The 221,057-nt window shown below is 40.0% G+C and overlaps 14 protein-coding genes and 1 long non-coding RNA gene across 35 annotated transcripts; 7 read left to right on the plus strand and 8 right to left on the minus strand.

Annotated features, from left to right (window-relative positions):
* Window positions 1-430: 430 nt before the first annotated feature.
* On the minus strand, window positions 431-19,646 carry rab3gap1 (RAB3 GTPase activating protein subunit 1). The gene is made up of 24 exons (XM_008438173.3): window positions 19,528-19,646; window positions 19,399-19,454; window positions 18,155-18,233; window positions 17,938-18,064; window positions 17,343-17,421; window positions 15,501-15,620; window positions 14,499-14,664; window positions 13,541-13,640; window positions 13,262-13,343; window positions 11,485-11,553; window positions 9,791-9,864; window positions 9,547-9,639; window positions 8,595-8,767; window positions 8,140-8,241; window positions 7,567-7,739; window positions 6,953-7,007; window positions 5,454-5,780; window positions 5,241-5,378; window positions 4,098-4,325; window positions 3,730-3,826; window positions 3,387-3,490; window positions 2,459-2,577; window positions 2,236-2,338; window positions 431-1,303 (listed from the first exon to the last, which is right to left on the minus strand). Exons 1-24 carry the CDS (start codon window positions 19,543-19,545, stop codon window positions 1,082-1,084), a joined length of 2,904 nt encoding a protein of 967 aa, XP_008436395.2. The 5' UTR covers window positions 19,546-19,646; the 3' UTR covers window positions 431-1,081.
* A 568-nt stretch (window positions 19,647-20,214) lies between these two features.
* Window positions 20,215-29,176, plus strand: tfam (transcription factor A, mitochondrial). The gene is made up of 7 exons (XM_008438175.3): window positions 20,215-20,608; window positions 22,064-22,206; window positions 27,117-27,187; window positions 27,390-27,539; window positions 28,129-28,224; window positions 28,568-28,624; window positions 28,716-29,176. The coding sequence occupies exons 1-7, from the start codon at window positions 20,442-20,444 to the stop codon at window positions 29,010-29,012; spliced, it is 981 nt and encodes a 326-aa protein (XP_008436397.1). The 5' UTR covers window positions 20,215-20,441; the 3' UTR covers window positions 29,013-29,176.
* On the minus strand, window positions 26,920-27,737 carry LOC103482179 (uncharacterized). The gene is made up of 3 exons (XR_536397.2): window positions 27,646-27,737; window positions 27,302-27,510; window positions 26,920-27,220 (listed from the first exon to the last, which is right to left on the minus strand). It is a non-coding gene; the product is annotated as an uncharacterized LOC103482179 (long non-coding RNA).
* Window positions 29,177-31,959: 2,783 nt separating the features above from the next.
* Window positions 31,960-40,357, minus strand: LOC103482181 (DNA-directed RNA polymerase III subunit RPC4-like). 3 transcript variants are annotated; one of them, XM_008438178.3, is made up of 8 exons: window positions 39,532-40,357; window positions 38,013-38,056; window positions 37,782-37,936; window positions 37,552-37,676; window positions 36,737-36,845; window positions 35,452-35,714; window positions 34,737-34,889; window positions 31,960-34,282 (listed from the first exon to the last, which is right to left on the minus strand). In XM_008438178.3, exons 1-8 carry the CDS (start codon window positions 39,712-39,714, stop codon window positions 34,151-34,153), a joined length of 1,164 nt encoding a protein of 387 aa, XP_008436400.1. In that variant the 5' UTR covers window positions 39,715-40,357; the 3' UTR covers window positions 31,960-34,150. The 3 variants fall into 3 exon arrangements, with proteins under 3 accessions (XP_008436400.1, XP_008436398.1, XP_008436399.1); XM_008438176.3 differs by having other exon boundaries at window positions 38,013-38,059; window positions 39,532-40,348; XM_008438177.3 differs by having other exon boundaries at window positions 35,452-35,711; window positions 38,013-38,059; window positions 39,532-40,341.
* Window positions 40,358-44,923: 4,566 nt separating this feature from the next.
* ipmkb (inositol polyphosphate multikinase b) lies at window positions 44,924-59,414 on the plus strand. The gene is made up of 6 exons (XM_008438179.3): window positions 44,924-45,474; window positions 50,147-50,232; window positions 51,182-51,278; window positions 52,803-52,975; window positions 54,289-54,370; window positions 54,523-59,414. The coding sequence occupies exons 1-6, from the start codon at window positions 45,273-45,275 to the stop codon at window positions 55,299-55,301; spliced, it is 1,419 nt and encodes a 472-aa protein (XP_008436401.1). The 5' UTR covers window positions 44,924-45,272; the 3' UTR covers window positions 55,302-59,414.
* Window positions 59,415-60,642: 1,228 nt separating this feature from the next.
* On the minus strand, window positions 60,643-73,167 carry naglu (N-acetylglucosaminidase, alpha). 2 transcript variants are annotated; one of them, XM_008438182.3, is made up of 6 exons: window positions 72,682-73,167; window positions 68,931-69,078; window positions 67,291-67,437; window positions 65,736-65,821; window positions 64,265-64,521; window positions 60,643-64,132 (listed from the first exon to the last, which is right to left on the minus strand). In XM_008438182.3, exons 1-6 carry the CDS (start codon window positions 73,089-73,091, stop codon window positions 62,889-62,891), a joined length of 2,292 nt encoding a protein of 763 aa, XP_008436404.1. In that variant the 5' UTR covers window positions 73,092-73,167; the 3' UTR covers window positions 60,643-62,888. The 2 variants fall into 2 exon arrangements, with proteins under 2 accessions (XP_008436404.1, XP_008436403.1); XM_008438181.3 differs by lacking the exon at window positions 72,682-73,167 and adding an exon at window positions 70,058-70,667.
* Window positions 73,168-73,787: 620 nt separating this feature from the next.
* Window positions 73,788-94,649, minus strand: LOC103482184 (signal transducer and activator of transcription 5B-like). Of its 2 annotated transcripts, none has more exons than XM_008438184.3 (19): window positions 94,236-94,649; window positions 91,041-91,176; window positions 90,723-90,879; window positions 89,685-89,774; window positions 89,314-89,491; window positions 87,364-87,494; window positions 86,585-86,736; window positions 85,944-86,099; window positions 85,106-85,285; window positions 84,360-84,447; window positions 83,574-83,696; window positions 83,309-83,401; window positions 81,487-81,693; window positions 81,000-81,094; window positions 80,687-80,829; window positions 79,220-79,375; window positions 79,065-79,116; window positions 77,929-78,030; window positions 73,788-77,357 (listed from the first exon to the last, which is right to left on the minus strand). In XM_008438184.3, exons 2-19 carry the CDS (start codon window positions 91,166-91,168, stop codon window positions 77,234-77,236), a joined length of 2,355 nt encoding a protein of 784 aa, XP_008436406.1. In that variant the 5' UTR covers window positions 91,169-91,176; window positions 94,236-94,649; the 3' UTR covers window positions 73,788-77,233. The 2 variants fall into 2 exon arrangements, with proteins under 2 accessions (XP_008436406.1, XP_008436405.1); XM_008438183.3 differs by having other exon boundaries at window positions 91,041-91,209; window positions 94,236-94,647.
* A 1,911-nt stretch (window positions 94,650-96,560) lies between these two features.
* Window positions 96,561-123,696, minus strand: cavin1b (caveolae associated protein 1b). Its single transcript, XM_008438185.3, has 2 exons — window positions 122,698-123,696; window positions 96,561-103,421 (listed from the first exon to the last, which is right to left on the minus strand). The coding sequence occupies exons 1-2, from the start codon at window positions 123,226-123,228 to the stop codon at window positions 102,543-102,545; spliced, it is 1,410 nt and encodes a 469-aa protein (XP_008436407.1). The 5' UTR covers window positions 123,229-123,696; the 3' UTR covers window positions 96,561-102,542.
* A 3,323-nt stretch (window positions 123,697-127,019) lies between these two features.
* Window positions 127,020-149,413, plus strand: LOC103482186 (V-type proton ATPase 116 kDa subunit a 1-like). Of its 6 annotated transcripts, none has more exons than XM_081600803.1 (23): window positions 127,021-127,161; window positions 127,361-127,516; window positions 127,946-128,097; window positions 128,226-128,304; window positions 131,105-131,202; window positions 131,334-131,462; window positions 131,613-131,695; window positions 132,453-132,579; window positions 132,738-132,820; window positions 135,319-135,412; window positions 136,758-136,970; window positions 137,323-137,473; window positions 139,004-139,143; window positions 139,220-139,383; window positions 139,793-139,883; window positions 140,582-140,700; window positions 141,684-141,900; window positions 142,410-142,517; window positions 143,847-144,047; window positions 144,781-144,798; window positions 146,136-146,253; window positions 146,363-146,534; window positions 148,029-149,413. In XM_081600803.1, the coding sequence occupies exons 3-23, from the start codon at window positions 127,981-127,983 to the stop codon at window positions 148,120-148,122; spliced, it is 2,616 nt and encodes an 871-aa protein (XP_081456929.1). In that variant the 5' UTR covers window positions 127,021-127,161; window positions 127,361-127,516; window positions 127,946-127,980; the 3' UTR covers window positions 148,123-149,413. The 6 variants fall into 6 exon arrangements, with proteins under 6 accessions (XP_081456930.1, XP_081456932.1, XP_081456929.1 ...); XM_081600802.1 differs by having other exon boundaries at window positions 127,361-127,510; XM_081600801.1 differs by lacking the exon at window positions 127,361-127,516.
* Window positions 149,414-150,628: 1,215 nt separating this feature from the next.
* On the plus strand, window positions 150,629-166,413 carry rfng (RFNG O-fucosylpeptide 3-beta-N-acetylglucosaminyltransferase). 4 transcript variants are annotated; one of them, XM_081600807.1, is made up of 11 exons: window positions 150,629-150,909; window positions 152,373-152,513; window positions 153,781-153,887; window positions 154,780-155,289; window positions 157,704-157,752; window positions 157,839-157,941; window positions 158,572-158,725; window positions 158,895-158,980; window positions 160,188-160,353; window positions 161,731-161,816; window positions 163,110-166,413. In XM_081600807.1, the coding sequence occupies exons 4-11, from the start codon at window positions 154,846-154,848 to the stop codon at window positions 163,183-163,185; spliced, it is 1,164 nt and encodes a 387-aa protein (XP_081456933.1). In that variant the 5' UTR covers window positions 150,629-150,909; window positions 152,373-152,513; window positions 153,781-153,887; window positions 154,780-154,845; the 3' UTR covers window positions 163,186-166,413. The 4 variants fall into 4 exon arrangements, with proteins under 4 accessions (XP_081456933.1, XP_081456934.1, XP_008436412.1 ...); XM_081600808.1 differs by lacking the exon at window positions 153,781-153,887; XM_008438190.3 differs by lacking the exon at window positions 152,373-152,513.
* Window positions 166,414-166,509: 96 nt separating this feature from the next.
* Window positions 166,510-173,417, plus strand: dcxr (dicarbonyl/L-xylulose reductase). 4 transcript variants are annotated; one of them, XM_081600809.1, is made up of 9 exons: window positions 166,510-166,792; window positions 169,639-169,736; window positions 170,024-170,178; window positions 170,284-170,326; window positions 170,448-170,534; window positions 170,670-170,769; window positions 171,420-171,484; window positions 172,057-172,174; window positions 173,210-173,417. In XM_081600809.1, the coding sequence occupies exons 1-9, from the start codon at window positions 166,630-166,632 to the stop codon at window positions 173,311-173,313; spliced, it is 933 nt and encodes a 310-aa protein (XP_081456935.1). In that variant the 5' UTR covers window positions 166,510-166,629; the 3' UTR covers window positions 173,314-173,417. The 4 variants fall into 4 exon arrangements, with proteins under 4 accessions (XP_081456935.1, XP_081456936.1, XP_081456937.1 ...); XM_081600811.1 differs by lacking the exon at window positions 166,510-166,792 and adding an exon at window positions 167,671-168,023; XM_081600810.1 differs by lacking the exon at window positions 170,448-170,534.
* An 834-nt stretch (window positions 173,418-174,251) lies between these two features.
* Window positions 174,252-188,059, minus strand: rac3b (Rac family small GTPase 3b). 3 transcript variants are annotated; one of them, XM_017310907.2, is made up of 6 exons: window positions 187,841-188,059; window positions 182,543-182,614; window positions 181,657-181,774; window positions 180,441-180,503; window positions 179,603-179,765; window positions 174,252-178,179 (listed from the first exon to the last, which is right to left on the minus strand). In XM_017310907.2, exons 1-6 carry the CDS (start codon window positions 187,873-187,875, stop codon window positions 178,118-178,120), a joined length of 513 nt encoding a protein of 170 aa, XP_017166396.1. In that variant the 5' UTR covers window positions 187,876-188,059; the 3' UTR covers window positions 174,252-178,117. The 3 variants fall into 3 exon arrangements, with proteins under 3 accessions (XP_017166396.1, XP_081456939.1, XP_008436415.1); XM_081600813.1 differs by having other exon boundaries at window positions 174,252-178,178; window positions 179,606-179,765; window positions 181,600-181,774; window positions 187,841-188,052; XM_008438193.3 differs by having other exon boundaries at window positions 174,252-178,178; window positions 179,606-179,765; window positions 187,841-188,041.
* A 744-nt stretch (window positions 188,060-188,803) lies between these two features.
* lrrc45 (leucine rich repeat containing 45) lies at window positions 188,804-201,303 on the minus strand. 3 transcript variants are annotated; one of them, XR_014085109.1, is made up of 19 exons: window positions 200,651-201,303; window positions 198,701-198,981; window positions 198,302-198,363; window positions 198,116-198,186; window positions 197,255-197,433; window positions 196,932-197,060; window positions 196,481-196,593; window positions 196,277-196,335; window positions 195,556-195,633; window positions 195,150-195,285; window positions 194,594-194,671; window positions 193,632-193,743; window positions 193,492-193,562; window positions 193,047-193,139; window positions 192,857-192,949; window positions 192,610-192,783; window positions 191,359-191,506; window positions 191,116-191,188; window positions 190,145-190,233 (listed from the first exon to the last, which is right to left on the minus strand). XR_014085109.1 is itself a non-coding variant. In XM_008438195.3 (18 exons), the coding sequence occupies exons 2-18, from the start codon at window positions 198,927-198,929 to the stop codon at window positions 190,034-190,036; spliced, it is 2,025 nt and encodes a 674-aa protein (XP_008436417.1). In that variant the 5' UTR covers window positions 198,930-198,981; window positions 200,678-201,293; the 3' UTR covers window positions 188,804-190,033. The 3 variants fall into 3 exon arrangements, 2 of the variants coding, with proteins under 2 accessions (XP_008436417.1, XP_008436416.1); XM_008438195.3 differs by lacking the exon at window positions 191,116-191,188 and having other exon boundaries at window positions 188,804-190,233; window positions 200,678-201,293; XM_008438194.3 differs by lacking the exon at window positions 191,116-191,188 and having other exon boundaries at window positions 188,804-190,233; window positions 200,651-201,292.
* A 1,196-nt stretch (window positions 201,304-202,499) lies between these two features.
* Window positions 202,500-206,420, plus strand: trub1 (TruB pseudouridine (psi) synthase family member 1). Of its 2 annotated transcripts, none has more exons than XM_081600850.1 (8): window positions 202,500-202,694; window positions 202,766-202,864; window positions 203,106-203,161; window positions 203,265-203,379; window positions 203,458-203,530; window positions 205,165-205,304; window positions 205,394-205,450; window positions 205,534-206,420. In XM_081600850.1, the coding sequence occupies exons 1-8, from the start codon at window positions 202,550-202,552 to the stop codon at window positions 205,713-205,715; spliced, it is 867 nt and encodes a 288-aa protein (XP_081456976.1). In that variant the 5' UTR covers window positions 202,500-202,549; the 3' UTR covers window positions 205,716-206,420. The 2 variants fall into 2 exon arrangements, with proteins under 2 accessions (XP_081456976.1, XP_008436420.1); XM_008438198.3 differs by having other exon boundaries at window positions 202,501-202,694; window positions 203,298-203,379.
* A 5,768-nt stretch (window positions 206,421-212,188) lies between these two features.
* hhex (hematopoietically expressed homeobox) lies at window positions 212,189-218,213 on the plus strand. The gene is made up of 4 exons (XM_008438199.2): window positions 212,189-212,798; window positions 215,286-215,464; window positions 217,365-217,415; window positions 217,504-218,213. Exons 1-4 carry the CDS (start codon window positions 212,426-212,428, stop codon window positions 217,765-217,767), a joined length of 867 nt encoding a protein of 288 aa, XP_008436421.1. The 5' UTR covers window positions 212,189-212,425; the 3' UTR covers window positions 217,768-218,213.
* Window positions 218,214-221,057: the final 2,844 nt, after the last annotated feature.

Raw genomic sequence — 221,057 nt, forward strand, 5'->3', positions numbered from 1 at the left:
TGAATACAGGGAGCTGGTGGAGCAGTTTGTGTCATGATGTGGGAACAATCATCTCATGTTGAATGTGAACAAAATAAAGGAGATGATTGATTTCAAGAGGAACAGGATCAGATCAAACTATTTCCCTCAGGGGAGAAGAAGTGGAGGTTGTTGATGAATATAGATGCCTCAATGTTCATCTGAACAGGTCAATCTGTTGTGTCTTCATGAGACGGTCTTGGGAAAACAGCGTCTTCAGCCAGAGGCTTCTTCAATGGAACTGTGGGAAACAAGTCTTTGCTATAAAGCAGCATGTTGAGGCTATTAAAATCAGAATGCTTAAATATGCATTTGATCACATCCTAATCATTTGAAAATCAATATGAAGAGATATTTGCAAAATGGCATTTGAGCCTCTGATTAGACTATCTGGCATAATGATTCACAACGATTCGTTTTGGACGTTTCATTTAATTTCAGTTTTACAAATGTACAGTACAGATAGAAGTAAAATAATGACATGGTGAAATGGCATAGATCATTACTGCACATTGATAAAACACACACACACAGCGATGGAGAGACGTATTTCTTCCCCGTCAGGTTTGCTCTCTGTATTTTATGTTGGTTTCATTTTAGCGTGGAGAAATGGACCATCATCCCAAAAATCTAAAAATCAAAGTTCCAGTTTGGATTGGATTGGATCAAGTTACTCATTTCCCCCACAGTGACTCTTATGGTATCACTGTAATGTTTTGGCAGATTTCTGCGAGTATGGAATAAGTGCAGAATATGCAATAATGTCAGGATATGATTATGATAAGGAAACCTGTAACCGGATCACTTCTGGATGTCCACAGTGGATCAAACTGCAAGCAAACTAAACCTTTTACTGATAAATCACTTTGACTTTAATCTCTTTAGTTTTAGGTTTAAAAGCTCTTGAACCAAACGCATCTTCACTTCCTAATGGAGCCTCCAACATCCCAGTGGGGGACCACCACTCTACCCAGACCTGACGCCTCTTCTAACAGTTAAGGATGAGTTAAGCAACAAAACGGCAGCATGTGAAGCATGTGAAGGTCGTTCCACCAGGCAGCGGCTAAAAGAATGAAGTGTCTGCAGAGAAGGCCCCCGCCAGCCTGAACTCATCCTTCATCAGCACGCAGAAGAGCCGCTGAGGCAGAGCCTTGGAGTACGGAGCAGGTCGGGGAACACACGTCCTCAGCAGGATCTCCCGGCCCGCAGGAGGAGGGAAGTCTGGGATCTTCCTGCTTTCAGCAGCTGGTTCCAGATTGTCGTCCACTGGAGCCAAAAGAGCCGCCTGAGGAACAGAGGAAACGGTCTGCAACTGGGAACCAGTGGAGGATCAAGGCTGAACTGGTAGAAAACTATCAGTGTAAAAGAGAATTCATGTGTAGTTAGCGCTTAGGTCACAATTAAGTGTTTCATATCAGTTGATCTAGATAATTATTGATTATAGTTTTTTGTTTTAAATATCTGAAATACTGTCAATCTGGTGGATAACATTTTTTATTTCTATTTATTTATTTTTATTGAAGCAGTTATGAGGAATAGTGGAGAAAACTGAAACTGCTGCAAGTTGTTGCTAGGTAACCAAAGAGTGAGTTGATGCATCGCTAGCTGTGAGAGGTTTAGCTGCGAAAGCCTTTCCTCTGCCTACATCTCCCAGAATGCTGTGGGGTTCTGGACCAGAGTTCAGTGAATATTCTATGTATTGAATATTCTATCAGATGTATCATCTGTTAATATTGCGATATATATTGTTACTGATTTATTTTAACATTAGTTTTGTTTTATTCGTTGGTTTTCGTCTGTTTGCTGCAGCTGATTTTATGCTGGTCGATGTCTAAACAGCAGCAAAAGAAATAAAAAGAAAATTACAATAAAAGAAAATGGTCTCAAAATTATTGTTTATCGCCAAATTACTGGGACAATTTAAAATGACTGGGCCTGGTTGTTGCTACATCAATGTGGCCGGCCTACTTGGATGCTGGATTTAGTTTGTATTGCAAACTGTTTGTAATGCAGTAAAGATGCTGCCAGACGTCTGGACCTGCTTCAGACCAGAACCAGATCTGTTCTGGGCAGCCAGCCTCTCTGTGGCTCCACTAACAGAACATGTGGAAAGGAATGAAATATGTTTATGTCATGTTTATGGTTACAAATACAGTTATACAATCAATGGAAGTACTAACATGGTTAGAAAATGTGTGTGTGTTAGCAGCTGCTTACCCGCTGAGCGTTAATAAACAGTCTGTGGATGATTCTGCCGATGCGAGCCTGTCCAGCTCCAAGCACCACCACCTCAGGCTCCTCCAGCAGCGAGGTCACAAACCTTCAAAACACACACGCACACACACACACACCCACACGCTAAATGCCCAGCAGGAGCTTCCTGTCCGGATCCATGACGACGGTTTGGAATGAGCTCAGCTTCAAACTGAGCTGAACTTACTTCTCTAGTTCCTCTGCAGCTTCACCGTTCTCCTCTTCCTCATCGACAGCAAACTTGGCCTTGAGAGAGCGAGCTTCGGCGATGACCGTCTCCATGGTGACCAACTGGTTAATAAAATCCTGTGTAGAGAGAAAAGTGCTGTCATAACAGTAGCATAGAGAAGTCAACAGGACACACATTATTCTCTAGTTCATCAACAAGTTAGAGCAGCTCTGAGGTCTGGTCTTTGACTGGGCCATTGCAACACCTTGTGTCTCAGTTTATCCTACCAGTCTGTGGATGTTTTGCTGCAGTTTGGAATCACTGAGGTTAACATGCAGTTATTAATCCCTGTGGATTTGTTTCTTTAAATAACACACTATCACATTTATTCTAAATCAGATTACGTTTAAGATTATTATCATGTTCTACAGTCATTATCAGAGCTCAACACAAATGTGTTCCAGAATCCAACATAATCCACTAAAGCAATTCTAGCCAATAAACTAAAAGAAAATGTTACATTTCTCAATGTACGGATGAAGAATGGCTTTTATTTTGATAAGCAGGAAGTGTGCTTGTAGCGACGCAGCGAGCTAGGTTCTTATTTTGCTCTTAAACAACCTGAAGTTCAGAGTCAACTCTGCATCTCTCACACAGTCTGTTATAAACCATCAACATTCTGATGAAAATATCCTTTATTAATCTTATTTAATATTTACATTTTCTCAGATGCTGAATCTGGGATTTTTATTATCCGTACACCATAAACGTCAACATTACAATAAATAAAGGCTTGAAATATTTCACTCTATGTGAATATTGTACAGGAGTTTCAAAAAATGTCAAACTTTGTTTTGCAATATTCTACCTGGAGAAAAATGATGATTAAAAATTGCTTTGCTTTTTATTTGCCCTTTTACTGAAGTCCAGAACAGGAAGTACTGACCTCCAGCTTCTTGTAGTCGTAGTTAGCCGAGTGCAGCAGTTTGTTGGCTTGACTCGCAGCTTGCTGAATGCTTTTCTCAACTGATGGAATGTTTTCTACCGACTCTGTTGGAGAAATATACAGAAAGCAAAGTTAGAATAAAGGTTATTAAAGGGCCTAACTTTAATAAAACACTTCAACTTGTGCAGCAAACTGAAGTTGTTGTTGATCTCACTTCCAGAGTATCGGCTCTACTTGTGATTTGTGATTTTTTTTGCGTGTTTATGATGAAACTCTTTTGTGAAAGAGGCTGGTAAATGTAGATGTTGAGAAAACAGACATGAAGCCATCAAACAGGACTCACCTTCCTGCTTCAGTTTCATAATAGCAGCATGAAGCAGGCAGGGCAGCAGGTGATGGGCCAAGTCTCCAGGCTTCAGCATCGACAAATAATGCAACACCTAGATAAAAAAAAGATGACATATTCCTGTGATGAATTTTGTTATTATATCCGAAACTGAAATTTGGATTTTTGTGGTCTTGTTAAAGTCTTAAACCACTTAGAGAGTTATTTGGTGATTGAACTGAGGTGATGTTTCACTGGACTGAAACAGCTTGACGTGGTGTTGGAACCATCATCCCAGTTTTTAGCAGCTTAAATATTTTCCTAATATTTTGTAGTAAGATGTGATCACTTATGAATCATGCATTCCGTTTCCAGCTGATCGGGACCTTTTCTGCCTCCTTGGTGTCATCAAACAGCCTCTTCTGGCGCCGTGCCGGGGTCACCCTGGCCGTGTCCCACGCCTCCACCCACATGTTGCCGGGGATTTTCATTCTTGCACTAAGTTCTCCTCTGATGACAGTGGATCCCTTCTCGTCGACCACTTCTTCTTCTACATAATCCCTTGGAGAGTACCAGCGGACAAAGTCCTCCAAAACGCAGCCTGGGTTGGCTGCCTGGAAAGAAAAGGAGAAGGTCATCAGATTAAGTAAAAAAAAAAAAAAAAGATTGCTTCTGCTAATTCTCAGGTTATTTTTTTAAACCCTGAAAGAACAGTGGGTAAATAGATAAGTACAAATTTAAAACACCGTGTCCTGCTACTGCTGATATGAAGGTTCATATCTGTCCAATCAGAAAGAAGCTGAACAAGCTGAACCTTCCTGAAAGGAGAAACCTTTACTGTCTGAGACAAACATGAAGGCCAGACTGAAAGTCACCAAAGCAAACTTCTGGAATCAAGACAGAAGAGTCTTAGGCTATGTTCACACAACAGGTCTTAAAGGTGCAGTATTTAATGTTTATAATTTAAAAAAAAAGTTTTTTACATACATATTCCCCCAGAAAACCTGATAATCCTGGTGGTAGGGGGCGCTATCACCAGGTTTTAACATTTTAAAAAATATTAAAAGTTACAAAAATGTGGAGGTGCATGTTAAGGCATCATCATTTGGAAATAACAGCTTGTCAGGTGTGCACAATTTCTAACAAATGACCACTTGGCCGTTGGCCTCACACACTATTATTTACAAATTCATGATGCCAGGTTTGAAATAAAAATGTTTGTTTAAGTCATAAACACGGTGGGCTGCTGGTGGACTGCTCTAGCCACCAGCGTTAGTAGGTTTTCTGGGGGAAACCCTAAATACTGGTCGCATTACTGCCAAACAAAAATTAGAAATGTAAATGTAATCATCTGTCCAGAACAGAGGACATGTTTGGCGTAAACCAAACACAGCAGTCCAAAGAAACTGTGTGTGTGTGTGTGTGTGTGTGTGTGTGTGTGTGTGTGTGTGCGTGTGTGTGTGTGCGTGTGTGTGTGTGTGTGTGTGTGTGTGTGTGTGTGTGTGTGTGTGTGTGTGTGCTCTCCTCACCTTAAAGGACTCCATGTCAGAGAGCAGACATGCGCTCTGCATGCGAGCACGGAGGTGAGTCCCCTCAGCCGACGTGCCGAGCTTAGCCAGGACTTCTGACTGCTCCTCCAGCTGGTCCTCTGTCATGGGGGCCGGCTCCTGAAAACCACCGTCACACATTCTAGCTAGCACTCCAGAGGAGAAAGCAGAAGACCGGCAGAGGGAGGGCGTTACCTGGGTAACAGGGACATAGAGCAGCTCTGCAGAGTGCAGCAGGGTCATGTTGTTGTAGGGGTGCAGCCTGCCGTCCGCCTTCAGCTTGCTGCTGTCCTTTCCTGCTTCGCTGTGGGAAGACTCCATCTCCCCCTGGTCGCTCAGACACTCAAAGAACTCGTCCTCGCTGTCGCTCCAGGAGTCCCAGGATTTACCCTGCGGTGTTCCTCTGGTTGTGGACGCAGAAGCTCTTCCACCGGATACTTTGCGCTCTCTCTCTCCGTTTCCCTCCTGTGCCTTGCGAGCTTCATCTCTCGCCCTCTTCCTCTCTATGCAGCAGTTCAACATCTACCCACAGGCAAACAGCAAGTGTGTTCAGATTCACGTCAACCTAGACAGCTACAGGAGATCCTGGCCACAGCTAGAACCATAATGACTAACAAACGCTGGACAGTGAGTTACATCATCATCTACTATCACTAAGTGATTTCCCTTCTGGGTCCCTGGATATTGCTCACTTTTAAATTGTACAATTGTGCTATTTGCATGAACATTGCCAAAGTTATAACATTTGAATATGTTGTGTATTCTGAACGGGAATTTAAATTTTTTTTTAAAAAGTTTTTTAATGTTCCTTTCAGACTAATGCATCAATTCTATCGCTTCTGAATCATCTGCCATTGGTTCCAATAAAATTCATTTTTTAATAAGTTACTTTTGCAATTTAATGTGTTTTAATTTTTTTCATTTCCCTTGTTTTTAAACCCATTGAAATGCTCATATTGTATTATTTTCTAATCGGTGCTGAAAAGTAGGAGTTCAGTTCTGGTCGATCGCTGACCACCAATCTTTAAAAAGCCTGACCTGTCTGATTCAGACATTGATGTTTTGTCCTAAATGTTGATAAATATAGCAACATATCACTGAGTCGGCAACAGTGGAGTGGCTATTGTTAACTACAAACATGCAGACTTGACCTGGTGGGTCTGTTGGTCAGACTGTCACACAGAAGTCAAGATGGGCTTCACATGTACATATGGGATCATCACCAATCTCCCAAAATGAAGGAAATCAGGGCCAATTTATTGGTGCACCCAAAGTTAAAATCCATCAATGTGCATATACAGTGTGGGAAAAACAAACAAATGCCTTTTTGACAGATTTGCTCTAATTTGATTAAATATGAATGAAATGAAAGTCACTGTCAATTTCTGACACACACAGGTTTGAATTCAAACTTTTTTCCCCCAATACTGTAACGTGTTTGAGTTGTGGGTGAAAAAATGATGGGAGAAAACATAATAAAAAATGAGAAAAATGTTGGCCAAGTCTCTGACAATTAAATTAATAATGGATTTTTTTTAATGTAATTGTTTCCAATTACTTTTTCAAAAAAGGGAAATGTCATTTTTTAAATAATTATATTTAATGGAACAAATTTCTTCATATCTTTGCACGGCACTCAAAAGCTGTTTCGAGTGTCTAGGAATAATTGGTGTCAGATTGGTTGTAATAATTACCTGAAACTTTTGATGCAGAAGACAACAGCGGAGATCTGGAGATCCGCCTGTTAACCTGCAAATAAAACAATGGTGAAAGCACAAATTTAGATTTCCATAAGTATAATCTGAGTTACTTCAGCTGCTTGAGAAAAATCATTAACCTCATTGGCATGTTTACAATCATAACTGTCGAAAAATAAAATTAATTTAGGAGCATAATTGACCCAACTGTTCAACTTTCAATGACCAAACATAATAAAAAATAAATCAGTTTCAAGAAGAAACAGTTTATACCCACCCACATTTATTGATGGGTATAAGAGTATGAAGGGGGGAGAATAGAAAAGCACACCACACTTTTCAGATTGTATATTTCTAAAAAAAAAAATAATAATAATAATTTTTTTTACAAACTGTTCACCTCAGGATGTAAAAAAAAATCCAAGAGGTATGAATATTTTTGCTTGGCAGATTGACTTATTTTATAATTGAAATGTTTTCACACACAGTTGAAGAGAGCTAATTGAACATAATGCAAGAAATGTGTGGCTGTCTTGCTGACGTAATGCAAATCAACTAAAATCTCCAGTGACTGGTTTGGAGCTGTGCAGGTGAAGTGTGTGTTCAGCCACCCGTAGACGAGGTAGTTGTTTTCCCAGCGGTAGCGCAGCTCCAGGACAAACTCCTGCCAGAGGTGTGCGACAGCCGCCAGGCCACCGTAGCTGTAGTTGACCATGCAGAGACACAACGCCAGGCGGTAGGTCAGACTGTCACAGGGCGCCGACTTCAGCTGGAGGAACAGGTTCTGAAGAGAGGCAGGAAACAGGAAATGTCCTGCTTATTTAAAGGGACAGCTTCCTCGCAAATGAAACATTTACAGTGGCTTCTAATAAACTAAACTTGACTGGAGTGTTTGATAACTTGTCTCAAGCTGAAAGGACTATTTTTATAAAGTGGCCTGAGAAGACATTTGTTGTGAATTACCGCTATAGAAATAAAGTGAATTGAATGGAACTGATGATTTTGGGGCTGCATCTTCTGCTTAGAACAGCAGAACTGATGACTTAACATCCACATGTTAAATTTGCTCGAGAATCTCAGTTTTCTCCTAACTGTGTTTATGTGGAGCCTCGTTCTTTCTGATCAAACTCCACTGCTAAGGAGAAGGCGATGCTGGTTCAGAACGTGTTGGGGGTCAAACATACATCATCTGGGCTCTTCTCTTGCTCAGACGTCCTGCAGGAGTTTGCTTGTGTAGTTTTCTCTTTGTCTGATGACTTTTCCACCGCAGCATCAGGAAAGAGGTACTGAGAGGAAAAACAACATAATCCAGACAGAAACATGAATGTTAGAGGGAAAATAAACATTTTATCAGGCAGGAAAATGGTGACCTTGAACTACGAAATGCTGTAACATGTATGTGATGAAGGCCAGGCTGTGTATAAAGGATCAACTGTGTGGGTATTCCCCACATTCTAATCTTCCAATGAAATTCATGTCTAAGCTGTGCTGAATAAAACCCTGTGGCAGCCTAAACTTCTGAAGGCTATCTGTCTGATCTGGCCAGGTGTTGTGGACAACGTCCTGTAGATTTGTCTCTGTCCTCACATTGATTCATGTTCCATGTACCACAGAACGAGCTTGTAAGAGCAAAACGCACCAGGAGGATCGAGTTGAGCACGTCGACGTGAAGCGGTGACTCGTCGATGTGCCGGTGGCGGCGGATGCGCCTCCGGGCGCTGTGGACCATGCTGGACACGGACAGTTTGCTTAATGGGACCGGCGCTGCTGGCTCCGTCAGCTTAGACAAGGCGGAGCTGATGTCGCTGTTTTCTGCAGGGAACGATTACAGCTTACACTTATACATGTGTTGAAGGGGCAGGATTATGTATGTTCTTGACACATTGTGCCATTTTGTAGCACAATCAACCACATTCACTTCAGTTGTTAGAAAAATGCTGTACAAAGTCACATTTATTTTAAGTCACATTTGGAACAAACAAATATGGCTTAAAATAAATTTGACTTTGTAATTTAATGCCTTAAAATTGGGTCTCTGTCTCTTTAAAAACTCCTGCTGTTTCTGAACCTCTGCCTTCAGGAAGTCATCATAACACGGCTCCTCTATTAACCCTTTAACAACGTTTTTAGTTGCTCCTATAATGAGCTCAGCTGGTGCACAGTTCCACCAGGTGTTTGCTAACTGCTGCTGGCTAGTCTGAAGGAGCTGAGTGGGGCAGACACAGAGGAAGGGGTGCTTTGTGATGCTTTAGGTTAAGCATCACAACTCGAGTATTTTAAAGCAGCTCAGTTGAAAGCTCTGTAGCTCTGCAGTAAAGATTGGATTAACGCACTATAAATGTGGAGTCTTTAAAGTACAGTTTGTGAACTTTAGTTCATGTATTTGGTTTGTAAAGTCTCTAAAAAGTTGTAGTATTACGAAGTGGTTTTGCATTTACCCTGACCTAGTTACAGATGTTAAAGATTGGGTAAAATTTAAAACACCAACAGGAAGTAATCGTACCTCAGTAGCGGTGAGTCCAGACCTTCTGGATAACGTGAAGCATAGAACTAGCAACTGGTTTTTACAAGAGTAGAAGAAGCAAACTGACCCTGGCCTTCTTCTTCAGCGTTGCCTTTACCCAGGATCTCCTCTGCAGACTCCTTCCGACAGCAGAGTTTAAAGAACTCTGTGATAAAGTCTCCTACAAGGAAATGAAAGTCACACAGAACATTTAGATGACATTTTTGTAGTTCAAACGTATTCTGCTGAAACATACGGGGCCTGTTCCTACAACAAAGTTTAAAAACACCTGAAATAGTAGAGGTGTGAGTGGAAACAAGTGAGCCACCTACCCAGTAAGCACTGAAGGTTGTCAGCAGTCCGAACTCGAACGGACCAATGAGGAGCTTGGAGAGGGTCAAGGTCACTGTTGGATAGCAGGAGATGCGGTTGAACACATCTCACATGCTGGGCTATCAGTTAAATCCCTCCCAACAATCTACTGCTACTCAAACTTTTATGCAGTTTTTAGAACATTCTGGATATTTGAACAGAATGTAATAAACACCAACTTTGGTCCCCAACCCCCGGTCCGTGGACCAATTGGTACCGGGCCACGCAAGAATTAAATATTTCCGTTTTATGTATTATTTGAGTCTGGAGGATCTTTTATTTTGAAAATCCTTTAACCGGATTCTCTCGGTTACTTGCGCGCCAACACTGAGACCACAAGCAGCAAAATGAGTAAGAAACAGATCAGATGTCTTTGGAAAGTTTCCTTGCAATGGGGAAAAGGCCCAGAGAAGAAACAGGAGAATGGATTTATCCCAGACCGATAGGTGAGTCCCACATTACAAGCCGCTCTGCGTAACATGCGGCTAATGAGGCAAAAAAGCTTCAAGCTGCTTCGCCACGTAGAGACCAACAAGCTGTGGATAAAAGCAACACTTCGGGTGTCATTGTCTCCCATCAGCCCCAGATGGGACCGTCTCGTTGCAGAGAAACCAGCTCAGGGCTCCCGTTAGTCATTATCGTGAGTTAAAATTTTCCCGAAAGTAAAATGTTTTTGTGGCGCATCTGTATCTTATTTTGAAGGGATATGTAAACGTTACCATAGCGACCAGAGTCAGAGCGTTTGGGCAGTGGTCGAGAGGAGAGGAGTAGAGCTTGTGAGTCTTAAGTCTGGTTTAGATGGAAAAATTTAAGACTTGTAGGCCGATTCTCCAAACCTCTGTGACCACAGAGCTGATAAAAGTACAACAAGTTCGATCGGTTTGTGATCAGCCACAAGACAGGAGCAACACGAACCGATTCCAGTCACGAACATCCTGATTCCAGAGGATAATTCAGTAAAACCCCCAATATAGCGGGAATTTAGAATGACCAAACACGGATGACGATGTAGAAGCAATAGTGATAGTTTGTGGAGTCATTTTAAGAGATAAAAGACGTAACAAAAAGAAAAGACGGTGGATAAAAGACGACGGTAGCAGCCGCTCTATTTGCTGCACTATGATTTGCAGGTGAATATGTTTTTTCATAATTAACATTTTTAACTGAATAAGCAGAATAAACATGTATAATAATGACCTTTACATATAATAATAAACATTTCCACATATCATATCCGATATCCACCGGACTCACAGTTGTGCGATATGTCAGCTGTTTGGGATTCCCCTCTGTTCTTACGTCACAGCGCTTTTTGATTGGCTACCTGTCACATTCAGCAGGTTGTATTCTCGTTCCCAGTCAGGGAAAAACCCCACAGGCTGCGATAAAAAGGCCAAGGCAACCAAATTGGGTATATTCAGGATTTAGCGGGAACACCAACATGCAAAAACCTTATCTGACGGTTCACGCTCCCCCCACCCCTCCACCCCACCCGGGCCGCAGCAAAATTTCCAAGTCTTGGCCGGTCCACGATAATAAAAAGGTTGGGGACCACTGCTCTAAATTATGATAATGTTTCAAGATAATCAGTTCTCCAAGTGACAGCTGTTGTGCCATACAGGTTTGGGGAACTGTTAGAACTTAAAACACTCACCTGTACACATCGTTATCTACAACGATGCCCTCTGTGAGGTGAGGCCAGGTGGTTGCAAGATGAAGTTCACTTCAAAACAAAACGGGAAGAAAAAAAGTATTTATTTAAACTGACTTTTTTTTTCTTTTTACACATGAACACAGAACAAGCACAACATCATATCAAAAATCCAGATAGAATCTCATGCATGTGCAAAGGGAGACCTAGATGGCATAGAATGGTCATGTACTAAAGAATGACTTACTCACAACCGCTAAGCATAAAGAAACACATAATATGGGCCTGGATACCATATTTGGGTAATTGATTTATTTAAATAATTTTAAAAATGTCACAATTTCAGTGACTTAAAAAAAAAAGAAAATAAATGCTTGAGTTTCTGGGAGATTCTCTTAAATCCACACAAACTGGAGACATCCATTTGGGAACGGAATCTTTTAAAAAGTACTTCTGAAGGTTCTAAGATGTGACTATTTCTTGTTAGTCATTGACACATTTCATTTAATTATTCCTAAACATACATCCAAACTGTTTCTGGAGTGGGAAAAGCAGGGAACAATAAGCATCTGGAATACTCTTCCCAAAGATGAGGCTTCAAAAACAAACAGCACTTCAATAAAAAAAAAACATTTTTAATGCTAAACTATTGAATAAATTGACATAAGAGCTCAAAAACAGTGTCTATTTCTTTTAAATCTGTTATTCATGTTGTTCAACCATCAGACTGGAGGAAAACATTGTTCTATTCATTCATGTTTCCAGAGTTTCAGGAACTCCTGATCATTCATAGATCTTTAGAAATGTGAACGCTGACATTAACATTGGGGATGTCTGTTCTGCTGCTGCATGTTTAGCATTGAGATGATATTTTAGGATTGAAAAGCTTCACTGATAGGCTAACTCCTTTTAGCACAACAATAGTGTTTTGCAGCGTCCAATCAGATCGCTTTTGAAGCAGAAATGAACCCCCAAGAAGCGGCTTTGTCGTCCACTGCTGCTGCCTGTGGTTGTTGCTTGTGTGTCAGATTTATGAGTATACCAGAAACAAACAATACAAAGGTTCCAGATGTTCATATGGAAAATTAAAAATACAATTAAATGCATTAAAACACATTTTTATAACGTTAAAATTCTGTGTAATTAATTTCCTGAAATTAATTTGTCATTATAGACACGGTCCTAGTAAAACTGTAATCAGAACAATACATATGGTACTGTACTAAGAATATTCTGTACATATTAATTAGAGATGTGCCGATCAGGTTTTTTCCTGCCTATACCGATTCCAATCACCCATGAGGGCTGATCACCGATACCGATCACATAATTATATATTTTTTAATCATAAGCACCGGTTACATTATGTGGAAAAAGAAACCATAAATTCACCTTAATTTAGACAAAAACTTGTTTTTAATAACTTTTTCCAAGAAAAAAACAAAACGGGCATTGTGCAAATTTTCCGCCGCAACACGCAAACGTCCTCAATCACTCAGTGCGTTATAGTTCCACATCGCTTAGGATTTGTTGCTGTGCGTTTGCGCAGTGTCAAGGAAAAAGGAGACCAGCTGCACAGGCAGGCTGCGAAATGAGATGCAGGTGATCGGTTTGTGTGATTGGCAACAAGGGACCGTGATCGGCGATCACCAATCATACACTTTTTCACGGAAATCGGCCGATTATGATCGGTGGCCGATCGATCGGCACACCTGTAATATTAATCATTATTTTGTCTTAAATATTATTTAATACTCTCACAAAAAAAAAATGCTATTACCTGATTGGTTCCTCGCAGGCTCCAAAGGGAAGATTTCCAAACTCCACTCCTCCTACTTCACCGCCGAGCAGCGTATCAAAGTCTGACAGGAACAGAACCCAGCCAGCCAAAAACAGAACAAACGACACCTTTACTGGACAATGGCTCATCATCTGGGACACACTCTGTATCATGTGGGAGACAACCTCTGTGTTTTATATGTATTACAGCCAAAGAACAAAGATATAGAGTTATACATTCCAGATATAATGGGACACAGTGAGATCTTGGTGTGAATACCTGGTGGCTGCTGCGGCCATGAAGACTGCTGCCAGTCCTGCAGAATGTAGGTGTAGCGAATAGCGATGTCGACTGGAGGCAGAGGGAGCAGGTTACAGCCCTGAACCAAGACAGGAAGAACAGGAAGAGAAAAACTGAAAACCTGAACTTAACCTGGAATGGCTTTCTGTCTGTACACCAGTCTGGTGAAGATTTACTGTAACACCAGCCTGTCTGTTAGACTGGGGGGAGGGAGATTTCTACTAAAATGCCCAAAACATCTAACCGCTAGCCTTTTGATGTGGAGGAATCAATAGACATTGTAGCTGAGTAACTATCACTATTAAGTTTGACAATTGTGACGACATCATAATTCCACAGAATGATGTTCCTGTAGTTTATGGTCATATGATCTGTGATCATTTCCATCTTGGGTGGAAACCTTTCTAACTTGCACATGACTTTCTTTTCTTTTTTCTGTTTTGAGTTGATGTCTGCCTCGGCTGATTGGAGTTAAATTACACAGAACACTGGAGCTCATCCTCAAAAGAAAAGAAGAGCTTGGAGAAACAACAGAACTCAGCTGAAAATGGAACAAATGTTGCAGTTTCGGTCTCCAATCGAACCGACTCTACCTGACTATCAGGTGTGAAACTCTACCACCTTATCATAAGATACCACAAGTTCTTAAAAACATTTATGTTGGACAATTAGACAGCGCTCTTCCACTGACACACTGCTTTCCAATGAAAGTCCAGTTTGATGGTTTACCGTGCAGAACAAAGGAAAAGCAGGACCTCTAAAGTGGACAGCAGCACTAATAGGCCGTGCTGACAGAAGCTGATTGAAGCCGTTGAACTAAAAAGAAAAGAAAACTTTGCAGTGACAAAACTGTCAGTAATGTGGAATGATGGTGCCAGTGTGTGTATATTGTTTTCAGATAGTTTTTCTGCGATGTGTTTTGCTCCTCAGTACTCACTATTTTAGACTTAAAGACGTCCAGGAGGCCTGACAGGTGGTTGTACTGACTCGGCACCTTACGCAGATGGACGATCTCGAAGTCGGTGCGAACGCCGGGGCCTTGGCACTCGCCAGCATATATCCGCCTCCACTTCTGCTGGATCTGCACAAACATGGGGACCTGACTGGGCACACATGATGAAACAGAATGGTTTCAAGACACACTGCTTTGTACTGCTACAGAACCAGCTCAGTATTCATGTCATACAGATTATGCTTCACTGCCCTGTGCAGAAGTAGCTGATGTTTTTAGTAGCTACTTTTGAATAATCTTCACATGCTGACACATCTCTTTTATTTTGGAACTCTTCCCCAGATTGATGGACAGAAACAATTGCTTCTATCCATTGTTTCACCACAGATCTACAAGCTTTGGAGCAGCAACATGTCTACACCGCTGCTGTTATGGAGGCTTCTGCCAATCATCACTTAATCAAGTATCTTATCAGCAGAATCAGATTATTATACTGATTATACACATCAAACAAAGTAAAGGCAATAAACACCACAAAAAGGGATTTAAACATGAAAGGAGCTTAATTAGTTGTTATTAAAACTTTCCTATTTTAATCTTGTGGAAGCATCAGTGGTATAATGTTTGGTTTTGGCTCCCTCTTTGTTTAGTGCCTCATTAAGAAACAGCTTTTGTACAGTTTAGATCACTTTAGAACTTAGTACAGATCACATTCCTTTCATTATGTCCTGATAAATAAAACCTGGGACTATCAGGATGGACCATCTACCATATCTGCTCTCATTATTACTCCTGTGACTGGCAGTGTAAAGCAGCTCCTCACTGGGGGATAATGAAGCCTAACTCAATCTCTACCTACTATTTGAAAAGCAGAAGAAAAAACATTTTGACATTCAACTTGTATGTATATTGATTTGAAGTTCATTGGAGGTAAGAATGAGAAGACAAATTCCAATATGTCCAGGATGAGCTGACAGAGGGACTCACCAGCCGCTGTTGGACAGAGACATGGAGACGGAGCTGAGCAGCAGGTTGCATTTGGACTCGCTGATGATGGCTTCACAGTTCGCCCCAGGGCTGATGACCACAAACTCCCGCAGGCCGTACCTGCCAACATAACAAGGAACAGAATGCTGTGCTTCCAGTCAGATTTAAATAAATATCTATTTTCAATTAAACGTCTGGAAAAAGTGTAAAACATGGTTTCTAGATGTAAATTGAAGATGTTCTAAGACCTTTTTAGGATAAGAAAAAAATATATTGCAAGGTTTAAAAACATATTTTACTTACTTAAGTTAGATTTAACTTGCACAATAACTAATGCATAACATAAGTGAAAAAGAACCAAACAGCAAGGTTAAATTGAAAATCTTCAGGTCTGTTCTGACACTGAATCAATCAATCAAATTTTATTTGTATAGCACATTTCAGCAGCAAGGCAAGTGCTTTACATAATAAAAAATAAACATGTGACATTGAATAAACAGTAAGAAAGAGAAAGAGATTTTGAAAAAAAAAAGATAAAAAAGATAAAAACATTAAAACCCGCACCCCTTTTCAACCAGGGGGACGACACCCGCACCCCTGTCCTTATCTGGGACTTCAGTCAAAAACGCCATTTGACAAGGACTCCAACCTCTAGGTTTTTAGTTGAGACGTTGTCAACTGGGACTCTAAACCCCGTAGGAGTTTAGTTAAACGTAAACAGTGAGAAAGAGGAATAAAAAGAAATTAATAAATAGATAAAAAGTAAAGATAAAAACATTAACAACATTGAAGACATCAAAACCCACACTCTAACCCTAATTTAGCCATAAGCAACTCTAAACAGGTGGGTTTTAAGTTGAGATTTAAAGGCACCCAATGTTTCAGCTGTTTTACAGTTTTCTGGAAGTTTGTTCCAAATTTGTGGTGCATAGAAACTGAATGCTGCTTCTCCTAGTTTGGTTCTGGTTCTGGGGATGCAGAGCAGACCAGAATCAGAAGATCTGAGGGGTCTAGACGGTTGGTACAGTAATAACAGATCTTCCTACAATATACAGAACCTTTCATAACTGTTACTGATGGTGAAAATTTCCTGGTTTCAAATCAAATCCCATTAAGTATTCAGTGGAAGTGGTTGTAGATAAAATGCAGCAGTTAGGAGCAGAACTCTTCCATGGTAAAGTCCATAAATTCCCTCAAACTGTGATTATTTATCAGAATTATTGCTCCCCTAATCCTGTGTGAAAATCAGCAGATAGTGAGACAACACTAGCTCTTCCACCATCTTAGTGACAGGTTCCACTGTTCCCTTGAGCAACACAAACTGTAATAAGCTTGAATGACATGCAAAGGGCCCACTGCTGCATATGAGTGACTGCAGTCAAACTTGGCACACCTGCTTTATTCCTGCACAAACCTACAAGTTCCCACTGAGATTATACATCAAGAAAGTCTTTGTTGACACAGTAGGGTAGATTCATCTGAACTGCAGACACAGGTAACCAAATCAAACATGGGATCAGGGGGAGGAGGACGCGGTTCCCTATTTTCAGCATTAACAGTGACACTTCTGCAGCTTCACGCATTAAAACTGGTCCAATGGGACGGATGTTCTGTCATTAACCAACCAGCTTCCACCTAGCTAATCATTTTTCAGAACCTAGAAATTTTGAACAGCCTGGTTAACATCGTTTTTTGCTGGATTAAGGAAACATATGCTGTGCTTCCACTGGACGAGTGACTGGTGCTACTGGAATGCGTGAGGAATATTGTCGTATTTCTATATGGGTTAAATGATCATTCATTTTTCTGAATAACATGCAGAATGGAATACTGTAAACGCACCATCTGACCAGGCAGTGGGCTCGAGGAGGGAAGTCGTTGTGCATACACAGAAGATCTTGCATCGCCAAAGGTAAGGTATCTGAACAGAGGAGAGGAAAATATGAGACAACACTCATTAACACACAAAGGAATATAACTACTAATCTTCTGAAATGGTCCCCGAAAGAAATTATTTTCTCATTTGATTAACTTCCAATTACTTTGCTTAAAGTGACCTGAGACAAGTGAAAAAAACAATTCAGCTGAAATTAGATGGTAAAAATTGTTACTGAAGAAAATAAAATATCCATTGCTGGATCCAAATTAGTTTAAATGGTTTTATGATCTTTTTGCTGAATTTGCTGGAATATCAAAATGATTTAATAATGTATATGTTTTTGGTGTTTTTGATGGTTTTGGTTTCGTGTTTCACAAAAACTCTTAGGTTTATGTGTTAGATCAATTTCAACCTGTGGATCTCCATAACTTTGTGTTTATTTTGACAGAGAAAATAGTAGATCAGTTGAAGTTAGAAACATAAACAAGAAACAAGGTCATGAGAAGGTTTATAGTGAAAATGCATTCAGTTTTCAGCCATATTGGAAAATGGCCGTACCCTCTTCACTCTTCCCATTCTCCTTTTTACAATCTTCTTTCAGAAAGTGATGGGTGATGTAGAACTTAAAGTCAGCAAAGTGAATATCAAGAGACTGCTCTCCCCAGCTGCCATTAATGTATGCACCCTGTGAACACATGGCATCAAACAGTTATTCATAATCCATGATTAACTGTCATCATTCACAACCCCATGCGAATGGACTGAAGCTGGTCACCTTTTCTGGAGATGTTTTTTCCACGTAGTTTTCAGTCAGCTTCCACTCATTCAGCACTTCCTCAACTCTGGACACAAACCTTGAAACAAAAAATAGAGTTTTTTGCTTTGAGGCAGGAATGAGTCACACCGTCTAGCTGTGTCATGTGTCCATCCTCAATTCTCCAACACAGAAAGTCCAAAAGCTTACTATGACATTGAATAATTCTAATTTAGTTCATTAAATACAACTATCTTTAAAAGCAATAAATACAACAAATACATAAACAATTTGAAACTGTTAAACAAAATATTCTCCAGCTGGTAGGTTAAGTGGTGGTTCAATTAGAAGCATTGTAAGAAAACCAGGAGGGTCGGTGTAAGGAAGTATAAACAAAATCTCCAAGGAGCAAGACTTTAAATTAACCAAAAAAACAAAAAGTAAAAGAAAAATAGAAACATCATTTCTATCCAAAGAGGAGAAAACAGTTCCAGTGGGTTAAAAAGAAGCAACCATGGACTGGAGCGAAGTAAGATCCAGGGATGAGACCTGAATCTGGATTGGCTGGAACCATCCTAAAGAAACAAGTACTTTCCACAGGCTGCATGTCAAGTAGGGCAGCAGGCAGAAATGCACAGAACTCTCTTTCCATCTGTCTGGACTTACTTTGGTGAGGATGATGTTTTCTCAAGCTGACAATGCATCTTTCCACTGAGCAAATATTGTTAAATCTTCTCTTCAAGACAGGAAGATCAGATCAATTCCAGCAACGAGTCCTAACATCAATCCAATGGAAAATGTAGGGGAAAAAATATAAAAGAAAAAGGCACCTAGCAAGACTATGTTCGGCTAAGCTGACCTGTCAACTGCCAAGAAACAGCAGCTGACAGGGCATTGATATTTGAATAAATGTTCAAATATCAATGTTATTTTGTGACATACACTTTACCTTCACAAACCTAGACTTTTGAAGTCATTGTGGCATTTATTAATGTCTCATTTCAAGTATTTTATTTCTTCCACCCCCTGTGAGGAAACGACAACTCTGCATTTTTTCTAAGGAACAGCTGCTTCAACCAGGACAAGCATTTTATAATTTTATGGTAGATATTTTTAGACACACGTGTTCAAATATTATCGCTTGAATGTGTGTAAGCCTAATGATGACAACACAAAGACAAAAAGGGCCAACCAATAACTAAATATCCACACTGTCGGTCCTCCATTAGGCTTTGAAACAGGAGCTAAGGTTTGCTTTTGCTTACCGCTCCCATTCGGACGCGGTGGTAAAGTCTGTTATCTCAAAAACCTCCGACTCGGGCTGCAAGACAGAAGGGAGACATGTTCAACATATGTTCTGTTTTAATTCCAAAAACCTAAGCAAATAAACTTACATCGTTGTCAGCAGCCATGTTGAAATACAGTTTTGTTATTCCGTTTTTTTCTTCTTGTCGGTCTTTGGCAACTAAACCTTGCGTCAGTGCAATGCTGCCCCCTTGTGGGAGCAGATGAGGGCAACACGAAAAAAATATCGGCATTTAAACATATAGGTGAAAATATTCACATGGAGCCTGAAATAAATGTACTGAAAACGTTGTTTTGAAAGTGAAAGAAAAATCGGTTGTAAAAAAAAAAAGAATAATTAAAATAACAAATTTTTCACTCTGATTTGTGTTTTAATCCTAATAATTGGGATTAAAATATATTTCTATATTCAATATTTATATTTAGTGTCGTTTTAAGATGCCTTCGTTTTAGCCCCACATTGTATAAAGGAGTCATTTAAACATTCTATCTGATTGTACATGAACTAGATTTCTGTCTTGAAAACAGTCTTGTTTTGACGTTAATTTTTTAAATGGACAATTCAAATAAACTGAATTTGAATTTTGAATTCTATTATATTCTATTTAAGAACTAGTGTGATATGCAGCACTCATAGACATGAATATTACATGTAGAACTGAGGTAGCGACTCAGCTCTACATTCATTTCCATATTTGTATGTATAAGGTATTAGATTTATAAGAATTCTAATAAAAACTTCTGTGACAGACAGCACCCTATCCCGGATGTACGCCGCCTGCCACCCAATGCCTGCTGAATACCAGTTGACTGCAAGAATTGTCGCTTAAAAAGTCGCTTCTGCCTCTTCCTTCAGTCCAATTGATGGCGCTCGAGGGACAGGAAAAAGACGACGGCATCAGAAGTATTACCCACAATGCACCGGGTCACAGTGAGAGCGCGCTGATAGTTGATAGGGGAACGGAAGATACACTGTTGCGTATGAAAGTAGACTAATGCATGGATGTACCCATATTGCAGCGTCCTTGAACTGTTCACCCGCTTCTCCGTTTCTATTCGACAACCTGCAAGGTGTTGGAACACCGACATGGCTCCATATAACCTACTGACGGCCACCGTTAGCCTCATGGCTAGGTCATTCAGTGCATTCTACACAAACACGCCTGCAAGGTAGCGAACAGCATGGCTTCCGTTAGACTGATGTTTGTGCTTAGCTATAACAATATAGTGTTTACCTTCAGTTTATAGATTCTAACGTATTTGCAAAAGTTTAAACGTCTGCTGCAGCTTTTAGTTTTTATCATTTTTGATGCACCGTCTTGACAGAATATGTCATGACATATATATAAATAAGTATCATGATACATATTTATAATCCAGTGATAGTTCTGTGTTAAACTACTACTACATCTTAAAGGATTTATTGTTAAGGTTTAGAAAAGGAGGAAGCGGCTTTCAGGGTCAGAAGTTCAGATCCATTCATCATAGACATTCTGCTCTTTTCCAACAGAAAATTAACAAACTGTTTTTCAAAAATATGCAGAGTTGTCAATTTTTCTTGGATTTTTTTTTTTCTAACCTACACAGGTTCAAAACTCTGCGTACTGGCTCAAACACTCGGTTGTAAACTGAATTTAAAAATAAGATACATTTTCTTACATAAAGTGAGATCAAACTTGTCCTGTTTTAGGTCAGTCAAAAGTGATTTTGATTTGCTAAGTGCCAGAATACTGAAATAATTATTTTTTGAAAGTTTTTTTTATACGTATAGGCCTATATATAATCTTTTTTATTTTCTCACCGCTTCTTTATTTATAATCTTTTCTCAATTTTTTCTAAGACTTCTGCACTGCTAAACCATTTGGAAAGTTCAGATGATGATGTCATGGCTTTGTAAGCTTCTGATAGGTTATTTCACAACACCTTGTAGATGTATTATTTTTGCCTGAAAACACCATCCTATCTGAGGCTGCAGCACAATATGCTGCAGACATATGATTATTGCAATATTAGTGTATGCAATATTTATAGTGCAAATGACTGTTTGGATTGCAGACAAATATATTCCAAGTATTATGAACTTTCATATTTCATGCTAATCTAATATTGAACCTGTGAAGAAAATAGGCAAATGTCTCAACTGATGTCATTAATAATATTTAACAGTATTGTCGCTAGATTTTCTAATATTGTGCAGCCCTTGTTCTTACTGAAGTACAGAGGTGGGAGCTGTGGGGAGGGGTTTGTCAGAACCACATGCTGCAGACATCTGTGTTCCAGACCATCATGAAGTGGTGACACAGTGAACCTACTGTGGTTTTCAGTGGTGATATTGGAATCTGCTGTTTTGGGAAAAAGCTCCAAAGGTTCTTCTCAACCTTTGTAAATATGCAGTTCTCCTTCACAGGTCTGGTGTTAAACAAATCTTTTGTTAATTTGGCCAAAGAAGATGAAAGGTCTTTCTGAAAGCCATTGAAGGCCAGATTTATCCCCATTCATGCTTATGGTTATTGGAGGGACGTTTCTGACGGAAACTACTGGTTGTTTCTTGAAATGTTTGTGACAGAATGAGGGGGCAGGAGCCTGATGTGTAAAATGTGAATGAATGTCTGTTGCTGTTTTCAGATGCACCAGTATCGTCTGCAGTGCAAATATCAACCCAGTGAAATATCTGACCTCGCAGACCAGCGGCCCACCAAAGAGACCTCTAAACGGATACATGAGATACGTTCTCCAGCAAAAACCAGTCGTGAGCAGTGAAAACCCAGGTAACCAGCAGCTCTGACCTTTTAAGAGGAAAATGTCAACATTGCAATTGATCGACCCTTATTTTCTTATTTTTGGGCGATCGGTTGATACTAGCGTGTAAAAAACCCAGCCTGATTTTATCTTCTTCCACAAAGCTCTGAAAATCAGCCACTATCTATATTATCCTGCAGGTCATTTCAAGGTGTGGAGCGTGTCACCCAATGGGGGGCGCCAGAGCTCTTGAGTTTGAACTTTGTGAGATGAAGAAAAAAAAGTATTAGTGGACATTTTACCAACCTGACATGATAGATTTTGTTTACATCCAGAAATTTGGCGTCTGTGCGCATTGCTGGAGTGTGTTTGTGGTGTGTTTCAGTTCAGTTAAAAAACAAAAAAAGGCGAGACACATACACACACACACACCAATTCTGACAAATCATCAGTAGAGCAGGAGTTTAAATGAGCTAATCAATCACTGCCGTGTTCAGACAGTCACTTATTAATAATGGCAAAATAAACATCAAGCCTAAAAACACGATACTGCAACGGACTGAATGTCCGTTGTGTGGGAAATGTTTACGTGTTGAATACTCACAAGAGAGGCTTTGTTGTCAGTCAGTTGCTACGGCAACAAGTCTGTGTGCAGCACAGCCGACACATAGAGTGAGAAAAACGAAGAATGCCAGTGGCTTTGAGTTGATGAGGCTTTTATAGATCAATGATTAGCTTGGAAACTGCAATCAGTCCATTCCTAATTTCCAGTGTTTTTTTTTGTTTGTTTTTTTTTTTACTCTTCACGGTCACTGTGGGCTTTAACTGGACACTTCCAGACCCAGCTGAGCTACGTTACAAACTCTGACAACTCGCCCTCTACTGGAAGAAGGAGAGTATCTGCTGAATAAGAAGAAAGCTTAACATTTCATCAGAACAAATCAGAAATCCACTTAGTCAGATCCATAATATTCCATTAAAAAGAGCGTGTACAGTATGTTTACTGTATCCCTGTAACTCGATTGGATAGCAGCAGCCTCTTCTGCTAATCTCCTGTCAAGCTGGGCTTAATAAGTCTTTGCTGAGAGGATTAGATTAGATGTTAATCCAGTTTTATCACAGCTCTGAACTTGTAATGGCAGACCCTGCAGATGTGAACCGATGTGTCTGTGTGATTTTTGAGTGTCCAGCTGTTACAGGACATCAGCATTTATTCAAATAAATACTGTTCCAGCTGTAAGATTACTACATTTTTTATTCTGTTGGGATTAATCTGAAGATGTTTGCTTAGATTAAAACTAAACTGACTTTGAATATAAAGGATTCTCACCAACGCTGTGGACCACGTTAGAGACGTCTAAAAGATTAGTCAGGTCACAATGAAGAACAATCACACTCAGTTCCTCATTCAGAAACTCAACATTTACATAATTATTAAAAATCATGATATTTTGAGAAAATAAAAAATGTGATTATTTCTAACCTGTAATGGATTAAAGTCTGTATCTGGTTCTTCTCAGTTAATTATTATAAAAAAGTACTTCATACATTATTTATTGAATGAATGGCTGTAACTATAAGGATATGAAGCAGACTAACAGTCCCTGCTAAGCAGCTAGCAAACAAACAGAAAGGCTGTCATTAAATGCAGGGTCAGTTCTGTCAGATTACAGTCAATGTAATATTGCAAGACAGAAGCCAAGGTCTTAGGAGCAGAGGTCCTTTTGACTGACAGGGTCACATAATCTATTTTTACCCATCAATTCTTAAAATGATAATAACATATTCAGTTGCATTTAATTTTTATTCGCTTTAATCATTATTGAACAAGCTGAACAGAGACTGCATCGTGTCATCACACATCAAGCAGATGAAGACATGCAACTTTTTCACCTCACTGACAAAAACCACAGAGTGGTGATGAACAGACAGTGAACCATGAAATGAAACGATTGCACTCTAATCACATGAACGATTCCGTCTGAACGAACTGTCTCACAACTTCCTCAAATTCTCAACCGAATATCTCAGGATTTGGATGTTGATCTGCTGCTGAACTGAAGACTGAAATTACAAGCACTACTTTGGGAAAAGTTTTGAAATCAGGTCATATTTCTCTCAATCAGAAGTCTGAACGAGATGCAGATTTAGTCCAGGTCAGAGATGATGCTTATGTGGGGAATTTTGGATTTTCAACTGTGTAACGTTGAATCTGTTTGCACCAATCAATCAATCAATCAAATTTTATTTGTATAGCACATTTCAGCAGCAAGGCATCTCAAAGTGCTTCACACAATCAAAACAAAAACAGAAACAAACAGTGAGAAAGAGAGAAAATTAAAAAATAAATAAAAATTAAAAAAAAAACAAACTCCCTTACCAGAGGACGCCGCCGTCCCACACAGAATTTAACTAACTTATAGTTAGAGGAGTCTGCCCTCCCGCGGACTTTAACTGGTTCCATTCCATTTCCATTATTTTTCACTTTCTTCCCCATACATAAAAAAAAAAAAAAAAAAAAATTAAAAAATTAAAAACATTAAAGACATAAAAACATGGAAGACATCAAAACCCGCACTCTAACCCTAATTTAGCCATAAGCAACTCTAAACAGGTGGGTTTTAAGTTGAGATTTAAAGGCACCCAGTGTTTCAGCTGTTTTACAGTTTTCTGGAAGTTTGTTCCAAATCTGTGGTGCGTAGAAACTGAATGCTGCTTCTCCTCGTCTGGTTCTGGTTCTGGGGATGCAGAGCAGACCAGAACCAGAAGATCTGAGGGGTCTAGATGGTTGGTACAGTAATAACAGATCTTTAAGGTATTGTGGTGCTAAACCGTTAAGAGATTTATAAACTAACATCAGTATTTTAAAGTCTATTCTCTGGGCTACAGGGAGCCAGTGTAGGGACTTTAAAACTGGTGTTATGTGCTCTATCTTCCTGGTTTTAGTGAGAACCCGAGCAGCAGCGTTCTGGATCAGCTGCAGCTGTTTGATTGATTTATTAGTCAGACCTGTGAAGACGCTGTTGCAGTAATCAATGCGGCTAAAGATAAATGCATGGATGAGTTTCTCTAGATCGTGCTGAGACATAAGTCCTCTAATCCTAGAGATGTTCTTCAGGTGATAGAAGGCCGACTTTGTGACTGTCTTAATGTGGCTCTGAAGGTTCAGGTCAGAGTCCATCACTACTCCCAGGTTTCGGGCCTGATCGCTGGTTTTTAGTTGTAATAACTGAAGCTGTGCATTGATTCTAGTTCGTTCCTCTTTAGGTCCAAAGATAATAACTTCAGTTTTGTTTCTGTTTAGCTGGAGAAAGTTTTGGCACATCCACACATTGATCTGTTCTAAGCATCTATTCAGTGATTGGATGGGTTCAGAGTCACCTGGTGACATCGTGATGTAGAGCTGTGTATCATCCGCATAATTGTGGTAGCTAATCCTATGTCCTGTTATAATCTTTGCCAGTGGGAGCATATAAATATTGAAAAGAAGGGGTCCTAGGATTGAACCTTGGGGTACCCCACATGTGACCTTTGACCTCTCTGATGAGAAGTTTCCAATTGAAACAAAGAAATCCCTGTTCTTTATGTAAGATTCAAACCAGTTGAGCACTGGACCGGAGAGTCCGACCCAACTCTCCAGTCGATTCAGTAAAATGTCGTGGTCAACAATGTCGAAAGCTGCACTGAGGTCCAACAGAACCAGCACTGTGGTTCTCCCACAGTCTGTATTGCCATTTTCACTCAGGTGTGAGTGAAAATGGCACATGACTTTCTGATTTTCCCATCATAGTTTAGAAAAACATTCCAAGATGACAGATATTCAGTTAACATGACCCCTGATCAGATGTGCAATTAATGTTTAAAATCTTTTGCACATATTGTGGTTTTACGTTGCAGCTGCTGGGAGCTGATCATATTAAAAGCTTAAATATCCCGCAGTGGAACATTGTAAAAACATGGATGTGATATTTAATGGTTGAGATGCCAAAGCTGACATGGAATGATGAGGAAACAATCCATCCATCCATCCATTTTCTTCCGCTTATCGGGGGTCGGGTCGTGGGGGCAGCAGCTTCAGAAGGGAGGCCCAGACTTCCCTCTCCCCAGCCACTTCTTCCAGCTCCTCCAGAGGAATCCCAAGGCGTTCCCAGGCCAGCCGAGAGACATAGTCCCTCCAGCGTGTCCTGGATCTTCCCCGGGGCCTCCTCCCGGTGGGACGTGCCCGGAACACCTCACCAGGGAGGCGTCCAGGAGGCATCCTGACCACATCCCAAGAGCCAGCTTCTGCAGCCGAGGATTAGACCGCCAGGGTCCCCTCCCTCGGCTGCCGCCCATAGCACAATGCACCCGACCCCTTTGGCCCCTCCGACAGGTGGTGAGCCCATCGGAAGGGGGACCCACGTCTCCTCTTTGGGCTGAGCCTGGCCGGGCTCCGTGGGTAAAAGCCTGGCCACCAGGCACTCGCCATCGTGCCCCACTTCCAGGCCTGGCTCCAGAGTGGGGCCCCGATGACCCGCGTCCGGGCGAGGGAATGCCAGATCCAAAGTTTGTGTCCATCATAAGGGGTCTTTGGGCTGCGCTTTGTCTGGTTCCTCACCTAGGACCTGTCTGCCTTGGGTGACCCTACCAGGGGCATAAAGCCCCAGACAGCATAGCTCCTAAGATCATTGGGACACTCAAACCCCTCCACCGCGATAAGGTGGCAACCCAAGGAGAGGGATGAGGAAACAAAAGAGGTAGAAAATGTTCCCAAATCATCATTTATTTAGCTCTTGTAAAATTTAGCAATAATATGGCAAACACAAGCACCTTGTGTTTGCCATACAGACCCCACATTGATACAGGGTCTGTATCAATGTGCAGACCCTGAGAGGAAGAAAAGAGCATGAGACCGATCATGTGATTCTAATCAGTCTGTCTTTCATTGGTTCCTCTTCAGAAATCAAGCTGGTGGATGTAGTCAGGAAGATCGCCCAGCAGTGGAGGATGATGAGCCCAGAGCAGAAAGAGGTACTACTAACTCCATTAGGATTTGTTGGAGTCCTGAAATAAAAACCAAACTCTTCCATCCTATTATGTGTTTAGTGTCAGACTCGTTCTCATGTGTAAGCGCCAGGCTTTTACCTGCCGTTGCCTCCGTGTGGTAATCATCATGTCAGCCTCCTGACAGAGCAGACCCAGCTGTGGACTAAGTCCGTTGTCTCTCCTCCAGCCGTTCCAGCAGGCCTCGGTCCAGGCCATGAAGCAGTTCAAGGTGGACCTGCAGAAGTACCAGGCCCAGCTGAGCCCGGCTGAGCTCCAGCAGCAGGCTCTGGAGAAGAGGCAGAGGATGGCTAAACGAAAGGCCATCAGGAAGAAGAGGGTGAGAAGATGATTATCTGGTTGGCATGCAGGGTTCTTCCTATGCAGCCTGTAGAAAAGGTCTGGAATTACAACTCAAAATAAGTGTGGAAAAGCAAAACAGCTACTTTCAGACTTTAATTCCATCTCCAATGTCTGAGTGATGGTTCCTTCCTTTCATCCTTCCTTCTTTGTGTCCTGTCTTTCCTACTTCTCCTTCACTCCATTCTTTTCTTTTTTTTCTCCTATCTTCCTATCCTTCAAATTCACTTCAGAAAATGAAAGATACTGCTGACAATGTTTATTTTTAAATCTGTTTTTTGTTAATTGAACCATAACAAAAACATATTGTGACCTTCCTAAAAAAATAGCATAAGTAATTTTTTTTTAAAACTCTGTTCGACAAAATATTATATGTTTATGACTGCTTTAATATATATTAAAAAATCCTCTAATCACTCACACACAGTTAATATTAAAATGCAGATGTGTGGAACTGTGGTGTAATTGAGTTTTGGCTCAAAGTCAGTTTATTACTGCATAAAGCTGTCCAATAATAATTACATACAAATCTCTGTGTGTGTGTGTGCGTGCGTGTGTGTGTGTTTCAGGAGTTGAACGTCCTTGGGAAACCCAAACAGTGTCGAACTCCTTTCAACATCTACATGTCGGAACATTTCCAGGAGGCCAGAGGAACCACCATCCAGGTGGGACGACTACACTGTGATCCTCATTCTCTTCCACTTTGTTACGTCACTAACAGCTGACCAGGGAATTTAGTAAAGAGGAACTTTAATCACAAACCTGATGCTCAAGTTAAGTCCAGTGATTAATCATCCTGTCATTGTACTGCTGGAGTTCACTGAGCTCCTGAGAACAACCCAATGTGTATAGAAGCAGTCTGCTTGACTGACAGCTGGGTTATGTGTACCAATGTGTGACATGGTGTACCAAGACAATGAAATCCCACCTTAACTACTTCACAGTGAAGAATCTAAACTGTGAACATCTGTGAAATTTACAAAAAATATATTGTTGCAAATGTTTCAGGCCAAGTTGAAGTCGCTGTTGGATGATTGGAGGAATCTGTTCAGCCATCAGAAACAGGTTTGGTTCCTACATGATTGATACTTTTCTTTGGTTTGTTCACCTGTCGAGTGCATCGAGACGTTCTGCTGATCCTTCTTTTACGTCTCAGGTTTACATCCAGCTGGCTGAGGACGACAAGATCCGCTACAAGAACGAGATCAAGTCCTGGGAGGAACACATGATTGATATCGGACGTGAAGACCTGGTCCGGGGACAAACCCAGAGCAAAAAGAAAAAAACTGCTGCTGTGAGGAAAGCAACAAAGAAGACTGCAGCTAAATCGGTGAAGAAGGCCACTCTGTTTTTTGCCAGCAACAAACAGAAGTCAAAAACATCCAGCAAGGCCAAACCGAGTGCTTCAGCTAAAATTGTCCAAAAAGACTCTCCAAGAAAGCCTAAGATGTGATTAGAAGTGAGTCCAAACGACTGAAACTAGCTCACCTTTTTGTTTTGCTTCATTTCTTTTTTTTTTTCTTTTTTTTTGACTGCATCACGTTAGAACTGACTCTTATCGCCTCATATTCTTCTTTTACACATTCTAACAAATAAACCTCTACTTTCATAGGTCTATTTTTACATAATGTGAGTTCATTATTTCTGTCGCAGCTCAGTCTGAATCATGTCGAGTTTTTTTGTGTTTTCTCCTTCAAACGAACATCTGTGCTGATAGTAAGACTGGAAGGTTGTTTTTTTTTTCAGAGACGGTTGTCTCTTCAGTCTGCATCGATTGTCTCCGTCCAAAAACAAGTCCTCTGAATTATAGTATTACTGGAAATACTGACCTTTGATAAGATATTCTGTATTTGTTACAAAAAGAAAATGTAAACCAACAGTGTCCATTGTTTTTCCTAAAAAAGTTTTCAGCTAGAGATGGTGGATCCTGGCTGCTGTCTACATTTGTTGCTGCACCTGAAGGTAGTAATATGAATGTTATGTAAAGACTGAATGAAAATTTTTATGATGGTATTTGTTCTCTTTAGCGATGAATTTAATACTTAGTCATAATAACTTAAGGTACTTTTGTAATGATGGTATCATGGTGTGGGGAGTATTTCTCTGGAACATTTGGACCTAGCCTGGTCATTGCCTTCTTGTGCAATTCTGCTCAATTCAATTCTGAGTTTTTTTCCCATCTTGGATTCCTTCAGAACAGCCAGTCAACAGAAGGGAAAGTTGTGAATGATATCAGTTTTCTGCGCTGTTTTAAAATTGTAGTCTGCTTGTAGTTTTAACGACGGCAGCAGAGGAAGTGAAGGAAACCGATCAGTCCTTGTTGGTCACACTTCCAAAATGTTAAATTAACATTAACTGTCACCTCATTGGGATCAGCTCTTCTCTCTTCATAGTGGAGGATGGTCGTTTACAGCACTGGTAATTTTCAGTTAGCTTTTTAGTGTTGAACTGGTTCATTACATACATCATGGACAAACGTTAGCAATTGGGTAAAATTTAAAACCTCAACACAGTCCACTCGTCCAGGAAGCAATTGTTTCTCAATAGGTGAGGGTCCAGACCCTCTGGATGAAGCAAATAGGCAGAACAAGGGATTGTTTTTACCAAACAACTTTGGGCCAATTGACACCAAAATCTCTGGGGAATGTTTCTGACATCTTGTTGAATAAATACTGTAAAGAACTAAGATTGTTCTGGAGGCAAAGAGGGTGTCCAACCCGGAGCCAGCATGGTGCATCTTGTACGTGTCAAACTCAATGTCCAGGAGACAAATCTGGCCCACCATAACAGAACTTTAAAGTTTATCTTTTCATTGTTGAAACCTGTGACAGTATGGTATGAGGTAGATAGTCCGTCTACAATCAAGCTCCTCTGCCTTCTCCCAGTGCTAACTAGAAACAACCATTTAGGACAAAGAGGTGGGTCTTAGCACTGTCAATCACTCTTGTGTACCCTCCCCCACTGTTACAGTACAGCTTCTTCCTGAGAGGAGAGCCTGCTGTGAATGCTAAGGCTAGTTAGCATGGCCACCGATGATGGCAGATGCATGGATTTTCTGTAGCAGTAAATTGTTTCACCATTAGCACATTGAACAGGAAGTACACAAAGTTGATTGACAGCACTAAGACCCGCTTTTGGTCAGCAGTGGTGCATTTCTTCTGACTGCGATAACGGCACAGAAGATTTAGCTATTCATAGATTATATAATTTTGTCAACATGGTCAACAAATACAGGTCCTTCTCAAAAAATTAGCATATTGTGATAAAGTTAATTATTTTCCATAATGTAATGATAAAAATTAAACTTATATTTTAGATTCATTACACACCAACTGAAATATTTCAGGTCTTTTGTTTTAATACTGATGATTTTGGCATACAGCTCATGAAAACCCAAAATCCCTGTCTCAAAAAATTAGCATATCATGAAAAGGTTCTCTGAACAAGCAATGAACCTAATCATCTGAATCAACGAAGTAATTAAACACCTGCAAAAGATTCCTGAGGCTTTTAAAAACTCCCAGCCTGGTTCATTACTCAAAACCGCAATCATGGGTAAGACTGCTGACCTGACTGCTGTCCAGAAGGCCATCATTGACACCCTCAGTAAGGGTAAGACACAGAAAGAAATTTCTGAATGAATAGGCTGTTCCCAGAGTGCTGCATCAAGGCACCTCAGTGGGAAGGAAAAAGTGTGGCAGAAAACGCTGCACAACGAGAAGAGGTGAGGACCCTGAGGAAGATTGTGGAGAAGAGCCGATTCCAGACCTTGGAGGACCTGCGGAAGCAGTGGACTGAGTCTGGAGTAGAAACATCCAGAGACACCGTGCACAGGTGTGTGCAGGAAAGGGACTACAGGTGCCACATTCCCCAGGTCAAGACGCTTTTGAACCAGAAACAGCGGCAGAAGCGTCTGACCTGGGCTACAGAGAAGTAGCACTGGACTGTTGCTCTGTGGTCCAAAGTACTTTTTTCAGATGAAAGCAAATTTTGCATGTCATTCGGAAATCAAGATGCCAGAGTCTGGAGGAAGACTGGGCAGAAGGAAATGTCAAAAGGCCAGAAATCCAGTGTCAAGTACCCACAGTCACTGATGGTCTGGGGAGCCATGTCAGCTGCTGGTGTTGGTCCAATGTGTTTTATCAAGGGCAGGGTCAATGCAGCAGCTATCAGGAGGTTTTGGAGCACGCATGAAGTGCTCGGAATCCATCTGCTGAAAAGCTTTATGGAGATTAAGATTTCATTTTTCAGCACAACCTGGCACCTGCTCAGTGCCAAAACCACTGGTATTACTGACCATGGTGTTACTGTGCTCAATTGGCCTACCAACTAGGCCTGTCATGATAAAAAAAGATGCATCACTCACACTCAACACACACACAGGAACCCTGACAAATGCCTGCAATTTCCTGCCATAGATGCACTTTATTTTCAAAAGAACACATAACACTGGAACTGATAAACTACATAAACAAAACAACCAAAAACAAAAATAAAATGGATTCTCTGTCTCCAGGAACAAAAAACGTACTTGAATAAAAACTAAACATAAAGTCAAAGTGGAATTCAACCAAAAGAGTGAAGATTATGAAGTCTGTATACTATATTGCCCTTCAGTTATCACTACATTTAAATAGAGAAGACGGGCACATCCATCCACCTAATGCAGTAGTTCACACTAGATTTTTTTGTCCCTATTTTCCCCTTATGACAATCTTAGGACGTTGGCCGATCTAAGGTTGTCGCTGGTGATTTCGTAACCGATCATCCTGTAGTGTGTGGTGTGTTGCGGTAGATCGTCGTGGCCGCTCCGATCTAAATCAGGGGTTTTCCTCGACTGGGAGCTTAAAGCTGAATGTGACAGGTAGCCAATCAGAAAGCACGGATTCTCCTCTGCGCATTCTGAGGGGAAATTACGGAGGGGAATCCCAAACAGCTAACATGGCGCAACCCGAAGTCCAGCGGACTTTGGAGATGATATGTGGAAACAACATTGTTTACTCAACATTTCGTGCAAAAAATATAGAAATGTCAAGGGAAGGAATTGGAGCCAAATTACTACCGCAGTTAATAAAACCGGTAGGTTTTCAGCTGTTCTTCGTTAACGTGACATAAATAGGTTATAATGATTTTCATTCAGTCAGGACTTTACGCTGACTCTATAGCCACATGCATCACAGGTAGATTCTAGTAAAGCATTGATTAATGCCTGATTTTAAAATTAGTTAACTGGACTTGTAGCCATTATTTTGCTCCCATGTGGCTGGACACCACAGGCATTACGAACCCGATCGAACCGTTATACTTAGGATTTCTGTCGGCTAATGTGTCTCTCAGGGTTTGAAAATGGGCCGACAACTCGTGTCTTGTGCGCTGGACATTAGACTAAGGAAATGAGGAAGGGAGGGTCAGTGGAGAGCACCGGAGCTGAGCTTTTTTCATTCAGTGTCATCAACAGAAAGAAGAAAGACCGGAAGAGACGATAAAGCCGATAATTAAAACGAGGTGGATAGGTTTAATTTATCGTGCGATTAATTGATTTATCGTTTATCGCGACAGGCCTACTACCAACTCTTCTGACCTGAACCTCATAGAGAATCTGTGGGATATTGTGAAGAGAAAGTTGAGAGACGCAAGACCCAAAACTCTGGATGAGCTTAAGGCCATCAAAGCATCCTGGGCCTCCATAACACCTCAGCAGAGCAATAGGATGATTTCCTCCATGCCACGCTGCATTGAAGACTGCAAAAGGATTCCTGACCAAGTATTGAGTGCATAACTGAACATAATTATTTGAAGGTTGACATTTTTGATATTAAAACAATTTTCTTTTATTGGTCGGATGAGATATGCTAATTTTTTGAGACAGGAATTTTGGGTTTTCATGAGCTGTATGCCAAAATCATCAGTATTAAAACAATAAAAGACCTGAAATATTTCAGTTTGTGTGCAATGAATCTTAAATATATGACAGTTTAATTTGTATCATTACATTATGAAAAATAATGAACTTTATCACAATATGCTAATTTTTTGAGAAGGACCTGTATGTCAAAAATATTTCTTTTTATAAAAGTTACACAGTGCAGCTCTAAAGAAAACAGTTGTGGGCTTAAATATTTGATCACTTTAGGCTGATTTTCTTTGAGTTGACAAATACCAAATTACATCAATATGAAAAGATGGTTCAATGTTATTTAATTTTAAGAAGTGCTCATAGAATGCATCTGTTTGTTACAATTTTAGTAGTTAAAATGGGTTGTTTTATGAATACATTCTGCCAATTTGCAAATGTTTGAAAGCTTGATTTGATTTGGCTCAAAATAAAAATGAGTCTGACAACCCTGGTGTAAGTGGTGGAACTAACTGTAGAGGGAATATTCAGACCTCACCTCAAGATCAGAATGAATCTGGTTTATTAGTCTCAAAAACATCATCAAAGATTTTTTAGATTTAATAGGTTTAAAAGTTTCTCACAATGAAAGTAGAAAAATAAGTCATCTTCATGAAAACAATGTTTTTTCAGTAACAAATGTTGAACTATAATATTAGTCCAATAGTCCATTTATTTACAGTCTGCAGACATGAGCCTCATGGCTGCTGTGCAGCCACCTGCCTCAACAAGGACTGGAAGTTAGGAGACAAAACCAGCTTGTGATGGATATTTCCCAGCACCGTTATGTTCCCAGTTCTCCCACCGGACAAACGGACCGACACCAGTTGCTGAAAGATAAAAAAAAAAGCAACATTCCTGTCAGAGGTAATGGGGATGGAAGCTGGAGCACAGGAAGCTTCAGCAATGAGAAGAAGCCTGGTCTGGAAAACACTCCGAATATTACTGTATAATTCCAAATAATTGGAATATTTCATATTAAAATGTCAGGGCAAACAGAAGGAAAGGCGTGGGAACATTTTACATTTTGATGACAATGTAAACATTTTGCAGAGCGAGGAGCAACAACATCTCATAAGAAATACATTTCAATTTAGCCAACTAAACCTAGACTCAAAATGACTATATATGATTTAATTGCACACAAAATAAAGTGATCTTTTAGGCCAAAGACCGACACTAAAACTAAATTCAAATGTGCTTTAATAATTAACACTGTTGCCATGACAGTGGATCCGACATATTGGAATAATTTTGGCATCCATTGGGAACAGGAATACTGACCTGCAGGAAGGAAAAGGCAGCTCCTTCTGACACATCCAGGATGACGTCACCCAGCTTTAGCTCCACCTTTCCCGACTTCCTGATTTGTAGCTTGCCCAAAAATCCCTCAGGGAATTCTGAGAGGACAAGGGAGCCATCCATGTTCTCGGATTTCTGGAGAAAGTTGGGAATATGAGCAGACCACTGTCATGGCTACCACCTTTCAGGTTTCTGCATATTTATTTCCATTTTTGAATTACAGGCTTTTACAAACATCTCTGTTCTTTAAAGTCAGTTTAAAATAAAAACATTTATTATGAATTTATGGCAGAGTGAAATTCAAAATACCGGAAAGAGATAAGAGCACTTATGTACATGAGTACTCCTTCAGTGTAGTCATGGTAACCTGGTTTCCTACCAGTAGTCTGCTTCCTTGTCACTCATGTTGAGAGGACAGTCTGGTCTAGGTAGAGCCCCTCCTTATTTTTTATTTTTTTTAACAAACTTACATTTCTACAAAACATTTTTACTTTGCTGTTATGTGAGTGCAGATCTTTCAAGGGGAAATCAGTTAAAACCATTGTGCAACAAAGTTGTAATAATAAAATGAAAATCTGAAAGAGTTTGAAAACTGTCAGACTTGAACCAGCTGATTAAGTTCATGCTTTTAGCTAAACAAGTCTGATGCGTAAGCCTATTGGGAAGCATCATGGCATAAGGTGGAGTTTTCACTCACTTGCTGTGCTGACTTTGCGTCTGTCTTTGAAGGTTTCTCTGTCGCTCCTCCATGATGAAGGTCTGCTTTCGGTGCAGAGTGTCTGCCAGGAAGACAGTCTGGAAACTGCATAAAGAACAGCTCTTCTCCTCCTGAAACACTGAGTTCCTGCAGCATCTTCACCAGAGACAACTGCTCAGATTTCTGCCAGTCAGTCAAGAGGGCTGCTTTTTCATCAGCACCACAGGGTGGCACTGTTAAGACCAGGAGGTCGTCTTGACCTGCTGAGAAAATGTAACGCATCAGTGTGAGCAGCAGGTAAGGAGAGGAAGCTTTAGAATCACATTTTATAACACACCCTGCTCTTCTTCTCACAACACAGAGCTTTACATTCTTAACAACAGAGCTCCTTTAGAGCTGTAGTATGTAACATTTATAAACAATGTTTTTTTTTTTTTACATATTTGTTAAAGCTGTCACCACGTTCAGACAAAATATGAGACAGATAATCTGAAAACATTGCCAAAACAAACCTCTCCCTCCCTGTGGTCCTACTGCCATCTGCAGAAATACACCACTCTGTCAGAAACAACCAATTAGAATCAGGTGGAGAGAACAATCATGTCTGTGTACGAGTTGCCCACGCCCTCCCGCTTGGTCTCTGCTAAGCTACAGCTAATTCCCCACAGCGGAGCTTGATATTAATGCTCAAGCTAGTTAGTAAGGACACTGATGATGGTGGATAATTAGTTTTCCAGGAAAGGTAAGTTGTTAGTTGTAAGTGGGAGTGTGTACACAAGAATGACTGACAGCACTGAGACCCTCCAGGTTCTGATCGGTTGTTTTCTGGCCAATGCTAGGTGCATTTGTGCAGTTTGCACTGGGAGAAGGCAGAGGAGCTTGATTTTTTTTCACAGATTATCTCTCATATTAAACTGTCATGACATGGTGACAGTTTAAACAAATATGTAAAAATCATATTGTTTATAAAAGCTACTTACTGGAGCTTAAAGGTCATGATATTATGTTCAATTCAAATGAAAAACAAAGTAATTCATTAAAATATGAAAGCTATAAAAAGCTACAATAACTTGGTGTGAATGTCCATAAACTAACAATTTGTTTATGCAAACAGTTAATTTTAAACTGAGTCTGATTTACCTGGAGAAAACAAAACTCAGTCGCAAAGCTTCTGCTGCTATTTATTTATAGAGAACCGCCTGAAAGCTGAAAGTCCAGGAAGACAGGAAGTAAAAGGAAGCAGAGTGGATGAGTGGAAGCAGTGAAACCCAGACTGGTCTCTTACGTGTTGCGGCGGACGGCCTGGGACGCCTGGAGAAGCTGCTGGACTGATACAGAGGCAGGGCGATGGGGTTCAGGTGGGCATCATTCCTCAACTCTGGATCAACTATGAACTGCAGGAGGAGCAAACACACAGAGTTAGAACCAGAGGATCTGTTTGGTTTTACTCTAAAGAGTAAAACTAGACCTTTACTGTGTCCAATCCAGCATGATTAATCAACGTGTTTAGCTGTTTTTTATGGCTGCAAATAATAACAAAAACAATGGACTCAACAAAATAGATGGATGTTACAACTGGGCCACATTAGCTTGGTTTGAAAGTCCAGTAAACGCAATATGTTTCGATGAAGAAATAACATTTTTTATTCAAAGTCATATCTTGATTTATTCCACAGTAAACCAGCAGCTATAAATGGTTTTATCGTGATTTCACTGCTGATTCCTTTTGCTTCATAGCTAAATCACCTTACTAATTCTGCAAGAGAGACAATAAACATATCTCTGTTGAAGGTGAACTTAAACAAAAAATACGACTGATCATTTCAGAAGGACCGTGTTGGTATGGATCATTTCTCTTCTTTAATACATAAAATCACCATTTATAACCAGTTGTTTGGTTGATATTAAAATTAGTTTAGTGATCAGAAACGTGGCACAAAAAGGGAAAAAACAGAAATCTTTCAGGTGCTTTTCACTGCCCCTTCCAAAGCCAGGGTTAAAGATGTTGTTTTAGCTCACATGTAGCATGAAGGGCATGAAAAATTATTTGAGAGAACGTGTGAATAATAGGTGTACAAAGATGCGTCAGGAATCACTCACGTCGTCTCGCTGCAGTTTACTGAGAAGATGACCTCCATCCTCTGTCGAATTCTTCCCTTCTTTTTTCACGGGTCTGCAAACAGGAGATGTGGAAGAGCTCTGCAGGCCTCTGGCACTGTGCCGACCTGCAGGGAGAAGGATGACATCAACCAGGGATTCATCAAGTCCAAGTGTGCTCATCTGCCACTGAGAACGACAGGAGAGGCTGAGAGAAGGCAGAGGAGGCCCACCTGTTCTGTAATTTGAGACACCAGGACATTGTTCAAAGATGGAGTGGGACTGGATGACCTGAGGTCTCGCTTTCCTCCCACCTCTGCTCTCTTTTCTCTTTGCATCCCTCTCTCTTTTTTCCTTTTTAGGAGCCACAGGGTTTTCTGTTTGTAGCCTGGGGAAGGTAGCTGGATCAAAGAGGGGCTCTTGCAAAAACATGCCGTGTTTATTACAGTTTAACAGTCACTCACTCATCTTTCGGTTTTCTCACAGCGTGGACGTTAGGCTCCCATGTCTTCTACGGAGCAGAGAAACAGAATAAATAGGATATATCATAAATATTTGTGTTTATTAAAAAAAAGTAAATGCTGCATGCAAATTAGTTTATCTTAGACCAGGGGTGTCCAAAGTCGGTCCTCGCGGGCCGGCGTCCTGCATGTTTTAGTTTTCTCCCTGGTTTAACACACCTGGATCAAATGATGGCTCATTAGAGACCTAAGGAGAACATTGACATGCTGAAAAGATTGTTACTACCACCAGGGAGAGAACTAAAACATGCAGGATGCCGGCCCCGAGGACCGACTTTGGGCATCCCTGTCTTAGACTAATACAAATGAATTTGGCTAAGATTAACTTATTTGTACAGTGAAAAAAACAAACAAAAAAAGGGAGAAATGTGAAATTCTAAGTGGAAGGTTTTCCCAACAGCTGCATTCAGGGGAGGCCATTTATCTTATATTTTATCAAATAATGTGAAAAATTGCTTATCATGATAAAACTTTTTGATTGATAATTTTAAGGATATATTTCAGTTATTGATGTTAAATCATAAAACAAAACTAACAGTATAATTAGAAATGCTACTTTTGCTAATTTTTTTTGTTTCCCCACTAAACATATTGGTAAATTAGGGTTAGCACTGTTGCCTTGCAGCAAGTGTGACCGGTGGATTTCTGCGTTGTGTGTGTTGTGTGGTGATCAGACAAACCACAAGACATCAAGTCTGGGTTTGGAGGCGGTCTCCGTTTATTTACCACCTTTCAGGTTTCTGCATATTTATTTCCATAGATCGGGTTGGAGAACTGGAGCATGTGCTCCAGTTCTCCAACCCGATCTATACAAAATAATAGTTGGCATGCATCAAATGATATAAAGGTGTAATAGCAACTCAAATGAAAATATCCAAACAATTATCATTAAAACAGAAGGAAAAATAAACATTTGAACAATATAAATGAAAGGATTACAATAGATTATAAAACTTGCCTCTCCCCAGTGGAACGAATAATAAAAGGGAAGAGAAAATTAATAACTTAATATTTATAATAGTCCTGGAGGACCCTGAACCAAAGAAGAAGAAAATAAGGCGGAGTTGGAGGACCAAACCCCTTATAGTAGACACAGAGGAACACAGCAACAGTCAAGTAGAAGCTGACAAATACATGAAAGAACACATTTTGTGGAAGTATACAACTATTAATATAGACCCAGTTACACAAGGAGGTCCAATGTTCGATTTCCGCCTCGAATCTTTCGGCATGGAGTTAGCAGGGTGTAAGAAAATGAATTGATATTCGAAAATATAATAAACAAAAACAATCTTAATGAGCAGCTCTTAAATAATTTAACATGATTGGCCTTCTTACATGTTATCATAATTCTTACGTTATAATTAATAATTAAATTATTATTGCTTGACATTATTGGTATGATTCTCGTGTTTTTGTGAAGAACATCATTTCAGCAAACTGTCTAAAAAGCGGTCCCTACCTTTGTCTTTCTGAAGGCTCCCCCTAGCGTCAGGTCCCTGGTTCTGAGCGACGGTAGCCTCCCCCGCTGACTGGAGGAACTCAGGCTCCAGACTATGCTCTGCTCGGCGCTTCCAGTTCGCTCTGGCCCGCTTCTAAAGCCGGAGCAGCTCGGGACGCTGGCTGCATTCCCCGAGTCGCTCATTTCTAGAAGCAGTTTGTTTCTCTCCTTCAGGTCTGACGGCACCTCAGGTTTCTTTCTAGTAACAGTACTCTATTCACTCAGTGTATAAACACATAATAACACTGACAGTTTTGTAAAGGCGAATCCAAACAAACTTCGTCCTCCATATTACCTTCTTGTCTTACCCTGTTTTAATAAATGGTGCAAAAAAAAAAAAAATAATAATACAATCCCTTTACGTCCCGGAAATGAATGTATTGGCATCAGATCCAGCTTCTACATCAATATGCTAAGTCAAAAATTTCCAGAACAGCATTAGCATCTGTATTTTAGCTTCTGTCTTTATTTCTCCAGAAAAATGAATAGTTATGTTTGGTTTAAAATTGTGGTTTTCAAGAGGTTTCGATTACAGGAAGGAAGCATACAAAAAAATGAAAATACTTTCTATTTGCTTTTTGTCCCTGGCTTTGAAATGTCGTCGATCTTTTCTTTCCAGAGTTGATTCTTGGCTGCTGTTTTTACTGAACGGCTTCTTCTTCTTTGCAGCTTTCTTCTTCTACTACTTCTTGTTCTGGAGGTGGCAGACATGTTGTACATAACCGCCACCGTCTGATAAAGGATAATTTTACAGTTTGCAGGACGATGCTCTGTATACATTTTGGTGATTTTTTCCATCAGAAACCAGAAATAACAAAATAAACAAACAACAAAAAAAGGTAATTTTTTTTTGTCTTAAAATACAAATTGTGAAATTCAAATATGAATGTTATCGTTTGTGTGGCTAAAACAGGTGATGGAAATTTGCTGTTTGGTTTTGTTTTCGTTTCATATTTAAAATATTAAAAACAGAAAATAATTTGGTTTAGAGAAACGAAAATAGTAATCATATTTTCATCATTGTAAAAGCAGGAGCCTAATTCTGGGACCATTGTATATTGTGCCTCTAGAGGGCGCTGTTTTTCCTGCACACCTTGGTGTTCCCCTTTAGGCAGAGGATGTAACAAACTGATAGAAATGGGACTGAAAATATTGTGTTATCTAAAGAATGTGAAGGATTTTAAACACCTACACACCTACAGAAAGAAGGGTTATTAAATACGATTGAAGTTTAAATTGTTTTCCTTAAAGTCCATATAAATGCATATTTTCTATTAACAATCATCAGAATAACTATGACCTACAGACTTCTCTTGTAACTAGGGAATAGGTTGCATAAAAGTATCTAACAGCCATAACATGTATGACGGCCGTGTTATTGCATAGTTAACATTGTACAGACAGATATGGGACATGAACAACTTGGCATTACAGGAACTGGCACATGCTGGTCACATGCTCACCAGGTTCATAACATTGAATTTATCTTTAATTCTAAATTAGGCTTTAATAAACAGCAATAGGTCATTCATTTGTTCACAAAGTTGTTTTTTCTTCACACAGTGGTAGCCTGCCTGATGAGTGTTTCTGGACAAACAAAGCTATGTCCAACTTTGTGTGTCCTGTCAACATGTGGCCTGTCAACATGGCCACAATTCATTTCTCTTGTGTCGTTATATTTATTCATATTAAACAGGGCCGTGCAGAGACCACTAAAGGGGCAGGTCCTCAAAAAAAAAAAAAAAAAAAAAGGGCACATCTAACTGCATTCTAGGACAGAATATTAACAAAGCCACTCGGCTTTCAGAGTTTAATAAACAATGATAAATAACAAAATTGTGAGATATAAAATCAAAGCTAAGGAAAATCTCTATATAAAGCAAACAACTATGCACATGTGAGATATTTTATTAGTAATTTCTTTCTGCAGGTCTATTTTGCTATAAGAAAGTATTGCCATATTCAAACCTGCAATTTAGCAGGGCATGTAAATCAGAGCGACCACCAGACATATTTTGTCTTTACAGAATTACACTATTAAAAATATAAACAAGGGCACAATGCAACCTTTTAGTGTACAGTAATCTGTAAAAGAGCTGCCTGTTTGCTACACTTGCAGTGGAGATGAAGACGGTCCATTCAGGAAAGCAGAGCTGCATCAAACTTTAACGTGGAACTGCAGAAAAACAAAAAAAACAATAGCAAATATTGAATTTTTAATGCATGTCACCATGAGAAAGGCCTACCGAGTTTTACTTAAAAAACTTTCTCACTTTTTTCTCGTCGTGGGCAGAGCCCAAAATCGCAACAAAATATTTCTGATGTGTGCAAATAAAAGTTTATGTTTGGCAAATAACTTTTTTTAAATTCACGAGACAAAAATGAGTTATTTAATTAAAAAAAAAGTTATTTAAACAAAACATTTTGTTTTTCAAAAAGAAATCATTACAATTCCAAAAATTTTGATTACAATTTTATTTTACTTAACTGAGGTTAAATTTTTTTTCATTGAATAATTGGGAAAAAAAAAACGTAACTGCATACTCTGCGAACCAGACCCTAAACTTACTTAAAGTCTGGTTTGAGTTTTTCCCCCTTCATTAATGACAAACTTTTATTACATACATTATGGTACATACATACCCTACACTTGGTAATTCAGGGTGAGTTATTTCTAATTCTAAATGAATATCCTTGTTGGTCTTTTATTTAAGTGCCATTCTCCTTCAAGACACATTTACCTAACGCTAGAATAAATGCAATGTACGTCATGCAGCAAAGGACATTAGAAGACATATAACCATTATGGAGATGATCGGTTTTGGACGGGCAATGTATTTTTATGTAGTACAAAAAAAAAAAAAAAAAATTTTTAGTACATGTTATGTGTCAGAAGAGGGCTTAGAAAATAATACCAAAAAAATAAATAAAAAATTTACCAAAAGGGCACTTGGGGGCAAGGAGCAAAAGGGGCAGGTGCTCAAATACCCCCCCCCCCCCCCCCCTCTGCACGTGCCTGATATTAAATATGGAACAAAAATGAAACTAAGATTACATTTTTTTTCATCAACAGTTAATTCTGCTGAACACAATGAGTAGTCGAAAACCCGATAAAACATTTGCTCTAGCACAGCAGGACCTTCCTTCTTCTCATGTGCATGTAAACATGTTTGCGCATATCCATGACCCATTTTTCTTTTCAATATTTTATTTTTAAATCATCATTCCTGTCATTTTATTACCTTCATTTTCTATATGGTATTTTTTATTTTAATTGTTTGAACAATAATTTACTCAAGTATGAACAATAACTTAGTCACTCCAATATGACCCACTTTCAGTGTTGCATCTCTTCTTGTCTACTTCTTTTACTTTATCTATGGCACTAAAAACATGTAATATCTTTAATAAATCTCATCATTTGCTATTTGAACTTTGTCACTCTTGCCACATAAGGCTCATTTTAAGTCTGTTCCTTCAGCTCATTCCTCACTACTTCGAGCCATCATAAATATATTCTAGACTGAAAGCCCTCTGTGTATAATGATCTGCAAATTTGTTCTTGAAATTCATTTTCAGAGATATTCAAACAAACCTCACATCTAGAGCCACATTTTCATCTTAAACGCAATGTTGCTTCATAAATAAAGTCTGGTCTTTTGTGATATAAGCACAGAATGCTTTGCATAGCTGACTTTGTATATATTTTCTTTTTTTTTTTTTTACAAGATGACATCAATCTAAAACAAATGGACTACGAGCAGTTGAGCACAGGGAGCAGGTTAGGTTGGGCATTCAAGATGAATGGTCAGAAAATAATTCATTAGACTGCAACAATTACAATACCATGTTTTATCGTAAGCTTTTCTTTAATAAACATGAATGGGAAAACATTTGTTCAGCTAAGATTTAATTAATTTCTTCCTTTGGAAGAATGGTGCAGCAAGTGATCGAACACAAAACTGTGGAATTCAGTTAAATTCAAAAATACTTCATATACTTTAGCTTATATTACTCAGGTTTTTTAAAGAGTTGTCGAAGATGCTGGTGGCTGATCTCCTTTAGCTGTTTGTATTACCATGGACCTGGAGAAGCCTCTGACTGTCAACAACATGTTGTTGAATAACAGTCATTGCCCTTTATATTCTTTATTTTAAGAATCCTTCTTTGCAAGATCATCTCTAGAGATTCCAGAACAGAATCTTTGTCAGTTTCTTCAGCTTTCTAAGTCCAGGGCTCTCATGCTGCTCTCCCAACAGATGATGCCAGATAACATGGCTTCCTCCACAACAGAGAATATATGCAACATCTTGCTGAAGATTGTGTGAGCAGGCGCAATATGTTTTCGGTAAAAGACATGGATTAAGAGGAAAGATGAATTAATTTGCTTGATTTCTGTTAACTGCCAAGAGCAAGAATTGGATCAGAGTATTTTGTATATTCAAACACTGTAAGAGAACCTTTTCAGTGTTTACATGTGTCTGGGATCCAACCAAACCGAATGCAAATAAACAGGTTTCTACCACAGCTGCCTGGTGGCACAATTGCTGATGTGATATAAGTTTTCTTTGTCAACATTATTGCACCTGTACTTTTCAGGGCGTAGGTGAGATTTTATGTGCCATTTCTTGTGAACTGACATTGTATGTATGAATGAAGTGAATTATAAGTGAAATGAGCTATGATCTTCTTAGATGGAAGAATGAACATTTTTATATGAGGCATGAAGCTTGAATTCAGATTTTAAACAACATAGGCTATTGTCCAGCTTACTCTTAATACAACATACATTTCAGGTCAGTTTGCTTCCTCTAAAGTCAGCAGATCTCTGGATTTGAATTGTGAGACATTTTTGACCATTTGCTGATCTGTTAGATGAGATTTAAGTCAGAACTCTGGGCAGCTCTGCAAACCTTCATATTCTAGTAATAGAAAACATGCTACTATTATACTGGTAATATGAAAAGTTTAAGCTTATCAGGTGACTGGGGTAAAAAGGGAAAGAGTAACCGGAAGTATATTTATTAAGCTAGTATTCTTTGAATTCTCCGTTTTAATTTTCCCCTTGACATTTAACTAACTAATTAAATTCCTTAATGGTAAGGAATGCTGGAAATAGTTTTTAGTCACGTTTTATAAACATAAACGAGATATCGTATAATTATAATTATATTTTAAATAATAATAATAATAATAATAATAATAATAATAATAATAATAATAATAATAATAATAATAATAATAATGATATTATTATTATTATTATTATTATTATTATTACTACTACTACTACTACTATTATTATTATTGCTGAATTTAGAGCTGCTTCGCTTGTCTTATTTTTTAGGCGACAACCGGAAGCCAACCCTGGCTCTGCTCACATTAACGGCAGTAGGAAGTGGTCAGGATGTGTTTGTGTCGCTGTTCCAGAAATGAAAATCATTGAATCAGCGTTGGACAGGGAGCTAAGCGTCTCCGCCGGACGCCGCGCTGTGTCACGAATTCTGTGCCGTGGCGTGGCTCGGTAGTCCACTGCCTGCTCCTCTGGTTTCACCCGAACCAGCCTTCACTCGAAGGTATTTGACATTTACATCAGAATTGTGTGATTGCGAAATGACAGCGGGATACGCGAAGTGCTACATTGATGGCTTTCAGGCGTTACGTTAGGCGTTCGACCCAGCTCTACCTTTTGAACTTTCGAGATGTCAGGAGCTAACGTCATGGAGTCCACCAAAGCGCTCGGTAAACTGGAACTGAGCCCTGGCTTGGGTGCTATTGGGGACAGCAAGTCCATGAATAAGTCCGGCCAGCAGCTTCTGGGACCACAGGACCACGCTCACCTGAACGGCTGTGTCCCACTTTCTCATCAGGTGGCAGGTCACAAGTATGGAGTAAAGAAAGTTGGTAAGTAAAGGCCTGTATATTAATAAACTACATCTGTACGTGGCTAATGATTTACTAGTGGGGGTAGTAAGAGTAATAGAAAACCAGCAGCAGTCACACGTTTGTAGAGCAACGTTTGCGGATGAATGATTAATTTAAAAGGGTGTGGATCACTCCAGACATTTTCATGGAAAAAGATGTAGTGCAGGGGTGTGACCAAGTTTCAGGTCCAAAGCAAACACAGGCAAGTCCCAAGTTAAGTTCAGGCCTTAAACTTTAATTATAATCACAGTAATAATGAATGAATTCTCAAACTTATACATTGAAAAGATGTGTTTGTTGGCCCCAACAACCACAAGGGAACTTCAGAAATATGGCACATAGATTTTTCATAGATTTTTTCTTGTTGTAGAACAAAATGGAATTAACATTCATTCATTTATCCAATTCATTCATTTAAAATACCTTACAGTGTTAAATTTAGCTCTCATTTACAAGGCCAACCTGGGCAAGTGGCCTGAGAGATGCAGCATGCATGTTACTTCAGCATGCATGTTGCTGCAGCTTGCATGTTGCTGCAGCTTGCATGTTGCTGCAGCTTGCATGTTGCTGCAGCTTGCATGTTGATGCAGCTTGCATGTTGCTGCAGCTTGCATGTTGCTGCAGCTTGCATGTTGATGCAGCTTGCATGTTGCTGCAGCTTGCATGTTGCTGCAGCTTGCATGTTGCTGCAGCTTGCATGTTGCTGCAGCTTGCATGTTGCTGCAGCTTGCATGTTGCTGCAGCTTGCATGTTGCTGCAGCTTGCATGTTGCAAAAACATATGGAGAAACTCTGCTAAAAGGCCAGAGGTGTTCAATGGACTAGCGGCTCCGGAATGGCTCCATTATTATGCTCTGTGTAAGATATCAAGGAATGTCAACTTAAAAGACTCAAATCCAAGCGAAATCAAGACACTTCTGATTTTTAGCAAGTCAAGACTTGACTTGTCCTGAACCTGGAGTCCACACTGAGGGCTGTGCAATGTAGCTGAAACCTAAGGTATCCAATGTTTTTCATACCAAGTCTGATTTCTGATTTGAATTTTTTCTCTCACCTTCAACTCTTAAAAAGACCGTACAATGTCAGTGTCAATTTTAATTATATAGCGAAAACTGGTTTAAAACTGCACCAAAGTGATATTCTAAAACGACGAATAGAAAATATTTTCAAGAACTTGCTTTTATGTCAGTCATCCCTACTGATTTTCAACTAGCAGTAAAACCGACTCGCAAAACAAGATGGTGGACTCTGGGGGCCTGACTGACTTGATTCTTTACTATGGAAGACCAAAGAGTGCATTGGTGGAAAAAAAAAAATCAGATTTTCCAAATGTTAATGCTTTGTAAACAGCAAATTTGATTAATTGATAAAATCGATTTGTTGTTCAGCCCCAGTCGTAGTGTGATGAAAAATTGACTGGACGGGGAGAACTGGGGAAAACCTGTGTCGACGTGAAACGACAGAAATGTGAAGTTCACTCGTCTTTGATGACTTTCCTTTAAAACATTAATATATAAATAACAGAACCAGAACTTTCTACCAGCTCATGCAGCTGTGGTACTGAAGCTAAAAATAAAGGCCTTGCTAAACTATGTTAAATATTGTTCTAAACAATAGTACAATATTCCTCTGTTTCAGTGAGACGACTAACGTGTAAAGGTTTAAATATAGATCTTTAAAAGAAGAATAAAATCTGTTTGAGTTTGAGACCTAGATTCCGACCTCACCACTTCATTTACCAAGTGGGAATGATGGTGAAGTTGACATTCCCAGTCAGAATTCCAACTTCAGTGGCATTCTCATTGTACTTCCTACTTGGGACTAGTTCAGCAGAGCTAAACAAAATTTTTAGTGCAAAGAAAACTATCCATCCATTATGTTCCACTCATCCGAGGTCAGGTCGCGGGGGCAGCAGCCTAAGCAGGGAGGCCCACACTCCCCTCTCCACGGCCACTTTGGCCTGCTTCTCTGGGGGAATCCCAAGGCAAGAGAAACTCAGGCTACTTTCACACAGCAGGCAAAAGCAACCCAAACCCAATATTTTTATTTATTTTTGTCCAAATGGGACTCATCCCACTATATTGCTGGAGTCTGAACGGCCCAATTCCAATCTTCTCAACTCCCCTCCCCAAAATCCAATTTGTGTCATTTCCGTAAGTGGTACTAAATCAAGTGTCAAAGTTTTCAAAGTCTCTGGTTGGTTAAGTCATATTTTATCCAACTTTTTCACTCATTGATATGAGATCATTATTCTACACCAGAAGAAGCCAGATGTGGTAAATAACTGAAACTCTGCTCAGCGGTGACAATCATGTCTGCTCCCATTGACCAACAACTTTCTGTTCCGCCCACAGGCGGCGGCGGTATCCATTATTACTGTTGAACGGCTGCTGTGTGACGTCTACGTCCTTCTGCACATGCGGGTCTCATAAATCATTCACACAGAAATCTCATTGCGAACCATTAAAAAAAAAAAAAAAAAACAGATTTCAGCCAAAAATTAGAATTGAGCATTAAACATGTTTTATGAATGTAGCCATTCAGGGAAAAATGTTTTTCCAGTCTCACTGTGTAAAGAGTTGCTTCCTCATTTTTGGTGACAAATACATCAAAGAATGAGGCTCAGGCCATCCTCAACTGGTGTCAAAAATAATCATATTTAAGTAAACAGCTGAGGTAAGTAGCTAAGTATTGCACAGGGTGCGCCACGATAAGATCCAGGCTAAAAGCTACAGCTGGTACAAGCTACAGTGTCCAACTGTTGTAAAATAAGATAACATTTTTTATGCCTATAAACTTTTATAGACTGTCAATAATTAATCGGTTCCCTGCCAAATATTATCCAAGATGATAACATTTCCCACTACAAGCAAAGAGAAGTGCACTTCTATGAAAGGTCTATAAAGCTAGTGCAAAACTCTTAACATTTTTTCTACTGCTTCTGTACATTATCTGCTTTTAAAATAGCTGAATATAAAAATCTTTATAGTGATGACTTTCGCTATAAAGAAAGACGGGACCTTTTCACATGGTTATGAGTTATGGATGAGCCCCTTCTCCAGGCCTCCTTCCTGTTCCTTTAGTGATCTTAAAGTGGGGCAGAGAGTAAAAGCCACAGTTCACAACAAGCTACAGTGTGTTTCCACATTGCGTGTGACAGAGAGACTGGGTGCTCAAGATTAAGAGCTAATAATGCTAATAACTGCTTTATCATTGACTTACCAGGACAACACACAGGTTTCTCTCATGTTTCCCAGTGACAGAAACATTCTCATGCCTCGACATAATCAAAGAACAGATCAGAAAAGTAATTCAAGAAACCTTTGTTATATTTGAGAGTCCTGAAAATCATCTCCACACAACACTGAGAGTGAGCCAGTTCAAGCATACTGGTACATCTCAAAATATTCAAATATTGCATAAAATTTCATCATATCTTGCCAGTGATCTCAGAAAGTGAAACAGTCATTTTAAAGATATTCATTACACTCAGAGTAAAAACATTTTAAGCTTTTATTTATTTATTTAATTTTAATGATTATAGTTGCAATAAAAACCCAAAGTTAAATGTCAGAAAATTAGAATACCACATTAGACCAAACAAAATGGATGTTTTAATGATAGGCTTCTGAAAAGTATCTACAATTCCATGCTCTCACTCCTCTGAATTCCATTCTTTTTAATGTCCAGTTTGCTTTCTCCCAGACTTTCTCCAGGGAAATATAGTCTGGTCAGTTAAATGCCATTACACACGCCATGACTGAAGTAGAGATGAGATTGCAAATCACCTCAAGCCCACAATATCTATGGTGAACTCTAAAGGTCAGAACATAAGGGTGTGGGGATGGTTTTTTTCTTTTTTTTCCTCTCAAAAATGCTCAAAACATTGGATTTTAATGACTGATAGCTCCCACCTGCAGGGGGCAGTGTTTATACGGTTAGAACAAAAAGTCACATTTTCATTTAAATGTTGCTTAATTCTTTGCAGATATTTGCACCAAATCTGTTATTTAGACTGCTAAAAAAAGTAGTGAAAACCTGGAGAGGTTGGTAAAGAGTACTGTTAGACTGTATGTAAATGAAAGATGGATGAATGGTAATGCTAAGAGTCATCAGATTAATGAAGGTGGATATTTTATCATGACAATAAATCTAAACAAAAAGCAAAAGAAACTGGGATTTTCATAAGAAGCAGCGTAGCAGTGCTTGAATAGCCTTATTAAGCTCCTGGATTTGAATGCAATTGAAGATCCATGGAAAAAACCTGAAGACTTGAGCGTGTAGTAGAATCCTTCACAACCTCCAAGATGTGAATAATAGTTTCTCCATACACGAAACATCTTAAATTCATCTTACCTTTTTGCCAGCATGTTCAATTCTTTTCCTGTCAGTCACTTGATCTGGAGGAGAAACATTGTGTTCAATAGTTGATCTGCCATCTTTGTGTTCTTCATGTTCCTGTCTGAGGTTATCCTTTACACCTGGAAGCTCAACTCTGCAAACAGCCTCGGGACAATAATGGATCAAAACAATGAATAAAGCAGACACTGAATTTTTTTGATGGTCATTAGCATAATTCTTTTTTGCATAAATCAGCATAAACATTGCATTCATAAACATAACTGAATATTCATACTGTCTGTGTGCTGCAGGTATTTTACAACACCCGGATGGAACGGTCTTGAAGCAAGTTCAGCCTCCACCCAGAGGACCACGAGAAATGCAGTTTTATAGCATGGTAAATAAAATTCTCACACTTTTTTTTCCAGACAAATATTTCAGTTAGTTTTTTTTTTTTGGGTGGGGGGTTAGAAAAAAGAGATTTTTGACTGGATTTTTGGAGTTCTCAGCCGAGTGCTTCAGTAGAGGCAATTTGGACATTTTCCCCGTTTCTTGGAGACTTTTCACCTCTAACTCAAAAGACGCCTTTAGTTCGAAACATGGTTGGAAGTAAGGTTTTTATAGATTTAGTGAGAACCGTCACAGTAAGAGAACGACTGGGTGACGGAGATCCTCACTTAATCTCGGCGTCTGAGTCCAGCCAGCTGCTCCTATCTGGAATCTTCTCCTATTCATTGTGATCCATATCTTAAGATCCTAGGAACCTAGTTCCAGCTCCTGTTCCTAAGGACTCACTCATACAAACCTTGGTGAAACCGCTTTAGTCACACTCCAGTCCGTTTAATTTAAAAGAAAAATTGTCTCGCCGCTAAAATCTGACGTCACTCCGTTGTTCACATTTTGTGACGGAAGTTTGCTGAGCGTCTTTTTCAGAGGCTTCTGTGTTCTTTCTTTCAATGGTTCTTGGTGCAGCGCCCCCACAGGCGAGGAGGGGAACAGGATTTTCAAATGGTTTGGATTGTCTAACACAGCGAAGTGTGAAAGAGAATCGCAGCAGCTGGAAATGGAACAAATATTGTAGTTTTGGTCCCCAGTAGAACAGAGTCTACCAGACTCTGTTCTACTGGTAGACTTGAGTCTACCAGTACTTACTTGAATATTTATTGGAGACCCCAAAAAAATCTTGACATTAAAACTGCTGATAGTTCTGTTCTTAATCTGTCACAATGGGATGTTCTGTTTGTAAACCCTCAAACATTTCCATGAGTCAAAGCTGTTTCTGCTTCGGGTCTGACATTACAGCATGAGTTTCATAGTGTGTGTGTGTATCTGTATGTGTATCATAGGTGTTTGCAGAGGACTGCTCCGATCCTTGTCTGCTGGACCTCCAGAAACACCTTCCCAAATATTATGGCACCTGGTCCTCTCCTGACAGCCCAAACGGTGAGAAACAAACTATAGTTTCATCTCCTTTTCACAACTTCACAATTCATGCTAAAAGGCTTAAATCAGTGGTCCCCAACCTTTTTATTACCGCGGACCGGTCAAGACTTGGAAATTTTGCTGCTGTTGGGGGTCTGTTGGTAACCGTTTGCATGTTGGTGTTCCCGCTAAAGCCTGAATATGCCCAATTTGGTTGTCTCTAACCTTTTATCGCAGCCTGAGGGGTTTTCCCTGACTGGGAACGAGAATACAACCTGCCGAATGTGACAGGTAGCCAATCAGAAAGCGCTGTGACGTCAGAACGGAGGGGAATCCCAAACAGCTGACATATCGCGCAACTGAGAGTCCGGTGGTTATTGGAGATGATTTGTGGAAATGTTTATTATTATATGAGAAGGTCATTATTGTATATGTTTATTAGTTTATTCAGTTAAAAATGTTAACTATGAAAAAACATAGTCACCTCGGAATTATAGTGCAGCAAATAGAGCGGCTGCTCCCGTCGTCTTTCATCCACCGCCTTTTCTTTTTGTTACGTCTTTTATTTCTTAAAATGACTCCACAAACTATCACTATTGCTTCTTCATAGTCATCCATGTTTGGTTATTCTAAATTCCCGTATGCTATGTTGGGGGTTTTAATGGATTATCCTCTGGAATCGGGATGTTCGTGACTGGAATCGGTTGGAGACACGAACTGATTGAACCTGTTGTTCTTCTATCAGCTCTGTGGTCACAGAGGTTTGGAGAATCTGCTGACAATTCATAAATCTTGCCGTCTAAACCAGACTTAAGACTCACAAGCTCTACTCGTCTCCTCTCGACCACTGCCTAAACCAGACTTAAGACTCACAAGCTCTACTCATCTCCTCTCGACCACTGCCTAAACCCTCTCTGACTCTGGTCGCTATGGTAACGTTTACATATCCCTTCAAAATAAGATACAGATGCGCCACAAAACTGACATTTTACTTTCGTGAAAATTTTAACTCACGATAATAACTAACGGGAGCCCTGAGCTGGTTTCTCTGCAACGAGACGGTCCGATCTGGAAGTGATGAGAGACAATAACACCTGAAGTGTTGCTTTTATCCACAGCTTGTTGGTCTCTACGTGGCCAAGCAGCTTGAAGCTTTTTTGCCTCATTAGCAGCCGGTTGCCACATGTTACGCAGAGCGGCTTGTAATGTGGGACTCACCTATCGGTCTGGGATAAATCCATTCTCCTGTCTCTTCTCTGGGCCTTTTCCCCTTTGCAAGGAAACTTTCCAAAGACATCTGTTCTGTTTCTTACTACTTTTGCTGCTTTTGGGCTCAATTTTGGCACGCAAGTAACTGAGAGAATCCGGTTAAAGGATTTTCAAAATAAAAGATCCTCCAGACTCAAATAATACATAAAACGGAAATTTTTCACTATTTCTTGCGCTGCCCTGTACCAATTGGACCGGGGGTTGGTGACCACTGGCCTAAATGACTAAAGGAAACTCATTTCTATACGATGACTCTTTGTGATGTCATTGACGCAGAGCTCTACCTGAAGCTGGAGGATGTGACGAGTGGCTTCAACAAGCCGTGCATCATGGATGTGAAGCTGGGCCGCAGAAGCTACGATCCGCTCGCTTCACAGGAGAAACGGGAGCAGCAGATCAGAAAATACCCTCTGATGGAGGAGATCGGATTCCTGATCCTGGGCATGAGGGTCAGCTCTTTATGTTGGCTTAATAACTGACTGAGTATAAATAATATTTAGAATGATATTTTTTCATGTTTTGCCATGTGGAGTTGATCTGCAGACCACAATACATTATGTTTATTTTTATGTTGAAACTTTTTAAGCATTACTGTTTAAACTTTACCTTTAATAACATAAAGTTACCTAATTTTTAAAGTGCAATCAGTAATACTTTTATAACAAATTTATATCAGTAATGATTTCTTGGTTAATGTCAAGTTGTCATAACAAAGACATTTTAAATAATGTCAACTTTATATTAAAAGTGTCATAATTTACCGAATGACGCTTTATGACAACAGTCATAAATATTCATGAAGGTGTTCATGACAGGTGTCATGTTTATGAAAATGTCATGACAGTCTTATTCACCCCCTTCAATTAAATTGTTACCAAGTGTTGCAAATGATCCAGATCTGAGGCGAGTCCAGAGGTACAGTTAGTGGTTTGAATATTACTGACCTGATCCAGACTGCAGCTGATCATGTAGCATGTTACATACTTCAGGAGGAGCTCCACAGTCTGGACATTCGGCCCAAAAGCTTCTCCGCTGCATCCACCTCTTCACAGTGATGCCACATTTTACTGATGTTGAGGTTTACCTGCTGTAGCTGTGTCAGCTGTGTGCAGCGCCACGTTACCAGATGCTTCAGCTGCCTTGTCATTTACAGAGCTAAATGTATCAACGACTTTGTGCTGCAGTTCATTTAGCCTCCTGTAAAAACAGCCTCCCAGTCAGCGTAGCCTCTTCAGATCTAAAGCAGGAAAAAAATCTATACTTAATTTTTTCTTTATTTTGCTTGGTCCAGCTGCAGTAAATAACTTTTATAAACAATATTTTTTTTTCCATTTTTGTTAAAATATGTCTTGATGTCAGAAACTGTCAGAAATAATCAAGATGTTTCTCTGCTATTAGCACATTGACCAGCACGTACACTAGCTTACGACTAGCTTACACTAGCTTATGACTTACAGCGCCAAGATTCTCCTCCTGTCTTTGATTGGTTGTTTCTGACAGAGTGGCGTATTTCTGCAGATGAACCATAGAAACTCAGGGAGAAGTCAGAGGAGCTTGATTTTTTTTTGTCTTATGTTCCACTATCACAATGTGACATAAAAAAACAAACATTGTTTATAAAGTTATATACTGCAACTTTAAGATTAAATTCTAGTTGTGCTTTTATAAGGTGGTGTTGAAGTAAAGCCTGTTGGCCTGCTAGGCTGATGATATGTTTGTAGAAAGAAGGCCACCATGTTGATGACTCCTTGCTGTTTTTCAGGTCTATGATGTTCGCAGTGAAACGTTCAACTCCTACAACCAGCACTATGGAAGGGCCCTGGCTCAGGACACGGTTAAAGACGGTGCGTTTGTCCATCTTATCTTATTCTCACACTTCTATATTTGCCTAACTATTTTCATGAATAGCAATTCAAACAGGCAACAACTTTAATTTTGACAATTGAGATAAAGACAGCCAATAAACTGTCCCTGTGTGTCCGGTGTTCCCCTGCAGGCTTAGCTGCATTCTTCGAGAACGGCGTGTGTTTGAGGAGGGACGCCGTCCGGGCCAGCATCTGCAGGGTCCAGCACATTCTCAACTGGTTTCACTCCCAGCACCAGCTGGCCTTCTATGCCAGTTCCCTTCTTTTCGTCTACGAGGGTCTTCCCTCCTCTTTCACCTCATCCTCCTTGTCATCTCTGCTCATTGGTCCGTCAGTCGGCGACACCGTGGTGAAAACCACCCATTCGGTGCTGGTTGGTGATGGCGGTCAGAGCCAGGAAGAGAAAGCTGGTCAGCAGGAAGCTGGACAGGAAAACAAGCTAGCCGAGTACAACAACAACACCGAGGTGGGCGTTTTGTGGGTTCACACCAATCACAGGAAGGACGGGGACAAGCCCTGTGTCCGGGGTCACCTCCACCTCAGCAGGGTGGACGATGTAGTTGCCGAGGTAACGAAAGAATCCGATCACTCTCCTGTGCCGTACGAAGAAGACAACACGTGTCAGAGGAGGGCCGACTCGAAGCTGTCACCAAACGGGAACAGAAACCAGGATGGAGACAGAGGCAGGACAGAGGAGGACGAGGACGGGCTGGAGGGACAGAGGGGGACAGTCGGACACGGCGGGACAGGAGACGCAGCCGTGGAGGTCAGAATGATCGACTTTGCTCATGTTTTCCCAAGCGATAGCCTGGACCACGGCTACATCTATGGCCTGAAGCACCTGCTGACGGTGCTGGAGCAGATCCTGTGTGACGCCGCTCAGAGCGCGCTCAGTCCGCCTACCTCCTGAAGTCCACACACAACCACTGTGTCTTCTGCTCAGCTAACGCAAAACTGGAACGGACTGAAGTCTGACGGATGAGCCACCGTTGATTCTTCTTATCCTGATGGCTTTAGCTGCGTTTCTGTTCGTGACTGCGTCCCGTATTTTATCACAGGTTTTATTGTCGTGAACATGTATTAGCGCCTCAGCTGTTGGTTGTTTTGGAAAAGTTCTGGATAAATAATATTTTAAGTTATAAAAACAAAATGCAGCCTGTATTTCCCACAACTTGTGGGTCGTATTTCTGGAATTTTAATTCCACAAAACGTACAACCTGGAAATTCCAGGAGTTCATCCCGCATCTATCCTACATGTTTCTACGTCGTACCCTGATTCCAGCTGATTATGGTCCAGCCCCCCCCCAAGCTTCCCTCCACGCAACACCCTGTAAGTTGTGGGATGCCCAGGCTGCATTACGACCTGCTACCTTCATACCTTGATCACTGGAAAGTCTTTTATTAGCATGCTTCAAATGAGCAACATGTTCCTGTTTTTCTCATCTCTTTATAAGATACAGGATATGTGTTCTATAATATCACTTTACATTATGCAACTGTATAAGTGCTATTTTGACTAGCTATAGTGAATTAGTGACGTTTTCAGACTGTCTGGCTCTGTGTCAGGCACATAATCAACTCCTAATGCAACTCCCAGTCTGATCACCTGACTAATTATTAGAGGTGTGCCGATCGATCGGCCACCGATCATAATCGGCCGATTTCCGTGAAAAAGTGTATGATCGGTGATCGCCGATCATCTTCTCTTGTTGCCGATCACACAAACCGATCACCTGCATCTCATTTCGCATCCTGCCTGTGCAGCTGGTCTCTTCTTTCCTTCACTCTGCGCAAACGCGCAGCAACAAATCCTAAATGATGTGGAACTATAACGCACTAAGTGAATGGGGAAGTTTGCGTGTTGCGGCGGAAAATTGAAGCATGTGGGGTGAAGCAGGTCAAAATGCATCAACACGACGAAGCTAATACGACATAAAAACAATGGCATACTTGACGAAGTTTGGCTACATCGAGGCTCAATGCAGTAAAAAAGACATATGGAGGATCATATAGCAGGTAAAGCAGTGCACAGCTACAAACACTCACCCGGATTAGCATGATGGTCAGAAAGCTAAACAAATAACCCGCAAAATTATTTAAGTCTTCGAGCTGCGATGTAAGACGCTGGTTCTGCTCTCACTGTTGAATCGCTGCTACGCGCTACAGGTAGTAATATTTCACAGACAGAGCCGCTTCAGCTCCACCTGGTAGTGACTCTCACACCAAACCTCTGCTTAAAGCTGCAGCATCTAACTTAAAAAACTAAATTTTACATATGTATTAAAACTTTCGCTGTCCTAACATGAGACAGATAATCTCTAAAAAAAATAATCGATCTCCTCCCTGCTCTGCATAATTACTCCGCTCAGTCAGAAACGGCCACTCAGAACTAGCAGTAATCAGCTAGCCGCCATGCTATCAGGAAGTTTTCATTCAGTAACTCAGGATTGATTGTTTATTGTAATGGAACCTGTTTTTGCCTTTGAATGTTAAGTTTTATACTTGGATTTCTTTGGCAACATTGAGAGGTTTTATTTTGGCTCTTTGCATTATTTAGCCTCTTCAGAGCCTTCATATGTTTTCAGTCTGTTAAAGATAATATTATTGATAGCAGTACAATTTGCACAATGCCTGTTTTGTTTAGTTTTCTTCTTGGAAAAAGTTATTAAAAACAAGTTTTTGTCTAAATTAAGGTGAATTCACGGTTCCTTTTTCCACATAATGTAACCGGTAGTGTTTATGATACCCCCCCCCCCCCAATAATTATGTGATTGGTATCGGTGATCGGTATTGGTGATCGTCCCTCATGGGTGATCGGTATCGGCATCGGCAGGAAAAAACCTGATCGCCACATCTCTACTAATTATTCATTCATTCATTCATTCATTCCAGAGGAATTCAAAACAAATCTCTATCAGGAATGGAGTTATGCTGCTACTGATCTGATCCACATCTTTAGGAATAAAAACAGATTTGTCTTTCTTTTATCAGATCTGTTTGAGTTTAAATCGCTTACAGTTGAGAACTGGGCTAACTTTATATTTGTTTACAGGAGAAAGCAGGACTGAAAAAAGTTAAATCAGGGGTTTGATCAGCTGTCTATGAATAAACTGCAACTCGTTTCTAAAAACCTTAAAGGAGTCAGTGGTGGAAAAGACTTGGAAAATGATGATTATGTTGGAATCAGATGTTAATTTAGTGCTTTTCTTTAAACCACTGACAACTAACTCAGGTATCCTCCCTATCTCTTTAGTGTGTGTGTGTGTGTGTGTGTGTGTGTGTGTGTGTGTGTGTGTGTGTGTGTGTGTGTGTGTGTGTGTGTGTGTGTGTGTGTGTGTAAATCAATGCTATATGCTGTATAATTGGTGGTCTTTCTACTTGATGTTGGTTGATTTTTATTTTTGTAATCTCATGGCTAACCGGATCTCATTGCTGTTGAGCTTGTTTTAAACTTTTATATTTGATTTTCATTTTTACCTCTTCACAGGAAGCTTGATGCATTTACATTTTACTGTTTCTGTAATCAGCAGCCAGATTTTCCTGTTGGAATCATCTCTCCTCCTCGCTGGTCTAATTTTTCTCTCCACCTCCAAACGATGTGAGGAACAGGAAGTTCTCTGACGTTCCACCGCTTGTTTCTGTTTTAGAGTTGCAATATTTCAAAAAGCCTTTAAATTAAATTCACCAATTGATTTCCATGGAGGTTCATCTTGAAACAAACACAGCCATCAGCTGGAGATTATTCCACTCCGTGGAATTAATGGTTATTCCCAAAAGTTGGATTTGGAATTCAAATCCTCTTTCTGTTGGTTGTTGTAAAGGAACTTTTTATACTGTCTGCTTCCACATTGATCATTTAGACTTTCGGGCGGTATAAGGACGAAATGGGAGAAGCTGCTCTAACCTGAATGAAGCTGGTGAACAGTCTGAATGCGTTTAAATGAGTTTTCTGCAGTAATGTGCTACTTTTTATGAATGAAAACGCTGACTGCCCCTTGGTTTTTAGCTAATCTAACTATTTTACCAAAGTTGGAATGATGGAATGGCTCATCTCCCACTTTGTATACATGTGACAGTTGTACTACTGTCAGGCCAAGTCTAACAAAAATGGCTGAATGAATTTAAAAACCAAAGTTGTTGCTCTTGTGAACAAATGCATATGTAAAGCCCATCCTATTGTTGAAGGATAAATAATTGTTCACAAGTTTGACCAATCTATGTTTTTTTTATTTTATTTTGTAATTTCTAAAGTTCTTGAAGTCATTCTTTAGTGTTGGAGGCTTTTAGCTCATGGTCTGCTAAAACAAGATTCTGAAGCATTTTATGATCTTCATTTTCTATAGCATTTTCATATCAAACAGCTTTAATCTAAAGTTTAGTTGTATATCAAGAAATAATTCAAGTCTCTTAAAGACGCATGTCAAAGCAGGAGTTGGTAAAGTAAAAAAAAAAACCTGAGTTGATAGGAGGTGGAGTTCTTGCTGTAAAAACCTCAGTTCAATCTACAGAAAAGAAACCTATTCTCCCATTCCTTTTGGAATCAAATATTTCTATTTACCAGCTCTGCTCCTGACATTTGAATAAACGGATTTGATCCGCTGTAGAACACCAACTGCAGCTTCCTGCAGGTTGTCACATGTTGCCATCGAGTTCATGTCGATTTCTGTTTGGAGTTTTCATCCATGTTTGAGATGCTGCCAGTGTCTGTAATGTAACATGTCCCATGTTTTCTCAGATTATTGATGGCATCCGTTTACTGTGCCATGGCATATTTAATACTGTTGGGTTTTCTGTGCCCTCCTGTCTCATAGATTTGTACAGTCAGATGTTTTGCAGCCATTTCTATGCTCTCTGGAAACGGCGACTTTAGGGAAAGAAAGCAACTGTCAGAAATTCCTGCAGCAGCTGAACTTTGTTTTCAGGTAATCACGCGTACAACTGATGTTAGTTGGGCACAAAATAACAGTGAATGGATGGTGAAATAATAAAAAAAATGTCTTTGCATTTTCTTTATTTTGAATAATACGTTCAACAGATTTTTCTCTCAGATGAATTAAACCGTATATATTTCGCATCAAGGGGACAAAAAGTTTTGATGTGATTAATCCTGGTCATGTTTTCTACAACACTAGGCAACATTTTAACAGGGTGAAACCTTTTGAGAGCCACTGTACGTTTAGTTTTTGTACTACTGTTAAAACGCTGGAGATGCTTTTTAATGCTACGGTAAATCTCAGTGCTTCAGTTCTGTACAAAGCCATATCATTTTAACCCGTGACAATGAATTAATGTAATACTAAACTTCAATAATTGTTTTAATCTTTAAGAAAAACACTGAGATGTTATGTTTTCCCTAATATGGCTATTTTTAATAAACCTTGTCTTTTGTAAAAAAAAAAAAAAAAAAAAATCTGTAAAATTTTCTTTTAGGATGTTTTCCAGGAATGACTCGTTTTATTTTATTTTTCCTCTATGGGCCAAGAGGTTTAGAGCTGCACTCTCCTGTCTTCATTCTCTGAATGTTGTGCTGATATGATGTGTGTGAGCAAGCAACTTTCCTCATAACCCGAACCAGTCTGTTTTTTAATCACTGCTGTGATAGAAAATGTGTTTGAAACCAAATCTTTATCGGACAAACTGTTTTAACCCTGGTCTTAAGAGGGATCCTTTGGACCCCACAGGGATGCGCGCCTTTCTTTTTGTTTGTGTGACTTTAGGAACTGATGGTTTGACGACCTAGGCCTGTCAAGATAACAAATTTTGATGGATGATAAATTGTTCCAGAAGTTATTACAATAAAAAAATGTTTTGAGACCATGGTAATGGCAAAATAATAATGCAAGAACACATTCTCAAAGATCTGTAAACTTTAAATTCTAATGAACATTTAACTCGAACTGGAAGACGTTTTAAATATCCAAAATAAAATTAAATGAATTTTGAAGTCTTTGTAAACAAAACTGTCCTTTGAAAATAAGAGCTAGTTTAGACCAACGCACCAAACTGAAGATTTATCATCCAGTTATTAGAGGGGAAAAAAAGAGAAATGGAATATATGGAAATTGAGTTTAATTTATCATGCAATTAATTGATTTGATAATTGTGACTGGCCTCCTACTCTTCTTCATCCAGGTTGTCTCAAGGCTAATACAGCAGTCCTGGGTTCCAGTTTGCAGTATGTGGAAGAGTCATTTACTATATCTGTGAAAAAATGTTACCAGAAAAATGGTAAATAGTGTAAAATAAAAGAGTCTATCTTCAAAATATTTTATTATGCAATGTAATCAGAAAATATCATTTTAACTTGAATGGAAAGTCATTCAAAATATTTAATAAAACGTATTTCTAAATAATAGAACAAAGACCCCCCCCCCCAAAGTAGAAAATAAAAACAGATTTATTTCCATCTAAAAAGGAAATGAAGGCAGCATATCTGGCTGAAAATTCAAAATATCATTGGATGATCACAGCTTCAACACCAATGTGGCACAACAACTAAAAACACAGCAGGGGAGCAGCAGAGAAACCTGCTCTACTACAGCAGACAGAACATGGACCTTCAATATTAACTAGGCTACATCTGAAGTGTTTCTGTGACTGAAAAACGTTTGCAGTTTTCTGTGTTCTGTAGATTTTCATACTCTAACTCAGTGCTGAGCATGATGGGTTCATGGCTGAGGCTCCGGTACCGAGTGAAGAGGTGAGGGGTAAACCAGATAACTGGGGCCGACGGGGAGAGTTGGTCATGGCCAACGTGTTGAGAGGATGCAACCCGTCAAGCACAAATTTTGAAAAACATATATTTTTCTCTTGCAGTTTAAGTGAAACAATTCATAGTTCATCTGCACTAGGCTGTAGTGTTTTCAAATTAAACGTTCCGGAAATATGTTAATATTAACTCCCTAAGAGCTAGAGAAGATTAATCCATTAACTACAGAAAAATGCCGGAAGAAAAAATATTTTGAAATAAACATATCTTGAAATAAGGTAATTTCGCCTGGATTATTGGTACTAAATTATCATAGTTTCTTCTAAAACTTCTTCTAAATGTAATTGTTTATTATTAACAATTCACTTTAGAAAATAGAGGAATCGGAGCAGGAAGCCGGTGTTTGGACAGAAACCCGCTCTGGCTGTTACCACCTGGTGTGATGCATGGATTGTACTGAATCAGTTCGTCTTACTGTATGGTCCCCTGAGATGGATTCTGTTGTGAGCAGGCACTATTTAAAGAAAGTAGAATGATCATAAAGCGTTAAACGCATAAAGCGTTCATCTCAAACAGTGGATATACATCCTAATCAAAACCCCACAAAATAATTTGAACAATAACACAGCCTTCACATTTTCAACCACATTAACTATTAAAGCTGCAGTATGCATGTAATCTGAAAAAATAAAATAAAATAAAAAATTAAGTTCCTCTGCTGCTTCTTGTGGCCCTACAGCCATCTACACAGTTCCGTCAGAAACAGCCAATCAGAGCCAGGGGGAGGATCCTTAGTGTTTACAGTCACCCTCATGTACATGCTGCTCAAACCCTCTCCTTTGCTCTCTGCTATGCTGCAGCTTCTTGAATGCAGAGCTTCACGACAGCTCAGGTGAGAGATGGTGACACAGAAACCTCGGCACATGCATCTAGAAATCAAGATGAAACCCCGAGTCGGAGGTCATATCACTAAGGAAAACCATGTAACCAACACAGTTCCTGTGTCGTTTGGTTGTGAACGCACCAAATTGTATTTATAAGGGAGAAAATGTATTGACACGTTTATGGGTGTTGTTTGATGGAGATATTTTGTGTTCTTTTACAAGTCTTTTTTGTATGATTTGAGGAACCGACAGTCTGACGGGTCACCCTCCTCGCTGTCTGACCGTGACATTTGCCGCGCTCCTCCTGAGTGTTGCGCTAAGACCGCGGGAAGGATTAACAAATATGCTAAAAAAAATTTTTTTTTAAAAACAACCTTTCTTTATGAACCTTACATACTGCAGCCTTAATATGCTCCTTTTTTAAAAAGTAGGTAACATTTTGTCATAAAGTGTCATCTGGTAAATAATGACACTTTTAATGCAAAGTTGTTCTAAAAGTTGCATTGAAAGTCCATTAAAAGTGCCAACTTTGCATTAAATTATCATTTACAAAATCATGCAAAGTTGGTACTTTTAATGCAACTTTTAGAGCAACTTTGCATTAAAAGTGTCTTTAGTTACCAAATGACACTTCATGACAACAGTCAGACATTCATAAAGACTTCTTTATGTTCATGACAGACGTTATGTCATGTTTTTGACAGTGTCATGTCAGTCTTATGCACACCCCTTCAAATAAAGTGTTACCAAAAAATATTTTTGTAAAAATGATCAGTAAATTAACAGTTACAGTTTTCCCAATAAAACCATGCACAGCAATCAGCTGCTCATTTCAATAAATCATACCAACAGATTATTTCCGTATATATCTGGACAGTGTCTATTTACCAACGCACTGGGACGGTCATGGAATGGGGGAGATGGGAGAGTTTTCTTCCATTTGTTGTAGTCTCTTCATGGCTTGAGGGTAGTACTTGAGGAAAATTCTGTGGGCGATCTCATAAGTGTCTCCCTGAGGTTTGGTTGGGTACTTCCTGCCATTGTAAATGAATCCCTGTTCAACCTGGAAAACTGCCTGGTTGAAGGAATCCTGCTTGTATGGAAGTCCACGGTCCAGACACTCCACAAGCGTTTGGACAAACAGCCCCCACCGCTGAGCATAGTAGTCTTCGATAAGACCCCCCCACTGTTTGTTAGCATAGTCCAGGATCTCGCCGCTGGGACCCCACAGAGTGACTTGGTTTCTGGCGTTCATGTCGTAAAGCTGTGCCTCTCTCTCATTCAGGGCCTTTGATTGGGCTCGCTCCAGCCACATCCCTAACAGGAAGTTCTGGTTGCTACTCAACAGTCGGTTGAGTTCAGGAAGGAGGTCATACACCAGCACGCCACCCGCAGTCAGCAGCTCTGGCATTTTTTTATTGGCGAAGGCATCTGCGATATCCTGGTAAAAAGACGATGTCAGAACTTGCAGGACCTGCCGGGTCACATCGACTAGATCGTACTGGAAGGTCTCTTTGGACATAAAAGAAGGAGCCGCTTCCATGAAGAGTCTCCAGGCCTCAAATAGGTCAGCAGGCTCATACCACAGGTCTGTCCTCATCTGAAAAGAGGGCCTGCGAACGAGGGGGCTGTGGTTGTGATTGACATACCCCGGTATGGTGCAGTTATACACACTGGTGAATAGGAGCTTCCATGCAGCTGTCAGGTTATCATTCATGCCACCGTAGCGCCGTACTGCATACAGGGACACCCACTTTGCAAGGTTGACTGGCTCTTTGCGCCATGCTAGTTCACTCATTAACTCATAGATAACAGGATTCTGCTCAATACCCTCAGGTGTCATGCCTATTCCTACCAGAGTGGAGTTTGGGAAGTGTAAGGCTTTAAAAGGCCCTGAGTTGATGCTCTCAACTGTACCAAAAAAACCATTGTTGCCCCCAAAGTTGTTCAGCATACACCATATGAAGGGCTGTCCATAGAAAGACTCGGTGTATGTGAAAACTGGATCAGCCTCTGCAAACAGATCCAGCACAATCATTCTTCCCAGGGGAACTCCGTGGAGTAGAGCCTGGATCTGTGGCGGCTTCCAGAACGTCTGATCGCTGAAGAACAGCCAGCCTTGCATCAACCAGATCGCATTAGGATCAACTGGAAGGAAAGACATTTGGAGGGGAGTCAAAACAAGGAGATCTTTTGTAAAAGTTTGATGGTGCCTTTGTGGAGCAAAGTCAGATTCAAAATTTGATACAAGAACAAAGTTTCAGACACCGAGACACTCACCGGCGGTCATTGAGGCAAAAACAGAGTGACTGACTGCAGACAGGTAGGTGGGGTCAGAAGAAGGTGGGGTCATCTCATTGAAGGTGTCAGTGTTGTAGATATGGTCTGTGCCAAACTGCTTTACCACCTCAGACAGATAGAGGCTGCCAATCTGGAGAAAAAGCGGGTCCCTTGGGTCCAGGATGTAGGAGCATGAGAAGCTGCAGTTGAAATGTGCCCATGGTCCCAGCCTGGTAACATTGGCTTTCGGGTACAACCTGGAAACAACAGGCCAATTACACAAGGTCAGACAGAAACATAGGAGCCAACTGTGACAGGTCTGCTTTTTGTCAGTTGGTGAAGCAAAGATGAAGCAGATTCCCTTCAGAGAATATCTGTATTTCACCAAACTGCTCCAAATTCAATCTTTATTGTGGAACTGCTTCTTTCGAAGTTAGCCACACCCCCAATTCCCTGGAAAGAAGAAAATATGAAGAAAAAAGAAGAAGGAACCATCTACAGAGCCAGACCAGATTCCCATCTGCTTCCACTGGGACAGTACCTCCCGTCTACCTTTGAGGCAGAACAAAAACCTTTTCTCCACTGCTCTGTTTGGGATAAAGGCTGCATCCCAAACAGGTCACAATGGAACTGTTTGGGGTCCATTGTGAGCTATCAGTTCCCTAAAATGTTGAATCTAACTGTTCATGTCCAAGAAGCAACCAGGTTCTATCTTTAGAGAACCTGGCAGATTTGACTTTGTCCTGGTCACCCAGGACAAAGTGAATCCACCCCAGGACAAACAGCAAGTGCACAACTAAGCATGAAAGTCATGAACATCCTGGATGAGTCCAATTCTTTAGTGACTTGTGTAATATTATTCCAAAAACATATTGTGAGGTCCATTGGTTAAACTAAATAGCTTTTAGAGATGTGTGTGTGTGTGTGTGTGTGTTTGTCCAATGTGTCTCTGTGTTGTCCTGTGGGTACAGAAAGAATTTAAGTCATTATTTTGTAAGACTGCCAACCTGACAATATTTTCTATTTTTTGTGAATTTCCAAAGTCGTACTAATCACTAGATTATAACTTCACACTTCTCGTTTGATTGTTTGATATAACCGCTTCCAGTTTTTGTTGCACTGTGAAGCGTGACCACAGGGAAGTTGATCTTAACCGCATAAAAACTACAAACAAAATGACTTATTGAGTGAAGCAGAGTTTAATGGCAGTTTGGCTTTAGAGCCGTTATTCTTCTTCAGGTGACTCTTATGACTGAGCTCCAGCAGATCGTCGCCTTTGTATTTATATTAAGGACTATCATTAATAACAATGTATAAAAGCGTCCGTCAATTAATGAATAATGAAAGACAAATTCATTCATTCAGTGGAAGAAAGGACAGACTTTCATGATCAGTTCCCAATCTCTACTTTTGAACACAACACAACTAAAAATAATACCTAGACTGTGTGAGAAAAATAAGGATATGTTACCTGAGAATTCCTTTGGGAACGTTCCCTGAGAAGGCTGGCAGCACAGGTATCATTCCAAAACCTCTCATCCGCTCTAAGATTTTAAACTGCAGGAAGAAGGAAAGGTGATGAGGATTCAGTCCACAACAAGTTACTCAAAAAATTTACTTGTTAATTAAACCAATCATGACCTCAGCCAATCACAACATAGTATCTCTACAACTAGACTTAGTGGGACATCTCTAGTAAACGGAAGACCACCATGTATACAAGGAAACCTCATTAGATTTCTAGTCACTGACAGCAGTGGCTTCAGTTCATGAGACCGCTAGCTGTTGTAGTCAGGAAACTCATTTCAGATACCCCTTACCCAAGCCCCCCAACCCCCACACACACACACACACACACACACACACACACACACACACACACACACACACACACACACACACACACACACACACACACACACACACACACACACACACGCACACACACACACACACACACACACACTTCATTCTTTCAGTCATTCTTTCAGTCACAGCCTGTAGCTAAGGAGCACAGATGAGGGTTAGAGTCAAGTTCAGCTGGAAAACCTACAGCTTCCCCCCAGTTCAGTTCTGTCTTCACCACATTAGATCAGAACCGGGTCGCCATCCCTCAACTCCTGAGATACAGAAACTATTTGACTGGAGAAAGCATCTCACTCCCAGCCTAAAACCTGGCCTCACCTGACCTGGGTTTGCATGTTTTCAAGCAGAATTACCTTTTGTCTGTGAAATACCAGTAAACTTTTTTTAACCTAACAAATCTGAACTAAAGGCGCCACATTGTGGTGCCAATAAGCAACCTTTTCATTTATTTTTTCCAGGAGTAAACAGGGGACTTTAAGACAAATATTTACTGTTTTTAGAAAAGATATTTCACTTTAGGTGACCGTCTGGTTGTCTGCTGTGTTTGTCTCACAGTCAGACTGTTTCACACTTTACCAACTTTGTGGGAATATTGATGCACACAGAAGCCCTGTGACCGACACAGCATGCATGCATAAATGACTGGTTACCATGGAGATTAAACGATTTCTCAAACATGTATGAAAGAATCAAAGCAACACTCCAGGAATGTTTTTGACGAGGGAATACAATCATAACATGATGCAAAGCTAAAAAAAAAAGTGGATTTGACATAAGACTGCCCCTTTAAAGAGAAGCATCAGCGTCACTAGGAGCATATGGATAATGAAGTGATGCAGCAGGATTTCACAAAATACATTAAAAATACATTAAAAAGCTTTAAAGAATGAATAAGCAAATAATTCCCCTTTGTGTAGCAGCTTATGAGTCACAACAGGAAGTGATCCTAATCTGAATGTAACAGGGGAACCTGTTGATCGCTGCAAATCGAGACACAACAACCAGACTTACAGACAGTATGATGTTGTCTGTATGTCAAAACTGCTGCTCTACGTTCAAACACATTCATACAGTCTCACTCACTGGTTGTATTATTAGACAGTCACTCTGATTGTAAACATTAAATGTTAGTGTGTTGACATTCAAAGAGTAATGAATACTTGGAGGTACAGTTGGTTCACATGCCAGGACTGAGGCAGAGGCCCACCAAACTTGTCCATGTTAGCCATCCGGTTCCAGGCAAGAAACGCCGGTCCAGAGAAGAACTCTTCCAGCTCCGACTCGTTCAATCCAAGAGCTCGGTACACCTAAAGGGCAAAGGGCAAACAGGTTCAGGAGGTCGTCACAGCTTCTGCTGCCCAAATGAGGCCAAGCAACAACCTCCATGAGCCAGTTTTCTCTTCCTGCTGTAAGTACTACATGTTCTGTACCAAATCTGTTCAGCCGCAGAGTAAAATTATTAAAGTTTATTTATAAAGGATTTTTCACCAGCGAAAATCACAAACTGCAGCAGACCTAAACATTTAAAATGTTAAGTTAAAACATTATTAAAATACAAAAAACAAATTAAGGTTATAAGAATTTAAGTAAATATTCAATAATATATAAAAGATCTAAAGGTTAAAGCATGTTTGAATTTCAGCTGCTTCTTAAATCAGTCCAGACTTGAGACATCATAAAAACCAAGGAAGATCGTTCCACTGTTGGTGTGAGACGCATCAGAAAAAGAGAGGAAGAGCAAAAACTTCACGTTTCTGTTTTGAGACAAACGTTTATCTACATGTTGTCAGATGTTAAAACCATGGTCCGACTTGTCATGGGTCAGTTGAATTGGCTTTTCAGCCAGACCATACTTTTTTTCAGGACGTGAAGCAATCGACAACCTGACAGTCTCAGAATGTTAAAAGGAGCGGTACAGCTAAATATCATCTGCATAAAAGTTTCAAAAATGTATTAACGATCTGTCCAAATTGGTGAGTAAATACAGTAGCTTAAAAAGAAGTGGGTTCTTTTGTACCGTTTTAAAAGTAATGTTGGTTTCCTTATTAAGTTGAAAAGTTTTATAGACAAACCTGAAAGAAACAAAGAAGTGTACACCAATTTGCTGGATTTAATCTTAAACATGTAGGGTAATCTGTTCTTTCTGTCCAGAAATGCAGTGGTAGGGTTACTAGAAATACATTTTGAATGAGAGTCAGTGACATCAAATGGTGTGTTCATGGAGGAAACACTGACTGTGTTTTAACACATACAATAAAGGTTTTATGAATCCTAAATTAAGTTTAAAGAATTTCTGTTCAGTATAGAAAAATCCAGAAGTTTAGGTTTCCGCCCATCCAATGCCTTGTGAATGGTACGGTACAGGTTGGTATGCTGCTGGTCTGGTTTGTGGAGTAGGAACTGACAGTGGGCAGTTCTACTCCTACATGCAGACTTTAAGTCAAAGTCTACATGAATACACCAAAACTGAGTTTTGAAAACATCTCCACTTTGACAAGCATTTGAAGAAGTGTATTTTTTCCCCCACATGGCACAAAAACAGCAAAAAAGCTTTAGAAAATGTGTGTGTTAGTACAGAGAGTCCCCAGTTTAATGAGGATACTGTAACTGGTTCATACAATCATAACTCAGCTTTCACTGATTTTTCTGCCTCTCATGTTCAAATCTACTTTTTGTCACAACTTAAACAGTAGCTCTGTTCACTGATTCATCATTTCAATAGAGTATTAAGAAGACACACTTGTTGCTTAATAAATAATTAGGGATCTTTTAAAACTCAGAGATATAAATTGTGTCTCACCTCTTGCCACAGAGCTTCTTGGCCAGTGAAAGCCAGAGGCAGATTGATTCCATTCAGAGCCATCCAGTCGATCTCCTTCTCCCATCTTGGCCAGTCCCACCACACAAAGGAGTAACTGACGGTGCAGACGTTCTGGTAATACCGGAATCTGGACACAACCAAATAAAATCCATTAACTTTGGAATATAAAATGATAAACTATAAAAGCTCTAAGCAATCTGTGAAATAGACTATATAAAAACATGTTTTTGCATAAGGGAAGCTGCTAAAGGCAACTTTTTAAAATTATGTTTAGGCAGCTGATGCAAACCTTCAACCATTTCACCAGAACTTCCCTTCATAAAACGTGAACTTACTGAGACTGTGAAAGCACCTTCCTGTAAATATGAACTTCTGTGGTTGCTGCCTCAGTGCAGCTGCTTTTTGTCAGACATACTTTGTGGCAAAGTACCTCCAAAGACAGACACTACTCAAACACACTTTAAGTTAACTGGTTAACTTAAAATTTTTTTAGACTATTTCAAACAGTTGATCCTTTCCTGTTAAAATAATTAAGAAAATATCCTGTTAATTTAAATGCCTGCTGCCTGTAATAACCAAGAAATGAACTGATCAAATCATATTTGAGTAGTTTTTGTAAATTGATATGTAAACAATTGTAAGACCGGCCTATGATATGGCATTATATCAATTGCTGCATTGAATCGAACTCGTGCCATGACAGAATATGATACAATGAGAAACATATAATCATCCAAACAAATCGATATTTCATATTGTAATACAGCTGGTGATTTACACTCATAGTATGTAGGCTGCTTAAACCAGTACTAGGCAGAGAAGAAATCTTCTCAAACTTGTATAGGAAAGATGAGAAAAATATTGCCAAGAGTCATAATAGGTTATTTGTTTCAACAGATCAAAAGTAAAACAAATAAACACAAAAACAACAAAAAATCAATATCGCGGAAAAAATGTTACTCATTTTAGAGGGTACAAACTCACATCTCATCAGCAAAATAATTTAAATCGCCTGCAAATATTTCCTGGGCCTCTGATGATCTATCAGAGGCTATTTATTTCCATTGGAGCAGTGCTGCACTGGGGACATGATTCGGGTCACTGACCTGTGAGGGGTGTTGATGCGCAGCACGCCGGTCAGCTGTGGCAGAGGACTTGGGACCTCTAGTTGGTTCCCCGACCAGGAAACATGGCAGTTACAAAAATATTTTAGATAGTTATAGATCCCAGAAGCCAGGGCCACTCCGGTGCTGCCTGTGGCCACAATTTTATTGTTTTTAGCTGATCTGAGCTCACAAACATCCAGGCTGTCATTGGAGAGACTCCTGTTGACTGACACGATGAACTCCGTGGATCTGTTCCCCAGCAGCCGCCTCAGCAGCCCGGACACCGCTCGCGCCTGCTCCTTGTCGCTAGCTTTGGGTTTGATATGGTCCAGAGTGGAAAACTTACAGCTTACAGTTAGAATAAAACAGACGACAATCAGAGCCACATATAAGGGCTTTGTAGACGACATTTTAAACCCGCATTCCCAAGTAGGCAGTGTGGAAGAAGTTAAAAACAACTGAATTTCTTTATTTGCTGGCAACCAGGAAACTGTAATTGACAGAAACATGTTGGCCAATCAGAGACTAAGATGCTGACGCGCTCATATCTCCCACCCAATAAGATGAAAACGGTTTTGCATAGCGTTTCACGTGATCAATGTGGCTGTCATATGACAGGAAAAAAAAACTTGAAATGGGAATTCCGATTATTTTCCGAGATCAACTGCATTTGGATTCATCCTTCAGAAGGCAATTCATACCGTTTGTGTTTTTTACACTCCTCAGTAATAATGTAGAGTAATTATTTTACAGCAGAAAATAATAACAATAGTAATAAGATGGAATATGCAAAATTTGGAAGATCATATGCAAGAGTAAAAAGTTATAAAACAAACAAAATGTAGTGAAAATTCCGTGAAATAGACAACGGAATTTTAATGAGTACAATTTAGTAGTGCAATTTTGGAGAGTTAGTGGAAACAGTGTTTCTTACTATTGGCAATGGTAAGTAATTTACTGAGCAGTAAACATTACCGATAATAACAAGGAGAACATACCGTAGATATGCACACATACAAAATCACGGTGATAAACTTATATCAGACCTTTAAGAGACGTTGTCTAATAAAAATAAATCAATCAATGGTTCTCATAGCTGAACTACCTCGGGCCTGAACGACATCACAAGACTAACATAGGTACAAGTCAAGTGACTAAAAAACGTCACGAGATCAGAATGTAATTTACTTCCCTTAAAAGTGTTTCTGTTTTACCAACGGCCAGGGAGAAAGAAACAACCAATACTGGTTTTCAAAAGTTTACACACCTTGTTGGGAATTTTTTTGTTGTTGTTGTTATTTTAACTAGATCTTGATAAATCAGATCAAAACTTTTTCAGCCTTCATGTGACATTTATCCTGCACAAATCAAATTAAAAGCGAAAACAATGAAAGGGCCAGGGCGATTGAAGTTGCATTGATATTGCATAGAAATGCAACACTTAATCTAATCATTTTTGATGCAGCTTTTATATAATTTTTCACCAAATGAAAATTATATTACTATCTTAGTACTAGTAAGTAAGTACTAGTACTGGTAGGCTCACACCTGCTATCAATTAAAGAAAAACTGATTAATGCTACAGAGTCAGGCCTTCATAGAGCCACTAACCAAAACCAAGATTTTGCTTTGATACAGTCACTGATTTTCATTATTGATTTTGATAATCAATAATGAAAATGATTGATTACAACCAGACAAAAGGAACAAGGTAGACCATCTGTCAGTCAAGTCACTTTAATTTGCAACTGACCATGCTCAGTGCTCTGTTCCTCTGGAACACCCTCTGCTATGCACCCTCATTATTTCAGTAGGGTCTGATTGTTTCATTAGGATTAAATGAATTCTGTTTATTTTACTTTGATTGCTATGTTTGTTCGGAAAATGTATTATTGGTTGAGAAGCAGAGCTCAGTGACCTACGACCGGAAAACCTGCCAAATCCTCTGTGCTAAAGCCAAATCCTCCTCAGCCATTTGTCTGAGGCGAGGCTGTGGCTGGTTGCTCTGGCAAAACGGTACGCACAAGATGATCCATAAAGGTTCAGTTCAGTGTTGCTGAGGTCAGGCCATTCAATCCTCAGCTATCAAACTCTAGAGGTTTGAGAGGGAAGCATTGATATGATGTAGCATAGAAGTTGTACCCAAAGAATTAAACTGCCACTCATGCAGAATGTTATCCTGCACGAGTGGCATTGGCTCTGATGACAAGCCTCGTTTTTCCAGTGATGGAGGCGCCGCCATGACATGGTCTCAACAAAAAGCTGCTTAGCATTGGCAGAGAGGATTTGGCAAATTTTTCACGAGTACAACTCCAAAAAACTTACATTTGTAAGAAAATGTGGATTTTCTTACAATTGTGGCACCACAGATATCACACTCCAGTCCTTGAGACTGTTCTGACATTTTATTGGTGAAACAGTGTCGTAAAAACAACAAAAAATACTTAGTTTCCTATACCATAAAGAGAAAGTCAGTGGAAAATATTGTTGAAATATTACAATTTCATCTACTAAAAACGAATCATTGTGAAGAAAAAGGAGTCCTAATTGGTGCACACTGTGTGCCCCAAACTGAAATCCAGCAACATGCAGCAGTTATTTTAGAACTCTTCGGGGTTACTGACCTGTGAGGGGTGTTGATGCGCAGCACGCCGGTCAGCTGTGGCAGAGGACTTGGGACCTCTAGTTGGTTCCCCGACCAGGAAACATGGCAGTTACAAAAATATTTCAGATAGTTATAGATCCCAGAAGCCAGGGCCACTCCGGTGCTGCCTGTGGCCACAATTTTATTGTTTTTAGCTGATCTGAGCTCACAAACATCCAGGCTGTCATTGGAGAGACTCCTGTTGACTGACACGATGAACTCCGTGGATCTGTTCCCCAGCAGCCGCCTCAGCAGCCCGGACACCGCTCGCGCCTGCTCCTCGTCGCCAACCTTTGGCTGGATGTGATCCAGAGTGGGAAACTTACAGTTAACAATGAGAAAAAGCCAGAAGAAAACTGCAGCTACTTCACAGCTCCTAGTGGGGGACATTTTAAACCCCAATTGAAAACAAAACACCTGTTTAGGTTGGAATGAGCTACGTTTTTAGAAAAAGACCAGGAAGTGGTGCATGATAATAAGTAAACCAACCAGAGGCAGAGCTCTTTTTTTTTGTATAAAATTAAATTCGCAGAACTGCCCTAACGAGTTAGACCTTGAGGTCTTGTGAATTCCACTGAAAGTTGATGTGGGAGAAAAAACTTGCAGAACTTCCCTAACGTGTTCCAAGGCAGATACTAAACCATGCAGTGTTATGTGATTGTTGGAGTTTGAGGGTTGTGTGCAGTACCTTAGCTGGTGGACAGAGAGCTCAGAGTCTGTTCCTGGTGCAGCCACTGAGATCATCAAACTTCTTTCCATTTTGGTATTTCTGTGTTACCCTGAACATGCCGTCTCTATGGTAAAACATGGTGATGGCAGCATCATGCTGTGCGGGATTAATAGAGTTAATTACAGGACAACATGATCCACTCAGCTGAGCCTGAGCTTTTTTGTTGGAAACAAAAAAGAGCAAAAATATACAATTTCAGCTTTTTATTGGTAAATCATTTTGATGTTAATTTTAATCCACTTTACAGTTCTATCATTTCTGTTTATAACAAAATCCCAAATAAATATATAGAATTTTGTAGTTCTAAAATAAGAAATCTTATGTCTATCTGTTACACAAAAGATTCACTAAAAACATATTTTGATCATTTTATTTTAACATGGCATAGTAGAAAACAACATGGTATCACATTCTTCTGTATTCTATTGAAAAGTAAGTACAAAAACAAAGTCAATTCATCTCAGAAGAAAAAGTTGATCAGAAATAAAATTAATAAAAATTTGCATGTGACACACCATGTACCTAGCAACCAATGGAAAACATCTCAGAGTATCAATCTGATAGATGTACTAAAAGGTAAACATCAGATGTACATCAGCATCAAAACAAAAGTACCTAAAATATTTCAGACACATTAAGGAAAACTCTTTCAAAACAGAGTTTATGTTTAAACCTTACAGACAGAATTCACATGGCAGAACACAAATACAGATTTTAAGCTGATTGAGGAACAGTAATAGTTCTGTTCAGACACAGGGCTACCTGCAGAACTCGACTTGAAGGACTGAGATCATTTACTGCAAAGTAGAGCTCCTTTCTCCAGGCTCTACAGCTAGTATTAGGATTTTAGATAAGAACTTTTTTTTGTCATTTTATTCATCAACCAACTGTGACTACTTATTTCCTCTAATCTGTGACACCTTCTCTTAGCTCTTGAGGTAAAATGTGAGGCTGTACAATGTGAGGCTGTACAGAGACCTAGCAGGGTGTGGTCTCATTCCACATTTTCAAAAGTGCGGCTGGCTCATTTAGTTGTAATCAGATGTGCATTGTAGTTTCGGGCTGATCGCTGATCACCTGATTCCAATTTTGGCTGATACCGATTTTTGTCTGAGAAGTTGCTAAAAATGTTGGCAAGTGGAATGACTTCTGTCAACTGAGCATGTGCAGAAATAACCTGGTGGGCAGGGAGGTCACTCAGAGCAGAAAAGGACAGTGGCTGATTTTCAGACTTTTGCAGAGGTGGGTAAGATCAGTGGATAAGATCAGCTTCTCATGCAAGTATCGATCAATCTCCCAACATTAAGGAACTCCAGGTTTATTCATCAGTCCATCCATAGTTATAACAGCCTCCCTCCTCCAGGTAAAGTTTTAAAAGTGAGAATTTAATTATCCTTTGTCATAATAACCTTAAGCAACTATTTTATATGCAAGAGCATGTCTCAAAGACTGCATGTCTTTGAGACATGCAGTCTCAAAGACTGCATGTTTGTGCACAGGACATATTTTTTTGCAAGTCTGCCATCTCCAACACATAAAAAGGCACTTTAAGACTTTATTTCACCTTGTTGGGACACATTAGTTGGTGTAGATGTGGATGTTCAAAACGAAGATTTTAGGATTAAACTCTGCTTCGTTCTAGTGTGACACCCAGCTCTCTGCTTCACGTTGCATTAAACAGCTCTATGAGAAATTAAAAACATGCTGAATGAAGTAAAAACTACAAAAACTTAACAGTAAAATCTCATTATTTAACATGTTTCAGCAGCTCAAGCCAACATGATGCAAGGCAGTACGGTGGAACAGATGCATTTCAAGGAAAAATACATCTCAAGACATTCAGTTAGATTTTTAACACTTAAAGTTAGACTATGCAACTTCTGAGGAAGGAAACAAAAAGATCTATAGAAATGTAATCTTTGCATACTATATTCTTCAGGAAACCTAGAAGCTATGAACTCATAGTTTCTAGGTTGACACCGTTTGTGTTATTTAGCAACTAACCAGTTCAGTTCAGTCAGAACTACAGCCAGGACCTGCAGGTGATTTAAAGTGATACAGTTCACACAAATGTGCATTCAGTACATAAAACACACAAGTGTGTTGAGTGGGAAAAAAAAACTTAAGTTCTCTGTCACTAGAACTTATAACCGAGTGGCAGGGGACACTCTCCTCTGCTTGGGTCTCCTTTTCTATTAGCTGATCTTATTATCCCTTTGTTGTGTTTGGAGCTGCAAAAACACAGCTGGGGCTGGAAACAAAGCAATGGGATGAGAGCTGTCGGTTCCAATCTCATCACTGCAGGCTCTGGTGCAAAACATGCATTCAGAATTTATCAGTACACAAGGGCTCCCATGTCAAATCCTACTTTTCCAGAGGCCAGCATAGAGACTCATCTAACCTGTGTGAATGCACTGGTCAAATATTTTAGTTTTTAAACATTTGGCTTGTTGCAAATGGAAATCTCTTCCTTCCTACACATTGCAGCACCTGTTTGAGGGGGGCAGTGTTTCACTCATTTTACATTGGAAACCTGATATTTCATGAATATTACGTTTTTATTAAAAGCACAAAAGGAAGGAAACGTGTTTGATGTTATGTCTCTGTTGTGACAATGGCTCTCGGCTGTATGTTTGTTGGAAAGCCCGTTTATTTCCCTCAACATGGAGACACATTTGTCAGAAAAGCTCATCAGTGTTGACCTGTAGAGTTCAGTTTGTTGGTTCCACCAAAGAAAAACCAGCCAAAGCCTCTCTGCCAACGCCAGGCAGCTCATTCTGATGATTCTGGTTTGGAGCAGTTTGTTGGATTAGATATTGAAAAGGATCAAATCAAACGCGCACGTTTCCCTTCATTTTTGTTAATATTAACGCCATCTCATATTTCATACAAACAGGTTTCTCTTCAGAAGGATTAGAAAAAACAAGAAATTAGAATCAGTTTTTTTCCCGCAAGTTCAATAACCATTCCAATCTATTTGGACCAAACCGATTCATCACTGGTTTGAATCAGCCATAAAGTTGAAGTCACAGATGACTGATGGTTGACACTTTTTGTGAAGTAACTACTGGGCTGCTGTGGTGGTGCAGGGGCAAAGCACAACCCACGTATTGAGGCCATAGTCCTCGTGGCGGTGGTCACAGGTTCGATTCCCGGCCTGGCGACATTTGCCGCATGTCTTCCCCCTCTCTCACTACCCTCCTTCCTGTCCAACTACCTTCAAATAAAGGCCACTAGAGACAAAACTAAAAAAAAAGTTTAAATTACCATCAAGATAATAACTGACATGTCAAGTAAATGTTTGTAAGTACCATTTGTGTTGAAGGTCCCTGGTGTTTAGCAAGAAGTTACATAGTCTCTCTTTAAAGGTTTTAGACAATATATAATGACAGATTTTTATTGCTAATAGAAAATAGATTAATTTTTAGTACTTATTCAGATAAATATACAATCATGTCTGGATAAGTTTTTTTCTCCCCAGTTAAACTTTCCTCATGTCTTGCAGGTTCATCAGCTACACATGAACTTACTGCCCAGCTTCTACTGAAAATAACTGCATGTCTCACCTTTTTATAAAAAAAAAAAAGAAAAACACCTGCTTGAGAGGATATCAGCCAGTAACTATAGCTCTATATTCTCATATGGACAAGCATAGCTAAATGCTAAAACCAAACTGTGAAGTGGATTGAGGTGTCGATCAAGCTGACTCTTCTCCATTATTGCTCACCAGGATTTTGTTAAAAAGACAAACAACCAAACATAGAAACAACACAAAGATGTGCAACGGCTTCACGTTTTAGGTTCAGGACTGCTGACTGCTCCACTGGTTGGCCATGGGCCTGCGAAGCAACTCCTCCACATGACGGGCAACATCCATCGTGTCCTCCAGGTCGAAATCTCCGTCTGGATCCAGCATGTTGTCACTACTGGCCACACAACAGAAGCAGAAGTTAGGAGGTTAATGAAGCACAGGAAGTCATTCATTCAGTTTACTGACTTGGCACCGTCAATCACACTGGTGTATGATATTTACATATCAGATATTTATATCAGTGCATACCTATTATCACATTTTTTTAATGTGAATTTTATTTTGTATGCCTGCCATTTTGAGTATCATTTTAAAGATGCAGCTCAAACTAAAATGTCTCAATTTCACAAACAGTGATTGGTTGTTGCCTCCTAATTTTATCAAGGACCTCAAGTCATTCATTTTCTTCTTTTCATTGCTGTCATGCATATACTGAGCACATTAAAGATAAATGAATGCTAATGCTCTTGGACCAATAAGAAATTCAATTGCTTAATTTTGCTTTGGTGTACAAAACTCTAAATATTTTCTTTCATCCGTTCATGAGACAAAATATTATCTGAACCCAAAATGCAGCAAAGGAGTACTGCAATCCAATTGCTCCAGGTTTTATTGTAAGCAGTACATAAAGTGCCAGTGTAACTAAACAGCCGACGAGCTTATGAAGAACACCACTGTGTGTTTACATGGAGGAGTAGACAAAGTTGTTGGAATGGCTGCCAGAGGACGAAGCTGTCTGGTCCATGAATGCAGCTCCAGCGCAGGGCTCAGGGTTTGGGGTGGTGAATCTACCAGAGACACGAAAACATCTTCAGTAATAAGAACAAAAAAATAAAAGAGAAGAATTGCAACTTTAAGACTTATAGAGTGACTCAGTGAATTAGTTTCAAAACCCTAAATATATCCAACCCTGAGTAAGACACTGAACAGAGCCATGAGTATTTGACCTCATAGATTGTTTTTTTTTGTTGTTTTTTTTAAATCAAACTCAAATATTTCATATAAATTCACTTAATATCAGACAAAGTTTCAAAACTGATCGTTTCATTTATTAAGGATGAAAAGTCAATCCAATTTGGATCTGTGTGACAATGTAACCAACTCATGCATACATAAAAAAAAATAAAATTAACCTTACTAGCCACACCCAGGTCTGATTACCATCAGACCTGTAGATTCAAAAAATATCTTCAACAGAAAATGTCTGACAATATGAAGCAGTCTAAATCAGAAAACAAAACATGTAGTGTACTAAAGTCGTGTTCCTTTAGTACACGACTAAAGGAACCTGAGAGCAGGTAACATTATTGTCTCTCTAGAAGTTAAACCTAGCTCTGGTATTCTAGAAGTGACTTTGAAGGGGGAATCTGCTGGCCAGTACCTTCACCATCATCCTATGTATGAGGGAGAGCTGCAGAGTCAACAGGACCATGCAGTCCACTGCTGCTACATGCTCTGAAACATTTAGGTTTGAATTAAAAAGCAAAAATCAATCTTTTAAGAGGAAAGACATTTCCAGACTGGTTAGAATGAAAACTTATAAAATACTACAAGAATGGCTGAAAATTTATATTTTTGTAATGGGCTTTTGAAGAACAGTGGTTCAATTTCCATTTTACTGTAAAGTTAGTTTTAAATAATCTTGTCCTTGTTCTCTAGATACTGCATGAGGTTTTTCTTTTTAGTTCATGACATGCATTTCAATATCCATTAGACAGGGTAGAAGTACAGCACTGTTACAATCTGAGTTTTGTGGGATTTAATACAACACTTTGATACTTGCCAACAATAACTGTCAAGAGATATTATGGAATCAACTTACTCTGGTACAACTTGTTTGATTTGTGGTTTAACGTATCCATCCACTGGTTTCGCTGGAAGATAAATAGCCTCCTTTAGCCACCACTTACAGTCATACTGATGAAACCCTTTAAAAAGTATGTGCTGATAATCAAACTAAGCAGTCGGTACACATACAGAGTGGAGGGGTGTAGTACTTGGCGAAGACCTCGTCCTTGGCCCGGTCAGGGTAAAGAAACAGAAGATGATTCAAGTCACTTATGCGGTCAGCCAGGGAGCGAATGGAGAAGTCCTTTGTTGTGTAAGGCAGCAGATTCCAGACCAGCCTTTCACCTACACAATTAGATCAAAGATGACAAGATTGGTTTCTTATTGGGGTTACCAAAACCACCATACACATTAGTCGACCAATAGGAAGTAGTATGAAGCCTTCCTATTGGTAATATTGCAGGTGTTTATAGGATATTGTTCCAGCCACTGAAGGAGTTACTGCTGCCATTAACTTTACTTTCTCATCTTGTGTTTTAGTATGTATGTTTTCTCAAACCTCCAGTCGCCCATGACTGATGGCTGAGCACACAGAGCTAGGTTCTGCTGCTGCTGTAACTTTCTTACTGTTAAACAGGACTTCAGATGCATGAATGCTCAATATGACGAACTGTTCCAAATTTAATGACAGAGTTCCCTTGGATAGAAAACTTTTTCACCAATTTGAATAATAAACTGAACTTGACTGCATTGTCTGATAATTGGGACTAAACTGGAGTCCAAGTTATGGACTTTGAACCCATCTGCATGATTGAACTGAACGCACTATACGTTTTTGTAAATAAGATTTTTTTCTGTTCAGTGCCTAAAGATGATAATTTTTTGACAGGTGTATTAATAACTGATGTGAACTGAAAACCGTAGCCAGTGGTTTGTGTTTTCCCATCTTTTTAAAATCTAATGTGTTGTAAAGATTCTCCTTCTAGAATCTGTCCCTGAAACATTGGTCTGTTTTAGTTTTAGGTTCTTATGAATGCCATTATACTGTGTTAACTGTAGGCTACCTGGCCAAGTGTTTTATACAGATAGCTTTGTGACCTGGTTATTCTGTAGTGTCTGTATATCCCAGTTATTGGAAGAAGTGTTTAAATATACACATTCTGGATTATGCGTTTTTTTGCAGATATTCTTCTTGTCCAATATACTTTTTCCAAACAGAATAGCCAAACTTCAGCTGCGTTTTGAACTGAACTGGTTGTCCTGCTGTTGGAAGGGATGCAAAGTCTAAGGCTACATTCACACACCAAGTATTGACGCTCATTTCCAGTGTTTTGGGGAAATCTAATATTTTTGTGTGGTCATACAATTAGTTAGTCCCAACAGTTTTCAGAAGTAATAACTTCGGCTCCATCCACAAACGGATTTTGAAGTTTATTCAGCAATGGGAGCCAACAGTATTGTGACAGAATTCTTACATAACATCATAAACATAATTTTCAGCCTTTTTGTCATAATTTACTGCAGTTGGCTTCTTCTGTTGCAGAATTATGATGCACAACTCACGTCAATGACATAACCATTACTACATTAATAAGAATATTGTAATATTCAATTTACATGTCATCCAACCTAATACAGCCCGATTGTTTTTTTTACCTTGTTTGTTGGGATTTTCAGCCACCCAGGCAATAGTGATGCCTCCGATCTCAGAATCACTGAAGCGCAGCAGGAAGGTGCCGTTGGGTTTAGACATCAACATGTCCTGAGCCTGCTGCTTGTTCACAAACCCAAGAATAGCCCTGAAATCACATCCATGGGGCAAATTAACCCAACTGTCTTTTTTTCTGGGTCAAACATTAAAAAGTGTGAAACTTTCAATAAATGCCAAACAGTGAAAAAAAAGACTAATAATGCACCATTTTAAATTTACAAAAACAGCTTTTTTGAGAAGAGTCACATAATTCATTACCCATCATTCCAATGAGGCTTCAGGTGTTTCTTCATGAGCTCTACCACTCCATCAAACCACTGCCAAAAAGTAAAGTTGCGTCCAGGCAGGTTTTCCTGTTAAATCACATCAAATCTGTCAGTTAGTTTCCAGAAATTACAGAAAAAATCTTAAACCAGAAACAACTGTAACACCACAACAAGTTGGTTAATATAAAATACCTAAGTGTTATGTGGCACAGCTTTAACAAATAAAACTAGTAGTAACAGAGAAGTTGTGATGTTCCTCAAATATACTTGCTCTACTATCAACTTCATTAGAATACAGTAACTGCTGCAAAAGTTTAGAACAAGTAGCTGCTATATTTAAAGTTTCCCCATTTAGACACTGCAAATAATTAAGCTTCAATTCATGTGACATTTTATTGGTATTCATTTAGTCTTAGTTAGGAACGGTCACATTCATCTGCTGGGAGAAAAGCTTAAATGAGAAAATGAGCCGGCCTCACCCGGTTGAACTGGGCCCAGGAAATAGTCATGTTACGGTAATCCTCAGGGTTATTACTGCTGTTTGAAAACGCTTTCTGTGCCAAGAAGACTAGGTTATCTTCAGTCAGGCCACGCCCACTGTGCATTTCTGCCTTGTACTTCATATCCAGGGCTTCACAAAGCTGGGTCCACAGCACTTTGTCAGGGACAAGGAATGGCACTCTTCCCTATTGAAGGAGAAGGTAAAAGAACAGTGTTAATAAAAGTATGGCTAGCTAAGGCAGGGCGGAGATTCCTTTAATTTACCACCATTTTTTCCACTACTTTTATTTTAGATCATAAACAGCCAAATCCTTTTAGTTTAGAGCATCTAATTGTTGCAAGTTAAAACTAAAAACATGTACTGTGTTTAATGTAAGGAAAATTTGAACTTCTTGGCCATTAAAATGAATAAGTAGAAATCTGTTGGTACATTCTTACTTTAAACACCTTATTTTACTTCATCTGAAGACACACTTTAACATTTTCCTCTGTGCTGGCTTCTGAGAAGCATTAGAAGGAAAACAGACTGAAAGCATTTTAGAAGAAACTAAAACAATTACAATGATTACTAGAGATGTGCCGATCAGGTTTTTTCCTGCCGATACCGATCACATAATTATTATTTTTTTAATCATAAGCACTACCGGTTACCCCGGTTACTTTTTCCACATTACGTGGAAAAAGGAACCATAATTTAGACAAAAATTTGTTAACTTTTTCCAAGAAAAAAAAAAACAGGCATTGTGCAAATTGTACTGCTATCTGTAATACCATCTTTAACAGACTGAAAACATATGAAGGCTCTGAAGAGGCTAAATAAAACCTCTCAACATTGCCAAAAAATCCAAGTATAAAACTTAACATTCAAAGGCAAAAGCATTACAATAAACAATCCTGAGTTACTGAATGAAAACTTCCTGATAGCATGGCGGCTAGCTGATTACTGCTAGTTCTGATTGGTTTCTGACTGAGCGGAGTAATTATGCAGAGCAGGGAGGAGATCAATTATTTTTTAGAGATCATCTGTCTCATGTTAGGACAGCGAAAGTTTTAATACGCATGTAAAATTTATTTTTTTAAGTTAGATGCTGCAGCTTTAAACAGAGGTTCGGTGTGAGAGTCACTACCAGGTGGAGCAGAAACGGCTCCGTCTGTGAAATATTACTACCTGTAGCGTGTGGCAGCGGTTCAACAGCGAGAGCAGAACCAGCGTCTTACATCGCAGCTCGAAGACTTAAATAATTTTGCGGGTTATTCGTTTAGCTTTCTGACCGTCATGCTAATCCGGGTGAGTGTTTGTAGCTGTGCGCTGCTTTACCTGCTATCTGATCCTCCGTATGTCTTTTTTACTGCAGTGAGCCTTGATGTAGCCAAACTCCGTCAAGTATGGCTTTGTTTTTATGCCATATTAGATTCGTTGTGTTGATGCATTTTGACGTGCTTCAATTTTCCACCGCAACACGCAAACTTCCTCAGTCACTCAGTGCGTTATAGTTCCACATCGCTTAGGATTTGTTGCTGTGCGTTTGCGCAGTGTGAAGGAAAGAAGAGACCAGCTGCACAGGCAGGCTGCGAAATGAAATGCAGGTGATCGGTTTGTGTGATCGGCAACAAAAGACTGTGATCGGAAATCGGCCGATTATGATCGGTGGCCGATCGATCGGCACACCTCTAATGATTACCATAATATAAAAAGCTGCATTAAACATTACTTTTGTGTTTTCTTGTATATGAACTGTAAAGTTTCAGATTGTGGAAAAGATAATTAAAGATTCATACTTTCGAGGACCAGTATCTTACCGGCTCAGCAAAGGCGTTGTCCCACAGGACTGTTGCTGTGGCGTTATTGTCCTGACTGCCATGGACAATCACAACGACCGGTAGAGACAGAGTCTGCAGGTCAAACATAAAACATTAAAGTCAACAGGTAAACAAAAGCATTCTGAAATTATTTGAATGGGATAGGATTGAACAGAACCATAGAACAGTACTTTTACTGGACTGTTTTATGGTTCTGATAGTAAAAAAAATGAATGAAATCTTTTAAGGCTTCCATGTGAATGACCTTGACATGAAACACCAGCTCGTTTCCTCCAATGCTGAACTGGGACTCAAACAGAATTGTAAACTTTTCCTCTGTCACAGACTCGGCACCTCGACGATCCGAACGCTTAATTCGCTTCAGTGACTGAGAGAGAACAAACGAGTGACATGTTGGACATGAAGCACTTCACCACAACAAGCAGAGTGATAAATGTGTAACTTTTTAAAACCAAAAGCTCCCACATAGAAAGGGGATCAAATCCCTAACCAAGCTGAGGTTTTGGGATTCACTGAACTTTGAGCTTTAAAGCTAAAGAAATGACCAACACATACAGACTGGATCACTGTCAAAATGAGAAAAACTGTACACTGCAGTAGTGTTTTACATTATGTACAACGTGATCAAAATTTAGGAAGTCAGTACTTATTATTAATAGGGATCCACAATAGATAGACATCAACAAAGGTATTGGCCGATGTTGGTCATTCTTTTCACACATTGTATCGGTTCGATATGTGAAACTGGGCCGATATTAAAACTGATGTTTATTTCCATCTTGTTGCCATTTGTGATTCTGGATGTGGATGTGATTAAAGTTGGCTCTTTGGTTATGTGACAGTAAAGCAGCGCAGGATTGTGGGGAGTTTAACTGAAGCACAGTACAAATGTATGTTTTTTCATGGTGTTGATTGATATCAATAATGTATACAGCTCTTGTATACATTATTGATACAAGGGTCTTTTATAGAAAGCAAACAATTGCTTTCTATAAGCAAACAATTTACTGAGTGCAGTAAAACAGTTTACCATGTTCCGGAAGTGTGCACTTAGAGTGCCTGTGGCCTGGTGGTACTCCATTACACAGTTGTTGTTAAGGATTTCTCCACTGCTTTCACTGTCAAGGGGAAAGACATGTAGACAGACATTCATTTCTCTATACTGTCCCTTTAAGAAAAAAGCTAAACTAAAACTAGCTCAACTAAATTCTATCCAAGGCTAATTCAAGTTAACTGTATAACAATAAAACATCTTGTATAATGACGATCTTTAAAAAAAAAAATACAATTATATTCTTTTATTGTCACTTTCGTTTCTGTAGTTGTTAGTGTGTAGACAGTGCTTGCAAAGTCCAGGTGAATAAAAAAAAAAAAAAAAAAAGTTTCCCTCTGTGTTCACATACTGACTATATCATGTTGTCACTTTGAAACTGAAATGTTTCACCTAAGAAACTCTTTAACCCGTCTTTGCAATCACTGTTACTGCTGTATTAAAAAAAACTTCAAGTATAAAGAAACAATCCTTAGCCTGGTACGGGCACAATTGAAGCCTGGTGGCTCACCAGGTTTATGATGCACTGTAGGAGACCCTACCCAGGGCAGCCATTTGTCTCAATTCATGGAATGTATCAATTACTGTACATCACATTAACCACAATTAAAAATGTAATGTTTCATTTTAAAAAAACAAACTGAAATATTTGCCTTTTCTTATCCAATAAAATGTCTGGTGGAGGTTTTGAATGAGACAAGTTTCCATCCAGCTAAGCTCCTCACCTGTGTGTGCTTTCATTCTTCAGCAAAGCTTTGGCTTGCTGCTCGCTAACAATGACAGCCTTGACCTGCGGTGGGTTCATGTGGACATTGAGCTTCCCCCCCACAAGAAGACGGACAGTAGCTGCGAACTTCGTCTGGGTCTTTAACACCTGCGGCGGCTGCTTTTCAATGATGAAGGTGCTGAAAAACAAACACAGCAACATCATTATCAGCAGTTTACAGCTGACTGATGAACATCAGAGTATGGATTAAGAGAAAGTCAATGAGAGATTATTCACTGCATTAGAAGAAAAATTGGATGGGGGAAAAAAAAAAAAAAAAAAAGAAAAGAAAAATTTGTAGTAGAGTTGTCACCATTCTAATAATTTAGACCATTTTTGATATTGCAGCAGTACTTTGAGAGAAATTGTTCTTTTGTGGTAAAGAGCAAAAGTACAATTAATTCCAATAGGACAACATTTTAACTTCCGTAATTAGGGCAAAACTAATATAATTGAGCTCTTGTTTAGAAAAATATATGTAAATATTAATATGTTTGTAAGTGTAACTTTCCTGTTAAATCCCCAAAATATAAAACAATATACCAGTATAATGTTATTATCACCAACATACAGTTTAACATCCTGTATATTAGTGCACGTCGCCTGTATGAATGACGTGCACCAACACGTCGCACCACTGGAAAACAATTTGATCTTTTTAGGACTGCTTGGGAAAGATTTCCAGGAAAAAAAATCTGATTGATCCAAATACACATTGTGCATATAAATGAGATCTGTTGAAAATCCCTGCATGACTTCATGTGTTCAATATGGAGAAATACGTGGCTGAGTTTTACCTTGTGACCAGGGCAGAGATGATGTCAGTAATGTCAGCGTTGAGTTTGGTGAGCAGCTCTTCTATCGAACCAGGCAAAGGGAGCTGCTGGGTAAGATGCTCACAGCGCCGAATCTGCTGTCGGTTCTGCCAAATCAGGTCTGCCAGCTTTTCGCACCTTTACAAGAAGAAAAGGGAGAAATACCTCAAAAGTTTATTTACAAAATAAAAATAAATGTCTTTAGAATGCAAATTTTTTATTCAACAGGAGATTAAGAATGAGTCCCTCCAGGATTTTGTGTTTGTTTTTTGCCAATCAAAATCACTGATGATGTGGTGCTACTTTATAAATATTTGCAAGAATTTAGCAATAAAATCTTCATATCAATCAAGGACTATCATTTAACATCAAGTAAAGCTGAGACAGATGCATGGTAGAAGTTAGAAATGCTGCCACCTGCAGGTGGGGGTTAGAATCACTTTAAAGCAAAGTTTTTGACCATTTGTGCAATAAATTCACAATTACTCAGTAGCACAAAAAAATGCAAGGATTTGATGATATTGCATTAAATTCCTTGATCACAAAATAGTAAAAAAAAAAAAAACGAAAAGAAAAGAAAGGAAAGAAAAAGCTCGAGGGAGTGAAATCTGTCCAGGTTTTACCAGGACTGCAGAACGTCCAGCCCCCCCTCATGAGGGCCCCCGTTTCCAGCCAGCTGCTGTCTCCTCTTCCATTGAATGAGTTCCTCGTCCAGGATAAGAGTCTGCTGTTTCCTCAGTAAACCCAGAGTCTTCTGGTGCTGATCTGCCAGGTCCTACCAGCAGTGGACACAATGAATCATCTGTGTGTAAACCTAACTTCATAAGCTCACAGCAAACAAACTCTGGTCCAATGAAAATGTCACGTTTGAACACATCCTCTGTCTCAGCCACAGTCCAACAACATGCACCGACACGTCGATCTGCTTGGCTGTGGAAAACTATTTGAGCTTTTCAGGACTGGTTGGAAAAGATTTCCAGGAATTATTTCAAAACCATTAGCAAAGCTCTAGATCCAGTTAGCAGAACTTGAGCAGATCTTCTGAAAAATTAAACATTGCGAAACTGAGAATCTTAAAACAAAACCTAAAGCTCTTTTTAAACAGACATTGTATATCATGTCTTGTAGTTTCATTAGAGCAGCTCACTCTTAACATCTGTAACAGCCAGAAGGTCCGAGTAAAGCCACCTCATTTCTACCTCCTTCTTAAGGATCTAGTGCTTACAGTGAGCTCTGATGGATGTTGTAGGAATCTGAGATCAAAGACAACACCCAGCGTGTATAAGAAGCCTGGCAGGTCACCAGGCTTTACCTGCGCCCCCATCAGGCTACTGACTTTATGCAAATACAAACACCAACTGTGTTTTGCAAAACGCAAGAAATAAGTAGTGTGTGTTCATACAAGCCTGTATTTCTGTAGTGTGCTGGCCTCTCTGGTGAGCCAGGCCTCCACAGTGGCCCTCTTGCTCTGCAGGGCGGCTTCCCGCTGCGTTCGCTCTGCTGGGGGCACTGAAGATAAGCTGCTCAGCTGGGCTGGCACAGGGAAGGGCAGACAGCATGTTAGAAACACACCCTGGTGCGTATCTCAGAGAAAAGACCATGACAATGCTCTGGTGACACTAAACCAGCCGGGCATTGCAGTAAAACCTATCTGGGCCATTTCATGCATTACAAGACACAAAGGCTGTGTACCAAATCGAGATAGTATCGATAATGAAAGCAATTGATTTCCTGCATTAAATCAGTTAATCTTCTGATGGATGAAAACAAGCTCAATAATATCCATGTGGATGATTTATAGTTGTTCTTCTTTACACCAAAAACTGGATGACAGACGTCTCCATATGGTGTTTTGGTCTCACTTTGTCCTTTTTTGAAGGACACTTTTGTTTACAGATTTCATAATTCATTTTATTTGTAATGAATTACAAATAAATTACAATAAATTGTAATGAATTTACAATTCGTTACAATTGTAATTGTCATTTATTTATTTACAATAAATAAATGAATTTATTTATTGTAAATAAATTCATTATTTACAATAATGAATTCATTGTAAATTCATTACAATAATTCTGGATATTTAAAATGTCTTCCAGTTTCAATGTTAAACAGTCGTTAGAATTTAAAGTATATTGAATTTTGAGAATGTGTTAATGCTTTATTATGCCATTACTATTATATTATTTAAAAATGGTCTTAAAAAAAAATAATAATATAATGGTAATTAAATTGTTCCAGAATAACTTCTGGAACAATTTAATGTCAAGAACATTTGTTACTGTGACAAGTCCAGTATGAATACATATTAGAACACCCAATGACAGCCTGTATGTTTGTCTAACATATTTGACATTTTAATAATTAGTTCAATTATATCAATACTGGGAAATTCTAGTAATATCCCAAAATAATAAAACAGAAGAAGAGAGAGAGAAAAAAAAAAGAGGACACCCTTAAATCACACCACCATTGTTTCAGGTGAGAACTTTACGTCTCCCCATTTGTTTCGCTCTGTTTAAGTCTCAGACATTTAGTTCAACGCTCCCGACTGTGAAAGAGAGTGAGCATGATGGTGAGATCTAAGAACCAATTGAAACCTTCAGGAAGTAGACTGTAACAGCTCCTGAATCCGGTAAAATATTTTAAAAAGTTCTCAAAAGGAAATTAAAATCAGTCATTCCACTGTACAGAAAGTAGCCTGCAAGTGGAGGACATCCTAAACACCTACCATCGTATCCAGATCTGAGAGAAGACCTTAACATGCCAAAAGACAACAATATCATCATTTATCACAATAAATTCTGGGACAAAAACTCTAAACTATCATCACAGAACCATAAGCTCTGGTTGCTGTTGAAGGTCCATGCCTGTTCAATCAGAAGAGATTGAACAAGTTTGACCTTCGTGGGTTTTATGCAAAGAGGAAAACTTTACTGTCTGAAACAAACATGAAGGTCAGACTGAAGGTCACCAGAGAGAACGCAGACAAAGACCAGAACTTCTGAAGTCATGAGTCTAAATGTAATCATGTGGCCACAGAACAGAGGACATGTTTGACAAATCAAACACACGAATCCAGGAAGAGAACCTCATACTAACTATGAAGCATGGAGGTGGATGTGTCATGCTTTGGGGACATTTGTTATAGCAAGACCTGACAAGAGCATTAGATGGTGTCTGAGGAAGATGACAAAAACACCAACTCTAGGGTTTAGTGGGTACGTTGTTCTGATTTTTCCCTCAGGCAGGAAAAACACAAAAAATGAAAGTTGGAGTAAATTTCTGGTTTGAAAATGTTCATTATTGAGGTTTGTTTCACCAAGTTTCCTTTGAAGAGCAGTCTCACCCTGGATGCGCAGGTTTTCCTGGTACTGGATGATGAAGTATTCCTGGCTGTGCTGCAGCTTCCTCAGCTCATTCTCTGTCTCCTGTGTTGCTAGGCGCAGTTCTTCAAAAGCTTGGTTGATCTGTTGATGTCGCTGGGACAGCGTGTCCATGGCCTGCCCACCACCCCCAGAGCTCACCTGCACACAGAACCATTAGGAAACGTACTTTCAGTTTTGATGGCAACAATTACAACCGACAACGTGCTATTGTTCTTAGTTTTATTGCTCTGCTGCAGTCTGGGAAGTAATTTTTTTTCCCACAAATGTCAGCTTATGATTTAAAAAAATAAAATAAATTAAATTTAAAAAAAACAAAAAAAAAAAAACTTACATTTGTTGCTTCTTGAACTAGTCTCTGCTCCGACTGCAGGATGTGCTTAATGCAGCGCACCAATTCAAAAGGACAGCGGTCATAAGTGCTCTGCAGACAAAAATGATTCCATGTGGTTAAAACTCAGCATTTAATATCCCTTTAACTCACATGACAACTGTGCGTCTCTGGCACAATGAAACACCAACATTTATAGTTCACTGGCACCTGGGGGGCTGTTGATGTTAATGTGAGGATCCCTATAGATGCATACATTTCCGAGTTTGTTGTTCTGGGACAGACAGGAATGTGTCAACACAAATCCAAGGAGGAAAGACGTCTCCAATGACCGTAGAGAAGCAAGTGTTGCTATTCATCAATCTAAGAAGGGTTATCATTTCTAAACTTGTTAAAATCCAGTCATTCCACACAAAGAAAACATCTTCACACGCGACAAAAAAATCCAAATGCTCATCAGGAGAGGATGTGCCAGGAAGTTTACACAGAGGCCTGACTGGAAAAACAAAACTCAAGAGCTATTTCCTGTTATTTTAAAGTTATTTAAAATAAAATATTCCATAATTTCTAAGTTAAATATTTCATTTTGACTTCTTTTGTAGAGCTATGAATAGGTGATCCTGGTGATCTCATATCCATTTTTACATGTCAGATTTGACAAGCTACTTTAAATAATATTCCTATGTACACACCCACCAACACTGCAGTTCAGTACACCAATCAAGCCCATATTTACACTAAAAGTGTTTGTGGCATAACCTTTGAAGTCATGTACAAGGTTCTTTTCCCTATGTAACCAAATCAACATGTTATCTCACAGCGTATGATCAGTAGTTTTCATGTATCTAGGCGATACCTGAAAAGCAAAGCCACCTGAGGAATCCTGAAAATCCAGTTTTGTGCTTACCGTCCTGCCCTACACTGAAAGTGAGGTAAGGATCTCAGCACATACACCGAGGGATGCAGGTAGCACAGCTAAAGAACACACGTGCTTAAAATGAATGAAACCACACACCCAACCACAGGGGCTTCAACAGCTACCTTGAACTGGCTGGCTAAATGTCCCAGCTTGATCTTGAGAAGAAAGCCATCCTCTCCTCCCTGAACCTGTGCTTTTTTCTGCAGCTCTGCCACCAGGTTGTCAAGCAGACGCTTGGCTTTAGCCTCTTCTCCTGGATTATCCAAATCCACAGAGTCCCTAGGAAACAAATGCTTTATTAGAACTAAAGCACTATAAAAGGACAACGCAATTTTAATTCATTGTGAAAAAAAACAAAAAAACATTTCAACAAAACTCTGTAACATCTATGTTTCGATCACAGAGACTCAGACAGAATCCAGCACAGGTTTGCTGCATACCAAGGCTGGCTTTCAATCCACTGGGCCAGGTAGTGTCGCACCTCGATGGGGAAATGCTGGCCGTACAGCGCCTGCATCTGATGCAACGCGTCGCCCTGAAGCTGCTGGGCCTGAATCCACATTGCCATGGTGCAACCTGTGTAACCAAGACGCAAGTCGGAAAAGACGCCTGGAAAACAGGGTTTAAAAACAGTTAGCACTGAAAACCATACAGAACACCTAGAAGACCGCATGAAAGAACAACTGTGATGCATGTTCAAGAAAGGTTAGCATGTTTGCTTGAAGCAATTTAAATTCTGCCATAAAGAGGAGAACTAAGTGCGTGCAGACTTTAACTAGCCATTTATGTGACTTAGTACAAGATCAAAGCTTCAACGCTGTTGGTCTTGTTAAGTTACTTTGAACTGTTGTAAAAGTCAGAAGAAGAAGAAGTCAGCCACTCCCTAAAAAGTAGGGGTGCACCGATTGCAGTTTTCTGTCAATCACTGACCTTTAAGAAGGATAACCTGGTGATTTCTTTTTTGGTCTGAAAAGTCGCTAAATATATTAACAGTGAGGTGACTGTTAGCTGCGCTCGTACAGATGTGACCTGCTGGGCGGGTCCGTCAGTCAGCCCTTTCGCGTCACAGCAAAAAAACGGGACAATGGCTGACTTTCAGGCCTTTGCAGAGGTAGATAAGATCGGTTTCACATGGAGTAACGCCTGATCACCCAAAATTAAGAAAACCAGGGACGTTTTATTGGCCGGCCAATTTATAGGAGAGTCCCTACTAAAAGCTCCTCTGATTGGGCAGCTGAGGAGAGGAACAGACACTGAGCCTGTCAGATACTTTAGCATTCTGGTTCTCATTAGGAGTGGGCTGTGTGGTAAAACTTACTTTTATCTTTCTGTAGAAGTATGTAGCTATACTTCTACATATTTGCATAAAACTTTGTTTTGCCAGAATAAAAGCATACAATATAAAAGGTACATGTATGTTTATCATCTACACATCTGCTTATGCAAGATCCTGTTGAGTGTGTGTATGTATATATGTGGGTGTGTATTACCATTACTTAAAGTGTGTGCAATTTCCAATATCCTTCCATCACTTTGCTACTAAAACAAAAAAAGTATTATTGTTCCACTCCATGCCATTTTCCAGGGGAGTCCTGAACTGCTATCAGCCAAGAAACAGGTATGGGGTTACCAGCCTGCAACTAAAAAATATATATAAGCACACTAAAATAATCACTCCGCTCCAGCATTTAGTCCACCCCAACATTTCTATCCAGCAGCGCTTGCATCCTGCAGGCAGACTCATTGGTTAATAAGAAATGGGTAAGTTTTTTATATTGTTGACTATTGGTTTCTGAGTAGAATTACTTCAAGACATTCCTACATTCCACACTATAAAGTAAGTAATAAAAGTATGAATGATTCATGCTGATATATCAGGTCAGTATTGGCATCATCCAATACGCAAAGCTGCAATATTGGTATCGTATCACAAGAGAAAAAGTTGTAACTGGACATCCCTACTTATTCTATTGTACAGAACCCTCTATGGGACATGGGGAATTTTTTTTCCCCTTTTACATTACCTCGCAAAACTTTTGCGCTACCTCGCAATAGGTTTTGCGTTTTCTCGCAATAATGTACTAATCAGTTCATGGGGCATAATTGAACACTGTAAGCTTTTCCTCATCATACTTTCTGCTATAATATAAGGTTTTTGTGAGGTTTTTCCATGCATCTTCATATCTTGTTGTGAAATATCTTAAGTTTTATATCTTTTTCTTTAGGACAGAAATGCACCACACACCTATGATATAAACGCAAACTTTCCATAAGTAGGAAAGAAGAAAAAATACAACCAAACTATTTGGACTACTAATCACAGGATAATCAGTAGTCTGACCATTTTAATTGTGTCTCTTTTGTGTTGATAATCTGAATCAGATGTGTCAAACTCCAGTCCTGAAGGGCCGCTGTCCTGCAGTTTTTAGATGTGCCACAGGTAGAAAACACTGGAATGAAATGGTTTAATTACCTCCTCCTTATGTAGAGGTCTGTTAATGACCTAATTATTCTTTTCAGGTGTGGTGCAGCAGAAAAGAATGCACAACTTTGCACACCTATTAAACTCCAGTCCTGAAGGGACTGGAAGGAAGGCAGGTGTTGAGTTTGGAGTTTGACGCCAGTGGTCTGAATGGTTTAAAGCAGTGATCCCCAACCCTGGTCCTCAGAGCCCACTGCCCTGCATGTTTTAGGCGTTTCCCTGCTGCTGCACACCTGGGTTGAATTAACAGGTGATTAACTGGCTTCTATTGCAGTTGCAGGAATGCAAAGGAGGTAATGCAATCATAGGAATCAGCTGTGCTGGAGTCCAGACTCAACAGAAACATGCAAGACAGCGGTCCCTGAGGACCAGGGTTGGGTACCAATGGTTTAAAGGGCCGTTTTCGTGCAGTTCCATCTCAGCCTTACACAAACAGACATAAACATGCAGTGAATAAGTTGATTTTCAATCAGTTTTTTTGTGCCAAAGAATTAACAGGTTTTCACTGAGGCTCTTTAAATGTGTATATATTTGAAATTTTAAATTGACAATGACCGTTTACGAAATAGACGGGCAAATATTGCAGTACGCATGTTGGGAGGTAACGCAAAAGAAAAAATGTCCCCCATGTCCCGTGGAGGGTTCCGTACTATTGATACGAGTTAATTAGGTACAACAGAAACAAAAAGCACAGTTATGCGACAGGTTATAATGGTAGATTGAGACTTTGCTTCACCTACTTTAGATCAGTCAGCAAAACCATAAACCCGTCAAAGTGTATCAAAGTGAATAAAAAGTGCATTGTTGGCTTTATGGTAGTGTGAGAAGGTTTCATCGGTTCTCATGTGGAACTTCCAGGTAGGAAACGTCAGTCTACCTGGAAGTTAAAGACACCGTAGCTTCTAAGCGGTGCAGTACACCGATACGGGCGCTGAAAGCAGAGGTTCTCTGGAGAGAACGTCTGTGTCCTGCTACAATAATGTGTACAAGGCGAACGACGCAGTAGTGAAGTTCTATTCAATAAGTTACTTTTAAAGCGGTACGCCAGCTAGCTGTTGGTAAGCTATCCCATTAGCTAGCAGAGTGAGGAACAAACAAAACTTCACTTCATGCTCCAAACGCAAGCGTTTCATTTCCTGAGGCCTTCACTCACCTTTGTGGAGGCTGCAGCTCCCCAGTGAACGCCACACACGAGCGGTAAAGATTCAGCTTAGCCTGTCATGCTGAAAGCTTGTCCCTCAATCTTACTTATAGTTCTGCTAAGCAGGCTGTTGCTGATTTCCGCTCCGACACCAATTAATAGAATGTAGTCAATTTACGACTTCAGACTCCAAACTGCAAATCTCGCTAAATCTCGCTCTGATAGATTAATGTTGGCGGCGTGTTCGTGTGACTGAGAGAGTTTGACGTTTGTATTTTGCTGCGCACCGAGCTATTTCCGGGTGTGTTGTTGAAGCTACAGACGGTCTCAGAAAGTCCCACCTCTTCCTACCTACCGGGCGTCAAACTGCCCGACACCAGGTGTGTTTAAACCCTGCGTGTTTACTGCAGACCTGCTGGATATACACAATATTATTCATTTTTTCATGACCGATATAACAACGGGTCGCCCAATAATCATAGAAACAGTAAGTTTGGCATGTAGCGAGAGCACTCTAATCCTCTTCCATATTGGCATTGTTTTACAATTTTAATTTTGTTTTTATGGAGCGGGTTTTTTTTTATCACTCTCAAGTTTTTCCTCATTTTAATCTGATATTTTTTTTCTTTTTAAAAAGTAGGAATTCTGACATTTTTAATATCAGAATTCCTTTCTTTTTTCAGCGCCTATGATCATTTCATTCTGTTGTAGAATTTCGATGAAAAAACTGCCTAACCGGCATATATTTAACAACATTAGTTAAGAGCCATGACTCCAGACAGTGTTGTAGTACTCGAGATCGGTCTTGGTCTCTCGGTCTCGGGCGCTGAGGACTCGGCATTTTATTTCAAGACCAGTCGAGACCGCAACTGTGAAAATATCTAACATATCTAAGAAATTGTTTGGAAACCACTGGGGGGCGCAGGACAAAAAGTTTGGGAACCACAGGCATACATGTATCTACTTCTTGCTTGTTGCTCCTTGGTCAGTGTTCATAATTGAGCGTCAGGGCATTGCCTCAATTGTTAAGTTTAATGGTGCAGACGGTGGTTTCTGACATGAGTAACATGGGTAAACACCCAGGGCGTTATCTTTTTACGGATGGCACGAGACCACCGCTGTTCGTAGCACAGAGATGGAAGCAAAGCAGAACAAAGAGTTTGTTCAATTTAACATTGGTTAAATTTATTAAGTATTTAATATTTAGGTGTTTTATGGGAATATGGGTTAAGTAATTTTGATCATATTTCACATTTTATCATATCAAGTAGAGCGCGGCACTGGTCTTGGGTCCGAGACTTTTAGGGTCGGTCTCGGACCCTAAAAGTCTTGGTCTTGTCTCGGTCTCGATACACTCTGGTCTTGGTCTTGTCTTGTTCTCGGGTTAGGTGGTCTTGACCACAACACTGGCTCCAGAGCCATAGCTTGCTGATCCTTGGTGGTGAATTTTTGACAAGGTTTTTTTTGGTTGATTCTTTCCTCCCACTCTTCATGGCGGAGTTGTTGAACAGACTAACCACACACTCATCCTGATGAGCGAACTGTAAATAAGGATTGCTTCAGGATGCTTCACTGGTGGATCATCACCAGCGCCCTTCCTTCTCCATATTCCGGACATTGAGATGGATGATACATGAGGGAAGTAACTTTGCCCCAGCCTGCAGTAGTCTTCTCATTAGAGTGATTTCAGATGATAATGTGTATTTGTGTTAAGAAACGTTTTAAATCTAATTAAGGTCTTCATAAGGAAATTGTTTTATTCACTGAGAGAGTATTTTTGACTTCAAATTTTCCCAATTAAAATAAACAAAATAATTTTATTCACTTTTTTGGAATATTCATTTAATAATTAGTCATTTTTACAACTGTTGAACCCAGTTTGAATTCACTGCTTTCAAAGCAAATCTTGTTTTAAACCACAGAACTAACAGAAACCTAGAGGGGACAAGTTTTTCCACTAGGTTTGTGGGTTCATGTAGTTGATTATAGGTCTTCCAAAATGGCTTTGAACTTCACTTTTTAATTTTACCAATACCTTCATTATCAAATTTACTGAAACAGTAAAATCTTGCGCAGTGTTGTCCCCACCAGCACCCCTCAGTGCTCTGAGAATAGAAGTTATTCATTTATTTTAAACAAACATCATCAAAAAAAAAAAAGAAATCAACACAAAAATCGATTGACACTACATAGACAAAGATATTCAACAATGTTTTCACATGCTAAAAACTGGGCATTAGAAACTATTAAAATCTTCCTCTGAAAAGAAAAACTTAAATTAATTGCCTTTTATAATGTTAATAAGCTTTTAGTAAGCGCTCAATAAAACACAGAAACTGTGACTCAGTTTGGGTTTTATTCATTAAATCATTAGTGGTTAAGCTGTGTTGCCAGTCAGCAATCACATACAGACAAAGCAAAAGCAGAAAACTGGATCGGCTCCATCCAAGAGGTTGGATATTAAAACAGGGGAGGTCACTAAACACAGTCATACATGGAAATGGCCTGAATTTCTCATCTTTGTTTTATAATACTTTGGGTGGCTTCCATATGATGCACTGTGCAAAAACAAAAGTTTAGCATGGCTGCAGAGTTCAGAACAAGCACATGTGATGAACAGCGAGAAGTTCTGTTGAAGTTAATAATCATTTGCTCAGATAGCGCGTCACATTATGTACACAAGACAGCAGGAGACATAGCACAAGTAAAATAGTGCTAAATCTAACCTGGAAGTTATGATCTCAGTTACTTTTGGAAGCAGAAGTCCTGTTTAAAATTAATGTTTTGAAAAATACGTGTTTCATAACATATGACCCCCTCTGCTGCCAAAAATAAGAACAGTTTTTATGTACATTGCTGGAGTGCAGGGTTGCCTGAATCCTGTCCTCAGTAGCAGGCCTCTTGGCTGAGGGGAGTTTTCATCTGGTCCAGGATGTTAGAGAGGGGCATGCAGGACAGGAGCCCCCCCAGGACTGGACTGGACTTGGGAACCCCTGCATTAAGATCCTCTGAACACAGAATGGTTAACATTTCTGATTCAATTTATTTTGGAACAGAAAGTAGTCAAATTAAAATTCTCAACACTAGGGGTCAGTCTTACACAAAGGCATAATAGGTTTAGGTTCAAAGCAGCCTGTTGCTAGGATCAACTGTTGACCTGGTTTCCCTCTGGTGTGTGTGTGTGTGTGTGTGTGTGTGTGTGTGTGTGTGTGTGTGTGTGTGTGTGTGTGTGTGTGTGTGTGCGTGCGTGCGTGCGTGCGTGCGTGTGTGCGCGCGTGCGTGCGTGTGAATTCAGAGAGAAAGAAAAGGAAAGCAATGTCATGTAATGTCTTTTTTATTGGAAATTACAGTGATATGGTCAGATATATATGCATAAATGGACAGTAAAGTATGAAAAAACACAGTGTGTGAGCAAGTCTGCCAGCACTAAGAAGGTATGAAAGAAAAATAACACGATAAGGTGGGAAATGTTTTAGAAAAAAACTCAAACAAAAACAAGAGTTCTGCAAAAGATAGAAGTCACAGCAGATAGCACTGTGCCTATAAACAGATAGATTAATGAGAAGAAGATAATATTTAACTCATGATTTAAATAGATAAACAGCAATGGAAATGTCAGAAATGGTTTGGTGAATTCATATGAGAAAGACATTTCATTATAGATAAGAAAGTGAGTTTATATTTGTGTTTCTTTTGTGAAAGAGTGTATATTGAACAATGACATAATATCTTCCTCTCCTTCTTTCGTTTTTCCTCTTTTCTTTAATTACTTTTTTTTTACACTAATCTCATTGTATATTTTTGTTACACTGATTATGGTGCTCCCTCTGAATCTGATTATGATACTGCTCAATATAAACAAAGCATGTGTCTTATTCCCTCTTTATCTATTCTTATTCAAAACAACTAGAATAAAAACAATATTTTTTTACGTATTTGTTAAAACCTTCATTATGTTGTGACAGTATAACATAAAACAGAAAATCTGTGAAAAAAAATCAAACTCTTCTGCCTCCTTCCTGCAGTTCTACTACCATCTGCAGAAATACACTTAGTTGTCAGAAACAACTAATCAGATTCAAGAGGCAGGTCTCTGTGTATGTGCTGCTCATACCCTTCCTCTTACTCTCTGCTGGGCTACAGCTAGCTCCTCACACCAGAGTCCGCCATTAATGCTCAGGTTAGTTAGCTTAGCCACTGATTATGTCAGATAAACAGCTCTCCAGTAATGGTAAGACGTTTCTCCACCATTAGCACATTGAACAGCGCATACAAGAGGTTACTTGACAGCACTATGCCTCTCCTCTTGGCTCTGATTGGTTGTTTCTGATCAGTAGCTGTGTATTTTTGCAGATTACATTTAAACCACAGACAGAAGGGCTCATGTTATATTTTCACAGCATAGTGATCAAAAAATATTTATGAAAGCTACATACGTTAGCTTTAACAAAATTCTAATTCTAGTGCTCCTGGTCAATGGAAGAAAGAAGGGAAAGCATGTAAAATTATCTCCAGATTGACTGATTTTCTGCTTGTGTTTGGTTTTGGCCATCATTTCTACTCTATTATTGGTGTAAGCTGGTGACACAAACACATGTGGCTACTTATGTAAAATTGAGGAGATTTAAAGCAAAACTTTAAATGTTAGTTGTTTGTTATCAGTTTTTAGGTCTTTGTGAGTGCTACAACAGTGGTCCCCAACTCCCGGTCCGTGGACCAATTGGTACCGGGCCGCGCAAGAAATAATTACCGTAAAAATTTCCGTTTTATGCATTATTTGAGTCTGGAGGATCTTTTATTTTGAAAATCCTTTAACCGGATTTTCTCTGTTACTTGCAGAAAGGGGCGGGGACGGACCACTGTCAGTCTCTTACCTTATTTGGAAACGGGACCATTGCACTCCGGAAGTGAAGGGGGCGCTATTTCCTATATTATCCGCGGCCTTCCGTTTTAATTTTCTTTTGAAATCTGTGATATAGCTTCATCTTTAGGAAGGAGTTTCTCTCTCAGCATGTATTTGAACTTCTCTCTTTTATTTACTTAAGCGCAGCTCACCGTTTTTAACAATTTTGCTTTCGGTGTACTTCTAAATCAGCTCCTTTTTCGCATCTTTTCTGGCCTGCTACTGCCTCTAGTGGCGTGGTGGTGGTAGCACAACTAATATAAATACATTACTAAGTCAGAATACCAAAGTATTATTTATTATTAATTCTCGCATAATTGGAACTGCAAAAGATAAAGTCCCTCACAAAACACCATACCTTTTAATTTTCTTAAGGAAGTAGAGCTAATTAAATGACATAAACAAGACCTTAAAGTGGTTCCAGTTTCACTCGATGGCCAACCTGTTGAAACTACGGCAAGTTTTATATACCTTGGATCATTCCTGGACAGTCAGCTCAACTTTGCTGAAAACACTGGTTACATTTTTAAGAAACGTCACTCTATCTTTTAAGAAGACCCAGTGATCTTGGGGTTACCTAATAAGTGCAACTCGTCCAAAACCTCTAGTTAGTTAGAAGTAACTTTAGCTAACATTACCTCTAGTTAAGTAATGTTAACATTTTAACAATGAGTTAAAATGTTAAAACTTAAAAATTTAACTTAAGTTTAAAGTCATCTCGAGTTTTAACTGTTGAGTGCTTTAGCTTTTCATTTCCTCGGCTGGTTTGGTCACATGAGCTGCAGACTAACAGACAATCTTTTAAGAATACTTGGAATAGCAGGAAAAATAGTAGGTAAATAGTGCTAAACCAAAACAACTCTGTCTAAACTGTTTAGAACATCCATCCTCTTTTTTTGTCAGTTTGAGCTCATGAAGGCATTACTCTGTTCCTCTGGTAACTATAGAACATCTATTAGAAGTCATTAATTGACAGTGCAATAATTATTCTTAGCCAAATTAGCCACAACACTTAGCCAAAGTGTTTACTTGATGCACTAATTGTTGATATTATGATTCTATTAATTAGTTTTATTTTATTGTTTTAGAGTCAAAGAAAAATTTCCACCTTGGAAAACTAAATAGTTTAATCATATTTTTTCTCTCTACCAACTCTACCAACAAAACAAAAATGTGGATTATTGCTTGTTTAACAACCCTGGTTATTCGTCTAATTAATTTGTTTGTTATTGACTTTTGCTCAATTAAATTTCTTATGTATATTTTGTATATGGTATTTTTATTGTTGTTGATAATGCTGTTTTTCATGTCTTATTTCTTTTTTTCCTCCTACAAGTGATGGAGATATATAGATATTATATATTAAATATCTATATATAATATCTATATTATATATATATATATATATATATAAACAACAAAGGTGTTGTTTATGTCACATAATTAGCTTTACATCCTGAAGAAAAATATGGTATTTTAGAAGATAATTTATCTTTCACGTTGCCAGTAATGGCGAAATTAATAGTGAATAATAAAGATTTTGTGGTATTCTCGTTGAGTGACATAATTATATTAGTTGTGTTACCACCCCCACGCCACTAGAGGCAGTAGCAAGCCCGAAAAGATGCGACTAAGAAGCAGATTTAGAAGTACACCGAAAGCTACGGAAATTGTTAAAAACTGTGAGCTGTGCTGAAGTAAATAAAAAAGAGAAGTTGAAGTACATGCTGAGAGAGAAACTCCTTTCTAAAGATGAAGCTACATCACAGATTTCAAAAGAAAATTAAAACGGGAGGCCGCGGATAATATAGGAAATAGCGCCCCCTTCACTTTCGGAGTGCAATGGTCCCATTTCCAAATAAGGTAAGAGACTGACAGTGGTCCGTCCCCGCCCCTTTCTGCTTGCTGCAGCGAGGTATACTTGAAAATTAGTAAGAAACAGATGTCTTTGGAAAGTTTCCTTGCAAAGGGGAAAAGGCCCAGGGAAGAGACAGGAGAATGGATTTATCCCGGACCGGTAGGTGAGTCCCACATTACAAGCCCGCTCTGCGTAACATGCGGCGACCGGCTGCTAATGAGGCAATGAAATTTAAAGCTGCATCGCTACGTAGAGACCAAGCAGGCTGTGTACAAGCAACACTTCGGGTGTTATTGTCTCCCATCACTCCCAGATGGGACCGTCTCGTTGCAGAGAAACAAGCTCAGGGCTCCCGTTAGTCATTATCGTGAGTTAAATTTTTCACGAAAGTAAAATGTTCGTTTTTTGTGGCGGATCTGTATCTTATTTTGAAGGGATATGTAAAGGTTACCATAGCGACCAGAGTCAGAGCGTTTGGGCAGTGGTCGAGAGGAGAGGAGTAAAGCTTGTGAGTATTAAGTCTGGTTTAGACTGCAAGATTTATGAATTGTCGACCGATTCTCCAAACCTCTGTGACCACAGAGCTGATAAAAGTACAACGGGTTGGATCGGCTCGTATCTCCAGCCACACGGCTGGAGCAACACAAACCGATTCCAGTCAGAACATCCCGATTCCAGAAGAAAATCCACAAAACTCCCAACACAGCATACGGGAATTTAGAATAACCAAACACGGATGACGATGTAGAAGCAGTAGTGATAGTTTGTGGAATCATTTTAAGAGATAAAAGACATAACAAAAAGAAAAGGCAGTGGATGAAAGACGACGGGAGCAGCCGCTCTATTTGCTGCACTATGATTTGGAGGTGAGTTATGTTTTTTCATAGTTGACATTTTTAATTGAATAAACATATATGATAATGACCTTTACATATAATAATAATCATTTCCACATATCATATCCGATGTCCATCGGATTCAGTTGCGCGATATGTCAGCTGTTTGGGATTCCCCTCTGTTCTTACGTCACCACGTTTTCTGATTGGCTACCTGTCACATTCAGCAGGTTGTATTTCGTTCCCAGTCAGGGAAAAACCCCACAAGTTGCGATAAAAAGGCCAAGACAACCCAAATTGGGTATATTCAGGATTTAGCGGGAACACCAACATGCAGAAGCCTTATCTGACGGTTCACGCCTCCCCCCTGCCCCCCTCCTCCCCCCCCCAGCCCTCCGGGGCCGCAGGAAAATGTCCAAATCTTGACCGGTTCGCGATAATAAAAAGGTTGGGGACCACTGTGCTAGAATATTAGACTGAAGTAAATGTGTGATGGACACATCCAAACTGATATTGCTAATGCTGTGTTTTCAGAAGACACTGTAAATCATCTGTCATTAGTAGAAATGGTGGCCAAACCTGTGAAAATAGGTCCTACATATCATCACTGTCCCAGTTATTGCAGTTATTGTTGAATATACTTTTTAATCCAAATCAAGCCTAAATCTCAGTGCAGATACAAAGAATTGGTCTGAATGGATGAAGGTTTCTTTGCTCTATATTTAGTCGCTGTCTTTATCATCATCATCGTCCTCCTCGTGTAAGGCATCATGGCTCTCCTCTTCTTCATCCTCATCATGCTCTTCTAGATCCCCACCTCCATTCACCATCTCCATCTCAATGTCCACCTCGGCGTTGTCTACTTCCACATCCTCCCCGCCTATTGGCTCTACTTCCCTGGACACCTCCACCATCTCGGTTCCTTGGACCACCTCCACTTCACCCTCACGGATCTTCTTCACGTGGAAGGTGAAAGGGGGCACCTTGTAGACGGCGGTTTTAGAGCGGGCGTAAACAACGTGGTCCGGTGTAAAGGCCTTCTTCATCTTGTCACCAGATGTTTTAATCTTCTGTTTTCGCTCAGGGTTCACACTCATACGCGTTCCAAGTTTACCCATCTTCTTTTCAATGTTGTGACGTGTCTTCTCCAGATTCTCCTTTGTCTTCTGCTTTGTCTTCTCAATGTTTTCCTTCGTTCTTTGTCTGGTCTTCTCCAGGTTCTCCTTTGTCTTCTGCTTTGTCTTTTCAATGTTTTCCTTGGTTTTTTGTCTGGTCTTCTCCAGGTTCTCTTTGGTCTTTGCTCTGGTCTTATCCATCTTATCCTTGGAGAAGACGGTCTTCAGGTTTTGCACCCGCTGCAGACTGGTGCGCTTGATGCGTTCAGCTCGGGTCTCCTCAATGGTGTCTTCAATTTCCACCCCCTCTTCATCTGAGGAAAGGTCTACATGGGGTTTGTCCTCCTTGTCGCCCTCTGCTGCTTCTCCAGGTTCCTCCACAGCCTCTTTGAGCTCTAGCAGACTGCCTCCTCTGCTTCCTGACACAGACTCAGAAACTTTCAAAGACTTGGAGATGCTGAGTTTTGAAGGCACTTTCACATCATCCTGTGGAGAAAGAAACATAAAGATTTTGATGCATACTGAACAAGATCTTGCTTGCATATAATAACCATGAGGTCATATCAGCAAGTGCAACATAAAACATATTCAGTACTTAGAGAAGAGGATAGTTTTTGAATTTGTATTAGTTTTCACTTTCATAGATTTTTTTAATGCATTTCATATGAAGCTATGCTGTAAAATAAACTGCAGAGAAACATCATAGTTATAAACTACAGTGACTTTCAAAACGATACGCATGAGCAAATACCAAAAAATCCTACAGTTGATTAAAGTTTCTAATAAGATTCATGTTTGTTGAATTCAAATTCCTCTAGACTGAAGCTGAAACAAAGAATTACTTTAACAATCTGCACATATATGCAGCCTTTTTACTGTAGCTTTTTATTTTTTTTATTTTTTATTTTTTTATTGTAAAATATTTTGTCCCTAAATACATTAGTTTATACTTCTAAGTCTAAGTCTGTTTGCCCATTTATTTTTTCTTACTATGTAAAAGTTATTCCTCAGGCCACAGTGAGAAAAAAGTGGAATCTTTGGCCTGATGCCACGAAGGACAGTCAGAGAAAAATGAGGAGGATCATTGGAATGACAATAACTGAAGGGTGTTTTCTGCTGCAGCTGTGGAGAAAGTATGTGGCAATAAATTCAAGTTGGGTTGGAAAGATGCATTTCCCCTTTGGCTCTTATTAAAAAGATGAGATGTATATAGTGTTGACATCCAGTTACACGCAGGGGCATGCAGAGAATATTTCCCTCTGCTACCTTATACTCAGATTGCTTCTTGTTTTGGACCATGGACTGTGTTGAATTGTGTAAACGGCTTAATTAAGTTACCTGTGGAGGGAAACAGGTTAATCTGAATTCCAGTTCAGATTAACCAAATCTGAACTGGAATTAATTTATTAATGAGATTTACTTTAAGCGTGCTCATCTTCGTTTGTGATTAACTTTGTAAACTCCATCTAAATAAAAAAAATAAAAAAAAATTAACATTTTTTTTATTTAAACTGGGTTCGGTCTTCTTGGATCAAACATAATTTGTCATTTCATAAAAAAACATTAATACTGTGACCCTGAGTACTCTGCCGGCGTGTCAGGACATCAAGTCTGAGATTAGGAATAGAATGATTTATTTTGTGAAATATCAGAGTAATGAATAAGACAATTTTTGAAAACTTTTCTCCAAATATAAAAGTTTCCATAAACTAAGATTGTGCTTTTTAACAATTTGGGGAGACCCAGATGATGATAGCCTATCAGAAGCTTTTGTAAACTGGATCTAAATAAATCAAACTAAAATGAACTTAATAACATTTTTTATTTAAACTTGGTTTGGATTTCTTGAATCAGACATAATTTGTCTGTTTCAAGACACATTTTGTCTTCTGACAGGCTATTTCCCAACATCTGAGCTAAATGGAAGAATATGTATTTTCAGGTGACACCTCAAGCACACTGGGTTGTTTTTTGTGTGACATTATGGAAAAATTCAGAGAAGTCTGAACAGTGCATGGACCTCCACCAGTCTAGTTCATCCTTAGGTCCAATTTCCAGATACCTGAAGCTTCCACATTCATCTTTTCTAACAATTATATCCAAGTATAACGATCATGGGAATTTGTTCAGGAAGGAGGTGGGTTCTGTTTCCCAGGGATGAACTGATTCTTGTGTGAAAAATGTGAATCAGTCCCAGAACCAAAGCAAGGACTTAGTGAAGATGCAGCTGAAGCTGGTAGCATAGTGCAGAGCCACAAACCTGACCCGGTTCCATCTGTTCTGCCAGGAGGAATGGGTCAAAACTCTAGCAGTCTATTGTGGGAATTACCTGTGGAGGGAAACCCAAAATATTTGACCTAATACAGACAGCTTTAAGAACATTTGACCAAATACTGGAAGAATGGATGGAAACTATGCTTTAAAGTTGTGTTTATGAATCATTATTCAGTCATTCAGCAAACAAATCATTTAGATCATCTTAACTGAGCTAAAACGGTAGGTAAGTCTGATTTCATGTCAAACACAGAGAAACAAAGATGTGTGTTTTTCATATAGTTTGTGTAAATATCTGGGTATATATGTCACCTTACCGAGAAGTGGAGAGAAGTTTCCTCTCCTGAAACTTCTCTCCACTATTTTGCCCTCCTGCTCTCATAACCTGGATCGTACTGAACAGGAAGGATGCTCAGAGGACAGCTGTTCCACCCGGACTCCTGAATGTCTGCATGTACAGCTTGTTATTCCTGCTGTGTTTTCCTCTGGCCCTACGCTGCCTCTTAATGGAAACAGCAGAGAACAAAGGAGTCCCAGAGTGTGTGAGGCGGCCGGACTAAGGTGTGGAAAACCGACATGTTTTTCTCCTGTCATTCCTCAGTCTTGGAAAACCATCTGTCCAACAGGAAGATGATAGCATCAAAGTGTTAGCTGCAAGGTATGGGAATGAGAGCAGAGGGTGGAGACATGTCTATTGTGTTCCCTTGGAGAATGCTGATGGTTGTTTGGAGGTATTGTGCTACAGTATCTTGGGTAAACTTGACCTTGCAGGAGGGATTTAGGCTTTCCTGAGCAGCTGTGTTAACAGGCAGAGAGGAAATGAAAAACTGCCTCATTTTCAAACAAACCATGTTGGATTTCACTACAGCAGGCCCTTTGTACTAACAATAATCTATTATAAGGACCTAAGTAAAATCATATAATGATTGCTTTGGTACTTTTTAATAAAATGTAACCTTTTAATGTAAAGTAATAAATGCAGCCATGTAGCACCTCGTATGCTTTTTGTCATCTCAGGTTATATTAGACAGACAAAAGAAAAGTAAAAACTGTAGAAATCTGTAAGGGGGCACACAAAGTGAAGTGGAAGACAAAAGTGATCCAGGTTTTAACATAAATGAATACAAAATGTCAGGTTCTAATTTTTTTTCACCATTTAGTTTGATCTCTTAAAAAACTCCAGCTGCCTTACCAGAGCATGGCTCCATTAATCCCATCAGAACCTCATCAACCTGTCAGCAGGTTGATGAGCAGGTTGAATGCGTTCTCTGTCACTGCAGAGAAAGCTTTCTTTACTGTCTAAGCTATGATCAGTGTTACTGAGGTCACAAATGGCCACAACAGTCGACTGAAAGCTGCTTGTTTATTTGCACACAGAGCATTTACACTGAACATGCGCCTTACAGGTTTAAAGACGATTCCACTTTAACAAGAAGTTGCTCAGGGATAAATGCTTCATCATCAATTTCCTTAACTAAAGAGACTCAAAGTAATCTGTCACTGGGTAATGAGTCTAAAGGAATTACTTCAACAGCAGAGGAAATTCTAGGCTGCATGCTTTTCCATGTACATGGAAAGAGTTATGGGAAGTTTAGGTATTCACCTTGGTGTTTCTCACTTCCTGACCCTCCTCATTTAATGGGACATTGTTCTCATTGAGGCAGCAACCCCAAAGGCAGGAAGGTACAGTCAGAGCCATGGAAAATAGATGAACAAGGTACGTCATCATTCTAAGTGTGTGTGTGTCTGTGTGTGTGTTGTTGTCAAGGCAAGGCATTGAGACATAGTTTTGCCCACATTGCTTGCAAAACACAAGCAGACAATTTCCATATCTAACTCAGCCCTAGATTACGAAATAATTGCGTAGAGGAAAGTTTAGGGGAGGTGTTTGGAGTACAGGAGCAGGCTTCTCTCTAAAGCGCAAACACGTCGTTATGTGTTATAAATAACAGAAAACTGATCCCCTGTGGTCCTCTAAGTTGGATCTATGATTGAAAATGAAAAACAAAACATATTTGTAAATCAATTTTAGAGATTTTGAAATATTCTTATACATAATGTATTTGCTAGAGATATACATTTAGCCCTATAGGGGATTATCATTGGTCACAGAAACTTTGTGTTACATAAAAATAAAGATAAAAAACTGAAAAGATACATTTTTATGCAAATTTGGATACGTGAGTCTAAAATCTGAAGCAACACAGATTCTAATTTTTTGCTTTTTTGTTGAGTCACTTGTGAATAAATGTATCCACTTATGCTAATTTGATACAAAAATAAAATAATTTATTACCTTATTTTAGTAAAAGCCAATGTTAAGTGCAGTTCACACCACACATGGCAAATATTCTATGTTTTTTTAAAAGCAAACGTTAAAAAAAACCCAACAAAAAGAAAAGTTCATTTCTTTGCCTTCTTTGCCTTCATGTTTTCTTTGAAGCCAAAAGTGTTGTTAGAATTCTGATATGTAATGAATTGGTAAAATTAAAACCCATGTAACAACAGTAAATCAATAAAACATGCAACTTTGAGGGGATTTGGACAGCAGCGACTGAAAAAAAACATTTCAAAAAAATGTCTTTATGAATTTGAATGAATGAATTCGTTGCTCTATTAAATTAAAAGGAACATGAACTTCCCCTCAGATTACACAACTTGTTGAATTTGATTGCATTTGAATTAAAACAGCCACTGTTCTGGGAAAAATGTCTCATTACTTATCCCAGAGAACCTGGTTGTGTTTTTAATTTTTCAGCTGACTGATTCATTGTGTAGGTTAAGCACTATGAACACTCTGAGTGGCAACACACTGCAGATAGTTATGGCTTTGGATTAAAGATAAAAATGAACAGCATCATACAACAGAAAAAAACTGCATGGGGTTTTATGTGAATGGGTGTAGAGAAAACATTTTAAAATGACTTTATATAGCCAAGATAAGGACTTCATATAACATTTGGGTACTGTGGATGGAAAGTTTGGCAACAAGGTAGTCAATAATTAATCCTGATATTGAGCCAAATTCATTCTCTCAAGAGATTTTGCGTAGCAGCACAAAATATGATTTTGACTGCAGGCATGAAATCAACTAAACAAAAAACAAAAAAAAATTACAAAAGAGGGATTGCAAAGTGAATATTCTGGGCTGGTCGGAGTCCCTCAATAACAGGAATGTTGGATGTGATGTAAGTTTGGACCTCTGGGCTTTTTGAAGGTTCAACACTGAGGAAAAGCCCTTGGTTTCACAAAGAATGATCTGAAACAGTGGAATGTACTCCGACTGCCTCCTTGTTCCTGACAGTTTTATCCTGTTGCTGTAGGATAAAAGCTAATAGCTCCCCACATGTTTTTGTCCATATTTGTTCTGTGTTACCTGCAAGAATATTCTATGGTGGAGGTTATGGCCTAAAGTCACCCAAAGCATCATAAGGTACCTTCCAAAGCTGTGGAACATTATGAGCTAAATTAAAAACTGACAAAGTTTAACTACCTATACATTATCACTAGATGTCACCATGACAATGTGGTGCCATACATGAACAAACTATACTGCCTTCAATGAAAGAAAATGCCTTGAGCTATTGGTGTGTGTGTGTGTGTGTGTGTGTGTGTGTGTGTGTGTGTGTGTCTGTGTGTGTGTGTCTGTGTGTGTGTTGATGTGTTGCGTTTGTTGGTGATACCAAAAAGCTACTGACTGGTTTTCATCCTGCATATGTGCTTCTAAAAGTGTGTGACTGGGCTGCTCCTCCTAACTGCTGGCCAGGCAGCATGAGGAGCTGTTTCTGTATCTGAGTTTGGATAATAAGCACAACATAGGAGCTTCTCACACTGCAGCCACTCACTAGGCAGTGAGAGAGAGAGAGAGGAATCCTGCGGTAACACACCCAGCTCTGTTTCTGGTTTCCTTTAAACTCAAACCACCTAAACTCCCCTGCCAGATGTATGTGTGTGTATGTGTGTTTTGATTTGACATTCCATCACACACATGCAGGGGAGGATTTTCCAGCAGATCCCGGAAAATGGGGAATCCTTTGGTCATCTCTGCTGATGTAGGAGGAAACTTAGAACAAAGTTGAAGGCAGAGTTCTCTACTTCTGGAATGGCAAGAACGCAAATTAATTCACAAATTCATCTTACAACTTGCTGGTTGTCTACAGCTGTTAATTATTTTAATTCACATGGAAACACAGATATCTATTGAATTTTATGAGTCATCATGTTCTCCCTGACCATACACATGGGCTGGCCACAACAAACTATGGTAACTATGGAAACTTTAACACACCACAGTTACAGAAGAACACTCTCAAACCAGGGAGGGGTTTCAGCAGCGACAGGAAAGCAAGGGAGGAACATCAGTTGGAGTTTAGTTTGTCAGATAAAAGTTATCTTGTCCTGAACAAAATATATTCAACCATTTTGTTGAATACTTTTGCTGCCAGACATCTAGCTGTAAGAAGTGGACCATTTAGGTAGAGGTCATCAAATCCAGGCCCAAGTTGGTGCATGAGGAGCTGTTTAAAAGTGCTGTAACTTTTAGATCTATCCAGGGGCGGATCTAGAAAAATATTTATCGGGTGGCTAGAGGGTGGCAGCATATATATATATATATATATATATATATATATATATATATATATCGTATTAAAAACAATACAAAACATTGTTTTTAACTTGCATTGTTTCAAAATGAGCTTCATGTAGCACCGAGGCTTAAGTACAATTTCTTAATGTAGTATAGTTAATTATTCTTTAGTAATCCTGCTAATTGATATGCATTACTGATATGCATATCAATTGACATGCATTGTGTCCAGAAAACCATTTTATCCCAATACAGGACAAGGAGAAATCTGTCACAAAAATATTAGTAGCACCATCATTTATTATTCGATATATCTATAAATACAACTTAAAATAAAGATTAGAAAACTGATGTTTGATAAATTCTCCATGATATAAATCTATAAAGTGTAGTTTCTGTTAAGATACAAGAAAGGGTGAATATCTACTTATATTGGTCAATTGTTTTATTTTAAATATGCTGTAGGAGCCGTAGTTTGACAACTGTTATAAATATCACCATGTTTTTAGAACACTAGGGATTAGCTCAGTTTTTGTCGCTTGTTTTAGGAATTGCAGCGGCTGCAGTGCGCCACAATAAAGGTACAATAAAGCTGATAAACAGGTGAAGAACCAAACTAGACAGAATCACTTCTGACTGTTCGCAAGGCCAAAGATCCAATAAAAGTTCCACCAAGCCACTACTAAGGCACTGGGGTCATGATTCTCGACACAGGCAAAACAAGGTTCAATGTCCAAACTTATTGATTGTTCTTGGTGATTTATTTTCCTCTTTCACCAAACAATTACAGACATCAAACTTTTATTTGTTCTCATGCTACAACTCTTAAAAACCATTGGCCCCAAACCCAAATGCCTGCTGGTCCTTCTACAGGCCCCTGCACTTATCTATGTGGACTGACCCACATTACTTCCTGTCTAAATTTAGAAAATAAATAAGAAAATAATAAAACAAAAAAATAAAATCAACAATTATCAACCTACAAATAAACTCTGTAAATAATGCAAAAAATAGAAATTTAAGAATAAAGTAACAAAATTCAAATGGTTAATGAAATAAAGAAAAAATAGCTCCAACAAGTTTTATTCTGCCTTTTCTCGCTCTGTGTGTCGGCTTTACGCGGATCCGTTGCCATAGCAACCAACAGACAACAGTTCAACGAGCAGATAGAGCAGAGATTACCGATCAGGGGAATCAACACCAAAAAACAAACATTTCCCACACAAAAAAGTAGCAAAAACACTAAAACAGAACATCCAGTCTGTTACATTATGCTGTCAGGCTTAATATCTATATTTGGATTATTAATAAGTTTTCGCCTGAGCACAGCGGCGGTTGATTAGCTGATTTAATAAACAGGTGCTCTACTGATGACGTGGTGGGCGGGTTGACCTGTTTTAGTGCCAACGGAACCAAAACACACCGAACTGCGCAGCACATGCTAAGATTATCAAAGTCAGTAGCAGGCTAACAGTTAGGCTAGTATAAATGACCCACTGCTCACTTGTTCAATCTTTTCTTTAAATTAAACGTTTTCCTCACCTGTGAAATCTGAAGCCCTTATTACCATTGTCTATGGTTGAATTAACTACTAAACATTGCGTCCGTTGTTCTGATTCTTTGCGTGACTGTAGTAGTTTCCTGACCACCAATATTCCTGACTCAATGGACAGCAATGGCGCATGTGTAACTTACGATAAATCCCATAATGTCCAGTCCAGTAACATATACATCTATCAATGCTGCTGCCTCGCGCTCTGTCCTTCTCTCGCACCTCCCGCTACTTACGGTAGCAGTGAGTGTCAGGTTACATTGTGTTGCATTCAATGTTGTCAGGGAAAAAAGAGTTTCATGCGCTTAATGTCCGATTTGCCATAACAATTTATTGAATTCATTGTCACTAGCTGGGGTGGCAACAGGGGTGGCGAGGCTCTCGTTTGGTCCGCCCCTGGATCCGCCCCTGGATCTATCCCTGGTCCAACGTCACAGAATCCATCCATCCATCCATCCATTTTCTTGCACCCTTGTCCCTTAGTGGGGTCGGGAGGGTTGCTGGTGCCCATCTCCAGCTGGCATGCTGGGTGAGAGGCGGGGTACACCCTGGACAGGTCGCCAGTCTGTCGCAGGGCAACACAGAGACACACAGGACAAACAACCATGCACACACACTCACACCTAGGGGCAATTTGGAAAGGCCAATTAACCTAACAGTCATGTTTTTGGACTGTGGGAGGAAGCCGGAGTACCCAGAGAGAACCCACGCATGCACAGGGAGAACATGCAAACTCCATGCAGAAAGACTGGGGCCGGGAATCGAACCCAGAACCTTCTTGCTGCAAGGCAACAGCTCTACCAACTGCGCCACTGTGCAGCCCCGTCACAGAATCAAACGGCTGAATTGCGGCATGGTCCTAATGACCTCATTATTTCACTCCGGTGTGAATTCAGCTCCTCCAGACTAGTGACAGCAGCAACTAGCAAACACTTGGTGGATATGTGAATCTGCTGAGCTCATTATATCAACTACTTGTCAGTCCAATGCTCGTAGGAACAGCTGTGAACTCCATCATGGATTGTTGAGACTGAGAGCGGAGTGGAGAGGGCAGGATGTTCTTACAGACACAGTGGCCCATTTCAAGGCATCAGATATAATGCAAAGTCAAATTTCTTTTAAATCTTTTTTGATATAAATATTGTTACTGAAGATAACATAGCTATTTGATTGTGGTATAAAATTTCTCCCCATAGAAGCTACACTTGGTCTAGCAGTCTGTTTGGCTGTGGTTCATCTGAGAGAAAGCTGCCAACAACTAATCATTCAGCCTCTGCTGCTTTTAACGTTTTATTTTCATCAAAAATATAAAAAATACATTTCATCACATGTTTTAATTTGATACCTAGGATCAAATGGAATGTATATTTAATTGCACTGAAATGATTATATATATATATATATATATATATATATATATATATATATATATATATATATATATATATATATATATATATATATATATATATATATATAAACTGATTTGAATTAAATAAAATAGAATTATGTGCCTGGAAAAAACATAAAACTCCCTTTTTAACCAGATTTGTCCTGTGTGTGTATGTGTGTGTGCGTGTGTGTACGCACATGTGTGTGAAGGTTATTGAGTCCATTTCTTTTGTGTGGCATGGGAAAGAGTGTGATGGTCATGAGTAAAACTTAGGAGAACTTACTCCCTAATCATCTCTTCTTCCCATTGGTCCCCTTTAATCAGAGTGATGAGAGCAGAGAGGGAGAGCGAGAGATTACTATATAAAGTGAAGGCATGCTGCAAGTCCCCAAGGGAAGAAAGAAATAATGAGTCACCAGGCTGGAGTTAAACACAGCCTGGTGACTCTTTGCTCTATTATAGTTCTTTTCTAACCTTCTCTGGATTCTGTTTGTTGGTAAAATATAAGAGTTAAAGTGCCTGTTTTTTAGCTTTTGTTGCATGTAGATGTTATCCACTGTGCATCTCTGATCATAAATCTATTTAGTCTTAAATGTAGGATCTTCATCAACTTTTATCAAGGAGCAGAAAACACAGGATCAAAGTCTGCTAATTCTGCAGAAACGTGTGAGGTAATTCCTGGTTTTCATACTAACTGCAGAAACAGCACACAGCTCTCACTGCAAGACACAGCCTGCCATTGTTAACAATCACATGATGCCGTTTTAATGGCACACTTTATTTTCTTGGTATTCTGACCATGTCCTCTCATGCGAAAACACATCAGCAGATCAAATGTAATCACAAAGAGCCACACAGAAATATTTTCTCATGTGACTAATGTTTGCAAAATTAATAACATGGGCATGATGAGTGTAACTTTCCATCGAGACCAAGGGAAATGAAACATGACACAAGATGAACATGAACACTTTCTGCTGGATTGAACAAGAAGGAAATCAACAGAAGTTTGGCAGCAGGCCAGCAGGCCAATCTCTTCTCTTTGTGCCTCCTGGCTCTGTTTACAGTTCTCCATGCCTGACTAAGAGATTTGGGCATTAACTTAAGGGATGGCACTGGACATTTCCATGGCAACCCTTTGTGTTTTCTCTTTTTAGCAACAATGGAGACTAATGTTAATTGAGAGATTTATGAAGATGGAGAAAAGTGGGGTTTCCCACTCCTGTTGGCTACAGTCCTGCACATTACAGTGTTTCCTTTGCTTAAACATAACAGCTATTCTATATTCCTTAAATGACTCAAAGGATGACCACTGGGTCAAATATTATTGTGGGATTAGGTGTTTTGTCTAGAGTTCAACTTCTATGGATTTCACTGTGTTACATAGAAAAGTATCAAAATAAATAGTAATATAGTTTCAGTGATTGAGAATATGTTAGCTGTTACAGGAACATCAGTGGCTCATTGACTGTTCAACAGTCAGTCCAGTCTGTGAATCCAGTAAAATAAAATAATTCATGGGAAATATTTAAAAATTTTACAGCTATAACATTGACATAAATTAAAATCGTCTCATAAGGGAGTTAACCCACCACCACAATGTTTCTCGTTAATAAAATCTTTTAAGGGCATCATCTGAAGCTCTAGTCATGTAAATCAATGGTCCCCAACCCCCGGTCCGTGGACTGGTACCGGTCCGTGGACCAATTGGTACCGGGCCGCGCAAGAAATTGTGAAATATTTCCGTTTTATGTATTATTTGAGTCTGGAGGATATTTTATTTTGAAAATCCTTTAACCGGATTCTCTCGGTTACATGCGCGCAAACACTAAGGCCACAATCAGCAAAATGAGTAAGAAACAGATCAGATGTCTTTGGAAAGTTTCTTTGCAAAGGGGAAAAGGGCCAGAGAAGAGACAGGAGAATGGATTTATCCCGGACCGGTAGGTGACTCCCACATTACAAGCCGCTCTGCGTAACATGCGGCTACCTGCTGCTAATGAGGCAATGAAGCTTCAAGCTGCTTCGCCACAGGCTGTGGATAAAAGCAACACTTCGGGTGTTATTGTCTCTCATCACTCCCAGATCGGACCGTCTCGTTGCAGAGAAACAAGCTGAGGGCTCCCGTTAGTCATTATCGTGAGTTAAAGTTTTCACGAAAGTAAAATGTTCGTTTTTGAGGCGCATCTGTATCTTATTTTGAAGAGATATGTAAACGCTACCATAGCGACCAGAGTCAGAGAGGGTTTAGGCAGTGGTCGAGAGGAGACGAGTAGAGCTTGAGTCTTAAGTCTGGTTTAGATGGAAAGATTTAAGAATTATCTGCAGATTCTCCAAATCTCTGTGACCACAGAGCTGATAAAAGTCCAACAGGTTCGATCGGTTCGTGTCTCCAAGGCAGGAGCAACACGAACCGATTCCAGTCACGAACATCCTGATTCCAGAGGATAATCCTGTAAACCCCCCAACAGTTTGTTCCTTAATAACCAAGTGTTCATCTTTCATCCCCCCAAAACAGCGCCTTTAAATGATGTGAAGATGAAAATTGTTTTTCATGCTCCTCACTTGAAAACAGCAGCAAAGTACTTAAAAACGTGAGCTTCTATAACATTGTTGCTAGGAGACATAATAATACTGCGTCCCCCAAAGGAACCGACAGGAAGCAAGTTGACTAACTATTGCGCTCCGCAGTGTTTATATTGTAACTATTGTTTTTATTAGTGCACACACACAGAGGTCCTTTATGATCCGGGCTGTGTTTACATCCATCACTCATTTACAGAAACGTCTGTAAAACGCCGTTATGTCTGCACTCCACTGATGTCCACAGCCTACACAGATTAGCCCTCTGAGGCCGCCATGGAAGTTCACTGTCTGCCAAGCACTGTGACACATGCCAGTTGTAATCAGTTCATTGATATTCTATATTGATGATGAATACCCATCTGTTTACTACAGCAAGATGTTTATATTACCACCGGCTCCCTGCAAAGTGCAACACTCAACAGAAGGTAATCAGCTGAGAGGAATCACAACAGTTATATGTCATAAAAAACGCTCCTTCTCCATAAACTTGAATCCAAGCTCACAGAATGGAAAAAAAACATTTTTACCTCGTTTTTTTTTTTCTCTATGAATGTTTGTTTTGGAAAATAACAGAAGTGTTTCTGTTGAAGAAGCAGTTCAACCCTAACTGAACTCACATGGTGGAGAGGGTCATGGAACCAAGACAATAATTACATCTGGCAAAGGATGAGTAGATACAGCAAGGTTGTTGTTTTTTTCCTGTCTCTCTTTCACTTATGGAAAAGCTGGTTGCTGCCTATAGGTTTTGCTCAGTGAAGGGCCAGAGATTCATCCCATCCGTCTTGTACAACGTCAACTGCTTGATAATCTGCACAGAAAGAATGTAGCTACCACACAGCTAGCAGGATGAAGAGAGGTTGCTATGGAGCTGGTCAAAAACAGAAACACAGCAGTGCCTTTTTCTGGATCAGCAATGTAATCTTCATTGTTAACAATGGAACAATCTTACAATCCTTATTTTACAGTATATGCACCAGGTGGTAGGAGTTAAGAGGTGTGGACATTTTTATGTCAAGGATCCATTATTAACGTACTAAGAGAGTCAACTCATTATTCTTTTTCTGGTTCCTAAAGGAGTTTTAAACTGGGAACTAGAAAGTGACTAGAACATGATTAGTGATTTTCTACTGCTGCTACATGCTGGTCCAGGAGGAGTGAATGCTGCAAATCAATGACTCAATTCAATCTGCAGGGTTTCCTTGGGTAGAGCCACTAAATTACTTTGAATAATTAATTGAGCATACTGTACTGTTTGATAACTAGTTTCAATCGGAATGTATACATAATTGAATTAAAAGCATTTTTTGTAAAGTGCCTTAAGACAACATTTGTTGTGAATTGGTGTTATATAAATAAAATTGAATTGGAATGGAATGTTCTTTAAATCGTTACCAATTGTTAAGTCTGTGAAACCTGTGTGACTTACAGTCTCGGGCTGCTTAGATTGTGGATGCTGCTTGAAGTGATGCATCCCCACAGGAATAACACTTTTAACATTTAAAGACACGCAGCCAGATCATTTTCCCGTCATTCCGTCCTCAAAAGTTCTTTCACTGTGTATTTTCTTCTGATCTGAAAGCAGTTATACCTCATAGAGGGTCAAGCAGAAAATGGGATCCTTTCAACCTAAAAAAACTTATATCTGCAAGGATCCAACAAGATCATCTACAAGCCAATGATCTGCTTAATGAACAGATCAGTGGACTGGATCCCCCATACCAAACAGGAACACAATCTAAAGGTCCTTTCCTTCTCACAATCAAACAAGAATGCAACAATCGCTATTTTTAGATTGTCTCTTTCTCTCTCTTACTCTCTGCCTCTTTTATTACTCTCGTTTTCAGGTTCTCCATGGTTCTCAGCTATTTCTTCTTTATTTCCACAAGTTATTTTCAATGATTATTATTAAAAAATGCTTCATGCCAACATGGTCTCTGCCTGCTGTAAACATGGTAACTCACTCAACTGAAACAATGGCCTTTACAGTCCTGCACATTAAAATGAGGGAGGAACATTTCTGTCTCAAATGTCCATATATGGGGCTGAACAGACCTACTTGCTCTGGTTAAGCCTTCATGAATTTAAATGCAATGCAGCCTGTTTGCTCAGGGGATGAAATGGTAAAATGTGCTTTACATAACATTTTCAGACCCTGATCTTTTGGTTTATAAAGAGACGGTGTTTCTTTCTTTGTTCTCTCACACTTATCACATTCATGTCAGCTGAGAATGCAGTGAGCTCAACATGCAGCTTGTCCGAGTCAGTGATAAAGCAGTAAGTACCGTGTTCACACCCGGTTTCACTGCTTATCCGTGTTGATCTGATCACAAGTGGGCAGCTCTAAATACATGTGCTCACAACTTGCAGTAATGAATCTCCACTCACACCCATTTCTGACCTGACTACAGCTCCCCACACAACCTGCGTTTGTCATGCAGACAAATACTTGTTTTTGTCTGGACATTAGCATCAGTTTTGGATTAGCATCAGTTTTGTACCATATTTCTTGGGGAAAAAATGAGAATGTGTAAATTCCACACCTCTACCAAGAGATGTTAACAAGTCACTTAACAAAAAGTCCAGTTCAGCTTTTTGGAGGACCTGATCATGTCAAGACTTTAAAACTGAGTCAACATTTCTTGACTGCAGAGACGTAGCTCCTTTTTTGCAATATCAAGGTGACCATTTTTTGATTTCCAACAAAGAGGACACAAAACACATCTAAAGAAATTACTAGGGATGCATAATACATCGGTGTCAACATCAGAGATTTATCTAAAAAAGAGAAGCACTGTACACTGTAAGAAAAAACATCTCTAATTTACAGTAAAGTACCAGCAGCTGTGGTTGTGGATTTTACTGTTTGTATACATAAAATTCTGAAAACCACAGCTGCTGGTATTTTATCATAAATTAGAGACTTTTTTTTTTACAGTGTGATGTGGTAGCTTCTATTTGGTATCAGAAGTCTCGGGAAATACATATAATACGTATGAATTCAGTAAAAATGGGTAAACACAACCATAGCAGCAGTATTAATATTAGACATTGATATCAGTCCTAATTTTTAATTGGTGCAGCCCTAATACAGGACATTTTCATCAATCTATGAAATCTCTATATGCCCACATCGTGACAAGTAGACATGTTTGGGGGAAAGATGATATTTTGTCACCTTATAATTATAAAATCAATGTTACAAATTACATTTTAGAAAATGATTTTCATCCCAGTGTTGCAAATACACATCAATTCTGAAATATCTCTTTACTGTTCTGTTCTAGAAGCTTTCATCCTTTTTACTGATAAGATCATCTATTGTATTAGGATACTTGTTCAAATAAATGATTGGATTTTTACTTTTTACCTTTTGATTCAAAATGTTATAATGAAGATACATGCACAGAATTTAGTTTTTATATAACTATACCTACATTATACATGGTGCTTCTTAAAACTAGTATTACTTATGACCGTTCCTTAATTACCTAGTGTTGCTAAAACGCTTCTTACCCAAAATTAGAAATAACTTTCTGAAATTTGGACACATCTACTTCATCATATCACACATAGTAGGTATTAGTAAGCTTAAATATATTTTTTCATCGTAAAACCAGCTCAGGGATTATCAGCTAAATTCCATCCAGCCTGCCTATTGAAAACTGCCACTTCCATAAATCACATGTAGTTCCCACTTCAACCACTAGGTAGGCCACATTATGGTCTCCTCTAATGGTAGGAGGAGACCATTAGAGGCATATGTATCAACCAACATTTCTAGGATTCATGTATCCTCTGGCTTTATTAACAACAACATATATATAAAGACAATTAGTTAGCTATTGGCTAATTAGGGGTTGCCTTCGAGTTACCTGTCCAAGTCAACTCTAAAATCTTTGAGAGGCCAGTCCAACTCAAGTCTAAATCTTTTGAAAGGTGAGTCTAACTCAGGTCTTCCTCAGATACAAAACACCTGCTGTTCCTGCAGCCTGTGATGCTGTAGGTTAGGAATCCAAACCTGTACAGTTTGACCTTAAGATTCATTTATGCTTGTTGATATATTTAAAGTTTTAAAAGTTTTAATGTTTTGATATTTATTTTAACATGTAGACAATTGTTGTGAGCCCATTTTTAATAAAGTGCTAAAGTATTCAAAAAAGCAATGTACATGTCTCTTGAAAGAAACTGAATAAAAAGAAAATAACCTGCTTCATTTTCATTTCTGCCCCTATAGTGATGTAGTTAATCCCTGTGGTCACATTGTCCCAACCTTTACTCTGCTATAGTTCACTATTATTTGTTATTCTAAATCATATGATTTTTAAGATTGTTAGGAAGCCATGATCCGAGTCAAAGTCTGAAATAGTTATCAGGGCTAAACAGTAAAAGTGCCCCATACTAGAAATGACAACATAATACAGTGTATCACTTACACACAGGCTCACCTGATCTTCTGATTGTATAAGATAAAGATCGTTAATGAGACTCACGTCTTGGACCTCAAGACCAGTTCAAGTCTCAAACTTTATGTGCATCAATCCAAGTTGAGTCTTTGCTTATGCAAAAAATATTAATTTTGACTTAGAAACTCAACCAAAGGCCCACTTCACTGTGACTCTCCTGTCCTCCCAATCCACTACTGACGAGGACACTAGTCTCTTCTTCAGCCCCTGATTTTCATTTTCTATAAAATTTCTTCTGATTTCTTCAAAAGAAAAATAATCAAACTGCAGTATGGCAGCTTGGCAAGTCAGAAGAACCTAATAAAGTTTAAATTGGCTAGATTTAAGAAGAGTGAAACAGAAAACTTAACATCATAGTCAAGTCTTTACCTTTAAGACTTGCTGACTTAAAGGTCAAATTCAATTCAAAGGGTGAATCTTTTAAATAGAGAGGACTTGATTGTGTGACTTGTTAGAAAGTGGTTACAACAGAGAGCTGGAAATTTCTCTGCTATGAGTCAGCTGTCTAAATATGGTCCCTGGTCTTCATCATTACACACCCATCCACTCCCAGTGCAGAGCCGGACGCCTCTTCTTTTTCATTTAGCCTTTCACTCTTATCCTCCTTCCAAACAGAGATAAATAACACCACACTGTGCTACAGTAGCAGAGAATTGATTTGGTTTACGGGATCCTCTTGTAAATTCTTTACAAACCAACTGAAAAGGTGAAACATCCTCAAAAATACCCAGGAGGCGTTTTGGATTAAGTGGTATCAGTTAGTCAGTGAAAGTCAGCGTGAATGGTTGCCTGTCCCAAATATTTCTGCTCTGTCTTTGTGTGTCAGCTTGGGGAATTTAAAGTGTGACAGTCACAAGTCATATTAAGTAAAATCAAGTCATATTCAGAGGTCCGTCTTTATTTAATAAAGTGTCACATCATGACACCCTGGGCAAGTACCTTTGCTGCCCATATCAAAAACTGTCTCTGTGTTTGGGAGAAAACTCACAAGGCAGGGAGGGGCTCATGCTAGTTCAGTTAGAGGAAACTTCAGATCATTCTCTGGCTTCTTCTTAAAAAGAACTGTGAACACTGTTAGCTATGGTATATAACACTGCTTATATAATAAAATGTTAATTTTTTAAAATGTTTGTGTATCAGGGCAGAAATCACAACTATAAGCTTTCCAGAGGGATGAGGAGAAAAAGCTATAGAGACAGGAGTGATGTACACAGGATATAACATCTGGCTGAAGATAACCCTATCTTCATTAAAATAAGTAGGTAACAGGTTCATCAACAGTGTTCATATCAACTTAGTGATTCCACAGTTTTACCTGATGAGTATTAGGGAGCAGTCATGAGTCTAAATCATTCTTAATAATGATGAACGTTCCTCTGGTGATGAATGTGTTTCCATACCAGTTGGATCTTGAAACAATGTGTTCTCTAAAGGAATCAAAAAATGCACATAAAATTGAAAGCAGAGCAGCGAGCACATGCATGCACGTGTGCGAGCGCATTTAATGATGATGAATTCTTTGTTTTCTGGCAACCATAAATTAACTCAGTGTTTTGAGTTAGTGAGGGAGCCCACAACAAGCATCTGGGGCAGAGTTTGCATTGCCACAGAGCCTAACTCTCGCAAAATCCCCAAATGTTTATAGTTTTTTGACTATTGGATGTTTTAAATAGGCTGCATTTGGAAACTAGAAACCCACAACGTTATTAGATCCCAATCTTAAGGAGATTTATGACGTTCACAATTGAGAAACAGTCAAAGTTATTGAGATGAGCTCAGCCTTAAGGCTCTTCCCTGCTCATCTGCAGTTTATTAAACATTCTGTCTTATGCTGTCGTGTCAGTTTACAGAAACTTTGGGCATACTGAAATGCTGAACTCTGTCTCAGTGTGTTACCTAATGTGAAATGTACTGTAGCTGCTGGAGCGACTTGGAGGAAGGCAGAGAGAGCCAGAGAGTTCCAAACCATGATGTCTGAGTCAAGGGTGGAAACTCTGAATGTTCCTGCACTACAGTTCACAAACATAAACCAGTCACACACACACACACACACACACACACACACACACACACACACACACACACACACACACATATGCATGCGTGCACAGACGCAATGAACTCACAGTCTAAAAAAAGTTTGGGTTTCCCTCAGCTTCCCTCACAAACGGTTCACCCTGTCTTAAAAAAAGAAAAACTGCCATCACATCATTTAAGATGCAGATTATGGTTTCATTTTAATGTTTTTGGGGTATATATAGGAAAAACGATCTCATTGGGTTTGATATAAATTTTTGTGAAATGCACTTTGTACAAACTTATGAGTTATGAGTAGGGGTAGGGGCGCATGCCCACAACATGCAACACCTATATACACAATCACATACACACCCAAATCTGCGTTTGTATGCTGTATGCTGTCACAAAGTGCCAGAATCTGTCAGAAGTCATAACAACCTTTAAGTCTGACTTAAACTTTAAACGAGTCACTTGTTAAAGAGAAAAAGTGTGAGAGAATACATGGGCTCATGATGGGTTTCATTTGTAATTCTTCTCTGTGAGTGCTTGCTGAGCTTATTGCAGACTAATAGTTTTGCACACACTTGGATGTCATATTAAAATCAGTTGTGATCTTCATGATTTTTAAAGGTACAGAGGAAGGGCTTCAGGTAACAGCAGAGAACCTGGAGCCCCTCCCTGAAAACAAAGTGGGATCATCTTCAGGAACCTTGTCTTGTTTCATAAACCACACCCGAATCTGTTTTTATTTTATTACATAAACTAGACTCCAGAATATCAGCTCCTCATCATTCTGTTCAGTGTGCCACACCCATTTCTCATGTCAGGCTCTGACAAACAGCCTGATGTTATAGAAACCTCAGTAAAGCATGCTAACACTCTCCCACCTGGTACACCATGACTTTAAAGTTGCGCCTCTTCAGCAGCTCTGCCTCGTTGTTCTCCAGCTTCTTTATCTGGCCGCCTTGCTTCTCCAGCGTGGCTCGGACGGTCTTGACGTTGATGCTGACCTTGCGGACCTTCTCCATCATCTTATTGACACTGTTGGACGTGGTGCTGTGGTTCTTGCTCAGCTTGGTCAGCTCTCCTTGGATGCTGGTCACCGTGCGCTCCATCTCCTGCTGTCTGGTCTCCAGCCCGCTCTGGGTCTGCTGGATCTGGTCCACTGCGCCGATGATCTTGTCAAGCAAAGACAGAACCATCACGCCATTTACTTGCGTGTCTGACGCTTGAACCTCATCCTTGTCTTCGTTCATCTCTTCCTCTGTGCCCATGGCATGCAGGTCTTTCTTGGCGGCAGCAAGGGCATTATCTTCTTCATCAGAAGCTGGCAGATTGAGCTCATCATCGGAGACTTCAGTCAGGGTCTGAGGCTCCAGCATGGCACTTGAGGATTCCAGTGCTTCCATGGTTGCCATCTTGACTAATTTGAGGTGCTGTAACTTGCTTAAGCTTTCTCAGATATCTAAATTCTTGCCCTCTCACCAGGTTCTTCTTTTTTGTTTGCTCTTTACGTCTCCTTTTTCTGCAGCATGCAGCCCTTTTTAATGCTTTTCTGTCTTCCACAAGTTCAGATCCGTAAGGAGAAGAAGACAAGCAGTGCTGGATGTCACCACATAAGAGTTGTGGCAGAAAACCCCAGCATCAAACTACAGCCTGCAGGGTATTTTCTCTCCAGCCCCTTTTTCCACTGGACTCCCCCGTCTGCTCAAGCTCCTCCTTTGTCTCCTCCCAAGACTCAACCTCTCCATGAGTTAACGACACACCCTCCTGGTCTGCCCTTGTGCTGTTGACATGGCTGGAACAGCTAGCAGAGCTGCAGCAGTATGCTGGGATACAAGCCAGGGCACAACTCAGGAGGAATGTTAGGCCACATCTGCTCTTGTTTCCTCTTCTTTCTTCATGCCCTGCAGAGTTTCTTCTACAAAGGCAAGGCAGGGCTTGACTCATCATGGACCAGAGCCACCAGTGAGAAGAAAAGACAAAACAAACTCAAATTTAGAACAACCAGTGGTTTTATAGTAAAAGGTCATGCTTGTGGTGTCAATGTGTTGATCAAATGGAACCTAAGCTCTTTTATTATCTAAATAAAATTGAATGCACAAACAAAGTCTGTAAAATGAGACTATCTGCTGAATATCAGAAGAGTCAGACACTTTTTTTTTGCTTTCAGATCCAGAAGCTGGGCTGCACAATGGTGCAGTAGGTAGTACTATTGCTTTGCAGCAAGAAGGTCCTGGGTTCAATTCCAGGCTCAGGGTCTTTTTGCTTGGTGGGTTCTCTCTGGGTACTCCGACTTCCTCCCACAGTCCAAAAACATGACTGTCAGGTTAATTAGTCTATCTAAATTCTCCTTGGGTCTGAGTGTACATGTGTGTGGTTGTTTGTCCTGTCTGTCTCTGTGTTTTCCTGTGATGGATGGGTGACCTGTTCAGGGTAACCCCTCCTCTTGCCTGAAATGTTTTGCTGGATATTCACCAGCACCCCTCCTGAGCCCACTAGGGACAAGGGTGTAAAGAAAATGGATGGATGGATTCAGAAGCTCACAGATTAATTTATTTGCCTTTAAAGCTGTTGTATGTAACTTTTAAAAACAATATATTTTTTACATATTTGTTAAGTCTGCACCATGTGGTGACAAAATGAGATAGATCTCCTCCAAATGCTTCTATTGCCATCTGCAGAAACACACTGCTCCCAGTCAAAAACAACAAATCAGAGCTAGGAGGAGTGTCTTAGTGCTGTCAATCACATTAAGGTATGCACTGCTCAATGTGCTAAGAAGATGCTAAGATGGACTTGGCGCTACAGAGAAACTGTTTATCCGCTGCCATCAGTGGCCATGCTAACTAGCCTTAGCATTCACAACAGGATCTGATGTGGTAAACCAGGCGTAGCGTCGCAGAGAACAAAGGGGAGGATGTGAGCAGCTGGTTCTCCCACAAAGAACACGCAAACCCAAACAAAACGTAAAAACAGAATGATTTTCCTATAAAGTGACTGAGAATTACCTGTGGTTCCATAAATACCTGCCCTGTCCTCATCACACCAAGGTTATGAAAAGCAGACATTAGTCCAGAGAAATAAGGTAAAAGGCAACATGGAACTTAAAAAATGTCTGCTGCAGTATTTCACAAACCTAGTGGGAATTCTCCACTTCCACAAAACTGCTCAACAATACTTCACCAGTGTCCTGCTTTAAACCTTGCACAGATTGGAACTCTTATATGGAAATGTTTGGACAAGACTAGTCTATTTAGTAAGCAATGTTAAAAAAATAGAGACTTAAATCAGAAAGTATTTCAATGCTCTGGAAGTATTAGGAGTATTTCTGAACTGTTTCACAATATAGTTTCAGTAAGTCTTTTGGATGGATGGATGGATGGATGGATGGATGGATGGATGGATGGATGGATGGATGGATGGATGGATGGATGGATGGATGGATGGATGGATGGATGGATGGATGGATGGATGGATGGATGGATGGATGATTACATTGTTTCTCATTGTACACAAGCAAAGACAGTCATCTTGGTGCAGCAGAAATAACCTGCTGACGTTCAGACTGATGTTGATAGTGACCTGGTGGTTGTCAGATGAACGGGTCTGTGTGTTTCAGAACCTTCTGGTCTGCTGAGATTTTCACACCCAGCCACAACTCAGACTCACAGAGAAAGGTCTAAATGAGAGAAACTACACAGTGTGGGGAAAAACGCCTTGTTAATGTCAGAAAAGAAAAGTCAAGCTGGTTCTAGATGCTCCAATCTAGCAACACAAACCCGTGAAGTGATTTCATCAGCAATGGTCAGATGGTCGGGTCAAATTTGATATAAACAACATGAAAGCATGGCTCCGTCCATCCTTATATCCAGGGCTGATTCTAGGTCGAATGGGGCCTCAGGCAGAATTAGATTTGGGGCCCTTGTTCCTGTTAAGAGCATCACCAATACTAACAGTGTTTACATACAGAGCTGCTGGAATCTGGGCGAGAGGTCAGACTGCTGAGCTTAGAAGCAACCCTTTGATAATTGGTTGTTATTTGCTGAGATGTATTTGTGAACAAGCTGAGCTCTAACACAAAGAAAAGAATAAACTGGTAAACTGGTAGGATCAGATTGTAACAATGGTAACACACTAATCAAACAGTAAAGATGATTCTTTCCACTTTTACAAAGTAAACTCACCAATTCCGTTGCATTTTTACCAATTATTTTTTTTAGCTATCTATGCTGAAAGTGTCAAATCAAATTTATTAATATTTTCATCCTCGATAAACAAAAGTAAAAATTGAGATCTGTGTTAAAATGCAAGTCTGTATGGGAGACCCCTTGTGGCTTAGGTGACCTGTGTTGGCTTTGCCTTGGGCCGGCTCTGCTTATATCAATAGTTAAGGATAATGATGGCATCAAGGTGTGGGGATATTTACTTGGAAAACTCACACCAGCTGAGCATCATTTAAACCATAGAAGTATTGATATTGACCGTGTCAGTCCCTGACCCTTCCTCTGATCCATCTATTCCAGCAAAATAAAGATCAAAACCAGGTTCGTGTCCTGGACTCACTTTCATGTCACCACATCTCGGCGAAGAAACCTGAGGATGTGGAGGAACAGATTATCAACATGGATGTTCAGCTAACAAATCTGCAGCAATTGGGTGATGCTATCAAGTCAATATGGACAATATGGACCAAAATGTATGAGGAATGTTTCTGGCATCTCGTTGAATTAATGCTGTAAAGACCTCAGGCTGTTCTGGGCCCACAGAGCGGGTCCAACCTGGAACTGACGTGGTATACCTAATAAACTGGCAGGTGTTTGCATACTGCTTTTTTTTGTTTGTTTGTTTGTTTTTTTACAGTTTGTGTGGAACTGCATAAATCAATCCTCCTTTCCGGTTATAATTTTTGAAATAAAATAATTTCTAAATTTGATCTATTGCCAGCATCGTTTCGCAGTAGGAAGCGACAAATAATGTTGTAATACTCAGATGTGTTCAAATAAATACGAATATGAATACATATACCATGAATATGAAAAAAATGGCAGGTAAATATTAGACTTATGACTGGTAATATATATATATATATATATATATATATATATATATATATATATATATATATATATATATATATATATATATATATATATATATATATAAAAACACTTGGTGGTTTTATTTTGAACCTCCCCGCTCGCTCGGTCTGATGGATCATCCTGACGTCCCGCGGAGCGGAGCAGCATCCAGCATCCCTGACGTCGTGACAGGCAGCAGGAAGAGCCGCTGCTCCTGGAGCCGGAGCTGCTGCTGGTGGTGGGACCTTCAGGCTGGGAAGCTTGATACATGTGAGTATTTCGAGCTGTTTTTAAGCGTCAGACACTCTGGAAGCTTCATAGATAATAAACCGTAGGAAGTGCGTCACTCAAATATTTCCTCTGTGTCGGAACACAGTGACCACATAGAGACTAGAGGGAAAACGCTCTATGTCAGCGACAGCTGAAGTCCTAAATATGGGCAATATGATGGTTTTACCGGTTTTACCAGGTATGAGGTTCGGTTAGTGCGCTGATGGAGAACCCGAAGTGAGGATGAGGATGGCAGGCTGCAGCATCATGGCGTCCTTGAGCGCTGAAGGGCAGAGCTGCAGCGGGAGGGATGCTGGGACATCAGGCGGCCATGATGCCGGGTTGTGTGGTACAGGTTCTGGTTTTCAAAACCGGTCCGATCATCAAAAGCTCACACTTAAAAAAAAAAAAAATTTGAACGGAATTCCAACGTAAAAAAAAAAAAAAAAAAAAAAAAAAAATATATATATATATATATATATATATATATATATATAAGGTTTCGACTAGGGATTGTAATATATATATATATATATATATATATATATATATATATATATATATATATATAAGGTTTCGACTAGGGATTGTAATATATATATATATATATATATATATATATATATATATATATATATATATATATATATATATATATATATATTACACTGTGTTTTTTTAGTTGTAGCTCCATTCTGTTTTTTCAGTGCATGGAAAGAAGATGTGGCTGAATGTATCTGAGCTGTGTTTTCTAGTTTGCTGACTCCAGTCTCGTTGTTCTCAGTGTGTTTGTAGCTGAGTTGGTGTGTGACGGACACCATGGGGGAACTGTTCAGAAGTGAAGAGATGACACTGGCCCAGCTCTTCCTCCAGTCTGAGGCTGCCTACTGCTGCGTCAGCGAGCTGGGAGAACTGGGCATGGTCCAGTTCAGAGATGTACGGTCATAAATCCTAAATCCTGTTCCAAATAAATGAATATGTTGCAGACATTACTAGCATTTCCATTTTACTGAGTTGGTGATAATCATTTGTAATGGAGATGTCATTTATTTTGTGTTGCACAGCTGAATCCAGATGTCAACGTATTCCAGCGCAAGTTTGTGAATGAAGTGAGAAGATGTGAGGAGATGGACAGGAAGCTAAGTGAGTAAAGATCACACCGAATTGCTCTTGTTTATTAAGATCTGAAACCTGGAATTCATCTTTGAATTAGAAAGTTACAATATTATCAACCAGGTATCTCTGGTAACTCTTTAGAAGGTAATAAAAGATATAGATATCTCACAGATGGATCATTTTGATAATCCTAATTTATAGTAGGTAAACTTATTCTGATTTAACACCAGAAAATGAGAAATAAAATTATTTTTTTAAAGGCTGGAATTCTAACACATTCATTTTGATTAATTAATGTTAACACAATTAATATTTTTTTCTTCTACATGCTTAAATCCCTAGTCGAAACCTTTGAATTGTTTTGCTGGTAAAAAAAAAAACGATCTGATTGGACTCTGGAAAAAACTATTGTTGTGTTCAAGTTGTACTAAAAGGAGTTAGCCTATCAGTGAAGCTGTTTTAGGCCTGTTGCGATGACCAGGACGATAAAGTGTTCCAGAAGCTATTGGAATAAACAATAACATTGTTGTTTTGAGACCATGGTAATGGTAAAATAATAATGCAAGAGCACATTCTAAAAGATTTGTAAACTTTAAATTCTGATGAACATTTAACACTGGGACTGAAACACATATTAAATATAGAAAATAAACAAACAAAACAAGTAAATTAAATGAATTTTGAAGTCTTGCAAAAAAAAATCGTTCTTTAAAAAAGGGCGAGTTGAGACTAAAGCACCAAACTGAAGACTTTTATCATCCAGTTTTTGGTGGAAAGAGAGAAAAAAAGAGATAAATGATAAATCATGCAAAAGGAAATAATTGAGTTTGTTTTAATTTATCATGTGATTAATTGATTTATTGATTATTGTGACGGGCATCTCAATGCTAAGCATGTACAGATGCTAATGTCAGCGTCCACAGTTCACATTTCTAAAGACGTTCCATGAATGATCATGAAAGATGATCATTCCTGAAAGATGAATGGATAGAATAGAACTCAACGTGCAACGTGGTTGAAGAAATAAACAAAAAATTATAAATGTCTTTGTTGTTGAGCTATTTGTTCAATAATTTTGCAGCAAAAAGGCTTCTTTCAAATGCAAATGTTGCTTTTTTGTCAATATACAGGTCCTTCTCAATACAGTTCATTATTTTCCATAATGTAATAATAAAAATTAAACTGTCATATATTTTAGATTCATTGCACACCAACTGAAATATTTCAGGTCTTTTCTTGTTTTAATACTGATGATTTTGGCATACAGCTCATGAAAACCCAAAATCCCTGTCTCAAAAAATTAGCGTATCATGAATTGGTTCTCTGAACGAGCAGTTAACCTAATCATCTGAATCAACAAAGTAACTCTAAACACCTGCAAAAGATTCCTGAGGCTTTTAAAAACTCCCAACCTGGTTCATTACTCAAAACCAATCGTAAGACTGCAGTCAGGTCAGCAGTCTTGTGACTGCTGACCTGACTGCTGTCCAGAAGGCCATCATTGACACCCTCAGTAAGGGTAAGACACAGAAAGAAATTTCTGAACTAATAGGCTGTTCCCAGAGTGCTGTATCAAGGCACCTCAGTGGGAAGTCTGTGGGAAGGAAAAAGTGTGGCAGAAAATGCTGCATAACGAGAAGAGGTGAGGACCCTGAGAAAGATTGTGGAGAAGGGCCGATTCCAGACCTTGGAGGACCTGCGTAAGCAGTGGACTGAGTCTGGAGTCCAGAGCCACCGTGCACAGGCGTGTGCAGGAAAGTGGCTACAGGTGCCGCATTCCCCAGGTCAAGACGCTTTTGAACCAGAAATGGCGGCAGAAGCGCCTGACCTGGGCTACAGAGAAGTAGCACTGGACTGTTGCTCAGTGGTCCAAAGTACTTTTTTCGGATGAAAGCAAATTTTGCATGTCATTCGGAAATCAAGGTGCCAGAGTCTGGAGGAAGACTGGGCAGAAGGAAATGTCAAAAGGCCAGAAGTCCAGTGCCAAGTACTGATGGTCTGGGGAGCCATGTCAGCTGCTGGTGTTGGTCCACTGTGTTTTATCAAGGGCAGGTCAATGCAGCAGCTATCAGGAGATTTTGGAGCACGCATGAAGTGCTCGGAATCCATCTCCTGAAAAACTTTATGGAGATGAAGATTTAATTTTTCAGCACAACCTGGCACCTGCTCACAGTGCCAAAACCACTGGTATTACTGACAATGGTATTGCTGTGTTCAATTGGCCTACCAACTCTCATGACCTGAACCCAATAGAGAATCTGTGGGATATTGTGAAGAGAAAGTTGAGAGACGCAAGACCCAAAACTCTGGATGAGCTTAAGGCCATCGAAGCATCCTGGGCCTCCATAACACCTCAGCAGAGCCACAGGCTGATTGCCTCCATGCTGCATTGAAGGCTGCAAAAGGATTCCTGACCAAGTATTGAGTGCATAACTGAACATAATTATTTGAAGGTTGACTTTTTTGGTATTAAAACACATTTCTTTTATTGGTCGGATGAAATATGCTAAATTTTTGAGACAGGGATTTTGGGTTTTCATGAGCTGTATGCCAAAATCATCAGTATTAAAACAAGAAAAGACCTGAAATATTTCAGTTGGTGTGCAATGAATCTAAAATATATGACAGTTTATTTTTTATCATTACATTATGGAAAATAATGAACTTTATCACAATATGCTAATTTTTTTAGAAGGACCTGTATGGTTTTCGATCTGAGATCAATTAATTACAGAACCCGTAATTAACTTCAAATCCCACCACTAGTCTTTTTAGTGTATGCAAACATCTGGTTTCACTGTACATAACAGGATTTCTGGTCAAACAGGGTTTGTTGAGAAGGAGATCAAGAAGGCGAGCATCCCGATGGTGGACACTGGAGAGAATCCAGAAGTTCCTTTTCCCAGAGACATGATCGACCTGGAGGTCGGCACAAATCTTCCTCATTCAAATAAACGTTTCATCTGTAAAACACATGGTTTTCTCTCCACTCGAATATTCAGCATCATGTTTTAGCTTTCACACTATACTTAACCGTAATGACTCACACTCGACAGGCCACGTTTGAGAAGCTGGAGAATGAACTGAAGGAGATCAACACCAACCAAGAAGCCCTGAAGAAGAACTTCCTGGAGTTGACGGAACTCAAACACATCCTGCACAGAACCCAGCAGTTCTTTGATGAGGTTTGCTCATGTGAACACACACATTATCTGTTTGTACTTTGTTTAATTAAGTATCTGTTTTGCTTCAATGAAGAGCAGCATTGCAGCCAAACCAATTAAATGAATGCATGGTTATGATATAGAAGGAAGTGATGAAGATTTCTTTGCTAGATGGAAGACCCTAACCTGCTAGAGGAGTCGTCAGCGCTGATGGAGGGCAGTGAGGGGGGCCGCGGGGCCCCGCTCAGACTGGGGTAATGACTGTATCAGCTTCCTGCTGTTTCAGTTGATCATGTATTAACTTGGATGTGTTTTGACATATTAATTTTAAAAATCAACACCTTTGAAATATTATTTTAGACACTACCTTTAAAGTTCATATAATATAGGGTTAGGGTTAAACAACAGTTTAATTACATTCTGCCTTTAAGTTTATTAAAGATTTTTAGTGAATAACTTGACAAAAGAAATGACAATGTAGAACCTGCAACATTTATTTCTTTTAACGATGAGCTACTTTATCTTTTGTAGTTCCTCTTTTTTCCTCATGTGATCTGTGTTTCAAAGTGATACACAGATCACATGTTTTATCATGACAGTTATGAGTAACTCTGTATAAAAAACATTAACACTGAATTTTTGAGGGCTGACAAAAAAATCCTATCAACTGTTTTGTTGAAAAAATGAATTAGAGGTGTGCTGTGGTGGCGCAGGGGTTAAGCACAACCCACATATGGAGACCTTAGTCCTCAACACAGCTGTCGCAGGTTTGATTCCCAGCCTTAGTGACCTTTGCTGCATGACTTCCCCCTTCTCTCATTACCCAATTAACTGTCAAATAAAGGCCAATGGAGCCAATAAAACCTTAAAAAAGAAAAGGTGAATTAGACTTGCACACATACACACACCTTGTGTCTTTCTATCTTCACAAGGACTGTGCATTGACTTCCATTCATTTCTATTGCCTAACCTAAATCAAAGACAGCTTCTCCTAATGTGTTCCTCATGCAGGTTTGTGGCTGGAGTGATCAGCAGAGAGAGGATTCCCACCTTCGAGCGGATGCTGTGGAGGGTGTGTCGTGGTAATGTCTTCCTACGGAAGGCGGAGATTGAAGACCCTCTGGAGGACCCTACCACGGTCAGCATCAGACAGAAGGAGTTTCAGACAGAGAGCAGTAGTGGGCATAAATTAACTGTAGCTGAACTGCAAACACAAAAAAATCTGGAGAAATTCTCCACACTAATTTATCCAAACTTGCATTGTACTTTAATGTATCTTCCTTTTTTTATATATAGGGGGACCAAGTTCACAAGTCGGTGTTCATCATCTTCTTCCAGGGTGACCAACTCAAGAACAGGGTGAAGAAGATCTGTGAAGGGTGGGCCAGCTGTTTTCCTGCTTTTCCTTCATATTGTTAGCAGTCATGACTTTAGATTGGAATATTGTTCAGCTCAAGTGAATATACACTCAGAGTGAGTATCAATCAAAGCACATTCAGGAGGAAGGCACTTATCAACATAATCCCAGTTTACTGGATTAATAAGAGTTAAGGGATGGAAGAACATGGTATGAATGAACCTGGAGGTTTTACTCATCAGGAGACTCCTTTAGTTTGTATGTAGAGGAGAAGCAGTCCCCAGTTGCACTACTCCTCACTGTCTAGAGCAGTGGTTCTTAACCTTTTTTGAGGTACCAAACCCACCAGTTTCATATGCGCATTCACTGAACCCTTCTGTAGTGATAAATAAAATATGAACCCCCCCCCCCCCTCCACCCCCAAATTCAAGACATATGGGTGACCCAACTAGAGTCGGGCCACTCCATGATCACTAAGTTTTCTTAAAGGTAGAGTCTCTGAGAACAGTTCTTCAAAATATAGTCAGTGTTTTCAGCAGAGTTGAGCTGACTGTCCAGGAACGACCCAAGGTATTTAAAATTTGCCACAGTTTCAACAGGTTGGCCATCGAGAGAAACTGGAACCACTTTAAGGTCTTGTTTAGATTATTTAATTAGCTCTACATTCTTAAGAGAATGAAAAATTTATAATAAATAATAAAGACTTTGCGGTATTCTGATTTAGTAATGCAATTATATTAGTTGTGTTACCACCCCCATGGCACTAGAGGCAGTAGCAACCCCGAAAAGATGTGACTAAGGAGCAGATTTAGAATTACACCGAAAGCTACAGAATTTGGTAAAAACTGTGACCTTACCAAGCTCCGCCCAGAAACACCCTCTAAAATCCCATGTGGCTGCATGTCTCACAAACAAAGCCTCGCGGTGCTTAGTTTCTATGTAAACATGGCGTCTTTCATTTCGACTGACTCTCTGCAGAGTATTTCTGAGTCGATTAGTTTAGCATTTCTGCCGGATTTTCACATAATATCAGCCACCACAATGGACAGGGGATCCAACAAGTTCATGTCATCTTTTTTGGACGACATCAAGGTGTTTGAGCCACGTGATGCCTCCAACATTGTGCACGTCACAGCGAAATGCTACCGGTCGATGAGGAAAACAGCAGATCCTCACATCCTCAGCATAAATATAGCTGTGAACAAGATCACTGACGCCTATTGTTCTTACAAGGCGGGGTAAGTCGGGCATTCGTGGTTTTGAGGGTTACTTTTGAAACCAGTGATTTCTGTTGTTGGCAAATGTTTGAGTGTCCCTAGGCCTGATGCTAGCGTGGCTAACACAATTACAGTTTAGTAAAAAGCCTTTTCAGGTAAAATAAAATCTTTAATGTATGTCAGATACGGTACACATTGCATATTGATCTGTTCAGCTAATGTAAGACTGTGTAACAGGCAGGCTTCAGGATGTAGAAGTTGTATCGGTACTGCCATTATGCTGTACTTGGCTAAAAGGTTTTCATAATGGATGTGTTTATTATTGACTTTCTTTTTTTCATTCACTAAACACAAAGAAAGCAAAGCAATAATACTTTCACCAGCAGACACTTTGTTCTTATTGATCCTACGACGGTTGAGCTGCAAATGCGGTCGTGCACAAGCTTTGATCCAAGCAAGGCTTTCCGTTTCAGATTTTGGAAATCTGTGAATTTTAGTTCCACAAATACGATCAGGATACCTGACATCACCTGTACAGATACCCCACTAACGGAGAACCATTTTTTTTAGAGTCCTGACGCAAAAACTTTCTGTCGGTCTGCTAGTCTACAATGTACATTAGCATGAGTTTACTACTGTAGCTTGTGTTTGTGAGACATGTGGTAGCTGCGCTGTGACGTAAATGGGCATTAGCCAATGAAACGCGGCCCGTGTGGTAAGGTCCATTAAAGACGCAAGTTCAAATCCATGCTGAGAGTGGAACGCCTTCAATCAGTTCTCCTCCTCAGCACTGATTGGCTAAGCAATGTAACGTGATCCTCTGCAGCAAATGATAGCAAGGTGGGGCGTCATCACGACTTTACACAAGTGTGTCTTTACATCCGCGGCAGAGGCTCCGCCGAACCCCTGAGACCGCTTGTCGAACCCCTGGGATTCGATCGAACCCAGGTTAAGAACCACTGGTCTAGAGTCTCTCTTTCACACTGTGCACTAACATCGATCCGGAGAGATTGGATTGTCTCTAGTCTGTGTGAAATAAACAGCATTCTACACACAGTGAGGAAGGGTTTCTTCAGACCACTTTTCAGAGGATTCAGGGATCCTTGTGTCCCAGAATGCATGGCAGCATGCCATTCATTTCATATGACCTCTACCCTTTAACATTTTTCCTTTTTGTCACTTTCAGACAATTCAGACAAGTGCATTTAGTTTTGGGTTTTCATTTCATACTGGATTAGAGTCTTTGCAGTCTTAGAACCTGGATTCAGTTCTGTCCACCCGGTGACCCGGTGAATTCCTCCAGGTTCCGAGCGTCTCTCTACCCATGCCCTGAGACCCCCCAGGAGAGGAAAGAGATGCTGGCTGGAGTCAACAGCCGCATTGAGGACCTCCAAATGGTGAGTTGTTTTCTGTCTTAATAAGTAGAGTTTGTTTAGTCAAATAAATTACAGAAGCAGATGTTCAACTTGAGAGAATATTTTGCAAAAAACTGAGATCTTCTGTTTAGCTGAGCTACTCTTCCCTAAATGACATATCTCTATTTAAGCATGTTTTTACTAGGTGCACCATGCACAATGACTCCAGCTAATTCACTTTTAGTTCAGTTTTATTACTTTATGTTTGCCAGACGATAGATAAACCTCACCATGAACAAAGCAGACAGATTGAAGGGTTCTCCAGGAGTTTATCTGCACCTCAACTCCTCTCCAGCCTTTGTTCATACAGGATCATTATCAGAAAGGCTTTTGGGTTTCCTTGTTTTACTAGAATTCACCAAACAAAGGAGTAATTCATCAGGAACATTGTGCTGAGAACACCTTTGTTCTGACCTGTTCTCGGTTCTCTTTGATTAAAGGTGGTTTTCAGTGAGTTTATGAAAGTCTCATTGTGTAAAGATGTTTTCTTCTCCACAAGTGAATTGCAGGAAAAAAGCTTAGATTTGGCTGTAGAGGTTAGTCACCTCTGTGTGTGTTACACCCCGCTGTAGAAAAGAGCAGCTTGGATTCAAAGAAAGAAAAAATAAGGCATATCTTATGCATTCCAATAACATTATTAAATGGACTGAACTTCTACAGAGTTTTCCCAGTCAGAGTGTTTTACACACACAGGCCACACACAGGCCACATTCAGCCACGATGACTCATGGGCACACACGCACACACCGTCCTGATCGCTAGGCAACTTGGGGTTAAGAGTCTTGCCCAGGGGCACAGTGGCATGAGACAGGAAGAGGCACATAAAAGCGCATACACAAGCATGATTGTCTGCACTAAGGCCCTCTTCCTTTCTGACCAGGAGCAATGCACTTCTGTAGGTACAGAGCAGTGGGACGAGGTGGATGAGCTTGATGTTTTGTTACAGATTATCTTTCTCATGCTACACTGTGAGAACACAGTAACAGTTTTAACAAATATGTAAAAAACATGTTTTTGTAAAAGTGACAAGGTGTAGCTTTGCTGACTATGACGCAGAACCAAGAGAAGAAAGTTATTGAAGAGATTTGCGGAGATTTTCATGCTTTATGATAATGTTGGTTTTTGTACTGAAAGACTTTATTTAAGCCAATGTGCGATGTAGTGCACAGGGCCAATTTTCTTTTCATGAATATCCCAGCTCTGGTTGTTGTGACTACAAGCACAGCAATGTCTCCTTTGCATATCCTGGAACATCCAGAGCAGAAATCCGGGCAGCTGGTTATGGTCAGTACTGAAAGCTGTTCTTCCCCGTCCCCTACTGCTTTAGGTTCTGAACCAAACCGAGGACCACCGCCAGCGCGTGCTGCAGGCTGCCTCTAAGACCATGAGGGTGTGGTTCATCAAAGTGAGAAAGATGAAGGCCATCTATCACACCCTGAACCTCTGCAACATTGATGTCACTCAGAAATGTCTGATCGCTGAGGTGTGGTGTCCCGTCTCAGACCTGGACTCCATCCAGTTTGCTCTGCGCAGAGGAACGGTGTGTTGACCTGTTTATTGGTTCATTACACAGACATGCACATGCACACACACACAACCCAGGTGTTTCAGCTTCATGTGGGTTACCAGCACTAAACTTCAAGGTTAATAATCCTCCTTGAAGTAGGTTCTATTGTAAAGTTGATGAACTACTGAGTTAATCGATTCAAAAGTTTGTTTAATAAAAACAGCATTTCTTATTAGTTTGTCTGAAATTTTTTTTAAAGACTGAAAACATTCTTTCTATTTTCATTTTCAGAATCATAATATGAGCAGTTCGATACAAAAGTCATTGATTTCACTGGACGTATGATTGTTATTCTGATCCTGAAAACGAAGGCTTTGTTTGACAGGAGAGGAGCGGCTCCACGGTACCTTCCATCCTGAACAGGATGCAGACCAAGCAGACCCCACCAACCTTCAACAAGACCAACAAGTTCACATCGGGCTTCCAGAACATCGTTGATGCCTATGGGATCGGGAACTACCGGGAAATAAATCCAGGTTTTACACAAAATGACTGTCTGCATTCTGAAGCTTGTTTCTGTGCCTGTTTGAATGAAACGAGAGACAATAAGTGTGACTATTTATATGTAGTTAACATAGCTGATTAACATAGCAGAATCAGGGAAGAGAAAAAGCTGTGAAAAAGTATTTGAATCCTTATTAAGTTTTATGATTTGTCTTTTTTTGTTCCACTTTAATATTTCAAGTAGACACATTTTAATAGCAGCAAAGCATAACCTGAGTTTCACTTTATAATTTCATTTATTTAAGGAAAAACAATCCAAACCAACCAGATCCTTTGTGTAAAATGACTGATAAACCACAAGATAAATGTGACCAATGACATTTCTTCTAGTGACACTCGGCCTGAGTATTGTTAGACCATTAAAGTCATGATATTATATTGACCCTCTCAGACAACATGAGGTAGGCTGAAAGATCAGTAAAGTGATCAAAAGAAATTGATGAATAGATGAGATTCACTGAGTTGGCTTGGTGACTCCACAGTGGGAACCACTGTTCACAGCTGGAGAAACCATGGAGCAGTGGAGAACCAAAATGAATCCAATGACTCATCCAGGAGGTCCAGAGGATATGAATGTGACGGTCTCCCTGCCTCAGAACCCGGATGGTTTATGATGGAACCATAAGTTCTGCTCTGGGAGAAAACCCCTGAAGGAGAAGATTCGACCTTCAGGGGTTTTCTCCCAGACTCAAGCTCACTTGGTTTCTGCAGCAGCACAATGACCCAAATCATGTCTGCGTTCCAAAGGCAAATAAATAAATAAAAAACCAAAACAGGACTAAGGACTAAGTTTTGGAGTGACCTAGTAAAAGTTTTGACTTAAATAAATTTGTAATTTTGTAGCATGACCTTAGACAGGCTTGATGGAAAACCCTCTAATGTGGCTGAATGAAATCATTTCTGCAAAGCGGAGTGGACTAAAATTCCTCGATAGTGACATTAAAGAGTGATCTCTAAGGTTGGGTTGGGGGGAGTTGGTTATTTTCACAGCTCTGTATAATTAACAGGATGTCCTGCCTGTGGGTTAGCTTCGTTGATTGTTTGTGAGCAGAGCTCCCCAGAGGTTAGCGTCCAGTGCTGTTAGTTTTCTCACATGGCCTCTGAAAACCTTCCAGGCCACTGAAGATCAAACAGCTTCAGTCCAACCTGCTCCATCAGTACACCATTCCAGAAGAACAGATAACTAAATGTTCTAAATGTTTCACCAAGAGTTTCTTGTCAAGTGATTTAGAAATGACTAGATTATTGCATCTGTAAGTGGTTTATTTATCATTTTTAATAGTTGTGCTCACAGCAATGTGCATGAAAGTATTGGCACCATAGGAAAATAAAAACTGGAATAAATTTCACATTTCAAGTATTAGCTTCTGTCCATGTGATTCCAGTTCTGTTTAAATGACTTTACGCATGTACGTATATCACCATCATATTATCTAAACTTCACAGTTTAGTTATTGATATAAACATTGACCGTTTCCACCTTTTCCTCTCCTCGGCTGCAGCTCCATACACCATTATCACCTTTCCCTTCCTGTTTGCTGTGATGTTTGGTGATATGGGTCACGGGGTGTTGATGACCGCTGCTGCCCTGTACTTGGTCCTCAGAGAGAGTCGAATCCTTGCACAGAAAAGCGACAATGAGGTACCGCTGCTCAGAAAAACACCAGAAACCCACAACCTGCAGAGAGGCCGTCTAAAGCTGTGCTTTGGGATTGCAGATGTTCAACATGGTTTTCGCTGGTCGCTACATCATCCTTCTGATGGGGATCTTCTCAGTCTACACAGGCATCATCTACAACGACTGTTTCTCCAAGTCTCTGAACATGTTTGGTTCTGGTTGGAGCGTCAGGCCCATGTTCAGTCCTAAAGGAGCCAACTGGTCGTAAGTCATCTGCTCTCTCTGAGCTCTTAATCAGAGTCATTTACACTTTTGGAAACAGTAGATAATCTATGACAGGTGTGCTACACTCATTTTCATTTCAAAGCCAAATCAAGGTCATGAAAATCCTGAAAGGGCCAGCTGTGGCACTGACAAAACGACCCTAAAATAAATAGCTGCATCATATCCTATTCTTCTTAAGAAATGATATTGAAAATCTTTTTATACAGTATTTGTCACTAAATAAAAACTGCTATAATTTGATTGGTAAAATAGTATCTAAGGCCACAACTGTTATCTTGAAAATACTTTTTATGTGGCCCTCTGAACTCTAGAGAGCCACATAAAAAGCTATGCTGGATTTGGTCCCCAGGCCTGAAGTTTCACACAATTTGCTGTTAATTTGTCCCAGGTCTGAGACCCTTGATGGGAATGCAGTTCTCCAGTTAGATCCAGCTGTTCCTGGGGTCTTCAACGGACCCTATCCTCTTGGGATTGACCCGGTAATCCACTGACGCAATTATTAAACCACAAAGTTACACATATTTCATACCTCTCAATACAAAAGGCTGAATCTGCATTGATCTATCCCATATTAATGTATTAACTCATGAGATATAAATTCAGTTTAGGGCTGATGATAATTTTACTAATCGATCAATCTATTGAATATCTTGACGATTAATTGAATACCCTTTTTATACAATATCACAAATACATTGAAAGATCTAAATAAACAAATAATTAAATTTTTAAATAAGAAAATAAGCATTTTATTGCAATAACAACATTGGTGAACACAAAGGATGCATCAAAAATCCTCTTAACATCAACATGTGAAAAGCTCAACTTTTCTTTCTGATGGACTAGCATCAGTACACTGAATGTTATTTATTTATAAATTATACATATACATATATATATATATATATATATATATATATATATATATATATATATATATATATATATATATATATATATGTGTGTGTGTGTGTGTTGTTTGTTTTGTACATTACTTTTTTTGAGTTTGTAAGCAGTTAACGATTAATCAATTACTGAATTTGTTGATAATTACTTCAATAGTCCAAATCATTGTTTCAGCCCTACATCAGTTTATCACATGTGCAAACAGCTTAATAATGATAAACAAATATTTTGGATCAAAAAAACGAAGAGCCAAGCTGTGTTGTCTTTGCAGATCTGGAATGTTGCTACCAACAAGCTAACTTTCCTGAACTCGTTCAAGATGAAGATGTCAGTGATCCTCGGCGTCATCCACATGCTGTTTGGAGTCTCTCTGAGTCTCTTCAACCACCTGTACGATTAACTGAGCTTCACACTCATGTGTTTTTCTTTATGAGTAATGTGGGCAACGTTAGCTTCATTCGAGTAACTATCCAGCGTAACTTCTGCATTATTTGTATTATATGTGAACAAACTGGGAGCATACTGTTGCTCATACTGCTTAAAGCAGATAGTTTTAACATATCCTGCACCTACATGAGCTGAAATGCCACTCAGAGAGGAAGAACACACACAAAAAGCAACATTAAAAGGCAGATTATAGTTTGCAAATTGTTGATTGTTTTGCTGCAGGATGGACTGGTGCACTCCCCCAAAAAATTATGTTTTGTTTTAATTCAGAAACAAATGTTGACATTTTTTGTCACATTTTAAGACTTTAAATGTTGTACAATTCCACCAAATCAGCTACAAAGTGGCTGAAGGACAACAGAATCAGTGTTTTTAATTGTCTTCACAAAGTCCTGATCTCAATCGCAGAGAAAATGCTAGTGTGCAGAGCTGAGAAGGTGTGTGTGTGTTCACAACATTGGTGAACACAAAGGATGCATAGAAAAAATCCTCTTAACATCAACATGTGAAAAGCTCAACCTTTCTTGTGAGTGTATGTGTCCGTGCGTGTGCGTGTGTGTGTGTGTGTGTGTGTGTGTGTGTGTGTGTGTGTGTGTGTGTGTGTGTGTGTGTGTGTGTGTGTGTGTGTGCGTGTGTGTGTGTAACAAACCAGACCTAGTTCCACCAGTTCTGTCAGGAGAAAATGGATGGAAACTTCTGATTTCTTCTGAAAAACTGGGAAAAAAATCAATAAAAAAAATCCCTAAATATTTTGACATTTAGCAGATCGAAATAATTTAGTTAATCCTAGATGACCTATAACTGAAAAATCATAGTCAGAATGAAGAAAAAAGCTTCTATCTTGTTACAAAGTGGACAAACATATTTAGTACCTTTTGCAGTTCTCTGATGTTGACGATGTTCTTCTCCGACTTGCTGCTCTGCAGGTACTTTAAGAAGCCTCTGAACATCTTCCTGGGCTTCATCCCAGAAATAGTCTTCATGTCCAGTCTGTTTGGTTACCTCATCCTGCTCATCTTTTACAAGTGGACCGCATATGATGCCTTCACCTCTAAAGATGCCCCAAGCCTGCTCATCCACTTTATCAACATGTGTCTGTTTAACTACAACGACCCAACCAACAAACCTCTCTACGCAGGCCAGGTCCTCCTCCCAGACCCACCCCTGATCCTTACCCTCCTCACTTTTACTTTAGCTTTCTGACATGCAATGTAAACTAAAGGATTTGATCATCAGCTATAAGCTGTAGGTTTAGAGAACAGACCTCAAGAAATGAGAATATTTTATTTAAAAAAAATTGTTTTACTTATCTACTGAAACTGTCACTATGTTGTGACTGTTTATGAGACAGATAATCTGTGAAAAAAATGGAGCTCCCCTTCCTTCTCCCACTGTTAACTAGAAACAACCAATCAGCCAGGAGGAGGGTCTTAGTGCTGTCAATAATCCTCATCCTGTCTTCCCTATTTGTTCTCTGCTACACTGCAGCTAGCATAGCCAGTCATTAATGCTAAGACTATTAGCAGAGGGTATGATTGACAGCGCTAAGACCCGCCTCTTGGCTCTGATTGGTAGCTTTTGGATCTGGTTAGAATAGCCATTTTTGATGTGTTGAAGGGTCTGCTGCTGACTCTGCTCTGCCTCCATTGCAGATGGGGATCCAGGTCCTGCTGGTGCTCATTGCCCTGGCCTGTGTTCCCTGTATGCTGATAGTAAAGACCATGGTGCTCCGGCGTCAGCACCTGTGGAAACGGCATCTGGTAAGTGACCCCTGCCCCACCAATGTCTTCCAACTAAATTTAATGCTTTACTGTCAATTTGACCTTTCTCACCCTTATGTTGTCATTCATTTCAATGCACGTTGTACCGTATAAAGTGAATTGTTGTGTTGCTGTAAAAATGCGTAAAACCTGCCTTCTGAATAAGCCCATTGTTTGATGGAAGAGAAGTCTTTGTCAGAGGCGACTGGGCTGTCCTCAGTCTGACCATCTGCTCATTTCAGTCTGTTCTTCAGACATGAACAGATATGAAAAGTTTATAAATGAAATAAATGTTTCTACTCCATGTTGGAAAGCAACAGAATATTCACCATTTTCCTCCATGTTCACTAGAACACATGATCCGAACTGCTCATTTTGAGTTAGTCAAAAATTGCTAACTCTCACACATTCAATACATTTTAGATAGTTTGTATTACAGTCATATTCAATAAATGACAATATTCTTTTTCAGTATCGCCACCACAAATGATGGAAATTTATTTATCTGCATTTTGATGATTGTTTTGCTTACAGCCAGTGAAAACTAAATAATTTAATAACAATGCAAAATATGGTCTTAATGAAAAATGAACTCAGTGTAATTTCTTGAATATGCCTGTATGATCTTTGTTTCTGATATGGAATGCTCAAAAATTATTTTATAATTTCTCAAATGGAAACTTTATCCTTTCAGTAAACAAAAAAAAATCATCTGTCACTTTTTCATTTATTTGTCATATCTCTGAAAGGTTTCCCTTATTTCTGTGATCATTCCTACTCTCCAGCATTCTCAGCAGCAGGTAGAGCAGAAGCTGTTCTATTATTTCTAATCTGAGAAAGAAGGTCCTCACCAACACGATGGCGTCTCCATCAGAGGTCACCAGGAGATATCTGCCTCTTTTGACTGGGAACAACATGTTTTGTTCACTTGACCAGGATTCTGTTCCCAGGGCAGAGACACTGACTGCTGATACTGCTTCTGTTCTGTCCTTGTCTTCCATACTTTCTCTCATGAACTAAATTATTTGGCTTTTTACATGTAAGAATTTTCATTACTATTGTCCCGTTTATGCAAATTGTTACATTTGCATAAATAAAATGGATGCATCATCCATTCGAGTTTGGAATGAAATTACATGTTGCCTTTTAAAAATTATGATGCAACTTAACATTCTCTTGTTTTTTTTAAAGGGTGGTCTGCTTACAGATCCTTTCTGTCTTTGTCTTGTCTCACTGTTTGCCCATCTTGTTTCATGTAAACTGAGGACAAAGAGTTCCTTCTAAGGCTTGCTTTATGCTAGACACAGCTCTTGTGGCTTTTGTATCTAGTCACAGAAGAGGGAAGAAACCCCTGCAGAGAATCTAGAGCAGTCTTTAGAGCAAACAGGGGTGTCCTCATCATGCACCGGACTCACCCAACAGGGCACGCAGAAGTTCGGAGGGGTGCGAGTGGGCAACGGACCCACGGAGGACGAGGCTGGCATCATGGACCACGACCAGCTCTCCCAGCACTCCGACGAAGGAGACGAGGTGAGCTCCTTTCACCACATGCAAAATGTTTAGATGGAAAATTAAAAGATTTATTGGCATTGCAGCCTGTCACATTACACCATGTGGCATTACAAATGTGCAACGTGCTTGTTTTGTCTGAGATATATTTGCGTAGTAAATCACATTTTTGTCGTTTTGCAACGGGGGTTTAGCTGGAAACATGTTAAAGGAAGATATGCGAGGTAGAGGCTGATGACAGAGAGATTTTCCATTGCAGAAACATAAACAAGGCTCTGGTTTTTCTGGGAGCTAGCTGGATGGATTTCTGAATATAACACGATCATTCTGAAGGATTCTGTTTTTGATGCACACAGACTTAGACGCCAAACTAACCGCATTTTTAAAGAGGCATTCAACACAACTCGCATGATGTATGGATATTAACATATTTATCATCAACCCAATCCTTCCTGCCATAAATACTTCTCAAGGAAGCATCGATTTTAGGTCAGGATTTTGAGGAGAAATGCTTTAAAGTTGTCTAAATCACATAATTTTCATTATTTCTTATTACATTTGTTATGCTGTATATTTCTCCTGTTGGACTGGGAAATTTGTTTTTAATATTTGACACATAATCAGTCATGGGTGATATAGAATCAATGATGATGTCTGAACTACAGCAGTTAGAAATGCCCAGTCAGGTTGTGTGGATCATATGGTTTTGTCCTTGAATTCCTGCCCTAATCTCTCCCTTTTCCTTACTTTCAAGCACTCAGAAGAAGAACCGGTGAGAGCTCCAGTTTTGCATCTTCTTAGCATGTCTGAAAGCTGCCTCGCCCAGTTTGATTTACTACTTCCAAATTCCAGTCTGTCTTCTGAATGTGCATTATTAGCTCATATGCGGTTCTCTGTGCCAGGCATGCATGTGTTGGTAATTATGAATGCGTATGTTTGAGCATGGAACTCTCAAGTTTACTGATCTATAAAAACTGGGCAAACACAAACAAGTCTGGATTCAGAGTTCATTCTGGATTTTTCCATACTCCCCGTCTTTAAAACAAGAAAGAGAAAAAGAAAGAACTGAAACTTTAAAAAATCCTTCCTAACGTCACTACTCTGTAAATAAATCACACCACTTTGTTTTGGTCACTATTATTACTGTTTTGTTCTCATTTGCCATTCCTCCTCCAGCACTGCCTCTGTGAACTCTGTTTTTAAAAGTCAAAGGACAAAAGAAAACTTTGTAAAGAGGAAGCCAGGCGAGTTCCAAGCTCACGTCAACAATGTTAAGTAGACCAATGACCTCCAGTGTTTCCCTCTTCCTGCTGCTTTGAAACAGGAAAGGATAGTCCTGGTTGGGGATGGAAAGAACACAGGGAATGTGTTGACCCATCAGGATACAATAGCTGTGATCCTGCTGAGGAAAATTATGAAATGAAACCAAATAAACTGCTTCGCTTTGCTTTCAGCTCCATTACATCTAAATCTCCACTCAAATGAAATTAAAGCTACTTTTTAGGATACTAATAACTTAAAAATATATCCATTTTAATACAGTGATACAGTCCTACTTTTCTTATATAAATGTTGGATTACTTCTGAAGGCCTCCACGGTCTCCACCTGAGCAGAGGAATGTTCTCTCTTCCAGCGATGCAAGAACTCAAGAACTACAATCCTGATTTTGGAGTTCTTGCAGGTTTTTATTTTTCTTGCGTCTGTCAGAGAAATGTGAAGTCAGGGTGCTGCAGTGGGAGAAAAATCCTGGCAGCTCTGAATGCGACTTCTTGTGAAGTATGAAATGTACTGTCCAGAAAGCCGTTGTTCTTGTTGCTGCAGCAGAGAGGATTCACTATGACAGCCTGTGGAGTGCAGGACGTATCGGATCTTTTGTAAAACCAGGGATGCACCTTTCTCTGGCTACAAATATCACTGGAAAAGCTCCAAATAACTGTCTGTTACATGGAAAATACTGTGTTTATTTTTCCAACAGTATTTTAAAATACTGTCTTTTACTCAACATAGAAATAGTTTGAGGTAAAGCTTTCAGTATGAGCCAGAAGAAGTGACAACCTTCTCTGAGATGCTATGTGCTAGGTGACTAGGTTCTGCTTCCTCCTTTGCAGTTTAACTTTGGTGATGTGGCCGTCCATCAGGCCATCCACACCATAGAGTACTGTCTGGGTTGCATCTCCAACACGGCCTCCTATCTGCGCCTCTGGGCACTCAGCCTCGCCCACGCACGTGAGTGACACCCTGTGATTGAACAGCTGGGCTGTAACAGAACAGAACAGAACTCACTCACTGTAAGATGTTCCATGTCCTGGTGCTAACGTGACTATTGTGTCTGCAGAGCTGTCTGAGGTGCTCTGGTCTATGGTGATGCACCTGGGTCTGTCCTCTCGCAGTGGAGGCGGCTTCTTTGGCCTGTCAATCATCTTCTCTGCTTTCGCCACTCTCACTGTTTGCATCCTGCTCATCATGGAGGGACTGTCAGCTTTCCTGCATGCCCTGCGCCTGCACTGGTCAGTACACACATGGACAGAGCAAAACACAAAGGCATAAATGTTTTACACATACTGAAGAGACATGTTGCTTATGGAGCAGCAATAGCTGTGTGTTAGGAGTGATCATATCATACACAACATTCAAACACACATCAGTTCTGATCAAGCATTTGTTCATCTTTAAAGCCCTTTGTGTTCCACCTGACTGCATAAAAAGTGTTTTATGAATAAAGTTTGATTGAAGTATAACCTCTGCCAGTTCCACTGCCTTGCATTCACATGAGGAATGTTAATGATGAGATACTATAGAGTTAGTTTATAACAGGAATCCAGGACAGGCCAGGAGCTCCATCATCTCCTGGTACCACCAGCTCACCACTGATCCACCTGGTACCAGAGAGGGTGGATGAATGATAGGGAGGATCATTACAGCATACCAACCCTGTGAGGTCCAGCTGGGCCATAACAGTGAAAACGTGTGGAGTAAATGCATCAGTATCTTTGGAATAGTAAAAGATACAAACAGATACATATTCACATTCAACACTGGAGGAGAGAGGGCTGTGGTGAATGCGTTTGGGTCAATGTGGCTCTAGTGTAGCACTTTGACTGGTCAGAAGGACCATAAACTGGCAAACTGTCAAAACCAACTAGCATCAATGCAGGGAGTTACTCTGTTTTTTTATAATTTTGGTTAAATTATTTGCTTTTTTAAATCAAACTGATAATAATTTGATTTAATATGGAATCACTTATTTCATTGTAGATGTAACCGAAAGCCCACCATTTGTTGCAGCAAGGTTCTTTCATCCTTAAAGCTGTTTTCACAAAGATGACTGAATGGAAATGTGTTGAAACGAAGCTGCAGTCAGTGACCAGTCTGCCTTTCACACTCACTGCTGAGGAACTCTCTCCGACAGAGACACACACAAATACACACCTAGAGTCAGTTTTCCACCTCTCCAGCTGTGGAGAGAAGCAGATAGAGGGATCTCTTATTTCTGTCCTCTCTTTAAGTGTTGCCCTCTGAGCGCTCTGGCTGGCCAAATATTTGCCACAACTGGGAGACATTCCTGGGCGCTCCCTTTGCCGACCGAGGCCAAGATGCGCTCCTGTTGGAACACACTTTGACTTTTCCCTCTTGAAATGAAGTCATCCAGGCCTGTCCTTGTCTCGGAGTAGGATGCAGATTTATGTGTTGAAGTTTATGTGACAACTCAGACAGATTGACCATTGGGAAAACACACCATGTTCTACTTAAATAAAACATTTATCTTTTTTTTTATTGACAAAAAAAGCTTGAAATGGAAATGGAGAGCCACCTGGTACGCAAACTACTTAACAAACAAGACTAGATGTGCTTGAACCAGACAGTCAGGTCTTCACTCCTCTAAACATTCATGCTTTACCACTAATGTATGCTCTTTTAAGCATTTACTTTATATTAATTAGACTTGATTTAACTTTAATATGTTGAACAAATCTGTTTCCTGCCTGGTCTTTTCCCCTCAGGGTGGAGTTCCAGAACAAGTTCTACACAGGTCAGGGCTTCAAGTTCGTCCCCTTCTCATTTGAGAGCATCCTGGACGGGCGCTTCGATGACTGACCCGGTCCAGGCCAGTCCACAGTGCACACAGTCTCCAGCCAGCCCGCTCTGCTTTGTCAATGTGTTTGTTTGCATAAGACCTACTGCGGCTCTCTGTCTCCCTCTAGTGGCATCTAGTGAATCAGTGTTATGCATGAGACGTAACTGTCCTTCTGAAGACTTTTCCAGCGTGCTGCTTTCACATGGAAATAATGAGTTGTTGTTTCTGTCATCCTTAGTCGTGAAATGCCAGCCTTCCTTCATTTTGCTTTTATCTTTCATGGTGAGTCATGTTTGTGCTGAGAGAACGTCTGAATCACTCTGTTTTATTTTGTTTTCCCAGTTCAGAGTTAACAGATAGCGCTCTAGAAAGGAACCTGAGTAATGTTTGTGTTTTTAAACCGCCTCAGCATTTCAGCTCATTTCCAGTATAATCAATGGATGAGTCTTCACTGACCGTTTATTACCATCAGTGATTAACACTCAGTCAAATGTTCTCACTTATAGTTCTGAGTTCAGAATTATAAGTTAAAAGTTAAAGACAAGTTAAAAGTTGAAACCAAAAAAATCTGAAAATGCATCAGTTAAAATAAAGGTGATCTGAAATGTATCATTAGCCGATGACATCAGAGTTCCCACAAAGTCTGGAAAAGTATGGAATTTCTTTTCAGCATGTTCCAGACCTGGATATATGTGGAAAAAGAAAAGTGTATGGAAAAGTATTTATTTATTTGCTGTCCCATTGTCTAAATATTCTGCTTTCTTCTTAATTTTTTCTCATATATTCTGCCTTGTTCCTCGCTTCTGTCCTTTTTCATTCACACTTATGTCCTTTCTTCCTCTCTCCTTCCCCCTATCTCTTCCTTAAGCTCTTCCCCATGTTTTGTTCTCTCTCTCTTGTCCTTTTTCTTTCCTTCCTTGTGCCCTATGTCCCTTCATCTTTCCTTTGTTTCTTCTTTCATTTGTCTCCTTTCTTCCTCTTGTGGCGCTCATTTTCTCCCTCCCTTCTTTTTGCCTTTCTTCCTTCATGGTTGGTTCCTTCCTTCAGTCATAGAAAATCATCTCCAATTATTTGACAAAAAAACCCATTTTATATCTTTTGCATCTCACAATCATCCTATTACTGTAATTTATATCAAGATTGTGGATTAGATCCTATTTTGGTGTAAAAAAATCAGAGTTTATCTTTAAATGTGGGCCTGATTTGCTCTGTACTGAACCAAGCTGTTCCTGGTGATGTGCTGTGGTTTCTGATGTTCATGTCTGACCTATGTGAACTCTGTGGTTAATTAAAGATGGAGTGTTCAAACAACAGCTGCATGAGATCTTTTTTAAAATGTCCTCGGCGACACAGACTGAACTTGATGTGCTGTCAGAAAATAGCCCTTTGTGGCCAATCAACAGAACATGGTGGTGACTCGAGGTAAGAAACATTGAAACCATGAGGTCTAAGTTTTAATAAGTAATCTTCTGCTCTGCTTCAGAGCTCTAAAAAAGTCTATGCTGAGCACAGTCTCATTTTTAGGTCTATAGGCAACATAGTGATTTCTATCAATCATTAATAATAAGACAAGGTGTCTAATAAAACAACCTACACAGTAACTACCAGATGTTTTCTTTCTTTGGTTAAAAAAATTAACAGAAGAATTTTTTCTTCGGGTACCAGCTTCATATAAGAGTATGAGACACCTGATATCAGTTTATATTGCAAAGTAAAGTCTTTTCATTGTACTCTTCTTCTTTCATCAGTTGCTTTTTCTATCCATCCATCCACCCATTTTCTTCCTCTTATCCGGGGTCGGGTCGCGGGGGCAGCAGCTTCAGAAGGGAGGCCCAGACTTCCCTCTCCCCAGCCACTTCTTCCAGCTCCTCCGGGGGAACCCCAAGGCGTTCCCAGGCCAGCCAAGAGACATAGTCCCTCCAGCGTGTCCTGGATCGATTTTTCTAATCGATCCATTTTAGAATTGTAAGAAGTTCAGCAGTTATCCTCTTGAACTCAAAACCAAACTGTAAACAATTCAAAGGAATGTCATGTTAGTGTGTATTGAGGATCTAAATGGAGGTGTAATAGTGAAGAGTTTGAGGAACCAGGATTTCTATTAAAACCTCAAGGAAGGCACACGTGAACAGACAACAGCAGATAAAATCAGAAGCCATCTTGGCTCCATGAGTCTCTTGGTTCATCATTGTTCTCATCAAACTGGCTTTAGCAGTCATTTTGTCTCTTTCATAGCGATAAGGAAAAACCTTCATGGGAATTATAAATGCTGTGACATTTTAGTTACAAGTCTTCAGCATTTTTGTATTTAACTGGATGCAGCAACAAGCAATTCTTTACTGAAATATGCAGAAAAAAAGTAGGTTTAATCTATTGCTCATTGTAATTTAAGACTGCAGGGCATTTGAATGAAATTGCCATTTTAGTGTGCCACCCTTCTACAGTTTGTGGCCTTTCCCTGCAATCCCCATCTATAAAAGTCTGCTTTTATTTGTTGAAAAAAATAATCGCAGTTTTATTTTGAAAGTATGAACCGGATTTGCTTTACCTCCTCGGATGCAGCTCAAGTTTTAGGAATGTTTCTGAGAGTTCGGAAGAATAACTCGCCTTTCTGTTGCTGACCTGTTCTCAGATAGACCGCTGTGTGTGGGACCAGGGGCTCGGTTAGCACCGTCGTCAGAACCTGAAGGAACACACTGGCTCCGGTTCCGTTCTTTATTTAGCGCGGTTTAGAACTTACAGGGGCTGTTTGGGGTTCGTTTCTGCTGCTTCTGTTTCCGAGTGGTGTAAAACAGAAGTACCTTATGAAGGTAAGTTGCTGATAGATGATATTCTTTGTTCCACTTTGTGAATGTCTCTGTTCAGAGTGTTCCAGGTGTTGAACCTGAAAAAGCGCCCAGGATAACTCAGGATTCGTTGGGATAAGGGATTATTTGGGCAATCATGCTACCGCGGCTCCAAAGCGCCATTTAAAGAGCCGGAAATGACTTCTTTTAATTTCATGTAACCAAGAAGAAGAAATATACTAATGAGAAGAACTCTATTTTGACTTAACTTTTTTCAGGAGTTTCCAGTGTGGCAAACTTCAGAAATTGTTTTCTGTCAGCTTTATCTGTTGAAACTATTGGAACGAAGTTAACCAGAAATCTGCCCCATGACGCCTAAGACACAACCTTTAAAGGAGACTCCTAAAGTTGGGTGATGCTTCCCTGTGGTCCCTGCTGCCTCCTTCACACAGAACAGGACTCATTTTCAAATTAATTTTTATTTGTATCTCAACCACACATCTACAGTTTATGTCGTTACCCTACTAATCAAAGTTAGACAACACACATACTTTATGCTCTGTTATTCATTATTTCATCCTATATAGTTTTTAAGTTCTGGGGATTGATCTATTACGATATAGAAAGAAAGTATTGTCATTGCTTATTGAACAAGGGTTAAATGGCAAGCTGCTCATGAAAAGCTAACCACAAAACCATAATTTCATTTATTTAGCAACAATGAATGTTACTTTGATATTTTCTTTAAATGAATAGAACAGAAAATAATAAAATAGAATAGAAACAGCTTTTATTGTCTCTCACTGGAGAAATTAAAATTTAATAGCAGTATTAATAAGATAAAATCGATAAGATCGGTGGATAAAATCGACTTCACATGTGTCGACCAATCACCGATCTCCCAAAATTTAGGAAATCGGCGCAGATAACTCGGTGCACCCCTAGTAACTGTGATGACAATTGCAGTGGAGTTGCTATGACAACAATAAACAAGCAACAACGTTAGGATTAGCTCTCCCCTCGCTCCCATTTAACGTGTACATAATATAAGTACATTACAACTATTACTCGGTAACAATTTGAGTAATCTACCTACGTCTGTGTAATGCTAATATAAATATCAGTGATATTTACAGTAGTGCTTACTGTCAAACTATCAAAATTAGCTCAGCTAATGTAGCTTTTATCTGCAAGCTAAGACTGTCATGTAGCATATTCATACTTGACTACATGTACTTACTCTGCCAGTCACCAGAATCTTATATTCATGAAAAGAGTTCGGACCTCCTTTACAAATCAGTTTAAATATTGATTGTACGTGTCCATGGATTTCAGGCGAAGCTCCTCCGTGTGCTTTGCGATGCGCTTCCCTACCAAGATGGAGGTTGAGTAGCGCGGATCACTTCCGATTCATACTTGTGGGAACCTATGGTGGGAACCATAGACATAATATAAAAGTAAACCCCGCTTTGGCTGCTCCGGCGCAGGAAGTACGACGGCCATCTTGGAGCGGTCGTCCCTCCTACTTTGCTCAATCAAAACAGCAGAAGATGCCTCAGCACTGAGGGATATTGTTGTTCGGATCGATGGACTATTGATGTGAGGGCTCCACAAACAACATTTCACAAGTAAGATGGACATATTATTGTGTATATTCTGTGATCGGTGCAATACCGGGTTCAGCCCCGCTATAAAGGATAATTGAGATTCCATAAATCTAAAAAAAAAAAGAATTATTCTCTAACATTGACTTAGATTATCTGACACAAGAGCCTACATTAGAAATGAAACAATGTAACATACATTATAAAACTTATATTTTGTCAGGGCCGTGCAGAGACCACTAAAGGGGCAGGTGCTCAAAAAAAAAAAAAAAAAAGGCACATCTAACTGCATTCTAGGACAGAATATTAACAAAGCCACTCAGCTTTCAGAGTTTAATAAACAATGATAAATAACAAAATTGTGAATTGTGAGATATACAATCAAAGCTAAGGAAAATCTCTATATAAAGCAAACAACTATGCACATGTAAGATATTTTATTAGTAATTTTTTTCTGCAGGTCTATTTTGCTATAAGAAAGTATTGCCATATTCAAACCTGCAATTTAGCAGGGTTTCCTCCCACAGTCCAAAAACATGACTGTCAGGGTAATTGGCCTCTACAAATTGCCCCTAGGTGTGAGTGAGTGTGTGTGTGCATGGTTGTGTGTCCCTGCAACAGACTGGCGACCTGTCCAGGATGTACCCCGCCTCTCGCCCAAAACGTTAGCTGGAGATGGGCAACAGGAACCCTCCCCCTCACTGAGGGACAAGGGTGTAAGAAAATGGATGGATGGAAAAATATAAACAAGGGCACAATGCAACCTTTTAGTGTTCAGTAATCTATAAAAGAGCTGTTTGCTACACTTGCAGTGGAGATGAAGATGGTCCATTCAAGAAAGCAGAGCTGCATCAAACTTTAATGTGGAACTGCAGAAAAACTAAAAAACAAAAAAACAAAAGCAAATATTGATGATGCATGTCACCATGAGAAAGGCCTACCGAGTTTTGCTTAAAAAACTTTCTCACTTTTTTCTCGTCGTGGGCAGAGCCCAAAATCGCATATATCGGGGATATTATGTAGTACAAAAACAAAAACAAATTATTTTAGTACATGTTATATGTCAGAAGAGGGCTTAGAAAATAATACAAAAAATAAATAAATAAAAAATTTGACCAAAAGGGCACTTGGGGGCAAGGAGCAAAAGGGGCAGGTGCTCAAGCACAAGTATTACGTGTTATAACATTCACCAGCAAAGTTTACACAGGTGGTAAAGACTATTATTTATATGTAATTCTCTCACTCTGTCAAAAGTAAGACACATCTCAAATCTTCCGTTTTTGTTTTGAAGGTTTTATAAAGAAACGATATGAGGAAAAAGTGGGAGATATCTTTAAAGAGAGACAGATTCACTGCAGCACGGATGAATCTCGGATCGGATTTTGGACTCAATCTCAGGTGCGGAATCACTGAAGCTAGAACTCGTCGGCTGGAAAACATAGATATATATCTATATATGTATGGATGTATATACATACATAAACATGTATCCAATATATATTATTCAGTATTAATCATTATTTATTTGTCATTATTAATCATTTATTTGTGTTTGTATAGTTATACAAATATGTATTGATCTTACTAAATAAATTATTAAATAATGAACGGCTGTCTGCTTTGTAATATGCTCATCATACATCAATATCAGAATATTCCAGTCCTATTCTATTGTTATAGCCACTAAGCATATTTAAATATGCTGAACTACTTAAAAATACAATTGTTTATAAATGTAGCTTTGATAGATGTTTGAATATGGTTTCCAGTAACAAAAAAGCGTGTTATGATTGATTAAATGCGCTGATACGTCATTGTGCTGCTAAACACATAACGCTGAGTGGAGTACCGCTCCAAGATGGCCGCCCTAAATCTCGTCAGCGACAATAGGCGAGAGCGGTCCATGAGGCGTCTACTCTTGTATTATGTCTATGGTGGGAACTGTGAAGAGCCATGTTGTGATAACTTCTGGAAGGCGGAGTTTCAGAAAGAGTAGGAGTTTTAAAGAGACAGAGGACCAATTTCAAGGCATTAAATTGCAAAGTAAAGTTTCTTTGGAGTCACATTTGATACAGCATTTCTATAACAACTGAAGGGAACATAGTTACTTCACTGTGTTAAAAAATGGCACTATGTGGCTGGAACACACAATACTTTAAAACAATACAGTTTATATCAAATTATTTATGAATAAATGACAGTGGTTGTTATTTTTTTGCATGATCGGTTCGACTCATTTTGTATTATTATTACAGGATGCTTTGAGTGAAAGTTCTGATCGCCCCTGCAGGTTTCCATGTGATGGAATGATGCCAGCCCAGGACGGTGTTGGGAGCGACTGCAGCCCTGGAGGCTGATGACCCCGCCCCATTGGCCAGCCAGGATGCACATAGCCTCGGTGGGCGTCAGTAAGTCCTGCTTCCTGTTCTCTCTTGCTCTCTGCTTCCTCCTGCTGCTGCTCATCCCGGCCCTCCAGTCGCCCCCCCGCCAGCTGGAGCCGCCTCAGCCCCGACCCCACGCTAAGTCTACCTCATCAGAGCAGCATGCCGGCCTACCAACAGGTACCGCCAGCGCTGGCGGCACCAACACAGCCACAGGGCTCAGTAGGAGTTCAGAGGTTGTAGCAGCATCTGCTAGAACTGACGTTCCCTCTCCCAAGAGAAATGTGGAACCAGGACCTAGGAATACTGACCAGCTGGAGCTGAAGGACATTTTCATCGCAGTGAAGACCACCAGGAAGTACCACAGGTCCAGACTGGAGCTGCTGTTCCAGACCTGGGTGTCCCAAGCCAAGGAACAGGTGAGCTGGGCATACTAAACCATTTGGAGAGAAATGAGGAGACAATATATCCTGATGTTATTTTGTAGCCGGTCTCATTGATGCTACAAACAAATCTGAATAATGTTTCATCTACTGATGTTTTGTATGGGACCTCTTTGCTTTTTTTGTACAGCTTGTAAAATAATTTTAATTGTTCAGTCGCAGTGGTGTTAAGAAGTAGTTGCTTCATATTTATGGATACGCAACATATCGGCGCTAACATCGGTATCAGTCCAATGAATAAAACCGATATTTATTTCCATCTTGCTGCCGTTTGTTTCTGGAGGGAGAAGAGAGAAAGGTGGTCATGTGACAAAGACAGTGATGCAGCAAAGGACTGTGGATCTTAACTGAATCAGCGATGAAGTCATTGTGTGACTGCTTTTTTCCAAGGTGTGAAAAGAGAACTGAAATATATACTGTATGTATAAAATACCAGTTATTGGCAATTAAAACAATATTAACATCAAATAAAGATGTCGGTGCATCCCTACTCATTATTATTTATTCTGATTTGTTTTACTTTTGCTCTGATTAAAATGTTTTAGATGTCAAACAAGTATAACCTGAGTAAATGCAAAAAGCTTTTTTAATTAACTGATAAAAGTTATTTAACCCTGGACCTATCTGGCAGCTTGGAGTAGGTTGAAAGATTTCCAAAGCAACACATAAATCAAACTGAGTTTGGTTTCATTACCATCAGCCGGGCCTGATTACTGCCTGATGTGTAGAATCAAGAAATGGTTCGTGTCAGATCAGATGAAGCAGGCGGGAAGAGCTCGAAAAGCAACACCTCTATCGAAAGAAATTGTAGCGTAGCAGAGAGGAAAGGAGGTGGAGCTAGGAAGGATAAGCAGCTTGGTCACCAGGGTGATTGTGACAGCCAGGGACTGGCCTAGTCCAGTCCCTGGCTCTGATTGGTTGTTGTTAGTTAGGGCTGGGAGCACTGGGAGACGACAGAGGAGTTTTCTGGATGCTGGATGTTCCTGCTAAAGGCAGAACTGGTTATTAGGTTTAGGAGACATTTACAGGTTGGTCTGAGTAGTCTTTTCCCTTATTAGACCAAATCACATTTGGAAACTTTAATGTTTACTTAGGATATCTTTGTCTTATATTTAAATGTTTGATGATCTGAACAGTTGGACTTATCACAGCAGCAGTTTGCTGTGTTTGTGCTCCGAGTCCTTGGCCCACCAAGTTCTGAACACACACAAACAAACACTGCTCACACCGGTAGAGAGCAGCCAGGTCTTCCTGCCAGCAGTAAAAAGAAGATTTGTTGCTGACGGTTAATTTAAAGTCTTTCCACTGCTGTTTATGGCAGTCTCCATGTGCACAGAGGGATCGCATATTGGAGCAATTACAGAAATTATTAACATCTGATTCCACGACAGCTGATTGAACTTAACTTCTCTTATAAATGCTGGTCTACAGTTTGAACCTTTCTCCTCTGATCTCCAGCGTTGCGTTGAGTTTTTTAATTTTTTTATTTTAGTCAACAAATATTTGTCTCTAAATGTACAAACATCAATGTTTTTGCCGTTGGTGCACCCACAGATGTTTGGTTACCATGGTGAAAGGTCATATCTGGGATCGTCTGTAACTCATCGTGTCAAGATGCCCAACTCATCTCTCATTCTTATTAGTACATGTAAAACAGAATCAGATTCTATTCTGCATACAGTAGACCGGGATCAAAATGAGTGATGCAGAAAATGTTTGCATCAACATGGCGACTGTCCGATGTTAGTCATGGTTTAATGTATCGGCATTGGTCTGATAAGAAGAACTGGCCATTATTAACAGCCGATATTTATTTCCAGCTCGTTGCTGTTTGTGTTTCTGGAGGGGGAGGGGTTTCGTCATGTGGCAGGGTTAGAGATGCAGCAAACGATTGTGGGCAACTTAACTGCATCAGTGTAAGCGGTGTGGTCATTTTACAATGTCAAAAGAGTAGGAAAATATTTTAAATATCAGTTATCGGCCATAACAGCAATATTAACATTGAATATTGGCACTGGCCCAAATTTTCATATCGGTGTATTCCTATTTAAAATCTGTTTCTATGGTTATTTATTATAGGAGGAATCCTTTAAAAGAATCAATCATAATTTTTGTGAATTTCTTTGTGAGCATCTTGTTTCTGCTGATTCAGCACTCTGTGGCCTCTTTGTTCTAAAACCACAGTCACATGCAAGCAGCTCCATGTCTCAGCTAGTGAAGCTTGCACACTAAGCGAAAGGGCTGCAGATGCTAAGAAGCCTATGGTGGTCATAATGTTTTGCTCTGATCGTTTCATAACTGCCAGCAGATGATCCGATTGGCCCTTTAACAGGTGGTGTGAACTGCTGTTTGTTCCCACTAACACACTAAGGGGCCTCTCTCTGTTCCAGACCTTCATATTCACTGATGGTGATGACAGGGAGCTGCAGCTGAAGACAGGTAAGCAGCTGAAGTGAAGAGTGTTGCTGTTCTGACCACATCAGCCTGTCTGTATGCCGGATTATTCTGGGATGTTTCTGCCTCAGGAACTAACATCATCAACACCAACTGCTCAGCTGCTCACAACCGACAGGCTCTGTGCTGCAAGATGTCTGTGGAGTACGATAAATTCATCGAGTCCCAGAAGAAGTGAGTAGGACGTTCCGAAACACAGATACGATGTCAGGGTTCCTACCAGATGGCAAAATGTCTTGAGTTTGGTTTTTCAACGTCTCAAAATGTACCGAAAAATGTTTGTATTTCTGGGCTTTCGTTGTCTCTTTCTTCCTTTCTTGCTTTTTTTCGTTCTGCTTCAGTCCGTCCATCTGAAAATCAGCTCTAAAGAATCTGGGGCTTTCATTAGAAAATACAGATCCATCCAATAAATCAGAATGTTGTTGAACAGTTAGTTTCCTTCATCAACTGAAACACAGATTATACATTGTTTTCATACAGACTGATGTTCTCCAGCCGTTATCTATGATTTTATATTTCCAGTCAATTAAAACATGAAATGCAAGTTCAGAATATACATGATCAGACCAATAATTTTTTTTAAACACAGAAATTACACCTTAATCAAAAGTATGTTTAATACTTGCTTAAAGGTTATTTTTGAACTGTGCTTTTAATCTGAGACATGAGTCTCATCAGGGCTAGAATCTGACTGTCTGAAGGATTCAGAGTGAACCAAACATCCAGCTGTTGATGATGATGATGATGATGATGATGATGACTTTTTTTGACCGATGTGTGTTGCTGATGTTCTGTGTGTTGTAGGTGGTTCTGCCATGTGGATGATGATAACTATGTGATCCTGCCCAGTCTGCTGCGACTGCTGTCCTCATACCACCACAGCCAGGACATCTACCTGGGCCGGCCCAGTCTGGACCACCCCATAGAGGCTGCAGAGAGGGTGAAGAGCGATGGAACGGTCAGTCTGCTTAGACCTTCTTCAGTTTCCTGCTCCTCTCACTGCACCACGTATAAACCGTTTTAGAGTTAGCAGATTTGAATCGGCCGGCGTTTTAAGCCGTGACTTTTTGTATTTTTCTCTTTTGACCTGGCAGAATTTGGCTGATTTGCCATCTTCTTCATTTCAGATGTCTGTGAAGTTCTGGTTCGCCACAGGGGGAGCGGGGTTCTGCATCAGTCGAGGTCTGGCTCTGAAAATGAGCCCCTGGGCCAGGTGGGCTAACAGTCACATAGTTATTATCATCAGAAACAGAACGATAGGAGAAACGCTGCATTTATTTCCTCTGAATATAAGCAGATGGGATGATGATTATCAATGTTTGTAATGAAGTGACATTTTAGATGAAAAGAGATAAAATAACTAGTGGTGGGACTCGATTTAAAGGTTTTAAAAGATTTTATCACATTAATTGCAGTGTCTGTGATTAATTGATTGCAATTAATCGCATTTTACTCCAACTATACATTGATTAAAAAAACAAAAAAAACAAAAACACTTTTCTTCAAAACCATTTTTCCTAGATTATTGAATAAATAGACATATGAACTCAACCGCAAATATATTTATTGCTTTTAATCAGTTATTTATGTTACTCGGCCATCAGATTGGTGGAAAGTTTTCTATTAGTCATTGATTTCTCCATTGTTTCAGCTTATGACCCACTTTCTTTCTAGTAGAGCCTGTTCTTGTGATGGATGAGACCCAGTTCTGTGACTTTGCTATCAGCTGGGCTAACAAAGGGGCCGAGTTCCCATCCCTGAGGGGCTCCATGTTCCCCCTGGGGATGTTTGTCCGCAGGGGGCCCAGGAGCCAGATGTTGAAACCAAGCTGCCTTGGTTTCTGCGTTTGTTGCTGCAGGAATGGGTTAAATGTTTAATCAAAATCTAAAGAAACATTCTGGCATTCAATCCCAGATGAGTGAGGGCAGAGGATGCTGCATCACTGATGTGGTGGGTTGAATGATAGCAGTTTGGAGGAAGGATTTGATATGATTTGTGACTAGATGTTCAGAAGGATGGAGGCTAGCACCAGTTGTTCAAATGTAAGCATGTTCAGAAATACAGAGTGTTGGAGCAGTTCTGGACAGAGCTGCACAAAGTCCACTTGAAACACAGAATCAATTTCAGACAGTTTGGTCCTTTTAACAAACGGGTTGAAATATCAGATGACGTAATCCCATTGTGACCACATCAGCTAATCCTGCTGAGTATTTCGGGTAACTGGTGAGCTTGACCACAGTTGTGCCTTTATACACTTTTTCTGGGCTTGCATGTTTTGTTTTTTTTAGTGTCTAAATCGCTGCAAATACATTAGCAGCCATTAGCCAGGTCACACATTCACCTGGAACATGTGTGGAGTTTATACAGCTGTTGTCGTGGAAACGTGGAGTTCTAAACGCTGAAACATTTTGTGGTTTCAGTTTGGGAAACTTCATCACCACGGCAGAAAAGATCCGCCTCCCAGATGACTGCACCATCGGCTACATCATCGAGGCGCTGCTGGAGGTCACACTCACTCACACACACCTGTTCCACTCTCACCTGGAGAACCTGCAGAAGCTGCCCGTTCCCACCGTGCTCCAACAGGTGAGTTGGCAAGCACCTCTTATTATTTCATTCATTTTGGAATTTTGCTTTCTGGCCTCTTTGTGAGGCACACTTTTCAGTTGCACAACACATAGAGCAATTTAGTTGATCACAGGGCAGCAATGTGTGGCATTTTTGGGAATTATCCAGCTGGCATTATGAACATGGGCCCAGCGGTTCACATGAGCAGCTGAAGCAAGACCAAAAACAATCTGCAACTAAAACTCACTGAAGAAAACTACCTGGACTGGGGGAGTGGTAGTTAAATAACTGAAAATGAGTGAGAATAAGACAAGTGGACGGTTTAAAGGAAAGTGAAAAGGAGAAAGATGTGTGGTGATTAAACGGGTGGTATTATGTATTATTTTATTGTATAATCAAGTAACAATGTAACCTTCAGTTGATATAAAATGCTGCATATATTAAACTTAACTTAAAAGAAACTTGAATTTGCATCATACCTGTATGTGACACCTTGAATTGGGCCGCTGTCTCTTTAAGAGGCTCCTAGTCTTTCCAATACTCTGCCTTCAGCTCTTCATCACAATATTTTTAGATTGATGCCGTTTACAACAGTTCTTATGAGTGTTGTAGTTGGTCTAATAAACCCAGTAGATGCACAGTCCCTCCAGGTGTTGGCTAATTGCTGCTGCTAGTCTGGAGGAGCTGAGTTGGGGAGGTGTGAGGCACAAGCTCACTGGAGACTGCAGGTCCAAGGAAGAGCTTTAGGTAAATAGGTGGAGCTTTGTGAATGTAAGCCTTTATAAAGGTATAGGGTTAGGGTTACCTATACCCTATAGGTACCACTGACTGTTTGCCACAGGAGAAGCAAGGATTTCTCAAACAAGTATGAGGAAGAAAATCAAAGCAACACTCCAGGTATGTTTTCCATGAGGGAATAAAATCATAATTGTATAGGGCTCAGAGTAGTTAATGTTAGACAATTTAATCATTTTCTAATCAAATGTCGGCAGACGGATTCAAAGCTTCCTGAGAGACATTGACCATCTTACTGTAAAATTCAGTTTGTTCAACCAGTTTTCTGTCAGTTCTATGCTGACCACTTTTTGAAATGCAAAACCATAATGATAACAGAAAATCTTAACAAAACAAAATCTAATTATCTATATTAATATTTCAAATTTTTTATTTAAGAAAAATGTATGAAGTGTGGCTAAACAGAGGCATGTACAGTTGCACCCTTGCTTACTGCAGTTTTATGTCCTGACTCTAACTGATAACTAATAACTGAATATTGCTGCTGACCGTGTCCACATGTTTTATGACCAAAGGGGTGTCCAGTACCAACAGGGTGTTCCTGACACAGTGGTTTTTTTTTTCTTCTATTTTCTCATTTCTCTGCATGTCTTTTGCAAGGTCACTCTGAGTTATGGAGGCTTTGAGAACAGAAGAAACGTGGTCAGCATCGTTGGGGGCTTTTCTCTGACTGAAGACCCCACCAGGTGAGCAGCAAGTGTCTTTTTCTGCATCGACTTTCTGAAGGTTTCCCAAACAATCTGAGCTCCTGTGGAGAGCTCTGAACTAACTGAGTGTTTCATGAACCCTCCTGACTGTGTGGATGGTAGATCATATTTGATGCTCTTCACTGGCTGAAGTTAGGACCTAACAAGCAGACATTTAGCTGTGATCTGCTGGGCCTTAACACCTAGATTAAGCTAAAGCTAGTAGCAAACCTTAGCTTGGACATCTTCAACAATGGTAAGATTCTCAGTCACAACTTTTAAAGAATCTGAAGTCAGCAAGACTGATTGTAGTGAATGTACACTACAGTATAAGAGCAGGACAAAGGGAGACTTTGTCCTATGGATGGATAATGCTGTGATGTTTCTTTAAACTGCTGTGACATTTTGGATCTGGAGTTGAATGAAGGGATTTACACGACACCAAAACCGACATCAAATAAGGTTAAACTTTGTTTTAAGTCATTTAGAATTATCTAACTTATTTCTGTTTGCTTGAATATTGAGAGTGAGTATTTATAATTTAATTAACTTTAGCTATTACCATTCACTAAGATTAATGCACTGTTAAACAAGCTTAATGTTCCTGTAAAGCACCTCAAACACCTCAAATGCTTTTGTGCGTGATATCATAAAAAAAGTTACAAAAGCCGATATCCATCAGCCTATATCGGGAATAGGCTGATGGATGAACCTCCATCAGTCTGGAACAGCAGCGCGGCATGTCTCAGAGCGGAACGGGTTCTGGAGCGAATCGGCACCAGAACAAAACGCTGCTAAAGCCTGAAAAGCTGCTCAGTCAAAAAGAAGCCATTAAAAGCAGAAGAAAAAAGCAGATGTATGTAAAAACCATCATTACATTGGGGTCAAGCCTTAGAACGCTTAAACGAGTAGTAATCCCAACTGACCTAAAAACAGAAAACATTGAGCCTGGTTTATCAAGAAAAAAAAGGTTTATGTATTTTTATAGTTTGGACTGTATTGAGGTCTTAGTTTGAACATGTCACAGATGCAGATCTTGTCAGACTCGACCTCAGAGCTTGCATGCTAACCCATCACAACCTTTTTGTTTTAAAAAAAACTGGCTGACTCACTTAGTCTTCAGTCATAGAAAGTAGGTGTTTTTAGAACACCTGATAAAACATGAGATGCGACTTGAGAGATGCACACACCTTGACTCATGGTAATGCTGGACACACCTCCATGCTGGGTACAGGTAAAGCTCGACTTCTTAATGCGGAAAAAACTCAACACTTGTCTCTGTCCATCCTGCAGATTTAAGACGGTCCACTGCCTTCTGTACCCAGACACTGAGTGGTGTCCAAAGTTTAAACCTGGACACACAAACTGAACATCCTGGAAACAACTCAGCCCAAGTGTCTCGGCAATAATTCAATATGTAAAAAATAATGATGTCATGTCAGTGAGGAGATGGTCCATCCGCTGTACTCCTCCTGATCCGGGAAGGGCTGGGGACAGCAGCCTCAGTAGCCTTCCTGCTCTGCAGCCCCCTGGTCCAGCTCTGCCTAAGGAATCCCACAGCGTTCCCAGGCCAGCAAAGAAATGTATTCCCATACCCTTTCCGGAGGAATCTGAACACCTCCAGGAAGAATCCTGACCAGCCAGCTCACCTGGCTCCTCTCTTCTGCTTATGGACGGTTAGTTATCTGCTGTTCTTTTGGTTCCACCCTGGTACTATGGTAGGTACATATTTTTATGCCATTTTTTTCCATAATTAAGTCAAAATTTCTGACTAAATGTTATAATCACCTGATGTCTGTTGCCAAGGCAACCCTTCAACCAGCAGCAGTGTTAACTCGGGGAACCTAAACACCCAAAGATCTGGGGATACTTGTTGATGATCCACAGACTGGTTCAGTTTTTACTTTGCTCACAGACGTTTTGAAAAAATTCAGGTTATGGAAAATGTGCAAATTGTGAGTCATTAGGCACACCTGGAAAATAACAACAAACAATCACCCATCAATTTTCTATCTTCTGGTTTACTGACCCAAACTATCATTTCCACTCTGAGAACCGGACCTGCATTCTCTCCATCAAGCCCCGCCCCTGCCTGCACCAGCCAGAGGTGGCACATGCATAAAAGCAGTAAAGAAAACTATTCAGGGTGTAACTAACAGAGGAGTTTAGTTTTTTATTCGTATGCACATGGCAGAAAGAGATGAAAGCCTCACATGTCACGAGATCACATTTGGATTAATTACACATCCAGCTGTCACAGCAGCCTGCTGGTTATGCCTGGAAAACCTGCAGGATATGAAGGAACTCTGGCCAAACGCATCAGGAGAATGAGAAGCAACATGGCAACATGGCACCAAGCAAAACAGACGCAGAAGAAGTTCAGCAAGGCGACACACATAGATGAGGGTGATATAAGATGAGAAGTTCACCTTCCTGTTGCATCTTTTTTTCTTTTTTTTTTACACAAATTACATCAAAATGAGTTAAACTCAGTTAACCTGGAACCTGTTTAAAAGGCCATCCTGCAGTTTTTTTGGCCATATTTTTATTATTATTGTAATAATAAAAATTATTATTATTATTATTATTATTATTATTATTATTATTATTATTATTATTATTATAACAATAATAATAATAATATTATTATTATTATTATTATCATTAATGTGCTGAGCAGTATTTTTGCCTTCAGGATCAGTGTGTGGACATGAAGATGTAAATGCAAAAGAAACAGAATCAGCTAATGATTTAACGGAGCAGGTCACCTGATGTTTGTTAGATGGAAGACATGACAGAATAACCGGCTTGTTGAAACCTTCAGTAACTCAGAGGCAGGAGAAGTAATCATAATTGTTTGGGGTTTTTTAACTGTTGCATTACAGATTTTGCTCTGACTTCCACTTGTAGCATTTCCTGTTTTGAACTTTAGATGTCCCTCTAGACAAGGAGAGATATCTGCAGGGAAAACATACAGAGAGCAGTTTAAAGATGGAAGCTGATCTGGACTCTTTCCTGTTATGTGAAACACCTTTCAGTATTTTCATTTTAATGAATGACTGATTTTTTTTTTTACCATTTGTTTGAATGTTTTATTAAAATGAAGGAAATGTTTAGGATTCTTGTAATAAATGAGTTATAGCTTCTGAGATGTTAATGGAGCAGAAATGAAATGATCAAAACTCACTGCACTCTTTCAGTCTGTACCTGATAAATGCCTTTATAGACTCAGCCAAATATCTTTTCCCAGTTTATTTCTTATTTTGCACTCTTGTCACATGCTTTATCAGCTGTTGTTGAATATAGTCTTGTACTATAGTATTGATGACAAATTGGATTTACTGTATTTTATGTTTTTGTGTACAGTGACAGAGTCTGGACATATTTTCACAATCAAGGTGTAAAATCTGGACCTGATGCTATCAGGCCCACAGGATGAATATGGCTCAGATTGTTAACCTGTACTTGTCTTTTTTTGTTTGTTTGTTTGTTTGTTTGTAGTTTTCATATACTGGGGTTCTGTGGTGAAGTTATTTGTCGTCATCTCACCTGATAGAATGGAGATGGGTGGTTAGTCAGAGAAACAGAAGGAGATTTTCTTCATCTTAAAAAAACCTCAAAGCTCCAACTTGTCACTGTGGTTCATGCAAACACTTAGAACCCTCTAAAGCTGTGCTTCCCTTCTCCGTGTGTGTGTGTGTGTGTGTGTGTGTGTGTGTGTGCGTGTGTGTGTGTGTGTGTGTGTGTGTGTGTGTGTGTGTGTGTGTGTTGTCCAGGGTGTAGAGGAGCTCACAGGCTTGTTGTTTCTGAGTTTATAAAACCTTTGACACATTTCTCTCTTTGAAGTAGTCTGAAGAAAGGTGAGCTCATCAGTTTTCCACTCAGTTTGTGAATTTCCCATATCATATTACGATCCATATGACCTCTGACTCCTTTGACATATGAAACAGATCATCTCTGTTTGACATGTTCCCATGTTAGGTTGGACATGGCTGCTTTCAACTCTTGATGTTCGCAAAGATTGTATGCATACAGAGACAATTTAATATCACAGGTTGAGAGTTTAAAAGTTTTTTTTGTGGGTTTGCTTGAACCACTGATGCTGTCTGTTATAAATCTGCACTGATTTGATGAGACACTAGCTAAAGAGAGATAATCTGTTTGATCAAAGTGAAGATGTTAACATGTTAACTGCTGCAGGTAAAATAATGACTGCTCATAACCTCCTACAGAACCCCTCCTCCTGAAATTTAAAGTGCTGTTGGAGGCAACCGTAGCTTTATTAAGCATAATCATCAGGAGTTTTTCCGCTCTAACCCTCTGTTTCACACTGAACCTGATTCTGCTATGTGTCTCAGATGACCCACCGTGTGTGTGTGCGTGTGCGTGTGTGTGTGTGTGTGTGTGTGTGTGTGTGTGTGTGTGTGTGTGTGTGTGTGTGTGTGTGTGTGTGTGTGTGTGTAAAGCAACAGGCTACCTCTGCACAGGAAGACTAGAACCCAAAAGCGTGTGTCCCACTGCGGGTCGGTGGGTCAGACTGTTTCTGTTAACTCGTGTTTCTATATGCTGGGGGAGAAAATTAAAGCCTTCATCTTTCTGGCTGTTTCAGACTGAATGACTGTTTTTGAAGGTGGACATCACATTTCTCTGGGTTCATAAAAGGTCGCTCATTTCCTGCCGTTAAACTCTAAAACTGGATGAATGGAAGCAGGAGAGTGAAGATGTATATGTTGACTGACTTCTGCAAACATTTTTTAGTATCTCTTGTAAATCTGAAGATTTCTGGCAAATGATTGCTTGGAGAACTTGACCTATGAGCGATGCATTCAAAGTTCTGGAATCAACTATCATCCTCAAAGAGGCTCCGTCAGAACACACTGGACCAGATGAAGGACCATTCCTAAAAAAATCCAGGAAGTTTATGGTGAGGGTCAATCCAGATAGACCTTCAAAAACATCACGCCAGAAAACTCAAGGTAATAATTAGGAGTCGATCTTTGAGAGAACTTTAAGGGATCAGCTGGAGGAAGTAACTTAATGCAAACAAGCCAAAAATATCACTAAACTTAAGCAGAAGATAAGAAACCAAGGTTCTATGTGGGCTAGAGAGGACATGGACTGATTAATAACTGGACTGCAAATGTTTGAGTCCCAATAAAACCTACAGACTTGTCTAAAGGAGATCAAAGCAGTCTGATTAATTACGACTAATCAATGATCGAAATAATGTACACTAATTTAGGAACTGATTAATCATTAACTGGAGTATACTGTCTAAAAAAAACGCCCATTTGCTGAACGAATAGCCCATAAAAAACAAAAAAAACTTTCTGTTCTATCCAGAAGTCATGAGCGACAGTTTTACCTTCACCTGGTTCCAATCCTGTAAAAAACAAACAAAAAAAAAACCACCCAAAAGGGCTCACTAAAGGAATGCTTGGGCAATAAAATGTTTATTTTATTTTTAAAAATGAATTATTTTCATTTTCTTATGTATATCATATATTGTATACGATAAGCTTAAGTGCTTAGATGAAAAATCCACAGAATGTGTGGTTATGCGATTAATTGTCAGAGCAGCAGGACGGATGGCCGGTGAGTGAGTGAGTCGTGGACTATGGTCAGGTTATGGTCAGGTTATGACGCACCTGGAATCGCACATTTGGGTGCGAGTGTATCAGCAATTTGTTGTTGATTCCTAAACGCATCAGTACATGGAGTTGATTTGAAAGCTGTGGTAGCCCAAAACACAAAACTTTATCCTCATTATTCTGAGATTGCTCAATGATAATGGGAGATTATTTCAAAATTATGACGTTTTTTTGTTGTTGCTTTTGTTTATCAGTGTGGCAGGTGAGCTTCCAGCCCAATCCGAACCTGTGGAGGGGAAATTGTGCTATGTTGAGGGTTTAGTTGAACGGTCATGTAAAAACCAGCTCAGAGCAGCAACTCTGACCTGGAAATGAAACGGGACTTTCCTCCTGGACTTAAAGGTTGGGTTTCTGAACCCGGACCTGCCTACAAATCTCTTCACGGTATCAGTCGCATGAAGGACCGTCTCAGTTCAACTGTGACGGATCCACCGGAAACGTGACTGAAGCTGCTGTGTGTTGTCTATTTGCAGCTGATATCAACCGAACCGAACCGAACCGAACATGGAGATTTCATTTTTAGGCAAACAGGCGCTGGTTACAGGAGCAGGAAAAGGTGGGAATAATCCTCAGAGGACCGGTGTTGACGGTAACACCGGCATGCAGAGCGGGTTCAGTTCTGTGTTTATGCGGAAGTTGTCTCTCATTCCAGTGTTTTTAATAACTTTATCTCACCATTAGCGCGAGAAAAACATGTTTTACGTGTCTAACGGCTTCAGCCCCATTTTACCGTTATATTCACACGTCAATCCTTGACTGACTGAAATATTCTACAAATGAATATTATTAAAGTTAATTTAGTGAAACGGATCATGAAGTGATCCTCAGAAGAGATTCCTGCACCACGTGACGTCATTGGTCAGTTCTGGACTGGATGACCTGAACTGTATAATTTGTTTCCACTTTTTGAAAGTCAAATTAGAACATGTTGAGATATTCTGGAGTCTGTTCGTCTGACTTCATTACTTGGTTTCTCTGCTCTGAACTCAGGGATTCACAGTTAGTGTTCAGTTTACTGAATTCACCATTTGACTTTTAGACACTTCAGAAGGAAGATCGGGGTTGTCATCACAAAGGCTGAATAGTTATAGACTTGTCACATTTAGTTTTTTTTCACATCAAATAAAAAAATATGTATATTTTTAACTTTGTAACTATTTGGTGTATAAATTAAATGAATCCATTCAGTAATAAGGCTGCCGCCTGACAAACAGTGCCTCACTGGGAATCTGTAGATTCAGGTCTCTGTGTTCTTTATTCTCCGTCACAATCCAGTCATCATACTCTGGGTGTTTGAGGCTTGGTGGGCGATAAATTGCTACCATTGATCCAGTTTCCTCACTGCTTTCAAAATAAATTGTTGTACAGTATTGTACAACAATTATCACAAATGAAGTGATAAAAAGATTTTTGTCATTTAAAAAAAATTTTTTTTCCCAAAAACATTTTGAAAAATATTTGTGTGTGTGGAACTTCTGGAGATGATGATGCAAAGACGGATTTGACATAAAATCAAGAAAATGATGGACAACCCTGATCTTCTCTTTATGAGGCTGTCGTAGACAGAGCGCCTTCAGTCAGAGGTTTCTTCAGATTCACTGCATACAGGCAGCTACAGGAGATTCTTTCTGCCCACAGCCATCAGGATGTACAATAACTCTTTGACAAATTTGAATTGATATGATGGGCTGCACAGTGGCGCAGTTGGTAGTGCTGTTGCCTTGCAGCAGGAAGGTTCTGGGTTTGATTCCCGGCCCCGGTCTTTCTGCATGGAGTTTGCATGTTCTCCCTGTGCATGCGTGGGTTTCCTCCCACAGTCCACAGTTAATTGGTCTCTCCAAATTGTCCCTGGGTGTGAGTGTGTGTGTGCATGGTTGTGTGTCTCTGTGATGCTCTGCGACAGCCTGGCGACCTGTCCTGGGTGACCCTGCCTCTCGCCCAGAACGTTAGCTGGAGATGGGCACCAGCAACCCTCCTGACCCCACCAAGGGACAAGGGTGTAAAGAAAATGGATGGATGGATGGAATTGATATGACTTACAGCAACATTTAACTTCCCTTTGGGATCAATAAAGTATTTTTGAATCGAATGTGTGCGTGCATATGCGTGTTCGTGGATTTGTGTGTACTGGCAGCTTCAGTTTGGATGATGATCTATGTTTTGTGTTTCAGGTATCGGCAGGGCCACGGCTCTGGCTCTGGCACGCTGCGGGGCGCGGGTCACTGCAGTCACACGGACACAGGCTGACCTCGACAGTTTAGTGCAAGAGGTAACCCCCCTGTAGCGACTCCCTACACACACACACACACACACACACGCACGCACGCACGCACGCACACACACACACACACACACACACACACACACACACACACACACACACACACACACACACACACACACACACACACACACACACTACTTCATCCCCGTTCTTATTTGATACAAACTCCTTCACAGTTTGGATTTCTATAGTTTGCAGACTTCTTGTTCATTCTGTCTCTGCTTTCACTTTGAAAATAAATACTCTGACCCTCCTCCTTCGCCCACCTCCAGTGTCCAGCCATCATCCCAGTGTGTGTGGACCTGGCGGACTGGGCCGCCACCGAGGCTGCCTTGAAGGATGTCGGCCCCATTGATCTGCTGGTGAACAATGCCGCCTGCACCAAACTGCAGCCGTTCCTGGAGGTCACGCCTGACCAGTTTGATCTGTAAGACCAGAATGACACCATTTTATTCTCCTAGATGAAGCTCAGGTCAAAGGATGAGGACAAGAACTGAGTTATTGATATCAAACAACTGTTGTTGTTTTTCAGGCTGTTTAACGTGAATGTGAAAGCTGTGCTACACGTTTCTCAGGTAAAACAGCCCTTAAGTAAAATCTGCTTATTAAGCTGCAAATGTACATCTACATTAAATTCATTTATTGAATTCATCAAAACACTTTATTCACATTCTTCCTCACTATTGATTTCCTCAGAATAACCCTAAAACATCTGCCACTGGCACTCTGAGGTGGACTTTACGCTGTGCCGCATGTAGCAAAAACACAAAACTGCTGATGGCTGTGAATGCTTAACTCCTCAATACACACACACACACGCACACACACACACATACACACACACATATATATATAGTTAGATGGGCCATGCAATCCTTTTACTGTAAACAACTGAAGCTATCTGTTTCTGTCTGTGAGATGGTGGCTGGTGGGATGAAGACCAGAGGGTCGGGTGGCTCCATCGTCAACGTGTCCAGCCAGGCGTCTCAGCGCGCCCTGAGGGATCACACTGTTTACTGTGAGGAACAGACAGCTTGACATTCACCGTCTTCTCCTTCACCACAATTTGAGAAACAAACAGAAGAAATATAAATGAAATATTGCATAAAAGTGCAATATTTTTTGCCAGGCCTCTCAGAGAGTGAAACGCTCATTTTCAAGAGATTCATTGCACATATTGAAATATTTCTAGCTTTTGTCCTTTGCAGTTTTAATGATTGTGGCTCAGGTCAGATACAAAGGTCACGACCTTGTCTCCTGGTCGACGCTGCATTGACTGTGGAAACCCAGTGGACCAGAACCAGAAAAACATGATCCCCCTCACCTTACCATGATTGTGTCCTGCTGACCCAGAGTGACCCTGGAGGCTCAGGAAACCTCTGCAGGTGTTTTAGTTAATCAGCTGACTGGTGCTGACACCAGGAGTTTCCATTAATGACCTCGTTTACATGATTCTGATTTTCTGAGACACTGAATTTGCATAATCATCAAAATGACAAACAAAGGCTTGGGAAACATCACTTTGTATTTTATTTGATTATAATACATAATGAGTTTCCCTTTCTAAGATAACGGGCCAGAAATATTGCACTTTTTCACAGTATTCTAACTTTGATGTACCAGTAATCACTTACAGTGAGAGTTGCTGTGTCGTTCTGCTTTGCTCAGGTACCACTAAAGGGGCCCTGGACATGCTGACCAAAGTGATGGCCCTAGAGCTCGGACCCCATCAGGTACTGCTTCACTCAAACCTCCAGGAAGGATCCATTAAAGGAGCCCAACCTCCGTCTGTTTTAAACACCAGAACAGTTCCAGAGAACTCTTCTTGATCAGAGGACAGCTGTTCTCTTTCTCTCGTTTCCTGAAGCTGTTTGACCTCTAATCCAAAAAGTCACTTTAGAATTAAAGGTCCAAAAGTGGCCTCTAATCCATGAAAGTAGGTTTCAGCATATTCTAAATAACATCCATATATAGGCAAGCACCTCTTAGCTTTAATTTAACCTTAAATATAACTTTGTCTATAAAGCCTAAGTTCAGCATGTATCCAGTCTGCGTAGCAACAACACTGACAGTTACTGTCCAAAGTTTTTAAAAAGTTTTCTGCATGACCTCTGATATTATTTCCACACAGAAACATTCCCAGGTCATGTTGGCAGCAGAAACCTTTAACTGACAGAGCTTCCTCTCAAAAACCAAGGCATCAGTGACTTAGCAACATAAACTCCTGTCAGAGTGTGTGTTCTACACACACACCGTGATGCTGCTGTCTGTGCTGACTCAGAAACGTGTTCTGTGGTCCCATCAGATACGTGTGAACAGCGTCAACCCTACAGTTGTTATGACAAAGATGGGTCGCCTGGGCTGGAGTAATCCGGAAAAAGCCCAGACCATGAAGTCCCGCATCCCCCTGGGCCGCTTCGCAGGTCAGATACAAAGGTCACGACCTTGTGTCCTCACAAGTGTTGTTTGGTAATCTGTGGTCTTAAATAAGCAGCTTTCAGAGAGTTTACCAGTACTTTTATCTGAAACTTGACCAGAGTGTGACTCGCTTTCATCCTGACAGTTTATCACTTCAATAACTGAAATATTTCTTCAGTATGCAAGTCCTCTTCAACCTTCACAGCCTTTTATGATTTCTTTAAAACATTTTTACAATTTTCACACACAAAAAAATTACTTTAGAAAATCCAATGATTATCACAATTCTGAAAATGAGTTAGTGAACTCATTGTTCACTAACTCTCGTAATGCAGTTACAGAAATCACCTGTAACTGCATTACGAGAAATATACTAACACCGACCAGACTGCTGAAACAAACTGTTAGAATTGTTCTTATGGTAAAACGTAATCTTGTTTTCATATAGAAAACTGTTTAAAACATCATTCGAATGTTTTCTGACCAAACTAAGTTTGACTTACAGCTGAAACAAGATATTTACATAATGTTTTTATAAGACAAACAAGAACTGGTCTAATCGTTATGTTGTCTGGTATTAAAAGTCGATTTGAAAAGATGAGTCATTTAAAAACTGAAACAAGATTTTAGTTTCGGTTCTAAAAGAAACGGGCAGCCAGTGGAGGGAATACATAAGTAATAAAAGCGTGAATAACCACATCAAGGGCGTTATGGGGAAGATAATCCTTGATTTTACTAATCAGCATCAGATGATAAAAGCTAGAGTGGAATCTGAATCTAATGGACACACAACCAGAAAAGTTCAATGATCTGCTGCATGCTGTTAGCAGGTTCGATTTACCAAATAAAACACCTTTTATTGTTTTATTGCAGAAAATTCTCTGGTTTCAATTTTCTCTCCCTTTTCTCCAATTGAATAGATTAAATGAATGTAGTTTGTAGAAACTTGCTCGAAGCTGAAGTGTGTGTTTGTGTGTAGAAATCAATGGAAAGTCCCCACAAAGATAATGTGACAAACATGCATGTGTGCGTGTGTGCAGAGGAGGAGGACGTGGTGAATAGCATCTTGTTCCTGCTGAGTGAGAAGAGCAGCATGATTAACGGAGTGGCCCTGCCAGTGGACGGAGGCCACCTGGCCTGCTGAACATCACCAGGACTTCCAGCTGATCAGAGGCAGACATGCTGACAGCTCAGGGTTTTATTTGGACATTCAGATGTTCCAAAATAAATGGGTTTATTGTTGTTTAATCATTTTTCTTACCTTTTCTGTGGGGTTCTGAACATCAAAAAATTACATCCAAGGTGTAGATGTAGATCTCAGTGAAATAAAAGCATAAAAAACATATCATCTGGACTGATTAAAGGGATGAGGCTCAGTGCCTCCAAATCCGAGGCATGGTCTTGAGCCGGAAAAGTGCCGTCTCCGGGTCAGGGGGGTCGTCCTGCCTCAAGTGGATGAATTTAAGTATCTGGGGATCTTGTTCTTGTGCCCACAACACCTCACTAGAGAGGCAGGTGCAGCCTGCAACAGGTCCAGTTTGTCGCAGGCAGGTACGAGAGGCAGGTCGCAGGCTGGACAGGTCGCCAGCCTGTCGCAGGGCAACACAGAGACACACAGGACAAACAACCATGCACACACACACTCACACCTAGGGGCAATTTGGAGAGGCCAATTAACCTGACAGTCATGTTTTTGGACTGTGGGAGGAAACCAGAGTACCCGGAGAAAACCCACCATGCACAGGGAGAACATGCAAACTCCATGCAGAAAGACCGGGGCCGGGAATCGAACCCAGAACCTTCTTGCTGCAAGGCAACAGCTCTACCAGCTGCGCCACTGTGCAGCCTATTCTGGCAATTAGCAAACAGAAATATTTCAGGTAACTGAGCCAAAACAGGAAATATTCTGAGTTCATGTCAAACGGAAGAAAAAAATGTTTTCATACATTTTAAAAAGCTTTCCAGTGAAGATTAAACTCCTCCCTTCACCACTCACATGCACTGCCTTCAAACACTGCAGCGTGTCAAACACATGACACTGATTCCTCTGCGTATCATGTCAAATCACGACAGCAAGCTATGTTCTTTACGTATACATTTGTATTTAGTATACAAAAATGAGTTTTTTAACCACACCAACATGTGAATTAATAAAAAAGAAGACAAACAGCTGAAACAAGTATACAAGTCATTTTACATTACATACGTACATGGCCGATGCATTTCATCGTACAAGCTCTCAGAAGATTTACAGTGGGCCAAACAACCAGAAAACTTCCATGCAATAATAGTATTACAGTTTTTTTTTTCTTTTGCTGTGTTTCTCAGCTACATATCGACACCTTAGCTAGGCAGGACCACATGACATGATTCAACCACACAGCATGACAGGCAGCCCTGCAGGGTGAGGGAGACCGCCCCCCTCCACCCACCCTCCAACGCAGCCCTGCAACCAGAGAGAAAAATCTGCTCATAAAGGTGCAATCTGCACTGTTTGCTGTAATGACAAACTGCACAAAGATTGGCCCCTTTATACTATACACTGTTAGCAACACTTGTAAATTCAACATGAGCAACTAGAATTCCTTTAAAGTTAACTGTTTCACTTTTAGGAAGGTACATATTTAGGTACATACAGATATTCCTAATTTGTTGCGCATTCTGTACATCACTAGATGTAATTAAAATTCTATTTTTTTCTGCCTTAATGTCCACACAATTTTTGAAAACTCCTGTGTATTACTACAATATGAAATTGTACCAAAAACTGGACACTAAAAAACTTGGCTTAAAACAATGTTATCTTTAGTCGCCATCCCGATCAACACCGTGTCACTGCTACCGACACGAGCCTGTTCACACACAAATACCAGCGTCTATTTACATGCCTGTGACAAACTCACTCACACACACACACACATGAACAGAGAGTAGATCTAATCAGTGGGATTATGAAGACAGAGCATATTAAGACCATGCAAGCTCCTCCCTTTCCGAAGGCAGATCTCAGGCAGCAAGGTTGGACAGCTCCATGTTTGGCATGCTAGTCTGACGCACGTCCACGGCTCCAGAGTAGGAAATAAGAGAAAGCTCTGCTGTTTCTGTAGGTTTGCCTTCTTACTGAGGATCACATGGTTTGTGATGTTGTGGTAGATTCATTTAACAGTCAGACACAGAATAGACCCGGAAACACTGAAGTATTTGATCCCCTGCAAAGCGGATGGAGTTTGGGCGACCAAAAGGCACACAGATTACAATCAGTTCATCAATCCATCAGTAACAGATACTACCCAGGTGTCTTCTGTCTGCAGAATCAGTTTCTGACAGCAGCCCACTCAGAGAGGACATCAGGGGACAAGAACTTCAGTCTGAGGTTTGGTTGCTAGGTAACGCCAGTTAATGACCATGCAGTGTGTTCAGTCTGCAGCTCCATGAAGGGTCCCACCTCCGGGTGGATGACAAACGAGAAGCCAGGAGCATCTGAACCACAGCAGAAGGGAATCACTACACTGACTACTTTGTCAGTGTAGTGATTCCTGAACTTTGATCTTCACTTGAAGGTCAAAGTTCAGCTCCCCATGGAGAAGGCACATGACCAGGTTCTTCATTCTGCAGGTGTCATGTGGTGAGGAGATATTGAGACTAAAGCCAACCTCTATGGTATCAACTCGACCTGCTGAGAGCTGGTAGGGTCGAACGATACGGCAAAAACACCTGTCACAATGTAAGAGTTTCACATCAGTGAATATCAATTATTATTGATGCGTTTTTTTGTTTTAAATATCTGAAGTACTACCAAACCGGTGGTGTGAATTTCCTGTTTTTATCTAGTTTTCACTCCATGTTACTGTTTTTAGTTTTTAGCAGTTATGAGGAACAGTGGCAAAACCTGAAACAGCTGCTACGCAAGTTACTCAACAGGTTGTTGCTTAGCTGTGAGAGGTTGAGCAGCTAAAGCCTTTCCCCTGCCTACATCTCCCAGAGTGCTGTCTGGTTCTGGATATTGAATATTCAGCCCTAGGTACAGGATGAATGTGAGGGGCTGTAAACTGAACCACGACCGGTAAGCATGGACTAAAACACATCACCATGGCAACGGCTTCCAGAGCTCAGATCTGCAGACGCACCGTGCTGAAAGGTTTCTAGCGCTCCTTACTCAGATCTGTCTGACCTGCTGATGGTCCAGCAGGCCGCTGTGCTTCCAAACAGCCTCTTCCACCAGCATCACAGCAGGTTTTGATCAAATACTTCTGAAGAAAATTTGAATCAAAATTACATTTTGTTTTCTGGATCTTTCGCTGACATTTTGTTTCTCTGTGCTAAATTTAAACTACAACAGAAATTAGAGACTTTTGATTTTTTGAAGGCAAACCTACAAAGCAGCTCTGATTTCCTGACTGTAGTTGAAGTTTCCCACTGATTCTTGTCTAAGATCAGCTGCTTGCCAGAATTGAGTGTTGAATAGCAGAATCACTGGTTTGATGAGCCTCACTGGCACCAGATGAGCTCTCAGCCCAAATCCCAGCTTCTAGGAAACCAGGAAGTCGAGTTAAGTGTTTCAAGCTTAAAGAATTTCCTTCGAAAATGAAAAAGCTATTATGACATTATGACTTCACATTGTTTCTATACAAATGAAAATAAAGGAAGGCAGGTGAGAAGTTACAGCTGAGCTAAATTCTCATGGATAAATAATTATAGCTTAGTTGGCATAACCACAGTGTGTTACCCTGACTGCTCGCAGCTTTTCTGTAAAAAATGACAAACAGGCTGGAGATGAATTATTATAATTATTGGCCATCTTTTTTAAAAAGCCTCAGATCACATGATACAGCTGTGTTAAATATTTTACCTATTTTCTTTAGGCCTAAAACGTAAGCTGTGCTTTCTGCCACATTAGTCTGAGCTGCAGATCTGAACTCAGCGGTCAGTAATCAACTTCTTGCCATTCTCAGGTGGTCTGACCAGGATGTTTTTACACAGCTAGTCATGCTTATTATCTCAAAGTGCAGCTCAGAAAATGATAGCTGTGATATGCTGCGTTCCAGTTGTACTCGGAACTGGGAAATTCCGATTTCCTGGGCGGAAAATTCAACTGGAACGCTGTCTGAAGTCAGATTTCCCAAAGGGAAAGTGGAGCAACTCCAACATTCGCGCTTCAGTATGGCTGCTCCTCACATCAACAGTAGTAAGCTGAAGTGGAAACATTTTTATTTTGCAAAACACACATGTAAGAAAAAAATCAATATCACATGTAGTGCCTGTAACTCTAAACTGAACAAATTAAAAATGGTGTTTCCTTATCAAAAGTAAAGCTTAAAACGATGTTTGTAAGAGATACTGTGAACAATGTTTATGAGCGTTGCCATGTTCAAATCCCGACTTTCTAACTGGAGCGCCAGGTCTGACGTCAAACCCAGTTCTAAGTTCTGACTTACCAGGTAACTGGAATGCAGCATTAGCAGCCAGGAGGTTTTCAGGGCTGAATGAGCTGATCTTAGACAGGGAGCTGAGGGTAACTTCAACCCTGAACCTATCAACACCTGACGTTCTGTGTAATTACCACTGCGTTAATTTAAGCAAGCATGGCTGAGAGAGAAGAGAGCAGTAGAAAGATGGTTGTGGAAAGCTGCAGTCCTCCTGGCAACAGTACAACGGAGACGGACAGTCAGTGCCATTCACAAGGAACCTACCATCTTATTCAGGAATGGTTAAAAAAATGAATGTTGGTCATCTAACCAATATGGTTCTGAAAAATAAAAAAAAGACTACAGAAAGCAATCACTGAACTGCACACTCACTCTCACCAGTTTTAGCTCTCATTCTTTCAAAGAAAGTGTGTGTGTTGTTCATGATGATGTGGTGTAGCAGTGCCTCTTCCTCAGAACATGGTGCATCTCTTCCCTCTCTTCTTCACTGGTGGAGGGCAGAGCACGGCTCGGATGGCCTCGTCAAATACTGTCTTCAGGCCTCGCTGGGTCAGTGCGGAGCACTCCAGGTACTTCACAGCCCCTGAGGACCAGGAAGACATTGTGAGAGAGAAGGGTGAACATCCTAGTTCTAACAGGATGCCCAACATGTACTCTACATGTTTACAGATAGAGTATCTGAAAAGAACATAGAGTTTAAGGGTGCTTTCACACCTGATAGTCTGATAGACTCGGTTCGACTGAGGGCCAAAGTTGCAACGTTTGTTTCATTTTCAGATGCTCCAATTCTCTTCCACAAGACACTGAGTCAAACAAATGAAACCCTTTGAGCAACCTGTACCCCCCACCCTCACCTGTGGGGGCGCTGCGCCAAGAAACACAACACAAAAACCTCTGAAGTAGACACTGAGCACAATTTCCTTCTTCACCAAAATGTAAACAAAAAACAAGCCATTTGTCCTGCTAGTGCTAGACTTGCATGTTTGTTTTGGTTGTATTTACACAGAATGCCCTGCGCTGTAGTCCGCTTCCTGCTTTTGGAGCGCATCCACATATGCATTTGAAACGCACCAGAGGTCAACCCAACTGAACCGAGACTGATTTTTTTATGCTTTGGTAAGTTTTGCTGAAAAAAAATAAATAAATAAAATAAATAAATAAATAAATAAATAAATAAATAAATAAATAAATAAATCTATCTATCTATCTATCTATCTATCTATCTATCTATCTATCTATCTATCTATCTATCTATCTATCTATCTATCTATCTATCTATCTATCTATCTATCTATCTATCTATCTATCTATCTATCTATCTATCTATCTATCTATCTATCTATCTATATACATAACATAACTTAAAATAAAGTTGACTGTGTAATTTAACAACTTGAAATTGGGCTTCTCTCTTTAAAACACTTCTGCTCTTTTTGCCACTCCACCTTCAGGAAGTCATCACAACGAGGCTCCTCTATTAACCTTTTAACAATGTTTTTAGCAGTACTGCGCTGAGAAGTAGCTCCTATAATGAGCTCAGCAGATGTACAGTTGTACAAGGTTGCTGCTGGCTAGTCTGAAGGAGCTGAGTTGGGTGTGATGCGGAGGGCTGCTCTGTGAGACTGAAACCTGGAAACTGTGAAACCAAGGAGGAGCTGCACATCAGAGGCGGAGCTAGGTCCATCGAAGTGTTTTGCACAGCTGAATGGTTGCCATGGGGATTGAAGGATTTGATTCTTTCAAACACGTATGAAAGAATCAAAGCAACACTCCAGATATTTTTTTGATGAGGAAATAGCATTACAGCTAAAAAGAGTCGATTTTCCATAATACTGTCCCTTTAAGACTAAACCACCACAGTGGCCACTACATCACATCTAAAGAAACGTAAACTCTGCATAGTAAACTACCTAAATCACCCATCCTTCACTTTGAGTTCATATTCTCCATTCTAGCTGCATTACTCATAAATGAGTGCTAACAAATGTGTTCTGTCTGCGCTGCTCTCACCGATCTCCCTCGCCATAGCCAGACCCTGAGGATAGGTAATGGGAGACAGCTTCTTGTCCCGCAGCCTTTCGATGGTGTCCTTGTCATCTCGAAGGTCCAACTTCGTCCCCACCAAGATAATGGGTGTGTTGGGGCAGTGGTGTCTCACCTCTGGGTACCACTACAGCACCAGAGGCGCACACAGGGACGTGTGCACAAGTGGATTTACAGAGAGACAATGTCAGTGGAGACAAGAAACAGGAGAGTTAGCTGGATGCAGAGGACGAGTGTTACACGCCTCTCCACAAGGATGAGCGACATGAAGGAAAGGTTAAAGCTGCAGTATGGAACTTCAAAAATATCTTTTTACATATTGGTTGAAACTGTCACCATGTGATGACAATTTTTTTCACAGATTACCTGTCTCATGTTACACCGATATAGTGACAGCTTCAGCAAATATATAAAAAATATTTTTCATAAAAGTTATCTACAAATAATTTGAAGGTTGAACAAGTTTAAATGACATGATGAGGAAGTTCTGCAGAGGGAGGTGGGACCTTGTTCAAGGTGTGATTTCACATGAGAGCATTTCTTTATGCTCAGCACGCCAAACCTCAGCGGCCGCCTCTCCCTCCGCAGAGTGCCAGCACTGCTTCAGGCCTCGCTTTGCAACGGCTCTCTGCTCCGGCTTCAGACGGAGTCAGCTTAACTTCTGACCATTCCAAGCCAAGGACTGAACATCTGCAGTGGCCGTCTCTAATGCCAGGGGGCGCTATAGATGTGCCTCCTAGTGGTCAGACTCGGCTCAAGCGGGGTAATGGAAGGGGGACGGGCGGTCAGTCAGCGTACTGACCTTAGCTCGGACGTTCTCAAAAGAGGCCGGACTGACCAGGGAGAAGCATATCAAGAACACATCCTGGGAGAGAATCAGAGAGATCGCTGGTTGACAGGAAATCTGTATGTTTGTGTGAGTGTGAGTGTGTTCGTGGCCACGAGTTTATTTATAGAATAACTGGATAAATTAATTTCTGGATCACTATCTATAGGCCAATTATCAAATAATATGAAGCTTTAGATTCTGTGAGCTACAGGAAGTTGTATAATTCCTGTTTTACTTTAATTGACATTTCCTTATACCAGACGGTCAGTCGTGTGTTTTTCTAAAATATTTGGATATGTGGAAATTTAATATTAATAAAAATATTTTAAAAAGTCTTAAAAAATGAATAAAAACCTTATTAAAGTGTTCTGTTAAATATAAACAAACACTTCCCGTAGTGTCTTTCTGTCTGCCTTTGAAACAGACTCTTTTCTCAACATTTAACACTAATGTCTTATTGATAAAGCAACTGAAAGCTTTTTTCCACGTGAACACCTCATTAGAGCTAAAAACATGATTGTTTTACATATTTTCATTTATTTTAGTTTCTTAGATGTGCTGATTTTAATCCTTTGCAGTGAATTATATATTTATTTATTTGAATCATTTTATGATGCTGTTTTCTTGACACTGGCAAAGTCTGGTCGGTGACCAGAGGTCCCAGGCGCGCTGGCGGGAAACAGTTCAAAATGAATGTGGAAACATTTGTTTTTCAAATTTAAAAATATACGACTCAGAATATCACCACAGAATATCAGGAAATGGGAAAACCAGATGTTACCTGGCAGCTTTGTTGGGAAATTTAGTTGAAGACAAAAAATTAAGCTAAGTATTTTTTGTAAGTTGCTTAAAATATTTATATAATAAACATTTACTGTATTATGAATTCATTTAGGTATAGTCAGTAATTTATTTGAGTTTTTATCGAGGGATATGCCACCTACTGGCTTGAATGGCTAACTGCATCTGCCTAAACTACAGATCTCCTGATTAGTTTTGTGTAAGCAAACATCAGAACAATTTTCCTTTAAAATGCAACAGAAATGAACTTTTCTTATGCAGCCTCTAATGGAGGGTCCTAATTTTTCACTTGGTTATATGACCCTATATGTACATTTGTCCATACAGTTGCTCCTACATGACAGTGTGTGAGAGAGGAAGTGATTTTGGGAGGAAGGAGTCGGAGTACCGTCTGTGGGTAAGACAATGGTCTTAATCTATCATAGTCCTCCTGTCCTGCCGTGTCCCAGAGGCCCAGGTTCACTGGCTTCCCATCCACCATTACATTGGCAGAGTAGTTGTCGAAGCTAGAACAGACAGGAGAGCACACAGTCAGAAAAAACAAGCATGAATTGTACAAACTCCCAGCTGATCTGAGTCCTGATAAAGAAATGGATGGCAGCAAAAACAGATGTAAACCTCAGAATTAGATCAGAAGCTGTTCAGACGAGGTTCTGGAGAAAAGCTGAAACACCCTTTAGCTACAGTTCTAGCTACGTCAGACTCTTTTTCATAAATTGTATAGTTCTTTGACTTATGTGATGTGACTTACATGTGTTTTTCTTTTTTGCTCTTCATGATTCACTTTTTGATTTATGTGTTATATGTTAAATAAGACCAATGCAAAGATCAATGTAATTGATTAATTACATTGATTTTAAGGCATTACAAATTTTTATGCAATTAAACACATTTATTTTATGTACAAAAGTCCCAGTCAGTAAACATATTATATATTACATTATCGATGTGACCTTCGTTAAGATCTACGGTTGTTCTTCACACTGTGACTTTGTGGCAGAGGGTTTCCACTCACTGCTTCGGTTTCTCTTTGTTTCTGGTAAAGAAATGAAGGCTTTGTGTTTTATCCTGGCCTGTTGATTTGTGCTTATCATGATAGAGGGTGTACTTTCTTTAGTATATTCTACATGCCATGTTTAACAGAAACTGTTTACTAATTAGTATTCTGCATGTTATTTTGTAGCACCATCATCCCTAACTGTCAGGGTAAACTGTGTCATCAGCACGGGTTGCTTTTTTTCTTCCTCCAGTGGAAGTGTTTACGGCTCACTCACACAGTGGGGATGTATTCACCAGGAAAGGCATTGGTGGTGTAGCTGATCAGCAGACAGGTCTTTCCCACAGCCCTGAGGAAGAAGAGAAACGAGGGCACATTTATCAAACAGGTCCATACATGCACAAATGGAGCAGTCATGTCTGTACGGAGTGTGTGGATGAGTCAATAATGTCTGACATGCCTTTAGGTGGAGTGTGTGGACAGGCTACTACTCCCCTCCACTGGGCCGCACACACACTGGCCCAGATTCATGTTGCCCATGAACACAGTGGCCCTCTGTGACACAGCCTCCTCCCACTACTGTGAGCACAAGCTCATTCTAACACACACACACAGGACCTGCTCCCCTCCTATATTGGACTCACAGGCTGCAGGACTGTCCTCAGACTGACGATAGCATGGACATTAACGATAGTACTGTTAATGCAAGGACCCTGTAAATCTGGGAGGCTGGCCCCAAACAATCACACACTGTTTCCTGGCTGTTCAGACTGTGAGTGGAAGGGGCTTTGGGGAGGGGGACAAAGGCAGATTACTCTAGGAAAAGGAAATACTTGGTTCTAGGATAGGAAAGATGTCCACTTCCAGTCAGACAATGCCTCCAACTCATTTTTTATTAATGTCCCTTTTGAAAAGTACCATGTTTGATTATTCATTAACTATACAGCCAGTCCTCCATGTAGGTTTGTGTTGACTTTAAAATACAAACCAGAGGGTAAACTCAAGCTACAATATGATGGACATTAAGAGAAATCACTATTTGTCTAACAGCTGTGTAACTGCAACATGCCTATGCTTTAAACTTGTATTCAAACCACACAGTTCAATTACAAGACACTAAACCTCTGTAGAAGAAAACAACATGTGCTGAAGAGGTTGCAGTTAACTGAAGAGCCAATCCACTGACTTAAAGAAAAATGGAGCAACATTTGAAAGCAGCATTGTTGTTTTCAAGGTCAGGGGTCTGAAAACAAAACTGAATTTGTGTCACACTACAATTCAGTTCATAACACATCATCTCTTATTTATAAGCAAGGGGGAAAAAAGTTCAGTCAATCCAATGTATAGTTCAGGTTCAGTTTATTATTCAAATTGATTGAAAAGTTTCTATCTAAGGAAACCCAAAAGATTGAGTCACTGACTTTCAGCATTCCTCCAGGAGAAACATGTAGAAATAGTACCTTGTACTGTGTCACTGACTTTTCAAACATCCCTCACACTGAGCATGCATGTAGCGACAGTGGAGAGGAAAAAGTTCCCTTTAATATGAAAAAAACTCCAGCAGAACCAAAACCTGGTTCAGAGTGAATGGACTGAACCTGAAGCATGGTGGCTCAGGCATCATGATATATGGATGTTTCTCAAACTGTTGGGCCCATTTACCATAAAATTACAGTTTCAACATGCCAGCAACCTCAAACACACCAGTAAGCAGCATCTTGGTTCTACGCCAGTGACTTCCAGTCCAATAACTGGACTTTAATGGAGTCCAATGGTCTTGACCTGGATCATAGTGTCAGAAGTTGGTCGACTTCATGCAACCCAGAAACTCCCACTGTGTCAGGCATCAGCTTTTGAAACCTATAAGTTTATTATTCACTGTTCTAAAATTGAGCTGAATGTTAAACTGCAGACTGTAATGTAGAATCCAGATAGATGGATCTTTAGGGGTGTGATGATGGGCCTCAGTGGAAAGAAAACACTTCCACAGAAGAAGAGAACCCAGTGATCACCCCATAGTCTTCTGATTAGCTCACAGCTAACTTCCTGAGCCCAGCTGATAAATAGTAGTAAATGTGACCAGTGGTGCCTAATTTATTACTGAATATTTACTTGGTTTTAAAACTTAAAATCTATTGGTTTAAGGAAGTTATTAACAAATTACCAATAGGTACAGTAATAATAAGATTATTCTAAGAATAATGGAGTAGAAAAGACATTTTGGTCAGGATTAGAAAGAATAGAAAATAATAGTATGAAAAAGTATGAAAAGTAATGAAACCAATATAACAGGTTTCATTATCCTGTTATATTGTTTGTGTTTTACATCCTAACAATGTAAAACACAAACACAAACACAAACTTATTACAGGCCTAAAACCCAGGAAAAACACAACCCTGAGTCTCAAGGAAGTCAGCAGGCTGTCAGAGGCCACAATCAGGCTCTCACCATGCCACAACCCCAGGCATCTGTGCAGACACACGCACACATACGCATGCACACACACACACACACAGAAAAAAACAAAAACAACATGCAATGAATGACAGAAAAACACACAAATATTGAAAACATATAACAGATGTACTACTTAAAATAAAACTAGAGAAAATCAGATTTGATGGCTCTGAAAACAGGTTCGTTTTCAATCAACCCTCAACAAAGATCCAGGAGCTGCAGGCCCCTGGAGCTGCAGGCCCCTGGAGCTGCAGGCCCCTGGAGCTGCAGGCCCCTGGAGCTGCAGGCCCCTGGAGCTGCAGGCCCCTGGAGCTGCAGGCACCTGGAGCTTTGGTTGAGCTGTCTGTCTATGAATCTTGGTAGTGACGTTTGTATGGAGAAAGGACAGAACCTGAAAACTCATCCTCTGCAGCTCAGTCCGCTACGTCGTCTACAATCCTATGGTGGCTGCAAGTAAAACTTCACCAACATAACTGAATAAATCATTTTTTGGGAAATCAAAAACAATCTAAAATTTCAATGAGAAGCTAAAACATTTGCCGTCAACTGGAAAGAACAAAAGTAGCAGTGGCAACATGGCAACACTCCCTTCCTCCCAGGACTGAGGAGAACCTGTAGGCATCAAAGCAACATGAAATGTTCACACATATTGATGCTGGTGGCGGTTCATACTGCTCTTTACAGGTAGCTCTCCAGGGGCCCCTCAAAAGGGCCACTTTGGTTCTCATTGTAGAGACGCAAACAGGTTGCTATTGACATGTGGTAATGTTACACAAACCAACCAAGTAGAGGAGACAGCAACAAGCCACATACTGCACACTTGGGTTTAGGCCTGGGTAATAAATCAACAATAATATATATTACAATGAAAACATGATCAATTTCAATAGATAATACATTTGATGGAATTTTCAATATATAGAATATTCACCTAACTCTGAGCCAGAACTGCACAGCATTCTGGGAGATGTAGGCAAGGAAAGGCTTTAGTCACTCAACCTCTCTGGCGGTTGAGCAGCTAGCATCAACTAACTCACTCACTCTTTGGTTACCTAGCAATAACCTGTGGATTAATTTGCGCATCCATCCATCCATCCATCCATCCATCCATCCATCCATCCATCCATCCATCCATCCATCCATCCATCCATCCATCCATCCATCCATCCATCCATCCATCCATCCATCCATCCATCCATCCATCCATCCATCCATCCATCCATCCATCCATCCATCCATCCATCCATCCATCCATCCATCCATCCATCCATCCATCCATCCATCCATCCATCCATCCATCCATCCATCCATCCATCCATCCATCCATCCATCCATCCATCCATCCATCCATCCATTTTCTAGACACCCTCATCCCTTAGTGGAGTCGGGAGGCAAACAACACCTTTTGTTTAGAAATGGTAAAAATGAGAAACAGAACTGAGTGAAGACACACAGGATGTGAAAACGTCCATTCATGGTGTGAGCAAGTTGCAATTCTTGTCATGGCAGCTGGCGCCTAAATGGCTCTAGAAAACCACAACATTTAAGAATAACTGGGAGCAGTTCTACAACATGGATGGAGTGAAAGTGTGTGTAGCACAGCACAGGCTCATTGTCAACACCTACAGTGTGAGGGTTGTTAGCAGTTTTACATCTGTACAGTCTGTACCAGAGCTCAGGAAAACTCATCACTAAACTTGTTCCAAGACGTCCAATCTAAGACTAATCCTGGCTTACCTTTCCTTCCATAAATCAACAGGAAATGAATGGTTTATGAAACCACTGTAAACTCTTTGATTAACTCAGTAACAAAATGACTGATGATATTTAAGAATCACTGGCTCTCCCTCCTGTATGGAGCCACTTGAAGGCCAGATATATCACTGATATGTAGAGTGTGAACTCTTGAAATATAAAATTGCAGACTGATACTGAGATGATCACTACGAAGTATTCAGTTTCTGTGCACATCAAATCTGGAACAAACCTCCAGAAAACTGCAAAACAGCTGAAACACTGAGTTCCTTTAAATCAAGGCTAAAAACTCACCTGGTTAGAGCTGCTTTCAACTCATAACTACTGGAACATTGATCAAAATGTGTAGTGTTGATTTTGATGGTGGCACGTGATGTGTAAGGCACTTTGAACTGCCTTGTGGCTGATGCGTACAATACAAATAAACTAGATTGATTGATATTGTGCAGCTCTAGACAGGCTCACGTTTTAATTTTTTGAAATAAAGTTTAGATGCCTTTAAAAACAAATGATACATCTATTCAGTCTTACAGGCATTTCTTGAGTTTAATTTAATTTCAATTCTACTTCTTAACAGTTTTTGCAACTTTTCTAAGATCTTTATATTGTTTTGCATCTGTATAGGAGTCCACAGTGAGCTGTGGGTTTAAAACTGCACACTATCTATGATACTACTTTAAGATTTAAGTGTTTTTTTTTATGTAACATGAATAATTCCTTTCAGCAGGTTATGTGTACATTCTGAACACCATATGCTGCAAGTTATGGCGTCACAAATCTTTAGAATTACGGGATTTATTCCAGAATTATACCGAGGAGGAATTTACAGCTGTGAATTTATTTATTTATTTTTGATATGTATTCTGACATTCAGCCTTTTTGAACAAAATATGAGTACTGACTCATTCAACATTTATGAATATATCTAGTAAAAACAGCATTAAGGATCGTGAGCGGTGGCCGCTGCAGCAGGCAGGAATCTGGGCGCTAGAAGACAAGGGGCTGGGTGAGCGGTTACAATAGCGGGGCCTGCTTGCTGCTGGCAGGGAGGGCCACGCATTCCTCAGCGTGCATCAGCACTTCAGCCTGCCTCCACTGGCCTACGATGGCCGTGTTCTCTGCGAGGCTTCCCGAGGCGCCCGGCTCCTCCCTGCACGCTGCAGCGGCCGGGTTGCAGCCAGAGAGTCGCTAAAAGAGGGGCGAGCCGACCGCCAACCCGGAGAAAAACGGGTCAGGCAATGCAGCGCTCCGTGAGCCCCATCCCTTTTCCCACTTAGCATCCTCCCATCATCCGTCTGTCGGCGGCCGCATCACATGAGCAATGCTCCGCTACTGGCCCGTATCAGCTGAAAGAGCCCTTACCCGTCGCCGACCACCACACATTTGATCGCTTGCATTTGGACAGGAGCTGGACGCTTTCCGGGAACCGGGGCTGGACAGTTCAGGGATCCGACAGTCCGCGCTGAGGGATCGGATGAGAGCAGCGGGTTAGTCCGCCTGGCGATGAAGCCGCAGTGAAAGAGGTCGATGACGAACTGCGCCGACTTTCTCCGGGAACAACCGAGTGTTGTTAAAGGGACAGGCCCGACAGAGAGACAAACGGTGGAAATGCCGCGTTCCAGGATGTTAAAATGACGTCACAGTCAGCCAGGCCGTTTTCCAGTTAAGACGTCAGATCCACGGGTGGGATTGTCCCAGTGATCAGGCTAACATCTGTCAACAGATACTAAACTCACAGCTGGCCCAACGTAGTACATGGTAGTACACTGTTTGACTTGGGGCTCCTGTTCCTGTCCCATTACCACCAGAGGGCAAAGTAGGCTCCACCTTAATGAAGAGTTTCACTACTTCAACATTTATACTCAAGTAAAAGTAAAAAGTGGCTTTCTAAGAATTTACTCAACATTAAAAACGTATTTGGTGAAAAGGCTCATTTAGTTCTGGCTAACTGATCAAAACATCTGTCTGATTATGAAAACATGATGCAGACAAATATAGAAAACTATACATACTATCTTAGACAATAACAAAAGAATACACATAAATGATGTAATTAAAAATAAATTCAGATATATGGAGCTCCAACGAAGTCATGTCCAAACTCAGACTATCACAGAGAACAGCTGCAGAATAATCTATATCCAACTTACTGAAAACATAAAATATATCTGATAATGCAACCAAAAAAACTGAAGGAAGAGGTACATTTTATATTATCCTCTAACCTTAGATGTTCTGTAAAATTGTAACTACGATAACACAACAATCAATGAAGATCATTATTTGCAAAAATAATAAAATAAACATTTGTACTACTAAAACAAATGATAGAAGAAAATAGACATTTATTTTGTTTGACAAAATCACAAAATGGAATACATTTGAAAAAATAACATGATACAAAATATTTTCTTGCAATTAGAATACAAAGTTTGTGTAAAAATGAACTCTATGATCCAATCAGAGGATCATCTTGCTTCACTTCCTCTAAAAAAATGGGAGCTCACATTTAGAAATATTTGTAAACTGGTGAGCAGGAATGAGCACGGTACATATTCGAGTGCCAACAGCGGCTAGTTGATGTGACTGATGTGATGATCAGTCACATCAACTAGCAGGAAAACAGACAAAACAAAAAAACATCACTGCCTCACAAATAAAGAAGTAGTTTACTAAAAACAATAAGCTTCAAGATTCCCAATACTGTCCTGCTGCTGTTTCCTTTTACTGACACAAAGGGGAAAGTTTTCATCTTTCAATCCTGTCAGCAGAAAATAAGGAACTGAGATCAAACAACTGATCTGAGCGGAGAGACTGATTTCAGCCATTAGATATTAAATTAAAAGCTATTTATTGGTACAGTAATATTGCTTTACTCTTCAAAACCTTGTTTAGAATGTGCATGAATTTACGCATTTATTAACATAAATACAAAATTTAATTATATTTAGTGAATATCTGGGTAAAGAGCAAAAAAATGCTGATGATCGACAGACTTTCTCTGGTTTTTATGTTCATAAACTTAAACCCAGACCTGTTCTACTTCGTTCCACTGAAAACTGAACCTCCAGACAGAACACAACTCAGGATTTACCCCTGAACTGGATCCATTAATCCTTGGTGTTTATGTCTGTATCAGCACTACCTCAGGACAAAAACTCAAAAACTGACGGGCATTTTAATGTTTACAGTCTGGAGGGCGGTGGAGCAGAAAGAACAGAGCTGCTACAGCTGCACCGTGAGAAGCTACTGTCTCCAGTCATCATCACCATGGTGACCATGGGGCAAGAAAAGAAAAAAAAAACCTTTGCATGAATGTTGTCCACCTCCAGTTACCACACAGACACTCCCAAACACACACCAGAGAGCAAAGGGACCAGAGTCGGGAGGATGAGCCCCATCCTGGTCAGAAATGAAGACTTATGTGTTCAGAGCTCTTTTTGACTTCTAATGTCAGCGTTTCATGGTGTCTAAAATCTGTCACTCAGTTTCAGTGAGGTGTAGTGACTGTAGCGGCAGCAGGTGTTCACTCGTCATGAGTGGGATTCCTCTGGGCTACTTGTTGGGACTGCTGTAGTGTCCCAGCGGTGAGCCTTGAACATAGCTAAGGATGGCGCTCTGCAGGTAGCTGGCTCTCTGGGCCTCGTCCTCCTTCATCCGCTGGATCTCCACTTCTTTCAGCCGCAGCTTTTCCAACAGGGAAGACTTTTCACTCTCTTTGTCAAGAAGCACGTCACGGTGATTATTTGTCAGAACTACGAAAAATGAAACGCACAAAAATGGCATAATATGTAACAGGTGTGTACAGTTTTATGTAATAAATTAGAATATTAATGAAAATTTCATGTATTCCAGTAACTCATAAGTTATGTAATATAGAGACCTCCCACATTCTCTATACTTTTTTTTGTTCAAAATATTATTATAATAGTTTAAGGTATGATAACTTTTTCTTGTTTTGTAAATTAATTAAAACTGAAAATACACTGATAATCTTCAACACATTTTTATTTGGAGTGAAGTGAAAACTGGATGAAGTTTATAAAAACACTCTATTTTTTGTTAGAATTATTTATTACTATAGGTTAAGATAAAAAAAACAAAAAAAAACAAATAAAACTAAACTTCCTGTTTCAGATAAAGTTAGGATGATCTAAATTATTTCTGTTTTGTAAGAGTCAGAATTTTCTATACACTAAGAACACTTCCCAATACAAATAAGTGAAGCTAATTTATAATTTTATTCTGCTAATAACTAGCAGAACAAAACCATTCACTTTAAGAAATACTTGACATTTATTCACAGGTATCTAAATGAATGGCTCATCACAAAGGCAAACAATCTGTGGATTACAAATTATTTAGCTGAACCTGAAGTCAAGATGAAGACATTCTGCTGTGAAATGTTTGCCTGCTGTTAAGTCCAAAATTATCCACACCTCTACTAGATTCAGATTTCAGATTATTTTCATTCAACAAAGACATTTGTCTCTGGTCAAGAATGTTCTATCAGATAATAAAACAATGCAAAAGGAGTATTTTAACTGTTTTCAATTTAAATGTTTTTATAAAAATGGACATGTTGAAAATTGTTTACAATTTTCTCTTCATCTATATTAACATTACAACAATCAAACCTTAATCTGTAGTTCTGTTCACAGATTTTGTCAGGACTCTTCCTGGGCCACTACAAAAATATTAATGTCACTTCTGATGGGAAGAAACATGTAGATCAAGATAACATATTACATTAAACCAAAAATCTGACAGGAAAATGAAGGATTTTGAGCAAACTGTTTACTAATAGATCAGATTTTTAAAATTTCCAAAACATTATGCAACTTGAAACAAAGCAGTAAAATAAAAAGTGTATAATGTACCTTTCATCTCTCTCTCCAGAGCACTGATCTTTGCTTTGAGCCCCTCTTGTGCTGTCCTGTCTGCCTCCAGCTGTCCAATCTGCTCCAGAAGCTCCACTCTGACCCTGCTCACCTCAGCCACCTTCTCCTGCTCTTTTCCAGACAGATCCTGCAACAACATGCTGTGTAGGAAGGATCCACACCAAACAGCTGCCAGCAAACACACCCAATCAAAGAAGGGCTGGGCGGTGCGGCAGAAAAACCTATCACAGTGTAAGCGTTTCATATTAGTCCATATCAATAATTAGTGATTACTTTTTTGTTTTGTCTGAAATACTGCCAAGGCGTGAGTTTTATTACTCAACAGGCTGTTGCTAGGTAACAACCTTTTTTTTTTCTCGTAACATAGAGGGATTATCAGTCGACGTCACATTGCGTCAGCAGCCACTCTACTGCCGCCTGCAGAAGGCAGGCAATACATTATTCTAACTATTTAAATTATTTACAATCAGACTAATAAAATCATCAAGAACTCGCCGCCAGCACAGATCACCTCTCTTCACCTGGCACAAACTAACACACGCAGTTTTGAGGGACCTGCAGATGTCAGAGGCTTTATTTTTAGTACATTGTCTGTGAACCTCGAACTACCTCTGGTTCAACGTGCTGCAGTTTTGATTTCAGCTGGTGGCTGAAGTTGTATTTCATTCATCCTTTGCCAAATATGATTTTATTTTTTGTTTTTTTTAATGTTTTTCCCCCCTCTTTTTTAAAAACTTACATTTTAGGAAAACTCTATTCTAGTGCTCGTCTTATTTAGAGAGACTGGACATATCTTGTTGAGAGCTGATGATGGAACCATGAATAAAACTGCTTTAATATTTCCAGAAATATTATTATTGCCACTGCAGTTTGGGCCATTTTGCCTCATTTATTCACTCACCTGCATGTAATGTGTATTAATGGGTCACTAATATCAATTTGGTAGCATGACTTATTTTATCACACAGTGATAAATAACTGAAGCATACTGACAACATAATAGCTAATGTTAAAACAGCAAGATAAATGTGGGTAACCATGGCAACCAGTGAACCCTTGAAGACTGTCGGGTCTTTCAGCAGCATCCGCTGTATTTAAAAACAGATAATCCCTCTATGGGCTCCACCTGGTCTGGTGTTGGAGCACATCCTGTGTGTCTCAGTTGTGTCTGAATTCATTTTCAGCTGGTTTTGCAGAACAAGCAGCAGCAGCAGGCGGCTGGGCCCCTACCTGCTGAAGCTCCTCTATCCGGCGCCGCAGGCCGTCTGTCTCCACGCTCTGGTGGCTGCTCTTCGCCTGCAGCTCAGAGATGCTCTGTTTCTGCTGGGAGCAGTGCATCTGCAGCTGCTGCATGGATGCACGCAGGGAGCGCAACCTCTCCTCCAGGGATGACACGCGTTCCTGCTGCTCATGAAAAGAAGCGTGGACGTGAGGTTTTGAGAGCAGGAAGACTTTCTCTTCTGTTCAGGCATCTTACCTCCTCCAAGCGCATTTGAGTTCGCACTTTTCCCAGTTCCTCTTCTGCCTGGGTCCTCTCTGTCACAATGGCTGCTTTAGTTTTACCCAACTCCTGCAGCAGACAAACAAAACCAAGTATCTGAAAAACTCTTACCAACTGTTATGAAATTATTCTACACTGGCGAAAGGAAGGAAGCAGGACTGGTGACCTCTTCCAGCTGGATCCTCTGCGCCTCCAGTTTGAAGATCCGCTCCTGCAGAGCTCTCTCACTCTCCTCTAAATGCCGGCTGACGTTCTCCACCTGTATGACAATATAGCTGTTAAAAAACGTCCATCCAAAAGTTGGCTGCAATACTCAACTTTAAGCATGTAATCAGTCATATATACCAAATAATTATATCAACTCTTTGAAAGAAGAAAGACAGCAGTTCACAAAGGATCAGGTGTGATATCACCAAAAATCTTTTACCAGACAAAACGCTTTGAAGGATGTTGAATTAACAGAGTCACAACAATTCGTTTCCCTTTGGGATCAATAAAGTATTTCTGAATTTTGCATTGGATTGAAACTGAGAATAACATGTTATTCATGCGCAGGTTCCAGCTGTGATGTGATGCATGTTGTGTGAACAGTGTGATGGAGGACGCAGCACCTCTTTGTGTCTCAGGGTCTCCATGTCCTCCAGGGCTTGCTTGGACCGCCGCTTCTCTGACTCCAGCCGATCTGCGGGACAGACGGGACATGAGCCGGACCTTGTGTGGGAACACTACCTGCTCCGGATGCTGCTGCTACCTTCTGCCTTCGTTAGCCGCATCTTGAGCTCTGCGGTGCTGTTGGTGAGCTCCTGCTTCAGCTCAAAGATCTGCTGCTGCTGAGACTTGCACCTGCATTCCAGCTCCTCCACCTGACACACATCTATTACTAACATGACTGCCACGTTCATACGCTACAGGCAGTCATCATTTCCTCTGCTGCTGCTTGCAAATAAAAGCACAACCTTTACATTTGATGCTAGCTTCAAAGACAATATCATGAAAAAGTACCGGAAATGCAGTACATAAAAGCATAAAAGTTTTAAAAAATGGTTTGCATGTCATTAAATCATTTTGGCCATTCTACTGGTGTAACGCAGTAAGACTCCTCCATGACATTGTTACTGTTCTGACCTTCGATTTCACAGAAGTTAACCCCATTGGCCTGAAGCAACCTTTAGATCATAATTATGAATTAATGTAAAGCACTTTGAGTTGCCTTGTTTCTGAAAATGTGCTATATCAATATAATTGCCTTACCTTACTATGATCAAGCCTCTCCTGTAAAGCTGGAGGTTTTCACACACAGACGTTATGACCCAGAACATCTGTGCATGATAACCTGATTTATTTAATAGCATTACGGGCCGTAACCAATCTGTGACAGCCAGAACTCTGTTCTATTTATTCTCCTTCAATAGAATAAATACATAAAGGGGAGTAAGGGGAAGGGGAATAAATACATAATTCACTCGATGACACACAAAGCAATTTTCTACTTTGACGTAAGGATTTTTTTCTGATTTTCTCATTGTTTCTCTTACTATCTATCAAAATATGAAACCAGAATGAAATGTACAGAATGGGCTTTTGTTTATGCGTGTGAGAACTTAGAAAATCAGCCAGGGATCAAATACTTATTTCCCACACTATGAAACAGTCCTTGTAATGCCACAGGTGTGTAAAGTTAGACACATGATACTCAACAAGCAGAGCTCATACTTTACTCCTGAGTTGGCCATTGGTTTCCATCAGGTTCTGGATCTCTCTGTGGAGTTTTCCCTCCCTGAGAGAACTTTCCTAAAGGAAAGGAAGACAAACACAGAGGATCGTAGCATAGTCCTGTATTGACTAATGTTTGTTTGTTCGTTCTGTGAAAATTGATGCTCTCTAGTAGAGAGAGAGCATCAAGCTCAGTCAGATTGGATAGAGAGCTGTTTTAGGTGTTTTAGGAGAGCTCTGAGTAGAAATGTTCACCTGTAGATGTAAAAGCTGGTAGAGACAAAAGACCTTCAGAGGTCACTGCAGCAAAACGAGGTTCTACTGAGCCTGGCCCCCAGGGCTGGACACATTTTAAGGTTTTTATGTGTGAAAAAAAAATCCAATAAAATACAAGAGAAGTTTGTTTTATAATATGAAAAATGTGGCTCAGTTCAATACCTCTGCAAGGCGCCTGTGTGTGAGCACATCATTTATCCAGATCTGTCTGTGTAACTCTTTGCTTTAAAACACAAAACTCAAGACGACAGCCCTGATGTTCTCCAGCGTTTCAGCGTACCTCTTCCTGCTTCTTCCTCAGCCGGCTCTGCTGGTCCTTCTGCTCTTCTTTCTCAGCCTTCATGCGACACAGGACCTCACCCATACTCTGGCCTTTCTGCTCTGAGAGGGCCAGAGCTGCTTCTGTCATCTGCAACCTGCATTTTCAACAGAAACACCCACAAACCTCATTGCTTCCATCCATCTCTGCAGTCAGTCAGATGTAGCTTCTTCAGAGTAGAAAAACTCATCATAGTTAACTAAATATCTTTGGGGTTTGGGCAACATGTTTGAATTTTGTACAGCTTTAGCTTAATTACTGCTCTGGTTGTGTCGTTCTTTTAGAAAATTGTCTCTTTTAAAAAGTCTATAAAATGAGTCTTGCTCTTCAGCAGGAATAACATCAGAGAGTAGAAAGAAGGAATTACTTGGCAGTGAGGGAGTTGATCGCTGACTTCCTCTCATTCAGAGCTTGTTGGAGCTGACCAATCTGAGCAGAGGTTGACCTGACATCAGAGGAGGTAAACACATCATATTTAAAGAGACAGTAAGTCTATCATATTCAGGTTGTAGGTAATAAGTCACAGACTTCTTCATAAGCATTTTTGATTCCTTTAGGGTTTATAGTGTCTGATGGCTTATTAGACCTGATGACCTCAGGAGAGTAATCAACAAGGTGTATTACAGATGTTTAATAGGCTTAAGGACAGTCGAAGCTACACACTGTCATATGTAGGGAGTGTGTCCCTGTAGAGAAGACTGCTGTCCATAGCCTAAGTTGTATGCTTAGAGGTAACAAAGTCATATATGGTAAACTGTGTTTGCTATCTACAATCTGACTCTTATGTCTCGTTTCCACTGAGCAGTTCTGAACCGCTCCGACCTTTACTGCTTAGTGGAAGATTGATCTGCTTAGTGGCGTTAGATTCTTCCCAGGTCAGTGTAGTGATTACTAATGTAGACTTGTCTAAAACAAATCCTTTACTCAGATAAGTCTGTGTCATCTCACGAAGGAATTAAACCCCCTTTAACACACTTTAGATTCATTTAATAAGTAAGTGTTTAAGTCTTTGTATTTAAAGAAGGTTGTATATATCAGCTTTAAGACTAATTCAACAGCCAGTAATTTTACAAAGTAAATGAACTCACTTGGTGGAGCGTCCCATCTCCTCCCTCTGCCTGTCTATGGTCTCCATCAGGCTGAGGAACTGGAGGACAGTGAGGACAACCAGAGTCATGGTCATCATAAGTTATACACAAAACTCTCATTTGAAATAAGATGCAGTAGATAAGATAGAGAGAAGATTCTCTGTCTACTTACTCCAGACAGAATGTGCCAAACTGACAGTTTACCTGGCGACCCTTTTCCTCCTTCAGTGATTGGATCTCTCTGCTGAGGACATGGGTCTTGTTGCGGCTTTCTCTCAACGTGAACTCTCTTTCAGAGTTGTGTCCTGTGCTCTGCTCTAGACGGGTCCAGAAAGTTCACAAAATGAGCCACACAGTTTGTTGAAGCAGGTATATGACTCCAACTCCACCAATAGGGGTTTGTTTTCTCACTCAGGTAGGCCAGTAGGAGTCTCTCCAGAACCTCCAACTGTGTTACATATTGAGCTGCCCAGTCATAGAAAAAAAGACTGCTATTCACTATTCCTGTCAATACTAAAATTATTTTGGTAACACTGCATATTAAAAACAAAATATGCATGTCAATCTGGTGATTTCACTCATGGATGATTTTTATTGTTTTTGCTATATTTTAGTGGAAATCACACTTACAGGAGGAGATATGTGGCAGTCTTACCCAGAGCTTTGAGAATGTCACTGGGAATGTTGTTTCCTGCCAACTCAAGCTGAATTACGCTCTTGTTCTTCTGCAGGGCCTCCAGCAGGGACCTCCCACCCAGCAGACCGATGTTGTTCCACCTCAGGTCTGGAAAAGGAAGAGTGAACTATCATTAGTCACACAGCAAAGATGTTTGGTTTAAACCAACATCTCCACTACATCAGGAGAACTGCAACAAAAACAAACACAACACATTAGGGATTCCTGAGACAATCAAAGATGCGCCAACATGTCTGTTGCTCTGCGGTTGGACAGGACTGATGTGGGCAGTTCCAATTCACCTAGCTCCTGCAGGGTGCTGTTGCGTCTGAGGGCCAGGGCCAGCTCCGAGGCTCCGTGGTGGTTGATCTGATTGTTGCGCAGGTCCAGGTGTGTCAGAGTGTTGTTGGACGCCAACCCATCACAGAACAGCGAGAAGGACTCTTCCCACACACCCAGAGCATTCCACTCCAACACCAGCCTGAGAACAGTGTTCACACTGGGTCACTATTATCATATTATAAACGGCTCCAGTGTGCTTCCCTCCTCAGGCTGCAGGGATTTCATATTTATGGAAACCCTACAAAACAGTCCTGTCACAAGATTCTCCAAAGGACATCATTTTGTTCAAATTTGCTGTTACATACTACATTTTGTACTGGCTAAAACAAGTAAAACTGCTGTTATAGTTTTACTCAGCACCATTTTAGATACACTGATGAAAATGACTGTGTTTAAAGATAATATGTCTCTAAATTCTAATGGCTTTTATTTCCATTGCATTGGGAATAGTTAACATTCTGTTCCAAAGCAAACATTAGGAGAAATGTATCAAATATGTTCTCCCTCTCACATAGAGATGAATAAGGAATATTGGATTGTTCAAAAACAGCTATGTCAGCATTTTTGTCTTTACAAATTCCTGCAATATCTGTAAGAAGTGAAAATGTTTGAAGATTTCTCTTTTCTGTGAGTCACTGATTGAATCGCTTTGTGATTTTTTTATCCATGACAGATGCTTTACTAATCACAGACAGCTGGTTTTCACTACACTTGGTAAACATTTTGGTGAAAAATCACTAAACATCATATTTTCCCACAATGATAGAAAGAGGTTCCCTAAGTTAATATTTTTTCAGTTTTTTTTTGACAGATAAACTCACCTGTGCAGTGTCTTGTTACATCCCAGCAGCTTGCCCAGAACCTCAGCTCCTGTAGATCTCAGATTATTTCCCTGGAAACAGTTATCAGAAACTCACCGATAAAAAGAGTCTGTTCAGATGAATTATTTATTTTAAAGTGTTTCTGCCTGTGTGTTTAGCGTGTGTGTCAGATTTTACAGCTGTTACCTTCAGATCCAGACATTTCACTGATGTGTTGTGAAACAGTCCAGCCAAAAGCATCTTGGTGCCTTAAAGTCAATTCAAAAATGTAGACTGTTACATATATAGACATTTATTATTCAAAGGTGAATAAGATAGCTTGATGGCTTTTTGTTAATGTCAGTTTTTAAATAATACATCCCAGTGGTTCCCACTATTGACTTGTACATGGTGCCTTCTCTTTCACTCATCTTGACACAGATCAAACTCCTGCAGAGGCCTGCTAACGAACCATTCAGCTAATTATTGTGTTGGACCAGAGAAACATCTAGAATAAGCAGGGACCCATCCGGGTTTTGAGGACTGGAGTGTAGCACCTCTGTTTTATAGCATCATAAAGCAAACATGGCTGACAGTCGTACACACCTTCCTCTGTTAGCATGCAGTCACTAAGGGAGACCTCTGTGAAGACGGCGTCCTTCTGAAAGGCCCTGGCCAGGACACTGCAGGTGTCAGTGGACAGGCTGTGTCCACTCAGGTCCAGCCTGGAGCTGTGGGCAGCCCTGCTCTCCTGGAGCTGAGCCACAACACTCTCCTGGGGCTCCACCCCGCCCTCCTTACACAGCTGCAGGTACGTCCACCTGAAGTCTTCCATACTGGACGGAGCTGTTTGTTCTTCCTGCTGCCTGCCAGGACCTGAGCATCAGCTGACAGGAAATGAGATATTTTCATCAACAAACTGCTGCTTCATTCATTTGACACAATGAAGTTAAATAGTTTCTAAGTGTTGCTTTCAAATTGTGATCATTTATCATTTTCACTCCTCATGAAGCCGTAATGTCATCCACTGTTTCACTGCCGTAAAGGTTAGAGGTCAACCATCTGTGAGTGGTCAGTGGCAATTTAAACACTAGTGGTCCTGTGGGCTGTTGGCTGATTTGTTGTTGTTTTTTCCCCATCTTTTATTTTTTATATGAAGGCGGCAGCTGATGCCAAGCGGCTATGCTGAATGGAGTTGAGACATCACTGTGGAGGAACTCTGGCCAACTCCGCTTTGCAGAATTATTGGAATTCTGTCACATTTCTGCCAAGACCTCCAGTTTCATGGTCCTGGATAATCAAAGTGAGCTTGAGCTGCTTTTTATGTTTATTCAGGTTATCTTTGTCTGATCTTAAACCCAGTTTGATTATCTGAAACATTCAAGAGGGACAAAAAAAGAAATAAAGTTTAGAAGTCACCGACTGACATTATAGACCTGTCGTCATGGTATCAACCTTCCAGACCACTCAGGTGTTCTGGATCTGGTCTGCTCTGTATCCCCAGAACCAGAACCAAACATGGAGAAGCAGCATTCAGTTTGTACGCTCCTCAAAACTGGAACAAACTTACAGAAAACTGCAAAACAGCTGAAACACTGAGTTCCTTCAAATCTAGACTAAAAGCTGTTTGTTTAGAACTGTGTTCAATTCACAGATGAATTCCAGTCTTCATTCTATTATTTTATGACAATGATATTTGATGATTTTGATGATATTTAAGAAAATTGCCCATTACTGAAATATGGTCTGCAAATAAATTTGACTTGCCACAGAAATCTATGTTACTCTAATATCCCTAAATAAAATCAAGTGCAATTGCCCTCATAAAATACCTATATGGTAAATAAAGTACACCTTTGTATAACTTTATCCCAGTAAAGGTTGGAAGCATTATGATGTGGGGAGTTTCTTTGGCCCTGACTGGGTCAGGGTCGATGGGAAAAAGGATGGAGCTGAGTCCAAGACAATCCTGAAAGAAAACTTGTTGTAGGCCACAGAAGACCTGAGACTGAGATGGCGTTTCACTTCCCAGCAGGACAAACTCCTTAAACGATGATCGTTTCCCTCAAAGTATCACAGATGTTCTCCTTCTAACTTGACTGACCATGAGCAATTTTGCAAAGCTGGTAGACACAAATCAGAAAACACCTGCAGCTATAAAGCCTGTTGCAATGTCATATTAACTATATGAATATGCAAAACATATTTGTCAGATTGTCATTTGTGAAAATGTTGAAAACTATGCAGCATTTTTTTTCCCGCTTTGCATTAAATTTATTGGCAATTATTTTGAAGGTATGACAAATAATCTCCGGAGAATCACTTAGAACAAAGCAACTGCAAAGTCTAAAGGTTCTGAAAACCCAACCGTCATATTTGACCATATTCTATAAGACCATTATGATGGTCCACACTGATGCAACTGGAAGTTTTGGCTGTAACTGAACCACAACTTAACCGCGTTAACACAGTGAAACCCAGAAACAACGACGATATCCAGACAAGCATGGCGTTTACTCTATAAACTAATAGTAAGGACAAAAAAGCAAGACCAACCTCTGAGAGCAGGAAACAACTACCTACCAGAAAGCGATTGTTTCAGACACAGAAGCTAACAGAAAACAAGTCAGCAAGTAACCAGGAAATTAACTAAGACGCAAAGCATCTTGGTCAGTGTAGTTTTGTAAAAACGCCTTGGCGCTAGCTTCCATAGACGCCTCCTGGACCGCTCACGCCTATTGTAGCTGATGAGATTTAGGGCGGCCGTCTTGGAGCGGTGGACCGCTCCACTCAGCCTTATGTGTTTGGCAGACACAATGACATATCAGCGCATTTAATCTAACATAACACGCATTTTTGTTACTGAAAACCTTATTCAAACAGCTATCAAAGCTAAATTAATAAACAATTGTATTATTTAATTGTATTGATACATAGTTCATAATATTTCAATATGCTTAGTGAGGAAACCAATAGAATAGGAATAGAATATTCTAATATTGACGTAATACTGGTGTCTGATGCGCATTTTACAAAGCACAGAACCGTTAATAATTTATTTAATAAATTATTTAGTAATATCAGTACATATTTTTATGAATATATAAACACAAATAATGATTAATAATGACACAAATAAATAATTATTAATACTGAATAATATATTAGATACACGTTTATGTGTATAAATATACATATAAACAGGTATAACCTAACATACTGCTCAAAAAAATAAAGGGAACACTTAAGTGTTTAAGTGTTCCCTTTATTTTTTGAGCAGTGTATATATTATTGATCGGCTGTTTTCCAGCCGACGAGTTCTAGCTTCAGTGATTCAGCAGCTGAGATTGAGTCCAAAATCCGATGTGAGATTCATCCGTGCTGCGGTGAATCCGTCTCTGTTTATAGTTCCCACTTCTTCCTCACATCGTGTCTTTAGGAAACCTTCAAAACAAAAACGGAAGATTTAGCAGGTGTGTTACTTTTGACAGAGTGAAAGAATTACATATAAATAATAGTCTTTACCACTTTGTAAACTTTGCTGGTGCAATGTAACATATATTATCAAACTTATATTGTTATAATATTTACGTTTACAATATGTACGTTTTATAATATCTGTTACATTGTTTCATTTCTAAGGTAGGCACTTGTGTCAGATAATCTAATTCAATGTTAGAGAATAATTAATTTTTTATTTAAGATTTATGGAATCCGGGCATTACACCAAGCAATATAGCTAATATTAGCTGGTATGTCACCGGTGGTGGACATAAATACAGTAAAGTAATATTCTAATCTCAAAATATACACAATAATATGTCCATCATACTTGTGAAACGTTGTCTGTCGAGCCCTCACATCAATAATCCGTCGATCCGAACAACAATATCCCGCAGTGCTGAGGCATCTTCTGCTGTTTTGCTTGAGCAAAGTAGGAGGGACGACCGCTCCAAGATGGCCGCCGTATTTCCTGCGTCGGAGCAGCCAATGCGGGGTCTACTCTTATATTATGTCTACACCAGCTTCAGTTAACATCGTTTACGTAGCTCTACCGCCCTCTTCTGGCTAGGTCGACCACTGAACAGACCTAATGATAATCAGAACAGATGAGTATTATGAGACGAGATAGCTATGTCATAATTATGAGATACTGTCTCATTATTATGATACTAATTAAGATTCAAATTAAGTTTGAATCAGCATACTTCCATTTAGCCGTTTCAGGCAGAAATATAGATTTTTCTTTATAATATAATAAATATAATATAATGTCTATCAAATATTTCATGTAATTTCAGAACTTGTTATCTTATTTTGAAATTTAATAGACTGCAAAGATTGGTAGTCATTTTCCAGATATGATTGTTTACTTCCCAAAACAGCAGAGGGCAGTAAAACACTATTAATTCACTCTCCATAAAAGAAGAAGATGAACATCTCACAAAAACAAGCATGGCTGGGAATGTGAGCGGCGCAGCGGCACCAATAAGTTCTCTGTCTAAGCTTCAGTCTTTAAATGGATTGTTCGCCATATATAAGAAACAAGGGCCGACATCTGCTGATGTGTTAAACAAGTTCAAAGATACTTTGCTCAGAGGTAAGCCTGCGCAAACAGCAGCAACATGGGGCGCTACTGCTCATTAAAAGGCTTTACTTCTGTTCACCCAGAGGCGGGAGTGCAGTACCCAAACAGCAAAAAGAGGAAGAAGCAGCATCTGAAGATTGGCCACGGAGGGACCCTGGACAGCGCTGCCAGCGGAGTCTTGGGTAAGAGGCGTTCACTGTCCGCCAGGAAATCTGAGCTTTAGAGTTCCATTCCACTTTAATTCAAATAGGTTTTTGCATAACAAACCATCCAACTGAGTCATAAGTCAATCAGTCCAATTTAATTCAATCCCATATGAGTAAGCTGATTTATTTGATGAAAGAAGAAATCATTTACCATTAATTTTACGAGCTTTCTTTTTTCCTGAAAGGCAGAAAACTATTCCTCACTCTTTCCTTTCAGTTGTCGGTATTGGGAACGGGACAAAAATGCTCAGCACGATGTTGACAGGTTCAAAGGTGAGTTTGGTAAACAGCATGTGAAAATGGGGCTCAAAGCAGCCACACATTTAAGGATAAATGGACACGTTTTGCTGATAGCAAGGCTTCTAAGTGAGATTAGATTTTGTTTTTGTGTATTATAATATCTTTGAAGAAATACGTGGCTGTGGGAGAACTGGGAAAAGCAACAGATACCCTTGATGCCACTGGAACGGTGATCATGGAGAAAGTGTTTGGTAAATGTTTTTCTTTGCAGCAGAGTTCCTACATGTTTCTGCAGGGCTATAGTAGCGTTTTCTGTTCTCTCCTTCTAGAGCACATAACCAGGCTGGACATGGAGGAGAAGTTAAAAACTTTTACTGGGGACATTATGCAGGTTCCTCCACTGTAAGTAACCCCATCTGAACAGAGAGGTTTTAATATAGGAGGAGAAATTTACTCATCTAATACTAAACTGGCGATTATCAGCAGACATGGAAACCTACAAATTGGGACAGCAGCTGGTCCCAGTAACAAACTCCGTCTAGAAACAGGCCTGCTGGGACCTTCACAAGTCATCACACACTTTAAACTTTTTAGCATTTGGTCATGTCACAATCAGACTTTGAGAGATTTAGTGTGGTAGTCAGACCAACTCCAGGTTAGGGTCAGATGTCCATCTGCATAATTTGGAAGCAGATGGACAATCTGTGGTTTTGAAAATGTTTTACAAATAACCTGAAAACTTTCTGATGTGTTTATCAGCTCCTTTAGAGTCCACTTGGAGAATCAGGTGTTTTGGGGAAATGCCATGTTAATAACAAGAAGGATTTTGCAAAGATTTGAGTCACTGACACAATAAATTAAAATGGCAGCAGTAGGATAGAAGTGTATAATCTGAACTACACAATAAGGTGGGGAGTCAATGGGCACAAAGGCAACACAAAGTTTGCTTCAATAGGGCAAACAAAACATTTGGATATTTAGGCATGATGATGATGATGACCCAGCAAACCTCCCAACTGTACAGGACAGTCTTCGTTCCACCTGTCAAATGAAACATGTTTGAGCTGAACGTCTTTATCAATATTTCCTCAGGGCTACAGCAATAACATAATATAGCAGGACACATGGTTCATTAGAACTTCATTCTTTCTTTTAGGTTCCGTTGCCAAAATGTCATTTTAATTTGGAACAGTCCCAGAAAATGTGTGTATGTGGCCTGTGATACATTTTCTTTATTTTCATTATATTTTTTTGTACTGATCAGATTTTTTTGTTTTAAATCAGTTTTATTTTAATGTCGGGTCCTGCGTTAATCTCTGTGGCTGCTTGTCTAGTTGCCGCTGTCGTTTCCCAGCCTGTCAGTGCAGCTGTTGGTGGGCGGTCCTCTCTCCAGGTCCACTTCATGGATCCCTCATGTGGTTTTAGAACCTAGCCCTGATTTGAACTTCTCCAGCTCACTAAATTATGTGAGACGTGAAGGTAGTCACATGGCTATTGATGTAACTCCAGAGTGAGACAAGAATAAATGTATAAGGCAACAGTTGTTTACTTAAATATTATTTTTATCAAAGTTTTTATCCATTTACTGCCAAATCACATCAGTCTCTCCAGTTTTTTGTGATTCTGTAAACATGGAAATTGATGCAAAATCAACACATGCCCACGTTTTTGCACTAATGCATTATTTATTTATTATGCTTATTCCAAATTTTCCACAATAATGATGAAAAGCATTGGGTTTAAGTGACTGCTTCCTCCCACCCGCAGGTGGCAGTATTTCACACTTACTTCACTTCTGCCTCAGTCTACTGATGTCAAGTTATTCTAATTGACATGACAAGTAACACAAATTCACATTTACTGTCATCCATAAGTCCGAACTTGTCCATTTTCTTCTTTGTTTTGATCTGTGAAATGGGTTTTGTTATTTTCGTGAAACCTCGGGTGGGCATGTGCAGAAACGGTATTTCCCAGATGAAACGTATGTTGTCCTAACTCTACAATTCTCAGTACAGTGAAGTTTTGTTGTTTGCTAGCTTCTCCGCCCTGAAGAAAGACGGCCAGCGTCTGTCTGTGTTGTTGAAGAAAGGTCACCAGGTGGAGGCCAAACCTGCACGGCCCGTCACCGTGCACAGCCTAACACTGCAGGAGTTCAAACCTCCTCTCTTCACTCTCGGTTAGCTCAAACTGCTCCATCCACTCTGAGTTGTTCTGTGCAGCATGATGACTCTCATTTCTTCCCTTTACACTCTGACTGTGTGACAGATATTGAATGCGGTGGAGGGTTTTATGTCAGAAGCCTGGTGGACGACCTGGGGAAAGGTAACGCTCCAGATGATCTCGGTGAAAGCAGCTGAGCTAAAATCGGTGTTTTGTAACGTAGCTACTGTGTTTTGGTGCTGCAGCTCTGTCGTCGTGTGCTCATGTGAAGGAGCTGGTCAGGACGAAGCAGGGCCAGTTCACCCTGCAGGATCACGCGTTGCACGAGGAGCAGTGGACGCTGCAGAACGTCGTTGGGGCGCTGCAGCCCTGCCCAGAGGAGGACCAGAGGACGGACTCTCCCAGATCCCCACAGAACGCTACCTAACATTTGGCAGCTGGCTAAAGGAAGAGCCGTTTGGTGCCATCCTCTACCTGCTTTGTCCTCCAGAGAGATCAGCTGTAAACATGAGATCGTTTGGTTTGTTTAGTGACTGGTGGCAGAAAACTGACTGGTGGTAAAACCATCATTGTTCTCCTGGAGGTCAGTGGACTACTCTGAACTGGACTGTCTTTGCTCTTTATGGTTGGTTAAATATAATTCTTTCTTTTGTTGAAGGTGCAGTTTAAATTTTATGAAGAAATGTAATAAATTATGTAATGTGTAAAGTTTTTTTTTACATATTTGTTAAAGCTGTCACCATGGAGTGACAGTTTGAGATAATCTGAAAAGATGGATCTCCACCTCCACACTGAGCTACTATTGACCTACAGAAATGCACCGTTCCTGACCAAAAACAACCAATCAGCGCTAGGAGGCGGGTCTTGGCGCTATCAATGAATATAATGCCCTTGCCACTGTGGCACATGAAATTGTGATTGACAGCAGTAAGACCCTCCTGACTGATTGGTTTTTGGGTTGTTGTTTTTTTGTCTCTCATGTTGTCATGACATGGTGACAGCTTCTACAAATATTAGAAACTTGGAGCCTTATGGACCATTGTCCTCATTGAACCTTTTCATTTCACAACATCATTCAAATTAAGTTTATGTACTGTCTTGCTGTAATAAATGTCTCCATAAGAGGTCCCTACTGGGCCTTCTCTTTGTGTCCTGGTTGAACGTCTGCAGGTTCAGACCTCCAGCATCCTTCCTCAAGATAATCCTGACCATCTTCTCATTCTGGACCCTGGGATTAGCTTAGCTTCAGGCTTCCTCCTTTCTGTGTTCAAGGATTGTTTTTGTTTTTTTTATTCTTTCTTTCCATTTGTACATGGACGGTTTCTCTCCTAATTGAACATGTGCGTGCGTGTGTGTGTGTGTGTGTGTGTGTGTGTGTGTGTGTGTGTGTGTGTGTGTGTGTGTGTGTGTGTTATCCAGCTTTAAACTGCAACATAATATCCATTGTGACATACAAGTAATGGAAGAAAAAATAAGAGCAAATTGAAGAAAACAATGGGCACAGAATCAGATATTAGTTTCAAATATGTCCTGGAGAATCTACCCTGATTGCACTATCGCTAAACAAGATATATTCATGATTATTGATTTTTATTATTGAACAACTGCAGAGTTCTGTCGATGTGAAATGTTTAGAAAGATCAGGCATGAATATTTAAGACAGTGAAAGTGACTTTCCAGGTTTTCTGGTTGAATATGAGTATGTGAGCACAATTGTTACACAGATGCATAAAAAACTGAAACAATCCCATCTCAATACTTTCATCCACATTTCTGATGTTAGGATTTAGTGACCAATACATACAGTCCAGTTTTTATCAGCTCACCAGGCCTGATGTAAGTTTGATCTCTTTTGTTTGCGAAGCAGCAACCAAACGTGTCATCATTCCTCCATGTCTTTACAGGTTTTGCTGCTTTTCATCCATGGATGTGATGGCTCTGCATTAAAATTGATCGCTTTAAAAGATTAGATTTATTTATTTATTTTTATTCTTTTGGGTCATCTTCATGCCAGTACTTTGCATCCATTTTGCTGTTGCCTGGTTGTGATCCATCCACCTTTAACAGTGGGGAAATGCCAGTTCAGTTCAAAAACATTTTATTAGTCCAGAGAGAAAATAAATATAACCATGCTTTATCTTTAGACTTGTAGATGCTGATGGCAGGAAGGATCTCCTGTAGTGGTCTGTTTTACAGCGGCTCTAAGGCAGCCTCTGACTGAAGACATGGTGGTTATATAATGTTGTGTGAAGAGGATGATCAGGGTTGTTATGAATGTTCTCGATTTTATGAAGAATCCTGCTGAATGATTAGATTCAATAGGTGGATGTTTCCTCAGTTGGATGTTATGCATCATCCTGACCTTGCAGACATGCTGGCAGCAGAAACAACCTGGTTCTGCTGCACATACCGACTGGCTTCTAGACGTTTTCTTGTGCTTCTTGTGGATTTTTATGTTATATTTATAACATAAAAAGGCAAGTGGATTGCAGTTGACTTGTGCATTTGCACACAGACCACTAATGCATCATAAAATACACTATCACCTTCTGGCCATCAGCCAGATGCATCATTATGCATTATTTTTGTTACATCCAATATGGCCGACAGACAAAAAAAGCATGCCGACCAACCCTTTTCCTCCTACTGTAGAGGATTCTTGCAGGTAAAATATTGTGACATCAGATAACCCCTAAAAAACAATGTTACTGACGTATTTTTCAAATAACTTTGTATTTGGAAAAAATTACAATTGATCACCTAAAAAAAATATTTTTTTAAACAAAATTACCTTTTATGCCTTAAGAAAATAAAAACATTTTTTGAAAAAATCCTGACACATAGGATCATAATTCATACATGAAAGGGATATATTAGTTATGTACATGGATTTTTTTATGGATTCATTCAAATATTTGTTCTTATGTTATTATTATTATTATTTATTATTATTATTATTATTATTATTATTATTTTATTATAGATCTACGACAGAGGAACTGCTGTTTGTAGGGAAGACTCAGCAGCCATCATAGTGAACGCACCTACAGACAGGTGTTACTCCATGGCACACATCAACATGGAGGAAGGTGGCGCCAGCTGCCAGGGCGGATGGGAGAAGTTATCAGTAGATTTTGGACAGGAGTCTGACGCCAGGAGAGGCTGGTCGGATCGATATGTCGCAAATATTGGCCGCTGAGAGCTTCTTTTAAGTCTTCAAGGCCGCTCATTTGTGTGTTTGCTGACTTTATCTAAATTACGGCCGTTAGAAAGTAGCATGTAGCGGAGCGCTCTTTAACCACGTTATCGAGCCACTGGATTTATTGTGGGAACCCTGAGGCCCTCCCATGCCGCGCGGTGGGCGGGGGCGGGGGGGGCGGTTATTAGCTCTGATGGACAATAGCGCGTGCAGGTGGGGCCCCTGACCTGTCCTGTCCGTGCTGTAACTCTGAAACCCAGAAGTCCCAGGTTATTCTTTAACACTTACTGAAACTTCCTTGACGGAATAAACATGCACTTTAGGAGCCATTACAACAATTTGCATTTATTTCCATTATCATCACTTCACTGGTGCTCTCCTGATACATGAAATTCACAGGAAACCTCCAAACATTCAAATCATGAGTTAATCACCCTCCATTCAGCTGCCGTCCACAGTGGATTGCAGCTGACTTGTAGGCGTTTAACTTCCAATAGTAAAGATAACACTCCAAACTGTTTGAGACCTGAGGGTAAATCCAGGGCCAGTGTTGTGGTTTAACATGGCCTCCTGTCAACTGACAACCTTGGTTCTGGAGAAAGCGTTAGTGGTGGCTGCTGGCAGATAGGACAGGTGTTGGAGGACAGGTGTTACACCAGATTCTGGGACCAGCAGATATTCAGTTTGGTTTATTTAAATTGTTCCAATTCATGATAAATGTTGCACAAGACAACCAATTCAGCCATATTAACAGATTCTAAGCAAACTGCATGGGACTCTTGTTATAAACCAATGCAGTCAAATTCCGTTTATTATTCCTATTGCTTCAATTTTCTATCTAAGTAAACCAAGCAGACTGATGCAGTCATTGACCTGTGACAGTAGTCATTTGCATTTTGTCGTTGGATTTCCCTCATACTAAACAAGCATGTGAGAGATTAACAGGAAGGAATCTTCAGCAGAACCAGAACCTGGCTGAATGTGTCTGGCCGTCTGCAATGACCGACTCAGGTTCTGAGAAGACAGAAACCCCAGAAGAACTCCTCTGATCCTGATTAATAAAGGATCTGAATCCTTTCTACTCTCAGGAACTCTGGGATCAAGCGGTAGACCAGCACTGAGAGCAAAGCGCACTGTTAGAAACGTTTGGAACGATACAACATCTGATGGAACTTGACTTGCTTGAAGATGTGAGAGGACAATCTTCAGTTTCTGTTCTGGATTTCCCGGGAAGCAAATGAAGGGAAGCTAAAATAGGAGATCTCTCTCTTTTTTTTTTTTTTTTTTTACTTTAAAATGCTGCGGCATTTATTGTGGCTCCAGGGGGCGCTGTTAAAAAGCAGGACTGAAGTACAGATTGTTACAGATTCAGACACCTGAATCAGAATCAGTTTTACTCAGTTGTGTGACGTTTACTTTGCTGTTCGGTGTTCATTAGGATTTTGTACAGTAGATGGAGTAGGAACTATTTTCTTTTTATGTCCAGTTTTTACTGGACATAAAAAACTCCTTGAGGGGAAAGTTCCAACAGTATGTGTCCATGATATGAGGGGTCTGCAGAGATGTTAACTGACCTTTTCCTGATCCTACTCCTTTAAAAGATGAAGATTGGCCTGTATGATCCTATTTGCAGACCTGATTGTTTGCTGCAATCTTGCGTGTCCTGTAAGGTGGATGAGCTGAACCACAATGTGATGGACGAACACAGGACAAACACCACCAGCTTCTCCTGTGTACTTCTTAAATTGCCGCAGGAAGTCCAGTCTCTGCTGGGCCTTGTGTGAGGCCCAGCTCACACAAGGCCAGAGTGCCAGAGTGTGAGGAACAGCTCAGGTCTCGATTAAAAAATGGCTCCTAGGAACCAGAAGTGATGCACTGTAGACACTGTGTTGTTGAGGACGGTAGGGAGGGAATTCTCAGGATCATCACCATCATCGCTGTCTTGAGCAGGTTAAGCTCCAGGTGGTTCTGGCCTCAGCAGTGAGTGGCCCATCCACCTCATCTTTGGTCTGACCGCTGAGTGCAGTCATTTTTATACCGAGAGAAGAGGAGTGGCGAAATAACACCAATGTTACACATGAGTGTCTGGTGTAATGTTTGAGCAGTCACTGATAATCTCAGTTCAGCTGAGTTTATTCATATGCCAGAGCCAATTTATAATCAAAAGCCAAGCAAGTCCAATACACATACAGTAGAGTAAAATGTATGATGATTTAATTTTATATTTCAAGCCAGTAGAGTGCAGATAAAGATATAATTGAATATAAATAATCGTTATTGCCCCTCAGTATGGAAATTCAGCAGCAAAGTGACTGGGCAAGTTGAAGAATGCAGGCTATACAAATACAAATACATTTTAAAAAATCAAGTTATTCAGTTCTACTCAACTGATTGAAATAAACAAAAAAAAAAACATAAAAAACACTGTAGACATTGAACTCATTTTTTATGTGATAAAATTGATAATAGAACATTTTAAAAAGTGACTTCATATTTAAAATGTTAAATAATCTGTAGCAGACTTTTAGAATAAAGTCAATGACACAACGTAAGCGATTATTACCACGGAGTGAATGCTGCAAGTCAGTGGCTGTATGCAATCTGCTGGGTTTCCTTAGATAGAAACTTTTTAAAACTAATTTGAATAATTAATCACTGTACTGAATTAATTGGAACGTGAAATTATTATTTAAATTTTTTTGTAAAGTGCCTTTAGACAAAAATATTTTGTGAACTGGCGTTATATAAATAAACTGAATTTGATTGAATAAACAGTCAGCTTCGTTCACCAGTGATTTAGCACATTAGTGAAAAGACCGATAGTCTATTAATGCACAGAGTAGATAAACATGGAGTCAAGTCAGGGCTAACAGCCAATAGGAGAACAGATCCGTGCTGAATTTGACGACTTTGAAATTTTGTGATTATGATGTAAAGCACTTCAAATTGCTTTGCTGCTGAAATGCGCCGTATAAATTAACCTGATTGACTGATATGTAATCCAGACTCTTCGTAGAAGTTAAGGCTAAATCCTAAATCACTACAATTAAAGGTGTTTGTATCAGAAAAGGTTTTTGATAAGGAAAATAAGTTTTTTTTCTTCAAAACGAATCCAGGTTACATTTTGACACTGAAATGAATCTTCTGGTAACGGAGCACCGACTGGATGGCAACTCTGGTTCTGAAAAAAGATACTATTAAAAAGTAACTATTTTTGATATCTTAATAACATAAAAATGGGAACCAAAAAGCTTTGGTTTTCAAACACGTTTGATCTGTTAACTCAGTTCTGGAAAACAATTCTTTTTCTAGGAACATATTTCTTTCTTTTTTTTAATTCATCTTCTATAAAAGAATAAGTCATTTGAATATTTACTTATTTTGTTGCCTTTCAGTTTAAGGTTAAACTTTAAAAACAGTTTATTCTAGTCTGAATGTTTAAAGGGAATCCTGTGTATCATTACACTACAGGACAGCGATGAGAACACATTGAACTATATTCTCAGTATTCAACTCATCCAGCTGATATTTGGGCTTTCAGGTCTGAGATTCTCCTGAAAAGCAGAAAAATAAAATAAAAATCTCCCCTCACTGCGGGGCGAGTTTGGGTCTCAGACAAAGCCAATCAGAAACGGCCACCAGCCACCTGCAGGAAGTCGGCTGTCCATTTATCTCCTCCCTTCTTCGCGTGCAGTCAGAAAACAGACCCAGCGGTTGGATCGAATGTCAGCTGGCCAGCAGTCCGACCTGATGGGCACCAAAACACTGTAACGGCCCCTGCGCAGTCCGGGGACCCTCTTGGTTAGTGGAAGTGAGAAAAATTAAGCTCAGCGTCAGAGCTGGGATTACAGAAAGCTCTGGATTGAAGACGTGAGGAAGGTGTTAGATTTATCCTGAAAGAGACGGAGAGACGCAGCGCGTCAGCAGCGGTACACACCATGAGCGTCCCGCTTTACGCACCGACCCCCATCCAGCCGGCTCACCCGACCCCCTTCTACATCGAGGACATCCTAGGAAGGACTGGTTCGGCTGCCATCTCTTCATCTTCATCTTCCTCCTCCTCCTGCTCCACTCCGGTGATCCCCACACCGACACTCCCGTCAGCGAACTCTTCCTTCACCAATCTGATTTCTCCCTACCGGACACCGATTTACGAGCCCACGCCGATCCACCCGGTGCTGTCCCACGCCGCGCTGACAGCGACGTACGGCCCCGTCGGAGCCTTCAACGGCTCCATCTACCCGTTCCACCAGCAGCAGCACCGCTCCATGGGGGAATACGCACAGGCGCTGCTCCGACAGGACCCCCTCGGTGAGCAGAGGCCAGCGCCCCCTTTTCGCTTTCTCCATTCTGACAGTTGTTTAACTGACAGCTGGTTTCTTTCCTTGTGCGTAAACTTTGTTCCTAGACTCAGGGTGGATTCTTCCACTTCATCATCAAGTCCCATTGTTACTGTTACCGAGCAAAACAGTGTTTCGGGTTTCCTTTGACAGTTAAATTAGTTTGTATTCCCTTTTTTGTGTGAAAACATATCTTTGTAAGGGTGTCTCAGTTAACATATCATCATTTCCCAACAATCAGGTCTATATATGATCAATTCTAAATATGCCCGGCCTCTATGACTGTAACATCATTCTCTCTGATTCAATGCAGGCGCTTTTCTGCGTTAACAAACTTCGTTTCAGTGCCAACGAAACCGTTTTTGCATGAGTATCACGCTTGGTGGTGCATATCGAACTTCAGATCTTCTCCAGTTGCATGTTCGCTATGTGCAAAAAAAAAAAAAAAAACGCGCACACGCACACACTGTACACAGGACCACAACCAGCTGGAGACTTTTACACAGTTTTTCCAAAGAGCTTCTGCGCATGATGGCTGACCACGCACACATGAGTTATTGTGACACACATTTAGGGCCACAATAGCTTCAGGCATATCCATTCAGCACGCTGGGGTTGCGCTGGGGGCCCTGAGTGGCCGACCTTGACTTGTTCTCCGGGGGCCCATTGTTCTGGAAGATCAGAAGAATCCCCTCTATCATGAGCAGCTGACTGTTGGTCTGGAGACGTGATGATTGGTGTAAATATCAAACAGGCCTGGTTGGACTCGGCTGAGTTCAACTTAAATTAGATAAGATTGATAATGAATATAGGACGGTCCTCTGAAGTATAGTGATTTTGGGTTAGTGAGCAAGCCGGGCCTTTTTCCGTTCATAGCGGAAGCTGTGAGCCAGTCGATAGGAGTAAATCTGCTCTCAGAAGCTGTTAAATGTTTTCCTGTCTCACCCCGGCCAGCCGCTTCCTCGGGAGGCCGCTGCACGCTGCTGATTATTTTATCGACATCCTCAATACAGACATATTCAGGAAACACTCGGCCTCTGATAGCCCGGGATCCGTTTTTCACATATTGTTGCACTTCCTCTGCCGGGCCCTGCGAGGATGTGGCTGACTTTCTTCATGGCAGGCGGCGAGGCAGAGAGAGAGGAGGAGGGGGGGGGGGTCCGGGCCCGTTGGGACCCCCACAGCAGAGATGGAACAAGAAGAGCCTCCGGGTTCCAGACTGTGAGTCGCATGGCGCGGCTCACAAACTGATCACCTCTAAACAGACTCCAGATCAGTTTGTTGGAATTATGCAATGATCGGGTTATTTTAATGGAGGTCTATAATTACTTTTAAAAAGGAGCCGCTTTGAAGTCAAACGGGTTCATGCAAAAACTGCAACAAAATGTACACAATTTATACCTTATTTTACTTGTAATAAAAATAATATATAAAAGTTTGCAAATAACTATAAAAATGCAGTTTGTTTATAATTGTTCAGTGCAGTTTATTTTAGCCTTCATTGGGACTGATTCTGGTTTCACATTTCTCCAGTTTTGTGATGATTAAACTGAAAAGCGTCGATTTGATGCTGAAATCTGAACAGATGTGAGTCCAAAACTTCTGTTTTTGGTTTCTGAATGATTATTCAAACAGTTTATCATTTACCTAAAACCTTCACAAAGAATCAACACGACTGGTTTCTCACCATCCACTGACAGGATGTGCCGTGAGTTTGTTTGTTTGTTTGTTTTAACTATTAACACGCAGTAATAGAGAATAATTGCCGGATACTAGAGTTGAGTTTGTCTTCGATATCAGGCCACTAACACCTTTTTTGGCCATTCCACAGCCTTAGACTATCCTTCTGGTCAAAATGTCGCAGATTGCATGAAAAGCTGCACATGGCATCATATTAGTGTGAGTGAGAGCAGGCGCCTGCCCTCCTCGTCTGTAATCACAGCAAAAAGCAGGAAGCACATGAAGCGGATATTTGGCCATAGTTTTCACTCTGTCACGACCTTCCTGAAAAGGCAGCATGCAGCAGGCGGCTGGCTGCTGTTGTTTGTTCCACACCATTACTGGGAGGAAACTGCGCTGATTCCGCACATCTATGCGGTCTTTTTCTCTGCTGAAGCTCCAAGTATTGCTTTCCTAATATGGGCTTCCCCTATAATCCAGGATGCAATTAGAAATTCTAATAATCACATATGAAGCTTTGTTCTTGTTGTGTTTATTTCTTTATATTTTAATTTCAAAAATGCGTTTTAGTTTGCTCTGCTTTTTGTCTGTATTGTTGAATTGTTGTTTTCCTGTGAAACATCCAACATCCAGCAGCAGCAACAAAACTAAAGCTGGAACCGTCTGACTGGGCCGGGTCACTGAACATGCAATTGTGTGTGTGTGTGTGTGTGTGTGTGTGTGTGTGTGTGTGTGTGTGTGTGTGTGTGTGTGTGTGTGTGTGTGTGTGTGTGTGAAGGGAAGCCCCTGCTGTGGAGCCCATTTATCCAGCGGCCCCTACACAAGAGAAAGGGAGGCCAGGTCCGGTTCTCCAACGACCAGACCGTCGAACTGGAGAAGAAGTTTGAGACGCAGAAATACCTGTCCCCTCCGGAGAGGAAGCGTCTGGCCAAGATGCTGCAGCTCAGCGAGAGACAGGTGAGGATCCCGAACCTGTCCAGAACCGACCGAACTTTGTTTCATCTCAGCCTTTTATCTCCGGGAAGAGGGAAGCTCTGTCTGACTTCAATAATAATAATAATAATAATAATAATAATAATAATAATAATAATAATAATAATAATAATAATAATATTCGTTCTTCTTTTTTTTATAAACGAGAAAACTTTAAAAATCCTAGCCGCTGAATGCGTCTCAAAGTTACGCGTAATTTTTTTCTCTCCATTTAGCCATAAACGTCAGCTTCGTATTCGATTTGAAAATAATATTGTATCTATTTTCATCTAGACTTAATTATTTCTCCTCTTTTTACTTCTGAGCGGGACAAACAGCAACCCGACCCGCTGCGGCTCCGCTGGCGCTAAAAATAAAAGACTATTATAAATCCAAATTTTCCATAAGGGTATGAATAATTTTGGGATTACTAACTGTGAATGTCTAAAAATGTTTACACTGTTTAAAACAATCATTGTTTACTTTTAAAGTAATTTCTTAATGCGAAAGGACTGACTGAATCTCGCTGGATCATGGACATGTCCTGTAATCGTTCAGTCTTTTTGAGAGACTCGGGACAGACCTCTCATGCTTTATGTTTAGTTAAATTCAACTATTTTAAAAGTTTTATTATTATTATTTAACCTTTATTCATACAGGTTGTCTTATTAAGATCCAATACCTCATTTACAAGACAAAGCTGGTAGTTAGCAGGATAACCGAGACTCTCCCTGAGCTGCAGTTTAACCTCAGTGAAGCATAAAGTCTGATCAGCTGCAAGAGAATCCATCGCCTGACGGGCGGGGAGCATTTTCCTAAAAAAAAGAAAAGAAAAAAAAAAAGAAAAACCGACAGTACTTTGTTTTATCTCAGCCTTTTATCTCAGCCTTTTATCCATAGCAAATTCAAACGACACAACTTTCGGCCAAGTCATTTATTTTGTGTTGAATTTTAATTTGACATTTTTCAATTCACGTCTTTATTTTAACCATAATGAATCTATGAATCTATACCAAGTTTTTTTTACACCGGTAGTGTTTGTATTATTATTATTATTATTATTATTATTATTATTATTATTATTATTATTATTATTATTATTATTATTATTATTATAGGCACAAATACACGATAACAGACAAACCGATGGGACTGCATGGGACGGATACATGCATGTATCATGGTGCTTCTGGCGTAAACTAATTTGCAACTCTTGTCACTATACGGGCTTTTATAATCAGTATCTAAAAACTATTAGAAAATAAAATAGTAATTAAGTGAAAGTTCAGAGCCTTCAGCACATCGCATTAGACCTGCTCTTCCCACTGACCCAGTGAGCCAAATGAGGATCATTCTTCTAAAAATATCTACTTTATGCTGATTTTGCATTAAAAAAAACCCATCATGTACACGTTCAATATCCATTTGTCGATAAAACCAGCAGACAACAGCTTCGAAACTGAGAAAATTGCGCATTTATTATAATTGATAAAGTGAGTACTGAAGTTTGCTGCCGTTCATAGAATAGAAAAGCAATTATATTTTCTAATAATTCTTTGACCGTTTCTAAAATACATGAATTTGTGTCCAGTGGGAAGAGACAGATAAGAATGATCAGCGATCATACGGGCTACTTTCTGTTCTATTGTTTTTAAGATAAGAACTAGCAGGTGTTTAAATTGTATAGAGATGTTTTTTTATTGATATTGTTATGCTTTATTATTTTTAAAGTGGCACGAATTTGAATCACCTCATAATTTGTCAACTTTGTTTTCTAAGTCTTAAACATTACATTTATTTTTTTTGATGTTTAATTCTGAGAATGTGACAAATAAAAATTTGTGACATGACAGACAAAGAACATCCGAGTGTTTTTGTGTTTCAGGTGAAGACGTGGTTTCAAAACCGACGAGCCAAGTGGAGAAGATTAAAACAGGTGAAGAGCTCTTTTAACAAAGAGCTGCCAGATAAAGTCAGTAAAAACATCTGCGTGGACTTTAAATCCATCTCCCTATCTGTGGCAGGAAAATCCCCAGGGCGGTAAGCGGGAGGTGGAGGACGACAGCGCGCTCGGGAGGAACTGTAAGTCGGATAAAATGACGGAGCAGGTTTCGATCCAGAGCATGGAGCACCGGCAGACAGGCCCAACCCCCCTGCTGACCCCGGGGTGTAACCGTTTGCACTCTGGGTCTGTGCAGTCCCCCACGGAGCTGGACTCTGACGTGTCCGATGATTCAGACCAGGAACTGGATATAGAAAACAACAGTGAGTTAACACTAAACCCATAATTGTGCAGCGTAGGTCAGACGGCCTCTCAGTGTTCCGGCTGGACGATGAACTCTGTTTCTAAAACTAGCTTTATGTGCCTTCCTTGGAATGCAGAAATAAGTTCAAATAAAAGACTCTTGGAAATGTCTTCAGTTTTGGGACTGGAACCTTGTATTGCTTTATCTCCAGCCATAATGCTGCTTTCTGCAGCTCTGATTCACAGATCTGTTTAACATTCAGTCCTCGGCTCCGTGTTTACCTCTTGTATATGATGTATAATAGTTTTTGGATTGCATTATAGTGACTACTAACGATTACTGTAAATATATGGTATTTCCCTCTATCGTTTTTTAATGTATTTTCAGATTGTGGTATACAAATTAATAATCAGTGAAGCTTACAATGTACTTTTGGAGTCATGTTTAAAAGACGTTTTCTGACCTGAATAAAGACATGTTAAATTACATTTGACATAAATGTCATTTTTGTTAATCAGGACAAAAGTGCTTTTGAAAAAAATCTAATTTTAATTTACAATTAGCTGCATGAGTAGATTTTTACAGTTTATGAACTTCAGATATTTGAATTTTACGAATAAATAATAATAATAATAATAATAATAATAATAATAATAATAATAATAATAATAATAATAATAATAATAATAATAATAATAATAATAATAATCCACATTTAAATTATAAAATGTATTAAAGGAAAATACCAATGTATGTCTTTTCTTAATATGATAACTTGGATGTTAATCCTGCTGTTAGCTGACTGAGGTGCACAAATGTATTTGTATGAAAACTACTTTGAATAATTTTTAATTAAATTAGATGTTTATCTCAATGATGTGCAAAATCTGTACAGAGTTCAAAGAAGACTTATTTGTACAGATTTGAGTAAACTGACTTTGTTTCAGTTTTTGTTTTGTTTATTTGCTCTACATTCTTGTTGCACCATCGATCATAGAAAATATTCCATAATCCCAAACATCTCAGCGATCCTGTCCAAATCTTCTTTAGCTCCAGTCTCAGTAATTGTGATGTCACCAGAACAGACGCACTTCCAGCTTTTAATTTAAACCTAATCACCGTTCTTCACTGAGCTGCTTCTCTTTGTCCCCAGATGTTGAAATAAAGACAGCCACAGATTAGAGAGCCATTTGGTTTATGTCGATTGTTGTCCCATCACCACATCCAACTTCAAATAGCTTATCAAGCTGCCATGCAAACAGTATGAGTGGGACTTTTTCAGTGAGTAGATTAGGTTAATGATTGACTGAACCTTCAGAGAAGCAGGAACAGAGAGAGTTGATAGACATGCAACACAAACCTGGGTTGTTCACACGCAGGACATTTTCACAGGAATAAAAAAGAAGCAGATTTCAAAATAATCCTAAAAATTTTGTAAATGCATCCCAGACCCGTGTGATAATGTGATGTATATCCAGTGATCGGCTTGTTTGGGTAACGTTACCGAGGTTGAATGGCCTCCACATGCAAGACTATTCTACAGTCAACAGAACATTCATTGATCTCAGCTTCTGTATTGGGTAATGGTTCACAAATTGTGCAGAGTAAAGTCAACATTCAAAGGAAAGCACACACAGTTGGTAGGTGAAATGTTCTGCAGCCACACACACACACACACACACATGCACACGCATATGCACACACACACGCACGCACGCACGCACAAACGCACACACACACACACACACACACACACGCACGCACGCACGCACGCACGCACACACACACACACACACACACACACACAAACAATATTGATAAAGAAATCAGGAGTGATCACAGATGTTTGTTTTCTAACATGATAAAAAAAGAAGGCAGCTTTTATGTGAAGCTGATGGGTTTAAGCAGAGCTAGTCTTCCTCGTTTGGTCATTTCAAGCACCAAATGAAGAACAAATACAAGATGATTAGAGTCTAATGACTAATTAACACACATACATTTCAATGGGATGTTTGAAGAGGTAATGAATGAGTGAGGAGTATTCTGAGTCAACCCAGTGTGTGAGGGTGAGGTGAAATCTGACTGTCAATGTTTCCTTATGAGAACACTAACTGTAATCAGAAAATGGACAGTTATGTCTTTACTCGTTCATATGTAATGCTCGACATGTTAATGAGGAAGACTTGGAACTGAAAGATAATCAGATAGATTAAAAATCAGATCCCAGTGAGCTGGAGTGTTTTAATGTGACATTAATCAACACTTCCATTAATTATCCTTCCTGATTATGAAAACTGTCATCTTGTACCAAATCTTCTCCAGTGTATATTTGGGAGAGCAGTTTGTTGCCATGTTTCTATGAATGGCAGTGCATTAAAAAAGTAAAATAATGCAACTTATTTATTGTTTGTTTAAATATGGAGCTCAGTGACAGGAAGTAAAACAGAACTGACTAAAGTGAAAATGATGAGAAACAATCAGATCCTGAAATTATATAGAGATTAGACAGAACAAGGCAATGTCACTAAAACACACCGACTATATTTTCCTGTATGTGTGTGTGTGTGTGTGTGTGTGTGTGTGGGTGTGGGTGTGTGTGTTTGGTGGTATTGATGGACACAAGTTAATGTGTGGATTTATTTGAACGACTGAGGAATGTGTTGACTGTTGACCTTGGCCAAATGGAAGCCATTATCTCCCCTTGCCGAGCCCCCCGCTGCCCCCCACTTCCCTGACTCTGTTAAACTGATAAATTAATGAGGGACAACACTGCTCACATCGATACTGGTGTCGCCAGCCGGGACAGAGGCTCATGTGAAGTGGACACACAACAGAAAAAAATGGCAAGACTTTGATGAGAAGCTACTCCTTAACTGTCTTTATGCCTAACCCAATTTCATTCCTTTGATTTATTAAAATCAAAAGAACATGAGTAAAGATAAAAGTCAAAAGTTAGTCCCTCCACTCTGAGCCAGCCAGCTTCCAACACTTTGACACTAAAAAACATCTGAAGGCAGCCTGGTAAAACCAGCTCTTTGTTGCTTTGCTTCCTCCAGAGGGTCTGGCTATTGAGAATCGATTGCTTCCCTCTAGGTGTGGACTGTGTTGACGATTTAAATTTGACCAATTTGGTAACATTTGTCCATGATGTGTGTTATGCGCCCATTCGACACTATGAAGCTTACTGGAAGTTTCCTGTGCTGTAACCAACTGTCCTCCACTGTGAAGAAAGAGCTAATCTAAACAAGGTAACAGTTAATGTTAATTCAATATGTTGGAAGTGCAACCAACATGAACTGATCGGCTTCATTCACTTCCTCTGCTGCCATTGC

This window comes from Poecilia reticulata, chromosome 19 (assembly GCF_904066995.2).
Source record: "Poecilia reticulata chromosome 19, P_reticulata-male-v2, whole genome shotgun sequence".
NCBI classification, from domain to species: Eukaryota; Metazoa; Chordata; class Actinopteri; order Cyprinodontiformes; family Poeciliidae; genus Poecilia; species Poecilia reticulata.

Bases quoted from the DNA above. Each gene is read 5' to 3' on its own strand.
- LOC103482181 (XM_008438176.3), bottom strand. From the start codon at position 39,714: ATGAGCGACTCGGGGAATGCAGCCAGCGTCCCGAGCTGCTCCGGCTTT. The intron at 38,060-39,531 runs GTAGGGACCGCT...TCTGCTCCGTAG, and splicing joins GAGCCTTCAGAAAGACAAAG to AAGACATGGGAGCCTAACGT. The intron at 34,890-35,451 runs GTGAGTGAAAAC...AACTTTCTCCAG, and splicing joins ACGCAAAGTCAGCACAGCAA to AAATCCGAGAACATGGATGG.
- lrrc45 (XM_008438195.3), bottom strand. From the start codon at position 198,929: ATGGAAGACTTCAGGTGGACGTACCTGCAGCTGTGTAAGGAGGGCGGG. The intron at 192,950-193,046 runs GTCACCAGTCCT...TGTCTGCTGCAG, and splicing joins AGAGGATCCAGCTGGAAGAG to GAGTTGGGTAAAACTAAAGC. The intron at 190,234-191,358 runs GTACATTATACA...CATTTTTCGTAG, and splicing joins TCTGGAGAGAGAGATGAAAG to TTCTGACAAATAATCACCGT.
- trub1 (XM_081600850.1), top strand. From the start codon at position 202,550: ATGGCTGGGAATGTGAGCGGCGCAGCGGCACCAATAAGTTCTCTGTCT. The intron at 202,865-203,105 runs GTAAGAGGCGTT...CTTTCCTTTCAG, and splicing joins CGCTGCCAGCGGAGTCTTGG to TTGTCGGTATTGGGAACGGG. The intron at 203,531-205,164 runs GTAAGTAACCCC...GTTGTTTGCTAG, and splicing joins ATTATGCAGGTTCCTCCACT to CTTCTCCGCCCTGAAGAAAG.
- rab3gap1 (XM_008438173.3), bottom strand. The intron at 9,865-11,484 runs GTGAGTGTTTTA...GCTATCCAACAG, and splicing joins GTAGATAACGATGTGTACAG to TGACCTTGACCCTCTCCAAG. The intron at 3,491-3,729 runs GTGAGTCCTGTT...TTTCTCCAACAG, and splicing joins TATGAAACTGAAGCAGGAAG to AGTCGGTAGAAAACATTCCA.
- cavin1b (XM_008438185.3), bottom strand. From the start codon at position 123,228: ATGGCAACCATGGAAGCACTGGAATCCTCAAGTGCCATGCTGGAGCCT. The intron at 103,422-122,697 runs GTGGGAGAGTGT...CTTTCTCCACAG, and splicing joins TTAAAGTCATGGTGTACCAG to GATGATGTGAAAGTGCCTTC.
- LOC103482186 (XM_081600803.1), top strand. From the start codon at position 127,981: ATGGGGGAACTGTTCAGAAGTGAAGAGATGACACTGGCCCAGCTCTTC. The intron at 135,413-136,757 runs GTGAGTTGTTTT...CTACTGCTTTAG, and splicing joins GCATTGAGGACCTCCAAATG to GTTCTGAACCAAACCGAGGA. The intron at 142,518-143,846 runs GTAAGTGACCCC...TTTTGTATCTAG, and splicing joins ACCTGTGGAAACGGCATCTG to TCACAGAAGAGGGAAGAAAC.
- LOC103482184 (XM_008438184.3), bottom strand. From the start codon at position 91,168: ATGGCAATGTGGATTCAGGCCCAGCAGCTTCAGGGCGACGCGTTGCAT. The intron at 87,495-89,313 runs GTGAGACTGCTC...TCCCTGTGCCAG, and splicing joins GGAAAACCTGCGCATCCAGG to CCCAGCTGAGCAGCTTATCT. The intron at 85,286-85,943 runs GTAAAACTCAGC...TTTGTTTTTCAG, and splicing joins ATCTCTGCCCTGGTCACAAG to CACCTTCATCATTGAAAAGC.
- naglu (XM_008438181.3), bottom strand. From the start codon at position 70,566: ATGTTTCTGTCAATTACAGTTTCCTGGTTGCCAGCAAATAAAGAAATT. The intron at 65,822-67,290 runs GTATTCATTACT...TTCTTCCTGCAG, and splicing joins TGAACCAACTGTACCTCCAA to TTTAAAATCTTAGAGCGGAT. The intron at 64,522-65,735 runs GTAACATATCCT...TGTTGTTTCCAG, and splicing joins GTTCCCAAAGGAATTCTCAG to GTTGTACCCGAAAGCCAATG.
- rfng (XM_081600807.1), top strand. From the start codon at position 154,846: ATGACCCCGCCCCATTGGCCAGCCAGGATGCACATAGCCTCGGTGGGC. The intron at 158,726-158,894 runs GTCAGTCTGCTT...TCTTCATTTCAG, and splicing joins GGGTGAAGAGCGATGGAACG to ATGTCTGTGAAGTTCTGGTT. The intron at 158,981-160,187 runs GTGGGCTAACAG...TTGTGGTTTCAG, and splicing joins AAAATGAGCCCCTGGGCCAG to TTTGGGAAACTTCATCACCA.
- dcxr (XM_081600809.1), top strand. From the start codon at position 166,630: ATGAGCGATGCATTCAAAGTTCTGGAATCAACTATCATCCTCAAAGAG. The intron at 166,793-169,638 runs GTAATAATTAGG...TTTGTGTTTCAG, and splicing joins ATCACGCCAGAAAACTCAAG to GTATCGGCAGGGCCACGGCT. The intron at 171,485-172,056 runs GTACTGCTTCAC...TGGTCCCATCAG, and splicing joins TAGAGCTCGGACCCCATCAG to ATACGTGTGAACAGCGTCAA.
- ipmkb (XM_008438179.3), top strand. From the start codon at position 45,273: ATGTCAGGAGCTAACGTCATGGAGTCCACCAAAGCGCTCGGTAAACTG. The intron at 50,233-51,181 runs GTAAATAAAATT...TGTGTATCATAG, and splicing joins AAATGCAGTTTTATAGCATG to GTGTTTGCAGAGGACTGCTC. The intron at 51,279-52,802 runs GTGAGAAACAAA...TCATTGACGCAG, and splicing joins CTCTCCTGACAGCCCAAACG to AGCTCTACCTGAAGCTGGAG.
- rac3b (XM_081600813.1), bottom strand. From the start codon at position 187,875: ATGCAAGCGATCAAATGTGTGGTGGTCGGCGACGG. The intron at 182,615-187,840 runs GTAAGGGCTCTT...CTTCTTCCTCAG, and splicing joins TGTGTGGTGGTCGGCGACGG to GGCTGTGGGAAAGACCTGTC. The intron at 179,766-180,440 runs GTCAGTACGCTG...CTGGTGCTGTAG, and splicing joins TTGAGAACGTCCGAGCTAAG to TGGTACCCAGAGGTGAGACA.
- tfam (XM_008438175.3), top strand. From the start codon at position 20,442: ATGTACCCATATTGCAGCGTCCTTGAACTGTTCACCCGCTTCTCCGTT. The intron at 20,609-22,063 runs GTAGCGAACAGC...TGCTGTTTTCAG, and splicing joins TACACAAACACGCCTGCAAG to ATGCACCAGTATCGTCTGCA. The intron at 28,625-28,715 runs GTTTGGTTCCTA...TTTACGTCTCAG, and splicing joins TGTTCAGCCATCAGAAACAG to GTTTACATCCAGCTGGCTGA.
- hhex (XM_008438199.2), top strand. From the start codon at position 212,426: ATGAGCGTCCCGCTTTACGCACCGACCCCCATCCAGCCGGCTCACCCG. The intron at 215,465-217,364 runs GTGAGGATCCCG...TTTGTGTTTCAG, and splicing joins TGCAGCTCAGCGAGAGACAG to GTGAAGACGTGGTTTCAAAA. The intron at 217,416-217,503 runs GTGAAGAGCTCT...TATCTGTGGCAG, and splicing joins AGTGGAGAAGATTAAAACAG to GAAAATCCCCAGGGCGGTAA.